At 41.3% G+C, this 215,387-nt stretch overlaps 2 protein-coding genes across 10 annotated transcripts; one reads left to right on the forward strand and one right to left on the reverse strand.

Moving 5' to 3' along the window:
* Positions 1 to 4,690: 4,690 nt before the first annotated feature.
* Positions 4,691 to 178,763, reverse strand: GREB1 (growth regulating estrogen receptor binding 1). Of its 7 annotated transcripts, none has more exons than XM_084623304.1 (33): positions 178,648 to 178,763; positions 84,266 to 84,422; positions 75,747 to 75,869; positions 74,713 to 74,889; positions 62,251 to 62,433; positions 61,792 to 61,935; positions 60,241 to 60,366; positions 58,018 to 58,140; positions 57,202 to 57,339; positions 54,929 to 55,114; positions 53,819 to 54,169; positions 52,916 to 53,044; positions 49,118 to 49,243; positions 48,445 to 48,642; positions 48,169 to 48,349; positions 45,596 to 45,788; positions 43,585 to 43,721; positions 41,830 to 42,169; positions 40,257 to 40,372; positions 39,355 to 39,554; positions 38,306 to 38,395; positions 34,439 to 35,052; positions 26,738 to 26,840; positions 25,134 to 25,292; positions 23,140 to 23,282; positions 21,953 to 22,114; positions 19,397 to 19,601; positions 18,290 to 18,464; positions 14,546 to 14,764; positions 11,201 to 11,336; positions 10,437 to 10,637; positions 8,874 to 9,012; positions 4,691 to 6,413 (listed from the first exon to the last, which is right to left on the reverse strand). In XM_084623304.1, the coding sequence occupies exons 2-33, from the start codon at positions 84,420 to 84,422 to the stop codon at positions 6,250 to 6,252; spliced, it is 5,838 nt and encodes a 1,945-aa protein (XP_084479430.1). In that variant the 5' UTR covers positions 178,648 to 178,763; the 3' UTR covers positions 4,691 to 6,249. The 7 variants fall into 7 exon arrangements, with proteins under 7 accessions (XP_084479430.1, XP_084479427.1, XP_084479426.1 ...); XM_084623301.1 differs by lacking the exon at positions 178,648 to 178,763 and adding an exon at positions 160,419 to 160,516; XM_084623300.1 differs by lacking the exon at positions 178,648 to 178,763 and adding an exon at positions 160,419 to 160,516 and having other exon boundaries at positions 84,266 to 84,425.
* Positions 178,764 to 178,870: 107 nt separating this feature from the next.
* E2F6 (E2F transcription factor 6) lies at positions 178,871 to 191,445 on the forward strand. 3 transcript variants are annotated; one of them, XM_084624581.1, is made up of 7 exons: positions 178,871 to 179,206; positions 180,504 to 180,558; positions 184,634 to 184,850; positions 185,273 to 185,431; positions 186,003 to 186,117; positions 187,967 to 188,114; positions 190,708 to 191,445. In XM_084624581.1, exons 1-7 carry the CDS (start codon positions 179,150 to 179,152, stop codon positions 190,710 to 190,712), a joined length of 756 nt encoding a protein of 251 aa, XP_084480707.1. In that variant the 5' UTR covers positions 178,871 to 179,149; the 3' UTR covers positions 190,713 to 191,445. The 3 variants fall into 3 exon arrangements, with proteins under 3 accessions (XP_084480707.1, XP_084480708.1, XP_084480709.1); XM_084624582.1 differs by having other exon boundaries at positions 184,634 to 184,844; XM_084624583.1 differs by having other exon boundaries at positions 178,872 to 179,072.
* The last annotated feature ends 23,942 nt before the right edge of the window (positions 191,446 to 215,387 follow it).

Raw genomic sequence — 215,387 nt, forward strand, 5'->3', positions numbered from 1 at the left:
GATGGAGCGGAAATCCTCCAGAGACATTTCCATGAAGCAATCCTGGAGGTACTCTAAAAGCCTTTTCGGAAGGTTTCTGGGGAGAGCAGCCTTATTCCGTCCTCCATGGTAGGACACTTTACCACGCCATGCTAGTAGCAAGTAATCTGGTATCACTGCATGACAAAGCCTGGCAGTGTATGGTCCCGGTGTTTGCTGGCATTCAAGCAACATCCGTTCTTTATCTCTCTGTGTTATCCTCAGGAGAGTGATATCATTCATGGTAACCTAGTTGAAATACGGGAATTTAATTAAGGGGACATTCAGAGGTGGTCGTTCCTACTGGGCTGTTTGCCTGTGGCTGAAAAGAAATCCTCCCTGCAGTTAGCCACGTGTGGGGGGGGGAGCATTGGCACTGTTAGCGTTTGGCTAGCAGGGATCTTCCCTGATACCAGCCACATGGTGGGGGGAGGGGTAAAGCAATCATCCCAGAGAATTGGATGGTGGAGGGTTAGTTTGGTTTCTGCTGCTACATGTTAACACGAAAACCGCAGCACTAAATGGCCAACTCAACGAGCTTTGCTTGGTATGGGAAAGGAGGGCGCTGCTATTATGAAGGTTGCAGAAGCTGAAAGACTATGGTTTACCATGGCCGCCTGCAAGCTGAATTCTGTTGCCCGGCACTGCATGTGTGATCTCTAACACCATAGCCACAGGCACTAAATATAAGATGCAAAATGCAACCTTGTACTAAAAACACCTGTGCTATGTAATGTGAATAGTGTTGTTCACCGTGAAAGAGTATAGCCATTGTTCTGTAAAATGTAGCTTTTTAAATACTTCACTCCCTTTTTTTCCTCCAGCAGCTGCAAATGTTTCAAGTCTCCCTTCTCTGCCCCAAAGGCTATCCCAGATAAGGCGGCAAAAAAAAACGCACGCGCGATGAAATGTTCTCTGAGTTCATGCAGTCATCTGGCACTGACAGAGCTCAGCAGACAGTGTGGAGGGACTCAATAGCAGAGTACAGGAAAGCGGCCGATGAACATGAGGAGACGTGGTGGCAGGAAGATCAGAGGAGGCATGAGGCAACGCTGTGGCTACTGTGGGATCAAACGGACATGCTCCGACGTCTGGTGGAGGTTCAGGAACGGCAGCAGGATCACAGACTGCCACTGCAGCCCCTGTTTAACTGCCCTCCCTCCTCCCCAAGTTCCATAGCCTCCTCACCCAGACGCACAAGAACGCCGGGGGAAGCTCCGGGCACCCAACCACTCCACCCTAGTGGACAGCCCAAGCAACAGAAGGCTGTCATTCAACAAGTTTTGAAGTGGCCTTTTCCTTCCCTCCTACCCTCCTCCCACACCCCACCTGGGCTACCTTGTGAGTTATCTCCCTATTTTTATAATCAATTAAATACATGGTTTTTAAATGATAGTGACTTTATTTCCTTTGCAAGCAAGCTGTGATTGAAGGAGGGAGGGCGGGTGGCTTACAGGGAATTTAGAGGTAACCAAGGAGGCGGGTTTTCATCAAGGAGAAACAAACAGAAGTGTCACACGGTACCCTGGCCAGTCATGAAACTGATTTTCAAAGCTTCTCTAATGCGCAGTGCTTCCTGCTGTGCTTCTAATTGCCCTGGTGTCTGGCTGCGCGTATTCAGTGGCTAGGTGATTTGCCTAAACCTCCCACCCCACCATAAAAGTCTCCCCCTTACTCTCACAGAAATTGTGGAGCACACAGCAAGCAGCAATAACAATGGGAATATTGGTTTCACTGAGGTCTAAGCGAGTCAGTAAACTGCGCCACCGACCCTTTAAACGTCCAAAGGCACACTCTGCCACCATTCTGCACTTGCTCAGACTATAGTTGAACAGCTCCTTACTCCTGTCCAAGGTGCCTGTGTACGGCTTCATGAGCCATGGCATTAAGGGGTAGGCTGGGTCCCCAAGGATAACTATAGACATTTCAACATCCCCAACAGTTATTTGTTGGTCTGGGAAGTAAATCCCTTCCTGCAGCCGTTTAAACAGACCAGAGTTCCTGAAGACGTGAGCATCATGAACCTTTCCTGGCCATCCCACATTGATGTTAGTGAAACGTCCCTTGTGATCCACCAGTGCTTGCAGCACTATTTAAAATTACCCCTTGTGGTTTATGTACTGGCTGCCAAGGTGGTCCGGTCCCAAGATAGGGATATGCGGTCTGTCTATAGCCCCACCACAGCTAGGGAATCCCACTGCAGGAAAGCCATCTACTATGACCTGCAAATTTCCAAGAATCACTACCTTTGATTGAGCAATCATGAGCAATCATGCTCAATGATTGCGTTGGCTACTTGCATCACAGCAACCCCCATGGTAGATTTGCCCACTCCAAATTGATTACCAACTGACCGGTAGCTGTCTGGCTTTGCAAGCTTCCACAGGGCTATTGCCACTCGCTTGTGAACTGTGAGGGCTGCTCTCATCTTGGTATTCTTGCGCCTCAGGGCAGGGGAAAGCAAGTCACAAAATTCCATGAAAGTGCCCTTACGCATGCGAAAGTTTAGGAGCCACTGGAAATCATCCCAAACCTGCAACACTATGCAGTCCCAACACCTTGTGCTTTTTTCCCAGGCCCAGAATTGGCATTCCATGGCATGAGCCTGCCCCATTAACACCATGATCTCCAAATTGCCAGGGACCACGGTTTTAGAGAAATCTGTGTTCATGTCCTCTACACTCTTGTCACCGCGCTGCCATCGCCTCCTCACCTGGTTTTTCAGGTGCTCGTTCTGCATAAACTGCATGATAATGTGAGAGGTGTTTACAATGGTCATAACTGCTGTGGTGAGCTGAACGGGCTCCATGCTTGCCATGCTATGGCATCTGCTCGGGCAATCCAGGGAAAAGGGCGCGAAATGATTGTCTGACGTTGCTTTCACGGAGGGAGGGAGGGTTGACTGATGATATTTACCCATAACCACCTGCAACAAATTTTTGGCCCCATCAGGCTTTGGGAGCTCAGCCCAGAATTCCAGTGGGCAGCGGGGACTGCAGGAACTGTGGGATAGCTACCCACAGTGCACCACTCGGAATGTCGACGCTTGCCACGGTACTGTGGACGCACACCGCCGAATTAATGTGCTTACTGTGGACGCATGCACGCGACTTTATACAATCTTTTCCCAAAAATCGACTGCTGTATAATCAGAGTACTTTTGTAGTGTAGCCATGGCCTTAGTAGCTTCTTTCCCAGAGCCACTAAGTTGGCCCGCTCAGACAGCCCCTGCTCGCCTTTCACTTTACCCTTGCTGAAAGAAGGCTGATGCTTTATATCCCAGTGGGAAGTCACAAGGCCATGTCAGTTATGTGCGCCACCTGGGGACAATGACTCCCAGACTCCCTGGCCTTAAAGGGACAGCAACCCATAGCAGAAAGGCTGGAGGTGCCTGTAAGCTTAGGTATTGCACCAAATAGAAAGCACTCAGCACAAAATTTCCACAGGCTGCACCTAGTTCTTTTATCTCAGCATCTCTGAATGGACTCACCAGCTCCCTCCTATGACGGGATGCTCTATTCACGGCAGTTATAGCGCCTCCTTCTGTCCATTCTGGGAAAGAGCTCACCAGATCTACACTCCTATTGAAAATCTTCCAATCCTGGACTCATGGAGAAAATTCACACCCACAGAGAATACCCATAGGGACTAGCACTCAGAGAAGAGCAAAGGCTGACTACTAAGCACAGATGATTAGCACTTAGATGGGCTTTGCTTGGACAGAACTGATTGTACCATGCCAAGTATACAGCATACAACACCAACCAGGCATAACCTACATGTGCAGGCAACCAGTTTTAAGTTTGCTTTATTTAGAGGCTGTATTGTACTTTTCTGTCTCACAGATATTTGTTGAAATGTCTGCGTTCAGGGTCAGATCAAAAGGTTTGACTATTGCTAGTGTAAGAAAGAAAGAAAGAAAGAAAGAAAAATCATTTAGGGATTTGCTAAACACTATTGCATTTCTTTATAACCTTTGTTTTTAAAGACTCTGCCCAGTATATTCATGGCAGGAAACGCCAAACAGATGGTCAACTATACAAGGAAAACTGAATATATAATGCAAGCCCTTATGAAAACACAGAGCTGAAAAACTTTTTATTCCAATGTAGCTAGTACTTAATGGCCTCTTTTCACATTATGCATGGTATCACTGCATATTTAATATCATCATTTGGAGAAAATGCAGGTTTGGAAGACTTGTGAAGTAGATTTTATAACTAAAAACCCAAGATACAGAGATTGCATTTACAGAAAGTTGATTTTGATTCATATTTTTGAACTGTTTTCAAAACTTGTTTTACGTTTGTATGTCATGAGTTCCCTGCATCCATAATCCTGGATCTATCCCAAAAGTCCTGAACTGTTGAAAGCTTGTAAACAGCACAACGTTTCCTCTTGACGCATGCAGGGCAATCCTAAATCTTATTAGCTTCCTTTTGCCAATGCAATTTTCCCCTGTGAGTGTGAGCATTTGACAGTGGCCACACATCACCCAGACACCTGTCCATGCAGTACATATTTTATTTATAAAGGATGAGTAAGACCTGAATATTACAACCCTTTAAAAAGTTTAAATTAACTAATCAAATGGAGGGAACTGCACAGGAAATACTATTTACACAGAATAAAACAAAACTAAAAAGAAAGTTCTTACTCCAAAAGAAGCACAATGAAATATACAAGCATATCACTTTCTACCAAAACAATTGTGTAAACATTATCCTAAATCTCTCACAATCGCTTAATTTATTTTTATTCCCTGAAAATAAATCTAAGTCAGCTCTTTGGCACAGATTATTAGTGTCTTAGTTACAATCCCTCAAATGCGTTATAGCCACTTAATGCTACTCAACGAGCACAAAATGGTCCTATAGTTGGCGTAGCCAGTCAAGAGAGGATTAACATATTATAAAGGGTTTTCTGGTGACATTTGTGCCACCTTTCATGCCTACACTTGGCATAGAGTATCTAGGCCAAGCCAAGGATCAGAGCCACTGACTCCATAAGGATAACATGAAGTTCTGGGATTGCAGCTTTGGGGAGTATGTCTATAAATATAACCAGGTTTTTTCAGCATGCACTCTACATTTTAACACACCAGGGTGCTAAATACTAAACTGCATGATGCATTTTCTAAACATCCTCTTAGATTTCTACATATACTCAGCAAAGATGCCACCTGACTGCCCAGCTCTTTTGAAGTGCCTTAGCAAGAGAGCATTCTAGGAGGGTATTTGGAATTTGGACTTCAGTGCTATACGCATCTCCTGTCTGAATTGCCTCGTGGCCTGCTTTGAAGTCTTAAGCCAGTGCAACAAATTCATCTGTAACTAAAAGCACCAGTTCATTTAGCTCAAAATTATTTATCTCAAAGTTTGGTTGCTGCTAATCTTTCCCTTAATCCTCTTCAGCTATCTTAGACTTTGTCCCAGATACTCAAGTGTTCTGGAATAAATGTTCACATCTCCTTCTTTCGTAAGTCTACTTCAAAGTGCTCTTTCTTGACCAACCAAACACAGGTACCTTAATTACACCTCTCCCCCCCACCCCAATCCTGTATGATAAAATTATTCAGTGTGACACTGACACCATAGTTATGGTCACAACCAGTTCCCATTGCATAAAAAATATATTTTACACCTTTAGGTATAAAAAGCCTCTTTGTATCCATCAGTAGCAATCTATTACCAGAATGTAAAATTTCCTGTAAAATCCAAAATTTGGTCTGATGTCTTGTGCTGACTTCTAGATAAATAAGACTTAAAAAGAACGAAGTCTACTTCTAAATGTACATTCCCTATTTCTCTAAATTTACATTCCCTAATTGTACAAAACTGTTTCTAAACATCTTAATTTTGAAACATTTTGTGTGCCTTCTGTTTTGACAGAAATGTGATCTCTCTTCTTATCCAGAAATGTTTCCACCATGTAAAGTAGTAAGTCGGTACCTCTTTCCCAGGTATCAGGAATTACTTCTACTGGGTAATTAAATTAGAAGAGTCACTTCCAATTCTTGGTGATAAAAACACACATTAGTTGATTAAATATAATTTTAATAAAAATATTTCAAAATTGCTCAGCTGATGGCTCCTCAGGAAACATATGCTTGAATGTTTCAGAGCACAGAGCCTCTCAAATGGCTTTTTTTTTTTTTTGGGAGCACTGAGAACTCAGCCTCTCGTACTACCTCTTCTCATTAGACAGTTCAGGAAGCCTGCTCATTTTCTATCAGATATGTCGTCCAGTCAGAAAGAAAAGTGGTCTGTCCTCTTTGGCGTTGGCAGTTTGGAATTCATCCCTCAGTCGGAACTGCCATTCGTCTTCTAGTTCTAGCCGGACAACAGTCTGGCGAAGAGAATTGCGGTCTTGGCAAATAACACACAAGGTGGCACCTACATGAATGGTTAAAACAAACAATTATGAGTGTTTTGTTTTATTCTCTAAATCATCAACCTGGTCCTGCAAGCTCTTAATTGTCTTCAGTGGGAGTTCTATGCCTGGAAGAGAGAGGAAGGATGTTTCAGTGCTTAGGGTGCTAGTCTGGGATTTAGGAAACCCACGTTTAATTCCTTGCTCTGTCAGAGACTTTCTGTGCAACCTCAGGCGACTTACTTGGCCTCTCAGTTCCCCATCTTTCAGATGGCAATAACAATACTTCTGTACCTCACAGGGAAGTTGTGAGGATAAATACATTAAAGACTGTAAGGTGCTTAGACATTATGATAATGGGATCCATCTAGTACTTCAGATAGATCATGATCCAGCCTTAGGGCCTTCACAGCAGGGAGATTGACGCTACTGCAAGCGATGCAGCAGGGATTGATTTAGCGGGTCTAGTGAAGACCTGATAAATCAATGGCAGAGTGCTCTCTGGTCGACTCTCTGGTACTCCAGCTCTCTAAGAAGAGTAAGGGAAGTCGACCGAAGAGCGTCTCCATCAATGCAGCACAGTGAAGACATCAGGATTAGTGGACCTAAGCTACGTTGACTCCAGCTATGTTATTTATGCAGCTGGAGTAGCGTAACTTAGGTCAACTTACTCCCGTAGTGAAGACAAGCCTTTACATTTGTGACAGTTCCATGGGCCAGATTTTGATACCCTTATTCACACTAAGAAGTACCTTACCTATTGCAGTGGGTCTACAGGGTCCTAATTCAGCAAAGCACCTAAATCTTAAAAGAGATTGAGGTGGCTGGATACTTAAGCATGTGCTTAAGTGCTATGCTCTGCAGGAATGGTCCAGACACCCTGGGGGGAAAAGGTCTAAACCCCAAAGAATAAGTAACTGAATCAATGGATTCTATACAATATTACTGTATTATAGAAGTATATTGACTAAAATCTCAAACGAAAGCTAGTGAAACGCTGGTCATGATCTGTGTGCGGATGGTGTGTAAACAGTTATATATGTGTGCTGGAAATACATTACTAGAATATGTTTTGGGGGCTGACATGATAAAAGGAATGTCCTAGACAAAGGAACGTTGTTTTGTGTGTGTCTCCAATGTCAGTTGAGCAAGGTGAGGCCAGAGACAATGAAAGTTACACTTATACACAAGCCAGCAGAGGGAAAGGATGTCAACAAGAAAGGACAAACAGCAGGGGAGAAGGACTTTATCGGGGGATACTCTTCAGAATGATACATTTCTAAGGTTTACTGGACTATAAAATGAAGGAGAGTGAACCCCTTAGTTATCTATCACTTAAGGGAAAAAGGGGACAGCACTCTCTGATTCTGTGAACATTGGATCTTCCTACCAGAAGGGCTGGAGGTGGAAACTTAACTGACCTTCACTCCTAAAGTTTCCATCTCTAGCCCTGTTCCTCCAGGTCAAGATTAAGGCCTTGTCCATGCTGCAGAATTCAGTCTTCAGTAGCCAACCACCATTGCCGATGCGAAACCACGATACTCCATCACTTGTATCAGTCTAGCATACCCCTGCTTGAAACTGGGTTAAGCTGTACTGATCCAAATGGTAGTTTATAACAGCTTTGCCTGTCCACAGATCTGCAACAATGCAGCAGCACCAGTGGCTGGCCAATGATGGCTGCAACTGGGACAAATCCCCGGAGTAGATAAGGCCTACAACACAGTGGCAGCGTAGCATGGGAGACGCTGGCAATAAAACTGCTTGTTTGTAGATAGAAAAGGAGGACTTGTGGCACCTTAGAGACTAACCAATTTATTTGAGCATAAGCTTTCGTGAGCTACAGCTCACTTCATCGGATGCATTCCGATGTAGCTCACGAAATCTTATGCTCAAATAGATTGGTTAGTCTCTAAGGGGCCACAAGTCCTCCTTTTCTTTTTGCGAATACAGACTAACACGGCTGTTACTCTGAAAACTGTTTGTAGATAGAGGACATCAGTCTCCAGTGCCGTCAGTCTGGAACCCTGAAGACTAAATTGATTCGTTTGGTTATTATTTATTATTAATATTAAACAACCCATCCTTTCCCCCCATGATATACTGAGTAGAATCTTATGGGTAAGATTTTGAAAATTAGAGGGTCACAACTGTAAGCATACAGTGTTGCATGCCGATTGCATACACACAAGTACCCAATCTGTGAACATGCACTGAGTATCTATGAATATACATTAGGTAATTCAATGGTATGGACGCACCAGTACCTGCCTAATTTCAAAAATCTATAGAACTAATAATACTTGTATGAGGATGTAGGTATTAATCTGCTGTAGTGCTGGATTGGTGTGATCCCAAATGGGGAGAGTTGGACCTGGTTGATGTACAAAGGCAAAACATCATTTAGTTTCTGCCCAATGGTGGATTTGGCAACCCCAAACCAGACAAATACTGCAATTTGTAACAATCATTCTGCAGCTCACCTTTCAGGAAATGAAACTTTTTCAAAAAGCTAGCTACAACGAAGGAGTCACAGAGGTAAAGCAGGAGTCCACTAAACATCAAACCAGAGCAACTGATGTTCAGAGAGTGAGGTCGGGAACTCACGTAGCAAACTGCAATCTGATTGGAGGAAAGAGGAAGCAGAAATTAATTTTCCTCGGACTTCAAAGTAGTGTTGCTTCTTAGGGCTTTGCACAGAGGTGTGAATGTCTGCAACAGTTTAAAATTTAGCAATCCTTCCTAATTATAGGAATGGTCTTTGTGATCAACCATTTGTGAGCATCCCCACTGCCCCCAAATAAAAATCCCTCTGCTGAAAAAAAAAAGTTCTGTATAAAGAGCTAGGTAGACCTGGCAGGATTTACATGCCTCAACAACTGTCTCTCCCCTTAAAAACAAATCTGAGACATGCCTTGCACATTTGTACACACACACACACCCCTGTATGGTCCAATACAGCAAACACTTTTGGAGGTTCATAATTTTACTCAAGTGTCAATGAAACTACTTATGTGAGTAAAGTTATGTATGTCCATAAGTATATACAGGATTAAGTCCTAAGGTTTTCCCTAGAGACTGGGAGCCTCTCGCTTTCCAAAACTCTCTGCTCACTCAGACTTCTCAGGCCAGTTAAGAACCTTGGAGATTCACTGAGATGTTTACAGGTTTGTCGCTCTCCCCCAATAAAGAAATTTTCCACATAGGACTTTGTGTCCAGGGTACTTCAGCTTATCACAAGTCAGCCAGAAAGGAACTTTAAGGACTTGGAGCATTTGGGGGTGGAGCGAGTTCTGAAGTCTGTTATACAGCTGACTTGGAGAGGAAGATGAATTGGCAGGTCTACCAAGTTTGAACTTCATGTAGTTTTCCAGTTGGATGGGAAGGCAAAAACAAATAACCCAAAACACTACCAAAAAACCTGCTAGCATCATTCATACTTGATTTGCATTTGAGTCCAAATATGTATCTTGGTTTTAGAGAGGGGCACAGTCCGAGCACAGGACTGGGAGCCAGGAACTCCTCAGTTCTAATCTGAGCTCTTGTGTGGAGCATTCACTTCTTGGCTTCAGTTTCCCCATTAATAAACTAGAGCTAACAAAATGTGCACAGTAGCTTACAGGGATGTTCTGAGGACTGGTCAATTTTGTAATATGCTTTGTAGGCGGGAAGAGCTATATAAATGGCCAAGTTATTATATTAAGTTGAGGAAACACTGATAGAAAAAACAATTCTGAGGCACTGGTAATTGAGACCTGAATAGAAAGCACAGACTAAATTTCTATAACTATTCCTTACTACAACTGTAGGATTGTTCTCTGTGCACTTTATTTTAATGTGCATATTCATTCATAGCTTCTAATCATTCATTTTCTTTTTTGTAACTTACAAATTGATTTTTTAAATATCACAACGATCTAATATTATACTGTTCAGAAGCCATGTAAAAATCCCAAAGGAATATATCAGAGAACTAGGACAACACTTGGGTTAAATATGGGCTGGCCTAAACTGCAGAGCTACTTGAAGATCATTTTGTTCAGTACCTGCGGTCCTAAGTTAAGGTAACAATCCACAGATAGCACTGGATGGCTATAATTCTTCAGTGAAAGAGGAAAGAAGCGATGGCTGTAGTACTGGAGATATTTTTCAAGCAGCAGTTGAGCAGGTGCTGCCAGGAAGGTGTGCTTGCTGTCAGGAGCACAGATGTACTGAGCAGGTGCGGTTGAAACTGGAGTTTCAGATACCTACATGGAAAAACATTGTGATATCGATAAATCCTGATCAGCCAAACCCCAATCATCTGAATTTTGGGTTGTACAAAATGCATCTCTGTCCCAAAAATCCAAAATGCATACAGCGACCAAAAATTGGTTATCCAAAACTCCTGTTACCCAAAGGTTTCAGATATCCATGGAAAATTGGAGTTTAATTATATTTGAATAGCTTTTTGGATTCTGCTTTGACTCAAAAAGTTCTTCCTGAACATGAAATGGTGTAAGGAGGAGTTATTAAGTAATACTTTACAACCGCTCTACATCAAATTCATAGTGAAAGGCTTTCTTGTTTGAAAAAAAAAAGGTGGTTTAAGACGTTACACAGGAAGATGACTGACTAGAGATTAGGGTACATTTATGCTGTGGGAATTATAGGTTCCAAGAGTTTCATGTTAAAAAAAAAATCTAATGGCACACATGTCCCATTTCTGGCAATGGAATGTACATCAACAAACCTCAGCTCTCTAAATTAAAGGTTAATGACAGCACAAACAAATAACTAACAACAACGAAACGTAATTCTCAACTTTTACCTTAGACTTAATATGGAAGGACCTATGTCCTCCTACTGCAATTTGCTTCTTCATGATACTGAAGCGATTGAACCGACAGATCAGAAGACCGGCACTGTGGGCACGCAGGTTGAAATCAACATCATCGCACATAAATCTAGCAGGAGTGGAAATCAGAGCTATTAATAAACACTGCTTGTTATTGAACATTAGCAGACATATAGGCACTCAGATACTACAGTGAGGCAGGTTGTACAAGCAGAAAGGAGGATGATCCCACCACAAATAAGGTCAGTGTAAAGGTTTCCATGGACTTCAAAGGACATGGATTAGGCCCCAGATGAGACACACAGAGGTACAGGTCTCTGACCATATATTTCTCCTCTGTAACAAGGAGCATGTAACTGTTGAAATTTTCAGCATCCCTCTGATAGAAATGCTATCAGTCTACATCAGTGAGATCAAGCATTTAAAAGCCACAGAATCACTTCTTCATCCAACAGCATTGCAAAGAGCCACAGTTAAGCAATATGGGCCAAATTCATCTATGTCTTAAGATTTCATTATGTTGGATTTGGCTCATTTCAAATTAGAGATGGAACCAAATGGAAACTATCAATCCTGGTCTGAATTCAGACCAGAGTTAGCAGCTCAAGCTTCTAAAATGGGCCACACCCAAGTACCCTCATCTTTGGGTAATCTGGATTCTGTTTCCGATTGTAAATACACATGTTCTACAAGAGAACTGGAATGACTTTTAGAAGTATGAGGATCTGATCCAGGATTTGGATCTGTGTTTTTTGTTTCACACATCGCTTCTCAGAAGTCAGAAAATCCCTATGTAACAGGCATTTTGTAAAATAGATTTATTGCATAATTTCCCCAATACTAATTTCCCCCTACTGTTACTCACGCCTTCTTGTCAACTGTCTGAAATGGGCCACTCTCATTACCACTTCAAAAGTTATTTTTCTTCCCTTGGTATCCTGCTGTCAGTTAAATTGTCTTGTTAGACTAAGCTCATGTTTGGTAAGGCAATTCACATTTTTTCATGTATTTATACAAATAAGGTCAGTGTAAAGGTTTCCATGGACTTCATCTAATGAAGTGGGTTCTAGCCCATGAAAGCTTATGCCCAAATAAATTTGTTAGTCTCTAAGGTGCCACAAGGACTCCTCGTTGTTTTTGCATTCACCAAAACAGCAAAATAAAGATTACAGGAGGACTGGTTCTATTTACAGCTCAGTGAGTAATCTGCCATTTAAAGCTATCAGTTTTTAAAATTATGGCTCTGTTGATACATACTCTGTTGATTGATACTCACATGTGTCTCTGCTATCTCTGGATGACTGTGTCTCTTTTTGATTCAAAATGCCATGTTTTCTCACTACCAATTCATCCTTGGAATGTCACACAATATTGCCCAAGCCTTAACAGACAGCTTCATGAAGAACTCCAGTGAGTCACCAGTGATTAAACACCCACAGATTAAGTATTGCTAGTGTAAACTAGCATAAAACCTTATTCTTGACATTTTTGCATCACTCTATACATTAATATTACTCTGCTTTATTGCATTGTTGGGTCCGGTACTATTCAACATTTTAATTAACGACATAGATAATGAAGAGCAGATAACACCGAGCTGAGGGACGTTGAAAGCACTTTGTAAAACAGGATTAGAATTCAAAACAACCTTGACAAATTAAAGAATTGGTCTGAAATCAACAAGATAAAATTCAATAAAGACAAGCATGAAAGTACTAACACTTAGGAAGGAAAAATCAAATGCACAACTACAAAATGGGGAGAAAGTGGCTAGCTGGTAATACTGCTGAAAAGGATCTGGAGTTCATAAATTGAATATGAACCAACAATGTGATGCAATTACTAATATCATTCTGGGGTGTATTAATAGGAGTGTCTTACGGAAGACAAGGGAGGTAATTATCCCACTCTACTCAGCACTGGTGAGGCCTCAGTTGGAGTACTGTGTCCAATTCTGGGCCCTACACTTGAGGAAAGATGTGGATAAACTGAAGAAAATCCAGAGGAAAGCAGCAAGAAATGATAAAAGGTTTAGAGACACTCATCTATGAGGAAGGGTTAAAAAAAATTGGCATGTTTAGTTTTGAGAAACAAAGACTGAGGGGAGGCCTGATAACAGTCTTCAAATATGTTAAGGGCTGTTATAAAGAGGACATGATCAATTATTCTCTATGTCCAAAGAAAGTAGGACAAGAAATAATGGGCTTAATCAGCAGCAAGGGAGATTTAGGTTAGATATTAGGGGAAATGTTCTAACTATAAGAGTAGTTAAGCTCCGGAATAGGCTTCCAAGGGAGGTTGTGGAATTCCCATCACTGGAGGTTTTTAAGAACCCCTATCAGGGATGGTCTAGGTTTACTTGGTCCTGTCTCAGGTGGGGCTGGACTAGATGACTTCTTGAGGTCCCTTCCAGCTCTACATTTATTCAATCCTATGATTATTGTTTTCTTAGATTAGCACTCAGCTTTCCATTCAAAAACTGCCTCAAATGGTAACACTCTGTGTGAAAATGTACTATGCCCTCACAGGCTAAACAGCCTGATAACACAACTGTATACCAGGAGATACATGTGGATAAGTTTCTAGTGCTCTTGAAAAGTGCCAGTGACAGACTTGAAGATTTAAGTCACCTGTTTATCCATAGAATAGTTAAAGCAGAGATGCTTCTCCACAAATATGCCTCAATCTAGATTTGGAAAGATCACTTCTAGAGGTGACAGTCTCTTATCCTATTCAGCCCTGTGCCTTTGACAATTAGTGGCAAATGTGCTGGTGATTTTGAGATGTGAACACTTGTCCTCTAGGAACTGGACTAAGTTCACTATTTCATATGGGTTAATGAACAGCTGTCAAGTAGTATCTGTAGTGAATGGAGCTTTAAGAACCACAGTGACTCTGCTTGGCACCTTTAAGGTCTGGAACATTCTGTGTGGCCCAGTTAAAAAAAAATGGGGCAGAAGGTGGGTTGGAGATTGAACCCAAGAATGGAGTGGGCTGGATGCAGCTTCTCCCTAAAGGCCCTCCATCAATGTTAGAGGGATTTGTTTTTGTTGTTTTTCTTATTATTGTTCTCATCCCATTAAAGTTATTGTATTTAATTAAAGAGTATGCCTAGCTTATCTGGAGAGAGAGAACAGTCCTTTTTAGCCACTTCTTACCTAGGCTGGGTTTGAACCAGCAACTTATATGTAAACTTTATCTCTATTCTATTAGCAGTCTCCTGAGAAATCCAGCTCGAGTGAGAGAGAGCTCAGCCAGAGTGAAGGCTGCATGATTTGGTCCTTGCTCTACATTGGAGGTGCCTATGGATTCACTCACCTGTTCTGGTTATATTGGACATTCTGAGTCAGATCCACATTCAGCATGACGAAGTCATGTACATGGCAACAGGAGAATGGTTCCCTGATCTCACCACTATTTGTTTTACTAGACCATTTCCTCATACCAATCAAGGCGTAGTGAGTGACATTAGGGGTTGCTTCAATGTGTTGCAGAATTTGCTTCAAGGAAACGTTCCTTTCAGTCCATGTATATTCACTACAGTAGGTTGGAAAAAATGTTTCAAATTCAAAGTGTATAAAAAATAATCAGCATCCAGTTCATCTGAGCAGTATCTTACAATAGTTATAAATATGAGCATATTAACCAGGCAGCAGTGATGCTAGACCTACCTCTTCATCTTCAGTTCTAATCACAATCTGAAACTACCTAAAGTTCATTTAGCTTGGGTTGATATTATAGGTTTGAAACTCAGCCTGGATTTCTCAATATGTTCATTAAGGTTTGTAAATGTTTAACGTTAACCTGACTCTTGCTCCAAGTGATCCTGGGAAGATTTGTTTACCATTTGCCCATTACAAAACCACATGGAACTTCTCAGTTTTGATTGAGCTTCGCTTTTGTTTTGGGATTTGACATAAAATTAAGCATACAAATTGAAACAGAAAAAAAGACTTCTCCAAATCCCTGCACACCAAAGCTGCTGATTTTAGCACAGCTCTGGTAATAAATAAAACTGGCCCAATCAAGTACTGTTTTAAAAAGCTAAGAGACTTGTTTTATCATTTGCAAAGCGAAATAAAGTAGAAGTCACATAGGCTGGGACCAGCAAAGGAGCCAAAGTGAGGTAGGTGGCCAGCTTCCCCAGAATTTCAATTAACTCCCTTAGTTCCTTCAAAAGCCTTACCCAGAATGCCACCCATGTGCATCTATGGCTACGTGACCTTGATGAGGGTAGCAGCAAATGGGACAGACCCGGCAGCAAGGGAGGGAGATCCTTGCTGAGACACACTCAGTAGGTCCTCCCTCCTGGTAGTCTCTGGCACCAATTGGCCAGTCAGGAGGAGGGATGCTGAGCAGCCTGCATCCCCCAGCTCCAGCACCATGTGGTGTCTCTTTTGGCCCTGTTCCACCCTACCCACCCAGAACTAGGAACAGGAATCCGGCCAGCAGATGCTGTGGGTCTAGCCTTTCGGCCATTGGGTATAAGAAAGGATTTTTTCTCCCATAGGGCCAATTCGCAGAGGGCAAGGGAGTTTTTCATCTTCTTGGCACCTTTGAGCCACAGTAGGTTAAATACTAGGGCTGTCAAACGATTAAAAAAATTAGTCACGTGATTAATTGCACTGTTAAACAATAATAGAATATCATTTATTTAAATATTGTTGGATGTTTTCTACATTTCCAAATATATTGATTTGAATTACAACACAGAATACAACGTTTACAGTGCTCACTTTATATGTACTTTTGATTACAAGTATTTGCACTGTAAAAAAACAAAAGAAATCATATTTTTCAATTCACCTAATACAAGTACTATAGTGCAATCTCTTTATCGTGAAAATTGAACTTACAAACGTAGAATTACGTACAAAAAAACTGCATTCAAAAATAAAACAATGTAAAATTTTAGATCCTGCAAGTCCATTCAGTCCTAATTCTAGTTTAGCCAATTGCTCAGGCAAACAAGTTTGTTTACATTTGCAGGAGATAATGCTCCCACCTATTGTTTACAATGTTACCTGAAAGTGAGAACAGGCATTCTCATGGCACTGCTGTAGCTGGCGTCGCAAGATATTTACGTGCCAGATGTGCTAAAAATTCATATGTCCCTTCATGCTTCAACCACCAGCCCAGGGGAGGTGCGTCCATGCTGATGATGGATTCTGTTCGATAACAATCCAAAGTAGTGCGGACTGACGCATATTCACTTTCACCGTCTGAGTCAGATGCCACCAGCAGAAGGTTGATTTTCTTTTCTGGTGATTTGGGTTCCATAGTTTCCGCATCAGAGTGTTGCTCTTTTAAGACTTCTGAAAGCATGCTCCACACCTCATCCCTCTCAGATTTTGGAAGGCACTTCAGATTCTTAAACCTTGGGTCAAGTGCTGTAGCAATCTTTAGAAATCTCACATTGGAACCTTCTTTGCGTTTTGTCAAATCTGCAGTGAAAGTGTTCTTAAAATGAACAACATGTGCTGAATCATCATTCGAGACTGCTATAACATGAAATATATGGCAGAATGCAGGTAAAACAGAGCAGGGGACATATAATTCTCCAAGGACTTCAGTCACAAATTTAATTAATGCATTATTTTTTTAACAAGCGTCATCAGCATGGAAGCATGTCCTCTGGAATGGTGGCCGAAGCATGAAGAGGCATATGAATGTTTAGCATATCTGGCACATAAATACCTTGTAATGCCGGTTACAAGAGTGCCATGCAAATGCCTGTTCTCACTTTCTGGTGACACTGTAAATAAGAAAAGGGCAGCACTATCTCCTGTAAATGTAAACAGACTTGTTTGTCTTAGTGATTGGCTGAACAAGAAGTAGGACTGAGTGGACTTGTAGGCTATGAAGTTTTAGATTGTTTTGTTTTAGAGAGCAGTTATGTAACCAAAAAAAAAATCAACATTTGTAAGTTGCACTTTCACTACAAAGAGATTGCATTACAGTACTTGTATGAGGTGAATAGAAAAATTCTATTTCTTTTGTTTATCATTTTACAGCGCAAATATTTGTAATAAAAATAATATACATTTTGATTTCAATTATAACACAGAATACAATATATATGAACATTTAGAAAAATATCCAAAATATTTAATATATTTCTATTGGTATTCTATTGTTTAACAGTGTGATTAAAACTGTGATTAATCGCGATTAATTTTTTTAAGTTAATCACGTGAGTTAACTACGATTAATCGACAGCCCTATTAAGTAGGAATGTGCTTAGTCCCTAACTGAGGTACTGGGTTGCACTGTTAATTTGTCTCAACTTGTGGCCAGTTTCCAGTGTGGTTAAAAGGATACAGCGCACGGTTCCCAGAGGTAAAAGATCTTGGATTTTCCTGATGGGCCGTGGGCTCATGGGATAGGGGGAGATCTTGTAACCCTTGTGGGATGAGGCCCGACATCTCCACCCTTTTGCATCCTCTGTCCCCCTCATGGGTGGGGGAGGGGGTAGGACTCAGAGAGAGCTGAGTCCTGGGCGGGGGTAGTTGAGGAGAGCCTAACCTCAATGATGGGTTTTATGGTAGGAGCCCTGTAACCCCTGCACTGGAACCACTTAATGCCTGGTATAGGAGAGCGGGGATGATGGGCAGGTAGTGCCCCTCCCCTGTGGTAAAGCAAAATAAAAGTTCTAGCCTGCTGCTTAAAATCCATCCATGTGTGTCTGCAGTCATTGCACCACTGTATCCGGATCAACTGTACATGTGACTGCCACCTCTCTTGGCCAACACAACTGCGTCTGAACCACAGAACTCCAGAGCCAAAAGCATGGGTCACTCCAGCTTGAACTGAAGTGCCGAGCTGTATGGCTGAAGCTGTAGACTGGGCACAGATGGGCACTACCCTTTGGGTTACATGCAGACAAATATATAAAGAAATACTTCTCTGTCCCCAGGCAAATATTATACCCTGCTTGTTACAAAGAGTAAAAGCCTTGCTGTCTCCATGATGTCATTTCAACAAGATGTGCTCAGTCATACGTAATGAGAGTTTAAAGTGATCAACTGAAAAAAATCATGTTCCTTAATTATGCTGTTTTACCTCTTTCTGTCTCCTGAACAATCGATTTCTACTGCATTCCACATAACACAGGAATCATCCGAAATGACAATGAAAGGCCAGATATCCTGGGGTTTAATCCCCAGTTCTTCTTGCCGATTTCGTTCTAGTTCCAGATTATGATAAGACAGTTCTTTTATTAGAAAATGCGCAGCACCTGAAACCAAAAACAGCATAAACAAGAGGAAAATTCTGGGATGGGAGGTAGCGGTGGCAGGGGCAGGAGTTGTTTGTTGATAAGTGACAACCTTTCAAATGTTCATGGAGCACAGTGTGGCTCGCTCACTCTGAACATTGGTGATTAAAGCGTTCCAGAGTCAATTTGTCACCATCCCATACCAAATGCAACTGAGCTGACAGGTGTGGGTGTTGCATCAGGCTGCTAAGGCCACATGGGACACCACTGAGGAAACTAATGAGATGAGTTTGATTTCTGTGGTGGGAATTTATGTGATGCCTTTAAACTACGAGGGACAGATTTACCTCCACTGACACCTCCTGGCACCAGCCACTGCACATGGGGATGGACCCACCTAAGTGACGACAGCCATAATTTCCTCTGTCTTTCCACCTTGGGGGTCCCACCAGAGCAGACTCTGGGTGCTCTATAGAAACTCTTCTGGCAGACGCTACCTAAGAAATGCACAGGATCGGTGCCTTATTAGGCACCACATCCACTCCTCATCCCTGGCCAGCACCAAACTCACTTAGGGCTATGGTAGTCAGCTATGAGTCCTGCTCAAGTTCCACTGCCTTGAGATGCTGCAGTTCCTCCCACGGACAAATGTCCCATGGCCAAGGATCTTCTGCTGAGAAAATGCCCCAGAGTCACATGTCTACTTCACTAATGTTAGCATTATAGGGTTAAGTATGAATGACTTATCAGGTGTTAATTGATTTTGCATTTACGTGGGGTACAATACAGAGAACCACCTATCACAGTAAAGAAGGAGGGTGTGGTTTCTGACGCACAATATGGATGGTGAGATATATTGTGTTGCAAGAGATCACTTATGACAAACCTCTCGGTGAGGGTTTCTGTGCAATAACATATGTGTTTTACCTTCTTTTTCCCCCCCTAGTACCTACCTACTCCAGCACTGTTGAAAATACTCGGCAGCACTAGCATGATGTGGTTCGGCCAGTATTTTTTATATACGGCCATTTCATACTCCTTGACAACTAGAACATGCAAATGGCTGGCACCATCCATTGCATGATACAGGTTGAAAAGTCCATGTTCATGACGCCCAGTTGTGGGAGTAAAAGTGGGGCTTTTTATGTAATCCTGACTCTGTAAAGTAAATACAAAAATGAAGGATGAGTCTCTGTACTATGCTGAATATTATTTAAACAAAGAAGGCCAGATCCTCAGATGGTATAAGTCAGTGACTTCAATGGAGCTTTGCTGATTTACACCAGATGAGAAACTGGCCTAATATCTAAATAAAAGAGAAATTGGAATTTTTATAAGAGTTGGAAGAGAACAACTTCTGTCAAGTGACAAAGAAAAGGGCCTTGATCACTTGATTGGCTGGTAAGGGAGGGATAGATACATATAGCCCCAGATGGGATTGCTAAATCTTGATCTACCAGGGATATAGGATCCTCGGTGGCTTGATAGGCCCTGAGGAAGGAAAAAGAAAGTAAAGAATAGAAGAACAGAAAGCAATCAAACATTAAGAGAAGTGAAAGAATAATGAGAAAAAGACTAAGATAAAACTTCACACAGCTATAGTGACCTACATCCAATGATCTCATAGCGCTTTGCAAACATGCATTAAGTCTTACAGCAGCACACCCTATAAAGTAGGTAAGTATTATATAATTTTTACAGATGAAAAAAAAAAAGAGAAATTAAGTGATTTGCCAAAGGTCTCAGGGCAGATCAGAGACAGGGATGGGAATAGAATCTGTGGAGACTTGACACCTAGTTCCAATGAAATAACCACTAGTAAATTGAGGATGCTTCTGGTGGCACACAGTAAATTGGGATAATTTTGTATTCTCATAAGCTGAAAAACACAACTCTCTCTCTCAGATAAAAGGTGTTGCGTAACTTCAAGTTTGATTACAGGCTAGCAGATGTATATTAAAAATATGCTCCTACCTATCTAGTCATAAGCTGCCAAAAGTGAAGGATGCAGTGTGGATCAATCAGTGTTGTTTGTGGACAGCTTACCTTTTGCACCATAAAATCTCGGCTGCTACTACCATTCCACAAATTGCTCCAGTAGTCTAAAGACTATACCTCATTGAATCAGCAGAGATTGTTCAGGGCTTGCAGGGGTCATTGTAAAGGCTCATATCAGAGACAAGACAGACTTGTCAGATTGGTAACCTCTGCAGCTGTCTTCCCTGAAGCTACCATGAGTCGCTGCACAGTCACTAGAGAGATTCTTTCAAAACTCTCCTATGTCATCTGGTGGAACCACTTATGCAGGACAGGACAGGCAAGCCAGTGATAAATTGCTTCCTCTTACTTAGCCATAGGCTAAACAAAAACATGTACATTTTATTCTCAAAGCTGAGACCATCCTCTCTTCAGTGTCTTTATCCAGAACCCTGAGATCTTCTGAGCCACTGCACAACAATCTCCAATTGTCATAGTCCCAGCTCACAAACAGTGTCTGCCAAGGACCAGCCTTGATTATGAGTAAGGCTATGATTATGTCATGGAGATTGCGGAAATCATGGAAACCGTGACTTCCAGCGACCTCTGTGACATTGGGGACCCCCCACAGCTGACCAGCCGCTGCCAGCAGTGAGGGACCCTGCAGCAACCCAGCCTCAATGTGGGGCGGGGGACCCTCCCACAGCTGCCCAGCAGCTGTGGGTGACAGGTCCTCCTGCAACTGACTGTTCGCCGCCGGTGGCAGCAACCCCTGAGCTGCCCTCTATCGCTGGCAGGAGTCCCTCCTGTAGTGATTCAGCTGCTGTGAGCAGCTGCCCCCCCACCCTCCGCCACCGCAGCTCCCAGCCACCGGGGACGGTGGCAGAGGGACCCCAGAGCTGCTCAGTGGCCGTGAGCGGTGAGGTCCTTCCTGCAGCTCCTGGTCATGGGCAGCGGTGGCAGAGGTACCCCGGAACTGCTCAGTGGCCGGGGGCAGCCTCTGCCGCTGGAAGGGGCCCCCCACAACTCCCAGCCCTGCAGGGCAGTGGGTGGACCTGTCCAGCTCTAGCCCCACAGGGCGGCAGGGGGACCTCTTCCAGCCACTGGGCAATGGGGTCCCTGTAGCTCCCAGCCACTGCAGAGGGGACAGAGTGCTGGATCCTCCTCCCTCCCTATTTTGTCAGAGATGTTTTTAGTAAAAGTCAGGGACAGGTCATGTCTTCCATGATTTTGTTTATTGTCCGTGAGCTGTCCCTGACTTTTACTAAAAATATCCATGACAAAATCATAGTCTTAATTATGAGCAAAGCAAGTATTTGATTGGGACCTTGCATTCCAAGCCATTTCTGGAGCTTGTCTCCCTCTCCAGCAAGGGTACGCAAGGAGAAGGAAACAACTCACTGCCAAACCATTCTCACCATCTCCTGCCAGCAGGACCAGTACTGAAGCCAAAGTATGATCTGACCTTACAGATCTTTAGATCAGCCCCGTCTATGCCCCATATGTGAGTATAAATATAATTATCCATCTACCTTATCTGTGACAAGCGGTAACCTCATGCTTTCCAGCTGTCTTCCTGGTTGACTAAAGACAAAATGGTGCTCCTTTGACTTGGGGATGATAAAATGCAGCTGGATTTCCTCTCCAAGCATGGAATAGGAAAAGGCAAAAGCATGCAGGGTGGACTCATAAAGCTGAGGGGGACAAAAGGACAAATCTGATTATTAGATTCTAACTTGGCTTCCCAAGAGAGCACAGAACAGTTCATGGACATCACTAAGTCAGCACCAAATCAGAAGGAAACCACACAGGGCACTGGGGTACTTTTTAACTCACAACTCATATTAATACGAATCAGTGACATTTGGCTCAAGCCCAACATATTCACTAAACAAACAATTTACCCAGATTCCTGGCCTGAAGCCATCAATTTGCTCTTTGTCTCATCAAAGGTGGCAAGGCTTGTGGGCCACCCTCAGTAACGCCATGTGCTATACAACAGCTGCAGCACTTGCATCGCTGATGCCTTTTTCGGCCATTCTAATGAGCAGCGAACTGGAGGGTTTGTCTGAATAATCAGAGTCCACATGATGTGTATAAAATGCTCCCTGCAGCAGTCAACTTACTACCCTCAGCAACTGCTCTGCCCCCGAGCAAGTGTTAATAAACCCTCGGGGAAGGTTTGCTGGCAAATCAATGATCATTTATAGCGGTTACTGTAGAATCGTGACTATGGCCTTTCATAGGTCAGTTGGAATGATCCAAGGAACAGTTGTGCAAAGTCCACAGAGTGAAACTGTTGACCTTCATGACCTTTGCTGACCCCACCAGCTATGAATTTGGGTACTCAAAGAATACCAGAAGATATTCACAATGTGCTTTTGTCCTGCACTGCTGCCACTATCAAAAATTAATTATCACTAAGATAAAACATTTTGTCTCGACAAAGATCCCAAACCTGCAATCCAATCCCCTCACGCAGATCCCTGTGTCTGGGCAGGGCTCCACTGACTTCGCTGGTGCTCAGTGCAAGTGCAAAGATCCAACTGCAGTATCAGGGCCCAGAATCGATCCATAAGTTCTCTATGGAAATGCTTATAGAGCAAATATGCAGCTTGGGTACCAGTACTGATACTAGAAAGCATTTTACAGTATTTTAAAGTAATTTACAGATCCGCTACAGATTTATTATCCTAAATACAAATTAGGCACGACTTACCTGATACCTGGGATTGAAGCCCATATATTGATGGCACTGTTCACAGTGATGGTATGTATTGTATGCTGCGTACTTAGATAATCTCATTCGAGTTGTCTGACGGCGCATATACATGTCCTCCTGTTTTCTGCCCATTGATCTGTCTGTAAATTTTAAAAAATGGACTGTATTCATTTTAAGTATATTCTAGGGCCTATTATATCCCCCTGTGGTGAATAAACTGCTCATGTAATCGTCATAAGCCTGCAGGGACAGTGGTAACACCAAACAAAATAGATATTCAGCCTGAGCGTAGAAGATTTTATTAGGTGTGTATCGAAGGGGAGAGAAAATAACTAGATTTAAGTCATGGTAGTTTGTGCTCATTTATAATAACGCAGAGGTGCAGGTAAAGCAAAATTATTATTATTATTATGACTACTATTTGCTGTATGCTGACTTGTGCTGGGCACAGAAAAAACAGAGAGGAAGACACCATCTCCGCTTTCACAGAGAACAGTTTAAAATGTGCTCTGCAACTTATTTCTTTTATGTGACATTTTTAAGAACATGTTCTAGCATGTAACTGTTCAGGGACTGGATGATGGGCGGGATTAGTAATGGGATATCAAGTGGAAGGACACTCTTGTGGTTAATGCAATGGACTGGGGCTTGGGTTCTGTTTCTGGCACTGTCACACACTTATTGTGAGACTCTGGGCAAGTCACCTTCAAGTGCTCTAGTTTTTAGATGCCCAAACTGTGCTGAGCACCCACAGCTCCAGCTGAAACTCAGGCCCAACGTGCCTCAAAATAGAGGCACCTAAAAATCAAAGGCCATTTTTGGAAATGTTGGTGCTAATATCTCTGGGGCAGATTTACAAAGGTGTTAAGACATGTACAGATGCATATAGATACCTTGTGAGATGTAAAAATGTCAGTCGGAGTCCGGTGGCTAGCCCACTTAAGCACTTTTGTAAATCCCACTCGGTGCCTATCTGCATCTTTGGGCATAAAATTATCTTTGAAAATCTGGCCCTCTGTGCCTCAGCTCCACATCAGCAACATGGGGACAATGAAATTACCACACAGGTGTCAGGGAGGTAAATTAATTAGCACAAGCATGTACAATCCACAGTTGTTATGTGGGTTGGGCCGATAGGAAAGCCTGTCAATTCAATAAAAATAAGAGAGAACCTTTCACCTCTCACTCACAGCTTTCAATCCAGCTCAGGTTTGCCAGGACAGGCAGTCGCTATCATGTGATTGATGTCAGAACCAAATGAGGAGTGTGTCCAGTGACACTGTGAAGTAGACTTTCATCTATTGGGTCCTGAACTGAGACACCACCTTGTTCCACACAGCCCACTAAGCAGCCATCAAATGGATCACTACTTCACTGGACCACATTCAAACTGGTGGCCCACAGTCCAATCCTAACCTTAGCCAGGGCAGAACATGTTTTTGGGCCCACTCCCCTAGCAGTGGAACAACCAAAAAAAAAAAAAAAAAAGCCGGCCAATCAGGAGTAGAGGGAAAAAACGAGCCGAGCGCCACACCAGTTTGGCACCCCAGAAGTTGGTGCCCGGGCAACTGCCCTGCTTGCCCACTCCTAGAACCAGCCTTGCACACATGTGTAGTCTTATTGAAACATAATGGGACAACTCAAGTGAGTAAATTTACTCAGATACATACATGCTTATAAGATCAGGGCCTTACTAGTGAAAGGCTACATAACTTCCATACCACAAAACACTCACACTGCTCATCCTTATGTGTTGTTCCTTATCTGGCAAACTTTTAATCCTTTTTCAATTCAAACCTCATGTTAAAACTATAAACAATATAGCTCTGTAAATTGTAATTACATATCGACGAAATCCTGGCCCCATTGGAATCACGGGGAGACTTGCCATTTGCTTCAATAGGGCCAGGATTCCATCCATACTGTCTATAGTGGGTGCAAATAAATAAATAAATACATGCATCTCTCTCTGTTATATTTTAAATTCTGACCGTCACTGTTCATATTCTGAAGCCTTGTACAAATCAGACTTGCATCTTCATATTTCGGATCATGAATAGTGTAGTCAAAAGGTATCTTCTTAAATGTCTCCAAATCAGGCCACATGTCTCCTGGCTGGTGATAACATTGATCTGATTCTTCTTGGAGTTCTAGAATAGTAAAAATACCAAACCCAAAACATGCAGTTTACAATAAATTGAATGATGTCTCCAGTTTTACAGAATGCTTTTTTTAAGAGATGTGTGAAATCAACTGAAAGGTTCAGATGATTGCATAGAAAGATACCCCAACCTAGAGCAAGTCTATGCTATTCATATAGTTTAGGAGGTTATTAATTATTATTATTGTACTATTATTTCTTTTACTATTTTAAGGCAACAATATCTGTGAAGCTGTTTTCCGCAGAAAAACTAGTGAACACCTGATCAATTACTCAACATTCCTCACCTCTCAATGCAATTCTGCCAAAACAGAGCAAAAGCACCTGTCAGAAGCCATCTGGAATCATATATGCAGAGATAATAAAAGCACCACAGCAAGGATTTTACTGGTAAAATGGACCAGTCAGCAGGTGTCTCTCCGCTGACTTCAATACACTTTGGAGATGGAGTTTTCAGTTAAGGGAATTTGGTTTGTACTCTCCTGCACTAGTAAGGACTCCAAGGTGTTTGGGAGCAGACCCTAAGCTGTTGCACTGTCATAGTTCCACAGAAGTGACTGGAGCTATAATCATTTACACCAGCTGAGGATCTGCTGCTTGGAAACTAGAAGGGAATAGGAAACTCAAGCAGAGCTATTCACACAGGATGAAATTCTTCCCCATGCAGGGGGCTAGCCAGCATACAATGTATGATCCTCTTCGATTCTATGTAAGCACTCAAAACAAGAATTTAAATGAGACTTACGTGAGGCAAAAGCTTTTGTACTGCTTCTCTGCACAGGGGAGAATTTTACCCCCCAGAGTAAAAAAAACATCAAATAAACCACTGTAGAAAGTGACTGATCAAAGTAAATAGCAGAGCCTCGGAGACGTCTAGAATTACATCTGGAGAAAGAGGGGAATGAGGAATATGCTGAAAAAACTGGAAATTGAGAATAGGATCAACTACTGGAAAGCAGGAATGTATGTATGTGCTTTTCTCATTCATATGATGTCTTGTTTACCTAAAATGGATAATATAGTGACAGTATTGCTGATGGTTATAAATCTGTCAACGTTTCCAACTAACCTCCTTTTTTGCATTTGACCAAAAAATAATCATTCAAGGCTTAAAGTCAGTATATTGTTTCTCAGCATGAGATGAACTATTTTTAACATACATAAATGCTGCTGCCAACTTTCTAAGAAAAACAGAGATGTGCTAAGAGAAGGAGTGAGCTCTAAATAGAGAGAAATTAGCTAATTACAGGATTCCAAATTAGAAGTTAAAATCCTTAACTACTTAATTTAAGAACTTTAAATGGATTGCAGTAATGTAAATAAACTACAACGTGAAGGTGAAAAGCACATGATAAACTCATCAACAATTGGTCCAATTAACAATGTGATATAAAAAAATCCCCAGAAGCAAATGTCTCTTCATCAACAACTTACTAATATTGATTTCCTCCTCATCATAAACATCCACTTCCGTCAGTCTAATCAGCATTCTGGACAAGATACTGAGGAACTGAAGATAGGCTCCCGTTTTTCCTATCTGTAACAAACATAAATCAGAAACTAAACAGATGTTTATCATGAATGCCATTCTTTCATTATTTGGAAACTTGGAATTGGAATGACTACTGTAATCTAATTTAAAAGTAGGTCAAAGTCCAACTCTTAAGTTCTCTTGCATGTACATTCCTATTCCTGTACATTCACAAGTTTATGTGGGATAATTAATGACTCATCTTACACAGTAATGCAACTTTTATGCAGGAAATTAACATTCAAAATATACCTTACGTAATACCTTCGGGATATAGGCATACAAATAAAAAAAAAAAACTCACCACAAGCAACTTCTCTCCCCTGAACTATACTCCCTACAATGGGCAGGAAAACACATTTTTAATAAACCAAACAAGTACATTACATGAAAATCTGCCAGGGAAAAGCACAATAACACTAAAGCTTTACCTCATCCCTTCCAAGCCTGTGCATTCATTGATTGACATATTGAGGCAACTTTCTATACTGAAGAATGAGTTGAAACAGGTCCATAGGACAGAGTGCATCATACCCTCGTAGTTTCTCTTTTCAATTAGATATGATATGCAAAATAATGTAGTATTTCACCTCCCAGGCTAAAAACGGTTATTTTCCCTGTGCTTATGTGATCTGTTATTTAAATTATTTCAGAGATCTAACCCTTTTATTTTTTTTTAACCCAAACCAGAGAAGATATAGTTCGTCTCTCCACTATGCAGACATGCATTGCTGTGCTTTTGTACAATTTACTTTTGCACCTGATTTTACAAAGGGATGGGCCAATTACTCTCAGGCAGCAGATAGTTTAAACAATGAATTGTCCTATCATCTTGCATGTGAACTTTACTGGACACAATGTTACTTAAATAAATAAATGAATAAATAAGCAAGCAAGCAAGCACCTAAACACGGTGATTGACAAACACTGGGCCCTTGACATTAATTCAGGAAGAAATGTCCATCTTGCAGGGATAGAGCAGCTTTTACAAATTCTATTTGCACTTTGCCTTCTTTCTTTGTAATTCAACATTAAAAATTACACTGAAGACAACTTGATAATCATAAAGAGTTGCCTCTTCAGTGCTCAGGCTAAGAAATTAATTATAATCCTGATCCTGCTTCTATTGAAACTGTACAGTTTATTTCATGAGGCCTGACAATAAACTGACAGCAGTGCGGATCCTGCTTTCCTGATGTACCCAAGAATCCAGTTGCCGTGAAACAACTATACTGGAGATTTGAGGAATGTCAGAAATGTAGGATTGAGTCTAATGAGAGTTGTATTATTTTAAACAGTTTATGGAATAAACGTTCATTTCACTTTACATTTGAAAGAAGGAGGCTTTGAAGCTGAAACAAGACAAAAGTAACATTTGTTCTCTTTAAAGATGACAAACAGCAAACTGGTACCAGCACTTCCTACTAAATCAGATTTCTCTCAGAACTCTCAGTTGTTAACCTAGGAACTGATCCAAAGGCCATTGAATTCAATGGGAATTTTTTTATTGACTTCAGTGAGTTTTAGATCAGGACCCTACAGCTGAAAGTAATAGTTATATTATAGTGACTACCTGGGTCCAATTATTTGTGAATCAACTAAACAAAAATTTCATATCTTGGAAATGATCCCTCATCTAATATTTCATGCAAATGTATAATTGATTGTGCTTAGTTCCAGAAGAGTATAGTACCTACATCGTCTCCCATGTTTGGGATTACTTCTGCGTGTCTTTATCAGAGCTTTCATTTCATCTGAAGTGACACTTGGATTTCCATTAAGATCATCAGTAATCTGTCAAAATTGGGTGAATTTGACAGAGTCCCAGTTTGAGAATAATTTTATAGACAGTTTGACTGTAGTAAGGTGACTCTGTAGCTCCGATGTATGCCCCTCATAGCTGAAATAGGCAAGATCTCGTTACCAAGTTCCTTTTGATAGAACACAAACTTCCTTAACAGGAAAACAGCTTTCCATTCATTAAGGCAACTGTCAGCTCCCGAAAGCAAAATTTTAGAGCGAATGGATTTGCAACATGACCTTCTCAGTAAATGGAGCTGCCCGCAACACTTGTTGCTGATACCTTTAGTTTTTACATCTAGCCTCCCTATCAATCTAAGTAAATAAAATACCAGATGGGGTAACTTTGCCGACAAGAAAGCAGAGGTATTGTATAACTATCAATAACTGCCAAAATGTGGCAGTGCCCAGTGCCTTGTTAGATGAGATGTTTTGGGTTCCAGGCAATCTTTTATCCACCTTGATGTAGAACACTCACTCTGTTTCTTTTTCTGTCTACACAAAGTAGGAGGAGTGCAGTCTGATGCAGACAGAACAGACAAGGTCTTGGAAGAAAAAGGCTCAAGAAGGGAAGAAGCAAAAATCTCAAGCTTTTAGATCATTTATGAAAACTGAGATGTGTGGCACCAGCAATCGTTCACTAGTCTGATTTCTGCTTAACATTTGCCATGATTTGGGGCATGAAAAACTAGGGATACATTTATATTCCAACCTTTTAATCAGAATGCCATGTGACAGTATTTACTACTTATGATGACAACATTTAGGAATGAATCTGAGTTGAGGTTTTCCTTACAAGATGCTCAATGGTGGGAGGATTCAATTTCTGTGTACTAAAGAGACACATTTATAAAGTACAATACCTGCTTAAGGGGAAAGGCAGTCCTGAGATCTTAGCCAGGATATTATTCTTTCCATGGATATCTATGGTAAACTGAAAGCAGGTGGTCCTTCTGTCCAGCAATCAGAGGGTGAGATTCCAGTCAGCAAAATGGTTTAAGCGCTACCATGTTGATTTGTAGAAGAGACATTCAAAGTGCTGTTATAACATGTACCATAAAGGGCTCCCCTTTTTCCACTGGTTTCAGACACTGCACAGCAGGATGATTGACAGGAATGGCTCTCAGATACCAACTCCTGTGGTACAAGCCATCTGATTGACCACTTTCTTATCATCTCTACTACTAAAAATGTGCTTCCAAATCTTCACATTTGAAAAAATATGGCAAATGGAAAAAACACTTCTATAATTTTTTCTAATCCAGTTTCCAGGTGAGAGAGTTCTGAACAGACCACAGGAGTGGTTCTCAAATTGTGGTCTGTGAAACACTTGTGGTTCACAGAAAACACGCTGATGGTCCACAGATGGTGCTGGCTCTTCTTGTTTCCACCTGTTACGTTGCACTAAAAGACATCTAACAATAGATACATTAAATACTTTCCTAATATTATTTTTGCACGTGAGCAACAAGCTCTAGAAATCTGAGATGTTATCTGTGGGTGGTAGGGCAGGTGGTGTAAGATGTCATGGATGGGAGGTTGCCCTGAAGACAATCTTTCCTTTAGGCTAACAAATTTATTTGAGCATAAGCTTTCGTGAGCTACAGCTCACTTCATCGGATGCATTCCGAAAGCTTATGCTCAAATAAATTTGTTAGTCCCTAAGGTGCCACAAGTACTCCTTTTCTTTTTGCGAATACAGACTAACATGGCTGCTACTCTGAAACCTTTCTTTTAGGCTGTGGTTCACACAACAAAAGCATCTGAGAACCCTGTATCTCAGAGAGTCATTCACAGGACTTAGACTGCTTCCACACTTATAGAAAGTGCTGTTTTCAGGGTACAAAAACACAGCAAAGAAACCCAGCAATAGCACCAAACCTCTTGCATGTAATTTGGGAACATAAAAGAAACTTATCTCTTCAAAAAAACACAACACCCCAAATTTCAGTGAATTTGGTGGTCATGGATGGTATTAAATTTGAGCACCCTGGATGATGAATTTATATCCACAGAACTGGTAAACTTTTTCACAGCCGTGCATATTTATCCATACTGCCCAAACAGTGTCTTAATATTGTTCTAGAGAGCTCACCCCAGGGATGAAGCAGCAATACTATCTCCATGCTTTATCACTCTTTGCCCTCTGCTAAGACTCCTAACAAGAAAGATAATTGTTTCAGTGGGTTTCTTAATGTGGACACTTGTCTACTGAAAAATGGTATGAGTCTACCAACTCCTTTCACATGAAAGGAACTCTTGACAATGGACATGAAGATAAATAAAATTTCTAGGGCAAGTTGACTTCTTTCCCTCATTAATTTCCAAAACCATTCCCAGGGGATCTGAAAGGCAGTCAGCGTATATAATTTCCAATTTACACAAGACTTTATGCTATTAACCTACAAATAAATCTTGAGACCGTCCAACCCAGAATGCTATCCAAGAATGCATTCAAGTGGAATCAAAAGACTATAAATAGCTTGTTGAAAACCCTTTGGGGCAAAGATAAAATTGAATAAGGACAATCTAGAGGTGCAGGTCACCAACCACAGACCTTGGGAAGAATCCATACTAAGGTCTGACTGTGGCATGTCATAGAAGCATGCAGCCTTCAGGACCACATGCTAGAGGGTCTTCTTACCTCAGAGCTAAAAAAATGGTGCAAAAGGATGTATTAATGAAACAAAACTTCAGTGAGTTTTCTGAGTGCCAAAGGCTGAGAATCTAAGGTGGGTGATGGGTAGGAAACAAGACTTCTTAGAAACCAGTAGGAAGTGTCAGGAATAGTACTCTGGAGACCTTTTAAAAGTAATGGTCCAGTGGTTCCATAGAATGGGGTGAGTGTTTCATATTTAGTAGGTTTGGAACTTGAAGCACCTTCTCTCCTTCCTTTTATGCTTAGATTTGTCTTTCTGGATATAAGGCAGTAACGCTAAGAAATGCAGAGGCATCCTGCATTCACTAAGGATTTGGGTTCGCCAGATAGGGTGAGAGAATTTCTCCCCATATTTCATTCAAAAGAAGCAAAATAAAAGGCTGCTGAGAAAAATAAGTATTGGAGTTAGCTAATGGCAAGTCTCTTTTGCCCCTTTTATTCCTGTGTATGTATTCAGACCACTGGTTGATGTCCTTACATGCAGTTTTTATCATTAGTTTATTATTGGTATTGTGGTATCACCCAAAGGCCGCAGTGGAGATCGGAGCTTCATACATAGTGCTAGGGGCGTACATACCTTGACTGGAAAGTAACCATATAGAAGACATTTTAGTCAACCGTGGACGTGTTATGTATATGAGGGGAAGGAGGAGAATTCCTGAATGCTAAACATTTCGGCAGTGATACTTATAGTTTTGGTTCACTAGAGTGCTTAATTTTTCTTAAATTGTCTTTTTATGTTGTATGATAAGATAACAACTTTCTAGTGTCTGAAAGGATACGCTTAGAATGGCATGTCTAATAGCTGATCTCTATCGGCTAGTATGAACTCTGGCTTTCTGTGGTTTTAGTCAGTGGGTTAATGTTACAAAAACTGGAAATCTAAGTCTTTGACTTAGTTTGGATTTGTCTCTGAAGAGCTCAGACAAGACATTATGGTGCCAAAATCTTCTACTGATTCCTCTTAATGCAGTAGGTAGCATAACTCCACATATAGTGCAATGGTTATGAAACAAGCCCATGAGCGGAACACACTTCTGGAAAGAAAACTCTTTATTTCTAAAGTGAGACAGGAGCTCACATTTGCTATATGTTTTCTTTCACCTTTCCATTAGAATAGACAACATACTACCGTACATTAAGCCCAAAACAACCAACATACTTTAACTGTTTTGGGGTTTTTTAGAATATATTCCCTTTAATATGTTTGGGGTTTAGACATTAAATGGAGCTAAGCAGCCCAGCCATGTTCCCCAACATACTAAAATGAGAATATACCCCTAAAAATGAAACATTTAATAAAATGAAACATTTAATTCCTGATTTCCTCCATAAAACATTCAGTATGAAACAGGTGTGTAATCAGGAAGAACTGGTGAGTATGCAATAAATACATGCATTGAGAATATTTTTAGGACCTGATCCAACTCTCATTAAATTCAATTGGAAATTGTAGGTCAGAACCTTTGTTCTGGAGACAGTCAGAGAAGAGATGGAGTTGTAGAACAGACAGTGTTCTTCTGAGGTGAAATTCACCTCTGTGCTGAGGGTCAACCTGAGTCCTATGTACCACTTAATCCCTCAAAATCAGGCTTGCACTCCTGCCCCAAGAAGCAGACAAATGAATAAATAAGCAGACTATATTTTCTGCATATACTTGGCCAATGACACATAGCATATGTATGTTAAGGACCAAGTTCTGTCCTCAGATGAATACAGGACTCCCATTGACTTTGTTGAGAACCACAAGCATACGTCTGTGGGCAGAAATCAGTTATCGTACGGCCAAATTAATGCCATAGTAATATGAACTACTACATATGGGTTATTTTGTACCCTTATTGTAGCTTTGGGAACCATAACTTTGAACTTCTTGATTTTTAGGCATGCAAAATTCCAACCAAAATTACATCAATGTATGTTTTTCTTGGATGTGGAAACATACTAGCTATCTGTTGCACAATATATCAGTTTTCACCTTGTCTGTGTTTACCACACATTCATCTCTTTTGAACACTTATATCTTAATCCACAGCAAACACTGAGAGTTTTGATCATGGAGATGGAGAGCAGTGAAGAGATGTTCTTCAGTGATCTATCTGATACCCTCTATACATTTATAGCAGCACTTGCAAGTGCCTACATACGCAAATAGATAGAGTCAATTTGTACTCTTACTTACCCCAGTGTGACACCATCTATTTCAATGCATTGCACTTATTAAACTGGGAGCAGAATGTGGTCTTTTCTGTACTGAGACCTCTGCAATACACACGTACAGAAGAGTGAGTGGAAGATTGAACTCTGGCTTTCTCCGGTTTTAGTCAGTGGGTGAATGTTACAAAAACTGGAAATCTAAGTCTTTGCCTTAGTTTGGATTTATTTCTAATTTCTGAGGGCTGTATGCAATATTCTCTCTGCGGCTGTGGTGTTTCCCCCATGCCTGGCATGTTGCATAAAACTTCAGTGGAACATCAGAACATTTAGTATCTAGTATGTGCATTGAATTGAAGAGACACCATGCTCATGCTAAATATTTTTCAGGCACTTAAGAGGAAAAAGGCTCCCTGAGGTCTTTACCTACTTCCAAGTGTCCTTACAAAGTCATTTGAAAACTTGGGCCAGAAGTTCAGCTGTCTCTGTTGAAGTGGATCAGTCCCTCTTGTATTTGCAACAACTTCTATTTCTCTGCAAACCATGATGGAAGTGGCTGAATCTGCCAACTTCACACCCTAATCAGCTTGACCATAAGAAATAGACCCTGTGTGGCTATTCAAACTTTATTTAAAATGTAACTCCTATTAGTCTGTAACAAGCTGCAAGGGATAGCGCGGTGTGTAAAATGTATTTTCAAAGAAAAAAAGACCATCATTTCCTTAAAACACAACACTAATTGTATAAAGATTGACAACAAAAAAAGATATCACTACAACTTAATTGTCCTTGCCTCAAGTTAACAGTGAGGAGAGGAAGATTATTTAACTAAGGTGGATACAGTAATAAAAACATAGAAGAGAGGTTATTTTTCACCAGTGAAAAAAATCAATTAGGTATGAATAATAATCTCATTAACCTAGCGCTTAATGAGATGAAGACAAAATTAATCAAAATAAAACAATAATAATACCCTATTCTTATTACACACCTGAGGTGGCCCACTCAGCAGCAGCCTCCTTGGGTGAAAGGTGTCCATTCTGCCCTCATTTCTATTATTGTAGTCCATATGGATTGGCTTGGGAACTGTCCACTGGCGATAGTATAGAGACTGTTCCGTGCAGGTCATCATTTTACTCATGACAGGGCGGAAAGAACTCGCCCACATCACAGAATGATAAGGCAAGAGGGAAGAGGACTTGGGAAGTCCGCTGCTGTCAGTAGAAGTAATAATGTCATACACCAGCTTAGGCAGGAAAACAATGGGGGGCTGTTTTGATGCTTTAGTCATGGAGCACTGAGATGTCTGCATGATGAAGGAGTTGTGAGTAGGTGCAGAGGAAGAGGAAGAAGAGGAGAAAGGTGATGATGATGAGTTGATGGAAATTTGGGCACTTTTTATGTTCTGTTTTGAATCCAGCTGTTCAGCTGCAACTGGCAAGTGCTTGCTGATCACTGTTTGCGCCCCCTTTTCTACCTTCTGCCTTTGCCTTTCACAGTTCTGTGTGTTCTCTTCAGTACTGCTGCTTAGGACTAGGTGGGGTGACTTTGCTATGTCTCCTGGTGTTGCTAAAGGAGGAGATGATTCCATGCAGAATGCTGCACCTAAAAACAAAATCTGTATTTCAACATGAGGTAATGTGATTCTTCAGCAACTACCTTGAACCACAACATTTCTATTACACTTTTCATTGTCAAACCACAGTAAACAAGATATAATGCAGACATCAAAAGCTGTGAGTCCAGGCCTGCTCCTGTTGGGCCAAATTGTGTTCACCTAACTCACACAGGTAGCCTTATTGAAACTAATGGGAGTATTTGTGTGAATAAGCCCATGCGAATTTGGAATACTAAAATCCATGGCAAAGTTCCCACTAATTTCAGCACTGAGCCTTATGGTTGTTAAATTTTCCATTTCTTCGAGAAATGTTTAAAAAATTTTTTTTTAAATTTATTTGTCACAGGTTATTTCCCCCACCATACATACAACTATAACAGTTTTAATGTAGGCATGATTTTGATCCTAAATGTTCTACCGGAATCCCATTAACATTACACTTATCAGCATCCTGGAAGGTGAGGCCCTGATTCTAAGAGTTGCTGAGCACCTGCAACTCTCAAAGATTTCAAAAGGGAGATGCAAATGATCAGCAGTTCTCAGATCAGCCTTTCAAAATAGCCAGTTTGCTGAGGCACTGATCTCCATAGCACTTATTGGACTCTCCCCGCAAGCAACAAAAAAAAAAGAAAAGAAAAAAATGATTGTCAGCACTGATATAAACAAACAATCTCATAAAGTCAAGTAGACTTCAACCATCTAATTCAGGGCATGCACCAATTTCCAAGAAAGCTGTTATACAATTCACACTCCAAAACCAGAGTTCCCATAAACCCACTGCCTAGATGCCTATGACATCATGCAGGAACTCCACAGATTATGCCTATCAAAGATAGATGCAATCTCCATGAGACATGGATCAACAAAGTTGGGGAGTGTTCACAATAAAATTCACAGATCATGCTCCCTTACACCAGACCCTACTCCACAACACCCTCTGTCATGACTAGCTATGGGGGACCTGCTAAGTGTGAACTCCATAGTTTCTGGGAGATCCAAAAGTGATGTGCAATAGTTACATACTGTGGTTCCTTTCTTGACTTTCTATTTTTCCACAAACACATATGAGGGATGCTCACCTGCTTTGTCACCATGAAACAGGAAGAGACAGCCCAACTGCATACTCCAAAGCAACCAATATCAGAATAACAACGATAAAAATGTCACCAACAATGTGAATACATTTTGGACTTAGTACTACTGTGACAACATGCCAAAGACCCATATCCACGTGCAAGAACTGGCCAAAGAGATTTTCTTTAGCAAACAGATTCAGGCCAACAAAGCCACAAGTGTCATCCTAGGGCAGCGCAGAAGAGATCAGCAACCTGACTTTGAAGAACAGTATACATGTCAAAAAGTAAAAATGTTCAGGGGGGGGCTTATCCAAACCTTTTGGTGCTTTTCCATTTGTAATGGCAACTGTGCCTTGTGGCAAAAGAATTCACAGTCAGAATACTCATAGCTGTGGTGTGAACAATAATTATTTGGAAATAACTTGGAACATTTAATTTTACAGCTAATGCAACATAACATGTTTTGTGACATTCTATGAAATTGTGACCCTCTACATAAACATTTATATATTTTTACTGAAGTATGATACAATGCATATTGCACATTTTTGTTCTGTTCCATTAGTCTCTGCCCATAAAAAAAATCATCATACAAATTTAAATTTTTTAGTACCTCCTGACATTGCTTCAAAAACTTTTACTCCTGGGGGAATTCTGCACCACTGCACACATGCCAAATTCATGTTCCCCCACAGCGTTTTTTCTCGCCACAGAATACCGTAAAACATTCTGCCAGGGAGCCACTGCAATTACACCTTTCGCCCACCAGGGGCTGTTGTGGCATCAGAACAGAGGGCAGACAGCTCATGAGCCAGAACAGCCAGCCACAGAGAGGTTGAGGGCAGAGGCTGATTTTCTCACAGCGACATACCTGGGGTTCAGAAGAGCTATTGGGAGGGACAGACTAGGGTAGGGGCACAAGAGCTAGTGGGGTGACAGCACTGAGCCAGGGACCAAATGGGAGTGGGCTGCCGCTGTAGGGACACATGTGGACTGCGGGAAGCAGGGTGCAGGGAAAGACAGGGACAGGGCAGATATGCCTGAATGAATGGGAAAGGCTAGGGGTCAGCCAGGGTCTGCATGGGAGATGGTCCCCAACTCCCTAACAATCCCTTTCCCCACCCTCACCCCTGCAAAAAAAACTTCCATACTTCTCCCATTCACATCCAACAACCCTCCAGGTTCACTCCCAGACTGCCAGAAATTAATTCCCTTTCCCTCAGCTCCTCCATTACCCCTGACTCCCCCAAGCCTTTGCACTGTTTCTGAGTGGCGTGGGAAATACATTTCTATACTATAGTTTAAATTAATTATGACTCAAAGTTCTGTGTTAATATGCCTAGTAAGGAATCTATTTTCAAGAAACATTTCCTGAATCTTATTTTGCCTGTATGGTTACAAACACACTTTCTGACAGGTATTTTGAAATAAAGTACCAAAATAATTGAAACTGGCATGACTATATTGACAAATAAATTATACAGAATTTTAAAATATCGTGTGCAGAATTTTTAATATTTTTGTTGCAGAATTCCCCAGAAGTAAAACTTTAATGGTCTGTTCTTAAACAAATTTCAGATTAGGAAGAAATAATACATATTCAATGTACAGGGCAAAGTATTGACAAAACACAAACATTTCTAAAAGAAACACTCTACACTCTAAAATTTGTGAGCACACATTCTAGTGCCCCCCCCCAAAAAAGTTCATGAACATTTTTTCAGGCAAAATTTAGGAAGGTCCTTTGAAAATACAGAGGCAGGTCCTCAGCTGGTGTGAGTTGTCATGAGTCCACTGATTTCAAACGGAGCTCTGACAATTTGCACCAGCTGAGGCTCTGCATCTGGTACCTGTCATAAAAATATTAAAGAACATTTCTGTTGATATGGTACTATTGTATAATACAGTGACCCCACTCAGAGATAAGTACAATGGCCTATGCGTTCATGGAGCAAGCATGAGGCAATCTCTTTATTTTTGATCTCAGAGGTACGATTCTTGAAAGCTCAGATTTTTTTTTAATTTAATCGTTAGCAAGTTCATTAAAACAGGTTTTGCCAAAAACCTAATGATTTGTGTCTTTTATTCTTCATTTGCCAGGCTAAATGAATTGCTGCTTTTACATCCTAAATACCACTTGAGAAAGATTATCATAAAGTCTTACTTGAAGCTTTTGAAGAGAGAGATGAAGATGCAGAGTCATGGGAGTGTGATCTCTCTCTTTTGACAGGACTTCTCTTTTCTGAAGTGGAGCCTGTTTCATAAGAGGGAGGATGGAGGAGAATTAAAATTCTAAAGACCAATTCTCGGCTATGGCCAAAGTGCATAAAGTGAAGGGATGCTGGGCAAAAGTGGCTTAAAACTCATCTAGGTGCCTGGATTCAGGTGCTGTTCTGAGTGTGGCCATTCTTCCTAGGCTATGGTGGAGCAGCCTAAGGGCTGTTCTAACTTTGGCTGAGTTGCAACAGCCTCTGAGAGTCAGAAATGCAGCCAAGAGCTGGCATAGTGCAGAGGTATCTCAGCCCCATTCCCTCTTTGCTAGTCATGCCTCCTCTTCTTTGCTATCCCAGCAGCATGGAGGATGTGTGACACAGTAGCCCCTATGTTAGTACTACCAGGTGACCACCCTTAAAATGGGATGCGAAACCAGCTTCAGGATCAGACTGTACCTTTTCCTTTGATAACAATATAATTTCATCCCCCTCTCAAAGCTGCTGGTCACAGTACATCTTTCTGTTAATTTTGGCCCCTATTCTGCCACCCTTATTCAGCTGAGCAGTCCCTTCAATGTGACCTTGAGCAATCACTTTTCCTCTCTGTGCTTCAGTGCTCCCATCTGTAAAATGGGTAAAATAATGACTTTTCAAGGGTTCTGAAGTTCAACTAATTAATGTTAATAAAATTCTTTGCATTCCTCAGCTGTAAGACACAATATATAGTAAGTACAATTAACATTATTTGATAAGTTTAATTCCAAAAGTACACAAACCACCACTGTAAATTCAAATAATGTCTCCCAGTCTTTTACAGCACCCTGTGCTACTAATCGCTGTATACTCATGTATTTACTGTTCCCTTCCTTTTGACAGTTTGCTTTGCACTCTTAAAGGCTAATGTACATCCCACTAGCTGAAATTTATGGTATTAGTATTTAATACACAATTGCTGTTTGAATACATTTTAAGAAAACTGGCACTACACAGGTTCATTTACCTTCTGTCACTATTTCTTCATCTTCATTATCAGTACTGCTTAGTTTCTCTGGATCACTCTCCAACACATCATTCACGACCACCTTCTCCATGTGGATTTCAGAGCTAACAAAGTATGCTGCCAAGCCAAGCTCTTGCTCCAAAGCTGTCCTTACTAAGCAAGAGGAATTTATTAAACGTAGGTCACAATATCTCAGTGATCTGGAACGAAACCAAAAGATACTATGAAAATTTAATGTATTCCACACCTTTATTTCTTTTGCAAACACAATCAATGAGGAATTTTGTTATTGCCTACTTAACTGATGTGTGAGATAGAACAAAATGATATGAAGTGGTCACTGTCTTTCAGTAAATTCAGCACTGTATTGTTTCATTATTATTACTTGAAGCAGTATAATCTAATGCATTAGGCATACATTTAGGAGACAGATTCTTCAGAGTTCTAATCCTGGCTCTGACACTTACTTCCTCTCTACTCTAGGGATGTCACTTAACCTCTTTGGACTAATTCATAAGCAGGCACAACACCGATGTTAATGGGAGTTGCACCTACCTACATCAAGGGTTAGTGGGATCTTTTTGTGTCTTGGTTTCCTCATCTATAAAACAGGAATAATTGGGAATGTTATGAAAATGAAAGACTGCACCCCACAGCTCAGCCTCACAACCATTACCACCATCCTACTACACCACAAATGTTCCACTTTTTTGATATAGAAACTATCAAAAATCATCCTGTCACTCAAATTTCACCCGCCTTTGCACCCGCAAAGGATTATGGGACACAGCAGGTCACAGAATGATTTTTCAGCCATTTGAAGGGTGCAGAGAAAAACGAAGTTGTGAACCATTGGGAATGAACAAATATCGTGGAAATATTTGTCAGTATTTCCTTCCTACCTTGGCAAGGCTTCCCCTTGAGGGTCCATTCCACTAAATATTAATATGCAAGGCAGACCTTCTAATTCCAAATAGGTCTGTGGCCTCCACTCCACATCTTCAATTTTCTGCCATATCTGTCACAGAATATAAAAACATTGGTGGGCATATTTATATGCCACAATTAAGAATGAAGAAACTAATGATTTATTGTCTATTGTATGGACCTAATTCTGCAGATATTCCACAAGAGAAGTCATTGCAGGATCAGGCCCGAAATTGAAAGGTCCTGAGTTGCAAAATGGTTTTATCTTCTTTCAGAAGTTTTATATCAATAATAAACAGCCCCATAATATGACTATATCTCAGAACTCTAATGAATTGTTACCATAAGTGGCTAAATATAGATCCAAATGCTCCACCAGGAAACATGAGAAACCATTGTGAAGATGTATAGCTTGATCTTCAAAGACAGAAAGCAGAGTTACTCACTCTAAAGGTTTTCCTTTGTTGGTCCAGTCTTCTAACCACAGCTGTCAGTTTCCCTTTGATAATCATGCCCACTGGATGATACCTTTATTCACACTGTTTAGTACCTAGTCGATGAGATTTCTTGATGAGTAAGGTACTACTCAGTGGGAGCAAGGGTATTACTATCTGGTCCTTATTTATTCATTAAGCACCAACAGGATATGCAGTGCTGCACAAGACACCTAAGACAACATGGCATGTGATTCTGAATTCACTTATATCAGCTTTGCAGTATGGAGTTATTCCTGATTTATAACAGAATGAGTTCAAAATCAGGCCCTCTTCCTCAGCTTGGTTGAGCTAAGTAGATAGACAACAGGAATCAGACTCAGAATGTAAGAACAGTCCTAACTTAGAGAATACACATATTTTTGTTTTAATATGTGGTGATAGCATTTGTACTCAGTGGGGTAGTGTCTGTGGACTTCAACTTGTGTTATGCTTGAGGTCAGACTATGTGATTATACTGGTCCTTTCTCACCTTAAAAATCTATTAATCTATTATTTCCAGCATTTTCATCACAAAATCACATAAGGTCCAGAAAACATTAGGCACCATGCTTGGAAAACCTGGACCAATCAGAAACCTGTGGGTAGGTGTACTGATTCAAAGCCTTTATGCGTGGTAGGCTGTGCAATTCAATTCCAAACTGGTCACTGAGGTTTGCTCACAAGGGGAAACCTCACTGCTCTGGTAACGGTTTTTCCAAACCAAAAGTAGCTTTCATTTTCACTTGGTCTTTTACCACCACTCTGATTCATTGATGCCCCAGTCCAGTGCAATGAAGCTGATTGGGGCTGACGCTGTTGGTGGTTGGGAGTTCTATTCACGTTTGTAAAGGCCCTCCTGTGCAGCCATCAGAAGCTGGCTATAGGAATGACAGATGGATGTGTCTGATAGATAGGAGTCAGGCTCTTTAGGGTATTTTAATTTTGCTGGGAAATAGCCATCTCCATCACTAACATCCAAATCTCATACCAATAAAACCTTTATATCACCACCCATCACTGAAAGCACTGCTCCTCAGAGATTCTTTTTAGGCAATGTCATTCTGCAAGTTACCTTTAGTTGCTCCACAAAGTGCTTCCCTATGGTGATTCCAGAATTAGGATTTCCCAAGATGATTTCAAAATTATCTGTGAGGGATAGTCTTTCCCTTACGTGATAAAGTCGTTCATACGCCACAGCAGCCAATGGAATGCAAGGAATTCTTAACACCACCATGAAGCCATGACCACTGGGGCATTGCCTTGAAGAGTTTATAAGGTTTTGGGTGATTTCCAGAGTTTCAACTGAGGTGTAATTCTTCATCTGAGACAGACCACTTACTGCCATCATAGCTGCAGAGTAATGTTGTACAAGGACAAATGTCCTTATCACTGCACTGTGTAATCTGGGAAATCTGAAATAAATTGTGAAGCATTAGAATCCTAGAATTAAAGTGAGAATGCTACCCTTGTAAAAATTATTAAAACTCAAAATTTAATCCAGGTGAAAAATCATGTCCAATACACAGTAGAACCTCATTGACCCACTGCTAATCTGCAGATCCTGTAATTCCAAGACCAATAGTGCAATCTCTCCACTTCTCAGTATAGATGTATATATTATCTCATGTTATTATTAAGACTTCATCACATTTGCAAAACATACTACTGGATATTTGCTAGAGTACTATGTATTAACCAAAACTAAAATGCACTTGCCATATAAATGAACAAAGTACTCCTCATAGTGCATTATCCCTGCTTTTTACTCACTTTACTCATGAAAGATCTGACTCAACTACTACTAAAATCAATAGAAAGAGCTGGATTGAGCCCTAATACAAACAGATTCTCCCAGTCATTAGTACAATTTTGCAAAGTTCTGCTTTCTCAATCTTTTATTCCTTGCACACCCCAACATCTCCAAGGAGTCCTACTGGACTTTTGTGCAAGCAAAAATATACCTAAATAACAATTGCTATATACTTGGAGTAACCACATTTTTAATCTGACTCCCTCCACATGGAGCAAATCAACTAGCTGGCATCATTTTTTCAAGCTCTGATGATGTTCTACAGCATTCTCCCTAACTGAGTCTTTCATTGATTTAACCCCATGAGCCAAAGTGAAATCTCACCTGCTCTTTGTGGTCTGACTAAAATATTTACAAATGTTTTATGTTAAAATCAGTTTTTTGATAGCCAGCCAAATTCAGAATGGAATCACACTCCCAATATTGACTGAATAACACCTGAGCCTAAGCACAGAAATTATACTGCAACTCAGAACGCAAACTCCTGATGGTTACAACGCAGGCGTTTAAACCCATGACTTTTGACCATTAAGGCAGTTGTACTATATTTCAGATATTCCCATACATTTTGGTCTGTTAGTTCACACATAAAACTAATTAAGCTAATGAAGTTAGTTACTGTAAGAGCAGGGAAGCAGTCAAAAAATATTGGCTGGGGGTTAGTTAATTTCTAACATTTCACTTTGAACACAAGATTTGCTTGTAATATTATTTCTGTAGCACCTATAGGCACCAACCAAGACCCGGGTCTCACTGTGCTAGAAGGCGTGCACATAGCAAGAGAGTGCCCCTGTCCTGAATAGCTTCCAGTCTAAATAACAACAACTTACAAAGGGTAGAAGCAGAAAAGGAGGCAAAGAGAGGTAACGTGATTTGCCCTAGGACGCACAACGGGTCGGTGGCAAAGCTAGGAACAGAAAGAACCCAGGTCTCCTGACTTGCAGCCCAGTATCTCACCCACTGGACCATGCTACCTCTCATATTTCATAATGCTTGAAACCAAAGAATGTACTGTACCTTTTTCCTAAAGCCATGACCATAGCTTCAAAAGAGCTGTCATATCGAAGCAACGGAAGGCTGTGTCCAGAAAGGGTGGATTCAATGAATTCTGACAACCCAAAATATTTCTTGTTTTCATGGTATAGATCTATTCCCTAAAGTAAATAAGGCAACAGGCAATTTAAGGATAAAAACATATATAAATTATAAATAATTCATCAATCTACCATCACCAACATATAGACATTCTTTATATCTCGTACACATACACACACTAAAATCCACATACATGCACACACACATTCATACTTACAATAGGTCATTCTCAGAAGGTTTAAATTGGTGTCATTCCAATGACTTCAGTGAAGCTTACTTACAATTAACTCAAGCTGAGGATCTGGGTAGATTTATATGTATTTTTATCTTGCGCACAGTAGAAAGACTGCACAGTTCTGAACTACTTGACACATCATCTTTCCAAGCATCAGTAAAAGTATGAGCCAAAAAAAAAAGTCTTAAGAAAAAAATCTTGAAAAAAATGTCAGAAAAACAGCTAGGGAACTTTTCTGATAGTTAGTATAATGCACTCTCACTGGTCCACCTTGCACACACGAACCGCATTCTGGTTATTCCCATGTAGAGAATATAAATGAAGCCTAAGATAGAGGTACCAAAAGCATGGAAAACCGCAGTGAGATGTATACATGAGAGGAAATGCAATGATCTCTTGGTAAGGTGAAGATTTAATAAAAAAAACTTTTAGGAGCCTCCTGCTTTCTCAGAATTCAAAAACAATGAAGATTAGAACCTATGATTGTAAGTACCACTTTGTAAGAAGCAGGCAGATGCCTTCAGTGGAGGGAGCAGTCATGGTCTTTGCAGCTTCCTCTGAGCACTCAGGATCACACACTCCCAATATTATAATCCACTTATTATTGTTAACAAATATTTACATAAAGTTTATGGATGCTTAATACAGCTGGCAGTTACATCAGTTCTGTCCTAAATAGACTAGACATCAGAATGACACCGTAGGACTTCTTCCACCCAATAAGGTATTGAAGCCCTCCAGAGAGAAAGGCATGGCCCAGAGACCTGGATGATGACATTAGTGCTCATGGAGATGGAACAAAATGCTCCTCAAGATCCGGTCTGCAAATAAACACCTTCATTTCTTTTAGGCATAGGCAAGTGAGGTATGAAGATGTGACATACCTTAGTGGTGTGAGTAGCTCACCAAAAAAGAGTGGGGGTGGGGAAGAAAATGTGGATCACTACAAAAAGCACAGCCCCCCCCCCATTCTCAGTAGCTAAGGATCCAACGCCACATACATTTACAGTTACCAGATGTCCTGAGTGGTTTTATTGAAACTGGAGGCTTCAACAAATTTCATTGGATTCCTAGGACATCTGGTCGCCTCAGGGTCATCTGTCTCCCATAGCTGTGCCATGCTGCAATGCAGCATAGCAATGCCACACATGCCATTTCAGGTAGCTTACCCTGTTCTGTCCTGCCAACCACCTCTCATTGGGAGCAGATAGAAATAGGTTTCCCCTGAGAGGAGGAAAGAAAAAGGGCCAGACAGTAGGGGAAGGATATCAAGGGCTCTTCTTTAAGCAGCTCCTGAACCAGTGCTTCTCTTCAGGTTGCTCCTTCCACGAGCCATCAAAACCTGTGGTGGAGGGTAAGGAGACTGGGAGGGAGAAACAGTGAGGTGAGGACTGGAAGGGGACAGACTGTATGGAAGAGAAAAGGCATGGGGGATAGACTGAAAAGGGACTGATAGATACTGGGGAAAGGAAGGGGAGAAATGGAAGGAAGGTGAGTGGCAGAAGGGGAACAAAAGAGATGGAAGAATAAGAGAGACACATCTACAGACTGAATGAGGAAGAGGAGAGAGAGGAGTGACGCAGACATCATTATTCATCATTTCGCTTACAAAAACACGTGGTCTCCAGTGTTTTTCAGAACATGTAAACGTAAAATAGCTACTGAATGAACCCAAAATCCTGAAAACATCCATCTTACATTGCTATATGACGAAGGCCAGTGGATTTCATTGTACGGGCTGATGTGAGTATGCTGTGTCTGCAGAGCATAGGGGAAGGAAGTCACATGGAGTGTCAAAATGTTGGGAGCTTCTTTCACCTCTCTGCAGTTCAACAATCTATCAACAAGTCCCACAGATGGTTCCGCCTGAGGATAAAGGCTGTGAACAGCACTGCAAAAAGAAACGCCAAACTCTCCAAAGTGATTTGTATAAATGTACACTTGTGACAAATTCATGCATGTCATCATCTCAAACCTGGACACGAAAGCACAGTGAACCACCCACAAGAAATTTGGGACTGGATTCTTTGGGCTTACTCTGCTCTCTTTGCACACCACTCCAGTGACACAAAGGAAGGGGGAAGCAAACTTCATATCTCCTCAGCTGGAAACTCCCTGGCACGGTGGATTACACTGCAGGCTAGGGGATGTGATCGCAGACTTCCCTCAGCCCCTAGCGTACTGCACGAGGAGATTGAGAAGGGGCTGGCACCACAGCAATTGCCAACAGCCATGTGGTCCTCTGGGGACTGTGGTCAGGTGCCGTCCTCTTTATAACAGCCCTTAATGTGTTTAAAGACCTTGAAAACCTATCAGGTCCCACCTAGTCTCCTTTTCTCAAGGCTAAACATGTCCAGTTTTTTTAACCTTTCCTCAAAATCCAGGTTTTCTAAACTTTTAATTATTTTTTGTCCACATCTTTTGTCCACATCTTTCTCAAGTGTGGCACCCAAAACTGGACACGATGCTCCATCTGAGGCCTCACCAGTGCTGAGTACAGCAGGACAGTTACCTCCTATGTCTTATATATGACACTCCTGTTATATGCCCAAGGGTGGTATTTGCCCTTTTTGCAACTGCTTCACATTGTTGACTCATATTCAATTTGTGATTCACTATAAACCTCCAGTTCCTTTTCAGCGGTACTACTGCCTACCCAGTTATTTTCAATTTGATTTTTCCTTCTTATGTGAAGTAGTTTGTACTTGCTTTTATTAAATTTCATTCTGATGATTTCAGACCAATTTTCCAATTTGTCAAGATCATTTTGAATTCTAAACCTGTCCTGGTAAGTGCTTGCAACCCCTCCCAGCTTGGTGTCATCTGAAAATTTTATAAGCATACTCTCCACTCCATTATCTAAGTCATTCATCAAAATATTGACTAGTACTGGACTCAGGACAGACCTCTGGGGAACCCCACTATATAGGTCCTCCCAATTTGACAGCAAATCATTGATAACTGTTCTTTGAATATAGTTTTTCAACAACTTGCACTTCAATCTTACAGTAATTTCATCTAGGCCCATTTCCCTAGTTTACCTATAAGAATGTCATGTGGGATTGTGTCAAAAGCCTTACTAAAATTAAGATATATCAAGTCTACAGCTTCCCCCCATCCACTAAGCCAGTAACCCTGTCAACAAATACATGGGAGGTGTCGATAAAACAGAACAAATGTGACAACCATATAATGCCACCAGGAAGACCCTTTCGTGATGCATTTGTTCTTGACAAATCCATATTGGCTCTTACTTATGACCCTATTATCCTTTAGGTGCATACAAATTGCTTGTTTAATAATTTGCTCCAGTATCTTTCCAGGTATCAACATTAGACTGACTGGTCTATAATTCCCAGGATCATCTTTGTTCCCCCTTTTAAAGGTAAGTGCTATGTCTTCCTTCCTCTAGTCCTCTGGGATCTCATCCATCCTCCAATAAATTATGATTGGTATAATAAGCTGGTAGGGAAACTGAATTTCACTTTTGTGAAAAATTTCAATGTTTTGGAAAAATGTTCATCCTGAATCAGGACAAACTGTCAAAACCTTGACATTCCTTCCAGAAGTGAAATGCCATCTTTTTTATTTTAGAAACACCGACACATTCCTGCAGTAAGAGCATTCTGGTGTTTCTCAAATGCAATATGCCCCCTGATTCTCAAGGCCCCCCTCCAGGCATGTTGCTGAAGAGCTGGGAGCCCGGGTTCTCCCAGGAGCTGGGGATGTGGTTGGGTGACCTGGCAGAAACCACAGAACATTTTGATTTTGACAAAATTGGCATTTTTAAACTGAAAAAAACATGCCATCAGAAAAGTTTCCAACTTGCTCTAGTAATAAGCAGCTAGCACATCATACCAACTGCCCAGCCACTGTGGAGTTTCTGCAGCACTGCAGCAGAGGGGCATTTGAAGGAGAGATGTGAAGGTGGATATTGTGGTACCTTTGCACATATTTACACAGAGCTCCTCCAATACATAAGGGATAGCCTGAAAGAATGCATGAAGGTACTTGTGCGAAAATGTAACTGATGGACAATGAAGGCTGGCATTGATGACTCAATAAAGCATAAGAGATGATAGGCAGGGTGCAGCTAGATCACCAAGGGCCTTAAAAGGAAGCATTTATGTTTGATGCATAGAAAGGGGAAGCCACTGGAGGGATGCATACGGGGGGGTGACATAGATGAAGCAATGATCCAAGAATACAAACAATAACAATAATTAATAATAATCTCTCTAAAAATGGCCTAAGAATGAAGCTGTTCTTACCTCACAAGATCCCAGTGTGCATGATCATGGATTAGTACAAACAGTGTATGTGGATTCTGCATAGAGTTTTGCAAAAAGACTTTAAATTTAGTCTGTGCCTCGGCATCCAGCTTCACAACATACTGTTCCATCCTCTGCTTTGTAAGCTGCTCCTTTTCTAAGCCAAGTTCTAATAAAACACCTAAAGAAATGGAACAGGGGTCAGTCCTTCCAAACCCAAATGCAGCTAACAATTTCCTGTACATATATAAAATAAAGCTAGCTAATAATGAGCACCTGAATGCCAGAGGTGAAACAGTGTCTGCTGATAGGTGACTTCAGATGGAGGAACACAAATCAGAAAATCAACTTTCTCAAAGGAACCCAAATCAAGATTTTGAGTGCTGGAGTCAGCAATTGAGCAAACGTGAGACAGCAATTTCTGAGCCACCGCTAGCTGGAATGGACGAATCTGATGCCGCTCAACATTATAACCTGGAAAGAGGGAAAAATCTGTTCAGCTGAATGACTGCAGTCTAATCTTATACAAACTCTCCCTAAAGTCTGGCAGTCTTTGAAGTAGCTTGCTTATTGAGTTAGGACTCTGCTTTCAGGAAAACTAAAGGGGCATCCAAGAAACCTTTGTGAAATTGGGTATTTGCATAATTGTGGACCATCCTCTTTTAATCCTATGAATCTCAAACTACTCAGGGCTGAAGCTCAGCTGCTGCAGTTTAAGGTCCAGACCTTAACGTCCAGAGACTAGGAGATCCACAGGAAGGAAGTGGAACTTCCATCCATGCAAACCTGGAGGACCAAAGCAAGACGAGTTTCTATTAACCTGAGTTTGGGACTCTGCAAAGGGATACGGCTCTGCCCACACAGATCCAACTGCAGGATCATGGCCTTAGTTTGTCTTGAAGGAGAGACACTCTGCTCTGCTACATCTTCAGACACCTTCATTACTTACTTGTGCACACAGCTGCTCCAGTTATATCCAATGCTGTTGGCTTATTCACTGAAGTAGAAAGAGATGAAGACCTCTGGCCTTGGTTTTCTTGATAAAACTTGTCCAGCAGAACCTCAATGTCACCATCTACCACATTGAAAGGACAGTGGATATTAGTATCCATGGTACACAATTAAACTCTTCTCTGAATGGTTCCCATAGTCATAACAGAACCAAACCAACACCCAGGGCAAAGAAACTATGGGCCAGTTTCTCCTCTCACTTGTATCATTGTAAATCAGGACTAACCTCATTGAAGTCAATGGAATTACACCAATAGAAAATGGATGTAAGAGACAAGAGAACCAGGCCCTATGTTAATAGAACCCAGGTCAAATATATATCTGTATCATCCCACAGGAAAGGGATAGGCAGGTCCCAACCATAGTGTAAGGGATAAGTTTAAAAATAAAAGAATGTAATTAGATAAAATTCCCTGCAAAGCACAAGACTTAATACAATGTTAAATTTAAAAAATCAGACAATCCCTAGCTCTTTTATACAGTGTTTTTCATCTGAAGATATGAATGTGCTTAACAAAGGGTGTCAGTATCATTAAACCCACTTTACAGATGGGGAAACTGAGGCAGGGAGTGGTGAAGTGACTTGTCCAAGGTTATCCAGCAGCACAACTGGAAATAGAACCCAGGTCTTAAAAGTCCCAGTCTAGAGCTTTATCCATAGTCCATCCTTCCTCCCTATTTAGGCAGTGTAGCCAACTGGATAGAGAGTCATAGTAAACTAAAAAATGGAATACTCAGAAACGAGGGAGCACAAGAGAAGTAAGGTTGTACACTCAATCTTAACTCTGCCATCTTGGATTTATGTCTTAAAATATGGTCTCTTTTTATAGCATTGTAATTTATTTGTTAAATAAAATAAAATATAATGCAAACCTGAATTGCTTATAAAACCTTACTTTTAGTTCAAAGAAAAGGAGTACTTGTGGCACCTTAGAGACTAACCAATTTATTTGAGCATGAGCTTTCGTGAGCTACAGCTCACTTCATCGGAAGCTCATGCTCAAATAAATTGGTTAGTCTCTAAGGTGCCACTAGTACTCCTTTTCTTTTTGCGAATACAGACTAACACGGCTGTTACTCTGAAACTTTTAGTTCAGTCACTGCAGACTTAGTTTGATTTCTAAATCCCAGTAAGTGATGTTTACGAAACAAGTTCTGCAGCCCATGTAAGCCTGCAATATGGGCTTCTCTAGCAATGCATAATGCAGAAAACAGACACATATTTTACTGAATAGTGCCACTGTATATCATGGTATATCCAGCCACATAAGGATCCTCCTTACAACCTGTTCGGTCTTGTTGAAAGATATACAGGACACAGCGTTAGCACTGAGTGCTCAGTTTGCTCAGCACTTGTGCAGAGACACATTAGTACACCCGGAGTGAACTGAGCAGCATCAGGCTCTAGATTCTTAACTGCAATCTAGTGAGTGAACATGATGTGCATGGCTGCTATTCGGAGGATTTTCAGTTACTCTTACTGCCCAAGGCAAAGAAGCACCTGAGTGCTTGTGAGAGTCATACTTAATAGAAAATGGGAGCAGAGGCAGCAACCGACATAGAAATGCGTCCGATGGTTCTAAGAAAACATAATCACTCTCAAATGGTTAGTTGATGGCTTATGACTAGAACTAGGTGAAACTTTTTTGGCAAAGAGTAAATTTGCTAAAAAATGCATTTTTCTGGGCACTGAAACTATTCACAAATTCAGGTCAAATTTGGCAAATAGTTTTGACCAAAAAAAAAACAAACAAAAAAAACCCCTTTTTTTAAAAAAGTCAAAACAGTTCATTCTGACACATTTCGAAACAAAACATATTTGACTTTTTGTTTCAAAATGACATTTTGAAATTTAGCTATATTTATTTTTTAAAAAGAAAAAGGAGAAAAACCTCCAAAAATGAAACAAAAGGAAAAACCAAAACCATTCCATTTTATTTTGGGTTGTTTTTTTTTTCATTTTGAGTGTTTTTCAATCCAAAATTATGTTTTGCTTGTTTGGCTATTTTTTTGGTTTTTGTTTCAGTGACAAAACCCAAAATAATTCATTTCAAACCCTTTTTTCTTTTTTTTTTTTGGTTAGACCCCCAAACCAAAACCCCTCATTCATAGAATCATAGAATATCAGGGTTGGAAGGGACCCCAGAAGGTCATCTAGTCCAACCCCCTGCTCGAAGCAGGACCAATTCCCAGTTAAATCATCCCAGCCAGGGCTTTGTCAAGCCTGACCTTAAAAACCTCTAAGGAAGGAGATTCTACCACCTCCCTAGGTAACGCATTCCAGTGTTTCACCACCCTCTTAGTGAAAAAGTTTTTCCTAATATCCAATCTAAACCTCCCCCACTGAAACTTGAGACCATTACTCCTCGTTCTGTCATCTGCTACCATTGAGAACAGTCTAGAGCCATCCTCTTTGGAACCCCCTTTCAGGTAGTTGAAAGCAGCTATCAAATCCCCCCTCATTCTTCTCTTCTGCAGGCTAAACAATCCCAGCTCCCTCAGCCTCTCCTCATAACTCATGTGTTCCAGTCCCCTAATCATTTTTGTTGCCCTTCGCTGGACTCTCTCCAATTTATCCACATCCTTCTTGAAGTGTGGGGCCCAAAACTGGACACAGTACTCCAGATGAGGCCTCACCAATGTCGAATAGAGGGGAACGATCACGTCCCTCCATCTGCTCGCTATGCCCCTACTTATACATCCCAAAATGCCATTGGCCTTCTTGGCAACAAGGGCACACTGCTGACTCATATCCAGCTTCTCGTCCACTGTCACCCCTAGGTCCTTTTCCGCAGAATTGCTGCCTAGCCATTCGGTCCCTAGTCTGTAGCTGTGCATTGGGTTCTTCCGTCCTAAGTGCAGGACCCTGCACTTATCCTTATTGAACCTCATCAGATTTCTTTTGGCCCAATCTTCCAATTGGTCTAGGTCCTTCTGTATCCTATCCCTCCCCTCCAGCGTATCTACCACTCCTCCCAGTTTAGTATCATCTGCAAATTTGCTGAGAGTGCAATCCACACCATCCTCCAGATCATTTATGAAGATATTGAACAAAACCGGCCCCAGGACCGACCCTTGGGGCACTCCACTTGATACCGGCTGCCAACTAGACATGGAGCCATTGATCACTACCCGTTGAGCCCGACAATCTAGCCAGCTTTCTACCCACCTTATAGTGCATTCACTCAGCTCTGCTCATGATGTATGCTGGGCACACTGTTCTTGCCAGCTCCCCGGCCTGCAGCACCAGCACCCCTCTGTTTACTTCACCTTGCTGGATTGCAAGTGGAAAGGAGCCATGATCAGCAGCCCTACTGGTGGCTCAGTACTACTCTCTCTCTCATTTTAGAGGGCTCAGGATTGAGTGCATGCTGAGGTGTGGAAGGGGAGTACTCAAATTCTCCTCTTAATCTGAGCATGTTCATTGGTATCAACGGAAATTATGTGCATGCATCAAACACATTCACCCATCAATGTGTCTGTCCTGCGCAGTCAGAAATAGAACACAACTATACATTCATGTATTTTTAGTCAAATATAGGCATTTATAAACTGACGTATTCCAGGAGAATTTCTTAAGGAGAGACCAAATGTGCTTTCCCAGATCTTCCTTGTCTCATTTGTACGTATTCTTATTATATACGCTGTTCCTGAAAAGTGATGAACTCCTGCAATTCCCACTGACTTACAAGGATCAGGCTCTTAGAACTGTGTCTATTTATGGCATGTTATGTACCTGGACAAAGGGTGCTAAAAAAAGAGCCCAATGTTTCCACTTTCCCAGTAACTAGTTGATAGTTAACTTCTTTCTGATACTCTGCTGGGGTAAGCATGCTCTCAGACAGTACTCGTGCCTGGTACTTCCCTAAAAGACAAAAAATAAGCTCTTTTTAATTTGAATTTCAATTTTGAATTCCGTTCAAATTAAAATAAAAATTCTCTACTTAATTTATAAAATAACCCTAACAATACCTATCGAAAGGCATATTCCCCCAAAACAAAAGTAACAGAAATCAGCATCTTTCTCTCCCACCTCCCCAAACAAACAGTCTTATGCTCCCCCTCTATTTGTCTTTTGTCTCGGGAAGTATGTTTCCAAAGCAATATATGGAAAAGACTGTACGAAAACAGTCTTGGACTGGTCATTCATCCGAGCCATACTGCTTTCAAAATGAACCCTTAGATCTTAGTTATTGCATAGACATTCAAACCCATTATTCTGAGTAAAGCTGTAGAGTGCCAAGAATTCTTGCCAATATTATCAGCATAGCCTATATAGAACTTAGCTGTCTTTGGGAGAACACAAAGAAAGAACATCCTTGTGAAACTGAGAACATGCTCAAACCTCTCTTTAGTGGAGATATTCCAGTCAAACACAGAAGCTGGACTGCATAACTACATTTTCTATGTGGCTTCGACCCAACCTCAAAATTTGCATATGCACTGGTGTGCATGCACAAAACCCTCCTTTGCATCCACCAACAGGCAACGCATGTTAGCAAGTAGCATGGGTAAGGGCACCCATACACAAGCAAGGGTGTGCAAGGGCATGCAAGCAAGTTAACCCAACTAACTTTTCAGAACAGAAAATGATGGAGTTTTCCAGGTTTGTCTCAAGATTTTTTGCTAGGGATCTCACCTGTTACCGCAATGCAGGAATCTAATGCTCTGTTTCTGCAAGCACATATGATCACCACATAGTTCGTCTTCACTAGCTTCCCTTCAATGAGCAGCTTAAACATTTCTGAAAGTCCCTCTGCCAGAGAGTAACTGCACTCGATGATATGGACGCTGTCATTGCAAGAGCTGGCTGCCAGCCCAGCTAGCCAGGGAAGCTGGGCCGATGTCATTGGTGCAATCTGGCTGGGAACCGGAGGGAAACCCTGTGGAATGGCCTGTTGATACTGACGGATTTCAGAGAGGTGCGACTCCCGCCACGAGCGCATGAATATCTGTTCCAAATCCTCAATCAAAGGGACCTGATCTGGAGCTAAAGAAACATCAACATTATAGGCCCATTATAAATCACTTGCAAATGATGTCGACCTAAAAATAAAGCCCCTCCCCTCTGAAAAATATAGCAAATTAAAATCCTTTGAGAACTGATTTTGCTCTGGTTTTACACACACAACTCCACTGTCTTCACAGGTGTTACACATGGTTTATAGCAGAATCAGGCCCTTTGCCCATATGAAAGATTTAGGACCAGATTCTGGTCCCACAATGCAGGCCCTTTGTATCACCGTGTAAAGCTTCCCTAACTGGGAGCAGAACATTCTCTCAGCACTGGGGAATCCCTAATTGACTAAGAGCACTCTCTGCCGACTCTACACTTCACTCTTCCAGAGTCCCACCAGTGTACGGGGTGTATCAAAGCATGGCTTGGTGGGGAAGGGAGGGCATGGCTAGTGTTGGAGAGACGTTATGCTCAGTGTAGGTTAAAGCAACCCTCAGCGTAGTTTAAAGTCAGGCCCCAGCAGCCCTAACAGTCAGCATGAGCAAATCTGCCATATAGCCACTTTTGTTCCATCCTTGGTTCCTACACAGAGCAGAGGTCTGGTTCATTTCAGCACGCCTCAGTATTTGGCCCTATATTTTTTAAGACCCAGCAATCAGCTCTTTCACTACAGCAGGAGCTCCTTTAGTTAATCTAAAAAGCACCTCATCTAAGAAATTTTAGTCTTTACTCACCAATGGCAAAATGTAATAATTCTAGTCCAAGATTCTACACAGGTGAAAAAAAACTCACCTAGTTGAACAAGGTAATAGACGGTTAGTAAAAGCTGCATTTCCTCTGAAATAGGCTGTATTGTAGAGGCACCATATTGTTCATAAGCCCTAGATATGGACTGTGAATTTCTGTAGCAGGTGTACAAAAGAGGGCTGATTATAATGTCATTAAGGTTCCCACAAAGATAAGGGAAGTTCCCATGACCTGTAATATAAACAATATTTGCACTTGTCAGATAAACTTAATTGAATAATTCACTATGCAGCCATCAAACAGGTTACTAACACTTTAAATGGTAACAGCTTGAATAATATTTCAGTGCTCGGGGGAGTCAGCAAAAGAGATTAAAAGCAGTAGGTGAAGTCATGTGTAACACCCTGGCTCCCTGTGTTGTGTACCCATAATGACTATTTCTATTCTAGATTGCTGCTAGACTGCACTCATCACCACAGAAGCCAAGTGCCTTGCAGGAGCACACTAAGCAATGTAAATAACATCGGTCACGTGTGCTGTGGTTCATTCTCTCATCCTCGTCCCAGGGGAACAACTGTGTGTGGAGTGGTTTGTTTTGGTAGGGTTTTCTCTTTGGTTGGTTTTTGCTGGGGGAGGGGTTGTCGTGTTTTTTGGTACATGTTGTTTTGTGTTTAGTTAGAGAAGGCCAGTCAAAGTGCACCTTGCACTTGGAGCAGAATGTGGTGAGGTTTGTGATGGTCCTTAGTTCCTGTGGGAGTTCGTTCCACAGTCTCAGATCAGCCTCCAACAAAGCTCTATCACCTGCACAGATGAGCTTTACCCTAGTTCCCCTGTACCAGATGAGCAGAGGTCTTCATCCCAGAACTTTAGGCGATCTTCTAGATATGCTGGGCACAAGCCACTGAGCACCTTAAATATAAGGACTGAGAATGTTCCACATAGAGAATAAGAAATGAAGGTGATTACCAGCTAATGGAGGTAGCTCAAGTGGTAGACGCCCGTATTTTAGAGGCTGAAAGTCCTAGGTTCTAGCCCTACTCACGGAAGCAGAGTTGTTACAAAGTGAAGTTCCATATGTAGAACAGAACTCCTGCTGATTTCAGATGCTCAGAATGAGCCGCCCCTGAGAGAAGAAGAGTATTGCACATTGACTTAGGGCTTGTCTACACAGTGCGGGTGTGCAACACACTAGTGTGCACTTACTGTGCAGACCCTTGCACACACTCAGTGTGTGCTGATGTAGTCCCATTTCAAACAGTATTGCATCAATGCACACTAGGGAACTTTCAGTGTGTGCCAGCTGGGTCTACATGGACAGTTAGTGTGTGACACACTGGTGCGTGCTAGATTTTGCATCCCAGCTGGTGTGTCCTAGCTCTATGGCTATGTCTACACAGCAATTAAACACCTGCAGCTGGCCCATGTCAGCTGGCTCTAGCTACGGGACTGTTTAACTGCAATGTAAACATTCAGGCTCCCGCTGCAGCCCAAACTCTGGGACCCTGCAAGGGGGTAAGGTCCCAGAGCCCGGGTTCCAGCCCAAGCCCGAACATCTACACAATAATTTTTAGTCCTGCAGCCCAAGCCGCACAAGCCCAAGTCAGCTGACCTGGGCCAGCCATGACCATGCTATGAGTCTTTTATTCCAGTATAGATGTGCCCTAGGTGTATCATGGCTGCTCTACAAAAAAGATAATACCCTACTACTTAGCCAGCGTTTTACATGAACACACTGTGCAAGCTTTATATCTGTCCCTCACAATGCACCAAAGCTGCAATGCTTTCTAATACTTCCCCCATCCCAACCCAGACAAAGACTACAGGTGTTCCTAAAGTACCTGATAGAACTGTGATGTAGATAAGGTCTACTTTAGTCTAGACTGAGATGTAAACACTGAGGACCCATCACAAATTTAAATCTACAAAGGCCAATGCACTAATTTACGGCCTTACACTCCTTAATTGTTGACCAATCTTGTTCCTATAGTAGTAAATGGGAATTAAGCATTTGATTTGCATGGCAGCAGGATTACAACCTTGAGCTCTTTGGAGCTTTGCTTTTGTTTGTTTGTTTGTTTGTTCGTTTGTTTTAGGGGTTTTGGGGGGGAGGGTGACTTGTTGGGTTTTTGGGTTATTTCTTATAATTATCAAGTTAATTAGTTAATGTTTGCACATATAAAATGCTATATAAGTTTGCTCTCCAAATACATTAAATTGCCTTTAAGCCTGTGTCCAGTGTGTTTAAAGTTTCTTCCCTGAATTCTAAAAGCAGGCCCATATCTTTGCATGTCTCTTACACACATGGATAGGTTTTGTACCTTTAAATATAACTGGTTTTGCTTTACATATTTTCAGCAAGTTATCAGGAACAGAAACTGGTTCTCCAGAGCCCACCATTGGAGAAGAGACTGGTCCCACCAGAGTAGAATGTGTCAAACACGATAGGCCTGCCACATCTAAGAATTAATTCATAATGTTAATACAATCAAGTAATAATCATATTGATGCAAATAAATTCACAACATTGTTTTTCTTGATGAAGAGTATTAAACACCAACCAGCATCTGCATTCAAGATCAATGTTCCATTCGTTTTACAATTACAAAACAAATGACTCATGAAATCCTAATAAAGCCTATATTTATTATGTTAGCTTCCTCGAAGTAATAATTACATTTCCAAGCCCTTGAGTATCACACGTGTCTAAAGATTGCAAAATGAGCATGAAAAACAACATGCTGGCACAAATTCAATAATATGGACAGGCGTGGCTTTATCAACAGCAAACATGTATGATCTGCATTTTTCCACTATAGTAACATATTCAGATATTCTGATTCCAGGGGAATGTTCTTGCTATCTAGGTATTGAGAGGGAAATTAAAATTCACCAAAATGTATCATTTTTTTCAGTGTCCCATTTTTGACAGCAATCATACTCCACACAACAGGAGGTAAAAAGACTATTTTAAGGAAAGCTAGTAGATTACAAGACTGATTTCAAGAGCAGTTAGATGCTGAGGCACTTTTGAAAATCATCTGAGGCACCTCGGTGGATCTTTAGGATCCTAAATACCTTGTGAAATCTCACCCCTCACTCATTATCTTTCAGACAAAACAATTCAGCCAATTTACCATTTTTATTTCTATTTGGAGTCTGCAGGTTGGGCTGCAAGTTCCAAGTTTCAGTAGATGATGGCGACTCTGGAGACCATCCTTTGTGGCGCTTTTTAGGAGGCCCTGAATTTGTTAAAGTGCCTGGGTAATATTAATACATGAGAAAATTATTAATATGCAAATGGAGAAATATTTTAACTTGTTAAATCACACGTATTACAGTCCAATATGATTTTTCATAGACCAGCCCTATAATTATTCTACTAGATTGCATCAGACATGCACACAGACTCACTAGTCTGTATATGACCTTTATTTTACTGTGCTATGTTACACCTTAATAATTTCAACTCTCCAGAGCAGGGACCTGTGATTCACTGCATCCGATGAAGTGGGTTTTAGCCTATGAAAGCTTACGTCCAAATAAATTTGTAAGTCTCTAAGGTGCCACAAGTCCTCCTTGTTTTTATTGTAGCATAGTTCATCTATTTTACAGCACTGTGAGTTCTGGGAAAATGGTACTAGTATAGCACTGACTAATATGTTCTTACCCTGCAAGCCAAGAACATATAAGTTTTATTCCTTGTATGTCCAGATACGAGACTCAAAATGAGCAGATTTAGCAATTAGGAGACATTGGATAAAATTTACCAAAGTACATTCGGGGAGTTAGGAATCTAAATCCCATTGAAACATAATGGTACTTAGGAGCTGTTGAAAACATTACCCACCATCATTATTTTTGCCACCCCACACTGGCTATCAGCTTTATTTCTCTGATATTCAAGGTTGGCAGCTGAAGAGACTCAACAGCTGGCTCCTGCACCTTGGTTTGTACTACCAATTACCATGCTGAGCCACATTTCTGCTGAAGTTCCTGGTCTTTGATTTCTTGTGTTTTCCTGGGCATTTCTGCAATTTTCCAGAATGGTGAATTTGCACTGTTACCAATTGGTATTTCTGACCAGTGGGTGTTAAGAGTTTTCTAGGTTTTGCTCAGAACCTTGCAGGACTGAGCTCTTAATCTCGCCCTACCTTAATATGCAAAGGTACCAGTACATCTATTCGCACTGTCAAGGCTATCTTGACAACAGAATGGTTATTCCCATGTACACTTCAAAACCTGAGTTTGAGTCTTATAGATTAAGAAAGGTTATATTTTCTTTGTAAAAGATACTATACAAAAATAAACAATATATGTGCAGAACTAGCATGCCTTCAGATCTGGAATAAAATTATTCACTTGAAGAGTCATCATAGAGCTAGATAGCCTTTTGTCCTTTATATTTTCCCCACATGAGGGCAATATATGGCCATTTGTTCTACTTTCAATTACTTATCTTTCCAGCATAATCCACAGCAGAAGGCACAATTTCAAGAAGAGCAAATCAATATAATGTATTTATTTTTTGCAAATCCCCAAATCCTGCCAGGTCTCACATGGGTTATGTAATTCACTGACATCTGATGGTTTTCTTTGTGAAATGAGAAGGTGAGATCAGTCCATTTTCTAATAAGCAAGTGCCCATCCACTTAGAGAGGCAAAGTGGTCAAGGACTGAGTGGGCACAGAAACTGAACCAGGATGAGGCATACTGCCAGTGCAATTCAGTGAAGATTACCTAAAATTAACCTATAACCTGACTTTGGCTATGATATGGCTATTCAGAGTTTTCCTGCCCAAACAGCAGCTCCATGGTGCTCGTGAAGAAAAGGTTGGAAATCACAGATCAGACAGAACCATCCTGGAGAACCATTTAAAAACAATATTTAAACAAAGAGTAATGTGAACAGTGTCTTAAAATCTGGTATTTCCCAGTGTGGACTGCATCCTTTGATAAGTAGCTTCTGAATGGTCAGAATAAAGCTTTCCTGGATCATTGAATTGATGTATAAAACCTGTTCTGGAGTGACTATAAGAAACCGACACAGACAAATCCTTCCAAGAGTCTGGATGCTGAATAAAGGCTGCTTTCTTTTCAAACTAAAATAAGAGTAAAATGAAGTAAAAAAAATAATAAATTACTGTTCTGACTTCTACAGAAGCCGTGTCAGAAAATACATACAACACACCTTGAAAGTTAATAAGGAACAAGAGATTTTATTAACACAATGACTCTTAGGGGAATATTCTGATCCAGGAACAGACGAATTTATGCCAAATAGAATACTTCGATTTCTCCTCAGGTAACCAAATCAGAATATACAATTTAGATCGGTTAAACACAAAGTTCAAAGGTACCTAAGACTGATGGTCTTGTCAGAGCTGTCAGGTTATTTTTCACCAGCTGTTGTTTGGGAGAATCTTTGCCATTGTAAACAGTTGAACCTAATGCTGCTGTTGATGGGAGATGATCAGATATTATGCCTGCCACAAAAAAAGAAGTTATTTTAAATAAATTATTAGAGAGGCATTTCCTCAGATGGTGTAATGAACTGATCAATTGGTCTCTGATTTCAATGGAGGTAGGAGAATTTACATCAGCTGAGGAACCCCTCATTGTGTTTACAGCACTGAACACAGTGGGCCAATTTGGATCTCATATCAGTTTTACACTAGTGGAACTCCACCGACTTCACTGGAGTTACTTGGGGTTTACATGTGGATGAGGCCCCAATCCTGCAATCAGATCCACATATTCAGCCCAATAGCATGAAGACACCTGCTTCCATGGGAAGCTCATTGCAGGAACGGGCCTTAATGAAAAGAATCTAGCATTGTATCAATTGTATCAAGCAAAATTTTGAGTTTACATTTTTTTCCAAACATCTTTTTATTTATCAGGAGTTGACAGTGTCACATTAATAAATAGGTAGATTTGACTAACCCTAACTCTGTTTATAATTACTTTTACTTTTTCTACATTCATCTTTTGAAAATATATATACATCAGTGATGTCCTAGGGGGATTAATGGTTTGTTCTCAATAGACACCAGGTTTCCAAATCTCAGCTGTTTAATATATTTGGAGTTCAGGCTCCTCTCTGATAGAGATAATAAAAATGTCAGTGGAGTTGCTGAAGTTCTCAAAATACAAATACCCATCACACTCACAAGACACTGGACAGCTGATTTCATTAGGAGGAAATTCAGAGAGATCATTTCACCTTTCATCAGTAAACACCTACCTATTCACACCAGGAAATGGAAAAGCAAAACCTTCAGAAAGAAAATATTTTTAACCATAAAAGATAATGGTTATTTTTTAAAAAATATGAAAACCTGGCCTTAATTTGTCTGAAATATAAAAAATAAACCAATGTCTTTACTAGCAAAAGAAAAAAACAGAAGCTTTCAACCTAACTTCCATATAATCTCTGCAATAAAGAGGATTTCCACTCATATCATAAAATAGACTGGATCAGAGGAAATCACTGAAATAAACAGGAAAAAAACTGAAATAAACAAACTAATTTCCAAAGCATTTGTGGCTAGATAAGCAACAGCTGCAAAATGGTAAAGCCCACTTTCACCACCTTACAACAGATGGATCTCAAAGATTTGGCTTGTCCTAGCTATGAAGCTCACTGATTCCAGAAGAGAAACATTTTCTGAACATTAAGCTATTTGTCAACTCCTCATTAATTACTTTGAAAAACCGCTTGTGATGAAAAAGCCTTCAAAGAACCATTAACTTTCTTTTTTCAGAGCGATGACATTATTATACCAGTTACTTGATTTAGTTAACCCAGACATCCGCATTTTATTCATTTTGTGCTATGTGTTTCCATTTACCCACACACACAAATAAGAATATTTAGTAACCCAAAGGGTTTCTCTTCTCCAAGTTACCTGTTTGTTGTGTCCCAGCCGGAGCATTTGGGTTTGGTGCTGGAACAAGCTCACTTGTGGTGGTTAGCGTGGGGCCCGAACTCTCTGGCGGTTGGAACAAAGTGCTTGAACAAGGACCAGATGAAGCCTGTCGGCCTCTGAACTCTACGAAAACAAGACCCTTCCACTGAGACGCGATACAAGAGCTTTATCTTTGCAAATTTAAATTGAGAGTTTAAAACATGAACTAATTTGAATCAGTTGTTATGACATTTGGAAAGCGGGCACTAACAGTTTGTCAAACATGCCAACTTTTTATTAATCAATTTCTTTCTACAGCTGCTCTTTAGTAATCACCTAGCTTTAAAGACTCCTTCGTTTATCTGTCTATCTCAGGTTTTTCTCAGACGCCAATCTCTGTGCTATCTAAGCTCTGCAGACAAGAACCAGAGCTCCAACAAGACAGCTTCATTATCTCACCTGCCCCTTTCCAGCAGATTACAGATCCTTTGGTAAGAGCTCCTTGTGCATTCCTGACCAGATAATACTTTAAGTGTTTCTGTTTCTTGGGCTGAGTGGTCAGTTTAAGATTGATGTGATTGGAAAATTCAGTAAAGTAGCAGAACCCCTTCTTGCCACAGCCAACACAATTGCCAGAGAAACCTGATAAAATAAACAATACAAAAGATCTGGTAAGATAGGTGTCAGTGACATGTAGACACATCCCTTCCCATGGGATGGTGAGCATTTGTTGTAAATAATTCATCTGATATAGGGTGGCCAACCGGTGGCTCCGGAGCCACATGCGGCTCTTCAGAAGTTAATACGCGGCTCCTTGCGACTCTGGGGCTGGAGCTACAGGCACCAACTTTCCAACATGCTGGGGGTGCTCACCGCTCAACCCCTGGCTCTGCCACAGGCCCTAAGCCGATCGGTGGGGTTGCCGGTGGGTGGGGGGTGCTGGGAGCGGCAGGGGAGCTGATGCGGGGCTGCTGACGTATTACTGTGGCTCTTTGGCAATGTACATTGGTAACTTCTGGCTCCTTCTCAGGCTCAGGTTGACCACCCCTGATCTGATACAAACATTTTCTTACTAAAAAAATTATGTCAAACCCTCCAAATTGCACTTGGCCATCAGGTTTCCTAAATTAAGCTTCACAGTTAGTAAATACATACCTTGTTTTCATTGCCTATGGTTATATTTTTCATTTCAGACCACGTTCAAAAAATTCCAGATCCCTTCATACCCAGGTCATAGGAATGAAAACAGGCATTCTAAGGTTGGTCTACACTACACACCTTTTAGCAACATGGCCGTATCGCTAAAAGTCAGGCAGCGTGAACGCTGTTTGAGGGCACTTTTGCTGACAAAATGCTTCCACCCCCTATGAGCGGGGTTCGCATTGTCAACAGAAGAGCGCTCCTGCCAACAACAAGCCGTTTACAGTGCCACTTGCTGTGGCAAAACTTCTGTCTTTCGGGGGGGAGGGGCTTTTTAAAGCACCTATGAATGACAAAAGTTTTGTAGTTCAATTGGCAGTGTAGACAAAGCCTTAGACTATTAAGGCCCTGACTAGAAAGCACTTAAGCATGTGTTTAAATCTATCCCTATGCAAGACAACACTGAGCTATTACCAGTAGGAGAGTGGGTTTGTGTGGGGGGGGGAGGTGAGAAAACCTGGATTTGTGCTGGAAATGGCCCAACTTGATTATCATACACATTGTAAGGAGAGTGATCACTTTAGATAAGCTATTACCAGCAGGAGAGTGAGGTGGGGGGAGGTATTTTTTCATGCTTTATGTGTATAAAAAGATCTTCTGTACTTTCCACGGTATGCACCCGATGAAGTGAGCTGTAGCTCACGAAAGTTTATGCTCAAATAAATTGGTTAGTCTCTAAGGTGCCACAAGTACTCCTTTTCTTTTTGCGAATACAGACTAACACGGCTGCTACTCTGAAAACTGAGCAAGTGCTTAACTTTAAATGTGTATTAAGCACATCTTTAAAGCAAGATTCAAAAAAGGGGGCTGGACATTTATATAGATAACAAGAATATTCAGAATTATCATAGTTAACGCTAGCACATTTTGGAAAGGATATTAAACCTCATACTTCAAGGCTTAAGCCAAACCCTACCTATCAGGGTTAGGAAGACACCTAATGTAGGGAGCAGATTATTCCACATCTGTCTAATATGAGGTTGCGTGTACCTTCCTCTCAAACATCTGGTACTGGCCACTGTTGGAGACAGGATAGTGAACTACATGGAGCCCAGGTCTGGTTTAGTATTGAAATGTTCATGGTCCAATATATTGCTGCAATGAATTCCACAGATCCATTACTCATATGTTAAAACTACTTTCTTTTATCAGTTTTAAATTTGTTACTCTTCAGTGTCACTGAATGTCCTTGTTTTCTGGGTTATAGGAGAGTATATAAGAATGGTTTTACTTTCCACCATTTGTTATTTTGAATCCTCCTATCATTTCCATCTTATTCACCTCTCCTCTAAATTAAAGAGTCACAATCTTGCTAAATTCTCTCTATACTGAAGTCTTTGATGCCTATAATGATTTTCTTGGCCCACTTCTGAACTCCTTCGGTTTCTGCTTTATTTATGTTGAGGTAGGTGCCCACATATGAACCCATTATTCCAGATGAGGATGTACCATCAATTTATATAGCAGCATGATAATATTTTCAGTATTATTTTCTACCCCAGTCTTTATAGATCTCCACATTTTTTGGCCACTGCTGCCCATTGAGAAGGGGCCTTCAGAGCTGTCCAGAAGTCAGCCCATATCTTTCTTACTCACCCATCCTGTCTGTTAAGAGGTTCAGGGAGGAGTTTAAGAGACAACCACTCCTGCAGCCCCTTGTGGAGTGGCACAGCACTGCACCAACTCTCCTTACAAGGCTACAATTTTGCCTGATCCTAAACCCACTGAAGTCAATAGCAAAACTCTCCTTGGCTTCAATGCAAGACAAGGCTCCCTGTTCAGTAGGTGATAATAGGGAAGGTTATGTTAATATTTAAAGTCACATCTTTCACACAAACTAAGTTTTCAAATTAGCTGCCAACATTTTTGTTTTACTGAGATAAGGAAAACTAAAAGCAAACCACTGAAATATAATGCTCTAAAAACACCTGTTCAGAAGGAGAATACAAGGAAAAGTATTGTTCGCTCTGCTTACAAATCTGATTACCCTCCTCATTAGCCTCGTAATGGCTCCGCAGAATGTATTAAAGGCCAGAATTCATCCTTTGTTGGTCTGGTATCTAAGGGTACTAGGTCTTTTTGCTGGGGATATGTTGGAGTGTATTGAAATATGACTGTTACATCTCAGGTTCTGGTATACGGGTTAGTAAAGGTCACTATGACTTATAACACTAGGACAAATTAGCACTCTGCATAAGCCTCCATGTTAAACCAGGTATCACAAAACCATCTGTCTAACATCACACAAATATCAACAGTAACAGAAGAAAACCTTCAGTTACCTCAGTAATTAAAGCAACAGTAAAAGGAACCAAAAATAAAACCTAGTGATTAAAGCTGTACAGGTTTCAGAGTAGCAGCCGTGTTAGTCTGTATTCGCAAAAAGAAAAGGAGTACTTGTGGCACCTTAGAGTCTGTTAGTCTCTAAGGTACCACAACTACTCCTTTTCTTAAAGCTGTACAGTGTTACATGTGTTCTAACCAGATTCAGAGTTCATGAAAGGGGCATAAACTGGAGAATGAAATTCCTGTTCATCCACAGAACACAGAAAGCGTGGCCAGCAGCAGTGAACTTTTCCCTACACTGACACCTACCCAGATGGTTTTTTTTAAGCCTGACCATAGAAGAAACCACTTCCTATGGCAAGACAGTGTTGTCTGTGCCTGTTCTAGAATTTATCTATTTGCTGAGACCGACTACCAGGTCGCCAAAACTGGTGATAGAAACAGCTGTCCAGGAAGAAGCAGGTCATGGAGCACGAAATCTTTTCCCGTGCACTACAGAGCCACTTGGATCAGTTTCCACAATACAGTGCCTGCTCTGTGGTACGCTTGAAAAGATTTCGTGCTCCATGACCAGCTTCCTACTAAGCTTCCTAAGTGACTCACTTAGATCAGTGACCACAACCTGGACCAGACTCAAACTAGCAGAGACTGCCCTGAAAGGTTCCATAGCCTTTAAGGGCCCCCTGAGCAATATCATTTAGCCATGTGAGATTAATTAGGAACCCTAATCTTCACTTAGGGCTCGTCTACACTTAAATGCTACAGCGGCGCAGCTGCAGCTGTGCAGTTGCACCGCTGTAGTGCTTCAGCGTAAAGACTACCTATGCCTGCAGGAGCGATTCTCCCATCACCTTCCCAAGAGGCAGTAGCTAGGTCGACGGAAGAATTCCTTTGTCGACGTAGCACTGTCTACACCATACACTGGTGGAGTTGCTGTCTACACTAACCATTACAACTTTTCCCCCTCTAGTTAAATAAGAGTTTAAAAATCAGTAACTCCTAGGAACCCAGGGAGTCTGCCATCCATGCAGGTTTCTGTGTTGGTCTGCCCACTAGAGGCCTTTATTCCGTCACTGACACCTCATTCATAGTTGGATCTAGATTATCAGTGACCGCAGGGTTCATGTCCTCTATTTGTTGTACACACCCCGCCTGCTGAAGACAGCTTGTGCTGAGGTCCCAAGAATATCCCAGCAATTCCTCCTACACAACTGGCCTCCCATTATGAGCCACAAGAACCTGCTGGGGGTACCTCCAAATCCTGTTCTGCATCCTTCTGGAATAATTGTTGGGTATCCTCAGTGTTTTCCTTCCCCTTTCTTTCAGTGAATGTGTGCACCAGTTTTTGATGCAAAGTGGCACAGTCTTGCTGTTTTGTATCAGTAAAGATAAGCTGTTTAGTTTCTTAATCACTGTGTAACATCCCCTCCAAAAAGGAGTACTTTGAAGATTTTTTCCAGACTGTTTTTTCCAGTTGCGGAGCTACACCTTCTCTCCTTTTTGGGTGGGCACATAATTTTCCTTTTTCCTGGCATCTTGTGTTTGACACGCTCGCTTCCAACTAATCTGTTCCTCCACCTTCGGGAATGCTGTCCTTGAGTCACTGATATAAGACTCCGCCACATCACCCACCTGCGTAGTAGCAGGGGGTCTTGTCAGTTCTTGCAGCCTGAACATCAAGTCACAGGGAAGCATGAGTGTGCAGAATGACCTCATAGGAGAGTGATGGATAGGTGAGTGCATGCTTATGTTCTGTGCAAAGATAACAAAAGGTGACTTAGTATCCCAGCCTCGTTGGTCTTTGCTGACAAACTACCAGTGGTGCACTCTCTCCACACTCCCTTTACTTGCAGGGTGGGCAACACCAGTCCTCACCTTGGTTATCTGGAGTTGCCAGAACACCTCCTGTGACAACCATGATTCAAATTCCTTCCCCTGATCACTTTAGATGCAGTTTGGTGGGCCAAACTGCAACACTACATGTTTCATCCATTCATCAGTAACAGTCTCAGTCCTTTTATCCTTCAGTGGTCATGCCACAGCATACTTTGAGAAGGTGTCAGACACTACCAGCAAATACCAATTTCCAGCTGGTGTTTCTGACAGAGGGCCTTTCCAATTCAGTCTGTATGAACACCTAGGGCTTGGTGGGTTGGTGTGCTCCTAAAGGAATTCTGCCTCTTCTTGCAGGCGCTTTCCTTTCCTGACAGGTAAAGCGGGAAAGTACCTAGTCCTTAACATCTGCAGCCACACTCAGCCAAAATATCTGTCAGATACACAGCTCAGTGTCTTTTCATACCCCAGATGATCTAGTATCGTTCTCTGTAAGCTTGCTAGAAAAACAATCCTGTTACCATCATACACTAACAAGTTGGTACCTGGATCAATGGATAATCATTCCTGAACTGCGAAGATTTCCCCAGTCTAGGTGTCCTTCAGTAAATAAAATGGTTACTTACCAATAGTAACTTTTATTCTTTGAGATGCATTGTACACATATACATTCAACTGCATATACGTTCCTCTGCAGGAGTAATGTGCGCCCAATGCACTTGAGTCAGAGAGTTTTGCCAGCGGTACCATTGGGCAACACATGCGCCCCAGCTCTCCTGGTGTGCTGAGCCAGGGCCATAAAAGGGCATGTCTGCCACCTCCCTCTCCGTTCCTTCTTGCTACTAGTGAAATTATTGTCAGAAGTAGCAGAGAAGGTGGGGCAGCCATTGAATGCATATGTGCACAACAGATCTCAAAAAACAAGCTACTCTAGGTAAGTAGCCCATTTTTCTTCTTGAAGTGATTGTGAACATATATATTCTATTGCAGGTGATGCCGTAGCTGCTCCCTTACTGATGCAGGGACTTTGGATGATCTGAATAGAGACTGCAATTCCTACTTATCCAAGCTACCATCGTCCCAAAAGGCCTGAGTGATGGCATAATGTCTACAAAAGATATGTACAGGTGACCATGGTTTTTAATGGTAGACATAAATGTTTCTTAGGCCCAATGAATCACACAGGGCTCCAGCACATATATGTGTAGAGACACCTCCACGGGTGACTACAGATCTTGCGCACAAAGTCAACCAAGGTGGGCCCCCCAGTCTTTGGTAGACACATTTGTAACCAGAGTCAAAGCTGGCTCAGGAGACAGAAAAAGCAACTCTTTGCACACATTGTGAGGGTCCAGCCACCAGTCCAGGGTTTCAAGCACTCGTTGCAGCCCTATAAACAAGCATGTCCAGAGGATGCCTAGTCAGAAGATCAACCAAATGAAGGCAGGCCCATAGACAATGAAGGTGAAGTCTGGCATGCAGAGTTACATATGCGTACAAGGCCATGTGGCCCAGCAGTTGTAGACAGGAATGCACTGCTGTAACTGTGTTGGATTTTAGGCTTTCAGACAAAGTGGACTGAAACCTGACTACCAGAAGACAGGCCATCACAGGTATGGCATTGAGGTCTGCTCCTATGAATGTTATACACTCTATCTGCTTCAACTTTGATTTGTCTAAACTTAGTTTCAGGGTCAGATGAGAGAATAGCTGTCTGATAATGAGGATGCTGCTGTTGACTTGGATGCTTGAGCTCCACCTACTAGCCAAATATGTAGCTAAAGGAAAATTTGGACACCTAAGTGGCACAAGTGGGCCACTACTACCACCTTGCATTTTGTGAAGACCTTTGAGGCCAGTGACAGACCAAAGGGGTGCACCATGTACGGGTAGTGGATGTCTCTTGCTATAAAGCAAAGGTACTTTCTGCAGCCAGGATGTATTGTCATGTGGAAGTATGTGTCCTGAAAATGGAGGGCAGCATACCAATCTCCTGTTGTCTGCAGTGGCTGATGATTAATAGTCATCAGTTTAACCCCTGCAGTACAAATCTTCTTCCCTTTCAAGACTGGATGTTCACCATAGATCAGACTTATTTCAGCTCCTAAGTCCCTGCCCAGAGCATTGTGGTTTTCCAGCTGCTGCTATTAGCTGTAATAGTCACAGGGATTTATTGGAACATTGCAAGTAACAACTCCAGCACACATAGGCAGGACCTGATTTCCTCCTAAACCCCTCAGATCACATAACACCACATAGTAACATACAAGACAACAACTTAATGTTAAGGTAATATAACATCACCTAATGTTGTCGACACTAATCATTTCAGTATGCATGAGAGAGCTGATCAGTGTCTCAGATACATCTAATATTGACCACTCGCTTTGAAAGGGACTTGGAGGCTGCACATTTTAAAACTTCTTTTATTTGAAAAGCCTTTTAAAAATCAAAACTGTCTCCTTTCACTACCACCCACCAGCTTCTCTGCACTCTCCTGAGATCTCCCTGCTTCAAGTTCCCCCCAACACAGCTATCCATATTATGTCCCCCTATTGTTACTCTACTTTCATTGACAGCCAGCTATAACCTGAGAACTACAACACAGCATGACTTTATGTCAACTACTAAGAGCACCTAAAAAATCCTTTATCAGTCAGATATGGATTAGAAGAGGGTCGTAGTGGAGCTGAGAACATTCAACTAACTGGGAGCCCTTATCTGACTGATAAGAGATCCTAAGAGGATCTCATTTTGTTTTCAAGAGTTGATATTGTGCTCAGATCATGGTGAAATAAAGATGCCATCCAGCACTTATATCATCATCATATGGCTAATTCACAGGTTTAAAAAGCATCATTCTGACCTTATTCATGACCCAATATATGGCAACAGGGATTCTGCAGGATGAGAACTCAGACATTTCACTATTCCCTTCCTCTTCACATGCTACATTTACATGCCAATGTCTGGAAGCAGCAATTTATAGGAAAGACAGGTAGTTTCATAAATAAACTAAATCAAATAGGCTTCCATACATTATAGAAAGGACAAAGGTCAGGGGATTCAGGGCAGCTGTCCTAATTTATCTATGTCATAAGGTTGATTTCACAAGAGAACAAGAGATCAATTCATAGAGTATAGGGGATAAAAGCTTTTCACCTCCAGGTCAGCAGTTCAAATCCACCTACATCAATAGTGACTGAAGGTTGTTACCATCTGAAAAATCTTCAGCAGTCTATATGAAATGGATTTGGATGAATCTGTCCACAACCTAGCAGACAAGTACACTCAGTTGTCAGTTAGTTAAAGTAGAGAGGCAAAGGACTGACAGAGCATGAAGACTAACCTGTCTTCTTACTGTATAATTACTGACTCTCTGGGTCAGGACTGAGGCTCATTAGTAGGACAGTTTGGAAAAGTTTGTTTCCACTGACCCTGATTAGGCTGCCCCTGCTCAGTGGTTAAATAGAGCAGTGGTTCCCAAACCTTTTCATAAGGTGACCCACCAACTGCATTGTGTCTTTTTGTCTGAGACCCACCATTCCCTGTATGCACACTCTACCCCAGCACCGCAGTCCTAATCCCAGCCCAGTGTGGAGGGGCTTTCAGTTCAATTTCATCTAAAGTCTGAAGCAAGGTTTGTTTTTATAAGACCAGGCAAGAGTGCTCGGTCCTGCTTGGTATTATAATGAGCTTGGTATACACCCTTTGCATTTCATCCAATGATAGTAGTAACAATACAATACTTCACACTGGAACTTTTCATCCACAACCAGGCTTACAAACAATACGCAAATTAATCTTTTCTGCTATATTATTCTGTCCCCAGCCAGTGACTAAACGACTTCTTACTCCTAGCAATGGAAGTGGGGATGATCTGTGCAACTGTTTTCTGTCTCTGGGAAGAAGATGGTAGGAGACACTAGCTGCATAGTTTGTCCTCACAGTCTCACTTCAAGGCATGAAAAGTGGGGAAAATAAACAGAAAAACCTTTTTTGTGGGGGGGGGGGGCAGAGGAATGTATGAGCTGCATTTGTTTGGGAAACAATGATCCCAATCACAACACTGCCTTCTCCATTGGTTTCTAGCAGATCTCCAGGCACAAGGAAAAGGCTTCTTAATGGCAAAACACTGAGTTCCTTGCAGGGCTGTGAGGCAAGGAATCTAATTCTGATTAATAAAGATAAGCTGGTGCAATGACTAGGCACTTCTCAGGATACGAATTAAGGCTCCTGTGCTATTACACACAAATGGTTGTGCTTGAAGCAGACACCCACATGTTTCCAGGAAGGGGCCCTTTCCATTGGAATATTAGATGTAATTCATTCTCAAATACGAATGGCACACGAATCACAGGAACAGCTATCTAGGAGAGTAATACAACCTTTTACCATAATCAATAAACCAACCCTATACATGCCCCAGAGGCATGTCAACAGCCTGTCATGGAGACAAGACTAGGAGTCAAAAGATAACGTCAGGAAACTATGAGATGCTCCTCGGGTATATTTTCCTTCTGAGCCTACAAATGCCCCACAGGCATATCCACAAACTGATATGGAGCCAGCTCAAGAATAGCCTGGAAACCACAAAGACATTTCTTGGGTGTGTTTTCCTTATAAATAAATTACTTTTGGATAATCTACAATAGAGAACAATACCCTCCCCCTTGACACAAACACCACTGACTTAGGAAAGAAAATGGGGTGTCTCATGGGTTACAAACATTGCACCTGATCCTGTAAGGTGCTCAGCACCTCTTGGAAAGTGCCAGATGCCCTCAGTTCCAATAGACTCTCAGTAAGTACTCTGCATTTTGGAAAATCGAGCCTGTTACCTCTACAGTTACTAAAGATTTTGGGACACCATTTTCCATTTTGTTTATAAATACACACACCCACAGTTTTGCAAAGGAAAATGGTCTCAAACCCAGACTTTCGGGAATAATTAAACTGTTCCCTTCTTTCAGAGCCATCAAATAAAAAGAGGGGGTGGATCACTTGATGATTACCTGTTCTGTTCACTCCCTCTGAAGCACCTGGCTTTGCCCACTGTCAGAAGACAGGATTCTGGACTAGATGGACCATTGGTCTGACCCCGTATGACTGTTCTTATGTTCCTTTCAATAAAGTCCTTTGCAGTTGTCAGCTTGAATTTAGTGCAAGACGAAGTGGTAACCATCTTAGTCCAGCAAACAATGAATTGAAGACAAGCTCAGTTGTCACAGACAATACCTTTTATTTGTCAATAAAATGGTTTGGCTTGTGAGACTGTGTGCCGGATTCTAATTTCACTGACCCTGGTATAATTCCATTAACTGCAACAGAGTTAATCCTGATTTACACCAGCATATATAGGTATGTTTACACAGCAGCTGGGAGCAAGCCTAGATATACTCTTGCTAGCAGAACTCGAGCTAGCGTGCTAAAAATAGCAGTGTGGACGCTGGAGCTTGGGCTCTCAAGTCCACCTGACCCCCTATGCTTGAGAGCCCACGCTGCAGCCCAAGACGCATGCTAGCTTGAATCCTGACAGGCAAGGCTGTCTACCCAGGCTGGCAGGCTCACTCCCAGTGGCAATGAAGACATAGCTAGTGAGAACAGAACCAAGCAATCTTTATTTACCTAAATATGGTCAATGGACTGTTGTTCCACCACCGTGCTACCCTGCTGACAATAAACTGCACCCTATTCTTTATCAGACTATAGGACTCAGGAGTGTTCCTTTGTTTGCAAATTCTGTGGCCTGAATCAGGATCTTAAATATGTAGCTTCTTTTTGGTTGAAGTTTATTCCAGACTTTCCAGGGGTAATTCTACAGCTTTGCTAAAATGTTTCACAAAAGCAAAGTGTTTGCTTCATTGGTTTTCATGTGTGATAAAATTATCAAAAATAAGCCTATAAATAGCTTACAGGCAACTAATATAGCATGGAATGTGCAAACTGAGGACACAAGTAGCACAAAAAATGGTGAGTAAATATCAAATACTCCTTATTGTCCTTTTCTGTTCTTGTTTAGCATGCAATTAACAAATATACTACTTCCTCTGTGCTTACAGCCTAGGGAATTTAAGTTGTTAATAGTGGTAGCAGTGAATGAATTGAGTGGTACAGCATTCCTGTCTGTATCTTTAAAATGACAACACTTGGCTGATTTACAACCCCCTTAATTCCTTTACAATCACTGTTCAATTGTATTGTGGCCAATCCAAGTCAGTAAGATCCCATGCCAAAAGACGTTACTGTACATGGAGTTACATTATGCACCTTCACACTGTGCTGTTATCCCAAATGCCTTTCAGTCTTATTCAAATTGAGACAGCAACCGAGTTCACATCAGAACCTTTGGCGTTAGTAAAAGTGAAATTGCGAGGATTATTTCTAGATCAACAAAAAGGCTAACAAACCCAGCAACAACTAACTTTCTTTTTCTTTCTTTCTTTCTTTCTTTCTTTCTTTCTTTCTTTCTTTCTTTCTTTAATAATTAAAGCTCAGTGTTGCACAGAAGAGGCATAGCACCATTTGAGATAAAATGCTACATATCAAACTTCAAAATGCATGACCAACAAAACCCAGAATTTTCTTGTAGATTTAAAATCACTGCACCTAATTACACAAACTACTTCAGTTTTTATCATGTTCATAATTAGCTCATTCATCCATATGATTTCAGATGTTAGAGGCTTTTCAATACTACTGTCAACAGTAATACTGGGCCTGAGCCAAAGGAAAGACTCCCATTGACTTCAGTGGGCTTTGAATCAGGCCCATAACTTATCAGAAGGGCTGTGACCACTACCAACCGTATACCAGAACCTAATTACAGTTCAGGGGCCAAACACCTGAACTGATGAATAACAAAATTCCTGTGTTTTCCCCACTATCCTTGTCATGAAATATTTTCTATTTTAAGACCAAGGACAGACACACAATATTGTCTGCTTATGTGTCAAATCAAAACTTTGACTTCTAACTCTCATTTTTATGTGTACATACATACATACTGCAGTAGCATCCAAAGTCCTCAGCTGGGAACAGAAGAGCCCTGTTGTGCTGGGGACTGTCCAAATACATTTGAAGACTTGATCCCTACCCAAAAGGGATCACAATCTAAAAAAGAGTTACGAATTTCTGTGGCCCAAACGACCAACAGCAATTGCACTGCAGAATCTTATGATTCACTCCAGGTAGCTGCCACAATGGTTCACTAAGAATAATTGCATCTGAGAAGGGGAGTGGTACATATCAGTGTTTAGAAAGGTAGCAGACAGGCAGCAGCACAGAAATAGCTCATTTATTGAAGGTGTAGTTCAGGCAACTGTAATTCAAACTGGCCTGACAATGACTTTAACCTTCAGCTGAAGGCATAGCATTCTCTCAGGATAAAAGGAGATGCAGCATTTGTACTGGAGCAGCTCACACTGTACTCTTTCCAGTGCAAACACAGCCAGCTCTAAAAGGTTATCTTGCTGTGAGCAATGAGGGAGGACTATTGTCTACAAGTGATGGAAATAAGATCTACCACATTCACTTTGCAACAAGAGTAAATATGACTCTAGTCCAAAACAGCATCTACTTAGTGTGAGCAAGGACACTTACCTAACAGGGCATTACGCCCATTGTCATCTGGCAAGAATCTTTTATCTACGGCACACACTAAAAGATGATCAGGCAGATTTGGCGATTTAGCACCAACAAGTAAAAACCCTGAAGGCACCTCAATTTGATCATTGGAAATGGACACCAGCCTCAAATCTTTACCAGCCTGGCAGAAACCTAGAAAAAACAAATGCAACACATTTCTGAGATCAAAGGTCATTTTGCTTAATTCTTCACAGTTTCCTTATTGAACAAACTCCAAATTTTCTTTTTATTTAAAAAAAAATGTAAACCACGTCAAGTTTCACTTCAGTGTCAATATTTTTCCGGCTACTGGGCGAGCTATAAACAAAAGCTAGAAATACAATGAATAAATAAAAATTTGGAAATGTAAAAATAAAGTTTTCTGCAGCAACAGAAACACTGTTGCACAACATATATATTTTATGGAACTGTATATATTTAACAACATAAAAAAGATTATATTAAGCTGTATGTTTAACAAGAGACATTAGCACTTGGTGTCTGGGCAGTTTTACAGTTTTTATACAGTCTTTTCCCTCTTGTTTGTATGGGTCTTTCTCCCAACCACAGGAGAGGGCAGAAGAATTTTGTTTTAAATGGGAAAATATGGTGATAAAACCACAAAAGTTGTCAGAGCACTCAGCAGCAGGTGTAATATCTGAAACTACTTTAAACTCGAGGTTTTTTAAATCTGGTTAGATTTCAAGTTGCTGGCTAGTCCCCTCCTTTATCCTGACATAGAAGTGCTCCTTTGAAAGATTCAGGCAAAGGCACACAAAAGCGAATGATCAACCAAGTTTCTAGTTTTGTCTAAGAGGTAACAAACTGTGATAGCCCCACAATTTCTATATACCTAACTTTGATGAGCCACTTGGAAGGTGCTTTGTATGATGTTTGGACTCATCCTGCACTTTTTACTAAGACCCCAGTTTCCACTGATACCAATGGGAGCTTTGCCTGAATAGGCCATTGGATCAGTTGCCAAACTTTGAGTCTTGTGAATTTCTTACCGTCAGTAGTGCAGCAGCCTTCAGGAGGAGGCTTCATCTGATAAGAGAGAGGAGGGCTACTTGATTCTGAACTTTCTTCTTCCTCTTCCTCCTCTTCCTCCTCATTATCCACTCTGCTGCCTGCTACAAAAGTATCACAGGACAAATTACATTTAGAGAATAGACAGCTGTGGCAATAGCTGATCCTGGGAATGAGCAGTGTCCCAGTTACAGCAAGCACTACAGAAAAGTAGGATTCCCTTGTCTTTGCAAGGAACTGCAGTGTTGCCAAGTCTCACAATGTTTGGTGTTTTTCTTAAAACTGCAGGTCCTGTTATATGAGAATTTCAACTTTTATTTAAAAAAAAAAAAAAAGTTTGGCAATTGTGATTGTGGAGAAAAGCTTTAAAAGGTGACCTGAGTGCACTTAAATCTCAGAAAACGGAAGGCAAATAAAAACAAACCCCCAGATTTTTGTTTTTAAAATCTTATGATTTTGAAGTCAGTCTCATGATTTTGGGCAGCCTGACTCATGACATTTGAACCCTTGTCAATAATAGAACTCTGTCCTCATAAAAGTTCCCTTGACCTTTGCTTTTAATATTTACACCAAAAGAAATCCATACATCTAATTGCTTTGAGATGCTCTCACAAAGCAACAGATCAAATGCAGATTATTAATAGTTAAGTGCTGACTATATACTTGATGCTGTACAAGAAACAGAACAAAAAATTGTTCCGTGCCCCAAAGATCTTAAATAGATGGACAATACAAAACCCACTGGGATGAGGAAGGAATGTCTGTTCCAAAGCTCAAAGTCAATGAGAGTCATTCCACTGATTTCAGTGGACTTTTGGATAAGGCCCTGGAAATCCCATGGGAGAGGTCAGCCACAGAGGGGTTTTCTCCGTGACCCTCCTCCCCCACTTTGTCCCCTCCTTAAATAATGACTCCAGGGTTGGCATTTGTGAGTTTTGCAGAATAAGTGAGTTTTAAGGAGGGATCTGAAAGAGGAGAGGTTAGGTGTTGCAAGCTTGATCCTGAAAGGTGCCAAGCACTCTGGCCTCAAGACAACAAAGTATTTAAGTATATGCTTACCTTTACTCACATGAATAGCAAGATTGATCCCTGGTGAACTGGAATAAAGGCAGAGTGGTACGCACAGCGAATAACATGGGAGAAGGCACAAAGACAAGAGGTAAAGAGGGGACAAAGGGAGAAGTGAAGCAGCCTTTGTCACTGGAATGCAGAGACAGGAGTAACAAAACGCGGGAGCAGAGATTTAGGCAGGGGAGAGCTGTGCAGGCTTTCAGATTAAGAATGAAAGGAATCCAAAAGCAAACGTGCAGCTGTACAACATGAGTGACAGCTCCATTTTGCACTAACAGGCATAGTTCAGGGGTTTGGTCTTTATTTTCAAGCATATTGCAAATCATTGTTATGAGTCAAAATCCAATTTTAAATGAGTGTAAAAAAAACTGCTTCCCACAGTAAGCCCCATGTTTATGTGGATAAGCTCTTACGGTATGTCTATACTACAAAGAAAAACCCGCAGCACTGTGTCTCAGAGCCCGGCTCATTTGACTTGGGCTTCTAGGGCTTGGGCTGCAGGGCTAAAAATAGCAGTGTAGGCATTTGGGCTCAGGTTGGAGTCCTGGCTCTGAGAACTGGCAAGTGGGAAGGGTCTCAGAGCCAGGACTCCAACCTGAGACAAAATGCCTGCACTGCTATTTTTAGCCCCGCAGCCCAAACCCCAGAAGCCAGAGTCAGTTCATCTGAGCTCTGAGATTGGGTGCCTTGGATCTTTTGTTGCAGTGTAGACATCTCCCATACAGAGTGCAGGAGACTTTAATGGTCTACCCTCACACACAGTTGTCAGCATTATAAAAAACTGTACATTTTGAGTATCTGCAGTCTATACAATATAATTCCATTTTTTTTACAAAATAGTCTACAGAAGGTGAAAGTTGCACAGTGAAGCACTTGTAAGTTAGGAAATGACAATGCTACCAGTGGACATAACGTTAGCTCTACCCCTTGTGTGTTACAGGGCCAGCATCTTTGGCTGATGTAAACTAGCATAGCTCCATTAAGTCAACAGAGCTATACTGATTGACACCAGCTGAATTACATGATCAGATAATATTTCACAACGAGTGCAGTGTATCAGACTGTTATTGCTACCACTTTTATAGAATTCTTTCCACAGCCTCATTGCATTTTTCAGTATTTTCCGCTTACGTTATTTTCAGTCATTGTGATCCAGTGCATCTTTATTGACTGAAATTTTACATGGTAGATTCTCCTCTTGCTAAGTATTCTTTTAAAAAAATAATTTAAGCCCCAATCCTGCAAACACTTAAACATGTGTGTAATTTTACTCATGAGTAATGTAATGTACGTGTGCAAGTCATTGGGATCAAGGCTTAAATCAATAGCCATAACACTTATTTTCAGCCAGCAACATAGACTTCCTTAGGTGCTAGTTAACTGCAAAGATAATTTAGCTGCAAACCTAGATCCAGACTGTGATACCCTTATTAATGTTGAATAGCACCTTACTCCACAAACAGTCCCACTGACATCAAGTGGGGTACTAGTCAATGTGAGCAAGGGCATCATACTCCTGACCCCCCTTGGATGGTCTGTATATGCCAATTAATTTTACCATTACTATTTTATTGCGCTTAAGTCCCAGTCCTACTCCCACTGAGATCAACTGCCATTGATGTCGATGTGCAGGATTCAGAAGCTAACATGTCATATGATCAGTGGTGCAAGTGGAATCCATTTTTTACCAGTTCACGCCCCTCCCCCCGCGGGGGGGGGCACGTGACCTCCTCATGTGACTCCTCCCAGCCTGGGGCCCCCATGCTCTACCTCCCCAGCCCTTCCACATAGGGTCTCCTCCATCTGTACAGCAGCCCCACTGGAGGACAGGGCCTGGGAGCGGTACAGCTGCGCCAAGGGAGCTGCCAGCATGGGGCCACCTAGTGGCCCCACATTCTGCTCCTCCTCTTTCCGGTAACCCATACCAGCTATAAATATCTTGCTGGTACGTCGTACCAGACCGGACCACTCTACTTGCACTGCTGCATATGATGTACAAGACATGTTTCCTGTACACTTTCAAAATGAATTACTTTAATGGGCTCTGCCTGTGTGGGCATACGCAGAGTAGCACATAGCACTAGAAGATGCCCCACATGTGTATGTACAGCTGCAGAAAAAAATGTATGAAATAGTATATTATTTGAGAAACAGTATGTAAGCATAGAATTACAGACTGTGAATCTGATTCTCCCCTCCCGTGCACCGCATGCAGTCATTTCCACCCCTGCAAAGTGGGCATGAAATGCTATCACATCAGAATGGAGAATCAGGCCCTGTATCCACACTAAGGGGCAGAGTAAAGATTGCTCTTGCAGCCTTAACAGTATCAGTTTTTTGACTACTGAGTGCTCAGCTGTACACTTTACCTTAACATTCAATCAGCATATAGCCAGATGCTCCCCTGCTGCAAATCAGTGCAGGTCAATGGAATTATGCCAGTTTTTACCAGCCCGTAGTTCTTTATCGAGTTTTAGTTGTTTTTAAAGAAGAAAGGATTAAAAATACATTTTGCAATTTGGGATCACTTGACTAGATACTGCTAGAAATCCTTAACCCACACACCTTATGGGGGCTGTCTGCTGGGGCCCTTCTCCTGTACACCTTAAGTAGGCTGCAGGCACAAGACCCTCTCCTGTGCATCTTAGGAACTAAGTTGATTTTGCCTTTTGAGACACACAGTACCCTAGACATCTCCAGTAAAAGGCAGCAAAAGCTCTAATGCCAGTTGAGCCACCTCAAGGTGAGGCCACATGTCCCACATCCACAGACAGAAGGCATTAATGAGAAAGGAAGAGTTCATAAGATCATCCCCACCAATCTCAAAATGGAAAAAAATATACAGGGCTAGATCATCAGCTGCTGTAAAATGGCACAACTCTGCTGCCTTCAATGAGCCCATACAGATTTACACTGCAGAGAATCTGGCCCCCAATCTTTTAACAGAGAAGCATATCCATACTCTAACAGACACAGACTAGCTACAGCTCAAAAATGCCCCCAATAGTCAGGGCAGAGCCTACAAGAAATCTAAACTAGCACCAGCCAAACACCATCCGTATCTACTACAGCCATCAAGCCATCCTAGGAAGTGCCTGTATGTCACTTTACTAAACATTTGGAGGAGGGTTCTCCAAGCTCCAAAAGCCACAAAAAGAAGAAAACTTTAAAAGCTAGTCATTAGAAAGGCAAGATTAAAGGTGAGAGGTCACATCAGACTCTCTAGGCTTTCTGACAACCCAGCAAGCTGACAGCAGGATCATTTGAAGAGAATCAGTATTTAAAGAATATTTTCAGGCCATTTCAAAAGCTGAATGAGCCAATATAGGAGAAGAGAGAGAATCCATCACTAAGTGGGCAAAGATAAAAAAGATTGACAAACAGTGTGGTGGACCCATGGAGCTTTTAGTTTATTTAATATATAGTCATCAAAATGATTATGGATATGATGACTAAGGAAGGCAAACGGATCTATATAAAACAGTAACAGCAGCAAACTAAGACAACAGTTGTCTAGAGAATGTCTAAACAAAGTTTTAGGATACAGAAAAAATGTTTTAAAAGCAACTGTTTTTCTGAATAACACAGTATTGTAATAGTAACAAGGGGTTATCCCCTGTTCTATCTTGTGTTATCAAAATGATCTGCAAAAACTGGAATTAAAAAAGTTGTAATTTAGACATAGCGATATTTGAAAAGATAGTTTAAAAATCTACAGGTTGAAAAGAGACCTTAATTTTAGCTGGTTTACTTTGTGCATATTTGGCACAGACTTTTAAGTTCAGAAGGGACCATTATGATCATTCAGTTTGATTTCCCGCAAAAAACAGGCTATAATCTCTTTCACATTTATAGGATTTTAGGTGTAAATTGTAATATATAATCATAAATTGTAATAACACTAGTCTAGTTTTACTGTGTAGGCACTTTGCCCTATTATTTGTGAAGGTCTTTCACACAGCAACAGGGGAGAGAAAAACATTTTAAATAGGAAAATTATGTGAACCACAAAAATCGGTTTGTGGGAATTAGGGGTAGGAGTAGAACCTGAAATTACTTTCAACTCATTTATTTTTAAATTAACTATATTTCAAGTTCACAGTGTCCCTTATAAATTAACAATTTTAAAATAAGAACAACAGCAGCAGGAACAAAAAACCTGACTGATGTCAAGGTGGTTGGTTTGCTGCCAAGTGGTATGGTGAACAGGGCAAAGTAACACCAAAAAAATGCAAACTGTGAGCTGCAAGATAACTTCAGAAAAACACTCTTCAAATATGGCAAGAAGCAATAGCAACTTGTGAGGCCATTAGTGCCTAACAGGATACCAGAGCCATTCTGTTTAGAGACAATTCTGCAGCTGTATTTTTGTCATTTTGTGCCTACACGACTTAGCTGGCAGTGCAGAGAATGTTGAGTCAGAACTCTTGGGTTCTATTCCTTGTTCTGCCACTCACTGTATTACTTTGTGTGAATCACTTAACGCATGGTTCCCTCCAAGCTTGTATAATGCTGACAGACCCCGGTCGTCAGCAGGCAGGATCGAGCCTGGGACCTCTGAAGCTTAGTGTATGAGCCTCTACTGCAGTGATCCCCAAACTTTTCTCTCATGACCCCCCTTACCAGTAATAGAATGTGTCTGTGCCCCTCCCCTGCCCAGGCTGGGAGCAGAGCCATAGCCGGGGCCAGGAGCCGAGCTGTGGCTGGAGTGGGTCCTGGGGCCAAGAGTGGGCGCCGATGGCTGAGCCATGTCTGCAAGCAGGTACGCGGCTGGGCCGGGAACTGAACCAGGGCCACAGCTGCAGCCAGGGGCTGGGGCCAGGCTGGAGTGGAGCTGGGGGCAGAATGGAGCTGGGTGGTGCTTCCTCCCCACCTCCCTAGTGGGGGCTGGCCCAGGCCCTGCCACACACCCCCCCAGACATTCCTCCATGCCCCCCTAGGGGGCCGTGCCCCATAGTTTGGGAAACAGTGCTCTACCGCATGAGCTAAAAGTCACATGGCACTTAGCCAAGGCTGTAGCAGACTCATCAATCTCTAGATGGTCTAGGTGCCACAAGAGGAGGACAGAGCCCCACACCAAGTAGGCATGGGTTACACTTTGAAAACACTGGCTTGGGGGGCGAGGGCGGGAAACGCTAGGACCACAAATAAACTGCACCACAACAGACCCACTGTGTCAAGGAGTCAGGGAATAGGGAGGATACAGATAGTAGGGGGGCCAAGAGCTGGTGTCGTAGACAGTGCCACCACAAGGATGGCCCATTGCTTCAAGGTTATTGCCGTCCACCCCTCAGACCTTAGGGCTTCATGGTTCCTAGAGGAGGAAACTCCTGTTTGTTCTGGGGGTGAGGCTGGAGCAGGATGTAAGATGTGAGATTGCAACCTCAACCATTTCATGCAACAACCCAGAAAAAGCTCTGTATGGATTGCCTAATAGAGTTTCCATCCTCTGATCTTTTCATGAAAGGGAATGCTCTAGGCAAAGATTTGTGAGGTTTAATTAATTGAGGCCTGATTCTGTTCACATTGACCGGAAAAAAAAAATGATCAGGCTAGGAAGGTCTGTAAAGTCCTTTGAGAACCTTGAATGAAAGGAGCTACAGAAGTGTGAAAACTACACCTTTGTCCCTGAACAATGCATCTGCTCTTGAAGCATCTTTCCCAGCTGATGTCATAATCCACTTTGTGACATCACAGTTAGTTGCCATGGAAACATTTATGAAATTCCCAATAGAAGATGCATCCGATGAAGTGAGCTGTAGCTCACGAAAGCTTATGCTCAAATAAATTGGTTAGTCTCTAAGGTGCCACAAGTACTCTTTTTCTTTTTGCCAATAGAAGATCATCACTTCATGTGGGGAATACGCAGCAGGAGCAGATGGACACTCAGAGATTATATTTTCATGCAAATATCCTTAGCAGGACCGGCTCTAGGCACCAGCAAAGCAAGCATGTGCTTGGGGTGGCACAATTCCAGGGGTGGCATTCCGGCCATCCTTTTTTCTTTTTTCTGGCTTGGGCAATTGCGTTCTCTGAGCTTGGGGCGGCCAATTTTTTGCTTGGGGTGGCAAAAAACCTAGAGCCGGCCCTGGTCCTTAGTTAGCAGTAAAGAAAGGAGGGAGATAAACATGTATGAGATATAAGCAGATCCGTTTCTAAACAGAATGTTTTTCAACATTTTCAGTGAGATATTGGCAAGTGTTTAATCTTTTCAAAATGGTTTCATTTGTTTTCAGTGGCTGGATTGATTTTTTTAGAATACTTATTACAAACTATATTATACTTTACACATTTTGCAGTCCATATGTGCCTACATCATCTTTTGCAGGCTACGAAAGAACACACACGCAGGAAACAAATGCAACATTACTCCAGTAGTTAGTTGAAAGAGAGGAAATATGTGTGCCAGCAGGATAATGTTGCCTGCACATTGTCAGACCCACTGAGAACAAACACAATTTAGCTCCTAAGTAGACTTGATGTTACATATTAGCTGACTTGTTTTTCTAATTAATTTGGTTGTCAGATCTACACATTCATCTAAACTATTCCACCTCCAGAGAGAAAAATGAATGAATAAAAGAAAGAGACAAGGCGGGTGAAGTAATATTTTTTATTGGACCACAGACCTCTGCGTAGCCTGAAAGCGTGTCTCTTTCCCCAAGAGAAGTTGATCCAATAAAAGATATTACCTCACCCACTTTGTTTCTCTACTATCCTGGGACCATCACAGGTGCAGCAACATTGTAAACATGAGTAAAAGAGAGACCAACATAGCAGCTCAGCAAAGATATGAATAAATCAGAGAAATCCAAGACATTAAACATCAGTCCAGAGGCCGTGAGCAGGATTTACCATAGAACACTAGGTAACAGCTTAAGCCAATACCTTGAAAAATGGAGATCAAGTTAAAAACACCGTCACGCCAAAATTAATCATAAAATCTTCTTAGCATACTTAATAGGAAGGCTGCAAATATTTTTGCTGCTTTCATTCATAATCAAAATTATTTTTATCATCTCTCATTTGTAAATCTGTTGTATTTTTGCAACTGTGTAACATAGTAGAATTTTCTATTCTATAAAGGTAAACTACCAGATAAAGCTCTGATCCTCCAAAGATTTCTGCCTGTGTTTAGTGGTTGAACTCATAGTGCTTTCAGTTATGTATGTCCATAAGTGTTTGCAAAAATAGAGCCTTACTTTGTAAAAACAAGGAGCATTCCATAATTATTCGCTTCAAATAGTTCTTTTTTCAAATTTGCATTAGATTTGGGGGAAGGAGGAGGTTGCACAGAACATAAAGCAGCCAAACAATACTTTTGCATCTCTCTATATTTAATTTGAAACTTTCATGATGATCACTGGATGAACAAGGAATGGATTCATAGTTCTATGTGAACAGAAATATAAATGCCAAGATTTCCTACCTTCTAGTGATGAAAGTTGCTGCTCGGCTTCCAAATACAGCTGAGAAAAGATTGGTCTGGGGACTAAGCTGTTTGAGCGGAGAGAGGCCTCAATAGAATTATGCAATACTTCTTCGAACCTGGTTGTCTTGAGCTGCCCGGCGTAAGAATTTCCCATCTTCTTATTCAAAAAAAGAAGAAATAAACCACGTTTCAATTTTAGTTCACAGAGCTAGGAGATCACATTGTGTGGAAGGCAAACCACAACATTTCTCATGAGAGAGTAGCACTGCATTGTCTACACTGAAAGGCAGAAAAAAAGAAAACTGACAGCAGCAGCCCACTAAACAGATCCTGCTGGTAAATTACAGGAAGTTATCTAAATAACAGCATTCTTGTAATTCAACAGAAAGGCAGCAAGGTCTGACACCTTTTTGAAGATGTTGCTAGAAATCTGATTCTTGTAATTCCCTAATTTAACAAACTGTACAGCAATTCAGGAGATGCATTGCAATAGTCAGTAATCTCATCTGTCAAACAATCTTTGTGTTTCCTATATCTCAAACAGAATGCACTTTAAAGGGTCTTGTGGATAACAGTTATGTATATGTGTATTGACAACTCAATGGCCCATCATAACACATGCCTAAAATTCATGGTTAGAGCAGTTTAACTATTCTTTTAGAAGTGTTCTCTCCAAGCAAAATCGTGTTGCTTATAACTAAAATCCAGTCTAAAAGGATGGCTAAAAGTGTCGTTGGCATCTTTTCCCCAATAACAGGAGATTTATTAATACATTGAGACAATATATTTCCCTCTAAACAAGCACAAGTGTTTTTAGAACAAGAGTCAGACAAGTTATCCATTTGATTCGGTATTTAATTGCATTTATTATTAGTAAAGCCACATGATTTGTTCATTTTGTAGTTTACTGAACCATAATAGTCTAATCCAGTGGAATATTCTAGTAGTTTACTTTCCACATACTCACTTACTGCCTGCTTTCCACTGTGAACACAATGAATTGTTCTAACGCAAAGCCATGTCAGCTTTTTTTTTTCTACTACAAAGTAGCTCTTGCCCTGGGCCCCACGAACTTTCCCTCCTCAAGTAACTGTGAACTGAAAGCATGAAATGCTTCCTGTCTGTGACAGTAATTCCTAACCACTGAACAGTCCCATCCCCACACTGGATACTGCTTGGGAAATAAGCCCGTTGGGAAGTAGCCTCCAGGAATCACTCAATCAAGAGAAAAATTACTTTGAACAAGCTAAGCCACCTACCACTCTCTTTCTAAACAAAAATGTGTCTTTAGTGAGCTGCTGTCTGTGTGTGACAGTACATGGCACAGTGTGATATTATATACTTTATTGTATATTTATATTGCCCACCCCAGTAAAACTATATACAACAATTAGGCAAGCACAAAGAACCAATAAGGAAAGTGTTTAACATGTAACATAAGCATGCGGTACACAGAAAACAAACAGTGCCAACATCTCTTTCACACACATCCCTTAAGTACGCTCACTGACATTATCAGATGAAAACAGAACTAAAGACAGGAGACTTCAATTTGTTGTGAGGCTTCACAAAGACACAATGATATCAGGTAAGCTGCAGAGCTTCCAGACTATGTTGAGGACTTAAATAAGGATCGGGCACATCCCCCTTCCTCTGCTAAAAGCAGAAGGCCAACTCCCAGCTTGAGTAGACAGTGTTCTCCCCAGGCCTCCATTCCCCCCGCATCCCCAGGCCTCCCTTTCCTGCTGGACTCATGCAATGAGAGTACTCTCTCCTGTTGCAAGCTATTTTAAGCTCGGGCTACACCAAACACAACTGCAGACAGTGAGGAAACACTGCCATTGCCAATGTTGTCCTGATGTTATCTCAAACCACAGGAGTACAAAAGGAAACTAACGTGGATTCATAAAATGAATTGTATTAAACATTTACTACTTAAAGGTATAAGACAGCTGTCATTAATGAAGCTACCAAAAGACGAATGCTAATTCCAGTCCATCCCCCAAGCCTCATAGTTGTAGGTGTAGTTACATACATCTACATAACACACTTAAAAAACCAACATGGAAATAATGAAACACCTGCTAACAACGTTATCACTTTGCTCGTGTGCTGAACCCCACTCCCACATCCAGAAGCAAAATATTCTCTGACTAAATTATAAACATTTCTGGGTAGGGCCTCTTTTCACGGTGAAAGGGCAGGCACCATTTGAATGCTATATGACTGATTGTAGCACTCCCACAATCCTGCATAACAAATGCTTTCTTCTGGAAAAAGTTGTGGTCAGCCGGCTTGCTCCCAACATTTAGCCACCATCAGGAAGTTAAATGCCATTCAGCAATCATCCATTTTATAAACATTTTTTCTATAGAAAGTGTTAGTTAATAAATGAGACCTTTACATTTAAATTCCAAGATCCGTAAGACCTGATCATGTCCACATAGGAAAATGTTATTGATACACAGCTCAGTCCTGCTCCCACTGAAGTGACTAATAGAGAGTCCTTGTCTAGAGTGGGAGCAGGAGTGACACTTTCTCAGGAAGGGCTAGATTGTGACTACCTACAATGTGGCCATGTTGGGCTTTAGAGCTACCTTGATCTTGGCTTTGTGCCCTGTCCTGAGTTCAGGGCTTTGCTCTGGATGCTGCTCCCTGAGAGTAAGTGCAAACAGGGCTGGGGAGCGGGTGAAGTCTTGACTCTGACCCTCCCACCCACATGCTCATCAGCCGAGCTGGCTGGGCATGCTGCAGGAAATATGCTGCACTTCAATAAATTACTCCTCCCCCTACCCAAAGCAAGCATGGAAAGAGGGAAGAATTGTGTCCCTTTGAGACCAGCACATGCAGCCCCCTTACTGAGGGCTAAGAGCAGAAACACAGTCTAACCCGAACAGACCAGAGCCTGCTCAGTTTATTCCCACCCACTGACAGGATCCTGTTGTTCAGGTGGAGGGCTCCCCAGAGGCTATTTTCTGCCTTTACATGTCTGACAGAGCACAATGAAAGAGCACAAAGCTAAAGGTGCCCATATACTGCAGTATTAGAAAGAGATGAATTGCTTTACTGCAGAAACACCCATCATGACTAGATGGATCAAGGACCTACAAATTCTTTTACCTCTGGGAAATCCTATTTAAAACATGTGAAACATAAGAAGGTTTTGAATTCACATGAAATCCCTTACAAGACCCCCACTGTATAAGAATGACCTAGAAATGTAACGTGTAGATACAATTCAAACGCAATACTGGAATGTTACCTATCTGCCCCAGAAATGTCCTAAACAAAGAGGAACAAAGGGCTGTTTGCTTTACTGAGGGTCTGTACCTCCTTGTGTGACTCTATACCCATGTTTTGTTTGTTTTTAAGGACACACTGTCATCTAAATTTTATGGTTTTACAGCATCATATGCTTCAGTGATATTTGCATCTAGTTCTTATAGGTGGGAACACATTCTATAGGAAATTGTAAAGGTTCTTCCAGTTTATAAACTCTGCCCCACTCAAAAAATACCTGTTACTCTATTATCTTTTCTTTCTTTGGAATAGAAATATGTGTATTGTTAAGTGGAATGTAAAAATATGTGTTCATAGCAAGTCAGCCAATGGAAAGAGCAGAAATTCCATCTCCAGGTCTGTGAATATTTCAGATACCACCATCACAGACACAAGTAAATTAAGTGATCAGGGAAAGTGAAGCCATTTTACTCTGTTGGGTTATGGGTTCTCCTCTCATTTATATTTATGTAAATCAAGCCTAGCTCCAAAAAAGTCAATGAGTTACATCAAAGTAAACCTGGTATAGGTGAGAAAAGAATCAAGCATTATTTTTCTCCATTAACAGTGATTTTTAGCTTGAGTATTCCTGAAAGAACCTTCAGCCACTCACATTCCACCTAAGCCCAAAACACTTCTTTGTGGTACCAGTCACTGACAATTTCATTCCTAAGGAAGGACCTTGTCCTTTGTTAATATCTCACATTCCAAATATGAAAATTAGGACACATGGTCTTAACTGGCTGGTCTGAATTTTTATATCAGTTAACAGGTTTCAAATGCAAAAAATGGGAAGCCCCTAGGAAAGGGCCATTTAAAAAAGTAAGCTCTTTCTAACATTGCATTGGTTAATAATTAGTAGTAAAAATATTCTATTGGTTAGGGCCATAATGAGGGGATTTTCAAAAGTATATAAGAAATAATAATACTTCACACTCAAAATCTAAGTGCTAAGATGTTCTGGTGATGGGGGCCATATGAACCCATTAGATAGTGATCCTTATTCTCCATTGTAAATCTAACTCAATTTTATAGATGGTGAAAGTGAGAGCTCAAAGAGGTAAAGTGACATGCTCAAGGTGGCACAGCAGGACAGTGACAGGACTAGAACTCAGGTCTCCTGATTCCCAACCCTGTAACTTATCAACTGAACCATATCGATATTGGTAAGGTTACCATTTGCAGTATGCTACTACTAAGTCTCTGAATATCTGCCTACTCAAACACAGATTAAAATCAGAGCTTTGATCTAGGGTTGCCAGGTGTCCAATTTTCGACCAGAATGCCTGGTCGAAAAGGGACCCTGGCAGCTCCGGTCAGCAGCACAGCAGAACTAAGGCAGGCTCCCTGCCTACCATGGCTCCATGTGGCTCCCGGAAGCAGTGGTATGTCCCTGCCTCTGCTCCTACGCATAGGGGCAGTCAGGGGGTGCCACACGCTGCCTCCGCCCCAAGCAGTGGCTCTGCAGCTCCCATTGGCTGGGAATCATGGCCAATGGGAGCTGCAGGGGCTGCACCTGCGGACGGGGCGGCACCTGCAGACAGGGCAGCACCTGGAGCCTCCTGGCCGCACCTCCATGTAGGAGCCGGAGGGAGACATGCCACTGCTTCCGGGAGCTGCTTGAGGTAAGTGCCGCCCGGAGCTTGCACCCCTGACCCCTTCCTGAGCCCCAACACATGCCCCTGATCCCCCTCCTGCCCTCTGAACCCCTTGATCCCAGCCCGGAGCACCCTCCTGCACCCCAGACCCCTCATCCCCAGCCCCAGCCCAGTGCCCACACCCCCAGTCAGAGCCCTCACCCCCTCTATGCCCCAACCCCCTGCCCCAGCCCAGAGCCCCCTTCTGCACTCCAAACCCCTCAGTCCCAGCCTGGAGCCCCCTCCTGCACCCCAAACCCCTCATCCCTGGCCCCACCCCAGAGCTTGCATCTCCAACCAAAGTCTTCACCCCCTCTCGCATCCCAACCCACTGCCTCAGCCCAGAACCCCCTCCCGCACCCTGAACTCCTCATTTCTGGCCCCACCCTGGAGCCCGTACCCCAATCCCCTGAGCCAGCCCAGTGAAAATGAGCAAGTGAGTGAGGGTGGGGAGAGCAAGCACCAGAGGGAGGGGGGATGGAGTGAGCAGGGGGGGTGGCCTCAGAGGAGAGGTGGGACAGGGCTGGGGCCCCAGAGGAGGGGTGGGGCAGGGGGTGGGGCAAGGGTGTTTGGTTTTGTGGGAGTAGAAAGTTGGCAACCCTACCTTGATCACATACTCTTTGGGGTTCCCTGGCACCCAGACCCAAACTCACAATCCTCAAATAACATGTTCTGAAAGCTTATACCACTGACCCTATATTGTGAGGCTCTGTTCCACAGGAATTTGACCCTGGAATCAAAATGACACTACCTCAGATTTCATAGCAGCATTCAGCTTTTCTACATGTGGCATTCATGGGTTGCTGCAGGTAGATAGAGCTGGGGAGTCCTTGAATGCTGTTTGGTCAAATGCAGTTATAGATTCAGGACGTGGAGCACACACTGTGTAAGCTACCAGCAGTAGGAATGGACTTGCTTTTCTACCCACTTCCCAACATCAAACACTGTTGCAGAAGCTTTCACGCCAACACTAAACCTGCCATTTCAGCAGAATGAGCCCTCCATCAATTCTCCCAGCTGCTTGAGAGAGGGCTTTTAATGCCAATATAAGCAAGCTATGGAAGGGCTGTTTCCTACTAGCTGTAGGATGACTGACATTCCTCCCAACCATCAAGACCAGCCATTTCTTTTAAACTTGGGAGGCTGTACCCCACCCACCCAGAATGTGGTACCTGAGTTGTCAAATGCTGGCCCCTGGCTCCAGGCACTGATCACAGTGAGCCTATTTTCCTGGTCCACTGGACTTGGCATTTACAGCCCAGATTTATGTCTCTCTCTCTTGGCTACAAGTGGGTGGCACAGGCAGAAGTTTCAAATGCCTGTGAAATTCCAAGCAACAATCGGAGACAGTGACCAGATCAATTGAGAGGGCTAGTGCAGCAGCAGGATAGCCCAATATCCTGGCTACTGATAAAGAGTTTCTCTTTGATTTATCACACTGTCAGTCACCATGGAGAGGATACAGAGGAAAAATACCATCCACAGCTGCTTAAATCCATGATAAACAGGAGACTAGGATCACGCAGACGCATCAGCATTAAGCAGTAGATGTCGCCTCCAACAAAGCAGTTTAGGGCAATATACTGGGATCTCTCAGAAAATGCTGCCTTGCACGTGTAAAGATATCTGGCACAGTAAACAAGAAAAGAGCCATCCTAAAAATGGAAAGTGGTAGCGAGAGGTCTGTGTGAATCCAGAGAGATCAGCACTCAACCTCCAACCACAGAATAAGCAAAATTCCTACAGCAAGGGGTGTTTGTGCAATATGGAACGAGAAGGATGGCCACTTTGACTGAGGATTACTATTCTAGTGTAACAAGGTCAAGTTCAATTGCCAGGTTTGGTCTTTCCACCCAGACCTTGAAAAATGAAGCCACTTGCATTACTCTGCAGTGGCCCTTTCCCCAGGGTTGCAAAGTCAGTTCCTTCTCAGCCAGGAAGCCAGGGGATCAATCATGGTAGAATAGGGGGGAAGCTATAGCAAAAGGAGATCCAGTCAAAGTAAAAGGATTCAGCTAGAACTCCCGCGTTTAATAAGATCAACCAAAGTGCAAACCTCACACAGAAATTGGCTGCAAGTTTGTATAGCATCCAGCATTACGGGGCTCCAATTCTACCATAATGTACTACCACAACGTAAATATTTCTACATTATTTCTATTCCTTCTATTTGGAGATCTTGGAATAAGGACTTTAGGAAAGAAGGTACAGTGCCAGGCCTGGGCCAAGAAATGTATATTTACTAGAATTCGTATAGTACAGTAAATGCAGCTATTATTGAGAAGGAGACAGTCAATATAAATTAGAAATTATGAACGACACAAAACTGAAAAGGGAAACTAAAGACATCAAGGAAAAATTATGGGTAGCAGGGCTAAGGACAATAAGGAGGAGGATTTTAAGTATATTAGAAACAAAAGACATCCGAACAATGGTACAGGCCCATTAGTAGAGATGGTAAAATTATAATAATGATGTAAAAAAGGCAGAAGTGTTCAACAAATATTTATTCTGTATTTTGAAAGAAACAGGATGATGTATTCATATCACGAGGATGATGAGTCAATTAGTAACTAAGGAGATTGTTAAACAACATCTACTAGGGATCCGATGAAGTGAGCTGTAGCTCACGAAAGCTTATGCTCAAATAAATTGGTTAGTCTAAGGTGCCACAAGTACTCCTTTTCTTTTTGTGAATACAGACTAACACGGCTGCTACTCTGAAACCTACTAGGGATAAACATTTTTAAATCAGCAGGCCTAGATTACTTGCACTCAAGAGTCCTAAAAGAGTTAGCTGTGGATACCTTCAAACTAACACTGGCTCTGAGTCTTCACATTAACACTGGATACCTTTCTGGAAGCGGTGCTTTAGTGCAACACAGGTTATTGGGGTCAATACAGCGTTAACATAGTGAAATGTAATGGCCTGTGATGCACAGGTGGTCAGAGTTGATGATCCAATGGTCCCTTAGGGCCTTAAGCTCTGAATTTATGAACAAATATATTAATTCTATTTTGGGAAGATTAGGTTCAAAAGTGTATTACCACAATAGTGGATCTCTTGGACAGGAATATATGCATGAGCTTTTTGGTTCTAACAGGTCCACAGGTCCCAGGACAACCAAGTAGAAGCAGTCTCTCCCCACCTTCTACCTTCCCACTATACCCAGTCTCCCCCATTCGCTAACTATATTAGCTGTAGCTCACGAAAGCTTATGCTCTAATAAATGGGTTAGTCTCTAAGGTGCCACAAGTACCCCATTGAAGCTTTTGCATGAGAGAGGTGCTAGCTGTCAGACCTAAGCAGCTGTGCTCATGCACAGAGGCAGAAACTTCAAATTGCCTAGGTACCTAATGTAGTAAATGTAGGTGCTGAAGGACTTTAGGTGTCAGCTCAGCAGGGGTTTTGAGAATTTGGGATTTCGGAGCCTAAAGTGGGAGTTAGGCGCCTAAGTCCTTTGGTGGATCTGGGGCCTACTGACTGGAGAAAGTGGGGTTGTGGAAAAAAGGCCAGTGGAGTCTGCATCTATTTAAGTAGAACCAGACGTTCCCAAGAAATATGGAAGGGAAAGGGGAAAATATGTGGTTACCAAATGGCAAATAAAAGAAACAGTCAGGAGAGAAATGGTATTTTGGTATTTAAGAATTATACAAATGAGAGAAAAAAAATTAAAATCTGCCAACCATAATTGACACTGTCATTTTAAAACACACTTATGCACTCAGGAAGTTTACCCATGGACTGCAGTTCTATAATACTGCCACAGTTAATCCCAATAAATTTAATAAATTAGAGAGAGAGGGACAGTGTCTAGAAATGTTTTTTCATTTCACACCCTTTCTATTCTGGAAAACAAATATGAACATCTAACAGACCCATTAGTTACAACACTACATCTGATAGGTATTGGTTTGCTTATGCAAAATAACTGAGTTAGCCCAACTGTGGCTAGCCATCCACATCACTAAAAAAAACCCTACAAATGGTTCTAATTGGTTCCCGTTTGACTCTCAATGACACCAAAGTGGGCACTTTCACTCCCAGAGGCTGTCCTTTAAGTCAGGACTGAGACACAATGGCAGGCCAGTGTGAGGAAGCTCTATGTCCACTCCCTTTGCTGTACTTGTCCCATGGATAAATGATGGGAGCTGTTCTCTGGGCATGCCCATCAGCACCTTTCATGAGCACAGAATTACACACAAGGGAAGAAAAAGGAGTTGAAAAGAACAGAACTAGACTTTGGTTGTTAAGCAAAATTCTGGTGTGAGCTGCATAGGCACGTTGATTTAACAAACCTCACATTAAAGATTACGTGCTGATAAAATTATATTCATATGACTAGAAATACTACAGCCATGTACAAAACCATATCAGTTCTCTTCAGAGAAAAGGAAGCTGTCACTGGCGTACCACAAAATTGTCATTCACTGTACTGCTCTATGGTATGGTTTTAGTTGCTTATATAGGGCTATGCACATCTATAGTAGAACTGGCGAGAACATTTCTGCCAAAGTGAAATTTTGGCAAAATATGCTGGTTCAATGAAGTTGTATCAGTTTTGGTGAAACTTTTGTCAGGAATGTTTTTACAGAGAGGGAAGCCAGGTGGACAGGGTACTGGCTTAGGGTGTGGGAGACTCAGCCTGATTTGCAGTTATCTGGGATGCAAACCTCTGCTCTGAATCAGGCAGAGCAGGGACTTGAACCTGACTCTCCCACAAGCTAGGCTAATGCCCTAACCCAGCCTCATCCTTTTCACAAAACCATTCAAAATGTTTTCTTTTCATTCCATTGCAGAATGAAAACAAATTTTAAAACTGTGAAGGTTGTCAGCAGACGGAGTTGTCACACCCTGGTCAGCTGTAATCTATACAAAGAAACTATAGTGCTAATTGTAGTCACATATTATGCAGGCTTAAACCCAAATCTCTAAATGTAGCAACTTGCTCCAAAAGGCTAATGGAATCTCACTACGAAAAGATCTCCTTTTTCACTTAGGAGTCAGGTTATGGCAATTTGCTAAGCCCCACCTCAGCATTACAATTTTAAAAGCAACATTAAAGCTTTAACTTCAAACACAGTTATCCTAGCTAGAACTCCCACAGTACTGTACCCTTTTCTGTAATCATATCTTAGAATTCATACCTCTCCAATGGAATTAGATCAGAAATTGCTTCCTAATAGTACCAATTTGGAAAGTATCTCATCACTGAACACAGAGGTTGATGATTAAGGCTGATGGCAGGAAACAGAAAATAATCCTACCCCTCTGTCCAGCCAAAAACAGTTCTGCTTCTGTTTCCATAAAAAGATATATACTGTAAGAGGACTGGTCTGATCTCTGAGCTGCCACTTTCTTTGCTGTTCTTTTTATTTTTATCTCATTTGTTATTTTGATCCTGAAAACTAGTTCAATATGAAGACTGGATTTCTTCTGCACTGAAAGTGATCCGATAATGATTTCCTCTGCTGACTCATGTTTCCAGGCAACAGAATCCCTGAGTAAGAATTCAGAATGCGATTTGCCAAGCTTTCAAGTATACCATGCAGAAGAGCTCAAAAGGAGGAAGAGGACCACCAGGCTTTCTGGCAATTTTGTATTAAAAATAAAACTATTTCAAATCCAGTCTTTGAAATTAGTGTCCTTGCCCAGGGTGAGAAAAATAAGGAGTTTTTTTCTTTAACATTGGCACCCTTCACAGAGATTAATATACATACTTTTTCTATAAATATATAACTGTTCCTGCTAGGGTTTTACTAATGAAAAATTTATCTGCTCATTGTTGCCTAACTGCCCTCTGTGCCTTTGAAAATCACCCCAAAAGATCCATACCAAAGTGGAAAACCTGCTAGGAAAGCAATGCTGCCACTCTCAGACAGACAACATGTCAAACAATTCACAAGAGACAAAGGGCTCATTTTGTGCCATACTAGCAATTTTCTTTTTCATTTTTGGCCACTGAAACAGGAAAAATTTCAGCCCAAAAATCAAAATATTTTGGGCTTTGGCTGAAAATTTTTCAGCTGGAAAAAAAATCAGTTGTTTGAAAGGGGCTAATTTTTCACTGTAACCCACAAAATTCCTGCAGGAAGTTTTGATAAAAACGAAAAATGTTTCATCTACATTTTCTACAGGAACGAACCACCATTTCCTGACCAGCACTACAGACAACCAATTCAAAAAGCTCAACTGAGACAGTGCACAAATCCACCAAGCAATAAATCAGTGAAAGAATATGATTATGGATTAGTTTCGGTGGTCCAGCCTGAGGCATTATTGGCAGTTCCGTGCAGAGAAATTGGCAGGGCTACAGCTTGTGGTGTTCTACTTCTGTGGAGAAACAGAGAACTCCCATTTACAACCAGACTGCTTTCATTAATTAAGCATGAACAACAGTTCCCCTTTTAGGACTTAGTTTTGGCCCTTTTTAAAACTTACTTTATAAAGTAAGGAACAAACTGCTTTGAGCTTGAAGTTCCTCCTGGCTAGACCCAAGCCAGAGCTGAAATTTATTTGAAAAATTTGAAGCTAGAAATACAAATCATTTTGAGTTATGATGTTTGGAAATTTTGATATTTATTCAGTTTTGAAAAAAAAAGTTATGTTTTTGGCCTCTTCTAGTTTGTAATAAATCTTACCATACAAAGTTCAAATGGGTTTTAATCACAAATCTTTACTTAGATCTCATATATTCAACTACTTTCACAAAGTTTACTTTCTAAATATAAAAGTTATTCAAAAATCCTCATGGGGAACTCTGTCGGGGGGATTATAATTAATTTTAGATGTCTGGGAAAAGTTATAAATTCAGCTGAATTTGTGGAAGTCAGTCTCCAGAAGAACCATGCTCATAACCTCTCTAAATCTCACATTTTACATATCACAGAAGGGGGAAGCTCATTAGCCAAGTCTGAATTATATGCGTCTTGACAGTGGTTCTCACAGCAGTTACAAGACTCTTTAATTAAGGTGTTGCATAATTTGAGGGAAGGTATAAAATGGAGGAAGAAGATCTAGGCCAGTAAAAAGATTTTAGGGGACCTTAACTGAACATTTATTGATGTTTGGGTATTTAATTTCTGTTTGTTTCTTAACTATAACCTTCTGACAACATTGTTAGTTTTCACTGGAAACCTACTCTCAGTCCTAACTCTGGTTTAAGGGTTTGTTTTTGTTTTTTGTCTAGGAATGTATAGCCAACCCTATATTTCATTCTTTAATCCCGTGCTAGCCTATGTATATGTAGACCTGGAGGACAGTCTAGCATTGCAATAATACTGCAGACTACGCCTAATATATGATATGGCAATAAATACATTTAGGCAATAGCATTGCATCCTGTAGATGCTTTGACATTCCTCCCTGCAGGAAACAATGTATTCTAATGCAAATTTGATTTTCCTGCAGGATCTCATAAACTTTGCAGGTGTTACACTGGAGAGAAAAAAAAATCACTAATCAGCAGTTTCAACTGTAGTTCAATTGACATGCTTTACTCCTATCCCAGCCTAGATCCCGGACCCTGTTGCCAGTCAAGCAGCTCTGCTCTGTCCCTAGTTCGACTTTTCAGTGTTGCTTTGATCAGCTTTTGGTTTTTGATTACAGCAGCTCTTTCAGAGACCACTTTTAAACTCCCTTAAAAAGAATTACATGTATAAGAACACATTGAGTTGGTTGAGAAGCAGGAAGGAACGAACCAGGGCTAGGAGAGAAGTAGCAAGTAGGAGCTGAGTGGAAAATGTTCCCATGATAATACTGGCCCGGATCATACCTCTCCCAGCTCCTTGCACATAGTGGACCCGATGTGCATGGATCGTCTTGCTCCTGGATAAAAGAGGAGCTCAGCTGCCTCTAGGTACTGCCCCAAACACACCTATTCTGGGCTTCACAGAGGATACTTCAAAGGTCTGAGGAGGCACTGGTGACTGGGCAGGCCACAGAGAAGTGGGCAAACTTGGGGTGCACACTGTCCCCCATCCAGCCCCGTGGAGATTCTTAGGAAAAGGTAACACAGCCTGGGATATACTATCTTTCCTGCAGAGTGCTGCCTACACACCCTGGCACCGTGTTTCACAGCGCGATACTAGAAAACTCCATGTGGACAGCCTCAGAGATTTCCTCAGTCTGAGCCTACATGGAGAAGACTCAATACATGTTAAAAGTTCGAGAAGAAGAGAGTCTAAAAGATCTTGGATCCTGTTTGTAATGAAGGAGTGATAACAAATAGTAAAATCTCTAGATATTATTTCATTGCAAGATAAAATCCACCACCATCAAGGCACCGATTCATTTACAAAATAATTTCTAATTATAATTATTTATTTTATTTATTTTAAAACTGTACTACATCAGAAAAAAAACACGTAATCACAGTGTTTTGAACAGTGCATCTTTGGTTAAAGGTACACCACTAAGATGAAACCTCAGTCTTTTCACAAACAAGTTGAAAGTAGTTTTAGGCATCTGTCCAAGTTCCCTGTTTTAAACCCAGCTTTTATAGATTTAAAATAATCATTTTCTACTTTATTTAAATGTCAACCTTGTTTCTGTGGGAAAGAGACACTTACCCAACAAGAGAAACTGACCGACACAGAGAACACACATAGTGCAGACAAATGCATAAAGTTAAAAAAAACAAAAATCCTGAGACATGGACAATTTTTAAACTCTTTCAAGTACAGCATTTTAAAATGCTATTTGTAACACAAAATGACATAGAAGTGTGAATAATAATATTAATAGCTGTAAAATTAATATTTTGATGGAATCCCTATAGCATCACAAAATGCTCATCATGAAAATATTACTGATACACATAAAAATAAGTAAGTTTGCACATAGCAAAATGCACTGTACCTTAAAGAAAGTTATGCTTCCTGATTACACCCAGTGAGTTAATCCCAAAATTTCACATTTTGATTGCAATCCTAGAGGATTTACACCTGTGGTAACTGCTAGTAACTTTCTTCATGAATTCAGAGTAGCAGCCGTGTTAGTCTGTATTCGCAAAAAGAAAAGGAGTACTTGTGGCACCTTAGAGACTAACCAATTTATTTGAGCATAAGCTTTCGTGAGCTACAGCTCACTTCATCGGATGCATACTGTGGAAAATACGGTGGGGAGATTTATAACCTTTCCTTTCCTTTTCTTCATGGAGTTTTCTTTCCTTTGATTTAGGAGAATCTGCTGCTTTGGAGTATAGGTTAGGAGCACTTAAGGCTTCTGAGTCAGTGCAGTGCGCAACTGAACATTCAGTCAGGTCGTCATGACATGAACATTCTTCTGTCCCAGTAGAACACAGGAAGGTTTCAAAGCTATCTGCTCTGTAGTTACGACAAAAACAAAATAATCAGACTCTCATACAACCTATCAAGCTGTTCTATAATTTGTGTGCCCTCTGTGCTAGATGATAAATGGTATGACTTTATGTCTTATTAACACTGAAGTATTTTGCTAGGTCATGTTGCTCCCAGCCAGGTACATATCAATCTGTCGGCCTAAAGCAATATTAACATCAACAGATTTTTTTTTAAAGAAATAGGAACGTCCTTTTGCATTATGCAGATAGAAAAACACTTGAAGAGAACAAAAGATTTCTGTTTGTACAGGTCTCTATTATGTTAACAAAAGGAAAGATTAACAGGAGAATGAAAGTTAAATATGTTGCTACATTGTCTCTGTGTCTTCTAAATAAAATGGATAGGAAATTAAACAGTACATAGGTATATGGAAAACCTTTTATGTTCACCATATTGCTGGATGCACAAAGAAGCAACTACAGTATTACATTTAAAGGGACCACTTGTCAGGGTGAAAATCATATTTCTGAAATATTGACTTACATTACTTGTAATATATCACCAAAGATGATCAAAACTGAAGCTGTTTTAAAAATCTAACTTTATTTCCCCCTATGGCTTCAGTTTAATGAAGTACTTAAGCATATGCTTAATTTTATTCCTGTTTAAGTCCCATTGAAAACAGTGACCCTAACTGAAGTCAATAGGACTTAGTACATGCTTACGTGAATTGTGCCTCTGCAAACTTTAGTTTTTGCATTTCTCCTACACTGAACAATGACAACAGATTAGATGGTGTCATTTTTGTTTATAGTCCATTTCTATTCAGCTTCATATTCAGGTTCTCATAGACAAAAACAATACTGCAATATTTGGTTTGTAAAGACCAGAAGCGAATCTTTAGGAGGTATATACATATGTTTGTGTGAAAAAAATAAAGAGATTTCCACTGGAATTTTTAAAAAATGGAACATCTTTTCTGTTGTACTTAATATTTGTAAAATACTGTTAGGAGCTAGTGGAAACCTTGTTAAGGGTTGAGTTAAAACCTTGATTTTGATGGAAATGAACTGTAAGAATAAGTTAGTCATAACCTCTCACCTAAGACAAAAGGGTTATGTGCACCTGTCCAGGAGCTTTGGACTGTATGGGCAGAGGGATTTCTGCTGTGTATTGTTTTGTGTAAGGGGATACGGGAGTGCGTGAAGGCAGAAGACAGAACCACAGACAGCCTGAAAAAGCAAAGTAGAAGCTTGTAAGCATGGTGTGAGTCTGAGAGAAACCTAGAGAGAGGTTCTGGGTTGGAGGTGCTGGCTGAAAAGGAGCTTGGGCCTGTAAGATAAGAGACTACTCCTTTTGCCATTGGTTCCCCCTGTATTCAGAGAAGGAGGACTTGGTACAATCCTTGTAAGCTCCATCATCTTTTTCTATTCCCACCAGAAACATCCCGAGGCCCCCAAGCTTTGACTTGGGTCCAAAAATTTTAGGCTCAATCACCTGCACTGTGCTAAAATATGAGAATATAAAAGTGAAACTGAAAAGATAAAGGTAACCTGATGACACTGAATAGGCTGTTAGTTGTTCAAGTTGACAGAAATCCAAAAAAGTAAACAAACAGCATAAGTACCAAAAGGAAAATTCAGTTTTGAAATATTCACTTCTAATAATCTAAGCTGCTAACAGTAACACAAGTGAGGAAATCTGTACTTTAAAATGGTGGGGCCAGATTGGTGTGGTTACATGGGGCACAATAATACATTTTCCATGAGATAACTGCCCTCCTTGCACTTACCCCCATCAGGCTACATCCAAAAGGGGTGTAGCACAGGGGACTTGTCCTTTCTACACTGGGCCTCTCCGGAAGGCATAGTGCCTTGCCCCAGAGTTTCTGGTGGGGCAGTACAACCTCATACTATTCTGATGCACATCAGTGCCTAAAAGGCACAATAAAGCCCTTAACTTTTAGCCTGATAACATCTCTTGAAATCGTTACACACAGTTACTTAGATATTCAATTTCACCTACAAATCAGGTATTTAGATATATTAAATTATTGTTACATACAATTATTGTTACACAAAGTTATTAAGTTGTTATACACTGAATATTTGGACATCTAAGTAACTATTTCACCTACAAATCAAATATTTAGATATCTAAATTACAGTAAAACCTCCATTTTTATGAACACCACCCTTATGAATGACCAATTATGCAAACCATTTTTCCCCCAACAGGATGATTAGGGAGAAAGGGAGGAGAAAAACAAAACAAAACAAAAATCACATAACTAAAGGATATTGATGAAGAACAAATCAGTATTCCCTCACGATCCAATGCCTTCAATGCATTAGACGTTGCTTTGCAGTGGTGTGAAGGACAAAAAAAAAGTGATGCAGTGCACCAGACTCATTTATGCTTTGAACCTACTGTAATTTTTAAACGCTCATTTTTATGAGCCTTTTGATTTTATTAACTCCTCAATCCCCAATTAGTTCATAAAATAGAAATTCTACCATACATAAAATGTGCTTGAAATTGTTTTTGGGCATAAAACTGAAGGCTTTGTTAAAGTCAAGCAAAAAGATCAAGATCTTAAAGTCAACTTCTGGCCATGTTTATGGCCATGAAACCTCAGTTAAGTCAATAGGTTAAATGGATATAATCAAGGACAGAATATGGCCTCTATTATGCCTGCAAAAGTTCAGCTTGTTCCTAAGTTTCCTCTGTTTTAGTCAAGTCACCTCTTCTGAGATTCTTCTCTTTTATACACCTAGAACCTCAAGTAGCAAGAGGAGGGATAAATGCCATAGCTTCTAATCCAAACAGGTTTAGGTTATCATAACACAGCTTGCTATTAGAGATGCCTCTTTTTAACACCTGAAGTTTCTCAAGCACCTCAGCACTGTTTTTCCCTTTAATGTTTATTGTGTTTCAATCACATTTTGATTCTGCACAAGGCGAGTCCCTGCACCAGCAAGTCCTTGGATATGAACATCATATTCATGAAGACAAATATATAGTGATTTTACTGGCCATTTCTGATGTGAAAACTTCTTGATACCAGTAGAAGCACAATCAGATCAACCCATTATTATCTGTGTGTCCTGACCTGGGGCTCCTTCCTCTAACGTGCTGAACATCAGGGCCTGATCCACCAAAGCAAGTAGTCCAATTCAGCAAAGCATTTAAGCACATGCTTAAGTGCCGCTGGGACTTAAACACATAGTTAAGTGCTTTGCTGAATAGAGATGGACTTTAGCACACATTTAAAGTTAAGCATGTGTGCAAGTGTTTTATTGAATCAGGACCTTAATGCAAACAGTACCATAAAAATTTTATGCTGTATTTTTACCATTTGTGTTACCCCCACAAAAAATGGTACTTGATAATGGACTCCATGTATACCTTCAGAAGAGCTTTATGCAAGTTAATAGTATCAGATATGTTTTCTGTCCCTTAGAAGCCAAGTTCTAATCAGAAGCCCCACCTTTATTTTTAGAACTTTCAAAACCACCACAAATTGTCCAGTGAGAGTCTCCATTTAACCTCTATAACATGGCTCTCCTATATTACTCCTGTAATTCAACAACACAACCAAAGATACCATCCAAGTAAGAAATAATACTCTCCTGTTATAATATAGCTATTACCTTCCAGCTATTTATAATTATCGGTACTTGTTGCCAAGATCATTTATTATACAATATGTTGGTTTTGGGCCAAAGTATATTTCTAGATAGATAGCTGACTTTTGCACATAAAGGAGAATGTGATATCTATATTTTAAAGTTACTGCTTGGTTACACTATATACAATACTGCCCAAAGCCTATACTGGGATCAAAATATTGTAGACTTTAATTTTATTCTATTTTAGCATATAGGACAAATTGCTTTCACATTGTATCATCATTTTTCTCCCTTTAGAATATGGCTGATAAAGTGTGAGTCTGAGTGCATACATGTGCATATTGGTGATGGGTCATTGGTAAAAATCGAGGTACGCATTCTATCAAATCCATCCAATCCAGTTACCCAGCTGTAAAATGGGGGAAATTGTACTTTCCTACCTCACAGGGGTGCAGTGAGAATAACTATGTTAAAGATCATGTCATGCTTCAGACACTACGATACTGGAGGGCATAGAAAATAGGGAACTGAATCTATCAAATCTAAATTTCTAATCAGGTTATGGATGAACACTAACTATTAGGCAACCCTCCTCCCACACAAAATTAGAGTACAGGCCCAGGAGTCAGGAGCTCTAGTCCGAGCTGGGCCACTGAATTGCTGTGTGACCTTCAGACAGTTATTCAACTTCTTTGGTCTGTAGTTTCTGCAAAATGGGAATAAAAAAAACACTTAGTGACCTCATATGAATGTTGTGAATGACTATTTGTAAAGCGATTGGAGACCCTATGAAAGTATATTATAAAGCCACATAGTACATTCTCACAGTAAGAGTGTATTACTTTTCTGTATTTAAACCACCTGACAGTGTTAGCTGCACCCCAATCTTTGTGGGTCAGGACAGATGCATGATGCAAGCACTCCATTTCTCCAGACTACTGACAAGTAAGAAGGACTTTATTAAAATTTTGTGAAATCTCATCATAGATATTTGTAATAAAAAATTATATATATATATATATATATATATATATATATATATATAGGTTTTATAAAGCAATTTGGCACTCCAGTGCCACATGAAAAAGGGCACAAAGTAAATACGGGTTGTTACATACTTACTAAAAAACAGTGAAGCCAATAAACTGGTATCTGTTGCAAAACTCTTTAAACACCCACTGCATAGGATTCCAACATTGAAAAAATTATAACAAACAGGGTCATTCTGACCTAAAAGCAACCAAAAGACTTATAATTATTGTACCAGACAATGGTGAATCATACTTAAGCAAACCTCCTATTCCTTTTCAATAGAATGCATTATTAATCAGACACATTGTTTTATAACTGTTTCAACGAGGAAAAAAAGGAAAGGAAAAAAAATTCATTTTTCCATACAATATTGGGCCACTTGAAATAGTAACAATCATTTTTTTCCACTACCAATATTACATGAAGCGACTTCTGTTAATACTCTAAATCAGCAGTTCTCAAAATGTGGGCCGGGCCCCTAAAGTGGGCCGCGACACTGTTTTAATGGGGTCATCAGGGCTGGCGTTTGACTTGCTGGGGCCTGGGGCTGAAGCTGTAGTCCGAGGTGGTGGGGCTCTGGTTACAGGCCCCCAACCTGGGGATGAAGCCCTTGGGGCTTTGGTCCCCCTGCCCAGGGCCTCGGCAGGCTCAGGCTTCGGTCTCCCCCCCCCAGGGTTATGTGGCAATTTTGTCAGAAGGGGGTCATGGTGCAATGAAGTTTGAGAACCCTTGCTCTAAATCATTAAAACAAACCAAAAAAATCAAAGCTTTTTCAGTCATACTGTGCACAGGCAAATAAATACAGAAATCAAAACTAATGTAAATGTCCAAACAGCACATTAAAAAAAAAAAAAAAAAAAAGGTCTGCAGAATTATCAATATTCTTATAGCAGTTAATGGTTCTGACTTTGTCCCACCAAGTTTTCTGGAAAGTGAATTTCCTTTGTCTCTCTTCTGTGTTATTCCCCGCAAAAACGGGAACCTCCCATTTATTTTAGTATCTGTTTCAGCAAAAACCAACTGTTAGGCAGGAAGCTAGTCTCAACTTTAACCATGAATGTTAGGAACCATTAGAAAAGGGATAGATAATAAGACAGTAAATATGATGCCATTATATAAATCCAGGGTATGCCCACACCTGGAATACTGCTTGCCCCATCGCAAAATATACATATATTAGAACTGGGGGGAAAAAACTGAGAAGGGCAACAGAAATGATTAAGGGTGTGCACCAGCTTCCATATGAGGAGCGATTAAAATGACTGGGACTGTTCAGCTTAGGGAAGACATGACTGAGCTATGATAGGGGTCTATAAAATCATGAATGGTGTGGAGAAAGCAGATAATGAAACTGTTATTTACTCCTTCACATAACACACAAACCAGGGCTCACCCAATGAAATGAATGGGCAGAAGGTTTAAAACAAACAAAAGGAAGTATTTCTTTACATAACATACAGCCAGCCTGTGGAACTCATTGCCAGGAGATGTTGTGAAGGCCAAAAGCATAACTGGTTCACAAAAGAATTAGATGAGTTCATGGAGGATAGCTCCATCAATGGCTATTAGCTGCAATGATCAGGGATGCAACCCTATGCTCTGGGTGTCCCTAGACCTCTGACTGCCAGAAACTGGGACTGGATGACGGGATGGATCACTCGATAAATTGCCCTGTTCTGTTCATTCCCTCTGAAGCATTTGGCACCAGCCATTGTCAGAGGACAAGATACTTGGCTAGATAGAGCATTGGTCTGACACAGTATGGCCATTCTTATGTTCTTACTAAGTATAGTGTTGCTAACATCCCACTCTTATCTATTATAAGTACTTGCAAAGTAATAAGTACTTATTACTGTAATAAACTGAGCACTTCACAATCTTTAATGTATTTATCCTCACAACTCCCCTATGAAGTGAGGTAATATCTCTCCATTCCCACTGATGGGAAACTGAGGCTTCTTTTTCATGCACCAAGAAGCTCAACTAAGGAGTGGAGGCATAAGTGTCACAGATTCTAATCCAAATTGATTTAGGGTATTAAAACTACTTTCCTCTTTTTAACAGATAGGGGTTTCTTTCACACCTGAACATAGTTTTTAATCTCCTTCATTTATCTTTTTTAAAATCACATTTTTCTTCAATTCATTTTCTGATATTTGGCCAATTATATTCAAAAATTTAAGTGCTTAACTTTTTAAAAGTGACTAAAAGAAAAGGAGTACTTGTGGCATCTTAGAGACTAACAAATTTATTTGAACATAAGCTTTCGTGAGCTACAGTTCACTTCATCGGATGCATGCTGTAGCTCACGAAAGCTTATGCTCAAATAAATTTGTTAGTCGCTAAGGTGCCACAAGTACTCCTTTTCTTTTTGCGAATACAGACTGACACAGCTGCTACTCTGAAACCTAAAAGTGACTAGTGATTTTGGGTACTGAAACTGAAACACCTCACCAGGGCCTGATTTTCAGAAGTAGGAGCTCAGCACTTTCTGCAAACCAGGCCTCTTTAATGTGTCTCAGGTTGGGTGCCAAAAATTTAAACACCTTCCATCCTAATCTGAGGTACTTACATGGCCCACTTACCACAGTATCTGAGCACCTCACAGTCTTTAATGTGTTTATCTTCAAAACACCTTTGTAAGGTAGGCAAGAGCTGTTACTCCCATTTTACAGATGGGGAATGTGGGCACAAAGACGCTAAATAATTTGCCCAATGTCACATAGGAAGTCTGCAGCAACGTAGAGAATGAAACGCAGATCTCCCGACTCCCAGGCTAATGCACTAACCACTGGACCATCCTTCCTCTGGGTAAATTTTATGTTAAATATTTTAAATGCCAATTTAATTGAAATGACTGTGGTTTTGTTGAAAAAATACCAACCTTCCCGTGCCCTATTTGAAAACAAATATTGGACCACCAAAAAAAAATCTGACAGAAAATCTTCATTCAGCTCTACCCACAAACTGCAGTAGCTGGGCAACACCATTACACTTCCAATGGACACAGGGGGAAATCTTGGCCCCATTTAAATATATTGCCAACACACCCATCAACCTCAGTGGATTTCACCCACAGTTCCTAAATTACAGTGAGCTCCAAATACAGATGAATCCATTAAGGAGAATTAAACATATATTTATTAAATGAGGCTGTGTTCACAAAATAACAATGTTTCAGCCAAAAGGCTTTCACAAGATATATTCCACAAGCAACAAAGTTGATTGAAATCAGCTTCCTGTTCTCCCACCATTTACATTTACCATTTCCTAATTAATTTTCAATATGCATAGTTCCTAATGGTCAGATCCTACTGAAGTCAGTGGGAGCCTTCCCCTTGATCTCCATGGGCTTTGGGGTCAAACCTCTTGATGATGCCAACCCTTTTATGAATTACTTCATTTTTTTGCTGGCATTCCTACCTATTTTCATTAATTAAAATAACATTTACATAATACTTTTCAGTTAAAGTATAATACATGCATAATAAAAATGTAAGACAAGAATCTCCTCTACAATCCCCTTCGTAGTTGGTACATAATGGGTACTCATTCTTCTAGTCTGCCAAACTCTTAGTTATCAGTTGGGGTTCCCCAGGCTGATGCAAGTATAGGCCTTGATCCTACAAATGCTTAAACGTGGGATTACTCATATATCTAAGTGTTTACAGTATTACATATAATCAAAAAATAAAACCCCCAAAGCTTTGTCAGAATAAAAATGACCAGACCAATATGAAGGCAGTTATAAGCACAGGGCAGGGTTATAGATAAACAGGCGAAGCAAGTAGATAGGATAAGAGTGGACCCTTGAAAATATCAGTGCCATTGCGCCTCACTCAAAGGATTAAATGACACATCCTCCTCTACATGCAAGGAAGGCCCTGAAAGCAGGGGCGGCTCTACCAATTTTCCCGCCCCAAGCAGTCGCCGCCAAATTGCCACCGCCGCAACAGTGGCGGAGCAGCCACCAAATTGCCACTGCGCCCGGAAGAGCAGCGGGGCTGCCGCCGAATTGATGCCGCGGGACACCGAATGCCGCCCCAAGTACCTGCTGGGAAAGCAGCAGAACTGACACAGCTCCATTGGCATGTGGAAGGCTAAGAGGGAGGGGAGGGACACAGGATTCAGGAAGCCCACATAAGGAGAATTTTGTTTTTAAAAGTTATCCCATTTTAAAAACTGTACAGTTTATAAATTCAAACATGGGAGATTTCAGTGCTCCAGGTGAATGCTTTGGAAAGCTGGAAGGACATGAACACAAGGGAGTAAACTGGAAACTGAATTGCTACCAGATTTAAGGGCCAGATTTTGAGGGTACAGACACACGCAGAGAAAACAGTATCTTACTCCTTATTTAAATCAACAAGGCCATTCCTGAACCAAGGACAACTCAGTGAGAGTAAAGGGCTCACAGCCTGGTGGTCCTTAATGGAGAGACTTTTAAATTCTCTCTATTTTTTTATTAATTTTTTTGGGAAAAAAGGACAACAGGAGATTTGTGTCCTTTCTTTCTTCTGTTTGATTTGTAAAGTCCTAGAAGGGATGTGGGGGAGGAAGCTTCCTCCTTGCTGTCTGCAATAGAAATGTAGGTCTCATCCAGCTGTTTTTCCTGGAAGATTCTATGGACAACCGCAGCATTAGTGGGATTATGACATCAGAGATCTCATGCAATGGAAGCTGATTAAGTGAAAGAGGTAGTCGTTTTTTATTCAGATTGTTCAAAACAGTTTGCTTTTGTTCACTTCCATTTCACTCAAAATGCTCCATTTTTTTTTTTGAAAGATTCCCCCACCTACTCCCTTTCACATATGGGCTGAAAAAGCTCAGAATCCACATCTGAGACTTCCAACCGAAAAAAAACCAAGGAACATCAGACCTAACATTGTTTTAACTTTAGAACTATCAGCAAACAGGAAAAAACAAACTTTAAAAAGTTATGCCTTCTTTGTATATGTAAGCGGGGGAATAGTCCCGCTTTTGTGGGGAACTTTCCTGGCTTCTGCACTACCCCGGTGAAGTGGGCTAGCGAAAGGATCTGAGTCCTCGCTCCCACTTCCTTTACCCAGTGGCCTCCCTGCCCTTGAGGACTCCCCTTCCACTCTCCTGTTTGGCAGAGTCCTCATAACCCCAGCAAGGCTGGGCCCAGGATTCCTGGTGGGCTCGACCCCCAACCCTGCTGTGGTCACCTAGGACAGGGGCTAGGGTGTCCCCACTTTAGGGGACTCTCTCTGCACTGGGCACTTCTCTGACCCACTGACCATTACATACAATTTAAAGCAAATTCAAGTTATTTAATCAACAATTAATTTTTAAAAGAATAAGGAAAAATGGGAAAGGTTAAACGAAACACATCAACCTGCTCTGTGGCAGGGACCATCACAAACAGTGTCTCTGGAATGTCAGGGCAGTTCACTGTCTGTTCCTTGTAAGGCCCAGGCCTCCTTCTCAGGCCCTGGCTGTGCTGCAGGGATGCTGTGGGTTGGACACTTGCTCTGGTGGTGGCCACACGCTCTCAGGCTCTAAGTGGTAGGACCCTTCTGCCCAGTGTCGCCCCCGCCCTGTCGGGGTTACGATCCAAGCCTGGCCTGCAGAGCCTCTTGGCTGAGGCGTCTCCCTGTGCTGGGCCCGCTGCCCAGGGTCCCCCTCGGCCTCCCCAGCTGCTCACCACACCCAGCTCCGGACTGCTCCAGCCCCAGCTCCGCACTCGGTCTCTGCACTGCTGCTGCTGCTCTGCCTCCAGCTCCCTGGGCTGCTTCTTTGGCCCCTCTGGCTCTGGTTGCTGCAGCTCTCCTCCCGGGACAGGTCTGCTCTGTGACTCTGCTCCCAGCGCCGACCTGCTTTGTGGGCTGCTTTTCTGGCCCCTCTGGCTCTGCTCCCAGGGTAAGTTTGCTCTCTCTGGGCTGTGCCTCTGGCTTTGGGGTTGCAGCTCTGCTCCCAGGACAGGGTCTGCTCTCTCTGGGCTGCTTTTCTGGTCCCTCTGGATCTGGCACAGCTCTGCTCCCCAGCTCAGCTTAGGCCCCTGCTTTCTCGTTAGCTCGGCCCCACTCTGTCTGACCCAGGCAAATCCAGCTCACATGGAGGACGGGACCTCCCTGATCTCCTGACTCCCTGATTAGCCTGCCCGCCCTGTCATTCAGGCTGACCTGGAGCATTGGCCTCTCCCCATTGTTCCTGGGGACTATCAGTTTCAGGGTCCTGATTCCCCATCGACCCTTCCCCCTTTTTAGTACTGGGAGCTAGCAACTAAAACACCCTCACTGAATGTTAGTAAGGGGGCAACAGTCCCCTTAGATACAGCAAAGGAATCAACAATGCACAAACCCGATTTGTTTGCTTATTTTCTTCTCATCTCAAAGCATTTTTGCGGACACAAGGAGCAGTACAGCATCACCATTCATTCTTGTCCGTGGCTTGTTCCTCCATTAAAACCAGCCTGATCAAGTCCCCACATACCATGTGCCGCCATCTAGTTGGTGATCAGTCGCTAGGTCTGACTGACCTTGGTTGTGCGTGCATTGGTTTGGTTTTTTTCATCCTATCATCTGTTTGTCTTCTGCAGGGTCCCCAACATCATAATCTTTTCTAATGCAGTCAATCCTGTATGCTGATTTCACATCCTTCTCTCTTTCTAACGTCTTCATTTGTCTTAAAATCATACCACTTTTTATCTGCCAACTTGCAAAGAACTCTCATCTCTACTGCCTCCAGCCTTCTGATGTCTGTATTTTATTTTAGCTCAACTTTAACTCTAGAAGCTGGCACTGGAGCCCACTAAATAATGATTTATGATGCTATCAGGAAGCTATTTCCCTAAGAGAATTAGTACATTTTAAAGCACGATAATAAAATTAGCTAGGGTAATGCCTATTTTGTTGCACTGTAGCGCTACTGATTCTCTGTTCTTCACAGTTAAAACAATTTGTTCAGAGGGTTATTTATAAATCTACACCTTGACTAAAATAAAAAGAAGGAAAAAATAAACTTCCTTGGGGCTGAAACTCACCATTCTCAAGAGAATTTCTTGTATCACCCTTTCAAAGAATCTACCTGCAGTCAAAGCTCTTTCATGCAGGTATCCAAGTCTGAATTCTATTATTGGTCTTTCACTCATACAGACCCAATTTAACTTCTGTTGACTTCAACAAGGGTTGGATCAGACCCTAAACCAGCAGGAGGCAGCTCAGAAAGGATGCTCAAAACTCCTGTAGGGAAGGAGTCTTTGTGCAATGACTGGGTTTGGGGAGGAAGCATTACTCTGACTTGTTACACTTCCTGTCTGCCCCGGGTTATGCTGTCTCCACAAATTCCCCAATAGGAAGAAGAATATGAATACTTCTTTTGAAGGGCCTGTGCTGTGTCCTGTAAGAGAGGAGTTCTCAAGGGGTAGGGTGAGGGTTTTCAAAGCAGAATATGTGGTGCATCAGGAAGCTGCCAGGTCAAAGTTTCAAACCCCAGCTGCCTTGGTTCTGAATCATGATTCATTAAAGAGTTCCATTGTATGAGAAAAGCTACAGAAAGAAGCCAAAGGGCGGGGGGGACGGTTGAAAAATGTTTGAGGGAATGAAATTCCACCTCTCTCTTCCACCAAAAATCTCCAGGGGGAAAAATGTGCTCCTGCTGTTTGACAAAGAAAGAAATAACCAGTGGCTTGACATTATTTTGTCCTTTAGAAAATTAAAAGCAAAAGAGCCTGCTCCTTTAAATGTTGTTTTTGTCTACTTTTTACAACTGCATTACAAATGGCCAAAGCATTCTAGAATGTGCTTAGCCATCCATGCACTATCTATGGCCATTACACACACCAGTGTATTATGTGAACTCAGATGTCTTTTACAGTGTTTTAGAGGAATATTTTCTCACAGGCCAAGACCCCGATCCCGCAACTGAATCCACACGGGTAAACCCAAGCTGCCACAGGGGTCTATCTCACAGGGATCCTCTGCAGAGAATTCATTGTGTGATTGGGATCTAAATATATGTTAGTTTCCCATTTTTTCCTACTGTTTTATTGTTGACTTTTCATCCCCTTAAAATATTTTTTAACTCATTGGGTGCCACGTTACTAAATTTTGATTCAATGTTTTGTTCTGACATTTGTGTACAGTTAAAATGGTTCTGTCTGATTAGCTGGTCAGGGGTCTAATGCAAGAGCACTGGGAAGCCACTTAAGGCCTGATTTACTAAGGTTATGTCTACTCTACAAGCACTACAGTGGCACAACTGCAGCACGACAGCTTCACCAGTGTAGTGTAGATGCTTCTTATATCGATGGAAGGGGCTTTTTATGCAATGCAGTTAATCCACCTCTCCAAAAGGCGGTAGCTAAGTTGGTGGACCTTCAATGGTCAACAGAATCATCCTGGATTTGCACCAGCAGAACTGACAGCAGAATGTGACCGAATATTTGTGCCTCCGCTGAGGCTCCCTCTGCTCATAAAGTCTGAGAGGTGCAGGCCTGGTCTAAACTTAAGACTTGGATAAACCTAACTACATTGCTCAGCACTGTGAAAAATGTTGTGCCCTGAGCACCATAACTAGGTCAACCTAATCCCCAGTCTAGACACAGCTAGGTCAATGGAAGAATTCTTCCCCCAGTTAAGCTACCACCACCTTTTGGAGAGGTGGATTAACTACATTGAATGGAAAACCCGTTCCATCAATATAAGAAGCATCTACATTACCCTGGTACAGCTTTAGGGCTAAATCTGTGCCACTGTAGTGCTTCTAGGATAGATATTACCTTAGACCCATGCTGCTTCATCCTTAGAAACTGAGGGCTCTGTAAACCTCCCAGTTTTTCTCAGCCTGGAAAGCAAGACACTAGGACAGGAAAGGGAACCACGAGCTTGGACCCTAATTACCTGGTTTTAGTCTCTCCTTCTTCCCTCTATTCCTACTCTCTTTACAGTTCCTGCATTGTCATACAGCCATCAAGTTTAAGGTCAAAAGGGACCACCAGATTATCTAGTGTCACCTCCTGCACATCACAAGCCACTAAACCCCATCCAATTAACATATGCATTGAATCCAATAATCTGGATTAGACTACAGTATTACAGTCCTCCAGAGACTAAACTATTGTGAATAAGGCAGAGAATAAGAGGGACCGAGGTGCATCAAAGCCTGAGACCCCTGCAATGGCAGGAAATTGATTTCATGAGATATACCAGATGAACCTAGCAAGAAACCTGCAACCAGTTCTGCAGAGGAAGGTGGAAAAAAGTCCATCTGACCCTCCTTCCACACAGTGGTAAGCATCAGCCAGAAGAATTTAACTTAAAGTACTCCCTTTTCCAGTGTGCTGAGCACATGGCATCTGTAGTACTCTTAGCAAAGGGGAAAAACTGAGCTAGATATCCACACACTGACTAACTGCAGGGCAGTGACTTGTGAGCCTAATTCTGGGAGGTACTAAACAATCATAACTCCAGTTGTGGAACTCACTGCCAGGGGCTGTTGTGAAAGCCAACAGGATAATTAAGTTAAAAAAAGAATTAGATAAGTTCATGGAGGATAGGTACATCAGTGGCTTATAAGCAAAGATGGTCAGAGACATAGCCTGATGCTCTGGGTGTCTCTAAACTTCTGACTGCCAGAAACTGCCACGGGATGACAGGAAATGGATCACTCGATAAATTGCCCTGTGCGGTTCATTCCCTCTGAAGCATCTGGCACTGGCCACGGTTGGAAGATAGATGGGATAGATGGAGCATTGGTCTGACCCAGTGTGGCCATTCTTATGCTTTCAATGGGAGTTGCAAACACTTAGCACAACAGCACCTCTCAGAATCAGACCCTGAAGCAAGCAGTGGGATTTCTCTTTTTTAGCTGATTTCCTTCAAGAACAAAGAAGACCAAACATTTATTTGCAGAGTGTAATATGACCACTTACTCCACCCTTACACATTGGTTCAGAGGCAGTGGAGAGAGGTAACTGTAGGGAGCCAGTTGTGGCCTGGTTCAGAGATGCCTGGACCTGGAGTAAGTTAGGGCAGGAGGAGCCTGGTTTAATGTTGCTAGTTCTGGCGAAGGATCATGCCTACCTAAGCTCAACTCCCCTGCCCCTGCCCTTTCAACAGGGTAGGATAAGTGCAGATGGCATAGGAAACAACTATGCCAGCAGAGATTCTCACAGTGTTGTCAACTCTCATGATTTTATCATGGGTTTCATTATATTTGTTGTTTTTCATAAAGTCCCAACTCCTGGAGTCGCGTGATTATGGGAGTGTCTCAGCTTTCATTTAAAAAGAAAGTTTCTTGCCCTTGTCACTGCAGAAAAGTTTGAAAACACGAACACTAAAAGGGTAAAAAACATAAGACAAAAAGACCCCAAATTTATTATTTTTAAAACCTCATAATTGTTGAGCCTATCACAATTTTAGGAGGCCTGACTCATGATTGTTGAAAGATTGGGGGTGACAATATTGTTTCTTTTACATGTGGGGGTGTCTCTGCTGGGAATATTTGGCTGGTTTAAGGGCATTTTGCTATTTACACAGCTTACAAATGGCATAAAATGCTCTTACTAGACCGGAGAATCTGACTCTGTGTGTATTCATTACACACTAAAATGTATACACAAGGCATTTAGTTGGAAGAACAATGGACATTGGTAAACTTTAGATTCTTTTTCTTACTTTCTCCTCCTGAGGTTGCAACAATTAATACAGCCACTTTGACCTGGATATCTACTCTAAAAATCAAAATGACTCAAATACAAAATAAAAATATTACATGATGAACAGTTTCCCTACATGCCTTTTTCACTGTACTTATCAAGTAAAAACTCAACAGAGCAAAAACACTGCCAACTAAGTGAAAACATTTTCATGTCATTTTCCTCTATGCAGTTTGAATCCTCAAAATTTCACTTTTCACAAAGATTGAGTGCCAAAATGTGGAGGCACAGTTTTTGCAAAGTGGTATGTGAAGTCTATTTTTAGCTTGGTATTTTGCACATCCAAAATTTAGTGCTATAGGACCATGGCAGCCATATCTGTCAAAATGGACTTTTGAAGAGAAAACAGAAAAGTAACATAAATATGCACACACATTAACTATAAGATGACATAAGCACAATTTTACCCCTTCATCTCAAATTTCACCAAAAAAATGGATTTCAGATACAAAATTGGAACAATTAAAAGTGAATTGGACAAGAAGTTCCTGAATTATGACTTTCTGAAAAATAAGTTCTAATATTTTTTCCAATTTCATGGCAGGAAAACAGCTGGAGAGAAATAAAATATCATTTACTCTCACTATTATGACATTTTCCCCCTTTTGAAATTCTCTCTTATAGAATCATAGAAGTGTAGGACTGGAAGGGACCTCAGTAGTCCCCTGTACTGAGTCAGGACTAAGTATTATCTAACTATCCCTGGCAGGTGTTTGTCTAACCCATTCTTAAAATCCTCCAATGACAAAGATGCCACCAACTGCCCAGTTTGTTTCAGTGCTTAACCACCATTACAGTTAAGAAGTTTTTCCTAATGTCAAACCTAAGTTTCCCTTGCTGCAATTTAAGCCCGTTATTTCTTGTCCTGTTCTCAGTGTATAAAGAGAACAGTTGAACACACTCCTCTTTATAACAAAGTTTTACATAGTAGAAGACTGTTATCATGTCCACCCTCAGTATTCTCTTCTCCAGACTAAACAAACCCATTTTTTTCCCCAATCTTTCCTCACTGGGACATGTTTTCTAGACCTTTAATCTTTTGTGTTACTCTCCTCTGGATTTTCTCCAGTTTGTCCACATCTATCCTGAAGTGCGGTGCCCAGAACCAAAAACAGTACACCAGCTGAGGCCTTATCAGTGCTGAGCAGAGTGGAAGAATTACTTCTCATTTCTTGCTTACAACACTCCTGCTAAGACATCTTAGAATGATGTTCACTTTTTTTGCAACAGTATTACATTGTTAACTCATATTTAATTTATAATCCACTATAACCCCCAGATCCTTTTCTGCAGTACTCCTTCCTAGGCAGTCATTTCCCATTTTGTATTTGAGCAATTGATTATTCCTTCCTACATGTAGCACAGTGCTCTTGTTCTGGTTTGAAGAAAATGAGAAAATCCCATTGCATAAATAGGGGAATCTCAAGTAGGAGCACACAGGTTATTTTACCTCTATACCTGGCACTCATTCGACCATTGCTGGAATACTGTGTCCAGTTCTGGTGATCACAATTTAAGAAGGATGTTGATGGATTGGAGAGGGTTCAGAGAAGAGTCACAAGAAGCATACTAATCCACAGAGGTCTCCCTACCAACACTACAGAAAGAGGGATTCTAGGTGGACTCCTCCTGAAGGTCGAAACAGCAGACTGGACTTCTACATAGAGTGCTTCCGCCGACGTGCACGGGCTGAAATTGTGGAAAAGCAGCATCACTTGCCCCATAACCTCAGCCATGCGGAACGCAATGCCATCCACAGCCTCAGAAACAACTCTGACATCATAATCAAAAAGGCTGACAAAGGAGGTGCTGTTGTCGTCATGAATAGGTCGGAATATGAACAAGAGGCTGCTCGGCAGCTCTCCAACACGAGTTTCTACAAGCCATTACCCTCTGATCCCACTGAGAGTTACCAAAAGCAACTACAGCATTTGCTCAAGAAACTTCCTAAAAAAGCACAAGATCAAATCCGCACAGACACACCCCTGGAACCCCGACCTGGGATATTCTATCTACTACCCAAGATCCATAAACCTGGAAATCCTGGGCGCCCCATCATCTCAGGCATTGGCACCCTGACAGCAGGATTGTCTGGCTATGTAGACTCCCTCCTCAGGCCCTATGCTACCAGCACTCCCAGCTACCTTCGAGACACCACTGACTTCCTGAGGAAACTACAATCCATCGGTGATCTTCCTGATAACACCATCCTGGCCACTATGGATGTAGAAGCCCTCTACACCAACATTCCACACAAAGATGGACTACAAGCCGTCAAGAACACTATCCCCGATAATGTCACGGCTAACCTGGTGGCTGAACTTTGTGACTTTGTCCTTACCCATAACTACTTCACATTTGGGGACAATGTATACCTTCAGATCAGCGGCACTGCTATGGGTACCCGCATGGCCCCACAGTATGCCAACATTTTTATGGCTGATTTAGAACAACGCTTCCTCAGCTCTCGTCCCCTAAAGCCCCTACTCTACTTGCGCTATATTGATGACATCTTCATCATCTGGACCCATGGAAAAGAAGCCCTTGAGGAATTCCACCATGATTTCAACAATTTCCATCCCACCACCAACCTCAGCCTGGTCCAGTCCACACAAGAGATCCACTTCCTGGACACTACAGTGCTAATAAACAATGGTCACATAAACACCACCCTATACCGGAAACCTACTGACCGCTATTCCTACCTGCATGCCTCCAGCTTTCACCCTGACCACACCACACGATCCATCGTCTACAGCCAAGCTCTGCGATACAACCGCATTTGCTCCAACCCCTCAGACAGAGACAAACACCTACAAGATCTCTGTCAAGCTTTCTTACAACTACAATACCCACCTGCGGAAGTGAAGAAACAGATTGATAGAGCCAGAAGAGTTCCCAGAAGTTACCTACTACAGGACAGGCCTAACAAAGAAAATAACAGAACGCCACTAGCCGTCACCTTCAGCCCCCAACTAAAACCCCTCCAACGCATTATTAAGGATCTACAACCTATCCTAAAGGATGACCCAACACTCTCACAAATCTTGGGAGACAGGCCAGTCCTTGCCTACAGACAGCCCCGCAACCTGAAGCAAATACTCACCAACAACCACATACCACACAACAGAACCACTAACCCAGGAACTTATCCTTGCAACAAAGCCCGTTGCCAACTGTGCCCACATATCTATTCAGGGGACACCATCACAGGGCCTAATAACATCAGCCACACTATCAGAGGCTCGTTCACCTGCACATCCACCAATGTGATATATGCCATCATGTGCCAGCAATGCCCCTCTGCCATGTACATTGGTCAAACTGGACAGTCTCTACGTAAAAGAATAAATGGACACAAATCAGATGTCAAGAATTATAACATTCATAAACCAGTCGGAGAACACTTCAATCTCTCTGGTCACGCGATCACAGACATGAAGGTCGCTATCTTAAAACAAAAAAACTTCAAATCCAGACTCCAGCGAGAAACTGCTGAATTGGAATTCATTTGCAAATTGGATACTATTAATTTAGGCTTAAATAGAGACTTGGAGTGGCTAAGTCATTATGCAAGGTAGCCTGTTTCCTCTTGTTTTTTCCTACCCCCCCCCCCCAGATGTTCTGGTTTAACTTGGATTTTAACTTGAAGAGTGGTCAGTTTGGATGAGCTATTACCAGCAGGAGAGTGAGTTTGTGTGTGTATGGGGGTGGGGGGGATGTGAGAACCTGGATTTGTGCAGGAAATAGCCCAGCTTGATTGTCATGCACATTGTGTAAAGAGTTGTCACTTTGGATGGGCTATCACCAGCAGGAGAGTGAATTTGTGTGGGGGGGTGGAGGGTGAGAAAACCTGGATTTGTGCTGGAAATCACTTTAGATAAGCTATTACCAGCAGGACAGTGGGGTGGGAATAGGTATTGTTTCATATTCTCTGTGTATATATAAAGCCTGCTGCAGTTTCCACAATATGCATCTGAGGAAGTGAGCAGTAGTTCACGAAAGCTTATGCTCTAATAAATTGGTTAGTCTCTAAGGTGCCACAAGTCCTCCTTTTCTTTTTAAGAATGATTAAAGGATTAGAAAACATGCCTTATAGCAGTAGACTTGAAGAACTCAAACAATTTAGCTTAACAAAGAGAAGGTTAAGGGGTGTCCTGGTCACAGTCTATAAGTATCTACAAAAGGAACAAATATTTAATAATGGGCTCTTCAATCTATCAAAGAAAGGTATAACAAGATCCAATGGCTGGAAGTTGAAGTTAGACAAATTCAAACTGGAAATAACACATACATTTTTAACAATGAGTGTAATTAACCATTGGAACAATTTCCCAAGGGTCATGATGGATTCTCTATCACTGACAAGTTTTAGATCAAGAAAGGATGTTTTTCTAAAAGATCTGCTCTAGGAATTATTTAAGAAAAGTTCTCTGGCCTGCATTATACAGGCAGTCAGACTAGATGATCATAACGTTCCGTTCTGGCCTTGGAATCTATGTGAAGAGTGGCTTATTTCAATTTAGCTTAATCCTTAAAAAAGGTACATCTAAATCAAAATATGTCACATTTGACTAGAGCGCCTATGAGCTACAGTAATACAAATAATTAATAGTAACAACCTGATCCAAAATAAAAATATCTACACCTGAATTTGGACCACTTTAACTCAATTGGTTTGAAAAACACACTTTTAGTTAAACTGGTGCAAGTTTTTATGTAGACAAGGCCTCAGCGGATACCACAGATTCCCAAGAGGGCAGCCAATCAAGGGTGCATATGGCTTTAAACCAGAATGATGGGTAGTGGAGTGGAGGAAGCAAGTCTGGGGCTGAGGGAATAATGGCTTTTGTTGAGGGCTATTGTTTTCATGGTTTAGCAGTAGATTTGCCATAGTGGGGCTGGTTTAACCACAAGGAGGAGCACAGTGGAAAGCAGCCTCACCATAACAAAATGTATGCTTTGAAGGACTGTTGTGTTTGGCAATCCAAACATGCAAAAGGTCAGGCAATGAAAAGGCTAAGGCCCCACAGCAACATTCGATCAGCTACATTAAACAAAAGGTTTAGAGTATTTTGGGTTATTGTTTATGCTGTTACATACAGGAAAAATAAAACAACTGTGGAACTTAATGATCAGTCATTCAGACATTATTATGAGAAGGGACAGAGTAGACTGAGCAGAAGACAGTCCAGTGCAAGATCCAGATCAAGCAAAGCAACTCCAGCAAAGCCCAAATGGTTAGTCTTGTCCTATTTTTAAACTACTTCTGAAAGTATACACAGACTTCCGTTTCTTTAGTTGAGCTACTCAAGTGACTGAGAAGCTGCAGGATCAGGCTCCTATTTTATTAAGGAAAATGATGCACTCACAAAGTGTGTAACTTCAAATTTCCTCTAAGTGAATTATTATTCCTTAATGAAGTTTTTACCAAACATAGCAAGCATTAGTCTCTGCAAACTAAGTACATGTACCATGTAAAATTTTGAAATAATGCACACAAAAAAGTCCAGACAGCTATTTTTAAAAGCAGAATAGATATCTTCTGATGCTCAGATAACTAAAACAATCTAAACAGATTTAAAAACAAAAAAAACCCCACCACATTTGGGCGTACACCGAGCATAAGAAATTCAGCCCAAAAATAAAAAAGAAAATGATAAATGTATTGCATTAATGATGGGTTTACAATGGTAGGGCTCTTTCAGATCGAATATACCATCGTTAAAAATGCGCTATGGGCAATGGAGTTATGACATTGTACCCCAGGTGAGGATGTGGCACAGTATCTCATTATTTACAATGTGATTTTTTATTCCATTACTACATTCAGTTGCTTAGTTCTGTTACATTTTTGTACTAAGCTAGGCAAGTTTTCATGCTATTACATTTTTAACACTCAGCAGTATGTCCTCATTACAGGAGAACTGTCTCTTAGGAACAAGAAGGAAGATTTTTAAGAAGAGCATAGTTCTTGCAATCAGATTATAGAATGGAACAGCATTACTGGACAGACAGCATGTACAGTACAGCATGTTGCAGCTTGATACCACAGCTCCACATCTTGTATGACTCCCATGTTAGGAACAGTAATAACCAGAGGAATCAGGTTTTTAACAGGAGCAAAATCCTTTTCTGAAAAGGGATGACTATCCCACATCTGCCAACATTTATTTATCATGCAAATGTGCATGCTATATCTGAAGTACCCCCAACCTAATACACAAGTCACTTATTCAGTTTCACTAAAAGATTTATAAAAGATTATTCTAGGTTTTTGCTACACATTATTTTGTGCAGAACCTTTCAGGGGAAATTTTCCAACTCTTTGGTGTAATGGGAAAAGCAGAGCTGTGTGTCCAGAGGTTTAAGCACAAGATTGGAAAGAGGGAAATGTGGAATTCTAATTCCAGCTCTGAAAGTGATTATTTACCTTCTGTAACTACATCTGTCCTCTTTAGCATCTCCCAACATAAAATATAAGTAGTGATACTTATTTGCCTAGGCTATTGCAAACTCCATGGAAGTCACACAGAAATGGTTTTGGCCCAGTGCTTGAAAAGACTTTGGACCTGAAACCTGCTATACAAATATGAAATACTATTAGTGATGGCCTTCAAGAAACAACTCCAAATTAAAGCTTCGTTTTGGAAGGACATGGATAAAATGCCTTAAGTGTGCCCAAAGTGTGTGGATTACATGGATCATACAGCTATACCACACTACATGATTATTCTCTCAAAAAAGTTCTGCTATGTAGCGAAACCTATTGAAGAGTGCAGTAGTGAGCATAATCACTAGAGCTGGTCTCTGTCTATACCCTATTTAGTACCACATTAACTTTGGCCACACCAAAGTATGAGGTAAACCCTGGCACCGCAAAGTACCCATCTTACTTCCTTTCAAGGACAGCAATGTCTGAAACTGTGGGCCAGATTCTCTCCTGTGCCAAAATCCACTCAGTGCACGACAAAGATGGCAGCTACCAAGGAGCTGGTTACAGCAACTTGATTCTTAAGCTGCCCCAGCCATGGACGCTCTCTACTTGTGACAGCTGGCTGTGGTCCTAACTTAATGGACCATAGATCAGCTGAGAATTGTCGTGGGGGAGCAGATCACGGCTGACCCCATCACATCCACTATGGCAGGAGGAGGGGAAGGTTAGGCTAGGAGCTGGCTCTGGTAGTTTTACCCCACTTGTGAACTCCTTCTCCTTTGGGGGATTTTTTAACTAGCCAGATTAAAATCAGGCAATGCAAAAGAAACAGAAATGGAATGAGGATCTAGACCACTGTGGGATGAAGCCCCTGTCACTGCTACTGCAAATGTGGGGTGGGAGACCAGGGACCTGGCTTCCAATCAAAGTCTTCCTCACTTTGCAAACATACAGTAGAAATCCCTTTGGCCACTACCTAAGGTCAGCCACTTGTAGTGTGGAATAGGGCAGATGCCAATCCAGTTAAAGTAGCTGGAATAATTTAATATCCCAGTTGAAGTTTAGCAAAAACACCAGAGCAAACACACTTAACTTTTGCCCAAAAAAGTGCCATAGGATTGTCACACTGTTGTGAGTGATAAGAAATGGAAGATGGTAAATAATAAAATCGTAATACCAGGTTGTTAAACAGCAATTTTCATCAGTGGATCTCAAAGCACTTTACAAAGCAGGTCAGTATCATTATCCCCATTTTTACAGATAGTGAAACTGCAGCACAGGGAGTTGTAGTGACTAGCCCAAGGTCACCTAGCAGGCCTGTGGCAGAACTGGCAATAGAACCCACGTCTCCTGAGTCAACGAGTCTTGTTTCCTGTCTTGGGGAGCAACACACAGTGTCTGTGTGACTTTCACTGGAATATACAGCTACAGCTATAAGACTCAGGAATGTGTGGCTGGAACAGGCCTACCAAGGTCATCTAGCACACAAGAGGGCGCACACACCCACACCTGTGCTGAGGCAGGACCAAGTAAACCTAGACTGTCCCTGATAGTGTTTGTCTAACCTGTCCTTAAAAACCTCCAGTGATGGGGGCTCCACAACGTCCCTTGGAAGCCTATTCCAGTTCTTAATTATCCTTCTAGTTAGAAAGGTTTTTCTAATATCTAAGGGCATGTCTACACTGGCAGAGTTACAGCACCACTCAGAGAGCGCTGAAGGGAAACCGCTGTGGTGTGTTCACGCTGTCAGCTGCCTGCGCAATAGCGTGTTCACACTTGCGGCACTTGCAGCGGTATTCGGAGCAGCGCACTCTCGGCAGCTAGCCCACAGAGCACCTCTTTCTCTTTCGTGGGTGCAGCACCAGAGCGGTGGTTTGCCTCCTGCACCTTGTGGTAGGTGTTCCACAGCTCCTTCACTTTGACCCTGCACTGCAGTGTGTCCCGGTCATGGCCCCTTTCTGTCATGCATCAAAAAATCTGTCCATAGGTATCATAATTCCTACGGCTGGAGCGCAGCTGGGACTGGACAGCCTCCTCTCCCCAAATGCTGATGAGGTCCAGCAGCTCGGCATTGCTCCAAGCAAGGGAGCACCTGGTGTGGAGCAGGCGTGGCCACCTGGAAAGATCCACTGAGACCACTGCATGCATCACCGAGCAAACAGGAAGGGAACTTTCAAAATTCCAAAGGAATTTATGGGGTGGGTGGGGCTGATGGTTGGTCACCTGAGGGCAGGGCAGTAGAGTTCAAACTGATGACCAGAGAGGTGAGAACAGGCATTGTGGGACATTTCCCGGAGGCCAGTCGCAGTGCTGTAATCGACCACAGTGTCTACAGTGGCACCAGAGCACTGTAGCCCTGGCGCAGAAAGCTGTACGCCTCTCGTCAGGGTGTTTTTTTTAAAGCAGTACAACTGTGCAGTTTCAGCGCCCTAAGTGGCTTGGCAGTGTGTACACCTTGAGAGTTACAGCGCAGAAAGCTTCTTTATTGCGCAGAAACTTGAAAGTGTAGACGGGGCCTAACCTAAATCTCCCCTGCTGCAGTTTAAAGCCCATTACTTCTTGTCCTACCTTCAGGGGAGATGGAGAACAATTGATCACCATCCTCTATATAACTGCTCTTCGCATATTTGAAGACTGTGGTCAGGTCCCCCCTCAGTCTTCATTTCTTAATACTAAACAAACAGGTTTTAAACCTTTCCTCAGATGTCAGATTTTCTGTGTGTGTATATATTATACACACACTTGTGTGCTGGAGCTATTGATCAAATATCACGGGACAATATGATACATGTTTATATAGGGACCAATGTTTCAGTGATTAATATTCGATGCTCTAGGTGCAAGGTCAGACAAATGACCCTAAGAAATTGTCTCTATTTATTGAAACAAGGAAAAAGAAAAACTATTTACTAATAAATAGCCAATTTAACAGGTAACATTGCCTTAGTATTGTAGCATCAAACCCATTTTACAAAAAGGGCCAGATTCCTTTTTAATGACAACCTGTGGGCCCCCAATATAAATTTAGGAGCCACTCTCAATGCACAGCAAAATTCCCCCTAGTGATAAGAAGTTTGCACAGAGATCAAGGGTGAAATATGGCCTTTATGCAGCTCCTGAACTTTTAGTCATTCCTATTTCTTATTTGTTCGGACTTTATTGATGCATTCAGCTTCATGAAGTAGGAAACTGGTCCCTTTGAGTATGTCTGTGCTGCATTTGGGAGGTCTGACTCCCAGCCAGGGTAGACAGACGCATGCTACCTAGCTTGAGCTAGCTCACTAAAAATCGCAGCGAAGATGTTGCTGCAATGGGGTAGCGACTTGGGCTAGCCAAGCAAGTCCAAGGCTGCCTGACCCCCTAGGTCCGAGTTCAGGAGATTAGCCTGAGCCTCCGCCCATGCAACCATGTCCACACTGCTATTATTAGTGTGCTAGCTCAAGAAGAGCTAGCGCTAATCTGTCTCCCTGAGCTAGGAACCAAACCTCCCAGCGGCAGTGTACATAGGCCCTATAGGTCCACCACAGGTTTTGCCCTCTGTCTCTATTCACCATCCTCCTTTCTCTTTGTGTGTCTCGTCCGAATACATTTCCTTTCCCACCGCAATTCTCCTCATGAGCTTCACTCCCCACTTCTTCCTCATTCCATATGCTGAAATGAGCAGCAGTGAAATGGTTAATGGTGATATTTAGTCATCATTAGGCTTTAGCACTAGTACCACAATGAGATTAATGAGGTCGGGGGGGGGAAAGTTATTTTTCCAGGCTAGCTGCACGCTCAGAAATACAGTACTGCATTGGTTATATATTCACTTCAGTTATGGAAAGTTATTTGGGCAGCTATGAAGACTAGAAACTTAGTTTTATTTTTAAATGAAAACACAGATTCTGAATATGTAGGGCCCTACCAAATTCACAGCCATGAAAAACGCATCACAGACCGTTAAATCTGGAGTCCCCTTGTGAAATCTGGTCTTTTGTGTGCTTTTACCCTATACTATACCAATTTCACAGGGGAGACCAGAGTTTCTCAAATTGGGGGTCCTCCTGACCCAAAAGGGAGTTACAGGGGGTCACAGGTTATTTTAGGAGGGATTGTGGTATTGCCACCCTTACTTCTGCACTGCTGCGTTCAGAGCTGGGTGGCTGGAGAGTGGTGGCTGCTGACTGAGGGCCCAGCTCTGGTAGCAATACCAAACCATGCCATCCTTACTTCTGTGCTAATGATGATGGTGGCTCTGCCTTCAGAGCTGGGCTCCCAGACAGTAGCCACCGCTCTCCAGCTTAGGGTTGCCAACTCTTCCGGTTTTGCTGGGAGTCTTCTGGAATCAGGCCCTATCTTCCGGACGCTACTGAAGCCAAACTGGGAGATTTTAGGTGCTACAAGTCCGGCGGTGCAGCATGGCTAAGGCAGGCTCCCTGCCTGCCCTGGCCCCGCGTCACTCCCGGCAGCAGCCAGCATGTCCCTGTGGCCCCTGGGGGGATGGGGGGGGCAGGGGGTCTCTGCGCACAGCCCCCACCCTGAGCGCCAACTCTGCAGCTCCCATTGACCGGGAACTGCAGCCAATGGGAGCTACACTTGCAGGCACTGGCAGCGCAGAGCCCCCTTTTACCCAGTCCCCGGCAAGGACATGCCAGCTACTTCCAGGAGCGGCGCAGGGCCAGGGCAGGCAGGAAGCCTGCCTTAGCCCTGCTGTGCCGCCGACTGGGAGCCACCCAAGGTAAGTGCCTCCCACCAGATCCTGCATCCCTTCCTGCACCCCAACTCCCTACCCCAGCCCAGAGCCCTCTCCTGCACCCAAACTCCCTCCCAGAGCCTGCGCCCCAACCCCCTACTCTAGCCCGGAGCCCTCTGCTGCACCCAAACTCCCTCCCAGAGCCTTCACCCCTTCCTGCACCCCAATCCCTTGTCCCAGCCCTGAGTCCCCTCCAGCATCCAAACTCCCTCCCAGAGCTTTCACCCTCCCCCCCAACCCCCTTGCCCCAGGCTCATCCCCCACCCCAACCCACTGCCCCAGCAGAGTGAAAGTGAGTGAGGGTGGAGGAGAGCGAACGAGCGAGGGAGGGAAGGAGAGGGGATGGAGTGAGTAGGGTGGGGCCTCGGGGAAGAGGCAGGGCAGGGGCTGGTCAAGGATATGTGGGTTTGTGTGATTAGACAGTTGGCAACCCTACTCCAGCGAGCCAGCTCTGAAGGCAGTGTCACCGCCTGCAGCAGTGCAGAAGTAAGGGTAGCAGTACCACAACCCCCCTGCTATAATTTTGCGACACCCCCACAACTCCGTTTTGGGTCAGGACCCCTAAAATGACAACAATGACATTTCAGACTTAAATAGCTGAAATCATGAAATTTACTATTTTTAAATTCTATGACTATGAAATTGACCCAAATGGACTGTGAATTTGGTAGAGCCCTATGAATATGTGATGTAAGCTAAATAAATACATCAGCTGGCTGAACCTCTGACACATCTGCCTTAGTTAAATCACCAATGTTTGTTCAATGCTAGCTGTTAATTGTACAAGGCAATTCAGCCTCGAGATTCAGCGCACATCTAACTTCTAAACAAGATAAGACCCTCTATAGTCACAAAATGCCTTGATAAGCTTCTCTTACTATAATTCTTTCAAACCTGCTCTCAGGATTTTTTCCTAGATTATTAAACAAGTTATTTGAAGATCACTTTGCTTTAATTTACATTGATCTCTCAAGCATCTGGCCATTTAAGTAATAACAAACCTCAATAGGAAAAAAAACTAATTTAAAGTTAAGTATCCCTTGTGTCACAGAGCTGGAGAGTTTATGCAGTTCTGCTGTAGGATTTTCAGTTGACATCAGGTTGCAACCCCACCAAGCTATAGGTTTATGTAGTCCAGAATCTTTTGCTTTTCACCCTCTCTCTTTGGAGATTATCCTATTTTCTATGAGCTCCTCCATACTGAAGGAAAGGTCCGTTGTGCCTTCTGGCAGATTTGGTTGGAATTTAAGATCTTTAGCTTGGACCTCAGGTTTTCCTCAAAGGTTTCTTCTTAGACTGTTGGGAAAAACAAACCTTTTGAAAAGGAGAGAAGGTATAATTTTAGCTGGTATTTTCAAATCCAAGCTTAGTTTCTTCTAACCACACCATCTAAAGCAGCCATTTTCTACAGATGGTAGAGTCCAGCAGTGGGTTTTAGTTCATCAGTACACACTGATAATTAATATGCATTTGTGTAGCAATGAAGTGATGTGAAGAGTCATGGGGAGTCAAATGTGAAAACCTGATAAGCATGTAAGAGGAGGAATCGCATAGCACGCTAACATAGCTATACTTTTAATACCATTTTGAAGACAGTTTATGCCACACCTGATCCATTCTGTAATCAGTTTGAAGGCATTTTTATAGCATTCCTTGAAGAATGTGAGCCATTTCTATCTAGGTACCCACATGGCGACCTCTTTGTGGTATCTGAACCTCACAAATATCAATCATCCTCAAAATACTCCTGCGTGGGAGAAAATAATTATCCTTATTTTATAGATGGGGAGTGGAGGTATAGGGAAATATGCAGGATCTGCTCAGTGTGGCAGAGCTCAGTACTGAACTCAGATCCAATCCAGTTCCTTAGCCATAATACCACCTTTCTCCCATAAGGCCCTTAATCTAGCTGATCTTAGAAAACAAAGATTGTCTCAGAAAACTGTTTTGCAAAGCAACCTCTCTCTGTATGTACAAGTATCAGTAATATTCAGTCTGAAGTACTGTTAAAGCAAATGCAAAGAGATAATATCCAAATTAAAAACCACATGACTAAATTCTAATAGTTCTGTGTACACAGTACGTAATAAAACTATGGATTGTGGAATAGTATGTGTTAGTACTAAAGAGTTCGTATGTCCCCGAAAATGAAGCATATCACACTTGTCAGGGTCTATCATGGCCTGATTTACAAAAATATATTGTTTTATCAGATTCATTAAGCTCTATTTTAATGCTGCTGATATTCAAAGTAAGGAGTATGACCCCAATTCAGCAAGGTACTTAAGCACATAAAGTCAATGGGCCTACTCATATACTTAAAATTAGGCACATACTTAAATACCTTGCTGAACTGGGGCTGGTAATGTGAGGCATTTTTCCTTAGTTTAACAAATATCATTATCATCATCTCAAAACATCTACAAATCTGAGCCCAGGGACATGAGTCTCTGTAGATAGGATATATTATTGCAGACAGGATGGTCAACAAAGCATCTATTAGGAGTAAGTGTCATTAATGAAAACTTAGCCCATACATGAATAAAAACAATACATCTATGGGTTAGAGCATCACACTAGTCACACATTATGCTCTCCTGTTTCAGGCATCCTCTTGCCTCCATACGCAACAAGTTACTGTGATGTTAATGTTGATACTTTGCCATCTACAGAAAACCTTATCATGCAATCTTTAATGTGCTACACAATAAAGGACAATGCAATTTCCTATCCTCTGCATTAACTGGAAAAAATAATTCCGAAAGGACCTTTAGATCGATAATGAGGGATAAACACAATTACCCAATTGACAAATAGCTTAAATAATTAAAGGAAACACCTATCTGTGGGCTAGATTGTGGCTCAGCCTGAGTGCCAGCTCAAGAGAGTATGGGGGCATAAGGCTGAGGGAAGCAGGCTCTGCAGAGTCCTATGTTCATAACCCACCTCACCTGAGTGAATGGGAAGGGTGGGAAATAGGCAGAGCTCTGACTCTGCTCCTCTGACTCATCCTGGAGAGCATATATTGCAACAGGGATAGACCTGTCAGAGCCAGGAGTAAAAACTGAGGTTCTTGATTCCCAGGGCCTTATTCATTAGATCATTCTGCATCTCAAGGTTGAGATTAGAACACAGTTATCATGGGAGGGCCTCCACACAGAGTGAGGCTCTCCTTCCAGACCAGTAACTTAAGCAAAACAAAACATGATGCCCACCTTTTAAAGGAAGAATGTTTCCAGTTTTTGGCAGAAGTTTTAGAGAAGATGGTGCTAGCAGAACAACAGCATCTTTGTTTAGTTTAGGTGTTTGGATGTTTTTCCAAGTAAGATTGCAAGATAGTAATAAGTGATGGGGCTGAAGGGAAAGGACTAAGCCTAAAATCCTAGGGTATAAAATTCTGAAGGAGTGTCCGGCTGAGATAATCAAAGGTAGAGGCATTGCCAAGACCAGGCTTTTGTAAGCCAGGCTCCCATGTTTGCCATGATGCTCTGGGAGTCTTCACAGGGAAAGTCTGGATTTTCCTGTTTATTGATTTTCTCCCCCACTCCCACATAAAATGTGTATTCATGACACACATATTCTGTATTCTGCTGAGGAACTACTAAAAGAGCAATCCATAGATCAGACATGATATTTGTGTCACCTCTGATGAAAATTTGAATCCTGCCTATTTAAGCATCAGCTGACACAAGGTAAAGGCCCAAGTCCTACAAATGCTTAGACACATGCTTCATTTTATGCACACGATTAATGCCACTCCATTCAATAGGACTATTCTCTTGTGTAAATCTAAACATATTCATGTTTGCAGGACACAGATCCAACTGAGAACGAAGTGCTACAACAGGAGAAAATGAGCAGAAGATAAAGTAGAATACTAAATAACATGCAACTCCATTTTCCCCAACTTTTTCTGAAAGTATCCTGTACAATATATATTTTATAGAGAGAGAGATAGACAGACACCTACTGGTATTCATGAGCTTGGCACCTTTCCTCCCAAATGACACATTCTGGCAAAGTGGTGAACAAGTAGTTACTTTGGAATGTTACTGTAGCACTAAAGAAACAACACAAACATTCTAACTTCCCTTTGATCACTCATGCATGTTAGCATCTCTCAGGCTCTTCACTCTTGCTTTACTAGCCTAGGATATAAATGATTAATGGTGAATTGTGTATCAATCCAAAACATTATTTTCAATTTACACCTCAATCCAAGCGAGTAATGTTACCTCAGCACACTGCTACTGAGGATTTTGTTATATAAAACTGAATTTAAGTTTAATTTTTTAACCTACAATAGTGATATTAGGCTCATGTATTGTTTTAGTGCAAGTTCACTCATACCTACATTTCAAAGCTTTCTCTTCACAATTCCAAAATTACTTTGGGGCTGAAACTTGGAATAAAAGTTCTTACAACAAGAAAAAATGTACACATAAAATTGTTTTATTTCAGATGCTTACCCTTAAATTTCTTAGCTTTACTCAAACAAAATGCAGCTTTGTCAGTCATCCATTTCACGGAGGATTAACACTGCACTTTTTTGTTAAGCAGTTTAAATTAAACATAGTTTAGCTTTACTTTTATAAGTTTAAATTATTTCTTGGCTTAGATAAATAAGTAATGCACACTGAGTTCAAATTAGGTTTACTGTATATTTGCATTACTGTCTTCTCTGAATGCTTTTGAGATTACAACAACATGGCTATTCTTTGATATGTGACCAAATTTATCCTCAAAGTTCTCAATCTTGCTCTAAGTCTATCATGATACCGGTGTAAAAAATGACAAGTACAACTTTCAAAAGTGCCTAAATGACTTAAAAAATGTATCTGACAACTCAGCTCTATTACAGAATGTCTATAAGCAATAGTGCTATTCTGTAAATGATCCCTAAATTACTTTAAACATAAATTATCCTAAGCTATATTTTTGTAACTTTGTGATTCCCATTTTGAATTTTACACCCATTGAAAAATATACTTGCAGCCTGACAAGTTATTACTCAGTTATTGTTCAATGCTAGCTGTTAATTGTTTGACACAAAAAATGTGGCAGTATCCTTTGGTAATAACTGTCTATCTGTGATGTGCAATAATTTTAAAACCTTCCAAGGGACAGATCCACAACCATAAATTCTATTGCTTTAGGCCTTGGTCCTGCAAAGGCTTAGCATATGCTTAACTTTGAGTATTGAATTTAATGGAACTATTGACTGTGCATAAAGATATGCATGAGCCAGATCCAACATCCATTGAAGTAAATGGAGGGACTTCCCCTGAGTTCACTGGGGATGGATCAAGACCATGAACATCAGACTTTGCAGGATTGGGTCTTTAAATAGTACTGCTCAGGGAAGAAATACAGAAGACCTAGGGAGTAAACAAAATATAGCAAAGTCCAATGTACAGATGCAGACCAAACAGATCAGAAAAGGATCAGAATATCAGAATAGTCAGCTTTTATCTTTTTTCATGTTTTCAGGGCAAAGCTTTCAAAAAGCATATTACAGCTGACTATTTTAACAATATTGTTTATTCACCAAAAATGTTTACTTTAAAAATCAACATTTTAGCACAAAGGAACAGTTAACAATGGTTACTCTTTAATCAGCGTAACAGAAGCGTGAATAAGAAATAGCTGGAATATGTCTGGCACGGTTTGCTTTTGTACTGCCATTAGTTTCCATGGGAAGCATAGTCCCCTGGGAAACAATGGCAAAGTTCCTTCAAACATTCAAGGGAATGGCTCAAGCCTGAAATGCATCAAATACCAGCGCCTGCTGCCCCCCCCCCCCTTTTTAATAAAGATCTAGGTACATCCCATACTTAAGTGTGACAGACTTTATGGGAGCATTAAAAGGAACGTCCTAGTCCCTTGTTTTATTTCTCAAGAAACAGTTCTTCCAAATACCCTACAACAGGCAAAAATTAAATTCTTTAAAGAATAAGATCTTCCCTCTGTTTTTGCAAAAAATGTGATCAACAAACATGAAAGCTGCTTCTTGAATGTATGATGTATAATGTATGGGTTTGATCAATTTACATTTCTAGAAACTAACAGATTGTTATACTGGCTAATGCAAATGTAATTGATCTGCTCTCTTGCTGAATTAATAGCACTAGTATTGGCCAACTCGCTTTCTTAGCTTTTTCAATGTTTTCCTGAAAAGAGGCCCATTACATGGCAGGGGGCAAAGGACAGGGCTAGATAACACTGTTTAGACATTTCTTTGATGTCCAAAGGCATCATCCCCAACAACTGACTAATGAAAACAAAAGAGCACTCAGGCTGCTGGAAATCCCAGCCATTCTTCTCACCACCTTTTGATTTCCCAAGGCTTCTATACTCTGACCTCTGCACTCAGACACAAAGATCTCATTTGAAGGATGGTCAGCCACATCAAAAATTCTCTCCAAATTCAGCCAATAAGCTAGGGATTTCTTTCGTTTTCCATAATACCTTTGTGTTCTAATGTACCAGCTGGAATGAATCTAATTTATAAAAAGAGGGGGAAACAAAGGGGAGAACTTGTTTTAAGAAACCATTCTCAAAAATCCAGCTTTATTCTTGAAGCCACCATTCTAAATTAATTTATGCAAGAGTAATTATTTCCTTCTTGCAGACACAGACAGTCACTAAAGCCTTCCTTCAGTTCATAATTCTTTTGCAGTCTATTTTATTTTCCCCAGTAATTAATAATGAGTCAGTCAAATTGGCAGATGTCACCTGTTATACTTATAAAAGTCCTGGGATTTGTAAGGCACCTTTTAAGTTACCCTGCAGACTGTAAATACTTGTGGGGAAAAACAAATGGAAAAAATAATGAAGTTCACAAAAAACAACAAATAATTAAAGTCTCATTTTTGCAAACCCTTACACATATAAGTAGTCCTAACAAAGTCAAGTAGGGGACTTATCCAGCTCCCACTGAAGTCAGTAGAGTTTTTCTATTGACTTCAGTGAACATTGGATCAGGCCATAAGGGGGTAAAATTTGGGGGGGCGGGGTCTGGTCTTACACTGTTTTTTGTAAGTTCTTCAGGTAACTACCTATATTTGGGATTATGAAGTGAATTTTGCAAGTTATAGGACATTATCTCAATAATAGAAGGTGAAATCCTGGCCCCACTGAAATCAGTGGCAAAACTCACATTGACTTCAATAGGGCCCGGATTTATCATAGAATTAGAATTATAGAAGATTAGGGTTGAAAAGACCTCAGGAGGTCATCTAGTCCAACCCCCTGCTCAAAGCAGGACCAACCCCAGCTAAATCATCCCAGCCAGGACTTTGTCAAGCTAGACCTTAAAAACCTCTGAGGATGGAGATTACACCACCGCTCTAGGTAACCCATTCCAGTGCTTCACCACCCTCCTAGTGAAATAGCTTTTCCTAATATCTAACCTAGACTTTCCCACTGCAACTTGAGACCATTGCTTCTTGTTCTATCATCTGCCACCACTGAGAAGAGCCTAGCTCCATCCTCTTTGGAACCCCCATTCAGGTAGTTGAAAGCAGCTATCAAATCCCCCCTCACTCTTCTCTTCTGCAGACTAAATAACCTCAGTTCCCTGAGCTTCTCCTCATAAGTCATGTGCCCCAGACCCCTAATAATTTCCATTGCCCTCTGCTGGACTCTCTCCAATTTGTCCACATCCCTTCTATAGTGGGAGGACCAAAACTGGACACAATACTCCAGATGTGGCCGCACCAAATGCCAAATAGAGAGGAATAATCACTTCCCTCGATCTGCTAGCAATGCTCCTACTAATATAGCTCAATATGCCATTGGCCTTCTTGGCAACAAGGGCACACTGATGACTCAGATCCAGCTCCTCATCCACTGAAATCCCCAGGTCCTTTTCTGCAGAACTTCTGCTTAGCCAGTCAGTCCCCAGCCAGTAGCGGTGCATGGGAGTCTTCTTTCCTAAGTGCCTACCTCCCTACCCTCCAGCGTATCTACCTCTCCCCCCAGCTTAGTGACATCCGCAAACTTGCTAAGGGTGCAATCCATCCCATCATTCAGATCATTAAAGAAGTTGTTGAACAAAAACGGCTCTAAGACTGACCCCTGGGGCACTCTGCTTGATACCGGCTGCCAACTAGACATTGAGCCATTGATACTACCCATTGAGGTATGCACCACCTTTCAGGAGGAGCTCAGCATCTGGTAAAATTGGTCCCACTTTGGGCTCAATGTCAGGCATGTAAGTCATGTGAACTGTTCATGACCCTTGGAAGAGTTAGATTCCATAAAACCAAAACATGTAACGCATGAATCAGAGAGATGTGTATGTTGCACAGTTTCAAGGAAAATCAAATTTACACCACAAGATAAGCCAATTCTAAAATATCTAAACTAAGCAATAAATGTAAACAAGATAACAAATTAGGAAAAAATAAACTATAAACAATGCACACAATAATTATGTTTGAAGCTTTAGTTTTCGTGAGGACCTTAGACTTCAAGACTTCATGTGCATCAACCATTTCTAATCTGAAGTTAGGAAAAGTATTTTGGCAATGTCAGATAGTGCAATGTCAATGGAATCAGTTTGGCAGTGTTAGAACAATGATCTCCAAACTACCAAACTGTACTTCAGGGTACCACAGATGTGGAGCCAGTTACTGGTCATGCAAAGCAAGTATGTATCTATATATTTATTTGTATTAAAAACAATAAAATGACAACCATCCAAGGCTCTAGGCACCCTAACATCATAGAATCATAGAATATCAGGGTTGGAAGGGACCCCAGAAGGTCATCTAGTCCAACCCCCTGCTCGAAGCAGGACCAATTCCCAGTTAAATCATCCCAGCCAGGGCTTTGTCAAGCCTGACCTTAAAAACCTCTAAGGAAGGAGATTCTACCACCTCCCTAGGTAACGCATTCCAGTGTTTCACCACCCTCTTAGTGAAAAAGTTTTTCCTAATATCCAATCTAAACCTCCCCCACTGAAACTTGAGACCATTACTCCTCGTTCTGTCATCTGCTACCATTGAGAACAGTCTAGAGCCATCCTCTTTGGAACCCCCTTTCAGGTAGTTGAAAGCAGCTATCAAATCCCCCCTCATTCTTCTCTTCTGCAGGCTAAACAATCCCAGCTCCCTCAGCCTCTCCTCATAACTCATGTGTTCCAGTCCCCTAATCATTTTTGTTGCCCTTCGCTGGACTCTCTCCAATTTATCCACATCCTTCTTGAAGTGTGGGGCCCAAAACTGGACACAGTACTCCAGATGAGGCCTCACCAATGTCGAATAGAGGGGAACGATCACGTCCCTCGATCTGCTCGCTATGCCCCTACCTATACATCCCAAAATGCCATTGGCCTTCTTGGCAACAAGGGCACACTGCTGACTCATATCCAGCTTCTCGTCCACTGTCACCCCTAGGTCCTTTTCCGCAGAATTGCTGCCTAGCCATTCGGTCCCTAGTCTGTAGCTGTGCATTGGGTTCTTCCGTCCTAAGTGCAGGACCCTGCACTTATCCTTATTGAACCTCATCAGATTTCTTTTGGCCCAATCCTCCAATTTGTCTAGGTCCTTCTGTATCCTATCCCTCCCCTCCAGCGTATCTACCACTCCTCCCAGTTTAGTATCATCTGCAAATTTGCTGAGAGTGCAATCCACACCATCCTCCAGATCATTTATGAAGATATTGAACAAAATCCTTAATACAATAAAATCCCATCAGCATTAAAGTAACCATATCAACAGGAAATCAGCCAGCCAGACTACTGCAGAAACTCTTTTCTGTACCTTGCATCATGGTGGGAAGCACAGTCCCAGCCCTATCCAAAAACTTTGTCTAGGTGTACTGTAATTTAAATCATAAACAGTAATAATAAAGCCATTCTCACAACAAGATAAACATGCTGAGGTTTTGTGTGTGTGTGTGTATATATATATATATGTATATATACTGGGAAGAAGTTAAGCTACAGTAGTGGTATCTTTTCTCCCACTCAGGCTATCCTCATCATACATCTCTGAACTTCATCTTCAATCAGGTTCCATGGCTTTGACTGAAGACAGAACTGACCCATAGTTTGATGGATTAAAAAGTTTAAAACATTTTAAATAAACTTTAAAATAAATAAATTATCCTCAAACAGGATGCTACCCTATCAAAAGATGTTGCATGGATATTTTTTCAAATCAGCATTTTTTCAAATCTTATTTTATACATAAATTACATGTTAATGACAGCGCAACTTAATGCCTTTATAAATTCCCCCTTCCCCAACATTTTAAAAATAACTTCCGACAATCAAGCTGTCTGGAGGGGCTCATGAATGTGATGCCAATCTCAGGGAAGACTGTTACAAACCAGGGCATAAACCCCAAATTGGTTGTGTTCTATAATTAGATTTTACCAACCAAGTATCAAGTGTGAATTCCTCAAGCATTATACCAGCCTTAACACGGAGTCAGACAGTGCCCCTGGGCCACTCCAGTCTATCTTGATATCCAGGCACACCTGCCTTTGTGATAGATGGCTCCTTAGACCCAAAAAAAAAAATCACAATAATATTCAGGTTACTGTCAGTCCCAAAGGACCAGTCACTTACTCCAGGTCAGCTGCACCTCAGATCACAAACCAAGACAATGCTTGTAGTGAATCCTGTAATAAACTAACTAAAGATTTATTAGCTAAGAAAAGGAAACAAGTTATTTACAAGGTTAAAGCAGGCAAATATACACACACACAAATAAGTTACAGTCTTAGGTTCCAAAAAGTAATAGAAGCTGCTGTAATATGCAAGGTCTATATGTCCTTTAGGACTAATCAAAGCTAAGCAGCTGGGGATCCCTTGCTTATGCTTAGAAACATTGCCATCTCCAAATTCCAAGCAGCATAATGACAGAGTTCCTTTTTATCAGGGATTTTTATTCCCTTCTCCCAGAGTTCAAACTGTGATGGGACAAGGGTTTGTCACATCCCCTCTTTGTGGGTATTGGGGGGAACAATCAATAAAGTCTTTTGTCCATTGATATTCCACAATATTCATCAGGTGTCTATAGGCCTTCATTTGTTGGTCAGGAGATGACACTTGTTACAGTAAACTAATATTTCAACTTGGTAATGCTTCTCTCCTGACTGTGGGGGTTTCTGGTTTCATAGCAAACACTTTTATAGTTACAAAGCAAACATTTAAATATTACCTTATAACATGAGATACGGATATTATAAGTGAGATTAATGCATGCAGAACAAGTATTTCATAAAGTCCAAACACTAAACACATTCTTATAAACCTTAAGATCTATTTTGACAATGTTAACACAAAGGTAAGCCAGACTGGTTTCCAGTGATGCATTTCTCAGTGTTCAGTGAGGCCTGGGGGCCTTGGCATGAGCTGGCAACGGGTCTGCCAGCATCACATTTATATTTTATACTCTAAAAAGTAGTTTTGCTTATACTGCATGCTTTAAAGCCGATCCAAACAAACATATTATCTACTCAGTCTCACACAGTGTCCACATAATTTAGATGTTTATCTGATAATAATGCGACTCAATTCACAAGAAGAAGGGAGTGTGATTTGAATGACTGTGAACTTCATCACCTTCAGACACTTTCACTTCTTCACTTTCCCACAACAGAAATGAAGCAAAAGCTACCAAACAGTGGGGCGGGGAAAGGGAGGAAACAGATCTTTATTTTTAAAACCTTTGACCTTATAGGGTGCTCAGACACCATGGGTATGTCTACACCACAAAAAATACCCATGGCAACAAATCTCAGAGTCCAGGTCAACTGACTCATGCTCACACAGTGAGGCTAAAAATAGCACTCTAGACATTTGGGCTCTGAAACCCAGTGAGGGGGGAGGGTCTTGGAACTCAGGCTCCATCCTGAGGCAAAACATCTACACTGCTATTTTTAGCCCCAAAGACTGAGCCCCACAAACCTGAGTCAGTTGACCTGGCTTCCGAGACTTGCTGCTATGGTTGTTTTTTCATTTGCTTTGAAGGGTTTTGTGTTGATGAAAGCAAGACAAGGGCCCATTAGAGTCAGTGAAAAGACTCCATTGTCTTCAGTGTGCTTTGAATCAGACCCCAAGCCCACACACATCCACATAGCAGTGGACTCTGAATCAGAATGGTACTTTGAGAGATTGTGTGATGGGATCTACATACCCTGTATGGGCCAGGAAAGAGTTAATGAGCTGCTCTGGCCCAATCAGCCCTGCCTGTTACAACTGCAACAGGTGTCAGGCATGGACAGAGGAATCACAAGGGGCAACCCCAGCACAACTGGGAGAGCAGACCTCCAGCTCTTGCTCAGAAAAGAGCCTGGCTAGGGCCAGGAATTGACTAGAGATTGCTAAAGGTAGGCCTGACATGGGATAGTCATTCTGATTTACTTCCAGTGACTTACCTATAGTTGCTGATTAAGACTGCAGCAGGTCGTGACCTATCTACATCTAACTCGAGACACAACAGTGGATTATTGTGAGTCCAGGAGCAATCCTGTCACAGCTTGTCTACAAGATACAGTTGCACCAATGACAGGTTTCAGAGTAGCAGCCGTGTTAGTCTGTATCCGCAAAAAGAAAAGGAGGATTTGTGGCACCTTAGAGACTAACAAATTTATTTGAGCATAAGCTTTCATGAGCTACAGCTCACTTCATCGGATGTCCGATGAAGTGAGCTGTAGCTCATGAAAGCTTATGCTCAAATAAATTTGTTAGTCTCTAAGGTGCCACAAGTACTCCTTTTCTAGTTGCACCAATGTAAATGTAAATCAATATAGTTAAACTGGTGCAAAAAAGGTCACGCGGACACTCATTTCAGTATAAAAATGACTTATTTTGGTTTAGCTTAAGTCAATTTGGAACCAAACTAAAACAAAATTCTTATATCAAAATAGGTGGGCCCACATGCTCTTGCATCAGTTTAATTCTATCTGTTTCAAAGGAATTCAAGTTATATCAGTGCAACTTTCTTGTTTAGGCAAGACCTATGCTCCATTGTTCCAAGTTACACAGTGAAACCTGCACATCACTGAGGGTCTGATCCAACTCCCTTGAAGTCAAAGGTAATCTTTAATAGGAGTTGCACTGAGCCCTTTAAAGACCTCCCCTACTCCCTAAACTAGCAGTTCTCAAAGTGGGTCCCCAGGACTGGCTTAGACTTGCTGGGGCTCGGGAATGAAGCCCGAGGCCTACTGCCTGGAGCTGAAGCCAAAGCCTGAGGGATTCAGCCTTGGGCAGCGGGGCTCAGGTTACAGGCCCCCTGGCTGGGACTGAAGCCCTTGGGCTTCGACTTTGACCTCTTCCCTGCCCAGGGCAGTGTGGTTCGGGCTTTGGCTCCCCCACCCCAGGGCAGTGGGAATCTGGTGGACTCAGGCTTCAGTCCCCCATCCTGGGGTCATGTAGTAATTTTTGTTGTCCAAAGGGGGTCGGGGTGCAATTAAGTTTGAGAACCCTTGCCCTAAACAACCAAGATCTCTTCAGCACACCTTACAAACAAGCCAGGATCCCAGCTGGAGATGCCACTGGAGACCTAATCAGAGATGCTATTGAAAATCCAGCTGGAGAAACAATATCAAAGCTGCAGAGGGGACTCAGATGGAAAGTATTAAATCATCACTGTGGCAAATCCCAGAGAAGTGCTGTGATGCTGCACTATCGAATGGGGGGAGGGATAGCTCAGTGGTTTGAGCATTGGCCTTCTAAACTCAGGGTTGTGAGTTCAATCCTTGAGGGATCCATTTAGGGGTCTGGGGCCAAAATTGGGGATTGGTCCTGCTTTGAGCAGGGGCTTGGACTAGATGACCTCCTGAGGTCCCTTCCAACCCTGATATTCTGTGATCTCTAGTGAGATCCTTAAGGTGGTCTGGCTGGATATTCAGTTTATAGCATAGAAATGTAGGACTGGAAGAACCTCAAGAGGTTATCTAGTCCAGTCCCCTGCACTAAGAGAGGACCAGCTAAACCTTGACCATCGCTGAAAGCAATTTGTCTAATCTGTTCTTAAAAACCACCAATGATGGGGATTCCACAACCTCTCTTGGAAGCCTATTCCAGATATCCTTATAGGAAGTTTTTCCAAATATAAAGCTAAATCTCTCTTTGTTGCAGATGAAGCCAATTACTTCTTGTGCTACCTTCACTGGGCATTGTGACACTTCCTGGGTTGTACACAGAGTTGTGAGGCATCTCTCTATCACCTGCCCTTAGCATAAGGAAGTCTGCCACGGGTCAGCTCCCCAACTCCACCAGCCATGGGCAACAATGCATTCCTCGCTAGGCAACTACGTTAAAGCCTTCCCAAAAGTGGGGGGCCCCACTCCACCTTTTCCCCCAGAGGCCCCACCTCCAGCCAAGCTGGAAGCTAGGGTGGGGCCAGGGAGCCCCTGTGTCCCCACGCCCCGCCCCGGACCTTTTGCCTAGGGCCGGTGAAGGAACCCAGGCTTCCCACAGCTGCCCATGCACTCTCCCCGACCCACCTCCAGCTGGAGGGTGGGGCCTTGGAGCCGCAGCCCAGCCATGATAAGATCCATGCGGGCAGCTGTGTTAAGCTGATAGGGAGTCATGGACCTCCACCTGCCCTGGCCCGGGTGGGGAGCCCAGGAGGCAAGGACACAGGCTGGGGGCTGTAAAGGGAAATCATGCCTCACCAATCCATTAGAATTCTTTCAGGGTGTCAGCAAAAACGAGGACAAGGATGATCCAACTGATATAGTGTACTTGGACTTTCTCAAGGCCTTTGACAAGATCTCTCACCAAAAGCTCATAAGCAAAGAAAGCTGTCATGGGATGAGAGGGAAGGTCCTCTCACAGATTGGTAACTGGTTAAAAGATAGGAAACAAAGGGTTGGAATAAATTGTCAGTTTTCAGAATGGAGAGGAGTAAATAGTGGTGTCCCCCAAGGATCTGTACTAGGAGCAGTGATGTTCAATATATTCATAAATGATTTGGAAAAAGGGGTAAACAGTGAGGTGGCAAAGTTTACAGAGGATACAAAATTATTCAAGATAGTTAAGTCCAAAACTGACTGTGAAGAGTTACAAAGGGATCTCACAAAACTGGACAACAAAATAGCAGATGTTATTCCATGTTGATAAATGCAAAGTAATACACATTGGAAAACATAATCCCATTTATACATACCAAAAAAGTTAGGTTCGCCCCCCCATGGGGGGTGCAGAGGAACACTGGGGGGGGTGGCAACGCAAGGTGCCAGGCAGCAGGGGATCAGCTCTCGCCTCAGGCGGCCTGGGGCTCAGCTCCAGCAGATCTCAGGGGGTGTCAGCCCCAGCCAGAGGTAGCACAGGGCTTGGGCGCTCAGCCCTAGCCCCAGCTGTGGGCGATGGGGAGGGGTGGCTCTGGCAAGCCCTGGGAGTTGAGGGCGTCTCGGGCTCAGGAAAGCTCCAGCGATCCCGTTTTTACTTTAGGAAATATGGTCACCCTGTGTATTGTTCCCTGTTAGAATCAAGTCTAAAATGGCTGTCCCCCTGGTTACTTCCTCCACCTTCTGAAACAAAAAGTTATGTCCAATTTCAAGAACTTTTTGAACATTCTGTGTTTGGCCGTATTACTTTTCCAACAAATGTCTTGGTAGTTGAAGTCCCCCATTACTGTTAGGTACATCTTAATCTTAAATTGACCATCTTAACCTTAAATTAACTTAAACTGGCAGTTTTAAATCACACCACTGAAGCTTTCGGTAACAATGTGATGGCTGGATATGTTGCAACATTCCTTGGTACACAGGCTTCTTAATTTGATCTTCAATTCTAATAATATGTTCATAGTAAGAAAGCCGCCAAAACTCATCCACAACTGATAGAGGGGTTGCTGGGTGCAGCTACAAATATCCTAATTTCTGATTGTGTCCTGGAGCAGCTGATGAAGATGCTGAGAATCAAAAACATCAATCAGCCACCACTCTTCAGCCTTTTTTAGTGCCCATGTTTCACTGCCATACATCAGAATTGGTATAATCTCAGTTCTATAGATCTGCCACTTCATAGTTAGCTTGGTGTCCTGACTTCCCCACAGAGGCTGCTGAAGGACCTGCAACATGGAAGCAATTCCTGCTATACAAGTGTCCACATCTTTCAAACATCCTCCAGCACTGTCTATGAAACTGCCCAAATATTTACATTTGCCACCAGTGTGATGTCCCTTCCAGACAGGTTGACACTGAGCTGGTTGTAATCTAAAGCTGGAGGCAGCTCAATGGTAATGGCCAGGGACATAGATTTATCCAGATTAATAACCAGACCAATATGAGCTGCATCTTGCCTGACTAGATCATATGTATTACGAGCTACATTTCAATTCTGTCCCACTCATGCCTTTTATGGTGGATTTGGAAACCTTAATAAAAAAAATCCCATGCCCAGACACCAAAACCCAGCACTCCCCCCAATACTTCCAAATTGCTTGATGTTTCCATTCCCTGCCCCCCACGTATGCAGCACTAAGCACGATTGCCAGGTGGCTGAGAAATAAAATTAAGACAAACACATTGCATCTGAGGCAGTTTTACTGCAAGAGGTACACCAGTCAAAAAGGTCCCACTTATAGTCATTAGCAAGACATGTGAAGTGACTGAGCTATACCCAAAGATGGCATGGAAGGTCATAACCAGAATGCTGCACTGTTGGATCTGTCATGAGATAGGGATCAGCTATGTTTGAAGCTTCTTCTTGCCATCTAGTACACCACCTGGAGGTGGTATTGAGGTTCCTTAAGGGAATTGTTCAAACTGGATGCCTTGAGCTGATATGGTGTCTCAGTGGATTAAAAACATCTTTAAATCGGTAGATGGTGCATGTCTTGCTCTTTAAGGAGCAGATTCTGCAAGGTAACTTGTAGCCTGATGTCAGGAGAGGTAATGTTGGACAGAACTGGCAGCCAGGCCTGATTGGTCAAGTCTCATGGTACCTGTTATACACGTGGTTTCAGTCAGGTGAGTGTCTACTAGTCCTGTGTGAGAAGAGCTGAATCACATAAGGGGGCAGTACTCTGCTGCAGAATAGATCTAGGCAAACCCAGAGTTTCTTAGTGCCTGAGCATTAGCTCCCCAAGTATAACCAGCTAGTTTGCTGATCTGGTTGCTTCTTGTTTTTTTCAGTAAAGTCTTGGTAACGTGTTCCTTGAAAGTGAAAGTACAGTCCAGTGTAACACCTAGGCACACAGGCTTTGGGTTGTGGCTCAGCCTATGCCTACTCAGAAAGACACTGTGCTATTTGTTGGCCTGTGTGGTGAACAGGTATATTTATTTGGAAATTATCTTTTTGGTACTAGGTTTAAGTCATGCATCTTTTGCATCTATTTTGTGTTGCCATTCAGGAGTTCTTCTAGGTGACTGAAATCCTGGTCATGTACTGCCAGATAGATGCCATCTGCATAGATAAAGTGCCTGGCAGAGGTGTTGGGAAGATCATTTGTGAAGAGGTTGAAAAGCGTTGGTGCTAGAACTAAGCCTTGAAGTAAACCATTGTTTTGAGACATAGGGGAGCTGGTTTTTCATCCAAGTGAAACTTGGAACCAGCAGCCTCTTAACAGTTCCACAGCCATTACTACCCACTTCGGTAGGACCATTGACAATTTGTACAGTACACCTGTATGCAAGATTGCATCATACGCAGCAATAAAATACTGCACCTGTCTTCTACCTGATCTGGAACCCATTCTCAATGCCAGTAGTGAGTGCCAGCACTTGATCACAGGTGCTGCGGTTTGGTCTAAAACCTGCTTGATCTACACTCACAATATCATCAACAGTGGGGGGAATTCTTTGAGAGAGAAGCATTTTGAGTAATTTCTACATGCAGCCCAGCAAAAAGATAGAGTGGTCACTTGTTCACAGTCTCTCTCAGGGTTTAGCAAGGGTATTACTTTTGATCCTCACCAGATCTTAGGTATTTTATTCTCCTTGATGACTCTAGCTAGACATTGTCTGCTAATTTATCCCAGGTTCTTCAGGAATTTGGGAGAGATTATCAAACCCATAGGCTTTACCTGTTTTCAGTGTTTTAATTGCCCTTTTTATTTCAACTGTGGTGAAAGGCTGGAGATCCTCTTAAGTTTCAGTATGCACCCTTTGTATCAACACACCATTTTTTTTCTGCACTTCTCCTTCAAACTCTTTGTCCTTATCTGCCTTTGTGACATATATCAGGTGGGTAGCAATGCTATTTGGAGAAACTGGGTAATGGTGCTGTGCTGAAGGTGGCTGAGCAGCAGCAAGTTTTCTGATTAGCACCAGGCTTTTTGGGTGGATCCTAATGTGTTTAGTTCAGTGATAGCCTGCTGTGTTTAGTTCCACGGTGGCCTGCTCCCATCTTGCTCTTCTGTTCAAGTTGTCTTAAAATATGCATGGCAATGTACTTCCTTCAAATTGCTTGAGGGGTTCTGCACGTTCCTCATCAGGACAGGAAACGCAGATCTTATAACAACCTCTTGAAATTGATTTCATGGCACCTTTGTGGATGGCTTTTGTGACCCACATATAAACATGGAGATACTGTGGAGGATACAAATAATACAGGGGTCTTTGAATTGTGTAAAGCTGGGCCGATTTATTTTCTTATCATTCCAGTGAGGATTTTTATTGATACTCACAATAGCTATGGTTACTCCATCTTTGGTAGAGATCAGACAATATGGACTATTTAGGAAGTTTTCCAATACACTGTTTATAGCTTGAAGTGGATGATTTCCCATGCCGGTGGTCTATGTGAAGTCAGGGGAGTAGTCTTGCTTCCATCTGGCAGGATGAAAAGTACCCCTTTGTTTTGGGTCATGGATGAGATAAAGATCATAGAGTAAGGCCCATTTCAAAAGCCCAACTCCATTTTCACCTGGCTCTCTGTATCCACTGGTGGTGTGGTAGCTGTTAAAATCTCCAACATAGATGGCAGATTGTGGGAGCTTTGCGGAAAAATATTTGCGGAAAAATATTTGGGATAGGCTAGGGTTGGTTGAGGGTTTGTACACATTTGCCACACTGAAATGACTGACTCTCAGGGCTGGTCTACTCTACAAACTTAAGTCAATGGAACCCACATTAAGTCAATGTAATAATGTATGCAAATACACTACAGAGTCCCTTCCGCTGACCTACGTCGCCTGTATTCCACCTCTGTGAGAGGCGAAGCGCTTGATTCCACATCCATGGGTTGACATGGGGGTAGTGTAGACACTGTGTTGTGTAATTCAAATGAATTGGCCTCCAGGAGGTGTCCCACAGTGCTCTGCTATGACTGCTCTGGAGAGCACTTTCAACTCCACTGCATGTCAACCAGGTACACAGGAAACAGCCACTCCCCTGTTAAAGCCCTGGGAACTTTTGAATTTTCATTTCCTGTTTGATCAATGTGAACAGCTCGCCAGCACAGCTGATCATGGAGACTCAAGGCTGCAAACCTACTCCAGCATGGAGTACACAGGAGGTGGTGGATTTTATTGCAGTGTGGGGAGAAGAGTCTGTGCAGGCACAGCTCCGATCAAGCAGAAGAAACGCTCACATCCATACCAAGATCACGCGAGAAATGGGGGAGAAGGGCTACACCAGGGACATGCAGCAGTGCCACGTGAAAATAAAGGAGCTTCATCAAGTGTACCAGAAGGCAAGGGAGGTGAACAGTCGTTCTGGTTCTGCCCCAGAGCCATGCCGCTTTTATGAGCTGCATGCGATTGTTGGTGGCAACCCCACCATTGCCCCAAAACACAGCATGGATACCACCCAGGAATCCTGGGTGACCTTGGGCAACAACAAGGAGGACATTGTTGACAAGGAGGATGAGAATGGGAGGCAGGCAAGCGAAGGATCTATTCTCCTTAACCTTTGGTCCAATCCCTTCACAGGACCAGTTGGCAGCCGAGCATGATGCCGGGGAAGGCACCTCTAGTGAGTACACATTTCCAAATAACTGTAGGGGTTACATGTTATTTTTTATGTTTAATCTGAACAAAAAAGATGTCGTGGGTGTCGGTGGCCGCTCCAGCTACACAGAGGGTGCTCCCCAAAAAAGACTGTTTATGTGCACGGGGATGGCCCAGGAATCCTCCATAGAGATCTTTCATGGAGGTACTCTGCAATCCTTTGCAGAAGGTTCCAGGGAAAGGCTGCCTTATTTCTTCTACCACAGTAGGACACTTTCCTGTGCCTCCACTATTAACTCTGCTGGCCGCATTGCAGCACAGAGCATAGCAGCATAAGGACCAGGTCTGTACTCAGACACTTGCAGCATCTGCTCCTTTGCCCCCTCTGTTACCCTCAGGAGAGTGATATCTCATAGGGTCACCTAGGGGAAACGGGGGAAGTTTTCAATGCTAGCCCTTAAACCGCAAACAATTCAACAATCTGCCCCCCTTTGGTGAAATCTGGATCACACAGCCACGCTTTCCCTAACATGCCATTGCTGTGGTTAGAAGCAGCATTGAAAAAAGGGGAGACGGCTTCCTGTTTGTCTCCCTTCCCCACAACCTGGTGCCGCCTTTGTAAAAAACAATCTATTTGGGGGCTTTATACTAGGGCCTGTCCTCAAGCACCATCCAGGTTGCTAGGAGAAAGAGGGCATTTCTCAAGTGCCAAACTGTGCTCCCAAGGATGTCTTCACAAAAGCAGCAGCACAAGACCTCTTGCCCATGCCTCGTGACCTTACTCACCATGGCTGGAGCAGCAAACTGACCCTTGCAATAGCCAGCAGTTGTGATTATGTTGTGGCTTACATTGAAGTGTATTAAGGGTTTGTTTTTTTTAATAAAAAAATCAACCTTACACCAGAAACAATGTATGCACAGTCAATGGTACCCTCGTGCTTTGCATTCCTTGCAGCCGAAACTTGCCTGTTAGCGCATCCTCCACACCAGGACAGAGACTTTCCCGATTAGAAGGCAGAAAAAGAAGACTAGGGAGGACATGTTCAATGAGTTAATGCATGTCTCTGAAACTGAAAAGACGGAGCTCAGAGCATGTAGGATTTCACTGTCCGAGAACCTGGCCATGGACAGGGAGGTCAGGAGAACATGCAGGGAACAGGAGCGTGCCACATAGGATGAAATGCTGCAGACTCTGAAGGAGCAATCAGACATGTAGGGGTGTCTGGTTGATCTTCAAGAAAGGCAGCTGGGTGGTAGACTCCCTCTACAGCCTTGCTACCATCATCGCCCAGTTCTCAATCGTCCTTCCCCAAATGTCCTATGAGGCAGGGGAGAGGAGAGTTCAGTATCCCTTGCACTCAACACTAGGGGAGGTTAGAAAGAACAGAAGATACCCGTTCCTAGACCTTTGACTGTTATTGCAGTGCATCTGTAAGCAAGCTGTCCTTGTTTCTCCCCTCACACCGCTATCTTGTTTTTCTTTGCAGTCTGTGTGTGTTTGTGAGCATAATAAAACAAAATGTACTGAGGAGAAAAGGTTCTTTATTCATTCCACACACAGTGGCTGGTGGGGGTGGAGTTTACAGGGGAGAAAATGCAATGGAGAGGATAGTTTGGTAAGGAACAACACAGACAAGTGTCACGTTACTCTTGCTCATTGCTGAAACTGGTTTTCAAAGCCTCACGGAGACTCAGAGCCTGTCAGTACTTCTTATTGTGCTAGTATCTGGCTGCTCAAAATTGGCTGCCAGGCGATCTGCCTCAACCCCCCACCCCAGCAGAAACTTTTCTCCCTTTGTTTCACAGATATTATGGAGCACATAGCAGGCAGCAATAATAACAATGGGGATATTGCTTTCACTGAGGTCTAACCTAGTAAGCAAACACTGCCAGCGACCTTTTAAACGTCCAAAGACACATTCCACCACCATTCTGCACTTGCTCAGCCTATGGCTGAACTGGTCCTTACTGTTGTCCAGTCTGCTGGTGTATGGCTTCATGAGCCATGGGAGCAAGGGTAGGCTGGATCTCCCAGGATCACGATTGGCATATCAACATCATCAAAGGTTATTTTGCGTTCTGGAAAAAAAGTCCCTGCTTGCAGGTTATTGAGCAGACCTGTGTTCCTAGAGATGCACACATCATGCACCTTTCCTGACTATCCCACGTTGATATCAGTGAAACGGCCCCTGTGATCCACCAGCACTTGCAACACCATTGAAAAGTATCCCTTTCGGTTTCTGTACTCTTTGGCAAGGTGATCTGGTGTCAAGATAGAGATATGCGTTCTGTCTATTGCCCCACCACAGTTAGAGAACCCTATCGTGGCAAAACCATCCCTATGTCCTGCACATTGTCCAGAGTCACTACCCTTCTTGGCAGAAGTCTGTTAATAGCCCTGCAAACTTGGATCACAACAGATCCCACAGTAGATCTACCCACTCCAAATTGATGCCTCACTGACCAGTAGCAGTCTAGTGTTGCAAGCTTCCACAGAGCTATCGCCACTCATTTCTCCACTGTCAGAGCAGTTCTCACTTTAGTATTGCTGCGCTTCAGAGCTGGGGAAAGCTCTGCACACAATTCCTGGAAAGTGGCCTTACACATTTGAAAGTTCTGCAGCCACTGCTTGTCATCCCATAGCTGCATAACAATCCAGTCCCACCAGTCAGTGTTTGTTTCCTGGGACCAGAAACGGCACTCAACCACGTTCAGGTAATGCATGACTGTCGCCAGCAACTGCGAATTGTTTCACTCTATGGCTTGCAGCAGGGCTGCTTGCATGACATTGCATTGCTCTTCACGGTGGCTCCTATCTCGGCTGTGGAAATACTGCAGGATAAGGCACGAGATGTTTGTAATGCTCAGAAGAGTGGACAGCTGAGCGGGGTCCATGCTTGTTGTGCTATGGGGTCTGCACGGCTAACCCAGGCTTTCGAAAAAAAGTCACACAAAAAAAGTCTTGGTTTGTTTGATGTTCATTTCAGGGAGGGAGGAAGTAAGTTAAGTGCATCATGGGAGGCTAATGCCATGTTCCTATAACCAGCCGCGCCAATGTTATGATCCCTTAAGGCATTGCAAGCCCTACCCAAAATTCCATTTGGCTACGTGCACTGTGGCATAGCTACCCACAGTGCAGTGCTCTGTGAGTCAATGCAAGCGCTGCTAGTGAGGATGCATTATGCTGACACAATGAGTGTAGTGTGGACACGCAAGATCGAACTGCTTAAATCGGAAGCTTGATGTCAACTTACAGGAAGTTGACTTAACTTTGTAGTGTAGACACAGACATATCACAGAAGTTTGAATTAGATGGCAGAGGTTTTGTGTCAGCAAGATCTCCTCTAACATAAGTAGAAAAGCCATGTTTTCTATGCAGAGAGCAACTCACAGGGTCATAACCTTGATGTTAAGGTAACTGGCAGAAAGGAAGCTGGCATGTGTCTCTTGAAGGCACATTACATCCATGTTATATTTGGAGGCTAGGGACTGAAGAATGGAAGGTTTAGCAGCTCAGAGGCCTTCAACATCCAGCTGAAGGATTTTCAAGGATAGGCCAATGTCCAAAGTTTTTTAATTATGGTTAATATCGCTGAGGTTGCTTGAGAGTCCATGCTGGCCAGAATCAGAAAGATTTGGCCTGCTACTTGCAGCTTTGTTTTCCCCAGCTGAAGCAAGTTATCTATGCGGTATACAACAGGGACATAGTTGCATTATTCCATGGTGGCTATAATACTGGTAGGGTAACTACTTCTTTGACTTCTCTGTTCTCCTAGCACATGGTATGGTTCACAGAGGGGTGAGCTAGGAGAAAGGTCAAGGGAGGTTTGCTGACCTCATGAATGGCTCCCAACAGAGGAAGAGAGGGAAGGAATCATGTTGCAAAACAAGGAATATGCCAAGAAGCTGTAATGAGTGTGTATAGACCAGCTGGACACAGAAAGGGAGATGCAGAAATGTTGGACACGATGCTAAAGCAGACAAGTTAGCAGAACATTCTTGCACTGTGCTCATGTGTAACACCCCAACCTAACCCCTGTCTTGCAGTCTATTGAGAACACAGGATGTGGGCAGACCCCTTTCACTTCCCCAATTGCAAGCAACAGAGTTCTCATGCCATTCCACCCTCCAAGGCAAAGAGCATAAAAATGGCCATATTGGGTCAGACCAATGGTCCATTTAGCTCAGTATCCTGTCTTCTGACAGTGGCCATGCCAGGTGCTTCAGAGGGAATGAACAGAACAGGCAATCATCAAGTGATTCATCCCATCATCCACTCTCAGCTTCTAGCAATCAGATACTAGGGACACCCAGAGCCTGGGGTTACAACCCTGAAAATCTTGGCTAATAGCTGCTGATGGACCTATCCTCCATGAAGTTATCTAATTCTTTTTTGAACAATGTTATAGTTTTGGCTTTCACATCATCCCCTGGCAATGAGTTCCACAGATTGACTGTGTGTTGTGTGAAGAAGTACTTCCTTTTGTTTGTTTTAAACCTGATACCTATTAATTTTACTGGGTGACCCCTGGCTCTTGTGTTATGTGAAGGAATAAATAATACTTCCTTATTCACTTTCTCCACACTAGCCATGATTTTATCGTATCACCTCTTAGTCATCTCTTTTCCAAGCTGAAATGTCCTAATCTTTTTAATCACTCCTCATATGGAAGCTGTTCCATATCCTTAATCATTTTTGCTGGCCTTCTCTGTACCTTTTCTAATTCTAATAAATCCTTTTTGAGATGGGGTCACCAGAACTGCATGCAATATTGAAGGTATGGTGTACCTTATACAGTAGCAATTATGATATTATTATTATCCTTTTTGAGATGGGGTCACCAGAACTGCATGCAATATTGAAGGTATGGTGTACCTTATACAGTAGCAATTATGATATTATTATTATCCTTTTTGAGATGGGGTCACCAGAACTGCATGCAATATTAAAGGTATGGTGTACCTTATACAGTAGCAATTATGATATATTATTATGTTATACAGTAGCAATTATGATATTTTCTGTCTTATTATCTATCCCTTTCCTAATGGTTCCTAACATTTTATTCACTTATATGGCTGCTGCTGCACATTGAGTGGATATTTTCAGAGAGCTATCCATAGTGACTCCAAGATCTCTTTCTTGAGTGGTAAGAGCTAATTTAGTCCCCATCATTTTGTATGTATAGTTAGGATTATGTTTTCCAATGGGCATTACTTTGCATTTATCAACATTAAATTTCATCTGCCATTTTGTTTGCAGATTAAGAAAACAGCTACAATCCCACACACACATTTTGGTGATTCTGTCTGCACAAAAGTGTGGTCAGCCTGTACTTTGGCTATTTCAGCACTGTTTTAGTTTACAAATTTGCACTGTCTCGTGTATCAAATCAAAGTTTATTATTTACAGCTACACTCATTAAGGTCCAGCTCTCCCTAATAACATCCTTTCCTAATAAGATCAATTCAAGGTATATGCATTAAGGTGTCTCTACCTCTGCCTCCCAACAATTAGTGAAGCTGTCTGCCTTACTCTCACAAATATTGTGCAAAACACAGCAAACAGCCATAACGTGAGGCAGATATCCTTCAAAAGCCTCCAGTCTTGTTATGAGACACTTCTACCTTCCTTTCAATCTTTCAAATGCACACTCCTTCTGCAGCTATTCAGGGTACACTTAAATAGCTCTTTTCCCTTATCCAACTGCCCTATAACAAAGCTTCAGAAGCCAGGAAATCAACAGCTAGGATGGATCTCCCAGAATAGCAGTTGAAACCATACCACCAATAATGTTCACAGTGGTTTGGGGAGTAAAAGTTCCATTTTTCATTGCAGAAAACAGATGTGAGTTTATAAAGATTCTGGCCACACAGACCTTTCCTGATCACCCCACATTAATAAACCTGCCATGGTGATCAATCAGGCCTTACATAACCATGCAGAAATACCCATTTTTGTTGATGTACACCAAGCCCTGGTGGGTGGGGGGGACAAATAATAGGCACACGGGTCCCATCACTGGCTCCTGTACAATTTGGGAACCCCAAGCATTCAAAGCCATCAGCAACCTTCTGCTCATTGTCAGGTTTTATGATCCGGAGCATTAGCACCCTCTCAACAGCAGCACACACCTCCATGACAACCCTGACAATTGTTTTACAAACTGGTTAGCTATTGCCTGGCAGCAGTCGGGGTGGACAACTTCCAGAGAGTGATAGCCACACACTTCTCCATATTGAGGGGGACTCTCATGTTAGTGGTGTGGTGCTACACCTCCAGGTGAGCTCTCTGCAGGTTTCCAGAAAGTGTCCTTCCACATCCCAAAGTTCTGCAGACAATGCTGGTCATCCCAGGTCTGCATCATTATCCTGTCCTACCAGTTGGAGCTGCTTTGCTGCATCAAAAAGTGGCACACCACTAAGTCAAGCTGGTCCAGGAAACAGTCATGCAGAAATAACTGGTTTCATTCTCCTACAGCAGAATCTGTGTGGGGTCATGATAGTGAACTTCCATCTCCTCCATAGTCACTTGCCTGCCTGATTCCAATGCCTCTGGAGCACTCTATTCATATTAATAATGGCCAGGATCATGGTGCTCAGTAGTTCTTCCTCTCTACTGCCTGACAGCTGTTAAACATTTGTTTGAAACTGGAACAGTTTGAAAATTATTCTGGACAGCAAAAGTCAGACAAATTATGGGATACTTTGGAAGGAATCATTGACCCCAAATCACAGAATTCCAGTTGGTATCCCACAATGCACCATAACCCATAATGTGTTGAGCCTAGTGGCAGAACACTACACCTTGGGATACCTGCCCAGAATGCTGTGTGTTTATTTTGAAAAAGCTGTGTGGATGTAATAATTCAGAAGGTAAGTGGGGAGGTGGGGACTTTCCTGCACAGACAAGGTCTCAGTTTGCCAGTCAGGCTGCCTGCAAAAGCAGGGCACTGGACTCAGTGACCAAGGAGGTCCCTTCCAGTCTTATGTTCCAATATGCAAACTGCAGACAGTACTTAACACAGTTCTTCAGAGGGGTTTCATGGGACTTCCTTCACTAATGTATATAAAGTGCTTTAAAAGTTATTTTACTAATGAAATGAAAATATTTTCATTTCACTAGTGATCTCTAGTTGGTTGTTTCATTTTTAATTTAGGATAATGTATATTTATAAAGTGATTTCTGTTGCCCTTTAGATGCTGACATGGATGTGACTTATGTGTGTTCATGTATGTACATTTTATTTCAAAGTTGTTAATGCTTCCACTCTACTAATACTAGTGGACTAATATTAGTGCACTTTGCTAAATATAAAGAATATTCTGTTTTTTAAATTGTGAAAATATATCTGCATCAAAGAAGGTGGTTCAATAACAAAGGAGGAGTCTAATATTGTCATGGTGGGGAAGGGCAGCAGCTCCTCAACTGATGTAAACTGTCATAGCTCCAGTGACTTCAAATGGAGATATGACAATTTACACAAGCTGAGGATCTATGTTTGCACTGGGGCAATTGTGATATAATGAAGATTATAACTCTTCCTCCCAATTCTGCCTCCAAACAAACAAATGAAACTAAACAGGGAACAAGATTTTTACCCAGAGTAGCTCTCTAACCCTTCCTCATCCTTAAACTTAGCTTAATTCCTATGGCCACAGATGGGAGAAGAATCAGGACAGAAGTTGAATATTAAAACTGACATGGAAGCCTACAACAGTCTTGGGATAAGGAACAAATAGCCCGTTGGCAGACAGTGTAATCAATTCATCTCAAATTTAAGGAAGCCATCTTATCAGTCATAACTAGAGATTACCTGAATTAATTCATGAAAGATAAACTATGCCAGAATTCCTTGCACTGATGAACTTTCACTCAAGAAGGAAAGACTACATTTTGATTTTCCCATCAGAGTTATTTTTGTAACTTTCCCTTGCTACTGGCTGGTATGGTCACGTGGAGTTACAATTAGTGATTAGAATGGAAAGTATCAGAAACAGTTCAATGGCTACACAAGCCTCAATGTGTGAGAGGGAGAATAAAAAATAATCAGAGTAAAAGGGAAAACGAAACATAAAAGACCAATCCTACAACCTTTATTCAAGAAGAGCCAGATTCTGAAACCCATACTCACACTAAGTAACACTTTACTCCATAAAACACTCTAATGACTGGAGTGGGAATATTCATGGAGCAAGATACAATTCAAAATGAATTAGATCCATAATGGTTGTAGGATCAGGATCATAAAGTATACAAAATGGAAATGTATAAATAATATTAAAATGGAATTTTGCTTCAACGAATCAAAAAAATATGAGATAGGAAAGGTTTTTGGGGTTTTTTTTTAGCTTGATGTATCTAGTCTTCTTGTAAATGAAGTTACTTATATGGGCCCAGATTGTGGTTTTAGGCATATGCTTATCTGTAAGTCAACTGAAGTCCAGCACACAGATTAAGCATGTTCATAAAGCTTTGTAGGACTGAGACCAAACAGCCCATTGCTGCAATCCTAATTCATGCGAGTAACCTTTACTCACACAAGAAAACACATTTAACTCAAAGAGATTGCAGACAAGAGCGAGGTTTGTAGAATCAAGTCCTTGGTTTGTGGAAATTCTGTTTGAGATCATTTTGCTTGGAGATTCTATAAATGACATACTGAGACAAGTTACTGTACTGTACAATTGTCATATATCTAATATTTTGTAAAAATTTGGGCAAGAACTACTTAACCAGCATTAGATTCAGATCAAACATAGAACCTGTTCATAAACAAAACTAAATAGCTAATATCTGGAGGAAGCGCATTAACATATATTCAGCCATATTAATCAATCACAGCAAGTTCTCCCCCTGCCCCCCAGTAACCCAGCAGCAAAAATATCATCCAACTATCAAAATGACTAAATCTTAGGGCCTGATCCTGCAAAAACTTACACGTGAGTAACTTTACCCATACAGCAATCCCATTGAACTCAATAAGGCCAGCTGTGTGATCAGTTACTGATGTGCTTGTTTGCAGGAACAGTACCTTAGGTATCATTTTAAAGAAAGAGCACGATAAAGACCAAAGCAGCCAGCCCACCAAACCTTGTAGTCTGATTCCAGCTACAATCATGGTGGTAACAATGGGCCTGATTTCCTCATGGAGTTCCACTGTGGTTGTTCACTATGGGGGCTGGTTTGCCCTCACAGAATAGGCTGTGGGATCAGTGGAAGACCACGGCACTATATGGGTGCTGTGCCTCATGCTTCAGAAACTGTGACCCTAGTCCCTGTCTTCAAAGAAGCTGCACTATCAGGGGCTCACACATGGCTGCAGCTACACTGAGGTTGCCTCTTCAAGGAGAGGGCTCTATTGGAGAGCCTTTCCTTTGTACGCTACATTGGATACAGGAGGCATAATGTGTATCCTGTTTCATTTACGAATGAAGCTGAATGCAGGTTAAGTTAAATAAGACAAACTTTATTAAACTCTGTGCACTGCTCTGTCTATGTGGCTGGGTTACTTCCAACCTAACACCCTGCATTCCCTGCTTTTTTGGTGTCCCATCAATAACAATCCCTCCAGGGAATATAGGCCTGCTGACTCCACTTCCATTGATCACGATACATCTTCCCAATTTTACAAACATTTTAATATAAACATTAAAAACAAATAATTGACAACCAGATGTCCACTCTACGTCCCTTCAGCCAGAGTTGCTTGCACATAGTCAAGTTGGAGGCTCGTCTTTACCACTGACTTAGCCTGTTACCTAGCCTCTCTTTGAGATAGTTTGGTCTCAACAGGCAACCACACTGGGAGTGACCACTGTCTCCCTGTCTCCTGAATCTAGCAAACTGTCTCTCTGTGAAGTCTCCTCCCTTCCTGTGGGGTTGGCCTCCAGATGGTTGTGTCTCTCCGTTCAGTGAGGATCTCTGTAGGTCCTTGCTGGGTGTTGAGTCTACATAAGTTTCTGTTCCAAATTAGGCAGTCTCTCAAGTCCCCAAAGTTGCACATAGCAGCCAGTGTGCATAAGCAGAAACACAAGGGTATCTCTCTCCCCTTCAGACTGGTATCTAGTAAAAACTGTTCCACAGTTTTGTTCTGCTTTTTAGGAGCAACAGGTCCTAGGACTGCTGTGGGGCTTGAGGCAGTGGTGAGCTTTAGAATGGTGCAGACCTCTCTGCTTTGTACCCAATAAGATAAAATAATAGTTTTAACTTTCCTGCAGTTGTCATCCTCCTGCATGGCCAGGAGCTATACACTCACACTCCTCCTTCCACCAGGTCCATTGTTGGGCTAGGTTTGTGCAAAATCTGGGGCTTCAGACCAAATCCATGGCTTCACACTGCCAGCTGCTGCACTTCAGAGAACTCACAACTCATGTACTGCCACCACATTTCATTCACAATGAGTGAAGCTGAATGCATGTTAAGCTGAGCAAGTGAAACTTTATTAAACCCCGTGGACTGCTCTGTCCACATGCCTGAGCTGGTTCCAGCCTAACTGCACTTATTATCTCAGTGTCCCACCCATAGCACTCCCTCCAGGAAACATGGTCCCTCTGAATCCATTTTCACAGACCATGACACACATCCTTCCTGGGCTTGTCACCTTCTCGCTCAGTCTCTCACCATTCAAGTCTCCATGGAACAACAGGAGATCTGCATATAGATCTGGGGACACAATTCCCGCCAAGGAGAACACCATGTTCTGCTTTTACACAGCAAGTAATAATGATAAACGAAGAATAGGAATATGGCAGAATGAGGGATACAACAGTGAAAGGCCATGCAATAGCAATATATGCCTTTGTTGGTGGTGGTGGTTGTTTTTATTTTGTAAAAAGCAATGACCAGAAATGAGTCTGGGGAGAGTTTAGCATTTTTGAACTTGCAGAATTTTTGCTGCATTGTCCCCTCAAGAGGGAGCAACAGTGAGTAGCTTTGCAGAGGTGGCAGGAGCACTGACCACACCTCATGTTACATCTGTCTCTCTACCTGTCTTCACAAGAACACTCATCTCTGTGATATCTAAACACTTATGGCCTGAACCAAAGCCCAGTGACATCAACAGAAATATATCAGTGGGCTTTGGATCAGGCCTTTTATGAAAATATCTTTCTCAAAACAGTTTATTAGCCACAAACATTTTCTTTGGAAATAAGGCTGGGCACACATCATATTTTAATCACAATAAACAACATTTCCATTGTCTCTACAAGTGAAAACAACAGTAATACAAAGGTAACTTAATTTTAAAGTCACACTTATGTATGAAAATGTTTTATTTGCTGTTATTATAAGTAACACCTAAAATGATTAGGATTAAGACACCTAAGTAACATGTAAGATTAAATCTATTTTTATTTTTATCCAGATTGTTTACTTATGCATATGATAGCACTTTGTGTATGGTCAGTTTAACCTTTATTTTGTGCACAGCAAGAGGGGGAGGAGAGACATTTAAAAATAACACAGGAAAATGTTCACCAAATCACAAAAATGATACTTTAAACTTATTTTTAAATAGACTAGATTTCCAGTTGACAGAGTCAGATTCAGCTCTCTAAACTCTCTCTGTGAGCCTCATCCAAATCCCATTGAAGTTGATGGGAATACTCCTTGAATCAGACACTATATCAATAAATCATAAATTATGGTGTGTTCAGTAACATGTATAATAGAAACTAGACTGTAACTTAACTGCTTCTTTAAAGACACTGAATCTGCACATAATGTACGTCATGGCAGAATCTGGCCTATTATTCTTATTGACAAACGTACTTTAGGAGCGTGGAGGTTCTGCAGGCACAGGGGGAAAGGAGGGAAATGCTGTGGAGCTGATACTTCCTTTTTCTCCCACAAAACCCAGAATCCACACATTTCGCTCCCCTCTCTTTGTCAAAACAGAGGAAGAGCATTGGCCTAGAACCAGGATCTTCTTATTAAAGGGCTTTAGAAATCAACAGGGATAACATAAAAAACAATCTGCCACTTTACTGGTAGCCATTTTTAAAAGTGAATTTTAATATAAGGATGAACTCCTTAAGGAAAACGTTCAAATTACTCTTTGGTACCTTTGAAGGCCTTCTTGATGACAATTCTCCCTTACTACTCATTGTTTTATGAACACGCATTCAAATATTGTCTATAAATATAATTTTTCCTTCATTTACACATACTGTATAATTACACAAAGCATCTAACATTGCCATAGATTGCTTTTACAACTGTTAATACAGTTTGAAGAGGTTAAAGTATTGCCACCATATAAAATTCTGCCAGTATTCATGTTTTTTTTTTTAAATATTACATTTTCTGTAAGACACTCCATGTCCAAATGCCAGTTCCCCCTTATTATTTTTTGAAAAAAACATGCCATTGGTAATGTTACTACTTAAATAGATTGCTAACTTTCTTTATTCAGCACATGAACACAAACATGGAAACAATAAGACAGTATTATGCTTATGGTAGAAGAACAGTGTTTACACAAAGCAAAAAGAAAAAAAGATACATTTGTCAGAACTTCTCTGGATGTTAGTAGATAGGAACTGTGGTCACTGCAAAATCTGACTTTTGGCTAACAAAGATTTGAGTTTCTTTTGCAAAGGGTTGCATCTCCCAACCCAGTTTCAGATTTTAAAAGCCTATATTCCGCAATAAATATTTGTAGTAGAAGCTTTGAATAGTTAGCAACAGTCTAACACAATCTAAGACAGACAAAGCAAGGAATTTTTATTTTGAGTAAAATTTGTGATTCTTTTTTATATATACATACATATATACACACACTAAGGCTTTTTATGAATATTGATGGTGATGATTATTCACAGGAAATAACAGCACAACTGAAAAACAAGCAAATGCTTTATTTTGTATTAAGGTAACAAAGGAGTGACAGATCACATACCATTCACTGTTCAGACTTGTGTTCACTAGAAGAATCACAAACAATAGAAATTAAAGAATTTTCCCCCACCCCCAAAATAAGTATGCTCACTATCACTACTATATTTATGGATTTTTCAGTATTTCCTTTATAAGAATGCATCATTTTTGGGAGTTCATCACTCAGTGATAAGTTTGCTCTGGACTAAAATGGGATATCAAAATCCCAGTAGTCTTTTTTCTAAGGTTTTTTTCTGTTCAGGATTTCAAATGGTTGTATTTAAACTGTATGCATACACAAACATGCACACAGCAAACAACAACAACATTTAATTAAATGTAATTTACTAGTTTTTGGAAGTGTTTTGGCACTAATAATTGGAAACTTTTCTTAATGAAAACCTTTTTATGCCATTAGCCTCTATTATGGAATATGTTCCGATTTTTAAAAGAAACCCAACAGCACCAAAAGAATTTTAAATGGCTAATTAATAAGCAGAGGTGACTTTTCACATAGTATTATATGACTAGTGTTAAAATTAAGTCAAGATTATTTATTGTTATGAAATATTGTAATATCTCAAAGATTATGAATGTCAAAAAATTAACTTCCTTAATGAGACGTTAAACACACAAATAGACAATAGATCTAAGGTCAAGTTAAAAGAAAAAAAATCTTCAGAAGGGTATGTACTCTTTACACAATAAATGGAATACAGGCATTTATAACTGAACAACAGCAAAACAAATGAACCCATATGGTAACATTGTCTCCAGCTGAAATCCACAAAGCAAGGAAGTCCAGAGAAATGAGTAAAATTCCATCCTTAACGCATTCTATTCTGCTTACGTATTTATGGACTTTCCCATCAGAGGTTGATTTCATTACCACAGGCCTGATCTGAAACACACCAAGCCAATGGAATGACTTCCACTGACTTCCAGGAGCTTTGGATCAGGTCCATCTGAGTTGCAACATCAATAAAATCATCTTTGTGGAGCACTGTTCCCACAAAGCCAATTTGCACAGCTAACTGAGTCTAACTAGGTAATGTCACATTAAGTCCAAGTCAAAACAGATAGAACTTACGTGTTGGTTGCGGGTTTAAGACATGTCCTTAATGTAATCTTAGCATTTTTTACGCATGTATCACAGTTATACCCTTCAAAAGTCAGGACACTCAATTTCTAAAAAAATCCAAGCTGTAGTTAACTGGCAATCAACTTAAAAGCAATTTTGTATACAGCAATTTTTATTTTGTTAGAAAAGCAGTTCACCTTTTTTAAACCTCCAAAAAATTATTTAATAAGGGTTTGGACACTGGAAAAGAGGCAGAATGTTGTTCACAAAACAAGAGAGGGCTTTAAACAAAAAAACAAAAAAAGGTGTATCTTAAAAAAAGACCTGATCTTGTTCTCCAAGTGAAATCAATGGCAAAACTCCCACGGACTTCAATGAAGCAGGATCAAGCCCAAAGTCATCCACATATTTATTGTTTTAAAGGGATAATAAAACTTTGAGTCCTGAAATAACAATTAATAGTCATAAAAGCTTGTGAAAGAAAAGCCCCATTGTTGTGAATTATGTGTCTTGTCTTTTCTCCCGGCCTCTGTGTTCACAGATTACAGGAAAGATCTGACAGTGAAACAAAGCAACATCAAGCCTGAAACTTATACTTACACAGTTATCAATGGATTTACATTGCTGTAAGTGAAATCAGAATCAGTACCACCCTCCCAAGGTTTCGCAAGACAAGGGAAAGTGATGACTCCATCATCCTAGACTCGCATCTAAGTCAACCTACTACAGTTATGCCACCTTTTAATTGCCACATTTCTCCCATTCCTGGGTTACAAAATGAGGCCACTTGTTGGTCAACCTTCCCCTAAAACCTTGGAGTGAGGAGGGGGCAGAGGAACTATCAAGGGGCACAAAGATTCCAGATTCACTACCTTTTTATTCTGACTGCAGTGTTTCATAATGAAAATGGAAATAAAATCCCCAAATAACCTTATTCATAAGACACAAAACAATGCTGGACTCCCTTGCAACTGCCTAGTTCCTGATAGGATTCAGGACATTTCTGTACAAACTCCTACATTATTATTACTTGCTTCCAGCAGTGTCCACAATGTGATAGGTTCTGTACAAACACCAAACAAGTGATGGTCTCTGCCTGAAGAGCTTAGCCTTACACCCAGAAAAAAAGCAAAACAAAAAGCAAGGCAGAGCATAAGGGAAATGGGAACAAGGTCTCCCATATGTAGGTACTCTTATTTCCACTGCCTTCATCCAAGCCCCGTCTACAAAGAAGCTGACAATAGCTCAGGTTCCTGCTTTACGAATTTGTCCCTTGTATTTCAGGTGAGATAGCATTTGCCCTAATAGTGCAACTGTCCCCACCATCTCTCCTCCTCCTATTTGGGGGGCTGGGACAAGGTCCTCAATCCTGGATATTCCCAGCTCCTGCTAATTTATTACCTGAATCCCTCTCCCCCTTTACTCTGTTACTGCTGCCCACACTTCCTCACTCCTCTTGTTAGGGAGCTCCCAGCTACTCTCCCCTGCACCCTTATTCCTAGGTGCTGTTAGTCTCTTCCCTGTGCTGCTACTGCTGCTTTCCCTTCTGTTGAGCAGACTGTACAAGATTTGCAAGTTGAAGGGGACCTTACCTCTGAGACCTTCTTTGTTGCTCTGCCTGTTCTGTGACCACGTTGGGAGCAGGGGATGATGGATATTAGGGAAGTCTGAGCCTCTCCTTGCTGTTAGCAACGTAGACTGGAGAGAAAGATAGAGATGCTGCTCTCTCCCCCCCTTCCCTCCCCTCCCCTCCCAGTCTCAGCCTCCTCCTCCTCCTGCTGCTGCCCCCTCCTTCCCATCCACAAACTCAAGCTCTGTATGCACTCCAACTCAACAAGCCATCTCTCACCATCAGCTACCCTGAGGCTCAAGAGCACAAGCCAGCCCCCTTCCCTCCCCAGTGCCTTGCATCCTCACCCCTGCTTCCCACTGCATATGGTATCTTCCCAACTCGTCCTGCCTTATTTAGATTTAGGATCTGGGCAATTTTAGCAGCTGCAGGAAGCAAAGAATTATGAGGGGGAGAAGGTGTGCAAGAGAAAACAGAGACTTGAGAAAATCTTCTGAAGAACTGGCAGCCTTTGTTCTGACCTGATGTGTGTGTGTGTGTGTGTGTGTGTGTGTGAGAGAGAGAGAGAGAGAGAGAGCGATCTATCCCATTCACACTAGACAAAACTTGTCACTTGGAAATTATTTTCAAACTTCTATACAAATGGTATCTATTTAGAGCGAGAGCTGTGGACGTCTAGTTTCACACAAATCCAATTTGTATATTATTTATGCTGTATGTTTACCTTTGCCATTTTTGAAAAAAGTTACTAACCTTTTTCATTGCAAAGATAGACTTGAAAATCTAAACCAATATAAACTGAGGATGCAAACAACTCCCTAAGATTAAAAACCTGTTATTCATTTTTTCTCCTAAAGATCATAAGTTATTCACAAAAAGAAAAGGAGTACTTGTGACACTTTAGAGACTAACAAATTTATTTGAGCATAAGCTTTCGTGAGCTACAGCATCCGATGAAGTGAGCTCTAGCTCACGAAAGCTTATGCTCAAATAAATGTGTTCATCTCTAAAGTGCCACAAGTACTCCTTTTCTTTTTGCGAATACAGACTAACACGACTGTTACTCTGAAACAAGTTATTCACAGTCCTCTTACTGACACTCAGCACTAGCTTTAAGGTCCAGAAAACGCAGTAATAAGTCCTCTAATTTCTTGTCCCTACATTGAATATGTGCTCTCTCAGCCTGTTGTCATTTTTCCCAGTTTCAATGTGTGGCAGCTACTTCAAGTGACCAGTGTGAGGTTTACAAAAAAATCTGGATAAAAACATTGGGTTATTTCCTTCACTGCTTTGCTCCAGTCAGACATGATGAAGATGTAGAGTTATGCGTCATCAGAATACTGAAGATATCTCATGTTTCCTGAATAACTCTCTCATTGGCCTCATATACATGTTGAACAGAAGAGCTCTCTATGGCATACTGCAGAAGACAGCCCTTGGGGCAGAGAAAATTGTTCACAGCTACCTTCTGGGTCCTCACAGAAATATACACCAGAGTCGCTCTAGAGAGAGTCCATCCACCCTGCCATAGCAACATCCACCTCTCTGAGCAAGTCTATAAAGTCTATCAAATAGATCATAAATTTGTTGACAGATTTAAAAAAAAAATCAGCATGAACTCTTTATCTTCATTCAGTGCTGGCAACAGATCATCAACTAATACAAACAGTGTACTTTTTACTCTATACTGAGGCCTATAACCTGATTGACTAAAGTCAAGGAAATCAGAGTTGAAGAAATGGCCACAGTTGCCCTATCATAGCTGTCTCAATGATTTCCCCCAGAAATGGGAGACTGGATATCGAGTAACTAATCTGATAGCCTCAAGGGTTGGTTTCTTCAGCTGTGGCCTTGCAGTAGCTTCTTTACAAGCCTCTGGTATCCTGTCCTCCTGAAGGATACATCACTAATATTAGGACTGTCAAGCAATTAAAAAAATTAATCATGATTAATCGCAGTGTTAAACAATAGAAGAATACCATTTATTTAAATATTTTTGGATGTTTTCTACAGTTTCAAATATATTGATTTCAATTATAACACAGAATACAAAGTGTACAATGCTCACTTTATATTTATTTTTATTACAAATATTTGCACTGTAAAAAAACCAAAATAAATAGTATTTTTCAATTCACTTAATACAAGTACTGTGGTGCAATCTCTTTACCATGAAAGCTGAACTTACAAATATAGAATTATGTACAAAAAATAACTGCATTCAAAAATAAAATAATGTAAAACTTTAGAACCTACAAGTCCACTCAGTACTATTTCTTGTTCAGCCGATCACTCAAACAAACAAGTTTGTTTACATTTGCAGGAGATAATGCTACCCTCTTCTTGTTCACAGTGTCACCTGAAAGTGAGAACAGGTGTTCTCATGGCACTGTTGTAGCTGGCGTCGCAAGATATTTACATGCCAGATGCGCTAAAGATTCATATGTCCCTTGATGCTTCAACCACCATTCCAGAGGACATGATGGGTTCTGCTTGATAACAATCCAAAGTACTGCGGAACACCACATGTTCATTTAGATCATCTGAGTGAGATGCCACCAGGAGAAGGGTGATTTTCTTTTTTGCTATCTTGGGTTTTGTAATTTCCACATCGGAGTGTTGCTCTTTTAAGACTTTTGAAAGCATGCTCCATACCTCGTCCCTCTCAGATTTTGGAAGGCACTTCAGATTCTTAAATCTTGAATCAAGTGCTGTAGCTATCTTTAGAAATCTCACATTGGTACCTTCTTTGTGTTTTGTCAAATCTGCCTTGAAAGTGTTCTTAAAATGAACATGTGCTGAGTCATCATCCGAGACTACTATAACATGAAATATATGGCAGAATGTGGTAAAACAGAACCAGAGTCATATAATTCTCCCCCAAGGAGTTCAGTCACAAATTTAATTAATGCATTTTTTTTAACGAGCGTCATCAACATGGAAGCATATCCTCTGGAATGGTGGCCAAAGCATGAAGGGGCATATGAATGTTTAGCATATCTGGCACGTAAATATCTTGCAATGCTGGCTTCAAAAGTCCCATGCAAACACCTGTTTGTAGGTCATTTGTAAACCATATTGACTTGCAAGGATATAGCAAATAGATATGACGTTTAGAGGGGCACCAAATCAAAAGTAGAAGACAAAAGATCATTAAAAAGTCCTATCAAACCATCAACAGATTTGTCAGCGGGATGAATAATACTTTACCTCAAGGCTGTCTGAAAGCCTGTTGGATCTGTCAACTTCCAATGTCAGATCATCAAGATGGGTTCCAAATCCCATCAGAATAAGTACATCCCAAACCCAAACTGACAATGACAATGGTCACCCTATGACGAAGGGGTAATTTCCATTCCCAACTCAAGCAGTAGAACTAAAGTGTGCCAGGCTTATGAGTGGAGTTTGCAGCCACCTAAGACAGCCCCCTGGTTGTCATGGCAGCCATGAAATTCTGAGCCAATCCAAATGAATCATCATCTGTATGAACAATTAGCCTTGACAGCTCCAGCACCAGCAGGGAACCTGAGCAACACAGCTAAGACATCAGCGTTAGAATAGGATAATTTATCAAGTCTAAAGCCTCCCTACTTCACAGTCCTATCCTGCCCTATCCCAGAGATAGGGCAGTTTTTTTCTAAAAGTTCATGTATATTTTTTCATGTGCTTCAAATGTTGGAGTAACAGGGAAATCTTGCCTTTTTTTAATCTATTCTTATATGAATCAGTATTTTCCATTATTGATAGTGAACAATCAGCCCAAATGCCTTTCATCTGTTTTGCAGTTTTATGGGATTGCCTTTAATTTCCTAATCCTCTTAATAAACCAGTTAGAGAACTATATATCATTCAGATTACAAACATGGGTTGAAGTAGTATAAATTTATATAATCAACAGATTGCAGGAAGAAGTAGCTGAGGCTTTTTTTAAACAACTAACAAAATCATCCAAACCACAGGACTTGATGATGGAGGACTCAACTACCCAGACATCTGTTGGGAAAACAACACAGCAGGGCACAGATTATCCAACAAGTTATTGGAATGTATTGGAGACAATTTTTTATTTCAGAAGGTGGAGAAAACTACTAGGAGAGAGGCTGTTCTACATTTGATTTTGACAAATAGGGAGGAACTGGTTGAGAATTTGAAAGTAGAAGGCAGCTTAGGTGAAAGTGATCATGAAGTGGTAGAGTTCATAATTCAAAGGAATGGTAGGAGGGAAAATAGCACAATAAGAAGGCAGACTTCAGCAAAATCAGGGAGCTGGTAGGTAAGATCCCCTGGGAAGCAAGTCTAAAGGGGAAAACTGTTCAAAAGAGTTGGCGGTTTTTCAGAGACACATTATTAAGGGTACAAGAGCAAACTATTCCAGTGTGTAGGAAAGATAGGAAATGTGGCAAGAAACCACTCTGGCTTACCCAGGAAATCTTCAATGATCTGAAACACAAAAAGAGAGTCCTACAGAAAGTGGAAACTAGGTCAAATTACAAAGGATGAATATAAACAAATAAAATAAGTATGTTTTAATTAGAAAGGCCAATGTACAAAATGAGATTAAACTAGCTAGAGACATAAAAGGTAACAAGAAAAAACATATACAAATACATTAGGAGCAAGAGGAAGACCAAGGACAGGGTAGACCTTTTACTCAGCGAGGAGGGAAAAACAATAACAGAAAATGTGGAAATAGCAGAAGTGCTAGATGTGTTTTTTGTTTCAGTTTTAACCAAAAAGGTTAGTAGCGGCTGAACGTCTAACATAGTGAATGCCAGTAAAAATGAGGTAGGATCAGAGGCTAAAATAGGGAAAGAACAAGTTAAAAATTACTTAGACAAGTTATATGTCTTCAAGTCACCAGTGCCTGATGAAATACATCCTAGAATACTCAAGGAAGTGACTGAGGAGATACCTGAGCCATTAGCAATTATCTTTGGAAAGTCATTGAAGACTGGAGAGATTCCAGAGGACTAGAAAAGGGAAAATATAGTGCCAATCTAAAAAAAGGGAAATAAGGACAATCCGGGGAATTACAGACCAGTCATCTTAACTTCAGTACCCAGAAAGATAATGGAGCAAATAATTAAGCAATTTACAAATACCTAGAAGATAATAAGGTGATAAGTAACAGTCAGCATGTATTTATCAAGAACAAATCATGTCAAACCTAATAGCTTTCTTTGATAGGATAACAAGCCTTGAGGGTAGGGGGGAAGCAGTAGATGTTGTATATCTTGGCTTTAGTAAGGGTTTTGATACCGTCTCACATGACCTTCTCATAAACAAACTAGGGAAATACAACCTAGATGGAGCTACCATAAGCTGGCTGCATAACTACGTGGAAAACCGTTCTCAGAGAATCGTTATCAGTGGTTCACAATCAAGCTGGAAGGGAATATCAAGTGGGTCCCGCTGGGATCAGTTCTGGTTCTGTTCGATATCTTCATCAATGGTTTTGATAATGGCATAGAGAGTACACTTGTAAAGTTTGCAGACGATACCAAGCTGGGAGGGTTTGCAAGTGCTTCGGAAGATAGGATTAAAATTCAAAATGATCTGGACAAACTGGAGAAATGGTCTGAAGTAAACAGGATGAAATTCAATAAGGACAAATGCAAAGTACTACACTTAGGAAGGAACAATCAATTGCATACTTAAAAATGGGAAATAACTGCCTAGGAAGGAGTACTGCAGAAAGGAATCTGGGGATCATAGTGGATCGCAAGCTAAATATGAGTCAACAGTGTAACACTGTTGCAAAGAAAGCAAACATCATTCTCAGATGTGTAAGCAGGAGTGATGTAAGCAAGACACGAGAAGTAATTCTTCCACTTTACTCCGCACTGATATGGACTCTACTGGAGTATTGTGTCCAGTTCTAGGCGCCACATTTCAGGAAAGATGTGGACAAATTGGAGAAAGTCCAGAGAAGAGCAACAAAAATGTTTAAAAGTCTAGAAAACATGACCTATGAGGGAAGATTGAAAAAATTGGGTTTGTTTAGTCTGGAGAAGAGAAGACTGAGAGGGGATATGATCACAGTTTTCAAGTACATAAAAGATTGTTACAAGGAGGAGGAAGAAAAACTGTTCTCCTCAACCTCTAAGGATAGAACAAGCAATGGGCTTAAATTGCAGCAAGGGTAATTTAGGTTGGACATTACCCTGACAGTTAAGAAGTTTTTCGTAGTTAAGCACTGGAATAAATTGCCTAGGGAGGTTGTGCAATCTGTATCTGTAGCGGCCCTGAAGGGGTTAAAGACCCGCTTCGGCCCTGAAGGGGTTAAAGCAGCCCTGCAGAGGGCTGCGGCTGGGGAAAAGGAGTTAAAACAGCCAAGCTAGGCTGATTGGAGTACCAGCCACAGCTGTGGCCAGCTCAATCAGGGCCCAGCTGGCCCTTATAAGAGGGCTGGAGGCCAGGAAAAGAGGAGTCTCACTCTAGCCCTGGAGTGAGCACAGCACAGGCCTGGTAAACCCCTAGACTGCAGGCCTTGATAAAAGCCCAGAAAGGTACTGGGGCTGCAGAGGGGCAGCCTGGGAATAGGCAGAGGCAGCTGGTCCTAACCCTAACCTAACCTTGCCAATGATGAGTGTCCATTACATTGCAGTCTGCCCCAGTGAGCGGGGGTTAGATGATGACTGGCAGTAGCCACTGAGGCAAAGTGGGTTTAGAGGGTTGGGGGTTTCCCTGGGGGGTAGAACCCCAGGGTAAAGGGCACTGGGGTGCAGGAGGGACACTGGCCTGGAGAGGGTGCTCCAAAGGCTGGAAAGAGCTAATTTCTGGGACGACCAGCAGGAGGCGCTGCAGCAGTGAGTCATCGCCTCGCTACAGCATCATTGGAGATTTTTAAGAGCAGGTTAGACAAATACCTGTTAGGGATGGTCCAGATAATACTTAGTCCTGCCATGAGTGTAGGAAACTGGACTAGATGACCTCTCTAGGTCCCTTCCAAACCTACAATTCTATGATTGCAGTGGGAAACATTAGTCAACAAATCCTTCACAGTGGAAAAATGAAGATGATTGAGTGTCTTCCAAAAATAGAGAAATTTTGGCAGAACAAAATGATGAGAGAGCAAAGATCAGGTTATTTAAATATGTGCTGAAAATGACAAACATCTGAAGTCTGTATTCCAAAATGAGTAAACAACTGTTTTGAATGTTCCTTTAGGGGGCCTGCCAGTAGACAGGCTCTTGCTGATGTCAGTGGACGCTGAATCAGGCTCTAGGTGAGCTGAAGTTAAGTAACCGCTGGTATCCTAAATATTAGAAGTCACTAGATACTGAAGTCTCAGGGAATACACAGTCTATGAAACCTAACCACTACTCATTATTACTATATGTACCATACAAGAAACCACATGTCCACCCATTTAAAACATGTGACTGTCCCAGCCATCAGAGGAAAGAAATGACTATCTTGAATAGAAATGCTAGTATTCACAAAAACTTTGTCCAGTTTATTATGTCTAGATGCTGCATGATCTCTTTGAACATTCCCTGCTATGGTGAAAATTACTACATTTGACCGTATAGACAGCTATAGCTCTCCTGGTGACAATATCAAGGGAACCTGTTAGAGACTTTAACAGCTGATATTAATAGCCTTATGTGGGATGAATCTGTTGCAGATTGTAAGTGCCCAACCGGTGGTACCATGTCAGCTCCAAGATTTCTCAGTATTTAAAAGTCTTTACTCTCTTTCCAGGAACCTAAGGATATAATGAATGAAAGAAAGAACTTGGAGTGGTCACAGACGATCAATGTTGATCACATATAATGTTTGAGCACAGTAAAAGGATCCGTTTTGCTAACTTCTAGAGATCAAAAATGATAAGTTGGACCACCTCACAATATCAAAAATGAGTCAGATCCCCCCAAAATCATGACATTTTAAAATAATCAAAACATTGTTTTTAATCAGTCTCTTTACTTTTTAACTCCCCTCTGCGCCTCTGCCAATGTCTGTGTGACAATTTCAGGTTGAAAAGTCAACCTTTAATGCACACAATGCATGCCTCTCTCTGGCATTTACCTCTCCTCACTCCCTAAGACGGGAACTGCCATTCATTTCCTATTACTGTTTGACTCCCCTTCCTTCCCACCAACTTTCTTCCCTTAAGATTCTCCCCTTGCCTGGACCTATCAGGAGCACCTCCCTGATTACACCCCCTCCCCACCTTCTGGTGCCCCTGAGGGCTTCTCCCTTTCCCTGGACCCAGCAGCACCACCTTCCCAACTTCCACTCTGAGTTCACTTTGTCTTCTGCCTGGATCCCCAGTGGAGAAATCCCAAGGCAGCTGGAGGAGGAAAACATTGCTGCTACGTTCGGGGCCCTGGAGACAACAGTAGCTTTACCCCAGATCCTCCCCCTACTGCCTCAGGACCCTCTCTGCTGGACCATATATTGAAGGCAGGGCTCAGAGTCAGAGCAGGTCTATTTCCTTAGCCCTGAGGCTCTCACACGAGCTCCGCCCACTTTGAAAATTGCAGTATCAGAGGAACTTCTCCTGCAGATGCCAAATCCCATGACGTGCCATCAATTTGAAAGAGTTAGTAACACTACCTTCCCCTGGCTGCTCAGAGAAGGCTCCCCTTACCCATTACTGGCTGAGGGAGCTGCCATTCTATCCCCTCCATCTCCCACCCCAAAAAGCCCCATCACTGTCCTCTGCACCTCCCTCCCACACCCCATCCTCCTACAACACCTCTGCCTCCTGCTCCCCCTCACTTTCTCTATCCATTTTTCACAGTGTCCCTGCTGCTCCTCACTGTCCCATCTAGCCTCCTGAACCATAGAATGGCAGCCACTTTGCCTGTTGACCTGGCTTCAATCTCACTGAAAACAGTGGGAGGTGGCAGCAAACTTTTATTAAGGGCAGCTTCACTTCCACATGCAACTAGACCTGCAGGTCTCAAACTGTGGGTTGGGGTTGCCAGGGCTGGCGTTAGACTTGCTGAGACCCAGGGACAAAGCCAAAACCCGAGCCTCACTGCCTGGAGTCTGATTTTTTGGAGTTACATATATAGAGTCAAATCCAGCACGCCTCACTTAAGCAATATTCCCAGTGACATCAACAGAAGATTTGTCTGAGTAAAGGCTGCATAAGGGCTGCAGGATTTGGTTCATTTATTTTATCAAAAAAAGTAATACTTGGACTTGGTAATATTGCACTAAATAATATAACAAATTTTTACTGCTCGAAAAAGAAAAAGTAATACTTGGACTTGGTAATATTGCACTAAATAATATAACAAATTTTTACTGCTCGAAAAAGAAACTGTATTAAAAGTATCATTCAAATCTACAAATAATTTACCAGAATCTGCTCCTATTAGAGAGCCCTCTTAGTACTATGACTTGTCCTAAAACTCAGCACATAATTTAATAAGAACAAAATCAAGGACATAGAAAGTGCATAGTTTCTTGAACAGTGTGACTGTGCAGTATCAAATTTCTCCAGTGATGATGTGGCTTTCAGCAGAGCATCACAGCCATACAGGACACAAATTCATTACTTATTAAGTGTGAAAAAGTTGCACAATGGTGTTACATTTCTAAATACTAATGTTGTTGGGCCCAAACTGAGGTTCTGAAAACCTTGAATGGGAGTTGAGGGAGGCTCAGAACCTCACAGGACTAGGCACATACAATTGAAAAAATATATTTTTTAGCTCCTATAAGATATTTTGTAGCTAATGTCTTCTATACTTTTATTGGCTCAGATTCTGCTTTCATGTCCTTGCAGGCAGAACTTTGCACTGACCCGGAGCCCACAATGGCACAAGTGTTCATCTGCAAGGATCTAGTTGCAGGATCAAGGCCATAAAATAGAAGACCGTATTAGCTACAAAATGTCTTATATTTGTACAATTCTGAGTTTAATGGGGCTTTGATCTTGATTGTGGCCTCATGGAACTACTGGAATGCAAATAAGTAAAATAAATAAATGGCATTTAAAGGAAGACCAAGTGATTTAAGACCAACATTTAGGTTTAGATGGCTAATAAATGCTAGTAAGAATCTAAAACAGTATAACACATCAGCATAACAGCTTTTAATATAGTTCTTTTAACATGTTAATACAGCCATTTTAAATGTAAACATTCTCCTGTAGTACATGCAACCTAAGCACTGCAGCATTGTACTACTGCATTAGAACCAATAGTGAAAACAACATTATACAAAACAGGTTAATTTCATTGTCCAAACTAAGAGAAGCATGGAATCTAATCCAACAGTAAACATAGAACATAGTAAAACGTAAGATTTGTTTTGATAATCTAAAAGCACACGAGTTATACAAGTGAGGGGAGTTTGGGTACAATATATTTTAATTTTGATATATTTCCTTTAAAGAACATTGGATGAAATTACTGCTTTAAAATACATTTATTCTAACAGATCATACTTTTTAAATGGAATGACTGCCCCCTGGTGGAGAGAGTCAAGGACTCAAAGTATATAAGCAAACCACTCGCTTTAGGACAAATGGCTGGTATTGCCAGGGTTTTGGGGTACTTTTAGAAGCTGTAGAATGTATTTGTCCTGATACCTTTTTCTGATGGGATTACAAGTTTGGTTGATAAAGGTACAAAAGTAGATGTAATATTATCACAGGCTCCTCTGAGTCAAAGGACCATCTCATTAAGTAAACTTAATTTATTGCTGAAAAATTAAGGTAACATTTAACTCAAGATGGCCACCTGGGCTTTAAAATCCCTAACATTCCTTTGCTAGTTCAACCAAAAGATGTGTCAGAGTTAAGCCCCTGACCAGGCCAGATTTCCTGGATTAAGACGGGGAAATCATTCCTCCCCTGTCCCAGTTTTACCTAAACATGATCCTGGAAGAAGCAGCCAGCCCTTGTTACCTTGCCTGCTTGAGCCTGATTGGTTTCTGCTTGCTTCTAGCCCTTCTAGCAGCTGGAAGATCAATTCTTCTTGGCTCTGCCCACAGCTGATCCTGGGTGATCTTTCTAGGTAGCTCTTGGAAGACTAAACTCACTGCTTTTTCCCCAAAAGGATACCACCTTTAGGTAGGGTGTGCCAAGACAGCAGGAAGCAGCAAATGCCTACTACACCTCATCACAAATATATTTTGATTTCTGTAAGGCATTTGACTTGGTATCACATGACATTTTGATTAAGAAACTGGAATGCTATAAAATCAACATGGCACACACTGAATGGATTAAAAACTTGCTAACTGGTAAATCTCAAAATGTAACTTTTAACAGGGAATCATCACTGAGCAGGGGTGTTTTCTAGCGGGGGCCTCACAGGAGTCAGTACTTGGTCCTATGCAATTTAATGCCTTTATCAATGACCTGGAAGAAAACATAAAATCATAGTTGATGAAGTTTGCAGATGACCCAAAGACTGGGAAAGTGGCAAATAATAAAGAGGACAGGTCACTGATACAGGGCAATCTCTTAGTGAACCTGGCACAAGCAAATAAAAAACGTTTAAATACTTCCAAATGTAAAGTCATACATCTAGGAACAATGAATGTAGGCCATACTTACAGGACAGGAGACTCTTTCCTGGTGATTCTGAAAAAGACTTCGGGGTTCCTGGTGGATAATCAGCTGAACATGAGCTCTCGGTGTGATGCTGTGGCCCAAAGGGCTAATGCTATGTTTGGATGTATAAACTGGGGAATCTTGAAAAGGAGTACTTGTGGCACCTTAGAGACTAACCAATTTAGTTTCTAAGGTGCCACAAGTACTCCTTTTCTTTTTGCGAATACAGACTAACACGGCTGCTACTCTGAAACCTTAAATAGGAGTAGGAGGTTATATTATCTCTGTATTTGGTTCTTGTGCAACCACTACTGGTGCAATCCTCTGTCCAATTCTGGTGTCCACAAAACAAGAAGGATGTTGAAAAATTGGAGAGGTTCAGAGAACAGTCATGAGCACGATTAAAGAATTGGAAAACAAGCCTCATAGTGATGGACTCAAGGAGTTCAATCTCTTTAGCTTAACAAAGAGAAGGTTAAGGGGTGACATGTAAGTATCTACATGGGGAACAGAAATTTGATAAGACAGCTCATCAGTCTATGAGACAAAGATATGACAGGATTCAATAGCCGGAAGCTGAAGCTAGACAAATTCAGAGTAGAAATAAGGCACACATTTTAAACTGTGAGGGTAATTAACCATAATTAGCCATAGGAACAACTTTCCAAGGGTTGTTGTCGGTTCTCCATCATTGGAAATTTTAAAATCAAGATTGGATATTTTTCTAAAAGAAATGCTCTAGTTCAGACAACAAAGTTGTTCTCTTTTGCCACAAAGGGCAGGACAAGAGGCAATGAGTTCAAACTACAGCATAGCAGATTTACATTAAATCTCAGGAAAAACTGTACAAAGAATAGGACAATGGAACAGACTGCCTCAGGAAGTTGTGGAAACTTCTTCACTGGAGATTTTCAAAACGAGGCTGGATAGCCATCTTTCTTGGATGGTTTAGACACAACAAATCCTGTATCTTGGCAGGGGGTAGACTAAATGACCGTTGGTGTCCCTTCTAACTCTAAGTCTCTAACTCAGGGTAGTCCTACGGCCTGTGTCATTCAGGTTAGACTAGATGATAACCTATGAAATTATGAATGTCTGCCTGCCAGTCAATCTAATGGTGTCCCCTCAGTATCTCAGCTCTATTTTTAAAACAAACAAACAAACAAACATGCAAAGCCCTTCTATTGGGCATTCACCTATAATGCCCCAACATTTAGTGTGCCCCAGCCATCTACCCCAGTTGGAGAGTGTCAGTCCCATTCTGGCAGGAATGTGCAAGCATATTTACGGAGGTATTTAAAGGAGGAGAGGATAGAGGTTTTGGTGTTAAAGGAAAAAAGTATCTTTTGGTGTTCCCTAGCTAAGTTGTGGCAGACAGGGAGCTAACTGAAGAATGCTAGGGAATAAGGGTATCACCACATAGCTCGATCAGCCTAAAGCAGCTCATGCACTGTGTGATGCTGTATAGAAGGCATGATAACCAGCTGTCAAAGTTCCTCCCCCACTCTGAACTCTAGGGTACAGATGTGGGGACCTGCATGAAAAAACCTCCTAAGCTTATCTTTACCAGCTTAGGTCAAAACTTCCCCAAGGTACAAAATATTCCCCCCGTTGTCCTTGGACTGGCCGCTACCACCACCAAACTAATACTGGTTACTGGGGAAGAGCTGTTTGGACGCGTCTTTCCCCCCAAAATACTTCGCAAAACCCTGCACCCCACTTCCTGGACAAGGTTTGGTAAAAAGCCTGACCAATTTGCCTAGGTGACTACAGACCCAGACCCTTGGATCTTAAGAACAATGAACAATCCTCCCAACACTTGCACCCCCCCTTTCCTGGGAAATGTTGGATAAAAAGCCTCACCAATTTGCATAGGTGACCACAGACCCAAACCCTTGGATCTGAGAACAATGAAAAAGCATTCAGTTTTTTACAAGAAGACTTTTAATAAAAAATAGAAGTAAATAGAAATAAAGAAATCCCCCCTGTAAAATCAGGATGGTAGATATCTTACAGGGTAATTAGATTCAAAAACATAGAGAACCCCTCTAGGCAAAACCTTAAGTTACAAAAAAGATACACAGACAGAAATAGTTATTCTATTCAGCACAATTCTTTTCTCAGCCATTTAAAGAAATCATAATCTAACACATACCTAGCTAGATTACTTACTAAAAGTTCTAAGACTCCATTCCTGTTCTGTCCCTGGCAAGAGCAGCATACAGACAGACAGAGACCCTTTGTTTCTCTCCCTCCTCCCAGCTTTTGAAAGTATCTTGTCTCCTCATTGGTCATTTTGGTCAGGTGCCAGCGAGGTTACCTTTAGCTTCTTAACCCTTTACAGGTGAGAGGAGCTTTCCCCTGGCCAGGAGGGATTTCAAAGGGGTTTACCCTTCCCTTTATATTTATGACACCAGCTATACACTAATGTATAATCACTAATGTATCACTACCATTACAATCGCTAATGTATCATCATTATGGCACAATTGCACTAAGTATCAACAGAAAAGTTATAATTAAGGTTAAGATTTTGTCATGGTTATTTTTAGTAAAAGTCACAGACAGGTCTGGGCAATAAACAAAAATTCACGGGAGCCTATGACTGGTCTGTGACTTTCACTAAAAATAACTTGGGGTTCAGGGCTAGATGTGGGGGAGGAATGACAGCTGGGATCCCATGAGGTGGACTTACAGGTCGAGCCCCCTCACCTCCACCCCCGCCCTGGGGGTGAGCACAGCTCCCACTCTGGAACTGGCCACAGCTGCAGGGCAAGGGGCACACAGTCCTGACTCCAACCCTAGCCACAGGTGCACAGCCCTGGCCGCAGCCGGGGGGCACAGCCCTTGGAAGCTGCGGAGCAGGGGCACAGGGCCCCGCTGCAGCCCCCGCCACAAGCTGCAGGGCAAGGACACATGGTCTGGTTCCAGCCCCAGCTGTGGGACAGGGGAGCACAGCTCCAGCCCCAACTGTAGGGCAGGGGTGCACTGTCCCGCCTCCAGCCCTGGCTTCAGCCGCTGACAGCTGAAGCCAAAGAAGTCACGGAGGTCTGGTAAAGTCACAGAATCCATGACTGCCATGACCTCTGTGACTAACTCATAGCCTTAGTTATGATTTGCTAAGTATGATGATCCTATTTATATGCATCATCATCTTTGTATCTGAAGTTATGAAAATTAGCTATGTATTTGTATCTCAAACAGGTGTTTTGTGTTCCTGGGTGATACCACCAAACAGATTTACATCAGGAGTAGACAGCCATGAGTTGATGGGCCATCGAAGATAATAAATACATCCAATGAGCTTTTCCTGGTGCACAGCCAGGAGATGTTTCACAAAGCACTCAGGCCCAGTGACTCATCATGGCATGTAAGGACACATGAAGAGGATATGGGACCTAAGAGTCCTTCCATGCACCTGGGCTGAAGGTATAAGGGGAGACTGTGACATCACTTCTTTGTCTTCATCATCTGCTTCACATCTGTGGACTGCATTTCTAATAAGGAAGCTTTGAACAAAGGGACTGAATGACCCCACAACCAGTCTGAGCAATCCAGAGAGGCACTTTTACAAGCTAGCAGATTTACATCGCTGTTACGATCCTTACCTGCAATCTCTGAAAATCAACTCTAATGTATATGGTCTTTTAACCATTCAATAACTTTTTTCTTTTTATATTATTAAATCTTTAGTTACTAAAGGATTGGCTCCAAGTGTGATTTTTTTTGGGTAAGATCTGAATTATATAGTGATCTGGTGAAATGGCTGGTCCTTTGGGTTTGGAAGAACTTTACATATGATTGATCTAGTTTTCAGTAATCTCCTAATTATAAAGTCCAGTTGTCTGTGTGGTGAGCTAGGGGCTGGAATGCCTAAAGAGACTGCATTTATGACTTCTTGTTAACTAGTTTGGTAATACAGATGTTCACTTGTGTTACTGGTTGGTAAAATCGAACGATAGAATAGGCACCAGTCTGGGGTATATTTGCCCTGTTTCTCAGCCGACTGTCCTGAATTTGGTATTCTCAGCTGTGACCCACTTAGGCATGGTGACACACTGCACCACACAGTAATGAATCTAGGTAGCAAATGTCACTAATACTTCAAACTGTCCTTGATGGGCTGGTGTACCAGGACTTGAGAGCCTCCTGCAGCTGCACAATTGTCTGAAGCAGCCATGTGGAGCACAGACAAGCATCTACAATGTCAGCATCCTCAAATGACCAACACTTAAATTTGCACATCTGCTGTAACATGAAAATCAGGCCTTGAAAGAGCTGCCTCACAGTGAACTTTTGTATGATACTGCTGTAAATTGATTAGGACATAAAAACAGCCTAGCTCAATTCCATGTACCTTGAGAGGGGCCACCAGCTTTATCTAAACTCTGAAGAGTATAACACTAAACAATAGGTTGCTATGCAGAAAATGCCACCATCTACCAGGAGATCTGGTACAGCAAGTAGTGGTGCCAGAGGTTCCTGTGAGGGAACATCTAACTTTCCTACAGAGATACGGAACACAACTAAGAATGAATAAAATATCAGTCTAACAGTGTTATTTGACCTGAATGGCAAGGCATATCAAATATGAGGAATGGCCTTCATGCCCAACAACAGCACTTGATCCTTCATGCTATATTCCGTTATAGCCCATTGCAGTTCAAAAAACAAACCACAACACAGGATGAAACTGACTTATGTACAATACCAGCACAAAGAAAGAAACATGAATTTTATCCACAATGCATACAGGACCCAATACAGGGAAGAAACTTCAGAGGTGCAGAGAAACCCAACCACAAATTACCTATCAGTGGCCTTATCTTAAAGCTTGCGGTGACAATCAACAGAAATAGTTAGTATGAACAGAATGATTTTAACTGATGAATAAGCATTTTAGCTATACATCATTTAAAAGTTAGTAGGCATATTTTGACTTTACATTTCGATTGCAGGAAGTGACTCTGAACTTTTCCTTTTGAGGGCCCTGCTAAAGCAAAGAGATGTGCAAACAGGCTAGTGCCCATGGTAGTAGTCAGATGAACGGGATGGGAGAAAGGAGCTATGAGAGGGGAAATGATTGGGAGGAAAGGCAGGAGCTCTTGTAGTAGGTGGGGAAGGTACAGGCAGGCTGCACAAGCTGCTGTTGTTGGAGGGCCTCCCACTCACACCTCAGGAACAGGGAGAGAGGCTTTTCAGTAATGACAAATGCAAAGTACTCCACTTAGGAAGGAATGCTCAACTGCACAAATACAAAATGGGAAAGGACTGCCTAGGAGGGAGTATTGCAGAAAAGGATAGTAGATGACAAACCAAATATGGGCCAACACTGTTGCAAAAAAAAGCAAATATCATTCTGGGATGTCTTAGAGTGAATGTTGTAAACAAGGCATAAGAAGTAATTCTTCCACTCTACTCAGCCTCAGCTGGAGTATTGTGTTCAGTTCAGGACACCACACTTCAGAAAAAATGTGGACAATTGGAGAAAGTCCAGAAGAGAGCAACAAAAATTATTAAAGTTCTAGAAAACCTGACCTACAAGGAAAGATTGAAAAAAATAGGTTTGTTTGGTCTGGAGAAGAGAAGACTGTGGGAAGGGACATAATCTTCAAGTGCATAAAAGGTTGTCATAAATAGTAGGGTGATAAATTGAGCTCCTTATCCATTGAGGACAGGTCAAGAAGTAATGGGCTTAAATTACAGCAGGGAGATTTACAGTAGACATTAGGAAAAACTTCCTAACTGTAAAGGTAGTTAAGCACTGGAAAAAATTACCTGGGGAGGTTGTAGAATCTCCCTCATTTGTGGTTTTTAAGAACAGGTTAGACAAATATCTGTCCAGGTTGGTCTAGATCGGGGTGCCCAACTTACAGCTTGCAAGCCATGAACAGCCCATGAGAGCATTTCATAAGGCTCATATACTTCAACACAATATACTAACAGCTGATTCATTCGCACTTTGTCATCACTTTTACATCACTTTACTTTACACAAGTGTGTAAACAGACAATACTGTACATAGGAAAAAACCTATTTAAATACATACGAAACAAGCTGAAGTTAAAATATACATCAATACATGTGACTTTAAATCTTATTAAAATATCTAGAATCTGTTTGGCTCACACAAGGTTGTGCTTACGTTTATGTGACCCTCTTACGTAATAAGGTTGGGCACCACTGGCCTAGAGAACACTTAGTCCTGCCTCCGTGCAGGGAACTGGACTAGCTGACCTACCGAGATCCCTTCCGGGCCTACGTTTGTATGATTCCATGGTTCTGAGCCTGCTGAGCTCCTTACCACCCATACTGGAAACCACCTGCGGACTCTTGCCAGGGACAGGAAGTCTCCTGGGCCTCAGCCGTCAGAGCTGCGACCACCTATCCCCCCACAGATCTCTTTCTGCTGAATCATGGGGGGGCAATATCTGAGGGAAGGTGATGGTGCCCCCACAGAAAAGGGTTTTATTTGGCCTCGCACACAGAGGGGCAATGGTGGCACCTGGGAAGGGGCTTTCTCCAGGCCCAGAGGTTTAGTGAGATGCAGGGGGGAGGAGGAGCACAGCACAGCTCCTGGGGCCTCGAGAACCCCTCTCCGGTTTCAATTGCTTCTACCGCTGGAGTCGGGCTGCAGGGCGCCCCCATGGGATGGACCCCGCCGGGTTTAGCCCGGGCGGGACGGGGATTTGGGCTACGGGTGTTTTCCTCCATTGCCTCCTCTCACCCTTCAGCTAAGAAAACGGCCCGAGATTCACGAGGGCGTCGGCCCAGCCCTGTACCGCGCAGAGGACGGGAGCGGGACGCGTAACGTCCCCCGGCCGCAGGGCACCGTCTCCACCGCCGGGCGGGCGGGCGGGCGAGGCCGGCCGGCCCCTCTCGAGCGGCGCCCGGAAGGGGCGGGGTTTGTGCAGCCAGGGGGCGGGGCAGCCTGTCACCCGCTCGCGGAGGCTTGTGGGTGAGGGCGGCTGGCCGCGGGGAGGGGCCGGGGAGCGACGGCCCGAGCCGCACGCTGTCGCCGCCGGGAGTCGCTTTCCCTGCCCAGCGGCCGCCGGCCTGGGGAGCGGATCGCAACGCGGCCGGGCCCTGCCCGCCCCTCCCGGAGGTGTGACGGGGGGCGGCGCTCGCCCGGACATGGACTCGCCGCTCCAGGTGGGCGGCGGCCTGTGAGCAGCGTCCCGGGCCGCGAGAGGCCTGGCGCCGGCCGCTGGGCGGGGAGCCGAGCTAACATGGCCACCCCCGCCCAGGGGAAGAGCCTGCGGCCGCTGCACCCGGACACGCTGCGGGTGAGTGAGGGCGGGAAGCGGCTGGTGGCTGCGCGGCGCCCCGGCCCAGTCGCTCTCCCGCTCCCCGGACCCTCTGAGCAGCGCAGAGAGCGAGGGGGGCCCCTGAGAGGGGGGCCCTGGCAGGCTCGCTCCACGCGCCGCCAGTGACCCGACCCGGCCCCTCCCCCCTGGGAAAGGAAGGATGTGGCGTGGCGGCGTTAAACATCAGAGTTGCCCGAAAAGAGACTTTTCTTCGGTGTGCGGTTAAATGATGTAACGGCGGCTCCGCTCTCCGGGCGCCTTGGCCGCTGCTGCGGATAAACCGCTTCTTTCTCTCCGGCTTCGCTCTCCGGCTCCGCTGCGCCGACGATGCAGTGGGTTACCCGGGAGCGTGATTTAAAAACAGGATCTGTTCAGACGCGTTTTTTGTTCCCGGGTCTGTTTCTACTGCTGTGGATTTTCTTAAAGCGTATTTTTACAAATCCTAAAACTTGGGCTAATTTTGACTTGATACCTTTCTTTTCTGAATTTTTCATGGGTTGGTAGCTGGAAACTTTGATAAACGGTCTTGTTTCATGGCATTACTTCAAAAGAAGTAGCAAGAAAAAGAGGGAGGCCTTCTAGGATCGTTGTTGCAATTCTATTGCTCAGAAAACACCCTTGAGTTGAAGTCAAACTATTTGCATTGTAGTTATAGCGACCTGTGTTCTAAATTATATAATCTATGTAATGGGCCTTCAAGAAGTGAAGGAAGAGATGATCAAGGCATCCTTTAATGCTTTCTGTGCAATGCCTATGTGAGGAGTGAACCTCTTGCCCAGCTAAGCAGGAACATTCTTTCCCCCACCTGAGTGCCTCATAGCAATCACCTGGGTGGATCACCAGTCCTTCATTACTCCTGATTTCTGCAGTTGTGATAGAAGTTGAGTTTGGGGGGGTGTCTTCGCTATTCACCCCTTCCACAAGCCTTTATATTAATCCTTCCTGGCTCAAGTGCCTGTATCTGCTACTGGTTGGGAAAGGTTTGAGCCAGAGCACAGTGAAAACTAGCTCAGTTCTCAGTTTCATCCTACAGAGTTTTCAATCCCAGCAGTGAAAACTAACCAGACGGTTAAATTTTCCCTTGGTTACACTTACGCAAAGCTATGAACAGTAGAAAAAACACTGAAGCTGTCTGAAGACTTAAGACAACTTATTTAACAAAAGCCTCCATTCTACAGAAAGGGAGCTAATCTTCATGCAGGAAAGCTTCCTGTTTGCCATATGTATATTTCATGTCCTAAACTTACCTTTTTTGTGTTTTGTTTTGTTTTTTTAGCCACCAAAAATCAACCTTAATATGGAAGATGAGGTCCAGTTTGTGACAATGAGAAGTAAGTTTCTGAACTTCAAATTTAGAGATGTTTCTTTTTCTCAAGGTTTATGCAGTTAGATGAGGAGTTTGAATAAACTGCTGCTCTCTTCACAAACTTAGTTCACGTATTTACCCAAAGAATGCCAGGCACTGTATACATATTTGCCTCCTTATTTGTTTATAATCTGTATAAAACAGAGGGAAGGATGGCATAGAGCGAAATCAAGCAGTTGAGCAAGCAGTAATAATCAGCCCATCACTGACCATTTTGTTTTTCACTTTCCATCTCATTATAGTGATAGGCTATTAGTAGGGCCCTAGCAAATTCCTGGTCCATTTTGTTTAATTTCAATATCCTAGGATTTTAAAAATCGTAAATTTCATGATTTTAGCTACTTAAATCTGAAATTTCATGGTGTTGTAATTGTAGGGGCCCTGACCCAAAAAGGAGTAGTGGGGGGATCACGAGGTTATTGTGGGAGGGGTAGCAGTACTGAACCCTACTTCTGCGCTGCTGCTGGTGGTGGTGCTGCCTTCAAAGCTGGGTAGCTAGAGAGTGGTGGCTGCTGGCTGGGAGTCCAGCTCTGAAAGCAGTCGCCACCAGCAGCAGTGTAGAAGTAAGCATGGCATGGTATGGTATTTCCACCTTTACCTCTGCGCTGCAGCCTGCAGAGCTGGGTCCTCAGTCTGCCCACTTTCTGGCCACCCAGCTCTGAAGGCACCAGCACAGAAGTAAGGGTGGCACGGTATGGTATTGCCAGCCTTACTTCTGTGCTGCTGCTTGCGGGGCGCTGCCTTCACAGCTGGGTGCCTGGCCAACAGCTGTCACTCTCCGGTTGCCCAGCTCAGAAATAAGGGTGGCTGTACTGTGGATGCCCCTCCCCCCTCAATAACCTTGTAACACTTTGTATGTATTGTTGAGATTGTTTTCCAATGTGCATTACTTTGCATTTATCAACACTGAATTTCATCTGCCATTTTGTTGCCCCGTCACCCAGTTTTGTGAGATTCCTTTGTCACTCTTTGCAGTCTGCTTTGGACTTAACTGTCTTAAGTAATTTTGTCTGTCAAATTTGCCACCTCACTGTTTACTCCTTTTTCCAGATCATTTATGAATATGTTGAACAGGACTGGTCCCAGACAGATCCCCGGTGCACACCACTACCTGTTTTCATTGTGAAAACTGACCATTTATTCCTACCCTTTGTTTCCTATCTTTTAACCAGTTACTGATCCATGAGAGGACCTTCCCTCTTATTCCATGACTGCTTAATTTCCTTAAGACCCTTTAGTGGGGGACTTTGTCAAAGGCTTTGTGAAAGTCCAAGTACACTAGTCCACATGTTTGTTGACCTCCCCTCAAAGAATTATAATAGATTGGTGAGGTGTGATTTCCCTTTACAAAGCCATGTTGACTCTTCCCCCAACAAATCATGTTCGTCCATGTGCCTCATTCTGTTCTTTACTATAGTTTCAACCAATTTGCCTGGTACTGAAGTTGCCTATAATTGCAAGGATTGACTCTGGAGCCTTTTCTAAAAATTGGTGTCACATTAGCTATCCTCCAGTCATGTGCAGAAGCTGATTTAAGTGATAGGTTACATACCACAGTTAGTAGTTCTGCAGTTCCAGATTTGAGTTCCTTCAAAACTCTTGTGTGAATGCCATCTGGACCTGGTGGCTTACTACCATTTAATTTATCAATTTGTTCCAGAACCTCCTCTGTTGACACATCAGCCTGGGACAGTTCCTCAGATTTGTCACCTAAAAAGAAAGTGTGGGAATTTCCCTTACATCCTCTGCAGTGAAGACTGATGCAAAGAATTCATTTAGTTTCTCCACAATGGCCTTATCTTCCTTGAGTCCCTTGAGTCCCTGGTTGTGTGGCAGGCTTCCTGCTTCTGGTGTACTTAAAAAAAAAATTTGCTGTTAGTATTTAATTTGATGTGGTGATTGGATCTCTGCCGTTCTGATATATAAAGTACACAACCTTACAGGAATGGAATAAATAACATACTGTGAAGATGTCATGCAAACTAAGGACACGTGTCTCATTAATACTGGAAAATTTCAATTAAAAAAATCTTAAGATTTATTAAGTCAAACCTGGAGCAGGCATAGTCTTAACAGAATCAGGGACAGAAATTGGTAGTTTAATAGTACAAATTAAGGAATATATGGGACAAATTTTGCTATGAGTTACATGCCATGCAACTCAGTTGAAGTTAGTGGGCTGTGGAGAACTTGGCCCATAGGTGTTTTTAAATCAAATTTCAGGTGCTCTTGGATTGTAAAACCTGGACTGGAGTGCACCCTATAGTGGTACAAAATTTGAAACTTCTGAGCCATAGAGAGAACCAGTATGAGAGCCTCTTAGGCCTGTGGAGCACCTTCAATGTTTTACAGATAGACAGAGGTAGGTCTTGATTCCATATACTCTCAAATGACTCTTGGACCTGTAGTGTCTCTTGTTGAGCTCAGTAAGAGTCTTCTTGCATGGATGCAATTACAGGATTGGGGATTTAGTTTATTAGAACGGTTCTGATGAGCATAGCAAGCTTTCGGCTGGGATTCCTTGGTTGTCTGGTTCTCACTGTCTTGTAAGGTGTTATGTATCCTGAGGTTGAAAACATGCAGTATTTGAACTGAATATGTACTCTAATATTTCACGTTTGAATAAAACATTTCCAGGTTAAATTTCAGGAATTAAAGGCAGAAAAATGGCCCAAGTATAAGGGTACCAAGCAGTTTCTCTGTGTCAGTCTTCAAAACTTTTGATAGCTGCATGTGCAATATCCTCGAGCTCTGCACCTTTGATGTCTAAACAAAACTTTAAGGGTAAAATAAAGTACTGCTCGGAAACATTTATGTGATTAATAACTGAATTATTTTTAAACCATAAACTTTATCCAAGTATCAGAAATCATCTTAATAGTTTATGTAAGCTGGGTGTACACTGGGAGTGGTTCACTGGTATAGAAGTACTAATATACTGTACCAGCAAAGCACTCCTAGTGTGGACACAGCTATACAAGCAAAGCTGTGCTACTTATTGGTAAAGTGCAGTTTTGCTGGAATGGCTGCATCTACGCTACAGACTTCTGCTGGCATAGCTATGTCAGTCAGAAGTGTGATCCCTAACCAATATAGCTGTGCTGATAGTCATCTGCAGTGTAGACATAACCTTAGTTTAGACAGCCTTTCTCACAGTCAGAAGCTAAACATTTCCAAATTAATTCCACTTCCCCTAAAAAAAAAAAAAATCTGGAAGAGGTATTTTTATGCTGCCTTTCTCCCAAAGGGGTACCTTCCCCTTACAAGTTATTAGCACCTTTTATTAGTTGTAATGCAAGGGAGAAAAATAAAGAAAACTTTCTGTTGATTAGTTTCCTGTGGTCAGCGTCTGAATTATTCTCTTCTTTCTGAAAGATCAAAAGGCAGCTGGAGTTCTTAAAAAAGATTTTGTTCTTGATGTTTTGATTAAATGAAATGGAGGAGCAAATTAGCCAGTGATTTAATTTAATGGAAGTAAATTGTGGTAATTGATACTCCTATAATTACAGCTGTTTGAAAACTGGGTGGTCTAGTTTACTTTTTCTTTTGTTAGAAGCCATTTAACAAGTTATGTGCAGACATAATAAGTAACTTTTAATTTTATGTTATTTAAGTGAGGGACCAGATGGCATAGGTAGGTGGCATTCAGACAGTCTTTTACTTCTTGGTTTCAGGCTTGTAATTGGCAACAGGACTATTTTAAACACAAGATATCATCATGGCTGTTTAGTAGCCTACCAGTTTGTAAAATTGCTTATACATATGTTCATATCACAGTTGATATCCTTGTTGGAAGTCTAATGTCAAGAATTTAAAAGGCATGGAGATACCTTTTAGCTTTCTAGATGTAACTTCTACAAATTAATTAAGGCATATTGGATGGACAGCTTTCTTTATGACTTGTACTGATATAGAACAAAACTTCAACCTCCTGTTCTAATAACACTTTTCATAAGCATTGTATATTGGAAAATTATGACAATGCTTTGAACAGAGCTGCATGGATTAATACTAAATGATGCAATGTCAAACCTTTACAGAAACCCTGAAAGTCACAAAGCCTCGTTTTGATGCATCCCTGGTTTACCTGACCCGAAAATTCATGGATCTTGTCAAAACTGCACCAGATGGTGTTCTTGATTTGAATGAAGTAGCAACAACTCTGGGGGTACGAAAACGAAGAGTATATGACATCACCAATGTATTGGATGGAATCCACCTCATTCAGAAAAGATCTAAGAATCTTATCCAGTGGGTGTGAGTTGGCTTTGAAATTTCTAACTTACATTTGCAAAAATAATACAGATATTTTGTGTAATGTAGTTTGACCTAACTTTGACTTAATTGTGAAAACGTGTTTTAGCTTCTTTTGTGTTTTGCAGTAACTTTCATAAATGAGATGGTACAGCTTCTTAAATTACACTGTGTAATTAATACAGTCTCTAATTATAAGATGCTTTTAACTTTCTAGTATCAGGAAATGAAGCAATTGTGAAGATTTTTTTTTTAACTGACCACAAGAAACTAAAAATAATAGTTTATGACCAAAAAGCTTTCAACATTTTAACTACACTTTTTTAAAAGTTAAAAAATGTTTAAGTATTCTGTATTGCACTACAGAATTTATTTATAAATATAAGCTTTAAATAATATTCTTGATAACTTTCATATTCTTTTAGAGGATCTGATCTCGATCAGGTTGCTGGAAAGGCATCAGAACAGCAAAAGCTTAGAGATGAACTTTCTGATTTATCAGCAATGGAAGAAGCTCTGGATGAATTAATTAAGGACTGTGCTCACCAGTTGTTTGAATTAACGGATGACAAAGAAAACACAAAATACCCTTTTAACTGCTGGATCAGTTATTTTGGCTACTGGCACCAAGCATTTAGTGATGGAAATTTAGTATAGCGCGTAAGAGGTGGAATTCATTGCCTTCCTTCTCATGCTTTAGTACAGGGCAAGTAGTACTTGGAATTACTGGTCCCAAATAAACTTATATGTGCAGGTATGTGTCTATATAGAATAAACAGCAGAAGGTAAAAGTTGAAGGTGTGGTCTTAAAGGAACACTATCACTGAAGTAATTATGAATATTTACATTTAGTAGTCCTATCTCATAGGCAAGCTTTGACAAATGAAAAGTCGTTTTGTAATTGAGATGAGTTAAACACCAAACATGAAAATTGGGAATATCACCTAAGATTCCTCATTCTATGCTTGCCTCTAGGCTGAAGGCTAACTAGAAGAAAGTCTGGTACTTAAATAAATTCATTTTCAGACAATGACCAGTGAAACTTGTCCGTTCCTTGAAAGAGATCAGAAAGTAATTATATAACACAGTAACAGCTGTCCCTTTTTCTTAAAACAGTTAACAGATTTCCTTATAGAATCCTTGACTTATGTGTACACTAGCTTATGTGACATATCAAGATATTCATAGCATTAAGGCCTTTCAAGAACAGATTGTTATGGCAATCAAAGCTCCAGAAGAAACAAAACTAGAAATACCAGCTCCTAAAGAAGTAAGTATTGCTTTTCATTACTCTAAGGCAACTGCATTTTTAGAATTCGAGTTTGCAAGAAGAGCAATTCATTTTTCACATACAGAAATTAATATTGGTATGATATAATATTGGTGTTCTTATCTGATACTTTTCATAAAACAAAGATACCTGCAATAATGTTTGGTGTAAAAGTGTGTGGGGACAGTGTTTTAGCTAAGGTGCTCATTGCTAAAGTACCTGAATGCTTCACAAATTAATATAATTTAAAACCACACCTTGAGATGAGGCGGTATGATTAACATCCCCCATTTTAAAGATGGAGAACTGAGGCACAGAGATTAAGGGTACGTCTACATGGGCAGCAATCGATCCAGCGGGGGTCGATTTATCGCGTCCAGTCTAGATGCAATAAATTGATCCCCGAGCACTCTCCCGTCGACTCCTGTACTCCACCGCCGCGAGGCAGAGTCAATGGGGGAGCGGCAGCAGTCGACTCACCATGGTGAAGACACCGCGGTGAGTAGGTCTAAGTACATCGACTTCAGCTACGTTATTAACATAGCTGAAGTTGCGTAACTTAGATGCCCCCCTCTCCCCCATGTAGATCAGGGCTTAGTTTACAAGCATACACTACTACCCAATTTGAGACTCCTAGACCTGACTTTTCAGAGTACTTAGCCCTATATAGATCTTTATATGTTCAAAGCACAGCTCCTGTTGGCTTCGGTTGCAGCTGTGAGTGTGCAGCACTTAAGCAAATCAGATCCCAGGGTGTCAAGTCAGGCAATCAAAAAAGAAAAACACACAATTAGTGATGATCTCTGACAAGCTTGGTTTCGCTAACTTGCTTAGCATCAGGGAGCGACAGCTTCTCAAATTACATATTGCTTTGGCTATAGTAAAAAAATTCTGGCAGTGGGTTTCCATACTTTCATTCTTGGAAACAGCTGTAAACTGCCTGACTTAAATTTTCCGAAATGATTCCTCCTCGGGTAGATGCCTAACATGGAAATTTTCAGCCTAATTGGTTGGTTAGGCACAGTTTTATAAGCAACTGAAAACAGAGGCTTATAATAGTTTCAAGCAACCTTACTAAGAGGTGCTACCAGCCCTGACTGTAATTGTTTAGAAAGCTAGTACAACATTCTGTAAAATTTTCATGCATATTGGATTTTTTTCTATTACAATGCATTCGTCTCTTTGGGGAAAAAATAGTTCTAGAACTTGTTTCCCTATAATGTTTACACCTAAATCAGTTTTTTGATTAATGTCTTGGGGTAATTTCGTGTCCTCTGCCTTTGGTTCTTGAAAGCCCATTACATTGCTGATATTATCTAGTGGGGGTGTTGACATAGCAATTTATTAAATTTGTCCTGCCTTACTGATTGTGCTAGCAGTAAAATTTGTGCCAACACTGATTGTTTTGAGCTATTCAGTTGTCACATTGACCCTAAACTCATCACTTTTGCTACCTCTGTTTATAACAGTGTAATAAAATTCAGTCATTTATCAACATGGCCTGTTGAAAATGAGCACCGAAAGAAAGTAGTTCTTCACATTGGATGGACCCTCATCAAAATAAAACCCTTCTAGCACACAGAAGTGTTCAGTTGCTTAATTACATTATTTAATAGATGTCATTCAATATGGCAGGTTCATAGGTAACCCTACCAATTTACCAAGAACTAAAGAACCTTTAAATTGGCTTAATTAAAGTCTGTTGAAGTTAATATGTCCCTCCTATATCTGGACCTGTTCTTGTATGTCTATTTGTGTTAAAATAGATGCAAAATACTTGAAGTAAAAATTAGTTTGGCTTAATCTATAAATTTCTTCTGATTCTGTGTATATAAAATCTGTTTTACAGGATTGTATAGAAGTACGTATAAAGAGCACAAAGGGACCCATTGATGTATATTTATGTGAAGTGGAGCAAGATAACCCAGGTGCCAAAACTTTTGAAGATATGGATACTCTGACGTCAGAAACTAAATCACCAGTACCTCTTGATGAAGGTATGTGAGAAATTTAAATGGAAGAAAGGTATTTATCAACATGAGACAAACTACTATGAAATATGTATTGTATCCAACTCGGTTTGTCAGAATGATAAACACTTCTAATCCCCCTGAAACTTGTATAATTTTTAAAGTGGGCTAAATTTTCAGCATATGAAAAATATTTCAAAATCAACTTTAGCCCTTGTTACTAGAGCTGGGCAAAATCTTTTGGATAAATAGTTTATTTGTTGAAAAATGTGGTTTTTGTTGACGTGAAACTGTTTTCAGATTTGACACACATTAATTGAATAATTTAGTCCAAAAAAAAGTTTTTGGGCTAGATTTGCAAGGGAACATAGGTCCCATTCAGAAAACAGCTGGCAGTGGGTTCCTCCTTATAACTTTTAGCCCAATGCATAGGGCACTCACCAGGGATGTGGAAGGCCTGGGTTCCGTTATCTCCATTTCTTTATACAGGGCAAGGATTTGGATTGGGTCTTCTACTTCACAGGATCATCCCCTAACCACCAAGCTATGGTGTGTTCTGGGTCAAGTCTCTCTCCTCCTGTTGAAGCTGTTCCACTTTGTATAAAGTACTTGAGCCGGAGAGAGAGAGTGAGAGTGAACATAGCCTGGTGGTGTGAGTCCCCTAACTACTGGGCTAAAAGTTATAAGGAAGGCTCCTCCTCTTCTTGTTGTTTAGTGAATCTAGCCCTTTAATAATGCTGGAAACAAAGCATTTCGGATCAAACATGTTTTGTTCATCCAGGAACGGACTTCTTGATTCGCTGAAACATTTTAGGATCTTTAGATTCATTTTGACTCAAACTAATTTTTTTTTTTTTTACAGAACTCTGTGTGAACTGAAAAAATCAGTTATTTGCTCCGCTCTACTTGTTACCTATACATATTTTGATTTGTGTAACGCTATTGTATAATATAATCTTGTGCCCTGCTGTTCTGTGATTAGATGTATAATACCTTGCTACAGAATCTTAGAGTTTGCAAAACAGGAAAACTTGACAACTAACTCAATAGCTCACTTCAAGTGAGAGCGGATGTGTCTGTTTTCATCAATAGAGATGCAAGATAACCAGTCATATATGCAGGTTACTGCTGTCTGGAAGTAAACAAAGCAGGATACGTAGTTTGATGGGAAGGTGGGGGGAGTAGTTAAGGTGACTTATTTTCAGCAATGCTATTTGAAACACCTTCCCCCGGTGTCCACTAAGATTTTTGTTTTTGTGCCACTTGTGGAATAGCAACATGGTGATGTGATTGGTCTGTTTCCAACAGTCTTTGTGTTAACATAATCCTAACGCAATAGTTTTTCCTTATAAAGTATCTCCTGTGTTTAGTGGCACTAATTCTAGAGGACTGAGGAGTTAACCCTTTGCAAAAGTCAGTGTAAAGAGGTCTGAGATTTGTAGCTTACAGTATGTAGTTATAGAATGTTAATTGTCTTCCATAGGGAGTGGAAATATTTTTTAAAAATAACGGAGCCCAGTATTTCTGTCATTAATATGGGTATAAAACTGTGGATGACCTGTTCCTGTTTACTTGCCACAGCAATGCTCAATAAAATCACTAACTTCCCTCAAAATTCTCATGTCTTGTACCTTCCTACATAAATTAGTCTTGGATTTCTTCTTTGAGTGCCAAGGAAAAGAGGAATTGGGGAGTATTTCTGTTACAAGGTAACTTAAATTATTAACAATCAGCCATTCCAATTTTTTTTAAGTGAGGTAGTCAGGATTCTAAAGTACATTTCTGCTTTCAACCATGGCAATACTTAGCAACTTGTCCTATTAGAACAAAAAGACTAGCAATAAGGATTTCTGGGTTTAATTCCCTCCTCTGCTGCACATTCAATGTGAAGTTGGGCAAATCATGTAATCTCTACCTCCATTTATCTGTCTTGCAAAATGAGTATAATAACTGGGGTGATGAGACTAAATATTTTGAAATCTTTGAATAAGACATATTAAATTCTTTTCTGTGTCAAGCATTTATCTCAGTAAAGTTTGGGAAACCTCTATTAGCAGTTTAAGCTATAAAGCACATAATGAATTAGTTCATTATTTTACTTGCATAAGCAGTCATGCTTCATGTTAGCACTTCTTGTGTAACTACTGCTTGTCTCTATAAACCGTTCAAATGTAGGATAAGCTTTAAAGAATAACAACACTTCTTGTATCTGCCTAGTTTGTTTTTCCCCCGCTTCCTTGTTTTTGTGCCTATCAAGATTTACATTCCCTTTCATGTCACGTGACCACATCTTTTTTTTTTTTTTTTTTTTTAATTTCACTGGTTTAAGTGCTACTGTCTTAGCACCTCCCCGCCCTTTTGTTTTGCAGTATCAGCGGAATGATCTTAACGGTGAGGGGCGATAGAACCATTTTATAGTGTCGTTTGTTACCCTAGAATTCTTACACCTGAATTTTTAAAGGGCATATATGTAAAGTTTCTAAATCCGTGTATAGCACAATAAGATCACATGTAGATGCAGTACTTTTTTTTAATTCTACCATACCTCAGCTTTCATAAATATGAATGTTCCCTGAAAAAGAATACATGTTTTGGTAATCTTTTTTCACTTCCCTTCTAGAGTGAGATCTTCTAAATCAACATGAAGGGTGAAGAACCATTAGAACACCAAGTCCGGTGCAGATTATCATGAATATCTGCACTGCAGAATTCCCTGAGTTACTTGGAACTATGAATATGTTTTTCAAACTTAAAATGGGAATAATTCAGTTGTTGAGTGCTTTCACGCAATTATCTTCAATTGCTTCAGTCTAAAAGAAGGTAATTCAAGGAACCATTTTTAGGAGCTTTGTTTCTACACTTGTGCGTAATCTGCAGCGTTTGGGGGAAATGGCCTTGTTTTTACCGTTTTTATTAAATAATTTGAATGATGATAAATATGGACAAGAAATTACTTCAAAAATGAATATTCTTTAAAGCCACATCTGGACCAAAATATGGTCCTGCAAGACTACAGATAATAAAGAAGCACTTTTAATTCTGAAACTGCACTGTCACTAAACAGGATTGTTAAATATAATGTAAGAATCGAGAACTGGAGCATTGGAAGGCTTTTCTTACCCATAAGGAATATGACAAGTAAACATCATGAAAAATTGAAGCTATGCCTTGCACTGTGTGGATGTGGTTTGCATCTAACTCCGCACAGTGCGAACAATGAAGTTAAAGGCATGGCTTATGTGTGTGTGTATATATCTGTATCATGTTTAGATAGTCACTACTGGAGATTGACCAAATGAATTGCACTTTTGCCTTTGTACAGCAAAAACTGAAATAAACCTGTAAATATAAAAAGTCAGTCTAACGGTGTTTAGTTGAACTTCATCTTGGCTTTCTCTTTAAAGAGTAGAAATTCATTATGTGAATATAATCACGATTCATCGCAGTTTTTAATTGCACTGTTAAACAATAGAATACCAATTGAAATTTATTAAATATTTTGGATGTCTACATTTTCATATATATTGTATTCTGTGGTGTAATTGAAATCAAAGTATACTTTTATTACAAATATTTGCACTGTAAATATAATAAACAAAAGAAATACTATTTTTCAATTCACCTCATACAAGTACTGTAGTGCAGTCTTTGTTGTGAAAGTGCAACTTACAAATGTAGATTTTTTTTTTGTACATAACTGCACTCAAAAACAAAACAATCTAAAACTTTAGATGCTACAAGTCCACTCTGTCCTATTTGTTCAGCCAATCGCTAAGACAAACCAGTTTGTTTACATTTAGAGGAGATAATCCTGTCCTCTTCTTTACAATGTCATCAGAAAGTAAGAACAGGTGTTCGCATGGCACTTCTGTAGCCAGCATTGCAAAGTCTTTACATACCAGATATGCTAAACATTCGTATGCCCCTTCATGCTTTGGCCACCATTCCAGAGGACATGCTTCCATGCTCCTGATGCTAGTTAAAAAAAATACTGCATTAATTAAATTTGTGACTGAACTCCTTGGGGGAGAATTGTATATCCCCTGCTCTGTTTTGCCCGCATCTGCCATATATTTCATGTTATAGCAGTCTCGGATAATGGCTCAGCACATGTTCGTTTTAAGAACACTTTCACTGCAGATTTGACAAAACACAAGATACCAATGTGAGATTTCTAAAGATAGCTACAGTACTTGACCCAAGGTTTAAGAATCTGAAGTGCCTTCCAAAATCTGAGAGGGATGAGGTGTAGAGCATGCTTTCAGAAGTCTTAAAAGAGCAATACTCCAATGCGGAAACTACAGAACCCAAACCAGCAAAAAAGAAAATCAACCTTCTGCTGGTGGCATCTGACTCAGATAATGAAAATGAACATGTGACTGTCTGCACTGCTTTGGATTGTTATCGAGCAGAATCTGTCATCCGTATGGACACGCATCCTCTGGAATGGGGATTGAAGCATGAAGGGACATATGAATCTTTAGCCCATATGGCAGGTAAATATCTTGCAATGCCGGTTACAACAGTGCCTTGAGAAGACCTGTTTTCACTTTCAGGTGACATTGTAAACAAGAAGCAGGCAGCATTATCTCCTGCAAATGTAAACAGACGACTGGCTGAACAAGAAGTAGGACTGAGTGGACTTGCAAGCTTCAAAATTTTACATGGTTTTATTTATGAATGTAGTTTTCTTTTTACATAATTCTACATTTGTAAGTTCAACTTTCATGATAAAGAGATTGCACTACAGTACTTGCATTAGGTGAATTGAAAAATACTATTTTTGGTTTTTACAGTGCAAATACTTTGTAATCAAAAATAAATTATAAAGCGAGTACTGTACACTTTGTATTCTATGTTGCACTTGAAATCAATAAATTTGAAAATGTAGAACACATCCAAAAATATTTAAATAAATGGTATTCTATTATTTAACAGTGCAATTAATCGTGTGATTTTTTTTTTTAATCGCTTGCCAGCCCTAATTGAAACATTGTATTGTACCGGCTCACTAACTTCTATAATTAGATGGTATGTCATTGTAGTATTGAGGCATCTTGACAGTGCTACATACCCAGTGATTGATGTGTAAATCTGTTATTAATGGTTGCTGCATATGTCTTGAACTTAACTGTAACGCAGTGCTTCGAAATAGTAGAGCTGCCTTTTCATAATTTTTACCATGCAAAAAGTTGCCTAATTTGGAACTGTTCTCTCAGCTGTAGCTGCAGTTTCCCTTTTTGTCTAAAATATTTAGCAAGGTACAAAGTGTTTTACACTACTGTCCCTCTGGGACTAGTTTTCCAAATGAGTTAGTTCATCTGGGATATCAACAACTTAAGTGTGGGACTCCCTATTGTTTTGCTATAGTATAGATTGTATGCTTATCAAGATTTTTCTTTAATTTACCCATGCATAATTTTAAACTTCCAACTGTGACAGACTTAGTGTAATCACTTTCTCAATTCACAGGAAGGTCAAAAATAGAACTACCACTACGTTCTAACTGCTGAAATACTTTCCTGTAGTTAAGTCCATTAAAGCCAATGCTTATTGGAGACTTCAGATAATCAGAATTTTTAAATACTGATGTTTTATACAGCTGTTGTTTAAAACAAGTCTGCTTTTATTTTGTTAACAAACAGCAGAGGGTAGTGGACTCTAAATAGCTTCAATGCAACTAAATGAAGACCCCAAATTAATCCAGTTATATATAGTTTGCCCACTGGACAAAGTATTAAGCAGACCAGTACTTGTTTCAAGCAGCACTCAGATGTTTTGTATGTGATCTAACAACTTCCAGATCTAGGGAGATGGCTTAGTGAATTCCAAATGGGACTTCAGCATTATTGGAATCTCCTTATCTTTCCTACTTTGGCTTCCTTCAGAACAGTGAACTGTACCATGGGCTTCAATAGAAGCATTACTTAGGATTCATCTAAAGTTTAGGAAAAAATGAAGGTACACTTGCTGGCTTGGTTATAATATGGACTGGGAAGAAGCTTGTAAAGGGTCCGGAGCAAGCAAGAAATCCTAAAGCATCTGTGAGTAGAAAGATCATTGGAGGAAGACATGCTTTCTCGAGAACCTGATCAGTAGACCTTAGTTTAAATTGTCTGAGTTGCAAGACCTTAGTCTGTCTGACAAAACATATCTCCCTCTAGGTGGCAGAGTTGTTTGCTTTTGGACGGAATAAGCAGTAATCATTTAATTAGCCTTTTCTAGGATCATTTCAACAGTTTGGACAATAGACTGTTTACTGTGAAATGAACACTTAAGATTTCATTAGCACAAGAGTGAGGAAACCTACATTTTGTGCATTAGGATAGGGTCTTGAACTGTGCAGCCATGTAACGTGGAATAATGAGCTATAGCATATATTAAAGGGACTCCATCTTAAACACGCTTGTCAATATATTTACCTGTTACAAGTAACACTGAAGATCACTATTAAAGGGAAGTTGAGGAAGTTTTTTCTTTGTCATGCATTTAACAGCATTTTGTAAATAGTTTCCTCTTTTCACCTTTTAGAGTGGGTCTTTCACACAGAAACAGATGGAGAAAAACATTTAAACATAAAAAAAAGTGGTAAAATGACAAAATTGTGAGGGAAGCCTGGGGCCAGATATAAATATGAAACTACTCTTAATTTGTTTTTACAATGGACTAGACTTATCCCTGTATACTGACTTTAATAATGCATATTAAATATTTTAAAATGTGCACTCTACCCTCTATCATGGTTAAGCAGTACCTTTTTGTTACTTGAATCTTTGTAACCTTATCTAGTTGTGCTAATGGAAGACCTTAACATATTTCAGATGATCATGGAAGTAGCCAGCTAGTTAAATAAGCTTAGACTTGACAGTGTAGGAATAGATGTTGAATTATGCTCAGCTTGAGTATTAGAAACTGTCATAAAAGGTGAATGTGATGGGATACCTTAATAGAGGAGATAAGACTTTACTCATGTGAGTATATATGATACAGTGCATCTATTTGATTTTTTTTTTTGTGTAAAGTGGTTATTGAAATTTCTTGTTTTTATATAAAAATAAACCATTTTGCAACATGTGTGCCTGTATAATGTTCCTCCCTCAACTGTCTCCAGGTATTCTGCTTTCAATACATTAGGAACAGGTATGAATTTTTTTTACTCTTGCCTACATTAGAATGATTGAGCATCTCTAATTGCATTAGTCAGTGATAGCCATAACCAGAACACATTATTATAAAATGCCCTGCTTCTGACTCCATAATTAGAGCAAGCCACATAACTGGCCAATTCAGACCTTATTTGGCATAATGAGAGAGAAGATAACTACTGCAGAGTTTTGAATGTGAATAAGTGTTGAAACCAATAGGACTTGGTAGGGAAAGAGACAGTTTTGGAAGGTCCCTTTAAGGATACAAGCTCTACGTTTTGAATAAGCTGTGTTTGCAAGGAGTTTATTTACAAGCAGGGTTGAGGTCAACTGGTATAAATCATGGCTTAGTCTACACTTGCAGTTTACAGTGGTGTAGTTATGCTGGGTGCCAGTTGCCAAATGTTGATTTGTGGCTAATCCTGAGTATTAACAAGGTCTCAGTTTCTTAGTAGTTTGAATCAGGTTTAAACTGTTTACATCTGAAATGAAGGTGCCCAGATCTGACGCTGTTAAAAAGGTATTTACTGTTACCTAAGCCATGATCTGCTATTCTTTTTGGTCTTGCATCTGATGTCTCTGACAATAATATACATATATTTTAAAATATGTTGAGGCCTAAATGACACAATTTGGTATAGATACTGTACTTTTCTGTAGTTTCTATGTTGTGTACATATTTTTCTAAACTTTTTTCTAAGAGAAATCCTCCCTTCAACTGTGTATACTATCAAAATATGGAACAGGAGGTCCCTTTACTTGCAAGGCATTGAAGTGAGGTAATTATATTTTTCACTTTTAACTTACAGGAGAAAAATAGCTACATCCTTTTGAAAATAAAACTGAAATGGCATAGTTCAATACTTTTTTTTAAAGAACCATTTATGTAAATGAGAAGAAATTTGGGTCTTTAAATATTTAAGTGGGTGGGGTCTCAGTTGCACTTGAATACTGGTGAGTGAGGATAGGTACTGAAAACTGGGATATGGAAGCATTTAAATGTATTGCTTAAACTCAAAATGTATTTTTGTTTTTATTTATTAAATTTCAATGTAGTATACATCATAATACACTTCCCTGAAGATCCGCGGTTTTGGTTGAGGCCCAGCACAGCCAAGATGCAACTAGAAGTTGAACAGAAGAACCCTGGATCTGAAAGCCCCAGCAAAAGGCAAATGTTAGCTATTTGCAACAGTATTAATGCTTTTCTTTGTAGGTATTTAGGCCTGGATTCTCAAGGGTATTTAGCTCCTAACTTCAATGGAAGTTAGGAGCCTAAACATCTTTGAGGATCTGGGCCTTAGCTTCTACCTTCCTCACTTATATGGTGAGCTTTAGCCCAAGAACACACATACAAAGAGCTGTTCTAGCCCTTGGAAGATAAACCATCTTACTAGACGCATGCAAATCCTGGAAAAGTGAGAGAGATTTTTCAATGGCATCTGGACATGAAGAAGGATTTAATGCGTTGGGTTAAGAAAGAGATGGGGATGTAAAAAACCAGTGGTTTTAGTGTTAGACACATGAACTGTTGTGCTATAAACAGTTATTTTCTGAAATTCTGGTTCTGAGAGTTGTAAGCTGTACTCTAGCTTTGTTTTCTAATATCTATTCAAAAGTGTCAGGTAAATATTGCAAATGAGTTGCCTTTGGATATTTTTTTCTTTATATTTACTTCCCAATAAGGAAATGCTCCACTAAACTTTCCTGATCATTCAGAAGCCATGACAGTACTCGTTTACAGTGTTAGGCACTGTACAAACCATTGAACTGGCTGTCAGCATGAGGTCTCAGTCTCAAGGCTTGAACCAAAATTTCCATTAGTCATCAGTTTTAGCAGCGCTTCCTCTTTGTGGGCCTCCAGGCAATACCAAAAGAAAATTGCAACAGCCATGCTGTAGTTCCATCCACTTTGCTGAAGAAGCATGCATAGAACTAAAGCCTGAGAGACTTTTTTTTCTTTCTATTTTAGAGTTTTACACTGATGCCAGTGTAAAAACAGTCTGAGGAAGTGAGCTGTAGCTCACGAAAGCTTATGCTCTAATAAATTGGTTAGTCTCTAAGGTGCCACAAGTCCTCCTTTTCTTTTTGCGAATACAGACTAACACGGCTGCTACTCTGAACACTGATGCCAGTCACCACAATTGCTATATGCCAAGTTAAATTCTCTGCAATTAATGGTGGTAATAAAGCATGCTGAGAAATAAATTATTTGCAGCAAGATTCCATAAGCCTGACAGTGATTTGACCTTGAAGCTGTGAATTACAGGAATAATGGTGTATTTCTACTGAAACTGCGTATCTGTCATGGTTTCTCCATTCAACTGCGGGAGATTGCTTTTGAGGCAAGTGCCTGATGTCTCAAACCATTAAACGATTGTGGCTTCACTACAGGAATAAGTATACAACGTGCTCAAAGTTAGAAATTACTGGAGCTGAAGATGTGCATTCTTAGCACAACTGAAGTTATAACAAGCACTTCTGAAGTAAAACAAAATGATCCCACTCCAGCAGTTCCTAGGTGAGGAAAATCCCCCTCAAAGTCAATAGGAGGTTTATCGTACTAAGGATGGCAGGCTCAATCCTAATAAATTGTTTACTGTGACTAGATTAGAAAGTTTATAACAACAAGAATGATTTAGTTTGAAGCTCTGATCTACTTTATTAATATATTATCAACAAAAAATCCTGGTAATGGTTCATTACTAGAGGGAAACATAGAATTATCAATAGTAATGCAGAAAAGGAAGCAGTATTCAATTAATATTTGTTCTGTATTTGGAAAGGAGGGGAAAGAGGATATAGTCTCTACATGGCAAAGATAACCCTTTCCATTCCATTAGTATCTCTGGAGGATGTTTAACAGAAACTACTAAAGTTAGTAATTTTTAAATCAGTAGGTCCAGATAACTTTTATCCAAGAGTTTTAAAAGAGTTGGCAGAGGATAGACCATTAACGTTGATTTCCAGTAAGTCTTGGAGCACTAAGGAAATTCTAGAAGCCTGGAAGAAAGCTGGTGTTATGCCAATTTTTTTTTTTTAAAAAGGTAAATGGGATAACCTATAATTACTCAGGTCATCAGCCTGACATCCATCCTGGGCAAGATAATGAAGCAGCTGATACAGGACTCAAAGAATTAAAGGAGGGTAGTATAATTGTGTATCAAAATGGGTTTATGGAAAATGGAGCCTGTTAAACTAACTTGATATCTTTTTGATGAGATTGCAAGTTTGGTTGATAGAGGTAAGTGACTTCTGAAAGGCATTTGACTTAGTACTTTTTGTCTAAAAAAATAGAATATAAAGTTAACATGGCACACATTAAAGATAGACCTCAAAATGTAATGGTAAACAAGGACTCATTATCAAGCGGGTGTATTGCCATAGTGTCCCACAAGATCAGTTCTTGGTCATGTTATTTAACATTTATATCAATGACCTGGAAGAAAACATAAAATCATAAATGATAAAGTTTGCAGATAATACAAAAATTGGGAAAGTTGTAAATATTGAAGAGGACAGAACACTGATTCACAGCAATCTGGATTGCTTGGTAAACTGGGTACAAGCAAACCATATGTGTTTAATACTGCTAAATGGAAATGTATACATCTAGGAACACACAATGTAGGCCACAGTTACGGAATGGGGGACTCTATCCTCAGAAGCAGTGACTCTAAAAATATTTGACTGTTGTGGTGGATAATCAATTGAACATGAGCTCCCAGTGTAATACTATTGCAAAAAGAGCTAATGCAATCCTGGGATGCATAAACAGGGAAGCTAGAGTAGGACTAGAGAGGTTATTTGGCACTGGTGCAACAGCTGCTGGAATACTGTGTCCAGTTCTGATGCACACAATTCAAGAAGGATGTTGATAAACTGGAGCGGGTTCACAGAAGAGCCATGAGGATGATTAAACAATTATAAACCATGCCTTAGTGATTGAGTTCTTCGAATCTATCTATTTAGTTTAATAAAGAGAAAATTAAGGGGTGACTTAATTACTGTCTATAAGTACCTAGAGGGGGAACTACTATTTGATAATGGGCTCTTCAGTGTAGCAGAGAAATGTATAACAAGTCCCCATGGCTGGAAGTTGAAGCTAGACAAATTCAGACTAGAAATAATGTGTAATTTTTTTAACAGTAAGAGTAATTAGTTTTTAAAATAATTTAAAAAGGGTTGTGGTGGATTCTCCGGCACTGGGAATTTTTAAATCAAGATCGGAAGTTCTTCTAAAAGATATGGTCTAGGAAATTTTCTGGGCAAGTTCTATGGCCTGTGTTATGCAGGAGGTAGATGATCACAATGGTCCCTTCTGGCTTTGGAATCTATGAAACTGTGAACCTATTCTGTAATGACTTTACAATGCAATATTCTGTACCTTTGTGCTCTATGATTAACTCAGATAACTTCTACTGACTAGCACATGTTCTCCCTCTGTTCTTTGAGTATCCAGCAAAGGGATATACTGTGCTAAACTCCAATTCAAACAACAGTAACTACAAAGGATATACAGTTCAGTATTCTTATCCTTCCAATGCAGCCTCCTTCCCCGTCCCACCCCCATTTTGGTCCTAGGTCAATGGGAGTTACAGGTGTAAAACACCTCTTAGGATCAGACTTTTTGTCCTCCCTTCCTTCCCTTCATTTAAGTTGGGGGTCTGCTCCTGCAAGATGTGTGCCCTCCAGGCTTTGACTTCAATTACCATCTTGATTCCCATAATGCCTATTGACTTCAGTGGAACACGATTAGGTACTGAAGGCACTTTGTACTTTGCCCAATTTGGACTTTAAGTAGTAAGCTCCTCAGTACATGGGCCTATTTTTGATTTGTCTGTAAGGTGCCAGGAACACCAATGGCCTTGCATAAATAATAAATAGTACAGAACATTTCAAGTAAGAAAAATGAACAGTGATTATATATTTTTGTTTCCCCCATTATGAAAGTCTCCCATGCTTTATTGGAGATTTACTGCATATTCAGTCTCCTGAAACATTTCACTTCTCTGATTTATAAAAGTGGGTGGGTGGGTGGATGTATAAAATTTCACAAAATTAAAATGGTCACTTACTGGAGGCTTCCAAATAAATGTTCATGTCCAGTGTTATAAATACTGTACCATTGTATATGGAGAAAGTCTAGACTCCAAATTTATGCTGTTGTGTCTTAAAATTATTAGAATCTTGAAGGATGGGAGAAAGGGGCTGTCCTTATGTGCTCCATATTCTATATATATTTTTCTGAAATCTGTTGCCTGGAAATAAAAACAAGACCACAATAACTGTTTACATAGGACTGGGCTGAAAATACTGCATGCATTTATGCTCCCTCTTCTACTTCTGCATCAGCAATTAACAGACCCTACGCCTAACACTGAAAAGCAGGAGCAATTTATGTGGGATAAGGAGGGGAAATCTGCAGAGCTATCTTCACGTTTTCGAAAGAAAATGTGATAAAACAGCAAATCATCTTTTTCAACCTCTCATATCACAAGCTGGGCAAGTTATCTGGTTTGCATTTAATTAATATTTTTTATCTCAGTTTCAGTAAAAGTGATGTTCTTTCACTAAACCCAAATATTAAATCAGAAATAACTGTTCAGCAGCATGCCTGAATCATAATGGCAATTGGTACTGAGAATAACAAGAGTAGGGTGGCATTTGAAAGGGGCATTTGGAGAATTAGGAGTGGCACTTGGAAATCGGTTGGTACAGAGTTTGTTTTCTCTAGTGTCTTGTCTTGGGGCAGTAAAGTCTTGTCTCTCGTGCAGTAAAGAGTTCTGGTGAAGTGCTAATAGCAATACAATTATGATGGAGGTATTGTATAATGTGGTGAGTAGACTGAGATTCACAGTTCCGTTACCAGAATAGGAAAGTTCAGGTAGTCCAACTCCATTTAGAGAGGAAGCCCAGCGTTGGGTCCTCTGAAGGTGATTTTAAGTGGGGAGAGAGTACTATGCCTGACTCCCTGAAGTGAATCTGCTGGTATAAGAAGTCCCAATAGTGTTGTCAAGGTTCCTTCCCCACTCTGAACGCTAGGGTACAGATGTGGGGACCTGCATGAAAAACCTCCTAAGCTTATCTTTACCAGCTTAGGTCAAAACTTCCCCAAGGTACAAAATATTCCACCCTTTGTCCTTGGATTGGCCGCTACCACCACCAAACAAATACTGGTTACTGGGGAAGAGCTGTTTGGAAACGCCTTTCCCCCCAAAATACTTCCCAAAACCTTGCACCCCACTTCCTGGACAAGGTTTGGTAAAAAGCCTGACCAATTTGCCTAGGTGACTACAGACCCAGACCCTTGGATCTTAAGAACAATGAACAATCCTCCCAACACTTGCACCCCCCCTTTCCTGGGAAATGTTGGATAAAAAGCCTCACCAATTTGCATAGGTAACTACAGACTCAAACCCTTGGATCTGAGAACAATGAAAAAGCATTCAGTTTTCTTACAAGAAGACTTTTAATAGAAATAGAAGTAAAGAAATCACCTCTGTAAAATCAGGATGGTAGATACCTTACAGGGTAATTAGATTCAAAACATAGAGAACCCCTCTAGGCAAAACCTTAAGTTACAAAAAAGATACACAGACAGAAATAGTTACTCTATTCAGCACAATTCTTTTCTCAGCCATTTAAAGAAATCATAATCTAACGCATACCTAGCTAGATTACTTACTAAAAGTTCTAAGACTCCATTCCTGGTCTATCCCCAGCAGAAACAGCAGACAGACAGAGACCCTTTGTTTCTCTCCCTCCTCCCAGCTTTTGAAAGTATCTTGTCTCCTCATTGGTCATTTTGGTCAGGTGCCAGCGAGGTTACCTTTAGCTTTTTAACCCTTTACAGGTGAGAGGAGCTTTCCCCTGGCCAGGAGGGATTTCAAAGGGGTTTACCCTTCCCTTTATATTTATGACAAGTGTGCTCCCTGAAGGCAATGCTATGGTGGATGGCATATTTGTGCATTTCTACCCAAGAAAAGACTGCCATGGAATGACAAGTCTGCCTGGGAGTGGTGTCAAGGTCCCCAGGGAAAGAATTCTGTTCAAGGAACCACCTGAAATGCTCCCAAGAGTGTTGATTGACCATATACCAGCCCTTATTGTCTTCACTTATCGTTACCATCTGGCAAGTGCATGGCGTCCTATAACAAATGAACCAGGGATCTAAGTCCAGTGCAACAAACGCAAAAATCACCATTCAAATTAGTATCTTTGTTTGCAATCTCATTTGAAAAGCCAGTAAGTGAAGGAACCTGAAACCTCATCTACTTTCCCTGGAAATAATTTCTGAACTTCTTTCAGGTCAGGTAGTGGCAGATATGCCATATGTAGTGCCAGAAAGATTTCTTGGCTGCCTATGCAATGCCCACTGTCTGGACAAAGAGTGAGTTCAATCTCCCATTTTTCAGTCTTTTACTAGCACTACATTAGAACATAATAAGTACAGCACAAAGTAAGAACTTGCACACAAGACAGACCAGTGGTACAAAGAAAAGAGTAACAAGCTTCTAGCAGTGGCTGATACCTTATGTCTTGAAGCATAAGACCTGACTGGCCAAATTAACTTGCAAAGCTGTAGATATTATTAATGGGAACTTATATATTGAGAGAAATGTGTGTTAATACTTATGCTAAACAATTTGTTCCACGTCAAACACTCTGAGTTAGTTTCTCAGATGTGAAGAAGAGCTCTGTGTAAGTTTCAAAGCTTGTCTCTCACCAACAGAAGTTGGTCCAATAAAAGACATTACCTTGTCTAATAAAGTAATTCAGTTTTTTAAAAATCCTGTTTCAGTATTTGTGTTGATAGCCTTAGGCAGCAGTGAATTCCAAAGGTTGTGTACATATGTATTTTTTTTTATTTTACATTGATTATCTTAGTTTCATTTCATGACCCCCATTCTTATATGAGACCGGAACAATGCAGCATCTGATTCATTTTCAGTATAACTCTCATAATTTGAACAATCTCAAAATTGTCTCCTCCTCACCAGGCTAAATAATCTCTGGTTATATGTAAACCTTGATTAGCTCTAACCAGTTTCCCTTCCTTTCTCTGAAGCTCCAGTACATCTTTCTTGTGGCAAGATGATCTCATTCCTGCAGATGAGGGCATTACCATTGTTTTGTACAATACTGTATTGTAAGACTTTTCATATAATTTACTTCCTCTTTGCTTTTCTGATCACTGCTGTAAACTAGCCCAATATCTTCATTTTGTGTATTGTCCTGGATATATATTTTGGTTTGGTGCCCTTATGGAACATAGGAATTGCCACATGTATGGGATCACTGGTCCATCTAGACCAGTATTTTTTCTGCTAGCAGATAGTACTCGATACTTAAGAAGAAAGTAACCCTTGCAGTCGACAATTATAGAATGAATTGTCCATTGGAAAAATTTCTTCCTAGCCTCCATTATCTAGTGGTTGGCTTATGTCCTTAACATGTTTTGTAAGGCATGTAAATCTATCTTATCTAATATAACTCTTCTGATTATCATAGAAATGTAGGGCTGGAAGTGTTTCTCAGGAAGGCATCAAGTCCAGTCCCCTGTGCTGAGGCAGGACCACATATAGGTTGTGTCTTTTGCTCTTTACACAACATATGTAATATGAAGAAACCGTTGGGTCCAAATACACATTGGACTCTGGCAGGATTCCAGTGGCTTTTAAAACATAGAAGATAGTATCCAGAGAGGTCACAAATGACTTAGAGGGACATTATCCAATTCCTATACACTACTATGTCTAATCCTTTTACTGAATCCTACTAAGCTTTTGGTCTCAATTATATATTGTGGCAGTGAGTTCCACAGGTTAACTATACACTGAGTGACAAGAGTATTTATTTTATCAGTTTTAAATTTGCTGCCAGGAATGTTGGAATCAGAAGATCCTGAAAGATTCAGTTTCATTTTGGAGAAGCAGTTGGAATTAGGCAGTTGAAAAGAGCAGGAGAAAGGTGTGGTTGCTGCAGGGGCACTTCACTGAGGAGGAAATAGGAATCAATCATGGGTGGGAAAACAGACCTTGTGAACACAGTCAAAACAGCAGAGTTTATTAAACAGTTTTTAACAGTTTGTTCCAGCTGCATAGATGGGTCAAACCCACATTAATGGGTCAAACAGATTAACACATATGATTTAGGTTAGACAGCCCTCTCCCCCAGAAACCTCAGATGAAGAACAGCTTTTTAACCTGGTTGAAAGTTGGAATTTCTGTTCCAGGAGAAATTCTAAAATTCTGAAGGAAAAAAAAAGTACCATTTCAGAATGAAAAGTCTAAATTTTGACATTTCCTATGGAAGGGAAAATCTGAATAATTTCATTTCAAAATAATCAAAACATTTCATTTCCAAAATTTTAAAATGAAATTGAGTCTGGGAACCCAAGCTCCAAGGCTCATAGCTAAGATGTGGCTAGCAGATGATGGTGAACCAAGAGCTCTAACCCTGGAGCAGTCTGTATTGTGGGATTGCCCCAGGGACATAGATCCTGAAAGCCAAGGCTATGATAGAGATGCCTGGAAGCCTGGGATCCCCAACAGCTCATCCAGCCAGCTGGCAAGAAATCAGGCAGAAAACCTTCCCTTGGTTTAGTGGAAGTTCATAGAAATCAATATGTTTCTGTGAAACATTTAGCTTAAGGTGAATTCTCATTTTCTGACAAAAACTATTCAGCCAGAAAATTCCTGACAGTCATATTTAGTAACAATTGTCAAAATTGATTGTTCAGGCTGTGACCATAGGAATGGTGTAAGGGAAGCGTAAGTGTTCTGAAGGAAGAAAGAGGCAAAACAAAGAAAGCTCTAAAACTAGAGAAAGCGAGAACTGAAAAAAAAATCAGACTCAGAAATCCACCTAAAAAGAAAAATAGGATCTTGGTTATTCCATCTCTCTCTCTCTCTCTCTGTCCAATGTTTGAATTGCAGTCTGACTGGTCTGTTTAAATATAAATGACATCATTCCCTGCAGTGAGTAAATTCTTATCTCTAAAGCCATGTCAACACTCAAACTTCTCAGGAACTCTCTCCTGTTCCACCACTGCTGCAGCTTCCTCAGTGGCAGCTATAAGAGAAGTGGTTGTTTATACCACTGGGTTGGCTAGACCAGCTTGAGCTTTCCCAACAACACTAGGGAAGACTCAGCCTTTGATGTGGGATGATACTGTTAGTTCTGATGTATTTCTGTATTGTGGTGTGGGGATTTGAAGTTGCAGCCAGAACTGCAGGAATAAAGATCTTTAGTTACATTGCCCTGTGGAGAGTCAGCTGCTATGGGCATTTCAAACCTAATTGTGCTGTGATCACTGGTGTCCAGTAGTTTGCCTATACTCACCTTCTAAACCAGTGACGGTATATCACACAAGACTAAGTCCAGAGCAGCCACCTCCTAAATGAAGTAGAAGTTTATTGCATTCATGTGTGTGTCTTAACTGGAAGAGATGATAACACATCAGTGTGCTGACGGCAGAGCTTCCAGAAAATGGCCCCAGCACAAGGATAGCATAGTCATGGCATAGGCAGCCTTATGTTGTTCTTAACCTCTACCCGTGCAGCCTTGGCAAAGGGTCATGCCAAGGAGAGGGAGGGAGCATGGTGAGGACAAGAGTTGGAGTGGCTGGAGCACTCTATGTTCTAACTGTTCTGGGCTGTGAAGCTTCCTACGTGTGGGGAAGCTACTGTAATGAGAGCAGCTCCTGGAATAGCTTTATAGTATGCCACACCTCCATAGGTCCTAGAAGCTGGGAGAAGCAAAGAGGACTTAAAGCTATCCCTGCCCCCACTCTCCAGGATGTGCCTTCCTCCTGAGAGGTGCAGCACAGAATCTGGCACACCAGTACCAGGAGCAGATTTACCATGAAACAAACTGACAGGGGGGCCCCAAAATGCAGGACAAATATCTGACAACCTGTCCCCGAGTCCTGGCCAGCAGCACAGCAGGGCTCAGGCAGGCAGGCTGCCTGCATGCCATGGCTGGTGGCCCCATGCCGCTCCTGGAAGCGGCTGGCTGCTGGCACGTCTCTGTGCGCCCCTGGTGGTGGTGGGGAGGTGGCTCCGCACATGGAGACCTGCTGCCCCCCGCTCCCCAAGAGGTGTACAAAGACATGCCAGCAGCAGGGCTAAGGCGGCTCCCTGACAGCTCTGCCTCCCTCCCTCTGCACCACTTCACTCCTGGAAGCAGCCGGCATGTCCCTGCGACCCCTGGGGGTGTGGGTGTGTGTCTCTGCGTGCTGTTCACGTCCTGAGCGCTGACTCCGCAGCTCCCATTGGCTGGGAACTGTGGCCAATGGGAGCTGCAGGGGTGGTGCTTGTGGGTAGCGGCGTGCAGAGACCCCCTGCCCGCCCCCCCCCCCATCTAGGAGCCACTGCTGGAGAGGTGTATATGCTGGTCGCTTTGGGAGCCTTGCCGCCTGAGGTAAGTGCCACCTCCTGACCCAGCCCAAAGCCTGCACCCCGCACCCAAACTTCCTCCCAGAAATCGCACACCTCACCCCCTCACACACTCCAACCCCCTGCCCCAGCCAAAAGCCTGCCACCCGCACTCCCTCCTGCACCCCAATCCCCTGCCTCAATCAAGGTACCTCACTTTATTTTCATTTACTTCCCATTACTTATTATATAGGAGGAGGATGAAGAAAAAAGAATGAAAAAGGGGGGCAGATAAGAGAAAATATTCTTTTTTTTGGGTGGGTCCCGAGGGGGGGCCCAAAAATGAAGCTATGCACAGGACCCCACTAACTCTAAATCCGCCACTGACTAGCACCATGGATCGTTTTCAAGTAACCCAGATTATACATTTTTGCTACCTTCCCAGTGCCCCCAAGAAGCCAGCAGTGGCAGTGTTGAGGGGGATATTATATATATCTAATCAAATGCACAGACAGAACAAGCCTTGCATTATCAAGAAATGTCCAGTCATCACCTACACCACTTTGTGTGTTGTACCTCCTTTCATCTATCCTTTGGCATTTGTCTTTTATAGACTGTAAACTTTTGCATAGCAGGGACTGTACCCTCCTATATGTATGTATACATCATATAGCGTATTTTGGGTGCTACTAGAAACAGTAAGAAGAAATAATAATACATCATACCTGTCTGAGAAAAGGACCTGTTCCAGATCCTGGAGGTCAATGTCATCTTTTATCTATATAGTTGAAGTATAAAGCTAATTTATTTTGTTTAACATTTGGTTGGTTGTTTTGGTTTGTATTTAATTACATCTTTGATTTGGGTAGTTTAATATTTTTATATCTGCCCTGTGTTAGTGATTGATATGGTAGTGGCACTCTTACTGAGGGTTGCTTTGGAAATATATGGGTTTTGAAAATTATGTTGTATTTAATGCACCTTGTTGCAAAGCAACAGATGCTGTATAAATTAATGAAATGATACAGCATCAAGAAATTGTTTCTTTAAATCCTACCCAGCTGTAACATTCAATCAACTAACACTGGAATAGGAAAATGACCAATTACTATGACTTTGGCTGATTTTTTAACTTAATCATTATAACATACTGAGCTCCTTATTACCATCCAGACTATGGAGGCCCATAGCATATTCCTTCCTTTATGTGTTTGTGGTTTTATTACCTGGCATGTGTAAAATAGATTTGGAAAAGGTAACTCATTAACCATGAGAATGAATTAAAATACCAACATATGACAAAGGGAAAATAAGAAACAAACCGTTATTTCTGATTTTTCCACATTTAGTATTTATGTATCTAAAAATAAAAATAATCTGTTATGCTAATGAAATAAATTTAAATGATTTATTTCTGGATAGAGTGTTGGTAATAATCTTTAAACCCCCGAATGGTCTGGGATCCGGTTATCTGAGAAACCACCTCTTACCCTATTCTCCATCACAGCATTTAAGAGCTGTCAGTTCCTCGGACTGAACTCTCCAGGAGCGTAGGGGGCCCTCAGCTTTGGACTTCATTAGCCTTGGTAGTCCAACATGAATTGAGTTCGGCAGCTTTCAAGGCATAATACAAAGAATATTTATTTGGTTTAGCTTTTTGTTTTCTTGTTTGTGCTTGATTTATTGCCATTACTCATTTTTCAGTGTTGGATGGAGGGGAATGATGTCTTAATTCAGACTTCCTCTGTGATGTTGGGCAACTCACTTAACATTTCTGTGCCTCGTTTTCCCCATATAGTAAATAAATATAGTAATACTACTACATAGAGGTATTGTGAAGCTTAATTCATTCATGTTTTCAAAGAACTTTGAAATCCTGGGATTTCACCCTACAAAAAGTGATAAGAATGAACTAATCTATAATTGCAGTGAATCAGACTCCAAAACTGCCAGACACAGGATAACACCAGAATTGTTCTTTCCTAGATGGTTACCTCCCAGTAATTATTCACAGATCACTGCTACTTGATTAATGATCTATATAGAAAAGAGAAAACCAGCTGCCAATTAGGCAAAAATTAAATTAAAACAGAGGTGTGATAATACTGATTGAAACCTGACAATATTAAATTGCAGTATGCAAATAAAAAAACCTATGTTCTGCCAACTGCATATTTAGATCCTGATCTTGCAAATATGCACATAAGAAGCCCTACTGAGCTAAGGATTGGCTACCTACCCCCTTACCAATGTATTATCAATGTAAACAAACAAATAATATGTATATATAATTTTGCAATAAAACTATTGCAAAAATATTTAAAATTGCATGGAAAAAATTGACTATCTGGGCTTCAGAGTTAAAAGTTCATTCTCTACTTCATACTAACAATAATGTTTCTTCTAAATCTCAAGCAAATTACTTGCAAAGATTGTTTTATTGTTTGCAGCCTCAATAAAACCTAAGACACAGGTCAAGGAGAGGTTTCAGAGTAACAGCCGTGTTAGTCTGTATTCGCAAAAAGAAAAGGAGTACTTGTGGCACCTTAGAGACTAACCAATTTATTTGAGCATGAGCTTTCGTGAGCTGCAGCTCACTTCATCGGATGCATACCGTGGAAACTGCAGCAGACTTTATATACACACAGAGATCATAAAACAATACCTCCTCCCACCCCACTGTCCTGCTGGTAATAGCTTATCTAAAGTGATCATCAAGTTGGGCCATTTCCAGCACAAATCCAGGTTTTCTCACCCTCCACCCCCCCCCACACACACACACAAACTCACTCTCCTGCTGGTAATAGCCCATCCAAAGTGACAACTCTCTACACAATGTGCATGATAATCAAGGTGGGCCATTTCCAGCACAAATCCAGGTTTTCTCACCCCCCACCCCCATACACACACAAACTCACTCTCCTGCTGGTAATAGCTCATCCAAAGTGACCACTCTCCCTACAATGTGCATGGTAATCAAGGTGGGCCATGTCCAGCACAAATCCAGGCTTTCTCACCACCCCTTTTTTTTCCCGGGGACACACACACACACACAAACTCACTCTCCTGCTGGCAATAGCTCATCCAAACTGACCACTCTCCAAGTTTAAATCCAAGTTTAACCAGAACGTCTGGGGGGGGAGGGCGCTAGGAAAAAACAAGGGGAAATAGGCTACCTTGCATAATGACTTAGCCACTCCCAGTCTCTATTTAAGCCTAAATTAATAGTATCCAATTTGCAAATGAATTCCAATTTAGCAGTTTCTCGCTGGAGTCTGGATTTGAAGTTTTTTTGTTGTAAGATAGCGACCTTCATGTCTGTGATTGCGTGACCAGAGAGATTGAAGTGTTCTCCAACTGGTTTATGAATGTTATAATTCTTGACATCTGATTTGTGTCCATTTATTCTTTTACGTAGAGACTGTCCAGTTTGACCAATGTAAATGGCAGAGGGGCATTGCTGGCACATGATGGCATATATCACATTGGTGGATGTGCAGGTGAACGAGCCTCTGATAGTGTGGCTGATGTAATTAGGCCCTGTGATGGTGTCCCCTGAATAGATATGTGGGCACAGTTGGCAACGGGCTTTGTTGCAAGGATAAGTTCCTGGGTTAGTGGTTCTGTTGTGTGGTATGTGGTTGTTGGTGAGTATTTGCTTCAGGTTGTGGGGCTGTCTGTAGGCAAGGACTGGCCTGTCTCCCAAGATTTGTGAGAGTGTTGGGTCATCCTTTAGGATAGGTTGTAGATCCTTAATAATGCGTTGGAGGGGTTTTAGTTGGGGGCTGAAGGTGACGGCTAGTGGCGTTCTGTTGTTTTCTTTGTTAGACCTGTCCTGTAGTAGGTAACTTCTGGGAACTCTTCTGGCTCTATCAATCTGTTTCTTCACTTCCGCAGGTGGGTATTGTAGTTGTAAGAAAGCTTGACAGAGATCTTGTAGGTGTTTGTCTCTGTCTGAGGGGTTGGAGCAAATGCGGTTGTATCGCAGAGCTTGGCTGTAGACGATGGATCGTGTGGTATGGTCAGGGTGAAAGCTGGAGGCATGTAGGTAGGAATAGCCGTCAGTAGGTTTCCGGTATAGGGTGGTGTTTATGTGACCATTGTTTATTAGCACTGTAGTGTCCAGGAAGTGGATCTCTTGTGTGGACTGGACCAGGCTGAGGTTGATGGTGGGATGGAAGTTGTTGAAATCATGGTGGAATTCCTCAAGGGCTTCTTTTCCATGGGTCCAGATGATGAAGATGTCATCAATATAGCGCAAGTAGAGTATTCAGTTGATGTTTAGGGCACTGTATCACTGAAAGTGTTAATTTTTGTAAGAAAGATAAAACATAGGCTCTGACCAGGCATATTTCTCAAGATATGGGTATTAGCATATAGCCTTGACTCCAGCTTTGACCAGAGAATGTTCTCTCTCTTAACCTGTGTTCAAATCTGCAGCATCACTTGTCACACCAGTGGAATCCACTTTTAATCTCAATGTTATCAACAGTGCTGAAAATTTGATCCTCTAGGTATCTCCACTCACAGGGGTATCTGATTCATTACTGCACTTAACACCATCCTTTCTGAGCCCTCAAATTAAGGAAATCAGGGCTAGGTGTATGCATGCTTATTGGAAAGGGCATAGTGAGCACAAGGCCTGGCTTTGTTAGCAGTGGATGTATTGTTTCCATGGGCGGCTCAGTGTGCGTGTCCATGGGGATTCTAGGTTGGGAATGCTGAGAACGGCTAGCCGAGAAAAATTGAAATTATAGATAGTGATCATACAATCACATCTTTATAACTAATTCATGTCTGTATCATACTTCCACTTTACATGCTCTGCATTTGCTGAACACACTATGGATCACCTTTCTCCTTCACTTCTTCTTTCTTCTTCTCACTGCCAGTTTCTTCCCCTCCCTTTCTTTCGTTCTGGGAAGATGCATTCCCTCTTCTTTAATTATTTATATAATTTTGTATCTATGTAAAATGCATTGCAAACTATTAATTAAAAATATAGTTTCTTTCTATATTGACTCAGTTTTGTGGGACATGACAAGACTGCATAAGTTGCTATACTTAAAAAGGACACTGTTGACTTGTAATGTATTGTAAATAAATATCTTTTTCCAGTTTACTAATAACACCTATGATTAGTAAAAGTAAAATAACTTTTAAAAGTCTATTTACTTAACCCTATGCTCTTTGTTTACTTTTTCATATTTATTTTAGTGTGAACAATGAAAATTAGTGAAGTCTGTTTCAATTTTGTTACAACTAGTTTCACTTTCAGTTTCTCAGTGCTGCAATGTTTGGGTTTCAAGCACTGCAGGTGAATGTTTTTAACTATTTGAAAAAATGTTTCATGACAAACGTATCTACAGTATTTGTAAAGTCAGTTTTTATAAAATCTAAATGTTAGGCCAAATTATTTTCCCCTGTGTCCTTTTAAAATGGGATAGAGCACTGGACTGGAACTTAGAAAACCTAGGTTCTATTTCCAACTCTGTCACCTGGGTGATCAAGTCACTTTGCCTCCTTGTGCCTCAGTTTCCCCATCTCTAAAATGGGGATAATACTTACCTCCTTTGTAAAGTATTTTGAGATCTATGGCTGAAAGCACTATGTACCTAATAAGTCTTATTATTTTAGTTAGAAAAGTAGAAAAACAGAATATACTTTTTTCTTAATTATATTCATATAAAATTTACTCCACTTACATGTCTAAAGAAAATTTTTCTGATTGCCAGCCCTGCGAACTCATGCTGGGATCTGATAGTCAAACTATGTCATGATGAACAGGACTTCATCCGACAAAGTGGGTTTTAGCCCACAAATGCTTATGCCCAAATAAATTTGTTAGTCTCTAAGGTGCCACAAGGACTCCTCGTTGTTTTTGCTGATACAGACTAACATGACTCCCACTCTGAAATATGTCCTTTCTGTCACTTATAACCAACAGTAAAGATTCTGCAGTTGGAACTTAGGTGATGCTTTTGTTGATTATTCATAAGCCAGAAGAGATTTCAGATCACTCTACCATTGCTATACTGACTCTTCAATTCTAAAAGGTAGTAAAATTTACTTTGTCAGTAAACAGATATGACCTGAACGCAGATGGAACAGATGTATTGAGTAAGAACTTCAAGAAGGTACCGTTTCTACACAGTCACTTTTCAGACTATAACTAAACGATATTCAAAACAGGCTTTGTCATGCTTGGCCAAGAATTTCTTTGTTATGATGAGTTTAAATGTTACCTTAAATGTGACAGAATCATAAAAGTTAGAGAAAGTGAAAAATAAGAAGACTTAGCATTTGTAAAGTGCTTTTCATCTATAGATCTCAAAGTTCTTTACAAAAATTAATAAGTATAAGGAAACAGAGGCACAGATATGCAACTTGCCCGAAGTCAAGGTGGGTATGTCTACATAGCAAGCAGCAGCCTGTGGCAGCGAGTCTCACAGCCTGGGTCTACAGACTTGGGCTGACACTACGGGCTAAAAATATCTGTGTAGATATTTGGGCTTGGGTCCTGAAGCCTAGCAAGGGGGTTAGGCTTCAAAAACCAACCTGAGCTTGAACAGGTGCACAGTTATTTTTAGTGCCATAATGTGTGCCCTGCAAGCCTGAGTCTGTAGACCCAGGCTCTAAGACTCACTGCTGTGGGCTGCAGCTTGCTGTGTAGACATACCCTATGAATGCTCAGAAGAGAGTCCAGGGTCTTGACTCTCAGTCTGGGGCATGATTCAAAGGCCACTGAAGTCAACAGAAATATTCCCATTGAGTTTAATGGCCACTGGATCAGGCTTCTGATGCTCTATACTAACTATTACAGACTTGTTCCCTACAATACATTTTTAGTCTTTTGTTCAACTAATGTTAAATCCCTTCTTAAAATACATTTCTGATGTGATGGAAATCTGATACGATGTACCGGAAATCAGCCAACCAATTATGACTAGGCTGTGTAGTAGTTGGGAATAGCCGATTTATTTATTAAAAAAATCTTTCAGGTGATTTAGAACTATCAAGCTATTGAACAGCTAAACCTAGGTAACTTATTATAGTTACCCCATTATTCCTCCAACCCCTTCAGTCCTACTTGTCACACCTACTGGTTGTGTCTTGTCTCAAATTAGATTTAAAGCTCTTTGAGGTAGAGTCTATATCTTCTCACGTGTTTCTGAACAGTACCCAGAACAATGGTAATGCGGAGCGGACATTACTCCAATATATCATTAAATAATAAAATATTATTAATAATAAAATAATAATACATATTTCAATAAATATTTTTTCACACACTTCCTCAAGGAACTCTTTCACAATATTATAAAGGTGTTACAATTACATACAGGCTTCAACCATGTAATTTGGATTTTGGTCTTCCACAAAGTTCAGAGGTTTTTGTGCGTGTCAGATTCAGGGTTTTGATCAGTTTACTATAGAGTCTAGCTGTGAAATTCAGATCTGAACTTCCGCATAATCTGGGATTGTTTGGCTCCAGGGCTCTGACTTAGAATATTGTATGGGGTGATCTTATTCAAAACCATGCAAGCGACTCACAGATCTACTCGTCCACTCTGGACCTGTCTCCTGTCTAAATTAAAATATTAGCCTGTCTTTCTGACATCATTTCATGGATACCCAGCTGTCAACCCAAGCTCAGCATGACCAAAACTAGACTTTTGATCTTTCCCCACTAAGTTCTTCGACCTTTCTCAGTCACTGTGACCACTGACACTCATGACAGTAATATCAGTTTAGTCTTTATTTTGTCCCTTCCTCTAGATCTAATGCATCCAGGCTGCGTCTAAATCTTGCCACTTCTTCCTACACATCATCTGTAAGATCCAGTATTTCCTTTCTACCCACATAGCTAAAACTCTTTGCCAGGCCCTCATTATCTTGCTTCCTGACTATAACCTCTTCTTTTCTCGTCTAATGCCATCTTAAATTCATACAAAATGCTGCTGCAAAAATCATCTTTCTCACTTGCCACATCACCCCCCTCTTTGAACTCATCCATTGCCTCCCCTTATAGTACACAAGCTACTGGTCTTCAATTTTAAGGTTCTTCACCAACTATTCCATCCCTTACTTTACTCCCTTATCTAACACACTGTGGAAACAACAACTCCTGCCTTTGCTATGTCCAGGATGCCAACCCAGAGTGCCCATCTGTCAAATTTCCCAATGAACACCTTCGTGCTTTCTCCCACACTCACTCTTATACATGGGGAGAAGCACTCTGTAAAAATCTGCAAGGCCACAACCGCTTTTAAAACCCACCTATACCATGATGACTACAAAATATTTGACAATGATTAGGCACCTGGTCTGCTGTGACCACCGCTTATATGATTGATCACAATCATCTTACTATTATCTTGTGCTCCCCTCTCTGTTTTCTCTCATCTTATACATAGATTATAAGTTCTCAGGGGCATGGGCTGTCATTTTATGTGTATGCAGTGCCTACCTAGTGCAATGGGGACAATCCTCGATTTGTGGCCTCAAGATGCTAACACAATACAAATAAATAGTAGGCCAGCAGTCCCAAACTTCCCTCCAGTTTGTGGTTGTTCAGTTCCCAGCACATTCTGGCTCAGCCTACTCACATTCTCTTTAGATTTTTATACTATGCTCATTATTGTAAGAACCTTTAAATACTGCATTAAGCAACATGATTACACATCTGTCGCATTTGTTCTCTTATCCTTCCCTGGTGGAAGAAGTGTATGGAGAGGAGTATCTTGTTTTGATAAGGTTTTGTTTTGTTTTGG

The sequence above is a fragment of the Lepidochelys olivacea genome (genome assembly GCF_965140295.1).
Source record: "Lepidochelys olivacea isolate rLepOli2 genome assembly, chromosome: 3".
Lineage (NCBI taxonomy): Eukaryota > Metazoa > Chordata > Testudines > Cheloniidae > Lepidochelys > Lepidochelys olivacea.

Bases quoted from the DNA above. Each gene is read 5' to 3' on its own strand.
- GREB1 (XM_084623304.1), bottom strand. From the start codon at position 84,422: ATGGGAAATTCTTACGCCGGGCAGCTCAAGACAACCAGGTTCGAAGAA. The intron at 43,722-45,595 runs GTAAGATGGATG...TATTTACTTTAG, and splicing joins GGCCTTCGTCATATAGCAAT to GGAATAGATCTATACCATGA. The intron at 11,337-14,545 runs GTGAGTGAATCC...CACTCCTGCTAG, and splicing joins GTCCAATATAACCAGAACAG to ATTTATGTGCGATGATGTTG.
- E2F6 (XM_084624581.1), top strand. From the start codon at position 179,150: ATGGCCACCCCCGCCCAGGGGAAGAGCCTGCGGCCGCTGCACCCGGAC. The intron at 180,559-184,633 runs GTAAGTTTCTGA...AAACCTTTACAG, and splicing joins CCAGTTTGTGACAATGAGAA to AAACCCTGAAAGTCACAAAG. The intron at 184,851-185,272 runs GTGAGTTGGCTT...ATATTCTTTTAG, and splicing joins AAGAATCTTATCCAGTGGGT to AGGATCTGATCTCGATCAGG.